General features: G+C 35.5%; 26 protein-coding genes, 1 long non-coding RNA gene, 3 other non-coding genes and 1 pseudogene across 39 annotated transcripts; 14 read left to right on the forward strand and 17 right to left on the reverse strand.

Moving 5' to 3' along the window:
* Nucleotides 1-2,548: 2,548 nt before the first annotated feature.
* On the reverse strand, nt 2,549-7,975 carry LOC145604308 (putative terpene synthase 2). Its single transcript, XM_081660227.1, has 8 exons — nt 7,717-7,975; nt 6,838-7,168; nt 6,239-6,457; nt 5,177-5,572; nt 4,703-4,921; nt 4,473-4,611; nt 4,101-4,349; nt 2,549-2,668 (listed from the first exon to the last, which is right to left on the reverse strand). The coding sequence occupies exons 1-8, from the start codon at nt 7,973-7,975 to the stop codon at nt 2,549-2,551; spliced, it is 1,932 nt and encodes a 643-aa protein (XP_081516353.1).
* Nucleotides 7,976-17,515: 9,540 nt separating this feature from the next.
* On the forward strand, nt 17,516-21,505 carry LOC145605906 (large ribosomal subunit protein uL24c). The gene is made up of 4 exons (XM_081661971.1): nt 17,516-17,709; nt 19,312-19,353; nt 20,522-20,752; nt 21,096-21,505. Exons 1-4 carry the CDS (start codon nt 17,608-17,610, stop codon nt 21,300-21,302), a joined length of 582 nt encoding a protein of 193 aa, XP_081518097.1. The 5' UTR covers nt 17,516-17,607; the 3' UTR covers nt 21,303-21,505.
* A 3,623-nt stretch (nt 21,506-25,128) lies between these two features.
* On the forward strand, nt 25,129-33,927 carry LOC145604309 (putative anthocyanidin reductase). The gene is made up of 7 exons (XM_081660228.1): nt 25,129-25,291; nt 30,562-30,729; nt 31,356-31,573; nt 31,913-32,072; nt 33,072-33,285; nt 33,385-33,466; nt 33,715-33,927. Exons 1-7 carry the CDS (start codon nt 25,129-25,131, stop codon nt 33,925-33,927), a joined length of 1,218 nt encoding a protein of 405 aa, XP_081516354.1.
* Nucleotides 33,928-35,112: 1,185 nt separating this feature from the next.
* On the forward strand, nt 35,113-39,512 carry LOC145604310 (uncharacterized). Its single transcript, XM_081660229.1, has 2 exons — nt 35,113-37,119; nt 39,300-39,512. The coding sequence occupies exons 1-2, from the start codon at nt 35,113-35,115 to the stop codon at nt 39,510-39,512; spliced, it is 2,220 nt and encodes a 739-aa protein (XP_081516355.1).
* Nucleotides 35,497-35,603, reverse strand: LOC145606517 (small nucleolar RNA R71). Its single transcript, XR_014105377.1, has one exon. It is a non-coding gene; the product is annotated as a small nucleolar RNA R71 (small nucleolar RNA).
* A 4,914-nt stretch (nt 39,513-44,426) lies between the features above and the next one.
* Nucleotides 44,427-47,151, reverse strand: LOC145605263 (uncharacterized). Its single transcript, XM_081661312.1, has 2 exons — nt 45,882-47,151; nt 44,427-45,237 (listed from the first exon to the last, which is right to left on the reverse strand). Exons 1-2 carry the CDS (start codon nt 46,678-46,680, stop codon nt 44,606-44,608), a joined length of 1,431 nt encoding a protein of 476 aa, XP_081517438.1. The 5' UTR covers nt 46,681-47,151; the 3' UTR covers nt 44,427-44,605.
* A 3,139-nt stretch (nt 47,152-50,290) lies between these two features.
* On the reverse strand, nt 50,291-54,306 carry LOC145605597 (uncharacterized). Of its 8 annotated transcripts, none has more exons than XR_014105114.1 (7): nt 54,118-54,306; nt 53,422-53,503; nt 52,643-52,706; nt 52,375-52,432; nt 51,084-51,178; nt 50,876-50,993; nt 50,291-50,570 (listed from the first exon to the last, which is right to left on the reverse strand). It is a non-coding gene; the product is annotated as an uncharacterized LOC145605597 (long non-coding RNA). The 8 variants fall into 8 exon arrangements; XR_014105109.1 differs by having other exon boundaries at nt 52,291-52,432; XR_014105113.1 differs by lacking the exon at nt 54,118-54,306 and adding an exon at nt 53,594-53,766 and having other exon boundaries at nt 52,291-52,432.
* Nucleotides 54,307-63,740: 9,434 nt separating this feature from the next.
* TRNAM-CAU (transfer RNA methionine (anticodon CAU)) lies at nt 63,741-63,825 on the forward strand. The gene is given in 2 exon segments: nt 63,741-63,778; nt 63,790-63,825. It is a non-coding gene; the product is annotated as a tRNA-Met (tRNA).
* Nucleotides 63,826-65,166: 1,341 nt separating this feature from the next.
* Nucleotides 65,167-66,308, forward strand: LOC145603558 (putative histone H2A.3). The gene is made up of 2 exons (XM_081659482.1): nt 65,167-65,428; nt 65,805-66,308. Exons 1-2 carry the CDS (start codon nt 65,240-65,242, stop codon nt 66,012-66,014), a joined length of 399 nt encoding a protein of 132 aa, XP_081515608.1. The 5' UTR covers nt 65,167-65,239; the 3' UTR covers nt 66,015-66,308.
* A 417-nt stretch (nt 66,309-66,725) lies between these two features.
* On the reverse strand, nt 66,726-74,563 carry LOC145605308 (formin-like protein 5). Its single transcript, XM_081661347.1, has 7 exons — nt 73,658-74,563; nt 70,371-71,112; nt 69,630-70,287; nt 69,348-69,547; nt 68,198-68,433; nt 67,203-68,100; nt 66,726-67,097 (listed from the first exon to the last, which is right to left on the reverse strand). Exons 1-6 carry the CDS (start codon nt 73,805-73,807, stop codon nt 67,240-67,242), a joined length of 2,847 nt encoding a protein of 948 aa, XP_081517473.1. The 5' UTR covers nt 73,808-74,563; the 3' UTR covers nt 66,726-67,097; nt 67,203-67,239.
* A 3,502-nt stretch (nt 74,564-78,065) lies between these two features.
* On the forward strand, nt 78,066-80,025 carry LOC145605109 (21.7 kDa class VI heat shock protein-like). The gene is made up of 2 exons (XM_081661128.1): nt 78,066-78,707; nt 79,062-80,025. Exons 1-2 carry the CDS (start codon nt 78,398-78,400, stop codon nt 79,328-79,330), a joined length of 579 nt encoding a protein of 192 aa, XP_081517254.1. The 5' UTR covers nt 78,066-78,397; the 3' UTR covers nt 79,331-80,025.
* A 2,817-nt stretch (nt 80,026-82,842) lies between these two features.
* Nucleotides 82,843-82,915, forward strand: TRNAA-AGC (transfer RNA alanine (anticodon AGC)). The gene has a single exon. It is a non-coding gene; the product is annotated as a tRNA-Ala (tRNA).
* An 8,314-nt stretch (nt 82,916-91,229) lies between these two features.
* Nucleotides 91,230-98,624, forward strand: LOC145604558 (kinesin-like protein KIN-14N). Of its 2 annotated transcripts, none has more exons than XM_081660446.1 (17): nt 91,230-91,382; nt 91,937-92,236; nt 92,878-93,022; nt 93,122-93,231; nt 93,313-93,432; nt 93,535-93,738; nt 94,850-95,059; nt 95,149-95,226; nt 95,596-95,742; nt 95,817-95,955; nt 96,068-96,177; nt 96,593-96,754; nt 96,886-97,091; nt 97,180-97,261; nt 97,369-97,473; nt 97,564-97,668; nt 98,071-98,624. In XM_081660446.1, the coding sequence occupies exons 2-17, from the start codon at nt 91,961-91,963 to the stop codon at nt 98,248-98,250; spliced, it is 2,379 nt and encodes a 792-aa protein (XP_081516572.1). In that variant the 5' UTR covers nt 91,230-91,382; nt 91,937-91,960; the 3' UTR covers nt 98,251-98,624. The 2 variants fall into 2 exon arrangements, with proteins under 2 accessions (XP_081516572.1, XP_081516573.1); XM_081660447.1 differs by having other exon boundaries at nt 95,152-95,226.
* LOC145604560 (photosynthetic NDH subunit of lumenal location 3, chloroplastic-like) lies at nt 98,612-100,417 on the reverse strand. The gene is made up of 3 exons (XM_081660448.1): nt 100,036-100,417; nt 98,927-99,213; nt 98,612-98,839 (listed from the first exon to the last, which is right to left on the reverse strand). The coding sequence occupies exons 1-3, from the start codon at nt 100,322-100,324 to the stop codon at nt 98,741-98,743; spliced, it is 675 nt and encodes a 224-aa protein (XP_081516574.1). The 5' UTR covers nt 100,325-100,417; the 3' UTR covers nt 98,612-98,740.
* Nucleotides 100,418-120,971: 20,554 nt separating this feature from the next.
* On the forward strand, nt 120,972-122,611 carry LOC145604311 (uncharacterized). The gene is made up of 2 exons (XM_081660231.1): nt 120,972-121,247; nt 121,340-122,611. The coding sequence occupies exons 1-2, from the start codon at nt 120,972-120,974 to the stop codon at nt 122,609-122,611; spliced, it is 1,548 nt and encodes a 515-aa protein (XP_081516357.1).
* An 8,609-nt stretch (nt 122,612-131,220) lies between these two features.
* LOC145604606 (transcription factor ILR3-like) lies at nt 131,221-134,633 on the forward strand. Its single transcript, XM_081660506.1, has 5 exons — nt 131,221-131,616; nt 132,729-132,791; nt 133,319-133,396; nt 133,553-133,715; nt 133,810-134,633. Exons 1-5 carry the CDS (start codon nt 131,465-131,467, stop codon nt 134,071-134,073), a joined length of 720 nt encoding a protein of 239 aa, XP_081516632.1. The 5' UTR covers nt 131,221-131,464; the 3' UTR covers nt 134,074-134,633.
* A 2,553-nt stretch (nt 134,634-137,186) lies between these two features.
* LOC145604787 (uncharacterized) lies at nt 137,187-138,330 on the forward strand. Its single transcript, XM_081660739.1, has one exon. It carries the CDS (start codon nt 137,214-137,216, stop codon nt 138,255-138,257), a length of 1,044 nt encoding a protein of 347 aa, XP_081516865.1. The 5' UTR covers nt 137,187-137,213; the 3' UTR covers nt 138,258-138,330.
* Nucleotides 138,331-138,460: 130 nt separating this feature from the next.
* LOC145604788 (putative galacturonosyltransferase 12) lies at nt 138,461-141,173 on the reverse strand. The gene is made up of 6 exons (XM_081660740.1): nt 140,752-141,173; nt 140,332-140,384; nt 140,059-140,217; nt 139,360-139,950; nt 138,936-139,238; nt 138,461-138,834 (listed from the first exon to the last, which is right to left on the reverse strand). The coding sequence occupies exons 1-6, from the start codon at nt 140,960-140,962 to the stop codon at nt 138,550-138,552; spliced, it is 1,602 nt and encodes a 533-aa protein (XP_081516866.1). The 5' UTR covers nt 140,963-141,173; the 3' UTR covers nt 138,461-138,549.
* A 1,458-nt stretch (nt 141,174-142,631) lies between these two features.
* On the reverse strand, nt 142,632-150,914 carry LOC145604747 (autophagy-related protein 18f-like). 2 transcript variants are annotated; one of them, XM_081660685.1, is made up of 8 exons: nt 150,039-150,914; nt 145,988-146,437; nt 145,470-145,910; nt 144,975-145,199; nt 144,092-144,883; nt 143,846-144,009; nt 143,177-143,526; nt 142,632-142,874 (listed from the first exon to the last, which is right to left on the reverse strand). In XM_081660685.1, exons 1-7 carry the CDS (start codon nt 150,246-150,248, stop codon nt 143,241-143,243), a joined length of 2,568 nt encoding a protein of 855 aa, XP_081516811.1. In that variant the 5' UTR covers nt 150,249-150,914; the 3' UTR covers nt 142,632-142,874; nt 143,177-143,240. The 2 variants fall into 2 exon arrangements, with proteins under 2 accessions (XP_081516811.1, XP_081516813.1); XM_081660687.1 differs by lacking the exon at nt 150,039-150,914 and adding an exon at nt 148,658-148,776.
* Nucleotides 150,915-163,880: 12,966 nt separating this feature from the next.
* Nucleotides 163,881-182,245, forward strand: LOC145604500 (uncharacterized). Its single transcript, XM_081660383.1, has 20 exons — nt 163,881-164,167; nt 164,367-164,455; nt 164,697-164,806; nt 164,923-164,977; nt 167,053-167,141; nt 167,285-167,351; nt 167,432-167,494; nt 168,945-169,106; nt 169,197-169,290; nt 169,370-169,449; nt 169,523-169,598; nt 169,776-169,819; nt 172,094-172,161; nt 173,601-173,686; nt 174,614-174,771; nt 174,865-176,203; nt 176,385-176,671; nt 178,085-178,294; nt 178,405-178,561; nt 181,684-182,245. The coding sequence occupies exons 1-20, from the start codon at nt 164,056-164,058 to the stop codon at nt 181,977-181,979; spliced, it is 3,642 nt and encodes a 1,213-aa protein (XP_081516509.1). The 5' UTR covers nt 163,881-164,055; the 3' UTR covers nt 181,980-182,245.
* A 1,223-nt stretch (nt 182,246-183,468) lies between these two features.
* LOC145604312 (uncharacterized) lies at nt 183,469-184,675 on the forward strand. Its single transcript, XM_081660232.1, has 2 exons — nt 183,469-183,769; nt 183,873-184,675. The coding sequence occupies exons 1-2, from the start codon at nt 183,469-183,471 to the stop codon at nt 184,673-184,675; spliced, it is 1,104 nt and encodes a 367-aa protein (XP_081516358.1).
* Nucleotides 184,676-187,277: 2,602 nt separating this feature from the next.
* LOC145605515 (uncharacterized) lies at nt 187,278-193,075 on the reverse strand. The gene is made up of 7 exons (XM_081661582.1): nt 192,186-193,075; nt 190,518-191,078; nt 189,734-190,282; nt 189,145-189,656; nt 188,484-188,996; nt 188,014-188,070; nt 187,278-187,533 (listed from the first exon to the last, which is right to left on the reverse strand). Exons 1-7 carry the CDS (start codon nt 192,826-192,828, stop codon nt 187,480-187,482), a joined length of 2,889 nt encoding a protein of 962 aa, XP_081517708.1. The 5' UTR covers nt 192,829-193,075; the 3' UTR covers nt 187,278-187,479.
* A 1,555-nt stretch (nt 193,076-194,630) lies between these two features.
* LOC145604942 (polycomb group protein FIE1-like) lies at nt 194,631-213,911 on the reverse strand. Its single transcript, XM_081660934.1, has 14 exons — nt 213,729-213,911; nt 212,866-212,931; nt 212,665-212,787; nt 212,082-212,162; nt 211,920-212,012; nt 211,708-211,783; nt 209,927-210,006; nt 209,690-209,761; nt 208,957-209,016; nt 208,674-208,770; nt 207,530-207,593; nt 207,371-207,430; nt 207,161-207,275; nt 194,631-195,054 (listed from the first exon to the last, which is right to left on the reverse strand). Exons 1-13 carry the CDS (start codon nt 213,903-213,905, stop codon nt 207,215-207,217), a joined length of 1,110 nt encoding a protein of 369 aa, XP_081517060.1. The 5' UTR covers nt 213,906-213,911; the 3' UTR covers nt 194,631-195,054; nt 207,161-207,214.
* An 879-nt stretch (nt 213,912-214,790) lies between these two features.
* On the forward strand, nt 214,791-215,639 carry LOC145605611 (protein CHLORORESPIRATORY REDUCTION 41, chloroplastic pseudogene; annotated as a pseudogene).
* A 337-nt stretch (nt 215,640-215,976) lies between these two features.
* On the reverse strand, nt 215,977-236,989 carry LOC145604313 (pentatricopeptide repeat-containing protein At4g21880, mitochondrial-like). The gene is made up of 16 exons (XM_081660233.1): nt 236,749-236,989; nt 235,827-235,874; nt 233,983-234,618; nt 233,589-233,768; nt 231,533-231,597; nt 228,334-228,441; nt 228,051-228,164; nt 227,438-227,533; nt 227,241-227,339; nt 220,084-220,203; nt 219,130-219,234; nt 217,992-218,156; nt 217,768-217,895; nt 217,603-217,681; nt 217,239-217,456; nt 215,977-216,710 (listed from the first exon to the last, which is right to left on the reverse strand). The coding sequence occupies exons 1-16, from the start codon at nt 236,987-236,989 to the stop codon at nt 216,542-216,544; spliced, it is 2,571 nt and encodes an 856-aa protein (XP_081516359.1). The 3' UTR covers nt 215,977-216,541.
* A 6,573-nt stretch (nt 236,990-243,562) lies between these two features.
* Nucleotides 243,563-245,309, reverse strand: LOC145605151 (uncharacterized). The gene is made up of 2 exons (XM_081661177.1): nt 244,875-245,309; nt 243,563-244,358 (listed from the first exon to the last, which is right to left on the reverse strand). Exons 1-2 carry the CDS (start codon nt 245,274-245,276, stop codon nt 243,600-243,602), a joined length of 1,161 nt encoding a protein of 386 aa, XP_081517303.1. The 5' UTR covers nt 245,277-245,309; the 3' UTR covers nt 243,563-243,599.
* Nucleotides 245,310-256,400: 11,091 nt separating this feature from the next.
* Nucleotides 256,401-257,024, reverse strand: LOC145604315 (protein NDR1-like). Its single transcript, XM_081660235.1, has one exon. It carries the CDS (start codon nt 257,022-257,024, stop codon nt 256,401-256,403), a length of 624 nt encoding a protein of 207 aa, XP_081516361.1.
* A 1,946-nt stretch (nt 257,025-258,970) lies between these two features.
* LOC145604316 (protein NDR1-like) lies at nt 258,971-259,606 on the reverse strand. The gene has a single exon (XM_081660236.1). The coding sequence runs from the start codon at nt 259,604-259,606 to the stop codon at nt 258,971-258,973; it is 636 nt and encodes a 211-aa protein (XP_081516362.1).
* Nucleotides 259,607-265,470: 5,864 nt separating this feature from the next.
* LOC145604317 (protein NDR1-like) lies at nt 265,471-266,115 on the reverse strand. The gene has a single exon (XM_081660237.1). The coding sequence runs from the start codon at nt 266,113-266,115 to the stop codon at nt 265,471-265,473; it is 645 nt and encodes a 214-aa protein (XP_081516363.1).
* Nucleotides 266,116-277,591: 11,476 nt separating this feature from the next.
* LOC145604318 (uncharacterized) lies at nt 277,592-278,209 on the reverse strand. The gene has a single exon (XM_081660238.1). It carries the CDS (start codon nt 278,207-278,209, stop codon nt 277,592-277,594), a length of 618 nt encoding a protein of 205 aa, XP_081516364.1.
* A 1,951-nt stretch (nt 278,210-280,160) lies between these two features.
* Nucleotides 280,161-281,343, reverse strand: LOC145605658 (protein NDR1-like). The gene has a single exon (XM_081661732.1). It carries the CDS (start codon nt 280,937-280,939, stop codon nt 280,283-280,285), a length of 657 nt encoding a protein of 218 aa, XP_081517858.1. The 5' UTR covers nt 280,940-281,343; the 3' UTR covers nt 280,161-280,282.
* Between the last annotated feature and the right edge of the window lie 7,015 nt (nt 281,344-288,358).

Here is a 288,358-nt window from a genome sequence, read left to right on the forward strand (position 1 = left end):
TTTTGATTTGATTGTTCAGTTATATTTCAAGTAAAAAAAACAAATATATATATATATATATATATATATATATATATATATATATATATATATATATATATATATATATATATATATATATATATATATATATATATATATATATATGTTCATTGCCACCGGTTAACCGGTGGCAATAGTTGTTAATACAAAAAAAAAATATTGCGAGAACGACTATTGCCACCGGTTAACCGGTGGCAATACTTAATTTTGCCACCGGTTTTGAACCGGTGGCCTTTTCAACCGAGTATTGCCACCCCCCAACTGACCACCGGTTCAAAACCGGTGGCATAGGGGGGTTTTGAACCGGTGGCCAATTGATATTTTCGCCTAGTGTGTGCCCTGATAAGGTTAAACCCATCTATGAAAAAGAGCAGGCTGCAATCGCTACTGCTGCTACTGGTTTGTAAGATGACTAGCTCTTCTTGTGTCAAACTTTATATAAATCAGAAGTCTACTAGTTGTATGTTTGTTTTGTTTTCCGGAGGGGCACTTTTAATAGTCTATATATATATATACAAGATTAGTCCCGTGCGATGCACGGATTTCGTTGAAATATAGAGTATATATTTTATATATTCTTACGTATCAGAAAAATTATTGAGACAAAACCATTAGTCGTAAATGCTAATTTTATAAAATTAATTTTGAAGAAGAACAAACCGAATTTGAAAATATAAGCATATACATAAAAGTTAGATTTTTAATATACAATTTTAATTAAGAAAATTCAAAATGATTTTACACTTGTAATATAATATAAAGGAAAATAGAAAAAATATATGCATCAAAGTATTTTTGTTTGATGAAGCATAAGGGAAAGATGTACGTAGTATTAGATACCAATAGTTGGTGAAAGAAGAAAAATAAATAAATTAAAGAGTATAGATAAATTGAGAGGAGGAGAAATTAAATTTGAAATTCGAAACCAAAGAAAATATAATGACATCAGATTTTTATTTAGGCGGGAAAATTTTTCTCATAAAACTGCTACATGAATAATATGATGTCAGCGGTTGTTCAATTCCTTTGATTTATTTACAGATTGGTTGACCTCTTAGTTTGTTGCTGGATGGGTCTTATGTTTTAGTTTTAGTTTTAGCTATTAAGCACACCTCTTATTTTGCTTACGGAATGAGGTTGTGTGTGTTTGTTGTAAACGCTTTAAGTAATTATTAATATCGTCTTTTATGTGTTAATAAAACGATTGGAGATTATGATGACGCTCAATTATTAGACAAATTTTTAAATAAAATAAATATTGTACATCCGCTATAAAGCTACCCCTAAAATGAGCAAAAGTTACCTTAATTTGAAAAAATGTTACTCTGACATAAATAAAAGTTACGAATTATTTATGTTTTATTGATAAAAGATATCCAAAAAATTGAAAAAGTGATCCTAAATTTGATAAGAAGTGACCCTGATGTATAGTAAATTACTGTACACCGAATGTATACAAAATTTATTCCAATTATTATTGTTGAATTATCTCAAGAATTTCTTTTGTGTGGTAAGTGGTACTCATGTTCGTCAGTTGAAAAAATCCTTGAGTATGATTGCAATAATGACAAGAATGATTATGTGGCCTGGATATTATTTTGGACGTTTATCCAAAATTTGGGATGAGTTGGTTACATCCATCATATTTTGATAAGTGTGTCTTGTGTGCGGCCGGCCACATGGTGTGGCCACTTATACAAAAACAAAGTAATTCCTATAGCACTAATCCGGTAATCTATGTAATACTTACCAAGTAACCCCTACAACACTGACGAACTAACTCTTGTAAAACTGAATGAGTAACCCCTATAACACTAACGAAGTAATCCTCATGATAGCCACATATAAGACTTTGTGTGTTTTGATTGGACTCAATGATTAGGCTCAATTTGAAGGGAATTACTTAGCTTGCTCCAGACTCTCTACCGGGGGTTGATTGAGATTAACAACAAATAAAGTAGCGTTGAACATTGATTAAACATAATTAATACATGATAGATGTTCACTCTTACTATCAAACGTATCAATGTATGTTTCACTGTCAAGTCATCGCAATTAAACATTGAATTTTTTTTACTAATTTCAACTTTCATATATCACGCGATTGCTTGTCATATCATAATATCACAATTTTCTTATTAGACAAAAAAATCATGAAAAATAACAACTTGGGACATTGCCTCACAATTCAAAAAAAAAAATAAAGAGTCCTAATATACTTGAAACACGAAAAACCCACTTAAGTAAGTGGTAAAAACGTGTAAGCCAACTTTAGACTAAAATATAATATAAGTAAAATATTATGGCTGCTCCACATGGTATTATTGGAACCCTAGCTTAGGGTTACGTCTTTGCCTCTTTTGTGTACGAACCATGCATGATTTATTCAATGATAGGTTCAATCAGAATCATTTCGACTTGTTTGCGGATAAACTGGGTCATAGTATAGCCATCGATCTTCACCATCAGGATAAATATCGTATAATATTCTTGTTAGGTTGACGACTCAAGTTATCAATGGCCTTGGAACAATAGTAGGTCTTAAAATCGCTTCGTTTAGATCCTTCCATGCAAACTCCACCTCTAATCGAAGCTCCTTGATGGTTTCTTCCATAGACGTACCAAACTAACCCATGTGACTATTTAATGCAGTTACAATATGGCCTCTTTTTATTTCAAACTATAAAGTTAATCAATTCCATTAATTAAAATAAATATAGGAATAATGAGTAACCATATGTTAATTTACAGTAGTAACATAGAATAAATATGCGAGACCATAAACAAATCCACATGTGAGTTAAAGTGTTGTCCCACATTATTAAACTAATGATAAGATCAAAGTAAAGAAGGATGTTGGGATAATGTGTATTCTACATTGAAGATAAGAGAAAGTCGTGTCCACTCTGATCTGTAAAGCTAAGGAAAATACTCCTTGCAGTGGTGCCTTCTAAGACTTATAGACTGAATACGGGATCTTTTACCAAAACAGCTAATTTGACAAAAGTATTTACCAAAACGGCTAATTATGAATTTTAATTCCAAAACTAGCTATTTCTTTTTTCTTTTGAACCAATTTTGTTCAGGGTTCACTTTATTGATTTTTTTTTTATTTTGTTTTTTGGTTTTATTTTAATTTTTTTTTAGGATTTTTTTAAGTTGGAAATTTTAACAATATACGGAGTACAAATATACAAATTTTTTGTCTAGATCGTATCATTAAAATTTGGAATTTCAAGTAGTGTTGTTCTATCAACACTATTGCAAATTTATACAATAATAAGGGTTTTTAAGGTATTGTAAATTTTTTTCATGCCTATTAATCGTATAATTTTGTTAATGTCAACTAATTTGAATATTTTTTAGTTTAATGTGTATAATAAATAAAATTTACAAATATTTATGTGATATATAATGGTAGACAATGAATATGTTCTCAGTTGGTTTTTTTATTTTTTTTATTTTTATTTTTTTGTTAATTAGAAATTTGGAAAAAAAAATTTGAGGTTTTTTTTTTAATAAAATGCTGATGCTTGCACCTCTTAACAAAGTAGAGTCCCTTCCCGTCAAAAAAAAAAAAAAAAAAAAAAAAAAAAAGTAGAGTCCCTAGAGAATTATTGCAAATATATTATGTTGAATGCTATTTTCAAATTAATGAGATTTTTTTTTTTTGGTGCAAAAGAGTAGAGGACCTTTAACAAAAGAAAAACACATACATGAACTGAAATTATAACAAAGAAAAGAAAATAAACAAAACAGAAAACAAAAGCGCACCCTACCAAAAACAAGCTAGTTACCCTCTCATCATTGGATATCTTAAGCTAATAAGCTATGGCATTAGAATCTCGCCCCCCCCCCCCCCCCCCCAAAAAAAAAAAAAAAAAAAAAAAAGAATCAAACTAGTTCAAAAGAAAATAAGACACAAATAATTTCCTTCAAAGTTAATAAATTAGCTAGTTTTGGAATAAATATTGATAAGTAGCCGTTTTGGTCAATAATTTTATAAAAGTAGCCGTTTTGGTAAAAGATCCCTGAATACGCTCATAAAAGGTGCATACCTCATGACTAGAAATGTCATTCACGAGCCGGGCGATTATACAACTGGCTTTCAAAAACTTGGGAATTTGGTTCACCAGTTCAAAGGCATCTTTAATTGCAAACTCCCCCATGCCTAGAAAGGATGACATAGCAACGTACACATAGCCGGAGCTATAAATCCCATTTTTTATGTATTCATCGTACGTTGGAACCAATATTTGTTCACGCCATATGGCTTCTTCAAGGTAGGCTTGGCAAGTATGTGCCAACTGTTAGGGAAAAAAAATTTATAGCATTAATAATCATAATTATTGTTAATGCAACGTATAATTTGTACCAGAAGCTAAACAAAAAAAATACGAATCAATAATAAAATTCTTGTTAATATGTACATGTTTTTTGTCCGATTGAACAGCAAATAATTGTTGCTCCGGAGTTAAATCTTTCTGAACTTCGTCAAACATATCTTGCGCAGCTTGATAAACTACTTTCATGTAGTTAGGAGGCTTGTCGACGCAGCTTCTCTCACCCCTAATATATATTCCATCAATAAATATTCAAGTTATTAAATTAATTAAATAAAGATGCATATGGAAATTAAATCAAGTTCATGTTAGAAAACCTTAGAAATGCTTCGGTTAAGAGTTGTAACTCATCAACGGTACCATAAGAGTCATAGGTGTCATCTATTACAGATATTATCTTGAAAGTTTTGTGGTTTATGATCCTAGCTAATGAGTATCGGGGCTCATGGTACACGCCCAACATCCAAAAGTAGGCCTCTACAACTCTGTCGCGTACGAAGGGTAGTTTCTTCATAAGATCTAGCTTTCTCCACCACCTGTGTTGAGCGTAAACAAAAGCGTTAGAAATACATCAACTCTTAAATCTCCTTTTTTTTTTTTTTTTTTTTTTTTTTTAAGAATAATGTAAATCGATCTTGAGATCCCTTGCTAGAACCAAGAGAAAATTTTTTAACCAACTGAGTTATCCCTCACTCTCATAAGTTCCATTGACATGCAACCGGAGAACACAAACACAACTGAGTTATAACCTAGATAGAATCATTAGTAACCTAACTCACGTATATACGTACCTAGTAAGTTCCTGAAGCTCGGTGTTGTACAATATTTGGAGAATGTTAAAATCTACCTTTGCAAATCTAAGTAAACTTTCCTCATGAGAAGACTTTGGTTCATAAATTGAGATTTGATATCTTGATTCTAGCCTAATACTGCGCCAGTGAAGAGGTTGTTTCAAGGAACGAGCAACTTGTTGAGCCATGGGAGAGCTTAACTGTGTAGCAAATGATTTAAGTTGAGTAGTTGCAAATGCAAGGGCTTCGTCGAGTTTATCCGCTCCATGTACTCTTAAGTATGATGCTTCATACAAGCTTAGTATTGCTTGCACTTCGCTTGCTGTACATGCCTTAAAACTTCCATCCTCGCTTTTGAATTTGTCAAATATATCTGATTTTATTTGTAAAGAGAGACTGGGTTAATATTCTTTAAATATGAATATATATACTTTCTCGTGCACATGTGTACTTTATTATTGCAACACATAGGGGATGCATGGAATTTAAAAAGGTCATATTATGGAGTATAATATATAGGACCGGATAAGTTGCAACCATTACAAAGAGAGTAATTCCACTTCACAGGTTTGGGGAGGTTTCATTGTAAATTTATGTGGTAAATTGGCAACAGGAAAACCGAGTAGCACCTTAACCAAAGTGTTTAACTTTCTCTACTTTTAACATGTAGGGAATGCATGCAGTAGTTTTTGATTTTAAAAGGCCATTTGGTGACAACATATATATACAAAAAAGTTAAAGCATTAATAATCATTATTCTTGTTAATATAACGTGTAATTAATTCATATATCCATAAGCTAAACAAATAAAAAAATGTGTACATGTTTTTTGGCCGAATGAACAGCATATAATTGTTGCTCTGGGGTCAAATCTTTCTCAATTTCGTCAAACGTATCTTGCGTAGCTTGATAAATTACTTTCATGTAGTTAGGAAGTTGGTCGACGTAACTTCTTTCACCCCTAATATTCCATCAATTAATGTTCAACTTATTAAAATATTAATTAAATAATTTGCATGCATATGCAAATTATATCAAGTGTATATATTCATCTTAGAATACCTTAAAAACGCTTCGGTGAAGAGTTGCAACTCATCAATGGTTCCATAAGAGTCATAGATGTCGTCTATTACAGATATTAACTTGAAAAGTTTGTCATCTATGATCCTAGCTAGTGAGTACCGGGGCTCATGGTACACACCCAAAATCCAAAAGTAGGCCTCTACAACTCTGTCGCGTACAAAGGGTAGTTTGTTGACAAGATCTAGCCTTCTCCACCACCTGTGTTGAGCGTAAACAAAAGTGTTAGAAATATATCAACTATTAAATGGTTATAAGTTCCTCCAATACTTTTTTTGGTATTTAGAGATTCACAAGGGCAAATGATAAGAATCAATATATCAATATATCTCAGGATCTCCTGCTAGAACCAAGAGAAGCTTAACCAACTACGCTATTCCTCACTCTAATATGTTTCCCCAATATGCTCCGTTTGTCATTGCACAATCACATTAAAATGCAACCGCCATACACAAATGCTTTTGTTTGGTGGATATACTATTGGATGAACTTATAACCTAGATAGACTCATTAGTAACTTCACACATTTACATACCTAGTAAGTTCCCGAAGCTCGGTGTTGTACAATATTTGGAGTATACATGTTAAAATCTACCTTTGCAAATCTAAGTAAATTTTCCTCATGAGAAGACTTTGGCTCATAAATTGAGATTTGATATCTTGATTCTAGCCTTATACTGCGCCAGTGAAGAGGTTGTTTCAAGGAACGAGCAACTTGTTGAGCCATGGGAGAGCTTAACTGTGTAGCAAATGATTTAAGTTGAGTAGTTGCAAATGCAAGGGCTTCGTCGAGTTTATCCGCTCCATGTACTCTTAAGTATGATGCTTCATACAAGCTTAGTATTGCTTGCACTTCGCTTGCTGTACATGCCTTAAAACTTCCATCCTCGCTTTTGAATTTGTCAAATATATCTGATTTTATTTGTAAAGAGAGACTGGGTTAATATTCTTTAAATATGAATATATATACTTTCTCGTGCACATGTGTACTTTATTATTGCAACACATAGGGGATGCATGGAATTTAAAAAGGTCATATTATGGAGTATAATATATAGGACCGGATAAGTTGCAACCATTACAAAGAGAGTAAGGTGTCATTGCAAAATTATGTGGTAAATTGCCAATAGGAAAATCGAGTAGCACCTTAACCAAAGTGTTTAACTTTCTCTACTTTTAACATGTAGGGAATGCATGCAGTAGTTTTTGATTTTAAAAGGCCATTTGGTGACAACATATATATACAAAAAGGCAATATAATCGTGGCATATAGTTTTTCTGTCTGCCACGGTTAAGAAATAAAGGTACGAAATTGTAATGCGAAGAAGTAAGTGTCTAAAGTCTTACCGCATGAACAAAGTACAAACAAGTATCGTGTTAATAATCTTAAAAATATATAAAAATTTGACATAAAACTATGCAAGAACAATATAATCATGGTGATGAAGATGGTGACATACCACATGAAACATTGAAGCCATGTTGTCGTAGAAGACGAAAGCGAAGAGAAACATAATAAAGATCATCCTCATAGGAACTATCATCATACATCTTCTTGTGGAAATTTTGATAAGTGTCTTCAATTTCATTTTCAAAGTGATATGCAACTCCAAGCCTATGTATGTCATCTAGAAATACAAGTCTTTCCTTTGGATCCTTATCAATAACCGAAATTTCTTTGCGTACTACCTCCTTTAATTGTTCAGCCTCTTGCTCCATTTTCCTTTGGATAGCCTATGCCGATAATATATATATGTTAGTGCAATTATAGTTATTCCATAGCCACACCACGTTTCAAATAAAAAATAATACTCTCCCTGTGATACCAATTTTATTACTCTCGATGTGTTTTAAAAAGTGTTACACTTGACTAAACATGTAAACTGAGATACGACTTTGATTATTAATTTATCTAAGTTTATGTTAGGAAAATTATGGATAATTTGATACATGAAATTAAACAAATTATAACGAATCAAATAATATATTATACAATAACATTTGGTTTTTTTTTTTAGAATTATTAAATTAATTAAGTCAAAACCATTATTTGAATTGTGAAAAAGTCAAAGTAAAACACTTATTAAAACACGGAGGGGATATCAAGTTTAAATTTAGCAATTAATCCACAAGTGCGAATGTTGAGAATCAATTGATCTCAATCTGAAATTGTCAGGAAAACTCTAACCAATTAAGCAATCCCAGCATATTCTTAGGTGCACACTCATGCACCTAGAAATAAGTATAACAACAGCACAATATGAACATTAACTTTTCAGGATCTCTTTCTGAAATTGATAGAGAAACTCTAAGTACTTAATTAAGCTATTCCAAGCTCACTCTCATACGTACAAAATTAATCAAAAAAATAAACACGTGTAAATGCTACATACCTTGATACCTTAAATGATTAAAAAAATATATATATATATTAAAAAAAAATAAAAAAAATAAAAAAATATAAAAATATAAAAATATAAAAATAAAAAACAAAAAACTAATTTAAAACATGTGTAAATGCAACATACCTCATCTGGAGGACAATAGTTTAGAAACTGATCGCCCCAAACGTCGGGATGATAATTAGCAACAGGACGACTTATTTGTGCGCTCTCTTTCTCGTACTCCATATTCACTTTGTTTTTTCCAACGAAATTTTTGATTTTTTTGGTTTGTTTAAGAGTAATAAATTTATTAAGCACTAGATCACATTACATGCTATGTGAATATATATAGTATTTAATTCTATGCTTCTAGCGTACCCATATATATAAGGAAACAAATCCTTCCGTTGCTTTCACCAACCAAGACATTTTACCTAATCAATAAGTTTATTAGCTAGATACATGCAGAAATCTATACTATATACTACCTCCGTTAATTATTATGTCCAACTTTAAGGTATTATTTGTGAGATATAAAATATTCGAAAGTTGCATATAATAATTAACGGAGGTAGTAATAAAGTAATCACCAAAGAGGACACTTGACATAATTTTGTGAAAAATTTTCCCTCCAAAATTTTCTTTTAATAAATTCAAATTCATTTATTAAATTTTATTTATGCAACACATTATTGAGAATTTAAAAGATAGACATTAATAAATTCAAATTTGAAAAAAAAAATAAAATTGTTACACAAGTCTTTTAATTTCAATTAATTCTATATAGTTTCAATCGACTATAATTTTTACCTTATAAATCCATGTATTGCACGGGCCCAAAAACTAGTAGTGCAACTAAAGTAATCACCAGAATTATTCCAAACTTACACATGTCATGTCCATAACAAAAAACTTTCTTTCCAAAAACTTTTTTTTCTTTTATTTTTTTCCTTCAAATAATAAGATACTTTTTAAAAAAAATAAAAATAAATAAATAAGAACATGTAGCCTACACAACCATAAAAAATAGAACAATAACAACTTTAAATATACAAAAAAAAAATAAAAAAAAATTCTTTGCTTTATAAATAATTATCAAAAGTGAGATATCTTACTAAAAAAAAGTTAAAATAGCAAATAATACAGTCATAGATGCGGAGTAGTAAATTCGTGATTTTTTATCCTCCATATTTTTAAATCAATTCAATTGAAATTTATTGTTGCAACTTGCAAATAGAAAATAACCATACCAAAAAAGTTTTATATAATTTATATATTAAGATTAGATAATCTTCAATATTATCTTGAATCTTCATTCGTAAATCTATAAAAATGAATTGTTCATTTCCTACTTAAAGAAAGGGATTCTAACTCAATTTTAAATAATCCTCAATGTGATACTTAGAGGTGGAATTACAAATCGACATGGATTTGGAAATTAAAGTTTGAATACTTGGGTATTAATTAAAATACTAAATTGTCAAAATATAAAGAAAAAATTTTAAATTACACATGCATATTATTTCAAAAATTGAAATTTTATCAAAAAAAAACAAAAATATATAATGAATTGCTCACATCCCGTACATTAGGCTGGAAAATATTCTATTACAACTTAACAAGTGTACACTTAGAAGAAGAGATGATGTCGGCGGTTGTTATTTTGGTACTCCGTAATAGATACTAGGTTAGTCAACTGCAATGTAGTAAGTGTGTAATAAAAATATTTTAAGCAAAACATGATAAATCGTGATCTATCTTTCTCAAAAATAAAAGAAATAAATCATGATCGCTCTCATAAGATTAATTGAGCTAAAATGAAAAACATGATATTAAATATTCATATTAATTTCATAGCTATAATAAAAAAAATTTAAATATTAGCATTTGCTTTTTATTCATTATTTGAAAATTTGAAGAATTAATAAAAAAAAATGGAAAATTCAAGCTCTACAATTATTAAATATAGGAGATTGTTTTATAAAAAAATCTACGTAGGACGGGAAAAAATGTGAAAGAGCAAACGTCAATTATTTTTACTCCTTAGGAATTTTGTAGTTAGTTAATTTAATTTAGTCATAAAAGCTTTTAGAAAAATGTACTCCGTATATATAATTGATCAATTATTTTCAAATAGACTTTACCTTAAAAAAGAGGAAAAAAATGATGTCAATAATAATTTTTGATGGAAATTTTTTTATAAAAGACAACATATGGACAGTACAATGATGATATCAGCGATACTTACTTAAGTAATAGTTAGTCTTATAGATAGATATTTTATATTATGTTATACTTCATATATATTTCATATATTCTGTCAAAATATCTTCAAGGCCAGTTCGAGCAATTTTTTACGCCTCCATGCTTGGTACGGTTGTGAAGCACTGGTGTTTACAATAGAATTGCCTAAGAACAATCTAATCATCAGCACTCCGTATTTGCAAAAACATTGACATAAATCTTGAAAATTGCTATAAAAAACAAAGAAAACAAAAAAAACCATAAAAATTGGAATTCATGCATCTTACTTGTCAAAACCTATCATATGCCTTGATTATTAGTCACCTCTTGCGGAAATACATTGCAATCAAGATGTATGGTATCGATCTGACTCAATCTACATCGGTTCACAGTAAAGGTGGGCATGGGCCGGCACGCGGGCGGGACAAGCTCGGCACAGCCCACCACGGCACGGCTCACGGCCACAGGCACGCCACGGGCACGATCGTCGGCATGCCGGCACGTTATTTTTATAATATATATGCATCGATTTTGTATAATATATATTTTTAAAAATAAAAAACCGTGGTAGCCCGCAGCTCGGCACGGCACGGCCCGCCAAGCACGTGGGCCGTGCCGTGGGCTAGGGTGTACCAAAACTTGGCACGGCACGGCACGAGCCCCACCCCGGCACGGCCAAGCTAAGCACGGCCCGCGACGGCACGGCAAGGCACGATGCCCATCTTTAGTTCACAGTCAACATGATAGACCGCAAATACTGTAGTATGGAGTCCGTTTTTTATTATTTACAAAAAAAATACTCTGTAATATATTACAACTAATACCCCTTGTAAATAATACTCCGTAAGATATTAAGGAGGTATAAGGTTTTTTTTTTTTGGTGTTCTACCAAGTTCACACTTTGAGCTAATCCGAATTAGGGATCAGTTCTGGGTGGTTAGGTTTCAATCTCCTCTCAATTGTTGTTGCGGGGGATCGAACACAAGTCCTTTTTACCAATTGTAGTCTCAATCACTACTACACTAACATTCAATTGGTAATTAAAGTAATATATTGACCTGACTTAATATTCAATTTGCTTATATGGCGTTTTATATGTGGTCGTTATAGTTTTCATATTACCTCCATTATTTCTTATAATTTCCAACAATGTAGTATTTTATGTCTTACAAGATACGGAGTATAAATTAAAAATACATTTTTGTTGCAAATATTAAGAAATCAAGGTAGTATATTAACGTGAGTCAATTTGCAATTTGATTGTACGCGCCGCGCTATGTGGTCGTTACAGTTTTCACCTTATTTTAAGGTTTATTTGATTTGATCGATGTAAAATATTTTCAATGAAAAATTAGTTTTCATAGAAAATATAATTTCAAGGGAAACCACACTTGTAAGATAGTTTTCTTTGTTTGGTTCTTATAAGAGCAAGTTTAGCCCTAAGTCTTAAAGACTTTGGATGACATCATTATTTTGAGTCTTAAGACTTATGCTTAAGACTTTTTCCATTTTTCTTCTTAAATCTCAAGCAAGTCTCAAGTTAAATCTTGAAATTTCAAGACTCAACTTAAGATTTGAGATTGGGACCCACCTCACTTTTATTTTTATTATCCTTTTTTTAACACTTTTCTACATATAATATGTCATATATTTGAGTCTTAATTAGGGTTAAAGTGATAAATTTGTGCAAGTCTTAGTGAGTCTTAACAAGAATATGATGACATCGTTTTCAACGAGGACCACAAAAAATGATGTCATATCCAAGTCTTATGACTTTGGGCTAAACTTGCTTTAAGAAAAGTTAAAGAGTCCTGTCAAAAAGAAAAGTTAAAGAGAAATTTAAAAAATTAAAAATTAAAAACAAAAAGTGGGAATGTGGGGATGGATGAGAGGATCGAAAAGTAAAAAGGAGATAATAAGGAGAAGGGATGAAATTGTGGCATCCTTTAACTTATTTTGTAAAAGAAAATATTTTCCACCATTATAGATGCAATTTTCCATTGTTGGAAAAATTATTTCCACCCCCTTCACAAATTAAACAAAGAAAAATGGGAAATAAAATCATTCCATGAAAACACTTCAATTACATCAAACCAAAAGGGTTTCAAGTTTATTAAGTCCAATAAAGATAAGATAATGGTTAATACTATTACCAAGTACAAATAATACTTTCTCGGTTATTTTCTAATCGCAAAGTTTGGAATTTAGCACTATTTATTTATACACATTGTATTTAATTTTGTTATTTATATGTTGCAAAAAAAAATGTAGTCATGCATATGAGATCTTATTAGATTTTCAATTCTCGAAATATACTTGCAACATTGTTCCTCCATTTTTAAATAGTTTCATTGCAATACACTCTTTCAAGATATTTAAGAAAATTGAGGTTTACATGATTTAATATACTACACTTTAAAATTGGGTGGGAGGTTGTTACAAATATATATTAGTGGACCATGTATTTAAATAAGGAAAATAGTACAACTTTTCCACAAAATAAATTTCCAATTATAGTGTGCTGCATTACAACTGTATTGTGACATTTCCATTATAGAAAAACGTTACAAATATTAAAAAAACGGAGGAAGTATGTACCAATTATTTAGAATTTTTACTCATACTTTATAAAGTTTCACCAACAAGAAAATAAATTAAAAATCGGCCAATAAACCATCATTTGTTAGCAATCATAAAATTATCAATGTTATTTCCCTCAAAAAAAAAATTATCAATGTTGTGATTAAAAATGAATTGAAGAAATACAAAATAAGAGTTAATAAAGTTCATATAACATAAAACTTTATGGGCTAATTAATAAGTTCAGATAAAATAAGATAAAGATTAATCAATTTTAATAAGGTCTTATAAAACCTGAGATTTGAGAACGAAGTTTGAAAGAATGATATTGTGTAAAAAGTCACATTTATCCCGCAGAAGTAGTAAGCCAGTACGATCGAGGATGCATGTAATAACGAATATATAGATGAAAAAGGGTTGAACTTTCTAATTATATTCAGTAAGCTGTTTAGTCTACTAAGGGTCTGTTCTGATTTACTAAAATGAGCTGAACTAAACTGCAAGTGATAGAGGTTTTGTGAAATCTTCTAAGATGTTAATGGGCAAAAGAATTGGGAACTGAATTGTTTATGAGAGAAGAAAATTAGGAACTTAATTGAACTGAATCAAACTCAATTAAAATTAAATTAAGCTGAACAGACAGAGCCTAAGACTAAGACTTGAACTACTACGTATATAGATGAAAAAGGGTTGAACGTTCTAATTATATTCAGTTTTAGTCAGAGCTGCTTACTCTACTAAGACTAAGACTTGAGCTATATAGATGAAAAAGGTTTTAACTTTCTAATTATATTAGCTATATAGATGAAAAGGGTTGAACTTTCTAATAACAACAGGTCAAAGACTTCTAAGTTTGAATGGTTCGGGTTTTTTGTCCAAGTATATCTTGTCTTCAGCTAAATCACAATTTCAAAAGAATCGATTGGAATCAAAGAAATAAGTTCAGTTTTAGTACAGTTAGAACTGCTTAGTCTACTATATATTCTCTGATGTTGTGCTGCGTGCTTCTTCTAATAACCTTAATACAAAAATACTTCGTAATTAGTTGTTGAACTATCAAATCATTTGAAACTTCTACACTTAATAAAAGAAAATTATCCGATATATAGTTCACTAACAAGAGTTGTCTTCAATAAAATGTGATCCTCCCTCATCAACGGATTGAACAAGTCACACCTAACGTCGAAATTAGTTACTACTCCCTCCTTCTCTAAATACAGTTCCTGTTTAACTTTTTACGGTGTTCAAAACGTGCCTTAAAACGTCATCTCTAGTTTAATGGTGGCTATTGAAAATTACAGTGCATGGCACGAGAACTAATTAACCTGACTAATATAAATACAATGTGACTGATCCAACAAAATCTCACATGAATATATTTATCTTATAAATTAACGGAAATTTATGTTTAAAGTTTTCAAAAACTGACCCAGATATAAATCAAATGGGAACTATATTTAGGGTGACGGATGGAGTACTATTTATAGTCACCTTTATTTTAGTTGTGTGTGTGTGTGTGTTTAGAGAGTCATAAAAGCGAGAGTAAGAATCGATCTCAAGATCTCTTGGGACCGGGCGAAAATTAAATAACTACTTGAGCTATTCCTCACTCTATTTTGAGAGTTCTTGAGTAGTTGTATTACCCTAGTTGATCTTTGATTTTCTCTTATAATAGAGATGAGAAAAACCAAGACAAATTAATTATTGACAAGTGTGTCAAAGTTAACAGCTCAATTTGGTACACTTTTTTATTTTTATTTTTTAATAGGAAAAATATTTCAATTTGTCACACTTTATTCTGAATAACCTGCCAAAAAAATGGCACACTTGTTTGACGCGTTAACATAAATAATAAAATATTACTATAAAAGTTAACATTATGAAAGTTAAGTTAAATATGTTTAATAGCATTTTAACTATATGATGATAAAATGTTTACTATGTTAGAAAAACAATTTATTGTGCTTGTCAAAAAAAAACAATGATAGGAAAAAAAATTGTGTGTGTAAAAATAAATTGACACAATAAATCTAAATCCCTTTTAAATTCAAACTAATAGGAATAAACTTAGCACACACTCCATGCTCAACACTTACAAACTTAGCACACACTCTATGATCAACACTTTCATTCCTAAATATAGGAAAAAGATTAAGGGAGGGACTATCAAGAGATAGAACACAACATCTCAATCAATCAAGATAAGTGGTCTGGTAAAGTCCATAATCAAACACAATTTATCTGGACATAAAAATAGCAAAATTAAAGTATTAAAACTACATCATACAAGTCGCCTAGCAATTAACCACATATACTACCTTCGTTTCATATTAATTGCAAATTTAAAATATTTAACATCATACAAATATATAATAAACCAAAGCTGCAAATAATATGAAACGAAGATTGTAAACAACTCCCATCTCAATAAAATCACCAATATGAGTTGAAATACTAGTAACACCTCGTATGTAACAATGGTTTTGTTACTACAATGATTTATGTGTAGTGTGTCTTTATGTCAGTTTACTTAGTCAGTAAAGTGTTGGATTAGTATCCAAGACAGTGTATAAAATCCTAATTACACACTATCAATTTAACCAAGGGTGCGGCTTTAAAAAAACATTTAAAAAATAAAAAACCAAAGGTGCAGCGTGAAATGTACTTCCACCTACCCCACTACCTCCTTATTTTATTACTTTCTCCAAGTTTTCGTAAATTCCATACATAGAGAAGTGAAGCTAGTATTTAAAACAAAGAGTATTACACTATCTTATCCTTCTTTTTTTTTTTTTCTTTTTGATGAAACACTATCTTCAGTGGGTTTCTGGTGCGGCTGGCCGCACCATGCGGCAGGTTGTCAAATCAGCAAATGACAAAGTAACCCCCAGACAAAGTAACCCCAAGACAAAAGTAATCCCTGACTGACTTAGTAACCCTTGACCAAGTAACCCTGACTGACCTAGTAACCCCTGACCTAGTAACCCCTAACCGACCTGGTAACCCTCGACCTAGTAACCCCAAATAACCCCTAACCGACCTGGTAACCCCCGACCTAGTAACCCCTAGTAACCCCTAACCGACCTAGTAACCCCCGACCTAGTAACCCCAAGTAACCCCTGATCGCCGACCTAGTAACCCGAAGTAACCCCTAACCGTCCTAGTAACCCCGACCTAGTAACCCCTAGTAACCCCAAGTAACCCCTGACCGACGACCTAGTAACCCCTAACCGGACCACCTAGTAACCCCGGATCTAGTAACCCCTTACCCACCACCAACAAAAAACTACCACCAACAACGAACCACTACCAACCTAAACGCCTTGCCACTAGCCCCTAACCCACAAACAAACTCCGATCCAACCAAACCATTAAAAAAAAAAATCAAATCAAACAAATACCTTTAAATTTAACAATGGTTTCGAAAATCACTTCAAATATGGCTAAAAAGGCCAAATTCGACCATGAAAATTCTAGATCTAGAGTTTTCATGGCCGAATTTGGCCTTAAAAACTTTGAACTTGTTTTCCGACGACGGAGTCACCAAACCACCACTACCCTCCCAGTGAAACCACTATTTCCGACAAACGAATCACCGACGAACGAACCATGAAGACGACTATTGATGACGATTGCGAAATTTGTGTTACGTTCTCTAAGAAAATGAGATGAATGTTCTAGCTTGAAGAAGAAGAAAAGAGGAGAGAGAAAGAGAATAGAGAGGAGAGAGAAAGAATTTTAAAAAATAAAAAAATTGTGGCTGGCCACACCGTGTGGCCAGCCACATATGAAACTTTGTGCACTATCTTATCCTCCTTAAGACCTTAACCCGATTTTTCTTACCAAACACTCCGTCTTGAGATGGGCTAAATTAGTTCAAAATAAAAAATAAAAAAAAATTATAAAAAAAAAATAATAATAAATAAAAAAAAAATAAAAAACACTAAACTAGCCCAAAATCATTTACATGAATTTGATAAAAATTTATTGGGCCTTGTATAAGGCTGGCCCGTTTACAGACTCTTATCCACAACATCATCATCATCATAATCTTGAACAAAGGAAGAAAGAAGAGGAACAAAATCGTTCAACACTTTGCAATTCTACTCCCACACACAATACACACTTGAAGAAACTGCTAAAATGGCAGCAATGGCTGCTCTTCAAACCTCCTTTACTTCTCTTTCTCTCTCCTCCAACTCTTTCCTTGGTCAACGCCTCTTTCCTTCTCCTACCTCTCTTCAGGTATTTCCTTTTTTTCGCCTAATCTTATTTTTCCTTTTTCTGGGTTCTAATTTGGTTATTTTTTTGCAGTTTATTTGATAATCTTTTACTCTTTTTTGCTATATATTTGATTGGATTTTACTTAAATTTTTCGAATTGTACATTGTTTACTGGAATTTGGGTGAATTGTAAAATGTGAATTGCAGAATTACTTTGGGTACATATTGATTTTGATTATGGAAGTTTAATTTGTTCAATTATACAATTTGTAGCTAATTGGAATGCATTATTTCTCGACGAAAGTATTTTAGTGAAAATGTTAGCAGTTTAATGCCTTGGTAAAATCTTCAGCCTACAAATTTCAGAATTATATGACTAATTAGACAATGAATGATAAGAAAAAGAATACATCAAGTTTGTGTTGAAATAATGTCAAACAGTTTAATGTTGATAGTTGATACGATTCATTATTTATGTGGTTATCATGTCTACCCCTACCTACCTGCCAGCCACCACAATTCAACCCTGCCAACCCCCCTAAACACCCGCAACCATTCCCAAAACCCGAATTCAACAAACCTACTAACCACCGCGAATTTTACTTGGAAGAAAATTTTTTGAACCCATCTCAGATTAAAGTGAGTTTTAGAGGGGGTGCATTGCTGTCTTTTGTGAAAGGAAAAGAAAAGGCCTTGCATCATTCTTAATGTTTGATAAATAGGAAGCGTGTTAAAACTATCCGTGGCTAATTGTTAAATGGTGGGAGAGAATGTTATCGATGCTGTAGCATTCCATTAAAGCAAGAACTTTTTATGAAGTTTGTTTTCTTGCATTGTTCAACATAGGCTTTTGATTGTAACTTGAAACTCTCTAATGTGGAAACATTTAAAGTCCTTTTTGCTTGGGAATTGCTTATACTCTAGAGTTTAGAAACTGAAGTCTATGGATGATGACTCATGAGATTTAATTGTGTGCTCTTGCTTGATAAGGGATTTTAAACATGACCCTTATCAGTTATCACTTTATCAGCAATCTATTTACATGAACTTCAGAGAATAGTTTGTCCTCTACCCCTCTTTCCATCGACGTATTTTCTATGATGTCTACATGTGGAATTTCTGCTTGACAAAGTTGCTAACTAGAGAATTATAAAGAAATGTTTCTTTTTGAAAAGTTCAGTTCTTCTGCAGTATATCTGCTGAAAAGAGGGGCGGGGGGGGGGGGGGGGGGGGGGGGGGGGAGGCAGCTCGGGAGATGACCTGCTAATTGTGGGTTTGCAACTTGTGTGATAAGATTAGATATTGAATAGTAGGATGGCATTCTCTTAAGAAGGTAAAATTTAAAGGCTTTAGTTTTATTATCTGAGCAAATTCATGTGCACCACAATTTATGAAATATACTCCTGATTGATACACCTTCTACCTTCTAAAGCTGGATATAACCTGTGTTGCTATTTTATAGCTATAGCTGTTGTGCCACTTGCCATGGACAAAATATAATAAAGCCAAAATTGATCTCTGTTTTTAACCATCAAGTACATGATTTGATGGACTTGTGAAGTTGTGATATGAGATTGTAATATGGATGTTTATTTTTTTAACCATCTGATTTTCTTACTTGCAGGTTAAAACCGAAGGTCATCCTCCATGTCTTATTGTCATGAAGGTTGGTTCTTTAAACTCATGCTGTTTGTTATCTGTTTGAACAGTTGAACTATGTCTTGCCTAGACATTATACAATCAAATTCCATGCCACTCCCTCCCTCCTCTCCCTCCCATCCTTCCCCTAGGTCCCCTAGAGGGAAGTGTGGACCAACAACAACTCAAGAAAATTTAAAAAATTGATAGGATGCAACAAGAAATTCAATTTCGTATAATGCTCAAGACTGATCGGAACCACAATAACCAAATTTAAGAGTACTCTGTAGAATTGATGATGATATAAATGGGTATCCCTCTAAATGGAAGTTCCCTTAGAAAGGTGGAGAGAACATAGACTATTGGATTGGTCTTCTTGTGCTTGAAGGATTTCCAAGGGATAAAAATCAGTTCCAAATTATTTGTTAACCAGAAATACATAATTTGAAAAGGGTTTTAAATTTTTTTTAACAAGGATTATACAGTTCTCAGTGATAGATTTTTTTTATATTTTTTGACAAGGAAAAAAAATGTCACTGAGAACTGTATAATCCTTGTCACTAACATAGATTTTGAACTCTACTTTCACCTATGAAGAAAGGTCTGTTAATGGTGATGGTTCTCCTATGATCCTATCCCATGGGCCATGATGATCTTTTTCTTTTCCCTCTTCCTTTCTTTTGCTTAATTAAGATACTTTAATTTGTCCTTCAACCAATCCAATTGCATGGTGATATTGGGAACTTTATTTTAGATGTTGGGATCATTGTCGAATGTCTTGTTGGAGAATATCATGTAGATCTTATGGAGTATTTGTCACGCACGTGAAATGCTTCTCAATAACCCTTAGTCGTAGTATGTTTGTCAATTTGTCAGTCTCACAGAGAAGGCAGTCCTTATCCAAGTCAAAACCCCTTCCCTGTAAGGCTGTAAAATCATCTTTGATAATGCATTATGAGAGATTATTGGGTGATTTAGGACAATCATGTCATTCGTTTTCCTGAAACATCAATCTTGCTGGAGTAAGTTGGTGAAGTGTATCTCATGTGGCAATTTATTACTATTATTGTTCAGGAGTAATCAGGACTATGAATCATGAATGTCGTGGTGGTCCTTATCCACCCAATTATATTTTCCCAATGTGGAGACTTGAGCAAACATTACGCTATGTAGTCATTTATTTTTCCATCATGCAGCTCAAGCGCTGGGAGCGGAAAGATTGCAAACCAAACAGTCTCCCAAAACTTCATAAAATGCATGTCAAAGTTGGGGATACGGTGAAAGTGATTGCTGGAGGAGAAAAAGGTAAGATTGGAGAGATTAGTAAGCTTTATAAACACAACAGCACGGTGATTGTAAAGGATATTAACTTGAAGACAAAGCATGTGAAGAGCAAAGAAGAGGGTGAACAAGGTCAGATAATCAAGGTATGTTGATTGCTAACAACTCTTCATCAATCACCTTTATTATTATGATTATTATTGCTATTTCTTTGCAACCTGATGATCAGTATCCTGTGTTCGGATGCAGAAACATGCCTGTTAAATTAGCATATTTAAAAATAAAAAAAATAAAAAAAAATTAAAAAAAGGATTGTAACACGGTTTCTGCTTTTGCTGTGCTTGCCTGATTCTATTTTGGAGTGTATGAATTAGAAGATTAGTTCAAAATAACCACTTAAATTGAAAAATACCCCTAATTGATGGACTAGCTTGCCTTTTCAGCTAATTATATCACATGTAAATAAATGATCGTTAATCTCATCTTCAGATTGAGGGACCTATCCACAGCTCAAATGTCATGTTGTACTCAAAAGAAAGTGAAGTCGCCAGTCGGGTGGGTCATAAAATTCTCGAGGATGGAAGAAAAGTTCGGTACCTTATCAAAACAGGGGAGATAGTTGACACTCCAGAAAGGTTGAAGGAAATCCAGAATAAGAAGGAAGCCGAAACAGCTATTGCTGCTCCTGCTTCCTAGAAAGCTCTACTTGAGTGATTATGTCTTTTCTGTGTGATACTTCGTATATCCGATCTTCCTTGTTTTTAAAGCTACTGTAAGATGCTAGCTTAGCCAGAGAATAGCCATTCCATATCTTTTTGTAAACAAATTATTGGCATATTAATTGTTGTAGTTATCCGGGTATTAATCCAAGTTATATGTCATTATTTACCATTTTCTTCTGTCCTGAAGTGTGGTTGTTTGAGTTATGTATTCTCCCTGTCAAAGTGGCATAAGATCTTTCTGAAGAAGTTGAAGATCAAAATTACAGTATTTTTATCGCAAATTGCAAGACGCACTTCAGAATTTAGTTTAATCATAGTATTTCTCTGGTATACATCTATTACCTCTTATAATGACATTCTATGCTGTCCATTTCTAGAATAGACGGCTTCGAGAAGACAAATAAGGGCATAACCAACCATAAGACAGCATAATTCTCGCCTTCTCAGCTGATTCATTTCTTCTCAGGTAACATGATGCCTGAAGCATTACTATTTCAGCCTCTTACAATGTGCTTGCTTACCAACCTATTAGTAGACTATCAGATAGATTATTTAACTTAAATCCAGTGTACTAGTAATAGATTAATGACTCGAATAATACTATAATAGTTGTGAAAAACTCGGTTGTGTAGCTTCTCTTCGAAGTTCTGGTGAGTGGCGAATACTGTGTGAAATGAACATTTTATCAAATCATGTACTTGGGCTTGAGCCTGAAATCTGAACTTGAACTCAGACCATCTAATACCCCCTTCTAGCTCAGTTTGACTAAACTTTGACTACATTTTACACTCATGTACTTTAAAAAAAAGTATCAAAGTGAGGTCTCAATATTTCAACAGTTTTCCCTTCATGTGTACTTAACGTAATAGGTAACTCAATAACTCATAACTAGCCTTTTGGCCCGTTCAATGCACGGGTTATAACTTATTTTATATGTATGTATGCTGTAAATAGTTGAAAATATGAAGTTATTGTTTCATGACTATTGAGGTGAAAAAAGCTGTGAAAACTTATAAGAAAAAAAAAAGTGAGGGTGGAATTGTGTAAGAAGATGAAGGAATTTAGTTAGGTATATATACATGAATATTGTGGGATATGAAATGACTTATTAGTTTAAGTTATACTCCATTTTTTAAGTTAAAGAGATAAAAAGACAATTTTTATTGTACTTTATACGTTTATGTAATGTGTACTGAGTAATTCAACTTTATTTTATCATGGTAGAAAATGAAACACTTCATTTTATTACTAAAATGTGTAGTTACGGAATGCATAAAGACTTAACATTATGTAATACATTTAATTTAATATATACTAATATATTAAAAGGCAATTCTAAAAACGTCGATGTGCCACGTAGTTCCTTAGCCACGTCATTTCCCCAACATTTCATCACGCCACATTATCACTCAAACAATCTTAATTATTATGCCTCCATATAAAAATATAAAGATTAGAGGATTTGAACCCACGACCTCTTATAACAAATATGGTTATTTAACCATCTTAGCTAACTATCTACTATGTTAAAAATATGTAAAAAAATTATATATAAGTGCAAATCAAAAGGTATAATTTATTTTTTAAAAAAGGTACTCAAAAAATTACTCAATTTTGGTTTGACGATCACAATTTCAATTTTGAAAAGTCTTTTAAAAATTTATCGATTAAACGTCTACAACAGTAGCAACTCGGGGCAACGCCCGGGCCACTCACCAGTTTAAATATAAAAAGGTAAGGGAAGTGACATGTGGCATATGAGTGAGTTGTGAGGACATGTGGCATATGAATGATTGTGGTTTGTGTTTTTAAATACTAAGGGCCTGTTCTCATTGACTGAATTCAGCTGAACTGAACTGAAATGAACTGAACTCAGCTGAACTGAACTCAGCTGAACTAAACTGAAATGAATATTTTATAAGAGAAGGAAATTAAGAGCTGAACTGAACTGAACTGAATTGAGCTGAACTGAACTGAACTGAACTGAACTCAGCTGAGCTGAACTGAACTGAACTGAATTTCAACGTAAGAGAACAGGCTCTAAGTATAGAGTATTGATATGGATATAGATATTATTAGTATGTAATTAGAAATATTAATAATAAGTAAACGAGTCTAGTTTGCTAGTCTTGTCTGATTGTTTCTAGCTGTCTTTATTAATGTATAGTCTAGTCTCATCTGATTGTTTCTAGTAGTCGATTTAATTTGCTCTAATTTGAAATTAAAAGTAAAACTTTCTTAAATAAGTTGAAGAGAATACGTTCTATTATATCGAGTAAGGCCAATTAGGGGTGAGCAAAAATTCAGGGTACCCTGATATGGAACCGGAACCTGTTCCGGTTCCGGGTAATAAAATTAGGAACCTGTTACAACAGGTTCCGGTTCCGGGTAATAAAATTTTGGATCTAGAACCTGTAGGGTACCCTGTTAGTACAAGTTCCCTATAGGTTACATGAAACCGGAACCTATATGGTATTAAATATTCTAGACAATTAGTGTTGGTTTGTTATATTTGAAGTACTATACTAAAGTTGTAAGCTTTTATTGTGATCATCTATTTTAAAAAAATAAAATTTGTCGCAATTTATCAAGTAACTATTAAGCTTACTTTGACACACAGGGTACCCTGTTTAGGAACCGGAACCTTCTGGTTCCCAATTCTTAGGAACCTGTTGCAACAGGTTTTAGGAACCTGTTGCAACAGGTTCCAGTTCCGGGTCCTGATATTTTTACAGGGTACCCTGCTACGCTCACCCCTAAGGCCAATTGACCAGATTGGTAAATAAAAAAAATCCCTAACGATAATTTGGTAAAAAAACTTACTCCGACGACAAAGTCTAATTTTAAGCGATTTTTTGGTAAATAAAATATCTCAGGCGACAATTAACGCAAAAAATACAAAAAAAAATCCGATAAATTATTCGCGAATGCTTAATTTAGTTCATTTTTCTTGTTTTTTTACCAACCCTTTTTATGAAAATAACAATTTGAAAAAAAAAAAAAACATTAAGTATCAATTTTCACTTAAGTTTCATACCCCTTATTAACGAAATTTTTTAAAAAGGGGATGGAAATAAAAAGGGATAACATGTAAATTCAAAATTTTAAATGGAAAAAATAAATTTTAAAGCAAAAAAACATATTAAATTAGGATTTTTAAAGAGTTTGTTGGGGAAAAATAGATTTTTTTTTTATTTCTTTGTCTAAATGTCGCTGGAGTTTATTATTTTTACCAAATTGTCGCATATTGCAAGCTTTTTTTACGAAATTGTCGTCGGAGTAAATTTTTTTACCAAATATCACTAGAGGTCTTTACCAATCTGGTCAATTGGCCTATCGAGCAATTTGCACGTAACCTTCAAGATTGTTCTATAACCGTATAGATCTATTTTGATAACTGATGACGAGTATCAAACAAAAACAACGCAGATGGATCCGTCTTTTCTTACATCAATGCTTAAATTAATACGAGTACTGTATTTTTACCATTTCTCTATATTGTTTTTTTACTCTCTTTGTGCACAAACATACAAAGATACAACTAAGCACTATGCTAAACACACTGTTTAAGGTACTATATCAATTATATTTTTTTTTTGTACTCTTTATAAAACAACAAATTTACACTGAAATTTTTAAAGTACAAAGTAAATCAACCATATGATAAAGTCAGTATGTCACGATTTTTATAATTACCACTAGTACTTTATATATGTGTATGCTATATAGTTGAGCAATGCGAAAAGCAAATGCTTAAAAAATCATATCATAAACTTGGTGCTCATATAATAACTGTGTTAATGGAGGATGAAAGAAATACATCAAGAATATTCCAGACTACATCAACAGTAGATGAAGCAAAAACGTATTGTGTTACGGGTGCAACTGGCTATATTGGATCGTGGCTCGTCAAGGCTCTACTTCTAAAGGGTTGTAAAGTTCATGCCACCGTTAGGGATCTAGGTAAGTAAATTCCTTTTCTTCGTTTTATTTATAAATACCATTTGTCAAAATTTCTAAGTAAATTTGTGAATTTGAGCAAAGTTTATTACTATTGAATTAATAAAGTTGTATATTTAGGATACCTATGTAGGATTTGTTCGATCTCTTAACCTGATTTTAATCGAACATGTTTTATATTCCTTATTTAATCAATGCAATATTAAATAATACATAGTTTTTGCAACTTTTGATAATTTCGTCGAAATTGATTTGTATTATTCCTTTAAATTGAAGAAAATAGGGAGGTAATGTGTTTTATCTACAAATTTATTTGTTATGAGCTCCCATAAATTGTAGGGAAAATGATTGTTCTTGTATGTTGAGAGTTTGTATGAAGAGTGAAGAACTATATAGTATGCATAAGTGAAAATTAGGAAGCAAATACCCTTGTATTGTGATGTTTTGGTGTATAATCCAAGTTAATTAGAAATTTAGCTTCCTTAAAAATGAGAGTTTAAATTTGTGTACTTATATTTTGCTAATATTTGAGGTGAGGTATAATTAACATTTATCTACATCTACTCTGTTCTTTAATGACTAGCTAGATTGCTCAATAGAAGTAGACAAAGTTTAATTTTTAAATTTTTAGAAATCAAATGTGATAAAAGCCTGTAAAACGCCAAATCTTTTCGAGCTTGCCCCGGTTAATCTTAGTGATAGCAATTTTGGTTTATCACATGGAAATTTAGTAAATATATCAACAACTTTATCCAATCACCATCAATTATGGAGTCCACATTAATGAAAAAAATTTGATTTATTTACGAAAATATCATGTGATAAACAGTTTTGTTTATCACTGAGAGAAACTTGTATTTTCTCAAATCTTCTCATATCTTGTAAAAAACATTGGGAAAATCTCCATACCATATTTATTTTTAATTATGTAACTCCCTGTATTTAAAGTCATAATTCACTCTAAAACACCCTAAAACATTTTATTTATAGTCAAACACAAATATTATTCAAAAATGCCCCTCAAATCTTAAGATACATTTGTTGCAAACATTTTACATTTATATGTGGTCAACTACTTATAAATAATACACTTGACTGTATCTTAGCGGCTTAGATATGCTCATGTGTAATTTAAGATATCTCATACACTTTTTAGAACAAATATAAATAGCTTCTTATGTAGATCGAACACATATTATTTCAATTCATATTTGTAAATACCAATTTCCAAATAAAACTAAAGGTATACAAGAACTTGCAAAGGGACACACATCAAAATATTGAAAGGTTTATGTTTCTATTAGAAAAGTACTTTATTCTCAAAATTTCTTTGAAACCAATAGGTATATTCGTATATATGAAAGTATTCTACTTTTTAAAAATTAAGTACTAGTAAAAGTAGTCCGTACAACTATTAATAAATAAATTAAAAACAACAATTTAAATAAACATACGGATTAACATTGAAATAATATATTATTACACGTTATTGATATGTAGAAGGGATTATTATTTTCATCTTATAGAATTCAATCAACAAGACTATATAAAGATTTTTGCTAGTAATACATACTTGTATATATTATATACAAACATAAAGAATAAGTGTTTAAATTGATACAATAATTACAAATAAAAATTAAAGCTAGGTAATGTCTATGTGATCCAATTTCTTAGAGAATTATGCATGGAGGAGCTTATTTGGTAGAACCCTCATCCTTCATGCTTTCTGGTGGAATAAGTATATTAACATCCTCTGAATCGATTGGCCTAACTTTGAACCTTTCATTCTTACAAGTTGGTGATGAACCGAGGCTTAGACTTCTCTTTAAGGTTCGTCCGGATGATTTTTCTTTCTCCGTTGTAATACTCTCCATAATCAACGAATTCACCTTCTTGAAAAACTCGGAGAGCTTAGAATAAAGTGACGGGAAGATATTCTTCAATGATTCCTCACTTTCACTGTAGAGATGCCTGAATGGTTCCAACATGTTTACAATCTGTGGATTAATTAATAACTTCTCATTTACCATCCAATCATAATCACCTTTCATATTTCCATCTGGCTTTTCAATTTGATCAGCATGATCGATACCCCCTTCTAATAAGTCTTGCATGTTTGAACAGCTACGAGAATTATTCATAATTTGAGGTGCATAATAAGGTACTCCGATATCTGGAGTCGTAGTCACTCTTGAAAACCCTAATTGGGAACCAATATCGTGTACATAATGTGGACTAGGACTATGGTATCCCATAGAATGAGAAATATGAGGAATGAAATAATAGTATGGAGTAGATGTGAGGTATTGCACATAATTTGTAGCCATTGTGTCATTAAAATGGGGTGGATAAGCATTAGTGTAAGTAGTTGGAGATGGAAACATATTGGGAATTATTACAAGGCTATTTTGGTTTGGCATTTGCTCCATAACTCAAAAATTAATACTTTTGGAATGTAATAACTTCTTGTTAGAGTATAAAGTTTGTTGGGATGCTAATGATTGTATTTGATATCTTAAGTTTGTCCTTTCTTGGGTTATATATATTAATTAAACATTATAACCTATGCTTTTTTTTATTATTAATGATGATTTATATTTACACATTAAGTAGTTGACCTTGTATGTAATTATGTATAACCATCAATGTCAAAAATTTCAAAATATTTTTAAATTTTCTTAAATTACAGGTGGAAGCTATTAAAGATAGCCAGATAAGCTATAATCTTTTGTCCATTTTAACATACCATCTTATAGCATAATTATATAATTAATTGTGTATTAGTCATCTAAATATGGTAATTGTAGCGTATTAATTTGATAGACATTGGTCAATTTCCCGTATCTTCTTAAGCAACTTTAGCTTATCTGCTTGATGAATTGCTAATACTACATGTTTAATACTAATCCAAATACTAAATTAAAATAATGACATATCAAAACTTGAGCTGTCTATTTTTTTCCTTTTTTAATTACAATTAGTTAATTTATTATATGAAATTTGACACATAAATAATCAACAAGGAATAATCCACGTCACTAATTGTATCTGTGTTCATCTATCCTTGAATTGGCCGGCTTAGCTAAAACATCCAAAATTTAGAAAGCATTAATTTTTAGTTTTACCAACTTGATCAGCTATTTTTTAATTTGATTGTTTAGTCCCTCTATTTTTTACTACGGAGTACGTAATACCTACAACAATTTAACCTTTACATGCACTATTCTTACACTAACTTTGACCGTGATTTTTTACTTAAATACGGACTATTAAAATCAAGTGTTATTCCGTGTGTAATAAATCGTTAGATTAGTTTTTAAATGTTAATATATACGCTCATACGGAGTATATTTTCATGTGTCACTCAAATTTATATCAATTGCAAGTAATTAAGAATTGATGGAATAATTTGGAACAAATCGGGATTTACCTTATACTTGTAGTAAATTCATATGTGAATACTGTGAACCCATATTTAACTCAATATATTGGTTTTTTTTTTTTTTTTGGCTGAAAATAGTGTTTAATGTAGTATGTATTATTCAAATTTGTAAATCCTACTTCATATGGATTTAGATGACATAATCCAACATTCCTTTGAAGCTCGGAGGCCCCTCCTTCACGACCCTCCTAAATTTGTTGCGATTATGATAACTAATATGACCTACCGCCATATATTATTATAATGCCCATGTATATATGCCGCCTAAACCTTATTAGATTACGCTTACCATATTCCATTTTGCTTCCTAATTACATAATTTTTTTTAGTCTCTAGAGGATTCCTAATTACATACCTACTTAATTCTACCCAAAAACAAAGTTCTCATTTGGTTGACATAAAAAAGAAGAAAAAAAAAAAAAGTCAATTTTCTAAGATATGGGAGAATGTAGAGCTATTTCATAGATAAATTCTACTTCTCACAAAATAGAATAAGTGAAACTTTAACCAAACTGTAATTCTAGGTATTAAGGTATATAATGTCATGGGAGAAATGACTTACTTCCTAGGTAATACTTCGAATAATTTTATATGTTCAACCAAACGAGCACTTAAAAAAACATGAAAAAACAAGCAAGAATTTTATGCCACGCCACACTAGTTTGCGGAACTTTCCTACTCACTTTTTCTCAGCATCAAAGGCCCATCAAACACTCAATGTTGCCGAGTAGTTGTTCATCACACCAAATTAAAGCCCATTACATGCCCATGTGTCAAGCTACTCCTAAGTCCAAAAGCGTGCCATTTGTCTTAAACATACCTTCCATGTATATATAAAATTAATTAAATCAAGATTGACATGAACTAAAATTGGTACCCTCCATTTTTTTAACTAAATAATACTTGCTCCATTTTAATATATTTTTTTTGCCGTCTCAAAAATGTATTTACAAGTATTTCCTTTTGGTGGGACATTTTTTTTCTTTTTTTTTTTTTTTTTTGGGGAGGAGAAACGGTGGGACAATGTATAAAAGATAGATGAATTAATGTGATCGACTTAACTTAAATTTAACCCAAATTAAGCTCCAAAATCTGGCTCAAATGGTCAATTAACATATGTAACCCAATACAGATATCTAAATCCCAATAAACCTGGCCTAATTTGCAAAGCCTCTGATATGTGTTCTTGTAAACCTTTGATAAGTAACGCATAACACATTGGGCTTGGCTTTTCATTGACTTTTTGATTGGCTTTTGGAAAGCTGTTTATTAAGCCAAAATGAAAAAGCTACTTGGAGTAGTTTTTGGCTACCTAAATTACTAATAACATCCAACATCCAATTTTACCAAACATGTATTTGGACTAATAAAAAGTCAAACAGCCAACAAAAATGCCAATACAATCAGCCAATCAAACCAGTCGACAGCCAACCGCCAGCAGCCAATTGCCAAACAAGGCCATTGTGTAAAAACAGAATTATAAGGCCGGGTCTTTTACCATGAATCTAACTCTTCAAGTTTAGATGCTACACTCGTTTGAAAGGGTAGCAATATGTACGTCAGCCTATTATCTTGGTCGTGTAACCTTTTTTTAACTTTATACGAATTAAACCATATACGTCTAGAATGCAACACTGGTACAAAATGTTAAATTCAAAAATTATAGTATATCAAAGTAATCAAACCATTAACTACTCATTAGTGTTGAAATTCTGATCCTTTTTTGTTATTTAACATGCACTATGAGAAGTATCTCAACTTAGGTTCAAAAATTGTGATCATTTTCTAAATCATAATCGATTGTTATTTGAACTCTTCATTATGTTAGAAAAGGCTTCATATCTAAAATCCAAATGGGAAAATGAAGACCGGTTGAAACTATTTAAGGCCGATTTACAAGATGAAGGAAGTTTCGATGAAGCTGTTGAGAATTGCGATGGGGTATTCCATGTAGCAGCTTCTATGGAATTCAACATTAAAGATCAAGCAAATATTGGTAAGTCCTTATAAACAATAACTCTCTTATTTCATACTCCCTTCGATCCTAAATATTAAGCTATATTTATTTATGCTATAGGTTTTCTTAAGATAATATGTCACATTTAAGATTTAGGGCCTATTCACATTTACTTAATTTCAGTTCTATTCAGCTCTAATCAATTTAGTTCAGTTCAGCTCCTAATTTCCCTCTCTCATAAAATATTCATTTCAGCTCAATTCAGTTCAATACAGTTCCAATCAGTTCAGTTCATTTCAGTTCAGCTCAGTTCAATAATAAATATGAACAGGCCCTATTGAGGTTAACTTTAATCTTCGCACAATGTGTCCATTGCCAAACATTGCAATGAAAGTTCTTGATAAAGTAATTTAGTATATATGTAGGAAATGTTAGCATGCATTATATCTGTAGCCCTGTAGGATATACATTAGTAATTAGTGAACGATAAATATGTTATCTTAATTTATTTCCTAAACAAATTCAATCAAAGATGTTATTTAAGGACGGAAAGAGTACTTACATACTCTTGGATACATCATACATGCACATCATCACATATGTCATTGCTCATTACTCATGTGCTACTTTATCGTACTAAATTGTTCTCTGTTTGTACCACAAAGAAAGTTATGTACAATCGAACATCATCGACCCAGCAATCAAAGGAACATTAAACCTTCTGAAGGCATGCAAAAGATCAAAATCAGTGAAAAGGGTGGTCTTAACATCTTCTATTAGCACCATAACAGCCAAGGACAGCAATGGAAATTGGATTCCTGTGGTTGATGAATCTTGTCAAGTTTCTATTGAACATGTTTGGAATACAAGAGCTAGCGGATGGGTACGTATATTTTGTTCTATTAGAGCCCGTAATAAATCAAACTATATCAAGCCGTTTACTTAAATACTACCTCCGTTTTGTATTATTTGCAACGATTTGATATAAAGTAGAGAGGAAAAATGTCTAATCGTTGCAAATAATATGAAACGGATGTAGTATAATTTTTTGAATATATAAAATAATATGAAGTATGTCTAAGGCCCAAACAGTACATAAAATTCGATGTGTTATGTATGTGATGAACAATTGAACACGTATATTTTAGAATCTTAATTTTATACTTTTATGTTTAAATAATTTGTTTAAGACCAAATTAATTATGTTTGATTATATTCTTAGGTTTATGTATTATCAAAGCTTAGCACCGAGGAAGCAGCATTTAAGTTTGCTAATGAGAACGGACTTGACATTGTATCAGTCATCACTACCACCGTAGCCGGCCCCTTCCTCACATCGACCGTTCCATCGAGCATTCGAGTCCTCTTATCACCCATAACAGGTTCGATTCTCTTCTGTTCATCTGGATTTTATGCTAGATTTGATGGTTTTTTTTAAGTTAAGTGTTCCTAGTTTGAAAAATAAAGCACAATACGTTAGTCTTGTAATGTCATGTAAACACTAATATGATACTCTTGTCATACTCTAAATCAACGTATAGGTCATGTTATTTTGTTATGGACAGTATGCGACCAATTTTTTAAAGATTAATAGTCTCATAATAAGTTATATCACTTATATGGTTAAATCATATGAGTATTCGAAGGAGACAAATTTATATCTCCGTGATATACCCAAAAAAAAAAAAAACTAGTGGCATTTTTGTAAATAAAATAACTTTTTATTAAATGTGGCCCATTAATGTTGATTTATTTACAAAAATGTCATGCTGTCTAGAATTTTATGCTGATTTATTTATAGAAATGCCAGTGAATAAATAATTTTTTTTTTTGTTATCACAAAGATAAATGGAAGATAAATTAAAACTAGGGCTTTCTCTATTCAAAGTGGAAATTAATAGCAAAGTTGACCTTGAACATACGGAGTAATACTGATACATCGAATTTTTTATGTATGGAATGGAGTATTTAAGCATGCATACTTGCATAGTTTAATTTGGTTGGAAAAATGTTGAAATTAGTGAACTGTTGAAATCATCATCACATTCTCGTCAAAAAAAAAAAAAAGAAATCATCATCACATCAAGTCAGAGTCAAATTGCTTGACCATCAACTTCTAAAATAGCATTCTATAGTCCGTATGATTAGCTTAGTTGATTGTTCTTGACCATCATCAATTTCTAGAGTAACCTATTGAATAATGATGCAAACACCCTTTCGTTATATAATCATTTGCAGCACGATTAACTTAGGGCCTATTTTGATTGACTGAACTGAACTGAATATTTTATTAGGGAAGAAAATTAAAAACTGAATTGAATTGAAAATAATCTGAAGAGAACATGCCCTTAGTAAATTGTTCCAATGTTTTTAATACACAGGTGATCCGGAGTTATTCCCAATTTTAAAAGCCGTGAACGCAAGAATGGGCTCGATTGGTTTAGTACACATTGAAGACATATGCAATGCTCACATATTTCTTATGGAACATCCAAATTCTGAAGGCCGTTACATGTGTTGCACTCAAAATTGTCATATGTCACACTTTTTGGAACTTCTTGCTCAATCATATCCTAGTACATCAATTATGAACTGGTAATTCTTATTATTTCATCTTCTATGTCATCTTTCATTAATTGTTGCCTTTTTGTACGATCACTGATTTTCTATGGTATGTCGTTTTCGATTTTGTAGGTCGAATGATGAAGGTGTCGTCCCATCTGTGATTTCGTCAAAGAAATTGAAGGATTTGGGATTTGAATATAAACATGGCTTAGTAACTATTATCAACCATACTATCAAGCAATGTATGTGATAACACGATATTATACATGATTTTATATGTGATATTTGGTCATATTTTATTGTGTTTTCTTCATTTTCCTAATCTTTTTGAGCTATTATTCTTCCTATTTCGATATTGCTCTTCTCGGTATGTTTGCTTTTGTTTTTATAGGATTAGGGCTCGATTTGCGTGGAATTTATTCTGAGCGTGAGATAGTTCTTCATATGGAGCGTTTCTAGCACCAATGGAGCATCGATGGAGCATTTTGGCAGCCTGCTCCACAGCTCGGTTGTGGCGTGCAATATGTTGGCCACAACCTGGTTGTGGGCGTCGATATTGGAGCAAGGAAGAGGCAAGGACAGCCCGTTCCACAGCCTGGTTGTGGCCGTTTTCCTCGTGCCACAACCCACTTGTGGCAGCTCGTTTTGGTGGCGTTTGAGAGTCCTATTTAGATAAAAATACCTAGTTTTATGCTAGGATATAAATAGGTTTTAGATAGTCTTTTATTTGATCACTTTTTATTCATTGTTCAGATATTATTTTTAGACTTCTTTTTGGGTATTACGTTCTTCCATATTATTTCCTAGGGTTTGTTTTCAAGATTCAAGATTTCATAATTAACTCCAAGTATTGATTTCTTCTCTCAATTCTCTTATTTTATTATTGTTAATTATGTTTTCTTTATTGATTATCATTATTGTTTTCATTAATATGTGTGAGTAGTTTCCTTGTTCCAAGATCTAGCGGAACCCGAATATGATTAATGCATGATTTAATTCTTTAAATTCTTTAATGATAATTGCAATTGATATGCTTAATTGATTGTGCTCATGCCAATATTAGATTAGGGATAATTAGTATTGTTATTAATCCATTGTTTTAATCACAACGGGAGTTGGGTTTTGACGGGTTTGAATAAATCAATTAAGGGTTTGAAGTTCATCACGGAAGTAGGTGAACGGATGATTAGGAAGTTAGAGTAATGTGCTCAAAGTCTTTAATTTGCATGATTCCACGGAAGTAGGCTTGATTGTGATTAGAGAAGCCATTGATAACTCGGGAGAGACCATTGGTATTATATAGGGATTACTTTTCCTCATTAATCAATTGAATTATATGTTAGGGGTAGAACGACTATTGCATTAATTGTATTCGTGGTGATGCTTGATCTTGGATGTTTGTAGCATTGATTTATCATATTATTTAGTTTAATCGCTTTAATTAGTTCTTTAGTTATTGATCCTCATTTGTTTGATTTGGTTACTTGCTTAGTATTTGCTTGAGTCTATTTAATTAGTTAAACCATAGTCTCTTGGGATCCGATCCTTGCTTGCCCTTCTACATAGTAGTGGTCTTGTTAGGTTATCTTTGTTAGGTACGCGACACGCCTATCAAATTTTGGCGCCGTTGCCGGGGACTAACGGTTTTATACTAATTATTTGTGAGTCGTTTTTACTAAGCATTTATTTTGTTGCTTCGGCTATTGTTCCTTGTTTCTTTGATCTTCCGTTTTAGTTTCTTTGTTGCATGCAAACTCGAAGTTCAGGTTCAGATGATTTAACACCTTTTGATTCTGAGATCGAAGCTACTGCAATAAGACAAAGAGGTAAAAGGAGGAAAATCGAAATACAAGAGACATGGTTGATCCAGGAACAAAATCTCTTTTGGAGTATGGTATTCCGGATACAACAACTGGATTCCTCTCTAGTATTGTAAGACCACCTGTCACCGCTCAAAGTTTTGAGTTGAAACCCCAATTCATACAGTTCATTTCCAATGACTCTTTTGCGGGTTTACCGAATGATTGTCCTGTGACTCACATTGATAGTTTCTTGGAGAAGTGTGACACCATGAAGCTCAATGGTGTCACTGATGATGCTATTAGACTACGCCTTTTCCCTTTTTCACTACGGGATAGAGCCAGGGAGTGGTTACGAGATGAAGGTATTGGTTCTTTTGATACGTGGGACAAGCTTGCCAAGGCTTTTCTAGTCAAATTCTTGGGGCAAGAGAAAACCGCAAAATTAAGGAACGAGCTATCTACTTTCCATCAATCCAATGACGAATCCCTATATGAGGCATGGAGAAGATTTAAACGATTGCAAAGACAATGCCCTCACCATGGTATTCCAGAGTGGATGTTGATCCAAACGTTCTATAATGGTTTGACCCATGAGTTTCGCATATACATTGATGCTGCGTCTGGAGGTTCCATCATGACTAAGAACCCAACCGATGCGAAGGATTTGATTGAGAAGATGGCGGCTAATGATAATTACCATCCAAGGGGACGAAACGCTATCAACATAGGTAATAAACATGATGTTGATGCTCTAACCATGTTGACTAGTTCTGTGCAGGCACTAACTCATAAAGTCAATCAACTCCAAGTTGAGTCCCCTCGACCCTCGATGGAAACTTGTCAGATGTGTGGATTGCAAGGCCATACTGCACGGGAGTGTCAACCCAATTATGATGGAATGACGATTGAGCAAGCTAATGCTATTTATACCACGACCTCCACAAGGCCATTTGATGAAGGGTGGAGAAATCATCAAGGGTTCTCATACAAGAACACTCAAGCTATAGCAAATCCTCTACCACCACCCGCTTTTCAAGCATGGGCACCTTTCAATCATCATCCCATACACCAACCACCACCTCAATCTTCAAATATTGAATCCATAATGGAGACTTTTGCTACTTCCCAACAACAACAACAAGAGCTTATTTCAAAGCAATTTGAGTTACAAGCAAAGCAGAACGAATATTTTGAAAACTCGATCCAATTGTGCGATGCTCAAAATAAGAGGATAGAAACTCATCTTTCTCAACTTTCACAGCAAGTGAGTCATCTAACAACTCTTCAAGATCAAGCAAAAGTCCAGACGAAACAATGCAATGCAATTTTCGTGAAGAGTGTTGAATCAACTACAGGAGGACTAGAAGAGAAAGTATGCAATGTGGAGTCAAGAACAGAGAAGCATGAGAGAGAAGGTCCCAAGTATGTTGCTCCACAAGCATATGAGGAGCCGATGCCTTTCCCGCAAAGGTTATCAAAAGCCGTGCTCGATAAGCATTTTGGGAAGTATTCTGAGACTCTAAAGAAGGTATATGCTACCATTCCTTTTTCCGATCTTGTAACTCAAATGCCTCAATTTGCAAATTTTGTGAAAGGAATTCTAGATCATAATCATAATGATAAGAAATTAGAAGGTTTAGTAGTAAAGGAGAAATGTCCTGATCTTTTACATGATAGCTTACCACCTAAATTGCATGACCCTGGTAGTTTTACTATCCCTTGTATGATAAACGAAACATATTTTGATAGGGTCTTGTGTGATCTAGGTGCTAGTGTTAACTTAATGCCTTCTTCAGTGTATGACAAATTAGGTTTGAAAAACCTTAAACCCTCTCATATATCTCTTCATATGGCTGATAGAACTGTTAGACTTCCTAAGGGTGTAGTTGAAGATGTATTAGTTGGGATTGGTGAATTTGTTTTTCCTGTTGACTTTGTTGTAGTGGATATGAAAGAAGACCATAAGATCCCACTTATCTTTGGTCGCCCCTTTCTTGCTACAAGTCAGGCTTTAATAGATGTTCCTAAAGGACAAGTGACCATTAGAGCTCGGGATAAACAAGTTGTGTTTAAACTTTTCAATGACCATAATTTTACTTTTGATAGTGGTACTTGTTTGAGTATTGATGCTACTAACCCTTTGGTTGATAAGAGTATATCTAATAGAAATCTTGGGAGAAAGGAGGACGACATTTCAACACATGATGACTTTAGCTACATCAAAATGAGTTCGGATACAATTCATATCAATTCTTGCGTGAAGGAGTCCTATAGAGGTGGACATATTTACAGACAAGACCGTAGAGTATCCTCTCTGCATGGTGGTGATCCGGGTTGAGCTACTAGAGGAGGTCGAGCTAAAGACCTTAAACAAGCGCTAAATGGGAGGCAACCCATTCCGTTTTTTTTATTTATTTTATTTTCACTTTATTTATTTATTTATTCATTTATTTTCTTTTTAGTTTGGGGTTATGATGCGACGTTATTTTGAGGGCGGTCCCAGCTCCGCCCTTAGGTATGATCCCGCCTCTGCCAGTAGGGCCTGGTTTTTTTTTTTCCTTGCTTGTTCTTATTCTATATATGTTCACATTGAGGACAATGTGAAGTTTAGCGTGGAGGAGGGTTTTATTATCCCAATGAATTGTAAATCATGCTTCCCTGTGCCCCATACTTAAAATTGTTTCGATTCTTGGTATATGATGATGAGTATTGTGGATAAGTTAGCCATGATTTGATATTTGATTGCTTGGATGCCTTAACATGCGTCAATTTTGCCCAACTGCTTGTGAATATAGTGCTTGACTAGTTGATTTGGTGAGGAATGTGTGTTAGTTCCTGGTATGTCAATGAATTTGAGTATTGGTTTGTGACTATAAGTAGTGTTTTACGACTCATTATTATGCACATTGAGGAGGACGAAGGCGTTCATTCTATTAGGTGGCCTTCAGACGATATTAGATATATTTGTTCCCTTCTTGCTACCCATGTTGTTGCTTGTACCTTTTTATTGTTTATTTAGCCACATTACAAGCTGATTCTGCCCCATTGGTTACTAGTCCCAAGCTTAGCTTGGGGGAGCTATTAGTGAGTGAGGTAAGGGAGTTTGTAGTGTGCTTATTTTTTGCACAATTTGGGTGGTTATGAGAAGTTGTTTATTCTTGATTGTGGTTTATTTTTGATGATTATGGAAGTTAAATCTTTTGAGAAAAAATAAAGCATGATGTTGATAAAAAAAAAAAACAAAGTTCAAGGAAAAAAAGTGAAAAAATGAGAAATTTGAGTAAGAAAAAATTTGAGTTTCAATGAAAAATTTCAAATTTGAGAGTTAAAGTTTGTTATTCGTTCAAGTGTTACATTATTATATTTTTATGAGTGAAATTTGTAAGTGTTGGGATTGTTTGATATGTTTGGAGTTATATATTTGGTGGATTTTTGGTGGAGTTGAGTATGTTGGAGATGATTGGTCATTATTTATTTTTGACTTTGATTTTGTTAGGATTTGGCTCCCTTTTAGCATAGCTTTTCTCTCACATTTTCCCAAATATTTCCTACCCATTACCCTAACCTTACATTACAAGCTTTAAAGACCTTCCGACCTTTGTGCATAGAGTTGTGTGAATGTGAAAGTAGTTACTTATCAATGCAAGGAATGACTTGACATATTCCGAGTCGACTATTAGGTTGAGTGTATGTCTTTTTAAACACACGAGTGCGTGAGTTGGGAGGGCATCGTTCACATGATGGGATTGGGATGGAGAGCGATCGAGTACATCTTTTACTCGCCACATAAATGAGAGTCAAGTGTGTGAGCACTAGTCTTGAATTCTATATGCTCTTGTGGTTTGCTCTATTTGACAATTGTTAGGGAGGATGAGTGATTGGATGGATGAGATTGGTTGATTTTGAAGCATAATTGTTAGATTTACCTTGAATTGGTTGTTCTTGATTTTGATTAATTTTGGGGTGAAGTATTGATTTATTTATTCATTGCTTTACTCGAGGACGAGCAAAGGTTTAGCTTGGGGGAATTTGATAACACGATATTATACATGATTTTATATGTGATATTTGGTCATATTTTATTGTGTTTTCTTCATTTTCCTAATCTTTTTGAGCTATTATTCTTCCTATTTCGATATTGCTCTTCTCGGTATGTTTGCTTTTGTTTTTATAGGATTAGGGCTCGATTTGCGTGGAATTTATTCTGAGCGTGAGATAGTTCTTCATATGGAGCGTTTCTAGCACCAATGGAGCATCGATGGAGCATTTTGGCAGCCTGCTCCACAGCTCGGTTGTGGCATGCAATATGTTGGCCACAACCTGGTTGTGGGCGTCGATATTGGAGCAAGGAAGAGGCAAGGACAGCCCGTTCCACAGCCTGGTTGTGGCCGTTTTCCTCGTGCCACAACCCACTTGTGGCAGCTCGTTTTGGTGGCGTTTGAGAGTCCTATTTAGATAAAAATACCTAGTTTTATGCTAGGATATAAATAGGTTTTAGATAGTCTTTTATTTGATCACTTTTTATTCATTGTTCAGATATTATTTTTAGACTTCTTTTTGGGTATTACGTTCTTCCATATTATTTCCTAGGGTTTGTTTTCAAGATTCAAGATTTCATAATTAATTCCAAGTATTGATTTCTTCTCTCAATTCTCTTATTTTATTATTGTTAATTATGTTTTCTTTATTGATTATCATTATTGTTTTCATTAATATGTGTGAGTAGTTTCCTTGTTCCAAGATCTAGCGGAACCCGAATATGATTAATGCATGATTTAATTCTTTAAATTCTTTAATGATAATTGCAATTGATATGCTTAATTGATTGTGCTCATGCCAATATTAGATTAGGGATAATTAGTATTGTTATTAATCCATTGTTTTAATCACAACGGGAGTTGGGTTTTGACGGGTTTGAATAAATCAATTAAGGGTTTGAAGTTCATCACGGAAGTAGGTGAACGGATGATTAGGAAGTTAGAGTAATGTGCTCAAAGTCTTTAATTTGCATGATTCCACGGAAGTAGGCTTGATTGTGATTAGAGAAGCCATTGATAACTCGGGAGAGACCATTGGTATTATATAGGGATTACTTTTCCTCATTAATCAATTGAATTATATGTTAGGGGTAGAACGACTATTGCATTAATTGTATTCGTGGTGATGCTTGATCTTGGATGTTTGTAGCATTGATTTATCATATTATTTAGTTTAATCGCTTTAATTAGTTCTTTAGTTATTGATCCTCATTTGTTTGATTTGGTTACTTGCTTAGTATTTGCTTGAGTCTATTTAATTAGTTAAACCATAGTCTCTTGGGATCCGACCCTTGCTTGCCCTTCTACATAGTAGTGGTCTTGTTAGGTTATCTTTGTTAGGTACGCGACACGCCTATCAGTATGGAATGTGATTACCTACCTTCCATTGAATAGCTATTAATTATTTGTTCATTCCTATGAATTTTGATAATCTATGAGGCCAGAACTAGGAATATATACCAAACAATGCATCTGATTTGATCTTTTATAAATTTTATAGTATGTTTATTATATTTACCGCACCCAACCCCCAATCATTTATGTCATTTACCACACCCAACACCAAAATTTGTGCTGTTTATTGCTCCATTGAAAGTTCATGCTATTGAGCGCACCCAAAATATAGTTTGTGGCTTGTGCTATTCTAGCCAATTTGCCTTTATATTAAAGCACTAATGTTTACTACTACCTCCATTACATGTTATTTGCAACGATTTGACATAAAGTAGAGAGGAAAAATGTCTAATTGTTGCAAATAATATGTAACGGAGGTAGTATTAAGATAACTCAGTACAACACCAGGCCAAACTAGTGAGTTGACACGTGGATTGGCTCAATCGGGCCCACTATCATCACCACCCACAACAGCTTAAAAAAAGACTAGGATACCAACATGTTTTTTACTTGTTTATCCAAAAAAACCAAGGTGTAGATATAGTCAATTCATAGGTGGGTGCTATAGTTCACTAAGCTAGTTGTTGGTTCAGTATCCTCTTCATCAAGCAAGTATGGACCGATCAACCTTCTTTCTGTCCTTATTCCTAAAGAACAATAAACTTTAAAGCTAGGATTATAACATCTTTAACTTTTTCATCCACATACAAAATAAGATGGCCTATAAATAGTCAAGCAAATGACATGCTAAACTAGTTGATTGTAATAATGTACAGACATACATTACTAATAATCTTCCAAGGTTACATCTTACATGTTAAAATTTGTTTAAAACTGCTAGCACGTAGACATTTGTGAAAGTCGACTACACTCTACAGTATTTGTTCCTCTTTTTAATTATCGTGTTGCTCGTTAAATGGAATTATCAATGGAGATAATTAATTCCGAACAAAGAAGATATGAATTAAAAAAAACGTTTTAATTCCCTAAACCAATATTGATCCAGAAAAAGGGTTTTAGACAATTGTCTTGTTATATTTGGCAATGTCGTGTGCCCTTATTTATGTCCACTTTGTCTTATATCTTGTTTGCTAACATGCATTAAACTAACTCTGAATTCACGAGATTGGAAGATATTATTAATCGGCAGTACAAACATGTTGTAAAAGAGCTGAAAGAGTGAAAGTTATTATGTTTCATTACTAAGAAAACTGACATGATTGAGGCTTGAGCTAGTCTGAATCAAAGGCAGCCTTTCCACCAACCCTATTTAAGTCCTTCAAACACACAATATGAATACTCGTAATATAAAAGATATTTTCGCATTTTTATCATATATACGGCGTAGAAAAAAAAAGTCTCACAAAGTATATATTATATGCCCACATAAGAATCAATATACTTGTACGTACATAAAAATGTTTAATTTACAATACATACTCCGTGTATAAACTTATTGTGTCCATTTAATTTAGACGAAAATCATGCAAAATTATCGTAGTAGCTAGTATGGTCAAATCTCACACATGGACACGTATTTGAAATTGACACTTGTAACCGAGCACAAGTAACATCAATCTGTGTCGATTTTTTATATTCCTTTATAAGGATTCCTATACAGTTTTCACATTTAAGTTCATGACATTTAACTTTCAAGCATTCAAAAGATTTCGCTCCACAATTTAGAGATTACTCATATAATGAGTGTTGGAGGTTGCAAGGACCATAAAGCTTTTAAAGCTATGCAGGAATTGCAGCTATAACATCACCAAACTTCTTAACTCCCCAAATATATATTGATATTAAATTTAATGCTCTTCTTAATATATTAATATAAAATGGACCAATAAGAATTTATTTCCTTATGAATATCTGCCCTGCTTTTTTTTTATTTTTTTGTTTTGGAAAGATTTAATAAGCAATGAAATTTATTTACAGCATCAATTTAAATCAGAGATATTTGAAAGTGAAGACAAATTTAGCCTGGTGCAAAATTTTGTTTCTATTTTTAACCTTAAGTTTTATAACTTATTTGTATGGACCACATGCCCTTTTGTCATATGATGCAATTGGTTTTTCAAAATCTTGCTAAGGTTTTGTATTTAATTTCAGTATTTATGAATTTGCAAATGATTCTTTTTCTCTGTCTCTTTCATTATCCTCAGGGATAAGGTGTTTTTCACGTCGCATTAAGAATTACTCTATCTGATCATAAATAATATTGTAAAGTAGTCAAAGTCGTTCTAAAATATGTACAGTAACGTTGAGTTTTTCAATGCTTTAACGTAGGATTAGTACTAAGGAATTTCGGAACAAGTTCACATTTTCTAAGATTGTTCAAGTATTTTGTAATAGCTTGTGATTGCTAATACAAAGTACTTGTATACCCTAGTTAGCTGTTACGAGTGCTACTAATATTGAACAAAGGGAGTATAATTTTCTGTTGGATCTTTCGCAATCTTATTATTTGTAAGAAAAAGACCACATCATGATTCTTTATTGCAAACTATAAGTGACAAAACTGTGTAAGCATCATAACTATCTTTGTTGTACACTAGTATAAAAAATGGAAACAATATATTAGACCAATAACAAACAGAACTCCAGTAAATCAGTAAGTAATTTGTAAAATATTAATGGTTTTTTCTAAGAAGGTAGGTCTCGACTCTCAATGTCTCATTATATTTAGTTTAATCTTAATGAATAAGTTTAATAACTGTAAAATAAATTATGACTTCATTTAGTATTGGTAATTCTGACAAATTATGATTCTAGAATTCTTCTGTTCATTAATTAGAAGGAATCTAGGATGCACGATTTGATCATCATAGTAACTGTATTAGTAGACTAATTCTTCACTTTTGTCATACTTGAGGAGGCAAATTATTAGTAAAAAAATTTTTAGCATAAGTCAATTGTGCTTTGTTGGTTGGTCAAGTACTGTGCTACATATAATTACCTTAATAGGTTTTAATCTGAGGGTCATTTAACTCATGTTCAAGTCGATTTCGGGTCAATTTTAGCTAGGTCATGCTCAATTGTCTTCGAGAAAGACCCTTTAGGCTTTAACTAAGTAAATTTCAAGATGTTCGGTTTGTGTAGTTAGATTTAGATATGCCGTTTCACTATAACTTCATATTGGGTTCCACTCAGCTTAGAGATTGCCTACTCTAACCTATAACTTCATATTGGGTTCCACTCGGCTTAGAGATTGCCTACTCTAATTTAAACCGGGAAAAAAAGGGGGGAAACCGATGAAAACAGTGGCTTGAAAGATCTTCAGCTGTTTGATAGTTTGGGGACTTACTAATGTAATGACCACCTACCAATCCAGTGATATGAAGTTGATATCAGACCCACCTCATAACTAGTGTACAAGTATATCTAACCACTAAGAACATTAAAATTTTGATTCTGGCAAATTATTTACTCTGTACTTTAGTATTTAAATCCTATTTTGTACTTGCAAATTGACAACTTCAATTTTATTTACATTCTACTGTTTTTTTCTTTTAATCAGTATATAAATATCTTCAATTCCCCAAACAAAGATGAGCAATTTCCAGGAGTTTTCTTGGCCTAAACTGATATTGTCCAAGTTTGGATACTTCTTAAAGGCTCTAAAAGATATTCACAAGATCCAGAACAGAGCATAAAACATGCAAACACGCGCACATTGTGCACGTTCTAGACCAATCTAGGTACTCCCCGGTGCCTGAAATAATTTGACGGGTACTCTTAATCTTACATTCATACTACATCACACAGACTGAAAGAAATAGTCTGTGTCAATGTCACATAAGATGAAGTCCCCAAAACTTTCACCAAATGAACATTCAAAGCATCAAACAAGAACACATAAAGGCTAATGCATAAGTGTCATTTTACGCGCAGAGCTGCTAATGTATGTGATTTCACAAAAGATCTGTCAATGAGGCAGTGAAAAAAAATGGACGATTTTAACATCCCTTCGCATTCTCCTACACTTCATACAATGCTTTTAACATCCCTTCACATTCTCCTACACTTCATACAATGCTCTCGATATATCAAGATTATACACCTTATCAAATGGCATTTTTGACACCCAAAAAATAAAAGATGAAATCATCAGTTTCAGGATTTGCAGATTACCACAAAACAAGGTAGTAGAGCCCTAGGATTGAGCAAATACAGCTCCTCAATGCTTGAATATAGACCAACTTTCCCAGCCAACGAATCAAACCCCGTTTGCCCTGCCAATTCCTGCAAGTTTTCCAACGGCCTGTGAACTCTTCCAGCAATCACTCTGCATACAATCAACGCCTTCTTTATCGATGGATCACCATCAATGGATTCGATACCTTCAAACGCCCTTCCACTAGTCGAAGTTGTAAAAACACCAACTCCGCTCTTAATTTCCTTCTTTGTATAGAAACCATGCCTTATGATTCGACAAACACAGCATTTTCCTGAGACACAAAGGCTGGAAGATCCATCGATGCCTAAAGAACAGGCCACAGTAGTCCCATAAAATCTCAGCAACTCATTTCCGTCAGCAATACATCTCGGATGCTTCTTAGGGAGCTTACTGGCTTTAATCTTAACCATTTCCCTATATTCTTCGAACCGTGCTATTGTTTTCTGGGTGTTATGGACTTTCAACACCCTCTCTATTCGACCACAGTGGTTCTCCGACTTCAGCCAGCTTGTTCTGCATATTATTTCCACTATTTTCCTTGAAGAATCACCTTCCACAAGCTCAGTTACTGCAGCAAAACATCATTATTATGTAAAATTCTAAATTAAAGTCTCATCAAAATCCAATTACATTGTTTTGAATCCAAGACATTTATGAAAATTAAGGACAAAACATTCAAATGTACTCATGTAGACTTGGCAAAATTGACTCCTACAAACCAAAACCCAAAATGCACCCAAAACAAATTGACCCAATTGAGACTTATAATCGAAATTGAACCAAATAAACCTGAAATTAATACAGCAAAAAATGGCTAAAACCCAAGTATTACCTGCAATCCAAACGAACTATTTGCCACCTCTAATTGTAAGCTAGCAGTAATGGCGGATTTCGACTCAAATTAATACAGCAAACAGATAGCATTCATAAGCTAGAAATTTAAGTCTATTAAGAAAATACCTGAAATTAAACTAACAGCAAAAGGGAAACTTAATGTACTAAACTAAGCAGAGAAAAAGCAAATTATTTCCAAAAAGAATGTCTAGAAGCTGAAATAAGTAAGCAACCCAAAAAGTGGAAAATCAAATTTAACCACTTTTACACTAAAAAGCAAACTACTTTTGTAAAAAACAATGCAATCAAAAAAACCATCTAAAAACCCTTAATTAACAAACCAAAAAACACTAATTAACAACTTAATTAGAAAATTACCAGCATGATTAGAGAGATGATGAGCTTCAAGTGCATCCCATTTGTTAAACTGCTCTTTACACTTATGACAACTCAATTGAACCGAAGAAGATGAAGATGAACCATTCGAATCGATTTCGAGGGAGAATCTCTTCTTTGAATTCACCCCATTACTACTACCACTTCCATTACCATTATCTCTTTCCAAACTAAAGGACTTTCTTCCATTATTCCTTACAAATGAAGGGTTAGTAGCATTATTATTGCTATTGTTGAAGTAATGCATTATATGGTTTCCTCCGGGACCAGGGGTACCCGGCCTTAGAGTACCCACAAACGAAGACTCTTCACCCCTCTTCGCCTCGTCTTCATGACCACCGGAGACGGTACCGAACCCGGACCCATCAAAGGGACCATACCCAGTAATCTTGAGCTCACACCTAGAATTATTATTACTCAAAATAACTTCATGAGTAATTGGGTTTAAGAATTCACTACTTCCAATAGATCTTGGACTACAACTTGGTGGTTTTTCAATGTGCCTTTTACTTCCACCATGAATTACATCTTTTAGATTTGCAATTGACCTTGAACACCCTGATCTTCCTACTCTTCTTGTTAATATTGAGTTCATTATTTTGTTGTTATTTATATTATTATTATTATTATTATTGTGAACATTTTTTGATGGATCATGCACATCGGACGGCTCAGATTTGCAGTGGAGAGATTTCTTCAATGAGAACCATACATTTGGTTTGCTGTTCTCTTTGCCCTGTTGTTGTTGCTGCTTCTTCTTCCCCTGCTTCCCACCTTCCATTTTTTTTAACTTTCTCTCTCTTACTTCACCTTTCTATCTCTAGAATTTGCTTAATTTCTACCATTTTAAGTTTTAACTAACTAACCCTCAAACAAATAAAATAAAATAAAAAAACCCAAATTTCTTTAATTTGGGATTTGAAAGGTGAAAACGTTTGCAATTAATGCTACTTACACTACCAAATATATAACTCAAAAAAGTTGAAAAAATAAAAAAAAAAGATATTTCTAATTTTATGACAAAAAATTATTCTAACAATGTCTAAAAATTAAAGGGTTTTTTGTTTTTTTTATAATATGTGTAGGTTTTTGGTTTCATGCACATTACAAAATTCTTGAGATGGGTTTTTTTTTCTCTCTCTTAAATTCTGGGTTTTGAATTGGAGGAACATAAAAAGAAAACAAAAAAAAAGGAAAAAAGAGAGAGAATCTAAGAGAGTTGAAAATGGAAGAAAAATGAATGCAGAGGAAAAGAGGAGAAGATGAAGGGAGTGTTGGGAGTAATAAATTAGAAGGTGGTAAATAATTTAATTTTATGGCTTCTTTCTGACAACAGGTAATGTGGGGTGAATTCATATTTAATACTCCTACCTGTTATTTGTTTATGTATAAGACCCGATTGTATTTGGTATTGGACCCGATGTTACAATATGGTCGAAGTTAGAGTGAAGTGGGTTAAACACTTAAAACTCGACTCGACCCGGCCCTATATGGCTATATGCCTATATCCCTATTTTCATATATACTCAGCGTACTAGTATATATTCTTCTAACCAATTGGTTGTTGGTGTAGTGCTGATTGGGACAATACTTGGTAGGTAGGACTCGTGTTCGATCCCCCGCAACAATAATTGGGAGGGGATTGGAACCTAACCACCCAGAACTGATCTCCAAATCCGGATTAGCCCAAAGGGTGAACCGGGTGGAACACCCAAAAAAAAAATATTCATCTATCACAATTTGTTTGCCCCTTTTCTTAATATAATAACATGCTCCCCAATCATCACTACTCAATCCAAGTTTACCCTTAGCGAATAGCTGTTACTCTCTTCGTCCCTAATACAAAGCCTCATTCTTGCATTTATTACTCACATAATAAAGAGAAATGATGGAAAAATGTACCACTAATGCATAATATAAGCTAAGTGACAGGTGGTAAGTATTTTAGAGGAAATATTCAACCTATAAGATGGTACAAAGTACCACTACATATATAATAGTACACAAAAAGTACTATTAAGACAACTTATACTTTAATGGTACATTATACATGCATAATGATACATAATGGGATATTAGACCACTCTAATGGTGAGACTCAACTTTTAGTATTGAAATATAAAATGAGTTACTTTTTTACCTTCAATAGTGATACCTAACCCGGCCACTTCTCAATTTAACAATTCATGTAAAGTCTAACATTCCAATGGTAAGACTCTCTAAAGTATACTAATATCACTTTCAAGTGGCCCACCAAATCCATATTGGAGAGAAAAAAAAAACCTTGAATAAATTACAAAATCTATTACTCTGTATAATGTTGATAAGGGCTCACACATTTTGTCAAATGAGACACAAAGTTGAATATCTAAACTTAGCAACTTTCTTGTGGAGTTGCTAAGTTTAGATACCAACTTGTTGGTATCTTTTGCAAAAAATACTCTCTCTCTCTCTCCTAAAAAACTCACTCAAGTCTCTCCATTGGAGATGGTCTAATAATGTACCCCTATAGAGTCAGTTGTTTTTCAAAAGCTTGTCAAATTTACGTTTTTGCCTTCTTATATGCTTTATAAATGCATAGCACCTATGCGCTGAGATGCACACTTACATATAAAAGTTACAGAGTACTACGGAGTAGTAAAAAACACAAATACACCCTCAACTTGCAATTTTTTTGATTCAATCCTTAATAAAAGCATATTTTGCATATTGGCTAAATAAATAGGAACAAAGGGAGTCACCTTTCTATTCAAAAATTTGGACCCATCAAGGGCTTAACATTAAATCTCATACCCAAATTTAAATTTTTAACTAAAATGTTTTTTGGCTTACCCAAATTCACTTTTTTTTTCGGGTTAGTGGGTCAGGCTGTAATTGCTCACCATAAACTTCTCACATTTTCTTGATTAAGTTAATGTGGCTAGGTATATTTCTCCATCTTTTTGTGGAAGATTCTAGGTGCCTTTCAGACATCTATAAATAGGAGAGCCTTGGAGGTGTTTAGCAATTTAATCCACAATAAGCTTTGTAAGAGTACCCTTAGAGAGAAAGTAAGCCATTAATTAAGTAGGAGAAAATTGTGAGTATTCAACGTATAATGGTGAGAATTATCAATCCATTTTGGGTGAAGAAATCTTGTAATTAGGCCTGTTCACGGATCGGATATCCGATCCAAAATGGGATTTCGGATCGGATGTCCGAAGCTTCGGATATCTAAAATTGATATCCGAATCCGATCCGAAAATTTCGGATATCCGATATCCGATATCCGAAATCATTCGGATCGGATATTTCGGATATCCATTATCCGATAATATTAAAAAGTTGATTATGCTTATCTAATAAATCTCATTAATTATATCAATTTTGTAACATTAAGCCTTCCTGACGTTCCTGTACAATATATATGAGCATTGTAGTCTTATTTTGCAAATTAAATTATCAAAAGACCACCTAAGTTTTAATTTCGGATATTAGTTCGGATATCCGATATCCAATATCCGATACCCGAAAATTTTCGGATATCGGATATCCGAAAATTTGAAAACCAGTATCCGAATCCGTATCCGATATCCGATTTTTCGGATCGGATATCCGATCCGAAATGAAAACTCGGATCGGATATCCTAAAATTCGGATCGGTTGCGGATCGGATTTTCGGATTCTCGGATAGTTTTGTACAGGCCTACTTGTAATCCTACATTTTTGTAGAGATTTTGTCTACAAAATTAAAAGAGAAAATTAAGACACAATTTTCAACCTATTGATAAACCCTTTAACATATACCCAAAAAAATTTCAAACAAAATGAAGAATAAACATATGAAGTAATTTAAGCGAAGAAAATAAGTTCAACCCCTCAATATTATCTAAAATAAAATGGTTCTTCCAGTAATGTAATAAATTCTCATTTTAATGATTTAGTGCAAGAAATGAGCATTAAACTAGTTAACTAGCATTACAAGCTTGATTTAGTTTAATATTTCAATATATACCCAAATTATACATTTCATAAATTGATCAAGGGAGGGTGTATCAAGAGATAAGAGATAGAACACAACATCTCAATCAATCAAGACCATAATCACACACAATCACTAGTAGAAAAAAACATTTGGCCACCGGTTCAAAACCCCCTATGCCACCGGTTTTGAACCGGTGGGCATTTGGGGGGTGGCAATAGTCTTATGCAAAGCCACCGGTTCAAAACTGGTGGCAAAAACAAGTATGGCCATCGGTTAACCGGTGGCAATAAGTTTTCCCGGTTTTTTTTATGGGGTTATTGGCACCGGTTCCTCTTCAAAACCGGTGCCAATAATGGCTAAAAAAAATTAAAAAAAAATTTTTTTTTTTGCATTTTTTCACTTAAATTGATAAATAAACACTAACATATATATAAAGTTACATATTTTCATTAAAAAATGCTGTAATATTACAATTTTTGTCTAAAAAATTAAAATAAAATACAAGGTAAAAAAAATATGCAGCTACACAGTAGCAGAAGTGCAGAACAGCAGCAGCAGGCCAGCAGCAGCAGCGCATATAAGGAGCAGCAGGCCAGCAGCAGCAGCGCATATAAGGAGCAGCACGCCAGCACAGAAGCGGAACACCAACACAGAAGCATCCCCATATCTTAGTTAAACAAATTTTTGCATTATTCCTACATGATCTTCTGAAATCCACAAGAGAAGAATATTATCGGTATCAGCTTTTTCAGTGACTTTGAAGCGCCAAAACTCAAAACATATAATACAGTATGTCAGTATATGAGCAAAGCAACTACTGGCTTAAGGATATTAATCAAAAAAGTCTTTATGTAAAATCCTAGACAAGTAGACATGCATAGCTCCTAAACATTTACATATTTTATATACAAGTATGAGACTATGACTCTATGAATATTGCTTTTGTCCATCTCATACACTTCCAAAAGAAAATTGCAATTCATCATTCAAGAGGCAAGAAATTGAATTTTACCAGTATGCTTTGTGGCTACAGGTAAGTGAACTAGGTACAGATCCATATAATTAAGTCGAAGTTGCTTCAAACTCTCTTTGCACGCTTCATGTACATGTCCATGGTCAGAGCTCCACAGCTGCAATAGGATTATACATGATAAGTGAGTGTAAATGTCATCTGATGATCAAAGTTCCTCCCAAAATAAGAAATTTTGTCCTCACTTAACCTTAGTGGTTATGAAAAGATCCTCCCTTTTGACAAGCCCAACTTGAATTGCTTCAGCAAGTGCCTCCCCAACCTCAGCTTCATTTTGGTAAAAAGCTACAAGAATACTTAATAGTCATTTTGAAACAAGAAACAAAACCATAATCACACAACAGCATCATCTGGTCAGAAGCTCAAATTGAGGGGTGATCAGAATAGTCAGTTTGTAAAATCCTTTTTTTTTTTTAATCATATCTCATCTACTCTTTAAATTCAAACAATCAATCATAGATTCCAGTTCATGAGCAATGCCTAGCAAAGTGGTGCAGTGGTGCACAGCTAAGTGCCTTAGTACATTATGGTCTCAGACCAAGCTTGAGCTTGACACGAGCTCACTAAATTCGGATTTTGACCGAGCTGATTTGGTAGCTAGCAATCAGGCAAGGGTTATTATCAGTCCTATACAAACAACTTGCACAGAAACAAATATTTCCCAAAGTGTAACAATGGACATACACATGCACAATTGAATCAGAAATAGACTAAAACATAATTTCTTTTTAAATAGCTGCCAATCATGACATGTTATAGCAATGTAAAAACTCCTGTAAAAGATTATCACTAGGCAGTAGTAAGCAAAACAGCACAGCAAATTTCTCTTTAAAAATTATTTTCACGAGAAGACGTCAGTCAAAAACTATCTATACAGCATTTACATAGATTCACACAAATTACAATTGAGTCATACCGGCTTACCCTATTACAATGAGTGTAGTTGAATTGGATATGAGAAATATTTTTTCCTTTCAAAGGTTAGACATATACAGAATAAAAGGGCAATTAAATAAGAAAATTGTCGCATTCAAGTTGTTCTTTTTGTATTTTTTTTTTGAGGTAAAAGCATTCAAATAGTTCTTAAATACCTCTCTAGATGTCTTTATAATGGTGAAGGGATTCGATCTCATGTTTTTAAGTTTTATCCCTTTTTTATCAACTAAATTAGTTGATTGTCCACGTGACCACATTAGTTGTCACTAATCACATTATCCGAAAACTTTCAACCCTTTATAGGAGTAATGACATGATTTTACATGAGTGCCCTTTATATATAATGGATGCGTTGATTTATCATATTCTTCTTAGTGGTGATGCACTAATGATAAAGCCAATCATAGAAAATAATAATAACAAAAGCAGCCATCACAACCAAATTTAGAATTAATAAAAACCTGTTGTGGTACTCGTGTAAATCTACGTATTACTGAAGGGTATCTTCATGTTTTGTAAATTAGACATGTCTTTGTAGTGCTCACCATCACAGACCACCGCGGAAGCCGCCTTGGGGTTTTGACGGCCGGATTCTTGTATCACCTTTAATATGTCATAAAACTCGTCAAACACCTTACTATTATTACTATTAGTATTGTAAACATCCATCGTAAAAAAATTTCCTTGACAAATTTTTAATTCGTCTCTCAAATTTAATTGATTATTTTCTTTCAAATCAATGTTTCTCTCGTAAACTAAGACAAGCTAATAAAAGACAAGCTAATCACATATACTTATAAGTGAGGAACTGACCTAAGTTTATACACAGTAGCTTGATCATCACGGAAAAATCCAACATAAGTGCAATTTTACAAACCTGAAGTAAAGACTAAATTTAGGGGCTTTTTCCTCCAATAGTTGAAAATTATATTTAAATAACTACTTTACGCTATTAAGAATGGAATCAATGATGTATTAGCTAGGTTGTAAAAAAATTACTCCATAATTTACCATGTTTTCAATTCATTATACCGAACATCTACATTAAAACTTTGCAAAGTATTAACAATTAATATGTAATTAATTAATGTGAGAGGAATGTAGTGGACTATTGAGCATTTGTATGTAGCATGGGACAAACTCAAATCAAATAAACGACTTAAAAAGAACAATGGAATAGAATCAAAGGACGAATACAGTAATATATGCAACATACACTAAGGTCCAAAGTCATTGGACCAGAATAATCAGAAATTAACAATGAAAAAAAAAACAAAAATGAAACTAAACCATACAAAGATAGATCTTTAGCAAACGAGCAATCAAAAAACGAATCGCAATCAGAAATCACAATCAACATCAAAAGCATCATCCATCACTTCTCCAAGAACAAGTCCACCCATTGCCCCTCCTAACAGACCAGCTCCCAATCCCATTCCCATTCCACCACCCTCAATTAACACACTAAGAACAAAGAAGTGGAATAGCATATAATTTGAGCAAAAATGATGCATCTATGAAGCTTGAGAAATAAACATATACGTAGTACATAAATTCAAATGCTGGAAGATAGAGCTAAACTCAGAAATTACCAGAAGCAACCATTGCTTTAGGACCCAACTCTTCAAAAAACTCAGCTTCTGAACCCTTTTCAAGGACAGTGTGACAATACCTCTGAAACAAGAAGTAAACAAATGCTTTCCCATTAATACAATTAATCTGATTATCCAAATCCCTATAAAAACTAAATTATGTGATTCATACCACGATTTAGATATTCAAGGTCGAGGCAGAACAGCCCCCACAGCCACCACGCCTAACCAACTAACCCGCCTTAACCCACCACATGCACCACCTAAACCCACCACATGCACCACCTAGACCCACCAGATCCACCACCTTAACCCAAACACACAACCTTAACCCACCCCAAACCGAACCCACACACCAGACTGACCACCTTGACCCACCCTAAGTCCCAAACCCACACACCAAACCGACCACCTTAACCCACCCCAACTCGAAACCACCTTAACCAACCTAACCCAAACCCACCCAACTAACCAAAATTATCACCTAAACCCACCTAATCCGAACCCAAACACCTTAAACCACCCAACAAACCCAGATCTATCACTCATCTTATTAGACACCCAGAAAAACCCAGAAACCCTAGATCTCGATTGATAGAATCAAAACATATAACACCAATAAAATTAGGGGAAAACACGAAAAATCAAAATCGATTAATCAAAAGTGCACAATTAAAAGGAAATAATAGAATATACTTGGTTTCTGGGGTTCGCCATCTTCAAATTAGGAGAATAGAATCGTCGTCAAATTCGCCAAAGGAAGAGGAGGTGGAAGAGCAAGGAGAAGACGCCATTGATGAGAAACAATGGAGGTTAGTGAAGGTAATAAAAATGGTGCAGAGAGAGAAAGAGAGTAGTGGTTTGATCTGGTTTTGCCATTGAGGAGAGAGGAGAGAGGAGAGACTGAGAAAGAGGACGAGAAGGAAAGAGAAAGAAAGAAGAGGGGAAAGAGGGAGAAATAAGAGGGTAGGGCCGCAGGATTTAGGTTTAACACAGCTAAATCCCACCGGTTTGAACCGGTGGCCTTTAACACATATGCCACCGGTTTGGTTTGAACCGGTGGCAATTTAAAAAAGCCTATTCCCGCCCATATTTTCCCCACCGGTTTTTAAAAACCGGTGGGCATGGCTCGGTGTCTTTTTGTATTTTTCTACTAGTAAATTTATCAATGGACACAAAATCTGATTTAGTTAGGATTAATTAAATTAGTGAGAATAAATTGATTTCGACGGTGTTTGGTTAGGATTCATCAAAGATAAGGGAATACTCTTTACCCTTTCTTGTTGTCATATTTTGCAACTGACTTCCACATAAAGTGGAATTAAACAAACAATCCTTGATTCACAGTTAAGAATCTACCATGGAATTGAGTGACTATGACTCCAACTTCTACGAAACCAATGAGGATTACTCCGTTGACAAGGCCAATACAAACTACACCATCTTAGACGATGCCAAGATTCGACGTCGACAAGATGACCAAGTCTCTCAAATCTCTTCACTCTTTTCACTATCCAATGATCAATTAATCACTACGTACTCAAATATCACAAATGATTGCACTCTAAATCGGTGGATTGAAATTGATAGGTAGTATTTGTTTATGATCAAACAATGACGTGAGCCAATACTAGAATCGATCCCAGAATGAATTTCCTGGAACCAGGAGGGAAGCTCTAACCACTTTAGCTATCTCTCACTCTCTGAATAAAACTTATATACTAGTAATTGAAAATAATTTATTTTGCTCATTTGAATTTTATTTTACCTAAAACGTTCACAATTCTCTTTTGAAAACTTTTTTTTCTCTACATTCGCACATTTGGTTTGTGGAAGCCTACACAAATCTACTACACAACAATTTTTTCTCTAATTTTTTCCTTCTTTGACTTCTGTGTAAAGCCTACAAGGGGCAAAGAAAGAAAACGGGACAATGAAAGTAGTTTTCATTTTCGTGCATATATGATTTTTAGTCAAACCATCACTTATGGGTTTTAAAAAAACTAAAAAAATGTTTAAATGATTTATCAAATTGGAGGGACAAATCAGTATGTAATTGATTGAAATACAACAATTAGAGGGTGTTCAAACAGAGCACTAATGATACATACAAGTAGATTATGAAATCAAAATGCAGTGATAAGTAGTTGTTTGACAAATAGTGCTCGATGAACACCAAATGCAGCGTTGGTAGAGTAAAATGTGAGGATGGACTGAATATAACCCTATAACAAAACATATGATATAGCTTGCACTGTTGCACATAATGCATTCGCTCACACGTTAATTCGAACATTCAGAAGTGCGTATATGCACATACTCAGCAAGCAATTTATGACTTCATATCTACCTTTGCTAGGTAAAAAAATCGTGTCTCATGAAAGCCATAGCAACGACATTGACATTAATGATGATGAGCTTGTTTTTAAGATTAGATTGTAAGGGCCTTACTTTTAAGGTTGGAACCACGCCCCAACAATTATGTAATGAATTATATATTTGCAATTTAATTAGCCATTTGAACAATTTTTATCATGATTTGAATATGTACATAAACCATGTATGTATATAGTAAGTATTGATATTGTCGAATCCATATGTACATGATACTTTCCTAAGATGACAGCTGCGATTTTGAAATTCTAACTAATAGTAATAATTATGTTACTGATTGACTTGTTGTTACATATTCTCCCTTGTGTGCACTAGAATCAGCGTTGGGGCAGTACAAGAGTACCTGGGCTACTGGGCATCAAAAGACTAGACACTCAATTAACCAAGAAAAACAAAATTAAATAATGAAGCAAAAAAATCTAAGTACTCATTTGAGGATAATAGTGAGAGGGCTTCTCTTGGCCCAAATCAAACTATTAAAGTATCTATTGTGCGAAAACTGCCTTGCCATTTCACATTGACAAACATGATACACGTACAATATAAACTCGTTGAGCCTGGGATATTGGTTTGAACGTTTTGATGAAGCAAGGGCGCGATTCTATGCACAGAGTATAAATTGGTGGAACGTAACCCCCCTTGGAAAAGCAATGTTGTCCTCTGTTAAACTCAAGAATATTGTGGAGAAAACGGCTTAACCTTTGTATTGATAAAACTCACATATATATACACAATACATAACTTGCCTAAAACTCCTACCAAGATAAACTTAACATAAATACAATATTAACAAATATAACAAACCAAACGCTAATACTCCCCCTCAAGTTGGAGCATGTAAATCACGAATGTCCAACTTGCGTAAGAGAAAACCAAACTGCTGACGTCCAAGAGCCTTGGTGAGAATATCTGCCAACTGATGACCTGTCGGAACATATGAGGTAGAAATATTACCGTTTATCAACTCATCACGGACAAAATGACAGTCTACCTCAATATGCTTCGTACGTTCATGAAACACCGGATTCTTGGCTATATGCAAAGCCGACTGATTATCACAAAACAACTGCATAGGCTTTGAATGCTTAACACCAAGAACAAACAACAACATCTTCAACCATTTCAACTCACGAGAAGTGAGAGACATAGACCTGTATTCGGCTTCAGAAGAGGATGTGGCTACAGTAGGCTGTTTCTTAGTCTTCCAAGAAACAGGGGAACGACCTAAGAAAACAAAATAACCTGACAAGGAACGCCGACTCAACGGGCATGCCGCCCAATCACTATCACAAAACGCCGTCAAGCGTAAATCCGTCGTAGGTCGCAACAAAATACCTTGTCCCGGACTACCCTTAAGATAACGCAAGACACAAATGGCCGCATCCCAATGAGAAACCTGTGGAACACTCAAAAACTGTGCCAAAACATGCACTGAATAACTCAACTCCGGTCGAGTGACCGACAAGTAAACCAAACGACCAACCAAACGACGATACTGTTCCGGATGAGCGAACGGCTCACCGGAAGCATGTGCAAGACGATGATTTTGCTCCATAGGAGTATCAATGGGTTTACAACCCAACATTCCTGCCTCAGTCAAAATATCTAGAGCATACTTTCGTTGAGAAAGAAAGATGCCCTCGGGGCTCCGAGCAACCTCAATGCCTAAGAAATACTTAAGAAAACCCAAATCCTTCATATAGAAGCATTTGCTCAAATAGGCTTTAAAACGAACAATAGCATCATGAGAAGAGCCTGCAATGATCAAGTCATCAACATATACAAGAACATGCAAAGAGACACTGCCCTGTACATAGCTAAATAGAGAGTAATCAGCATATGAGTTTTTAAACCCAAAACCTCGCAGAGCACTTGACAGTTTTGAAAACCACTGTCTTGGGGCTTGTTTCAAGCCATATAAAGCTTTCTCCAACCTACAAACTTTGCCAGGTGTCGGAGTACCGTACCCTGGAGGAAACTGCATATATACTTCTTCATCCAAATCACCATGAAGAAATGCATTATGAACATCCATCTGATGTAACTCCCAATTCAAAGACACAGCAATAGCTAACAGGATACGTACCGTAGTCATCTTTGCAACTGGAGCGAACGTCTCATTATAATCAATACCTTCAACCTGACGGTTGCCATAAACAACCAAACGAGCCTTGAGACGTTCCACCTTGGATTTGTCAGTGTACTTGATTTTATACACCCAACCACTACCAATAGCCCTCTTGCCATGAGGAAGATCCACAACGGTCCAAGTGCCATTGCGTTCTAGAGCATCAATCTTATCTTGCATAGCCTTACGCCAACCGACGTCTTTAACCGCCTCTTTGAATGAAGACGGTTCCTTTCCCTTAGTGATCGTTGCCAGAAAACACCTGTGTCTGTTAGAAAAACGATTATATTCAACATGACAAGCTATAGGGAAAGGTTTACCTGAGGAATGTGATTGAGGAGGGACGACAGTTGATGTAGATGGGTCTATATTTTCAGTGATGATAGTCTGAGTGACATAATTCCGATGCCACGAAGGAGGGCGTTTTTCACGATGACCGCGACCCAAATTCTCCGACGAACTCCCCCTCAAAAATTCCGGATTTATAAAAATATTCTCCCCGTTCAAATCTTGCTCAACAATAGAACTCGTTCGCTCGTCACCACTTAAATCACCACGAGACGGCGAACCACCACCAACGGCCACCACGGGTTGCCGGGGAACCACCACGGGCTGCACAGCCAAGTCGGGCTGGTGGGGGGACTGCCCAGCCGTGGCTGGCTGGGGCTGGCAGCCTGGCAGTTGCTGCTGCTGCCCAGCCGTGGCTGGCTGTGGCTGGCAGCCCTGCTGCTGCAGGAGTCTGCTGCCAGCGGCCGATGGAAAGCCATCGGGCTGGGCAGAAGGTTGGCGAGGCTGCCCAGCCTTGCTGCCAGCGGCCGATGGGTTTCCATCGTGCCTGGCAGGCTGCTGGTATGGGTACTGCTGCCCACTGCCAGCGTGCAATGGGGGGGCTTGAGCAGGCTGGGCCGCAGCCTGGCTGTGGCTGGGCGGCTGCTGCCGCGGCTGGGCTGCGGACCCGGCTGTTTCGGCCGCGGCTCCTCCCCCTTGCACATCAAAAAAACCACCTGAAAATTCGGTATTGTCATCCCAAATCGGCGGATTCGCGAAATACTTTTCCCACAATAATCTCCGTTCATCCGGAAGTGACTCAAGATATGGAAATTTATCCTCAAAAAAATGGACATCCCGACTCACAAAAAACTCATTCGTCTCTAGATCATAAAGGCGCCAACCCTTTTTTCCGTGAGGATAACCAACAAACATGCAACGCCGACTTCGAGAATCAAACTTGTCCTTAACTTGAGGATGATTAGCAGCATAAGCAAGACAACCAAAAACCCGCAGACTATCATAAGAAGGAGTTTGACCAAATAAAAGCTCATGGGGGGTTTTACCATTCAGAACCGGAGTAGGAGTGCGATTAATAAGATGCACCGCAGTCATAACACACTCACCCCAAAAGTACTTCGGTAACTTTGCTTGAAACCGAAGAGCACAAGCCACATTCAAAATGTGACGATGTTTACGCTCAACTCTACCATTATGTTGAGCCGTATCAACACATGACGTTTGATGCAAGATGCCTTTCTTAGCAAAGAAAGAACCCAAACTAATAAACTCCTGACCATTATCACTACGAACCATCTTAACCTTACGGCCAAACTGAGTTTTAGCCATAGCACAAAACTCACGAACCAACTGAGAAGCTTCATATTTACCAACCATTAAAAACACCCAAGTAGAACGCGAAAAATCATCAACAATGGTAAGAAAATACCGAGCATCACAACTAGACAAAATCTTATTCGGACCCCAAATATCACAATGTATCAAATCAAATATATCAGATGCTCTATTCGTACTCAAAGGAAAAGAGTTGCGGGGTTGCTTCCCCATAAAACAAATATCACAATCAAACGAACAACCAGTTGAACTATTATGAGCATGAGTAGTACAAGAAACTCCCGGAAGAGAACTAACCACTTGCATCGATGGATGACCAAGACGTTTGTGCCATAACAAACTTGCATCCGAAATTACACCCTTTTTTCCGATGGCAACAAAAAATCTTCGACGTATATGGGCTTTTTCGAGTTACCACTTTGTTTGCCTGAGGATTCCGAGCACGAACCGGACGGAAAATATAGACCCCATCACACTGCTCCCCCGCTCCAATCAGGTTCCTCAAACTGCGGTCCTGAATAATGCATAGCTTGTCAGTGAACATAACAGAATAAGGCTGTTTTTCTAACAATTGAGACACGGACAACAAGTTGCATTTAAGAGCAGGAACATAAAGAATATTATGAAGAGTTAAATTATCAGACAGAATAACTCTCCCTTCTTTGGTAGCAGTAGTGCTCTTTCCATTAGGCAAACCAACAGGAGACGAAATATCAGATAAATCTGTAAATAAATCAATATTACCAGACATGTGATTGGAAGCTCCAGTATCAATGAGCCAATCGACAGAATTATAGGTGCGAATAGACGAAGAACTCGAGCACTGAAGGACAGATAAAAGTTCTTTCCATTGCTCATCAGTGATAGTAGGAACACTCCTACGATCTGCGTCAGTAAGACGCTCAAATATACGATTAGATTGAGCCCCCATTGAAAGAGAACACTAGGCCAATCAAAAAAATAAACCAGCCAACCACACGCACCAAAAGAAAAGTAGACCACCAAACTAGCTCAAACAACAAACGTAAATAAGAGCTATGAAACCAACCAATAAATAATGGACAAGCACGAAGTCCAAAATATATAAACACAGGAGCAAAAGAAATCCAACTTGCACCCACCAAAGAAATGAGAACAATAAAGAATAAAGAGGTAGTAATGCACGTACCACAAGAATAAGAATCCCCTTAATTCAATAAATAGCACTAGCAACTTCTTCCCTTTAAAAAAAATAAATACCAACCTCAAGGAAGAAGATCACAGCAACCAAAAACAATGAGCACAAAGCCACACAAACTGAACCAACAGAGGCAGCAACACGCACACAAGAGCACTACACACCCCACACTACAAGCACGCACAAGCGCACCTCAAGCCGACTAAACAAACCAATGAGCACCACCACACTAGCAGCAGCACACCCACTGCCTAGCAACAACAAGACAGCAGCACCAACAACACACGAGCCGAACAGCAACGTACCACACTGGCAGCACCAAGCTCAAACCAAACCGAAACAACCAACGCAAACAAGTGCAACACACACTTAAATTAAACCAAACCAAATAAGAGGACAAAAAAATAGGGCAAATAAGCTCCGTAAATTCGACCTAACCAAAACAGCAAGAAGTGATGAAGAGTACCACAGCAGCACGCACACAGGCACGCACCACATGACCACAACGCAGCACACCAACAGGTGCACCAAACCGAACCACGAAACAAAATTCAAGCAATCGAAACAGAAATTAGGGAAAAAGGAACCCTAATTCCAACCACTACTAAAAATTGGCCAAATTGCGACCGGCGCAAACGGTCGCAAAAAGTAGTGAAAACGGTCGCAATACATAATTGCGACCGTCAACGGTGGCAACAAGGCGGTCGTTATTATGATGGTCGCAAAAAAAATAATATTACGACCGTTTGACGGTCGCAGATTTTTAACGGCCGTTTTACCTATTTTCAACGACCGTTAAAAAAACGGTCGCGAATATTAAAAATTGCGACCGCCTAATGAAACGGTCGCAAATATTGAATTTAGCGACCGCCATAAGCCGTCGCTAAAAGTATTTAAAAAAACAAAAAAAAAAAGAAAAAGACCCACCCACCCACCCTTAACCCAGATCCACCGTACCCAAACCAGAACCCACCTAAACCACGCACCACCACTACCCTTCTTAAACAACCACTACCCGCCTCCGCCACCCTCTACCCACCATCACCTTTGCCCACCTTCAACCACCAATACCCACCACCACCTACCCAACTTTAACCCAGAAAAACAGAAAAAGAAAAAAAAAATCACCTACATAATTTTGAACAAAACAAAAATGAAATAAAACATCATCAAACAATCTATGAAATTCGAACAAACAAAGAACAAATTCGAACAAATAAAATGCACAAAAATTATATAAAAAAAAATCAAACAAAAATTAAATAAAAAAAATCGCCCAAAAATGCACAAAAATTAAACCAAAAAACGAACAAAAATTAAGTAAAAAAATCGCCCAAAAATTATACCCAAAAAAAAAATTTAACCCACAACAATTAAACCCACAATTCGAACAAAAAATTCGACAAAAAAATCAAACAAAAAAATCTATGAAATTCGAACAAATATAGAACAAATTCGAACAAAATTATGAAAAACTCGAAATAAAACAAAAATCAAGGGAATTCGAACAGAAATGCAATTAAAAATCGATAACAAAATCAAACAAACATGGAAATTCGAACGAAAAACGAACTTCAACCAAAAAATTCGAAAATAAACAAAATTTTCAGAAAAATAAACATACCTTTCATAATATATCTTCCTCTTTAGGTTTATATGGTCAAATTCGACCAAGAAAACTCCAGATCTGAAATTTTTAAGGTCGAATTTGACCATGAAAAACCATAACTCGTTTGTTGAAGAAATCCGAATACCATAATTTGTTTGTCAAAGAAAATACGTACACCAAAACTACAACTCTGAAAAAAATGAAGAAGATAAAGAGAATGAAGATGGAGGGGCGTGAGAGTGAACAAAAATGGAGAAAGAGAAGAAAGAGATAGAGGAGCGTGAGAAAGAGAAGTAAGAAAGAAAGAGCAGGAGAGAGAAAAGAAAGAGGAGGGGTGATCGGCGTGTGGGAGTTTGAAGTAGATTAGGGTTTGTGAATAAGGTATGCTTTTATACCGTATTTTTTTAATTAAAAAAAGGATCTTTTACGACCGTCTCTTTGACATTTACGACCGTCTCAGAGACGGTCGCAGATTTTGACATTTACGACCGTCTCTTTGACGGTCGCAGATTATGACGTTTACGACCGTCAGAGACGGTCGCGGATTTTGACATTTACGACCGTCTCTTTGACGGTCGCAGATTATGATGTTTACGACCGTCAGAGACGGTCGCAGATTTTGACATTTACGACCGTCTCTTTGACGGTCGCAGATTATGACATTTTACGACCGTCTTTGACGGTCGCAAACGATTTATTTTAATTTGGAATTATTTTTAATTGTTCAAACATCCTAGCGACCGTCTAAAAGGCTAAAAACGGTCGTAAAACGGTCGCAAATTTGCGACCGTTGTCAAAGCAGTCGTAATATTGCGACCGCATAAAAAACGGTCGCAAAATATGAATTTTGCGACCGTTTTTTCGGACGGTCGTAAAAAAACGGTCGCAATTTAGCCGAATTTTAGTAGTGAACAATGATGATTGTAAAAAAAATCAAGAAAAATTGAAGCCCTAACCTCACAAATTTGCGGAATAAACAATTAAGCGGAAGAACAAACCAAGATCGTAAAAAAAATTCTCTAGAAATTAGAGAGGCCTGAAACCATGTTAAACTCAAGAATATTGTGGAGAAAACGGTTTAACCTTTGTATTGATAAAACTCACATATATATACATAATACATAACTTGCCTAAAACTCCTACCAAGATAAACTTAACATAAATACAATATTAACAAATATAACAAACCAAACGCTAATATCCTCATAAGTTTTGGTACATATAGGTTCCACTGCAACTTCATGGATGACATGAAAACAATTACTGCTTGAGTAGTGCTCGATATGCCTACTGGGAGGATCATCTTGGACGATCTTAACATGTTATGTTTCGTAGAATGGTGCGGGTATTAACTACTTATTATAAAATTGCATTAGTCTTTCAGAAATGGGGTGGTGGCGCAGTTGGCTAGCGCGTAGGTCTCATAGCTTCTGAGTAATCCTGAGGTCGAGAGTTCGAGCCTCTCTCACCCCAAATACTTTTTGTTCATTTAGAATTTACCAATATACCAAAGTATAATACTACTCCCTTGTTTTATCTTAAATTTTTATTATTCTTTACAAAAATTGAGATATGTTTTACGGAATAATTTAAAGCAAAAATAAAGTAGTAATTGTAGATTTAAGATTTTACTTTATACTCGTTAGTCGTTAGTTGATGACTATAATAGTTGTCTATGTTAGTTGATGATCTTATTCTCACAAGGAATGATGAGAATAAAATATAAGGTTTGAAAGCTCATATTGATATGGTGTTTAGTAACAAAAATTTGGGGAAGTTCGGCTATTTTCTTAGTATTGAAATTGGTTACTTAAAGGATGGAATTTGCTTGACTCAGAGAGTGCTTATAAAAAAGCTTATGAAAGATGCATGGGTTCTAGATGGAAGAACAAAGTTAATTTTTTCCTGTCAATATAAAGTTACATGTTGTAGAGGACGAATTATATGAAAATCTAAGCAAATATATGTGCCTCATGAAAAATTGAATTTTCTCGCTCACACAATACCATATTTATCATACAATGTTCAACATCTAGGTCAACTTTTACAGGAACCAAGGATGCCTCACTATAAAGCTTTACTTCACACTTTGAGATATGTTTATTCTACAATGGGGCAAGACGTTTTACTGAATACAATGGAGCAGAAAAATTAACTCTACAAGCATACTCACATTTATGTTTGGACAATATGAGATAATTTCAGGCTATATTTTGGTCTTAGGGAAGTCGCCAATCAGCTAGACATCAAAGAAACAAGATATAATTTATAAGAGTTCTTTAGAAGTAAATTATAGAGCAATATCTACAACTGCTAGTAATGTAATAACATGGCGAGTAAGGTTGTTGATAGAGCTATGTGTGCAAAATCTCAAGTTTGTGATGTTATCGTGTTACAATGTACCATTCACATTACTAGGGATGAAAGAAGTATTTAAAAACAAAGAATATAAAATACATACTCAAAAATTAAATTGAAATCATCCAAACAAAATAAATACTGACATCAGCACTCCAGCAAATCCTTTAATTTTAGGCGCTGGCGCTCAAAAATCAAAATCCCAAAAATACATCGTACGGAGTTTAAAAAACCACCAAAGGCGGAAAAAAAAAAAAAAAAGCATCTCTGAGTAAATCTGGGTTACTCCCACAACCGTCGATCTAAAAAACAATCCAACGGCAAACAACCCCGATCCGTGTGCTTTACTCTGATTGGCTGAGATTCAAAAACCCAAAACCAAACCTCTATATAAACACAACAACCCCAACCAGCTCCCAAACATCCTTCATTTTCTCTCTCTAAAATCCTCATTTTCTCTCTCTAAAATCCTCATCTTCTTCCTCCTCAACTTTCTCTCACTAGAAAAAAATTCTCAGAAGCTTCAAAAATGGCAGGAAGAGGTAAAACCCTAGGTTCCGGCGCAGCGAAGAAGGCAACTTCTAGAAGCAGTAAGGCTGGTTTGCAGTTTCCTGTTGGTCGTATTGCGAGGTTTTTGAAAGCCGGGAAGTACGCCGAGCGTGTTGGTGCCGGAGCTCCGGTTTATCTTGCTGCTGTTCTTGAGTACCTTGCTGCTGAGGTATTTTCATTTTCCTTTTTTGATTTTCAAGTTTTGCTGAATTTGTGTGTTTTTGATGTTTTTGGTGAATCTAGGGTTTTGATTTGGTGAAATCTTTTTGTAATTGAAGTTGTTCTGGTTGATTCTCGATTCTCGATGCTTCTTCTATGATCTTTGAATTAGTTGAAAGTTTTATGAATTGTTAGAATTCTGTGTAAATCTGGAGTTGCAATGGTTTACATTTCTCATTAAAAGCTTAAATTTTACCTTTATTGGGTTAATGATTTCAAAGCATTTTTGTCGAATGTTTCATTGATTAAGCATGTTTTGAATTGCTACTTGAGATTTGTTGATGGTTGAACAATTGCTAATTATTATGTTGAATTGGTTGGTGTAGGTTTTGGAATTGGCAGGAAATGCAGCAAGAGACAACAAGAAAACCCGAATTGTGCCAAGACACATTCAATTGGCAGTAAGGAACGACGAGGAGCTGAGCAAATTGCTCGGAGATGTCACAATTGCCAATGGTGGTGTGATGCCCAACATTCACAACCTCCTTCTCCCAAAGAAGGCCGGTAGCAACAAGCCTACTGATGATGACAATTAAGAATGAAGAATTTGAATTCGATGATCATATGAAAGATGGGATCCCAATCATCTCAGTTGGGAACCCGAAAAATTGTTGTCTTTGTTGGTCTTTGGATTAGATTCTTAGGGTTGTAGGGGATTAGGGTTTTGCTTCATTTTGTTGTTACTTTGGGTTATGGTTAATGGTAGTTTGGGTTAATTTTAATTATAATATTAGGGGGGCTTTGGATAGATTTTACTTCTCTAATGTGTATAATGTTCATGTTTCATGATCTTGACAATTTGAATGAAAAAACAGTGAAATTTGTGGAAATATTTGTGTTAATTTTGACCTTAAGTTTGGTTGATAATATAGCATTTGAAAAGGAAGAGTTTAGTAGATGAATGAGCCAAATTTATGTTTTCCATTTTTAACATCAATCTAATTTGAACATAATGCTGAATTTGAAAATTTTAATGGTACATTTACTACATTAGTTCTATGTCTTACAGTAAAACTAGTGCAACATTTCTCTAAATTTAAGTTAACTTTGCTTTTGTTACTCTTCAATTTCATGTTCTTTTATGTTGTACTGTATGAGTATTAAGCATCGCATGTTGGTATTCAATACTGTCTTTGATTACGAACAATAAAGCAACAATTTTAATCTGTTAGACTACTTGAGGAATTTAACTGAATGCTTCTGTAAATGGATCAAAGCGTACAATATGACTATATGAGGCATTTGCATGATAAAATTTTCTAATCAGTTCATAATGTGAAACTGCTGTTTAGTTTCAAACAGTCGGCAATAATTGTGATCTGTCTAGAGAATCATACAAAAAATTAACTAAATAAATTAAATTGAAAATAAATTACAGGGTGATAAAGCCGTAACTAAGCATGAGTCACTAGAAGAATGCGAGCTGAAAGTATATTTCTACAAGGGGGACCTGTGATGAACTGATGATGCAGAGTCGGGGCACGGTCAACATTCCATATGCCTTTAAATTTGGACCTCCTGAAAAACTCACTTCAGGAGTGTGGATGATAAGTGTTGATCATCTTGGACTTGGGATTCCAATTAAAAGTCCTTCAATCTCCTGATCCCCCAGCTGAAATCTGAACAAAGCAATATAAGACTAAAGAATGAGTTTGAAGTAGAAATTTGTTAGAATGAATTAAAAAAGATCTACATGTGTTTGAACATCCTGCAAATTTACATACCTACAATTACAACAACAGATACTGTGTCAGTGTGTCCTCAATCATCATCTGAACTTGTACCGTCGTCCATTCGCCTCTCTACGATAGCTGGGAAAAGTTTTTGACGAAAATCGGGAGAAAATGGTGTTCGAGGGGTTTCAGAAGATGTTTGCCTCGAAGGAGGCTCTCGTTTCTTCTGATTTTTGGTAGGCCACCTCGGCCTCTCCTTCACCTCTCGGCATGCTTTGTCTAGCATTATTAAGAAATCTCGGACTATAACAAACAAACGCAATCCCTCTTCCTTTCCAGAACTTCCATGAAAGTAATCAACAGTATTCTTTACAAGAGCCATAATCCTTTTTTCTTCCTCCAACAGATGAATAATATCCTCCTCAGCAAGCTCTACAAAGCTTTTAAGGGCTCGGTGGAAACCATTATGCTCATCCACTTCTGACATTTCTTTGTTGAGAAAGTTCTTTGCTTTACGCAAAGCATTTCCAAGCTTTGTAAGGGTTCCTGTCAAAATATCTGAATCCAAACATGCTGCTTTCTTGACATTATCTAGCTGGTCTCCTACTCCTGAAACAACCTGAAGACCAATACTGCGATAGTGCTCCTCAGAATCATCAGGAACATCTTCCAAAAGATCTTCAGACTTAACGCTGGACATACTTTTGCTCTCTCGGGAAGCACGGGCAGCCCTCACACCTTCTGAGCGGATTATTTCCTGAACAACAAAATGGAGAAGTGTGGTTTTGCCATCTGTTCCTTTGACATCGGCCAATTTTAACAATGTATCCAGCTTAAATGCGTGAGCACCACCACGATACGTTCCATCATTCATACGGTTACCAGTCTTAAGAACAGCTTCTAGAAGCTTCAGAAAAAGGCGACTATTTCTGAGTTCCTTGCAAGCAGCCTGCTCAGAAATGCAAGATATGAAGTTAGAATTAAAGTGTAAAATGAGCAAATAAAATCAAATTAGAGCTTATCAGGATACTCAGAGAGATACTGGCCTCTAAAGTTATGAAGGATTCCTTCACTGATGTAGCTTCCTCTTGTAGAGTAACCATAAAAAGTAAAGTATCCATTCGCTTGAATGCAAAAGGGATGTCCACCAAAGCCTTCAGAAACCGCTCAGCTGGTCCAAGTTGAGATATTTGACCATCGAAAAGTCTCAGTTTCAGTTCTTCTTCTTGGGTTGGAGCCATTTTTAACAAAGTTTCAAGGAGTTCCGAAGGAAGCTCATTCCCTAAGAAAAGATGGACAGACAAAATAACCAAATTTCAGCAAGTAATACATATACTGTTGCTCTTCTTTTTGAAAGGTTGGTAGCAAGAATTTTAAAGTATGTTAGCAAATACTGCTGCTCTTGTGTTTGTATAAAAGCTAGTAACAAATTTTGCTATGGACAAGTTCAAACTCCTAAGAGCTATATACAAAAATTATAAATATACACGGTATTTCCTCAAAGGGTATAATAGAAATTAACGACTGAATTAAGTGTCGTTCAGTTTCTACTCTTAGCCATTTATACACATAGCCTTTAAGGCTGCATTTGCTTTTTATTAACCGAAGAACAGGGAATTTGCTACATTCGTTGAAAACAACCCTGGTATAAGAATTATGCATATACATCAATTGAAAAAGTTATCAATGAGTATATTCCAAAGACCTAATTTTCATTCTTTATATCAATACACAATTTTAGGTATTTGTTTTCAAGTAAACAAAAATAAGACATTCTAGTTTGGTTTGTTCTAAGGTTTGATTTTGATAAGAATAGTTAATAGGTTACTGAATTAAGGTGAAGAGAACAAGTTCATAATCAAGTAATACTAAGGTTGTACTCGATTTTTCACTTATCTAAACTTATCATAGACATTTTAAATTGAATATGGGTAGCCCTTATTAACCAGAATTTATTTTCTCTGTACTTTAAGACCTTTATAAGAACTTAATTTAAAATGAAGAAGGCTAACAAGACAAGGCCTAATCATGCTAAGAAAAGTGTGCATGGCAATGGCAAGCTTGATTTTTTTTTTTTTTTTTTTTTTTTTTTTTTTTTTTTTTTTAATTTTTAATTTTTTAATTTTTTTTTTTTATAAACATTTCCCCCAATCCCCCCCTCCTTTAGTGAATTGCTTGATGCAAAAGTAAGATCACCTTCTAGCAGAGCATCACGAACTTCTTCAGTAGTTACATTTAGTGCCCGCAAGAGGATAGAAAGATTTTGTGCCTTCTTCTGATCAATAAGTTGAATAAATTGTGATGGTGGATCGCGAGAGGAAGACTCTTTCTTTTTATTATTTTTGTTCTCCGAAGCAGCAAAACCAAATAAAGATTCTATCATCTCTTCATTGAACCTGTAAAGTTGGACAAAGAATAATAAGCACTGCAGTATCAATGACCAGGAAAATGACAAATCTATTGAAGTAGGAAACTCACTGAAAAGACCCTGATTTAAGTTGGTCCCAAACCATTGAATGTTCAGGGTTGGCTTGAACCTTGTCCCAAAAGAACGGTTTTAGCTTTGCTTTATCATTCCCATTAGCAGAACTGCTAGCTTTGACTGCAATTGGTGGGGGTCGAGATGGTGTACTACCACCCTTTGGCGGCGGTGGCGCTTGGGGCCCAGGCTTCCCTCCACGGGCTGGCGGTGGCGGCGGAGGCCCAGGAGGAGGAGGTGGGGCTGTTTTTTTAGGAGGGGGAGGAGGAGGAGGAGCTGCTACTTGGGGCTTTGGAGGAGGAGGAGCTGCTACTTGGGGCTTTGGAGGAGGAGGAGGTGGTCCTCCTGTGCTTGGAGCTCGCCTCAAGGAAGCAGGACGTTCAGGTGGCAAGGGATCTGCTCTCCCAGGTGGTGGCCTCAAAGGAGGCTTTCCAGAGGTAGGCACACCAGTTCTTCCAGGAGGTGGCTTCAGCCCTGATGATACATTATTATTGCTAGACACGTTTGAAGTGTTAAAGGAAGTTGTATTTGCCGTCAAATTGTTAGCAGATTCCATTGATAACTTAACATCTGAAGAGACACCACCAATTGTACTTAGGTAAACAGAATTTCCTTTCTGAACAGAATTTTCATAAGTCCAAAATTTTGGTGAAGAACCTGAAAGATTAACACCAAACATCAGTATACCATTAAGATATGGAAGTTTCAACTCCAAAAAAGATATTTCAGATGATTTATACCACTAGCAGAGATGTCACTCGAGCTTAAGCTTAAAAGGGGTCTGTCATCCTTATGTTCCATTTTGGTACCTCCGCCAAAAGCTTTACGACAGCATAAAAATATGATTAAAGCAGCGAAAAAGGTTACACATGCAGTAACAACAACAGCAACAACAATTGTAGTGCGGCTGTGGTCTTTGCTGCCAGTGTCTGCTGCCGAGTCTGACTCAGAATGTCCACCATCTGGTGAAGATTTGGGAGCAGATATTGGAAAGGAAAACATGTCTGGTGGAGGTGGAGCTCTGCGCTTTGGACCAGAGGGTTTAAAGCCAGAAGATCGAGGTGAAGGGGCAAAGGCAGGAGAAGGAGTAGGAGAAGGAGATGGAGATGGAGATGGAGATGGAGAAAAAGAAGAAGGAGAAGGAGAAGGAACTTCAGCTAAAAGCCTTCTTGAGTCGGCAGTGGGCTTCAACTTTAGGTATACGGAATTCAGATCTTTATGAAACCAACCAGCTGGACTGGCATCTTCATCGGAGATTGGGGAGATCTGAAAATTATCCCTGAAGCATTTGAAGATATTATTCTTTTTCTGTGGCTCTATAATGCTGAGAGCTTTCCGGACATTATTCTCTGTCAATGCTTGACTGTTGAGAATTTTTCCAGTCCTTGATCCTGAAGCATCTGGCTCAGTAAAACCAAGATCTTTGTAAATTTGATTCACATGTATCAACTCATGCCTGCAACTAATAGCTAATACCTCCACCTGCCACAGCACATTATCAGGTCAATATACAGTTAGGAATTGCAGTATGTAAAGGCTCATATCTTAAAATCATAGGAAGCATAAGCATCTGACAGATGAAGCAAGCATTTTCCTCACTCCCATGGAAGATAGAAAAAGATGTAAAAAAAAGGCTATATAGAGGTAAGATCAATTAATCAATAAAGCCTTAATCCCATAAAAAAAGTACATAGAATGTCATAGGACCACTAGTTAAAGTGTTAAACCCCCAAGAATATGACATAGAATCTTAGTTATCAAGCTAAGAACACCAGAAAAGTAACTTAAGCAAATTCAGAATGCCTAGAACAGAACAATTTACCAAGGAAAGCACAGGCAATGGGCAAGGCTATTAGTTTCAGAAGATTTTCATCATGTGACTAATAGACTTATAGCGGCCTACAAAAAAAGAAGGTAGACAGATTTATTTGTATGTCTGAGCTCATGTTCAGATTTCTTCGACAAAGTCAACATTTTAATATGTTAACTTATCCAGGAAACCAGATCTAAAAATACTATTGGTTTTTTTTACTCCTAAAGTGAAACTAATGAGATAAGTTTTAAAAGAGAAGCAAAGACTGCCGCTTTACAATATGTTCAGATGCCAGATGCTCACCAATCACCATACTCATCATTCATCACATATCAGATACTACTTCTTGCCTTCTTGGCAATATGCCTTCAGCACCAAAAGAAAAAGGACACAACATACTATTGACCTGTTAATTATTATTTCTCGTGGAAAGGAGTAAAATGGAAAAGGATGCCCATGACAGAGATGAGCTGGAACACTTACACGACCGATGGAAGTTCCATCCCAAAACCTATTGGAGCACTTCTTTGGCTTATGAGGTGATCATTTTCACGTCTTTTATATAATGAGAGACTCCAAACATGTGTAAAGACATATAGGAGGATCACATGATCAAAGCCAAGAAAAGGAAAAGTATTCAGCAAGTACAAGCAGTTAACAACTCAAAGCATCCACAAGCATGTTAGCAACTCATATCAGCAAATTTATGCACTAGGCAAACATGACAGAGCCAGCATACTTCTCTAGTGACAATGAAAGAAAGGCAGATTTATTTACACTTAATGAAATTTGATGAAAAGCATATCATCCAAAACTGCATGAGCAAAAACTACAAATAAAACCTAACAATGCAAGCGCTAATCAACAAAGCCAACAACTATTCAACTAAGCAACATTTCCACTAAAGATAGACCTTTATAGGGAAATATTGCTTCATTTATCTATTAGATCCAGGTGAAGCTTGAGCCCTCACCTGATATTGTCAGTAGACTCAGCACACAGTACAAACTTCTCCTGCTGCTGATCATCACATTTAAACACTAAAGGATGATATAACCAGAGCTATTTGATCCCTCCTATTCCATGATGCATAGTTATTCTTGCTCCCTCTAAAATTGCCTTATCTGAGTATAGTTACTTAATTTTTGGTAAGGTGGAGTTGATGAGAAAAAATTGGTGAAGACCAAAAGTAATTTATGGGAGAGTAAAGATGTGGTCCCTCAAGACCATTACGGTATGGGGCAAACTTAAAGAGACAATGATGGTAGGAGTAACTCCATCAATGTCTGTCATGATATGCTTCAAAATCAACACTATTCTAAGTTCCAGTTCCACGCCCCACAGTTACAAGAACAAGCTCTTTTTGACTTCTCAAACAATTTAGCTTTGGCAACTTTGACTCTGTTTTCCACCTTACGGAGGACTCTGTACTTCTGTAGTTAATATCACTACAATTTAAACATCAATAGACGACAGCTTTCCGATTATTGAGATTTCTGAAGTGCAAAAGCTATTAACAGGCGTCAACCTTCTTGGCAATTAGCAATTACTTATAGTTGCCGTAATGCAGTGAGCACATACCCCAAACAACAAAATATAAATTTATAAATCAGGAAAGGATTGTGATCAGTCAACTCTTTCAATGTTTATGTACCCCCCACCTCCACCCCAGAAGGAAGATTGTTACACTATTGTTGGTAAAAAATCTTCCCCCCCCCCCCCCCCCCCCAAAAAAAAAAAAAAGGCGGCATCAGTCTTCGGTGAGGAGGGCAATCGAAGGCCTAAAACTAATAATCTCACCCAGTTCTAAGGCTTTGCATCTAATTGATTTCCTAACCTCATGGTCGAAGGTACAAGATCTCAAGGCATTTAATTGCCACTTAATTCGACAGAGTAAGGCGTGGTAACAACTGAAGCTAGCAAATGAAATTAGCCATCTTTAAATGTAGTCTAATATGCTATGTCCAACAGTTAGCTATATAACAGTACATATCATCGGGATAAACAGTCCAAGTACCATCAAGTGAACTCTAACCTACTTTCTTCTGGCAAACCAACATGACATAAAGCAGCCATAAAATTACAACAGTATACATGAATCACACAAAAATCAGATACTGAACAGCTTCACAAACTAATGCAGTTCATATATATAAACTTTGATACATCAAACAAATAAGCTCAACAAAGAAAAAAGACAATCAGATTTCATACCAAATTTTGATCAAACTCTTCAGAAGCCGAATCGAGCTCGAAACCAGAAAGTATTTCCCGGATCACTGTCCTATCTTCCAGGGTCATTCCCAAAAGAGACCAAAACACAAGAACAAGCACCATACAACACCCCACATCTTTTATTTGCATTTTCGGTAGCTTCACTATTCCAAACACAAACAATACTTTTCATCTCATCAATAAAACCCAGAACCTCAAATTACCTGGCACAAGAATCAATAACAACAAGAACCCTAAGAGTTCAATAACTTTAAAAAATGCAACAAATTTCCCCCTTTTTGCAGTAGCTCCAAAAATCCAAGATACCCTATTCAATTCTTAACACAAATTCCCATAAACTATCAAATTAGAACCAATTTGACTGATTTCAAGCTGACCCTCAAACCCTAATTCCAGAAATTAGAACTTCCAGCAATACCCAATTGAGAAAATTTCAACCCAGTTGCAGAATGATCAAAATATCCAAATCAAAGAAGAACCCAATTGAGAAAATCGATTGAATTTCAACCTGCAAGCGTTGTAATTAGCAAGAGAAAAGCGTTTGTTTTGTAAATTGAATATGCGTCATCAAGAAATTTCAAGTTGTGTTTGGGACTCAGAATTTGAAAATTGACTGGATCTAACAATTGAAAAGAAATTGTAACGTAACTTCAGAAGGCGAAATTAATTCACCGTGTAATTGTAAAAAGGTTAATCAGGAAAGTTGTAACAATTTTCAATTGTGTTTCCCTGAATTTTAGGATATTTTGGGGGTTTTTTTAATTCAAAAGAGTATCTATGTTCATTCCTTAAGAAACTGAGAATAAAGGGAACAAAAACAACGCGGAAATGGCCGCCCAAATACCACCAAAGTCCCACTTCATTCATTTTGATTTTCGGGCTTGGAACCGGGTCGAGACCAAGAAATTAGTTTGACATAGATGACTTGGACTCTTGAGTAGAGCCGTAGAGGTATCAAAAACTAACCCGATTGACCTATTTCAATCCGATTTGAAAAACACAAGATTCCAATTTCGACTAATATGGGCACAATTATTTAGGGTCTGTTCACATTTACTTAATTTCAGTTCAGTTCAGTTCAGTTCCAATCAGTTCAGTTCAGTTCAGTTCAGCTCTTAATTTCCCTCTCACATAAATTATTCATTTCAGCTCAATTCAGTTCAGTTCAGTTCCAATCAGTTCAGTTCAGTTCAGCTCCAATCAGTTCAGTTCAGTTCAGCTCAGTTCAGTAAATGTGAACAGGCCCTTAGTATGTTAGACTTGACTTATCCAAACATAATCCAAATACCCGAATTGACACCTTTACAATTCTACTCTCGAGTAAAAATGTCAAATTTTAACCCAAATCGTATTTTTTTTTTTTTTTGTAAAGAGCAACTAAATGATTTAGAGCCCGTCAATGGGATCTGACTCGACCATACTTTATTCAACGCGAATTCAAATTTACCTGAAAATAGTTGAATCGTATGCGACCGGTATCCGATAATAAACCTATTATTTCAACCCGTAAATTGTTATACACGAACTATTTACAACATGTGACCATTTTAACCTGAATCGTTTATAACACGAAACCGTTTCAACTCAAGGTTAACCCAAATAGACCGACCTGTTGCAATTCGTAACCTAGTAAAGCAATGTAGCCTATGAAGCATGGGTATTTGAATTTGTCGCCATACTCGTATTGGACACAAGGTACTACACTCGCACATTATGGGTCTTGTATACTAGAGCCGATCATAATGAGCCCGACCCGATTTTGGGCGGGTTTTGGGCAGTTTTTTCCGCTCCGGCCCGATTTAAAAAAAATTTGGACGGGTTTGGGAAATGGATTTTGTGCATTTTTAGTTGATTTTTTTGGCCCGACCTGAAATTGGCCCGAAAAGCCCGCATGGCCCGACTAGTTTGGGCGGGTTTGGGCATAAGTTTTTCGGCCCAAAGCTTGGCCTGACCCGAGAAATGGCCAAATTTTTTGCCTTTGGCATGGCCCGGCCCGCCCATTGATCACCTCTATCGTATACTTTGCGCTGCTATTCAATTAATTTATCAAATTATATGGAAAACTTCACTAAATTTTCTTAAAAAAACACTTTGTGTTTAATAATACTCCATACTTTAGCCGATCCAATTTTGCGAGTTATGGGCAAGCATTTTTGGCCCAGCCCAATGGGCTGATCCTCTATTATCTTTGACATGGTCTGAACCCGGTCTAGATAGTAAATAGCCAAAATAAATTAATTAAATTTGGTGTGCCATATACCCTAAGATGAAATAATTTTAAAATGTATAGTAATTAATTTGAAACATTTATATAGTGTATCTTTAATATTTGTAACCTTTATAATCAACACAAATGTTTAAAAAAATCGGATGTACAATAGTGCTATTGTAAATCAATAGCACGTGACCCTCTTCATCACTTTCTTTTATCAGTTTCTCTCTCTCTCCTCACTTATTTCACTCACTACGGAAGCCACCGTCGCCGCCACCACCGCCGCAAGCTTGAGCCTCTCTCTTTCCTCACTTATTTTTCACCCACTACGGGAGCCGCCACCACTGTCGCGAGCTTGAGCCTCGTCAACAGTAATTTGACGGTTGTTGAGTGTTTGGTCGTTCATTCCTTCGATCGCGACATCAAGCTCTACGTTCCTTGCTTCCGAAGGTAATGATGGTGACGATGCTTGTATGGTAATTGGAAGCAGTAGCAGAAATTTTGGAATCAAAGTAAAATAATACTTGTATGGTTTACTTTTGAAAAAAAAAACAAAAAAACTAGTGAGATTTTGATACTTTGTTTTGTAATTTGCATATGTAGCTTAGTTACTTTTGTGATAAAAAGGGTCACGTTTGTGAAAAAAAGGGGTCACTTTTGTATAAAAAAGGGTCACTTATGTTAAAAAAAGGGTCACTGTTGTAAAAAAAAAAGGGTCACTTTTGTGAAAATATGGATTACTTTTGTAATAAAAAGGGTCACTTTTATAAAGAAAAAGGGTAACTTTTGTAAATAAAAAGGGTCACTTTTTGCAAAAATGTTCGATATACAATAAAATTATTGTAAACCGGGGGCACGCAAAAGTTTTTTATAATGATATAGAGAGAACAATATTTGTAATAAAAGCAAGAGAATCTGACCTTTGTTAATGTCTTTACAAATTACTAAGTGTCTTTCATGCAATTGCAATTTTGCACACAAACCAGTTCATCTAGAATATACCACAAGATTTACTATCATCTTATTTCATGAAAAAAAAAAAAAAAAAACCATTTAATGACTTGGTTAAGTATACATGTAGGTGATTACCCCCACTAAAACATGTAGCAAGAGATCGAGTTTTTCCTTGCGACCTGACCCAACTCGAATCTAAATTAGTCAGTACAAGGCGAGGCACTATTTAATAAAAAAAAAACATAGGTGCGTGCCGAGGAATCCAACAGGGACATGCATCTTGCAATCAATCCTAGTGCAAAAGTACAGCTACATAGAAGAGGAGCACAATAAACAAATCGTCCAAAAGAATTTCCACTAAAATAAGTCATACTATATGCTAAAAAGTATTGTATGATGGATACTACCTATTTAGCCATGATCTCACTAATATTTTGGTGGTGCACTAACCACTTTAGAAAGTGACTGCAATAATAATGTTCTTTTTAGGCCATCAAGACAAAGCATCTATTAGATTGATCCAAACCCTCCTTTTTTAAAAGCACTCTTAAGATGCTATAAATCAAGAGATAATACCATATCATGCTTCTATTTCTTTATTACATGATTTTCAATCGAGAAAAGTAACTGAAGATGCGAGAAGATGCCTCATCACTTACACCAAAAAAAAGTCTATGAAAAATATTCTGTTCTCACATTGTATGTTTGCTGTCACAAGCTTACATTCATGATACATGATGGTATTCTTTTCAACTGAATTTTACTCGATAAATATTATTGAAACTTATTTTTCCTTGATGAATCTTTTTCAAAGAAATCTCATGCATTTCAAAATAGTAAGTACAACAACCAACACATCTACTGGCTAAAAAACACTTAGATTACTAGATTAACCATGAAATTTACAATATCTGCCAAGATCCAAGAATATAGTACCTTCATTGGATCCATTAAAATTCTCTACTTGCTTTCAACAACAAACTGCTTTCTACAGGCAAGTGATGGTTAACGCGTGCTTATCTCCTTAAGAAACATTTATAAATAGATGGACTTAAGCAGTCTGTCTTAATTTTATGACTATAACATTAACAATTTTGACAGGTGAGACTAGAGAATCTAAGCAGAAAGAACAAAAGAGGTCCAAATTCTAGCTTTTTTTTTTCTTCCTTTGAAACAGAACAATTACAAGAGGTGGAGACAGCAACATGTGAATTGTTATGCACCCTTTGAGTGTTCAAATATGGAAATGTGCGCACGTTAATCAAACCTTTAAAAGCACGGCGAAAACAAAGGGAATTTCGACTATTTCCTAGTTTCATCAAAGAGCCAGTAATACAAGTTGTGACATGCTAATGAGAGGAAATTGATGGAGAAAGAAATATTCTGTTATCTTTAAATTCCTGAAAAGATTCTAAAGGAATTTGTTCTGTTTTTACTTTACTAAAAGATTTTCCTTCAAGACTATAAGAAGAATAAAACTAAAACTACACTCCAAAACAAAGTTAGTACCTAAATTCAATACTCAAACTCAGGTTCTTACACAACTTCCTGTGATGATGGCTGGCTGCAGACAGATCGATGTTAACCTTGAAGATCGAACACCTCATAAATGGATCGTACCCCTTACAGAAGAGGTTTTCCAAGCCTTCTTATCGAAAGGAAACCAAGCAATTCGTAAAGTATTTGGTGATGGTTCATTCTTTAGTCCTATGTTGTTTGGCAAGTTTTTCGATCCTTCTGACGCTTTTCCTCTGTGGGAGTTTGAGGCTGATGTCTTGCTGTCCATTCTAAGAGCCTCAGGAAATAATCAGGTTGATTGGAATCAGAATGATAAAGAGTATGTACTGAAAGCAGAATTGCCTGGTGAGTTATTTTCTGTTTTTCTGAATTTCTGAACATTTTTTCCTTGATTGAATTCATGCTATAAACCCTTTAAATGTCTAAAAGAAACATACTGCTAACATGTTAGATAAGCTCATATATAATTTGAACATTTTTTCCTTGGTTAAATTTATGCCATTATCCCATCAAATGTCTAAAAGAAAGCATACTGCTGACATGTAAGATAAGCTCATATATAATTTGATATTCAAACAATTAGTAGTTAATGTTTTGTTAAGCTGTTAACATGTTAGATAAGATCTGCTAATACAAAAAACTCGATTGTATAGTCGCCTATTTTTTAACTATATGAGCACAAATGGTATGCTTATGCAGGAGTGGGAGAAGATTCTGTACAGGTGTGTGTGGAGAAGGGAAAGATACTTGAAGTTAGTGGACAATGGAAGCAATCAACTGATCCTAAGGCGAGGGACTGGAAAAGTAGTCACTGGTGGGAACATGGGTTTGTTCGAAGGATTGAGTTGCCAGAGAACGCGGATTGGAAGAAGACCGAGGTAACTGTTAAAAATGAAATAATATTAGAGATAAAAATACCTATGAAATCATCAACCAGTCCTACTCGTCGAGGTGATGATTCAGACTGAGAATTGTTCAGTACTTCTGTAAGTTGATGAAACACACAACACATCATGAGCAATTGAGCATAATAAGACATTTTTTTATGGAGCCAAGAACCTTTTAGTTAAAATTATGTGTATCGATGCAATACTCACAGTTAACAGGGCCGGGGAACAGGAAACATCAGTAGGAACTCACAGAATGACAGGATGCAGAGCTGAAATTCATGAAACATTAAAAAGGACTAATTGGAAACTGAATGTTTTGGGTTATTTCTTTGTTTTTTGTTTTTTCAGGGTATTGCAGGAAGAGTGTAGATTACAAAGGGGAAAATTTGGTTCTGATTTAATCAACTCGCTTCTCAACACATCGGTGTTAGAAGTAACTAACTACAGGGAACAGAATTTTCTGACGACGATTCCATTCATTAAGATTATATCAAACTGATTAAAAACTAGATTCAAATTGTTCTTGAGCAATATTGCACTACTGCGAGTCTGCGAGTGTACTGTTTCTCAGAAATTCCAGTTATCCTGCAGTATCCAACAGCTGAAACTCTGAAAGTGTAACAATCAATTTCTGCAGAAGCTCCCAAAAGAGCACAAGTACTTGGTTAGATGGCCTAGATCATTGCAATGTAATAACAGTGTAAACCCAAAGTTTGATCCTCGTTTCGAGGTTTATACTAGAGCAGAACTGCTGTTAGAAGTTTCTGTAAACATCAGGAAAACAAACATATGTTAAGCATACAGAGTTCTGAATTTCAGCAGACATGTAGCTGTCATCAGTCTGATAACATCAGTAGCAAACAATCGTTTGCTTCTGATTCTTCTTTCGAACAAGGAAGAAAGTCGAAGGGAACAAGTCATATATATGCCATTAATATGAATACACATCTAAACCAGGAGATGTAAGCAATAAGCTCAAGAGATGCTAAATTCTGGAATGTATGCGGCCGAAAAAAGAAACACATACATGACTTGTTCAAACAAATGAAATTTCTTTGTTTCTAGGCCTTTCAGATATCTCCAATATAATAAGTGTTGAACTTGCTTTTGTAAGTTCGTTGCTGAATTTTTGTTCTTGATATCTCTAATCCATTTTCACATATTTAATCATGAGAATTACAATGAACGTTGTTTCATTGGCAAGAAACACATAGCAGCCATGGGATCGCAGCTCTTAAAGAATTTAGCTCAAAGAGATATGTTAGAGATATGGGATGCCATATATTTTCCGATATCTCATATTTCTAACAAGATAGATCAATAATATCTCATAATAAATCAATTTTGTAACACAATTGGAGTACAAGTATAATCTTGATGAAAAAGACAAAATTAATATTAGAAAGCAAGACTAACATTTAAGTGTTCTTCTATCCAGAAGCTACTATGTGCAATATGATGTTAGACATGTTTCTGTTAGAGGACCAACTCAACCAAAAGCTTAAACTGATGGTTGAGGCCCAGGAATATGTATTATACTCTATCAGTTTCGAATCCACGTCTGAGGTGTAAATTTTTATGTGCAATATGTTTGGTAAAGTTGGATGTTGGATGACAATTGTTTCGTACAAATTGACCTTAAGGGATTGGTTTATTTTCTGAACATAACCTTTAATAACTAGCTTAATTATCAGTTACTACATCACCAATTTCTTCCTACATTAAAAGTTATTACATGTATCAATCTAAGTGTAATAAGGCTTTATTTACTAGACGGGTAGACCCTTAATAAGTATGGATCTTTAATAGCAAAAAAGGTATGGCCAAGTGGAGATTGTTTGGCAGTTTGGGTAAGTGCAATGGCACTCACTCCACTTAACTTCCTTTTTGCCCACCACGTAGCATCATAGACTCATAGTATGGAGGGAGGCCTTAATCTCACCAATGTTATGGAGGAAATTGTTTACTTATACAATGATTTGTAGCTAGTGTCATATGTTTCCCCTTTAGAATGTTACATAGTTTATCGAGTCATAAAAAGGCGAGCACCTTTTTCCTAGCAGAGTTGCCGAGTTCATATAATTGCGAGATAAGTTTTGGTAAAATAAGCGTACATAAATTTTATACTAGTATTGATCATGACATGGAAAAAATAAAAAACAAACATTAAAAAAAACAATAGCTTGTTTTGTGTGTGTCCGGTTGTAATAAAACAAAGTAACTCATATAACACTGATTGAGTAACCCTTGTAATACTAACTTAGTAACTTTTACAATACGAAATAACCCCTATAACACTGATCGAAAAACCTTACAACACTAACGAAATAACCCTCATTATGTTTGGTCACACGATGTGACCAATCACATATAAAAATTTGTGAAAATAATCAGTATTTAGGGCCTGTTAGAGCTGGGCATGGGCCGGGTCAGCACGCGGGCGGCCCGGGCACGGCCCGAGGATGGCCCGGCACGGCACGGCCCGCTGAGTGGCCCGGCACGGCACGACGGCACGCCCCTCGTGCCTCGTGCGGGCTGCGTTAAAAAAAAACAAAAAATGGCACGGCCCGGCACGAGCCCGTGAAATGGCCCGCCGGCACGGCCCGAGGCACGGCCCGCAGCACGGCCCGTGGGTAACGGCTAGTTGGCAGCAGCTCTATTTCACTCCAACGGCTATAAACGGCTCTATTTTCACCTATAAATACCACCCTCAACTTCCAATTCTTTCCACAACTCATCTTCTCATCTCATTCTCTTACTCTCTTATTCTCATATATTATAATTTATAAATTATAATCTCTTAATATTTCTTAATCTCTTATTCTCTTATACTAAATTATGATATATAGTAAATTATGAATGAACAATAAATATTAATATAATTTAAACAATATTTAATATAACTTAACTCCATAAAAAATTTAATAATTATTAAATTCAAATATTAAATTGTATAATTATTCAATTCAATTTTTTCTTTCATAAAAAAAATTCAAGTTTTTTTAAAGTTTTTTTTAATTGTTTTTTTTAAAAAAGAAAAAGAAAAAAGGGTAAGCCGTGGGCCGGCACGGTGGCCGGCACGACGGGCGGCCCGGCACGGCACGACCGGCACGGTGGGTCGTGCCGTGCTGTGGACAGGGGAAGCTTGAAGGCCGGCACGGCACGGCACGGCCCGCCTCCAGCGTGGGCCGGCACGGCCCGGCACGACACTGTTCATGGCCCGCCTAGGCACGGCCCACGGTAGGCCCGGCACGGCCCATGCCCACCACTAGGGCCTGTTCACATTTACTGAACTGAGCTGAACTGAACTGAACTGATTGGAGCTGAACTGATTAGAGCTGAACTGAACTGATTAGAGCTAGGGAAATTAGGAGCTGAACTGAACTGAATTGATTAAGCTGAACTAAAATGAACTGAAATTAAGTAAATGTGAACAGACCCTTAGTATACGAACAAAATGTATTACCATTTTAATTCAAAAAATATATATTACCATTTTAATTCAAAAAATATATATTACCATTTAATTACTGGGTCAAAAAGAAGAGTTGTAGAAAATAAATACCACTAAAAAAGGTAATTTATCAACTGGGGATGTAGCTCAGATGGTAGAGCGCTCGCTTAGCATGCGAGAGGTACGGGGATCGATACCCCGCATCTCCATTTTTTTGCTTCTTTTCAATTATTTTTTCATTTTATGTTGATATACTTGTACTACCTCCGGTTCTTGTTACTTGCAACAAAAGAATATTTTATATCTCACAAATAATACCCCTTTGTTGCGAGTAATAAAATCCGGAGGTAGTATATGTTTTGGGTGGGATCCTTCTTGTCGAACTCAGATCCGTGATTCATTATCCATTCAAGCTTTGTTTGTTTGTGAGTTGTGACAACCACTTTGTAACTAGATATACAAACTCAACTTTATCATCAATAATAAATGTATCACGATATCGATCTTCACTTTGTTCATGAGCGTGTTATGCATGTAAAACGATCATTATTATAGTTTAGACATGTTCATATTATCATATGTACCCCTCAACTCTTGTTAGCCGACTCTTTTTTAAATTGTACATTTTTTAGTAGTTGTGTACTTGTGTCGAGTTTAAAGATGTAATTCATGCATAACATTGCAAGCTTCACAAAGTGATCAAGAAGTGTGGTAGAGTACATGTGGATCAAACCTCCACAATTCAATTAGCAACACACATAATTAAGTTCCGTTAATTTTACTTTTGAGTAGGTGTATTCTTGGGTTGTTGTTAAACTATGCTTACATAAAAAAAAATACTTCAATTCAACTTTGGGCCAACTTTAAGCAAACCCTTGTGTTGGTAATCATCTCCATCAACCTCTTATGGGCTTTGTTTAAACACTAATTAAGCAAACAACCAAGAAAAATGAGATTGATTTTTGCTTAGACTTTAGAACAAGAGAAAGAGAAAGCCAATATTTTAATTCATCATCATCTAATTAATTGGAAATATTAATTGTCAACTAACATTAAATATATTAATTCAATTTCTAATAAAACAAAAGGTGCAAATCATCATTTTTTCAGCTGGAATAATCATTACATACATACAAATTGTAACTTGTATATTGCTCCAAATAGCACTAAAACAGCCCAAAAGTGCATATAATCATCTTTACAATAATGTTTTAATTAGAGAAAAAATAATAAAGAGTGCATTATGTAACTAACTCCATATACTAGAGAATCTAATTTTGTTTTATTCTTGTGGTTACAAAACCAAGAGATGATTAAAAAAAACTTTAGGATAAGACTTGTTTTATATTGTGTATTTGAATATTTAAGTAACTTCCTAAGTCCAATGAATAAATAAGAGTATATATTAAAGTGTGAAATTAAGAAAGAAATGGTTTGGAATGGTCAACCAACCATGACTATGACTAGGTCTATGGCCGGCTTCAACTTCCTACAATACTTGACAGCTACAATACAAGAGCTTGGTACGTATATTTATAGTCCTTTTTAGTTTTTACGGTTTGCTTAGCTTGTGCTCCAGGCTGAGCTTTTGTCAAAAATAACCCGACTTGAAATCTAAATTAGAAACTGAACTAAGTTTTGCTAACATGATCTTTAAATTTCGTTAGTGTCAAAAATATTGTATGCGGATCAAAATAAATTGGGTGCATTGCATGGTTAAAATGTTGGTGGAGATAAATTGTAATGAATTATACCAATATATATACAATTAATCTCAATAGGTTTTATTCGTAAAGTAATTCAGACTAAGATAAATGATAATTGTGGGCTAGTCCATGGCCCAACTCACTAACTACGTATAATGTCTTCTTAAAGGATAATCAAAGCATGAACTGCATGGTCCAACAGCGTATTTTGTCATGTTAAGATGTGCTTTTACTAAGAAAAAAAAAATGTAGTCCATAACTCGACACGCACAATATTGGGTTGTTTGGTTCATACTACATTCTCATGTGTGCCATATTTTTTTTAAGTGGCAAGTTATACCTTGTCTTATCTCAACTCAATCCAATGCCATCTTTATACAGAACAAAGGCAAAATATATATACTAATATATAGGTAATTGGGCGATCGAGAAAGGGATTATAGTCGTAATATGAAGTACATTGCAATCTTTATCTACAGGATTCTTGTCGTTATACATCGCAATCTCCATCTAAGGTACGTACATGCACCTCTTGTTCCATAATGTGGTGGCACGTTACGTATTACCAGTATGCAATTAAGCATAACTCCAAAAGGTGGTCAATCAATGTGACATTGAACTAGCAGAAACCTAAGTTTAGATCTTTTAATTGAATTGGCCCCTCAATACCTAAGACAGACAAGATGTTAACGTCAAAACGACTCCCAAAAAGGTTGGTTTGAATGTGAATGCATTGATGTGAACCTTAAGAAAATTTATTTAGGATTTTTCATTAGGTAAAGAAGGTACTTGGATAAAATTAGCAATGATGATAAGATATTAAGATATAGATTACTCAATTCAAATGACTTACATAGTACAAAATTCAAGGTTATGATACAACTTTTACTACAAATTAGATATTATCAAAAAATTTCATATGTGGCTAGTCACACCGTGTGCCCAGCCACATTTTTTTGTTTAAAAGAATGGTCGGGGTTACTCAGTCAGAGGTTACGTACTCGGTCATTCAGGGGTTACTCACTCGGTCAGGAATTACTTGGTAAATCAGGGGTTGATCATGGGTTATTCGATTGGTCAGGGATCATCCGATCGGTCAAGGATTACTCGTGTGTTAGCTAGCCACACACAAAAGTTGCTGAAATATTATATGGTAAAAACGTTACTGCCTAAAATCATAGGCTAATCAAAGTGGTGTGACTAATTCAGGGGAAAGGGAGTAGTAAGCAAGGAGTACATGGAAAACAACTCAATTAATCATATGCCTTTGATACCCTTTTTATAACAATGATTCACTGCAACACGTTTGGCATAAATAAGGAGAGAGAAAGGTGAAGAAGAAGCTACACAATAAAGGAAAAGAGAAAAGATTGATAAATTAGTGGCAAGAATGCAACAAAGCACCAAATGACGAATTGAAGTACCAACTTTCTAATTTTGAGCAAAATTAAAAGTGGATGCTTAAATAGTTCACATGTTTGTTAGCCTTACCAAATAGAGGCTTACAGGATCAAAGGAGAAAGTGCTGTAAAAGATTTCTTATAATCAAAGATTAAGATATATTATTACATACTTTCAATAATTAATTTTGGGTGTTTGGAGTTGTAAATTAAAAGTGGTAGTGTACTAACTTTGATGCCTAAGACCTTGGTAGATCTTGTCGGCTTAACTTTTCATAAATCTTCCTCTTGATCTTATGCTAGACATAATTACTTTGGATACCAATAGTGATAAAATGATATAATCTAGGTCTTGTGTAGTGTAAGACTATCTGGCCGTGTTATTATATATTAGAGCCCTTAAGATAAGACGTTAATGGGGCGAGTTTTAGTAGAAACTTGCTTCGTATGTATCTACGCATGACGCACCCCATTTAGGTGGGGATGGGTAAAAATTTGGTAAGGCGATAACATGGAGGTGAAGATGGGGATAAAAATTGTACGTACTCCGTACTTGTCATAGGTAGTAGGACGGATGTGGATTTCTGGGTGACCCTGTGTCCCATACACGGCCCACCCACCTTGTATTTGCCGCTTCAAATTCTACTAGTTTTTGATATATATCTTATTTCATATTAATTTTTTTTTTTCCAAAAATACTAAAATTAAGTAAATAATACTTAATTCATAATTCATAATTTTTAGCATAAATACTTAATTCATATAGAGAACTTGTTTTGAGTGACCGAGCAAAATTCATAATTTTTAGCATAAATTTGTATGCAAAATTTGTACGACACACAAATGTTTCAGTCATCTTATATCACATAAAAATCAATTTTACAAATAATTGACTGCTAATACTGTTTGAATGCAACAAAATATGTTGTATGTGGAGAGTGAGGGATAACTCAAGTGGTTAGAGCATCCCTTCCGTTTCCAGGAGATCTTGGGATCGATTCTCACCCCCGCCCTTTGTGGCTGTACAAAACAAACCGTTACAATCTATACTAATATATTAAAAGGCGTTTATAAGAACGTCCATGTGTTACGTAGACTCCCCTCATTATGCCACGTCACCAACTCAACTAATCATTACGCCATGTCATGCACAAGGTGTTCCTTAGAACGTCCACGTGTCACGTAAACTAATCATTACATCATGTCATGCACTTATAATAAAAAATAATGCTCTCCACAAGATTTGAACACACAACCTCTAAATATAAAAGTAAGTGTTTTACCACCAAACTAAGTTATTTTTTATGTATTTCTTTGAATGCAAAATATTATTATTTAACAAATGACAATTCAATATGAACAATAAATTTAATTACAAAAAACTTGAGTTATAAATTACAATGTATATTAATGATCAACCCTTTGTAATAACCCGGGGCATCGCCCGGGCTCAACAACTAGTTTCTTATTATTAGTTGTAGTGTGACATAGTCTCTAATAGATTCCAAGTGACATATATAGTTGGCTCCAACAAAGACATAAAAGGGGGCAAGTCCATGCCTTCATGGTCGGACCTTCCATCATGTTTTAGTCTCCATCAGAGCCAACAATGCAACCACGTTGAATCAGATTGCTTGGCATTTTGAAGCACACGTTCGCTACTCATTTCTTAATTCCTTCATTTATACAACTTGATTGTTCTTTGGATAACGCTATACTTGCCAAGAGGACTAAACATTCTATTATATTATTACTAATTATTGATTAAACTAGTATAATTATTGCTTAAACTAGTATAATATCTTGGATTTCATATAAGATTATACTCCTAAACATGGTTAGTATGAATAATTTATTCTTAGATATTAGAAAAGTCATCATGGTAAGATCGATTTGACCAGAGAATTTCAGTTTGTGGTGACCAAATAGTATCAACATCATGAGTTTTATATATGAAGAAAGTACAACATTAATTTGTTGATAGCATTATGTTGCTTAATGTTCAATTAATCAAAATAAGCAAGGGGTTCCAGAATTTAGGATGTCAACAGTTTGATTACACAGTTTGATTGATTTAATTAGGTGCGTGCTTGCTTAGAAATTCTATTTTCTCGCTCTTTGTAAGTTTTTTCACGAATTGTAATTATTTTTACCGATTACATTGATTATTACAACCGATTTTAATATTCATATATTTACTAGATTTGTGTTTTTAAAAAGGAAACTATTGTTCAATTTTACAGGCTATATATAACAAAATTTTACATATTTCCCCCATATCAAAGTTGTTTATATACGGAGTATTAATAAAACTTAGTTGCACCTAAATCTGATTATTACTCCGTATTATTTTATCTTTAGGTGAAGATGACATAGTTTTAAAGATTATGGTTTTGTCAAATATATATCATTGAATTAATACAATCAAACTTTAATCAAATCGTCATTGACCATGAAAGTTTTTATTCTATTGTTAATCACATAGGTTAACAAGACAATATTGTATGTGAGACGACACATTTTATTGCATTTATAGCTAGCTTAAAATTCTTAAATAACTAGCAAATAAATTACGAGTAAAAAGTTAGATAAAAAAAAAAATTATAAATGTCATAAAAATAAAAAATGCCAAATCCTAGGATGAGATGCTAAACCAACTTGGTCAATGTGGTCCTTAATAGGAATATGGCAAAAAGAATTAGATACATAGAATTCAAACACTCATGTCCGTGACCCATAACGTAGCTAATTAACCTAATGCAATTAGTAAAATGTGAAGTCTAGGTTCATGATTAGATTAGGATAATAAATTTATTAGGTTCATAATCGGAAAGGCAAGTAGCAACCGCCTATCTACCTTTGGTGGTTATGCTCAAAGGGAATGAAACAAAATAATACAAGTAGTAATTAAAAAAAAAAATTAATAATAAAAAAAAAAAAATTAAAATTAAAATTTAAAAAAAAAACGGCAAGGGGATTATGAAACAAAAAATAATAATTTTTTTTATTGAAAGAAAAAAATAATAATTTTTTTTATAAAAAACAAAGGAATGTCAAAATATCAACCAATCTTTATTGAAATGAAGAGTCAAAAGTATTATAATAGTTTTTGTTGAAGTGTTCTACTTCCTTCTAATAGTATAACCCAACTTAGGTCATGTTCTAAAGTTATTATTGCATCTATTATATTTCAAATGTAAGCCTTTGAAATTGGCAAACATTTCTCAATAATTTTATCAAATTCTAGAAAGTGAAAATATAGTTTTGCTTTTTACAAAGTACTATAGGATGCACAATATACATTTTAGAATATGAACCTTCAACCTCAATATCTCATGTTTAGTCACATAGGTACATCCGAACTAGTAGAGTATAATATATTAAACTTTGTTAATATATAAACAAGAAAAGAACCGACTAAGTGATCCCTTTTTCTTGATTGTTGAGGTCTTGAGGATGTGGGAAAAGCTTTTTATTCAGTTTCTTTGTAGTTTCACATGTTAGACGGGCTTGTAAGACCGTTCCTCATACAATAGCTAGGTGGGAAATGAGAAGTAGTCTTGAACGTGTTTGTATTGGTGTTTTTCCTCAAGGCATCCTAACCTTGGTGGAAGAGCTATATATACTAATGGCATGTTCACATTTACTTAACTAAGCTGAACTGAATTGAATATAATTTAAATAAATATTTTATGAGAGAAGGAAATTAGGAGCTAAACTGAACTGTCGTTTGTAAGCACTAAGGAGTATTTGAAAGTACAATTGAATACGGATTAGCACTTTTAATTTGTATACATACACTATATTGCATTTTAAATTAAATAATTTTAAATTGCAAAATTAAATAACAATAGTATATTATGAAATTGAGGATTTATTTAATGACATTCTTCTGATCAGTGGGGCGATGTGGGAAACTGTTTGAATTAACAGGGTTATTATAGGCAACAAATAATTTGATCGAATCCAAGCAAATAGCCAAAATAGACTGCACAATTGCTCATACCGCATAAAATATCCTACCTCAAATTTATCACATAAATCACCCCCTGTAAAATTGGAAAATTGACTAACACTCCAGGTTTTGTTCACATTTATTGAATTAAACTGAACTAAATTGATTGGAGCTGAACTGAACTGAATTGAACTAAACTGATTGAAGTTGAACTGAACTAAACTGAACTGAACTGAGCTCAAATGAATATTTTATGAGAGAAGGAAATTAAAAGCTAAACTGAACTGAACTAATCAGAGTTGAACTGAACTGAACTGATTGAAGATGGACTGAACTGAACTTAAGCTGAACTGAACAGACCCTAAGTACTAATATCTCACCTTAATAAATCTTTATCAATTTTATTAAAGTTGTATTTTAACACTTATTATTTCTAGGAGTTTTTTAAAAATTGTATTTAGTAAAAATTGTTCATGTAAGTTTTACCTAGGGTATATGCACCTTATAATTAATTCAAGCTTGTTTGACTTAAGATAAGTTCGATCTATGTGAGGGATATTTATGTCATTTTGCTACAAAAGTAATGCTCTTGTGCATCATAAGCTCTACTACTACTATGTATGATTTGAGACAACTAAATTGCGGTAAAAATATCACTGGCTGACTCGTTCCATGACACACGTAACACGACATAATATCAAAAAGCACGACATAACATGGACATAGGGGTAAACAAGACATAACGTGCTACATTTGTTAGTCTATGTCGCATTTTTTCGGAGAATAGAGTAACACAAAACTCGACACGATATGATGATATGACCTAAAGCGACACAATACAATCAAATAAGTGAAATTTGGTTTATACATTGAAGCACAACACGACACTTTACAACATAACACATCAACACTGATCTTGGAATGTGCTTGTGCTCAATTTCCCACCCTTACTCTTTTGATAATTAAGATGTCACCCTTTTAAAATTTCAACACGACATGTAGCGAGTGTACTCAACCATTATTTAACCTAGCCAAACCCAGAGCACACAACCTTGACACGAGCCCCATAATGACACCTCTCACATCCATTTTTTTCAAAATGGTTCATTACTCCATCTATTATTTCTAATTACACAAAACAAATCTAATACGTGGAGTGAATTTTTTAGCTAATCATTAATGTGGAGTGAATTTGAAAAAGGAGGATAGAACAAGACTTGAGTACGGAAATAGTATATAAAAACAATAAAATAGTATAAAAAAATAATAAAATAGTACAAAAATACAAATGTTTATCAATTTTTTAATTTAAAAAATTTAGGATGAGATGATCACTCTCGTAGTTTACTGCTCACATAAGCAAGCAACGGTTGCGATTCACATGATTGCTTTGATTACAATCTTTGACCCACACCAACATAAAAATAGTAAAATCACTATTTTTTATTTTTTCAAAAAATTAATTTAATTTTAGTTTCTAAAAATTTAATTTTTAGTTTCTCTCTCCTCCTAAAAGTTCAAACTTCACTCTGTCTTTCTCTCTCTACTACTTCTTCTTCTTCTTCTTGGCTTCCTCTGCAAATCCCATTTTTCCCTGACTCAAACCCTTATCTTTGTAAGTTCAATTTTTGTTTATTTATTTTTAAGTTTTAATCTTTTACTTATTTTGGAAATTCCTAGTAATTATTATCATGGTTTATGAATATTAATGTGTCCCATTTTCTGTTTTTTTTTGAGCTCATTTTATGTAAATTTCATTGCATTTTACTGGGTTTTTGTTTTACTGTTTGTTTAAAATATATGAAACATTCAACTGAATTAATTATAATGAAAATGAGACTAGGTTTATTCTTAATTTAAAAATAGTTCATTATCAATTGTCGTTGAGGGGTTAAATACTTAAATCTATATTATTAAAGTAATTGTTTCTAATTTAATTTTGTGTGTTTTAAATATTCAAAAAATTGAATTATTCAAAATAATGGCTAAATTATAGATAATGGGGTTCAATCTATGGTAAAGTTACAATCTTTTGTGTTTAAATTAACTGAAAAATTGAAAATTTCAAAACTTTGGCTAAAATATTGATAATGGGTTGTCTTATATTATTTAATTAAACTGAAAGCAACAATTTATGCAATTTTATAATGATTTAGAGTTTTTGTGTAGAAATGTATAGGTGGTAGATAGTATATGATGATGAAACTTCAGAATCAGTTTAACGGTGTTGGGATTGAGAGTTTGGAGCAGAAGAGAAGAGATAGTATGGTTGGACCTAGATCAAATGGCACCATTCGGCCCCGGCAATCGTTTTCTAATGGCCGCCGGGAATCGTTTGCGGTTAGCGCCCCGCCGAGTGCTCCCGGCAGCAATTCCGGTTCGGATGTTGGTGCCCTTGATTTCAACAAGGAAGATGTTGAGGTCTTGTTGAATGAGAGGATGAGAACCAAGAACAAGTTCAATTATAAGGTACTGTAGTATTTAAAAAGTTGAAGAAATTGGGATTTATTGATTAGTTTTTCAAGTGTTTTGTGTTTTGATTTAGTTTATCTGTGTAATCACTGTATTGCAATTAAGTGTTTGGTTAAGGTTTGCAAAGGAGGAACAAGGTATGTGGGGTTCACTCAATTTCAAATTTCTAAAAAATTTGCTAGGATTTATGAGGTTTTCCTATGTTTTAGACTTTTTTTATAAAATTATAATATGAAATTAATTTATGTACCTTAGATTTACAGTTAATGGTTGAGGTAAGAAAAGAAATTACAAGCTTGTGGGGTTCACCCAAATTTAAATTTTCAAATGGATTTGTTGAATTTATTTCTGTTTTTCTGTGTTTCTTAGGGTTATATATCTTACCTGTGTTATGTAATTTAAGTACAGTAATCTTTTGGCTATGGTTAAAAAAAAAGGAAACAAGCTTTTGGGTTGTTTTTCAGATTTGAATATTTATATGAAATCTGGAATTTATGGGGCTGAGGCAATGTATTTTTAAAGATTTTTTTGTATAAGGAATTTTTTTTTTTTGTTTGGTTTTGTTAATCATTTTCGTGTAGTCGTGTTCTTAATGAATTATATTCTAATATATTTTTGGCGAAATTGGATTACTTTAGGAGAGATGTGAACAAATGCTGGATTACATAAAAAGACTTCGGCTTTGTATCAGATGGTTCCAAGAGGTTGAAGGAGGGTATCTCTTAGAGCAAGATAATCTCCGGGAAATGCTGCAATCAGCTGAGATAAAATGCTCAGAGATGGGTATGATTGATTAGACATTGTATTAAATTGTGGGGTTTGGTATAGATTTTGGAAGGCGAACAAATTATCTGATAAGAATTGGATGTTTTACCATTTTAGAGATGCTGATGCAAAACAAGGAGGAAGAGTTGAATGCAATTATCATGGAGTTGAGAAAGAACTACAATTTGTTGCAGGATAAATGTGCAAAAGAGGAATCAGATAAGATGGTGAGCCCAAAATCAAATTAGCAGATGTCAAATAACGTTGCTTTTCTTTGCGATTGTATTAAAGTTGATCACCATGATTAGGCGTTGATGGATGACTTGTCAAGGGATAAAGAGGCTAGGATTGCTGCGGAAAGATTGCAAACTTGTTTGTCCGAAGACCTTGAAAAAGTTCGTCAAGAACAGCAAACTTCCAATCAAAAGGTAAGCTGACAAATGGGTGACTCATTGTGCTGCTATTTCTTTTTTTTTGATAGTCAACTGAAACAAGATGGTTGTTTTTCTGCTTCTGTATGTTATGTGCAGATAGCTTCACTCAACGACATGTACAAGAGATTACAGGAATACAATACTAGTTTGCAGCAGTATAACAGCAAGCTTCAAACGGAACTTTCTACGGCCAATGAGACCTTGAAACGTGTTGAGAGTGAGAAAGCTGCTGTAGCCGAAACCCTCAGCACATTGAGGGGACAGTATAGCTCATTACAGGAGCAGTTGACTTCATCCAAGGTGAGTAAAGATACAATTTTCGGCTACTTATTAAATTATAAGATCAGATAACATTGTGCTTTGTCCATATCGAAGCTATAGAAATTATGGTATTATAATTTACTAGACTTCAGTCATTGATCTATTTTCAATTGGAGCTCTGGCTTACCTTCATAATGGCCCCTATGTTCCTTTGATATAACAATGTCCCCATTTTTTTGTCTCCTCTAAGGCAAGTATAATGCCAGAATACTGCTTTCTTTTGCATACTAAACTCTTAGACTGAAGATGACATTCTCATTATATTCTTGAAGCTTTATCTTTAGAATTTCAATATTTTGCTGGGAACATGATTTAATCAATGGTATACCTCATTAAATTATTTGTCAAATGCATGACTTGTTTGAGGGCTTTAGCATTAAGGGACTCACTGAATTGTCTTATGATTGGTAGATTTGGTCTTAACTTCTTAGATCATTACCTGAATTTTTTTTATAACCTAATTATAATTTTTATAAGTAGATTTGGCCTTACATTCTTAGATCATTACCTGAATATTTCTTATGATTGGTTGTTGCCAGCTGTAAGCTGCATCAGTACAGTCTGGCAGTTATCTTCGCCTCTTCGGTTTCATTTAAACTGTGCCAATGTTAGCCTTCATGGATTTCTTTTGTCATTGACTCATATTAGTCATAGCTTAAGGGTCTGATTTTATTACAATGCTAATAGATAGTACCTATTCATGGTCAAAGATATCTTACAATTTGATCAAAATTTCTCTATTTTCATGTTCTATTTTTATTTTTAAATATTAAATAACTTAAACAGTGCGTGTAATTGACGTGGTGAGCTATGGGTGGGAGACTGTTATGTTTTGCTGACTTATTTTAAAGATACACATTTGGTTGTCTCTTCAACACTGAGTGATTGAGTGTAGATGGCAAGCATTCTGATGGTAAACCTGTCCATAGGAAGAAATTGTAAGATTGTTTGTTCCTCTATGTTTCAAGAAGTCATGTAGAGCCACTATTAATGTGTGTATCAGCGCATGTCTCCTAAAGCTCACGGAGTCTTGATGTAATGTCATATTGTAGAGGTGACTCATTTGCCCTTGCATGGATCATGTTAATAGGTATATCAAGAAGAGGCTGTCAAGCAAAAAGAGGCTTTAATCAATGAGGTGGGATGTCTAAGGACAGAGCTACAACAGGCTAGAGATGATCGTGATCGCCAATTATCACAAGTACAGACTTTGACAGATGAACTAAACAAGTACAAAGACTTCACTGGCAGATCTGTTTCCGAGCTGGGTAGCCTCACAGAGAAATCCAATGAATTAGAGGTCTATCATGCTAACACTTTGGCAGTTGGCCACTTGTAATATGCATCCCCTTCTCTGAGTTCTCACACTTTTATACTAATGTTTCCTAGCAGGCCAAGTGTTCGACGCAGAATGACCTAGTCAGAACCTTACAAGATCAGTTAGCAGCTGCGCACAAAAAATTGCAGGTGATTAATCGTTCTTTTCTCTTTGTCCAGTTTTACTGTAATCTGCTCTTGATAATACAATTGAATGATATGGCACTACTCTTGATAAAACAAGTGGATCATGTGGCACTGCTCGCAGTAGTCTGACTTAATGTTATCATTATATCTATGTACTCTATCCTTACTCGGTTACTCCTTATGGAAAATTTTTGTATTCTCTCCTGTTAAATTTATGCTGGTCTTTTGAGAGGGTGAAGGAGGTAAACCAATTGGAAAGGCAATGATTTGTGGGTCCAAATTTGTTGAGTCTTAAAAGTCTTTAGATTGTTCAGGCAACTTTCAACTGTCAAAATTATTTTTACTGAATAAATACTTTTTTTGTGGCTTCAGATGAGTGACCTGTCTGCCACGGAGACAAGAAAGCAATACGAAGAGCAAAACTTGATTATTTGTGATTTGAGGAATCGATTGGAGGATGCGGAGGTGAAACTTGTCGAGGGAGAGAAATTGCGTAAAAAGTTGCACAATACTATATTGGTACATCCCATTTCATGAACAATTTTGCTGCCATTGTAAAAATGCAGGATCACTTATATCATTTTTGTTTACAGGAACTCAAAGGGAACATTCGTGTTTTTTGCCGAGTAAGGCCTTTATTACCTGATGAAGGTTCTAATACTGATACTAAAGTCATTGGTTTCCCCACAGCTACGGAAGCCTTGGGACGGGGAGTTGACTTGTTGCAAAATGGTATATTGAAGAATTATCTACAAAGTGTTCTTTTATGGTCTGATTGTTTTTCTTTGGTATCTAGACTAGATCCTGAATCATTTGTGCTTCTTGTTTTCACTTTTGTGCGCAGGGCAAAAGCATTCCTTCATGTTTGACAAGGTATTTGTCCCTGATGCTTCTCAACAAGATGTATTTGTGGAGATCTCACAGCTTGTTCAGAGTGCACTTGATGGCTATAAGGTGAATTTATTGAAATTTTCGTATACCTATGATATTTTGGTATGATATTTTTGATATTCAAAGTCTTCCTTCGCTAAGATAAATATTCTTGGTACTTTTTTTGTCCTCAAATATTTGTCCACAATAATTTGGTGGTCTTTTTTAAGGGATTAAATAGAAATTCCACCACTATCCTTTCAGGAATTTTTTATCTCCACAACGCCAATCTTGTTTCGCTTTAGAATCCTTTAGTTAATTGTGTCATAACCACTTAACAGTAGTATTAACAAGTGCAAAGTAAAGCTTATAAATACTGAAAAGTGGCTTTCTTTTGGGATGGCTTCTTTCATGTTTCTTCAATTTGTGATCTTGGAAACTTGTTAAATAGTACTGTACTATATATACTTGTGATAACCTTTTATTGCTTCTAATTCAGGTCTGCATTTTTGCCTACGGTCAAACGGGCTCTGGCAAAACGTTTACTATGATGGGTAATCCAGGAAACCCAGACAAAAAGGGATTGATTCCTCGGTCGTTAGAGCAGATATTTGAGACAAGACAGTCATTGAAAGCGCAAGGCTGGAAGTATGATTTGCAGGTGAATAATGAATCTCTCTGCTACATCTATGCTTGACATCATTTTTTTTTCCACAAAGTAGGCATAAAGGTGAAGTACTGTCATTTCTGGATCACCAAGATGTACTCATTATATTACTCTTCTCATTGTAGGTGTCCATGTTGGAAATCTATAACGAAACCATCCGTGATTTGTTGTCTCCACATAAATCAAATTCATTTGATAATGGCACTCCTGGAAAACAATACACTATCAAACATGATGCAAATGGCAACACACACGTCTCTGATCTTACCCTAGTTGATGTTCGAAGCTCTAAAGAAGTCGCATATTTGTTGGATAAGGCTGCCCAAAGCAGGTAACTATCTTTTATGATGCTAAAAAAGTGCAAAAATATTTTATCATAAGCATTTCTTTCTTACTATATTGTATGCGGTTTCTTGCAGGTCAGTGGGCAAGACGCTGATGAATGAACAATCATCACGTAGTCACTTTGTTTTCACGTTACGAATATCTGGTGTCAATGAGGTATTTAAGATTTGGCAATAGCTCAAATTTTATCATATTGTTGGAAGTGTTTAGCAGATTTACTGATTAAGGTCTTTATTAATTATGCACTTTCTTAATTTCCTTAGAGCACTGAGCAACAAGTACAAGGTGTACTTAACTTGATTGACCTTGCCGGAAGTGAGCGCCTTTCGAAGAGTGGGTCCACTGGAGATCGATTGAAGGAAACTCAGGTATTGCTTTACTTTCTAATCTGGAATGTGAAGTTATTGATTCCTCCTTGACATTGGATTAACATTATGGTTTTATTATCTATTTAACAGGCCATTAATAAAAGCTTATCCTCTCTAAGCGATGTCATATTTGCTTTGGCGAAAAGGGAAGATCATGTGCCATTTAGAAACTCTAAACTGACTTATCTCCTACAGGTATGTGATCCCTATCATCTGTCACTTAAAACACTAATAGTATAATATATCGATGCAATAATTTTTTGAAAGGACATATCGATGCAATAACTATTTGGAAGGATTTATCGATGCAATATTGTTGGCTAGATTTAACGCCAGAATGTGACAAGGAATAACATCTCAGTATGTGTGCATTCCTTTAGCTTAATCATTTTGGAATAGAGGTAGTAATAACGGCAATCTGTATGTAATGGTGAATGTATTTGGGATTCAAAGATGTTACTTAGGTTTATAAATTTTTACGAATAAGGTGTTTGGAAAAATATTTCTTCAGTAATGAGTATGATGACTGAATATTATTAGTCTAATATAAATTCAATGAATGTTGTACTGATGATTATTTTCTCAATTGTGGAATAGCCTTGCCTTGGTGGGGACTCGAAGACCTTGATGTTTGTGAACATCTCTCCTGAAAACTCCTCGTTGGGAGAGTCATTGTGTTCACTCCGATTTGCAGCCCGAGTTAATGCTTGTGAGATTGGAATTCCCCGGCGACAAACCAATATGCGACCCTCAGATTCTCGTCTGAGCTATGGCTAATCTTCTGATCAAGATCAGCTTTGTTCCTGTGATACAGCAGGTTGTGCATTTTGTATTTTTCGTTGCTAATCTTCACCCTCTGAAGCGTAAAATAAAGACTAGAAGAGCAGGGAAGAACAAGGAAAGAAACATCAATCGATAATTCTAACGTAGGTGAGAAATGATTTTGTATAGTAGTTAGTATAAATGGAAATGTTGAATATGTAATTTCTGAAATTGGGGCTTCTGCGCTGTTGGATGTATTAATCATCATTTTAAACGTTACACTGAGGTTGATGTTTATTTTTTCTCCTCATGTGTATTTATAATTTTAATACTTATGTGAATGTGTTCTTGTAATTTTACTCGAACCACGGATAAATATTTCAATGATCTCTATCTTAATTAGTACTTGTATCTTTGTTCTGTTCATTTCTTGGAAATTACTTGTACATTGTACAATAACAGGACGAAGAAGAATGGAACGAAGAAAAGTATCTGCAGAGTTGAGTTATGCAAATCTATCCATCACCTCTTGCAGGATGACTGTTGTGTCGTCGTAACAAGATTGTGTTCGAGCAAGGTCCTTCAGCTTTATGGCTTCTTGAATCTGCCAACATATTGATGAATCATAAATCTGTATGTCTTAGAATAAAATTGACAGTTGAGGTATGATTCTGTTTGGTTGGATAATTACCTTTTCGAAATTGTTGAAGAGTCGGTTGGCAAGATCTGTAAGAGGCTGTTTATCTTCGACGGGTGCAGCAGAGATGACCTTGTCGAAATCATAGTACATGAAAGTGCCCTTAAGACGGAGGTACTTTCGGACGTAGTTCAAAGTATCTTGGCCTATTAAATCTCCCAAAGCCATGAGATCAAAGGCATATTTTCCAAGCCTGTATGCACTTCCTTTTGTTCCAATGTTAGCCATGTAGAGGTTCTGCTTCAGAAATGATCTTGTTCCTGTTTCCTCATTGGCAATTTCTGCAATGATGCACAGCCAAGTTGGTTTTAATTAAACCCGATAAATAAGACTATTCTTTTGTGTAAAGAAGACGGGGCATATCTATTACATTGTCACAACCCCTCTCAAAGTTTAGTCCGTTATACTATAGGCTCATCACAAAGTGACATTTAGGAAAGTCTAAAGCCCAAACTATTAAGAAGATGTGACAATTTTCACCAAATATGTTAAAATAGTATATGTGATTATTAATTCATTAAATAAAGAAAAATTTGAACGAGTTTTAAATCTATTTTTTCATACAACTGGAAAAACTTCACTAGCTACATCTGCATCGACATTGATAAAATACAAGCTGCAATGAACTTGCTTGAAATTGGCTTAAATTGACATTTGTTTTCTTTGTCACTATCATATACAGCTTGAACTCATTACATCATATAATTATTGATTTATGATTCTTAGCTGAATTGTTTGAATTTCTGAGTCTATTTGATGTCAATTTTTAATTTAACCAAGTAATCAACTAGTCATAATTTTATATACTTTTGATTAGGTACTAACTAGTTGTTGTCTCAGAAGATCATGATTCTGCTTCTTAAACAAAATGCTTAGTTCTTATAAAACATTATCTTGGATTATGTCTTAGCTTAATTTCAAATTCTTTACATTTGTACATAGCTTATATGGGGCTAAGTAAGTCATAGCCAATCATCGAAATTTGATAAATATATAATCCAATCTTGAATATCTTTATTTTAAAATTTATCAGAATACTTCTACACGTCCCTAAATATACACAATCTAGAAACAGAACAATCTTAAAAACGGCCAATACTTACTATTTTCGGCTGGACGTAATCCAGGAAGAGGGTAAGGGTAATCAAGCCACAACTTATTTTCCTCCTCAGCCAAAGAAGCATTATTAGAACCAAGTTGTGAAAGAAGAGCAATAGAAGCAATGCTAATAACAAACCTTCTTGAAGTATTTTGATGAAAATCCTCTAACTTTTTGGCATGGCAAATTATGTTACATGATTTTTTAGTAGGTGCCCTTAAAATGTAGGGAACCTTAGGAATTGCTGCTGGTAAACTTTCTGTGACACCGTATAAGTTTCCCAATTGAGCCATGAGGTTTGAGGATTTTTGAGTAGTGTATGAAGATTAGATGAAGTGGATGTAATCATCTTTGGACATTATTTTTTTACAAGTTTGTGAACTTTTGGATGAGTTATTGTGTATTATTGACCACCCAAATTGATATACTTATTGAGGGTAGTTTAGTAAATTAAGCTTCAATATTTCAATGTTGTTTCACTTGTTTGTTTGTTTTATTTAAGAATTGTCATTTTGCTTATGTTAAGCTCTTCAATGTGTTGAGATTTCAATTATTATTAATTTTTTTTTTCCCTTTAGATTATTTTTGATACTAGGACAATGTGTATTTGAAGGTATGGTGATTGTAATTAAAATTTTATTTAGTGTTAATCACTATAAAATTTGGAGATAACTATAATGGGTTCGGAATTTGAGAGGAATTTAGCAACTCTGTTAGACTTCAGATGTATGGGGAAAAAAAGATGTGTAGGATGTATGAATCGACATTGGTATAAATGATGACTAACGAATTGGAACAAAATTGATGACTATCTTAACTCCCAATCAATTCTCAAATTAAACCTAATATATTAAAATGGAATTAACTGATAACTTAATTTAACATTTGACAGAATTATACATTGATAAAAATGTGTTAAATTATTGTATCATTTCATAAGTCAAACTATCACCATCTCATCGATCTAAAGTCTTCTTATGACGCTACATCTTAAACGCTTACACGTAAAGGCATTGCTCATTATCAGCTTGTTGCATTTAGATATTGTCATCAACTGATTTATCATAAAATTATACAAAATAGTTAATTAGATGGTTAATTAATTGATCATGAAAAGTAGACTTATATTTTATATACCCTTTTTCTAGTGGTGACGACTGAAACCTAAAAAACATAAAATAGCTCACGAAATTAAAGTTTAAAGTAAACAAATGGTAGCTAGCAAACATTATACATTTATTTATTAATTTAGGATACTTCCCATTCCCTTTGGAAAAATGGATTAGTGATGTACGTAAAACACTAATTATGTCAGTGGAGAAAAAATAATGGTCACATCAATTTCCAAATGTAGAGATTACTTAATGTAGACACCCATTTGTGTCTCCCCAAAACCAAACCCAGTGATGAATGCCTTGCACGTTGTGTTATTATCGAATTAGGCGAAAGTGGTTCGAAAGTCAAGTGTTGCGGTTTAGTTTTAATTAAATTCTTCTCTCTCTGTTTTTGAAAATGACTTTATTTATTTGAAAACGTCCATTTCAGTTTATTTTGGTCCGTGATAAGGGTCCAATAATGGTGTAGATGGATGGGGCTCGAAGAGACCTTTCCAACGATATTATAAGCCCGATTCCGATGAATATTGAGGAAGTTATGGCCAAAATACTAAACTGGGCCCGGTTATTTATTTTAATACGGCCCAATGATCTAGAGGAGGGCCCAATATTAATTGTTATTCCTAAAACTATTAGGATTAATTATAGTTTTCTAGAAGTTTCTAGAAAGTTCCTTTTAATTCTAATATTGTTAGATTTAATAATTAATTATTTTTAAAAGATTTTTATTTAGAATAAAATATGGTTTTATTATCTTAAAAATATATTTTATCTTCTGTACGGATTCCGTAGATCAAGTTGATTAAAAATCGGATTCCGCGTGAAGAAAAACGCGCTAATACAGGCTGTCGCCAAACGACAAGTCTGTCGCCGCGCGACAGAGTCAATTCCTGGCGACAGCGTGGAGTTTTATTCCTTATCAAATTCTATGTTTTTCCGGATTATTTTCATTATAAATAGCGTCCGAATCTCTGTTTTCAAAATCATCTGCCATCATCATTCACAATCATCTGCCATCATCTTCATCTAGAAACAATATTCTCAATTCTCTTTCTTTTTCTCTCTCTATTTCTAAACCAACTACCTTTTTACAAAACACAATATTTCGCATTCACAAGACTTAGAGTCTCTTAGCCAAGTTCGAAGTTGCCTTCGCCCTAGACGTGCAAGTTTGATAATTTCTGAGGGTTTGGTCCAAAACTAGTCAAAACTTTATTTAATTTGATTTCAATTTAATTCTTTAATTATTCTTTATTATTTTCATTGAAGTTTACTAACTTGTGTATTTTGTTATTAGAAAGAGGTACGAGGCTTCAAAGTATGTAATCTTATTACTCTCTTTCAATGTAGAAAGCATGCTTATTAATGTTTTATATTCCTAGTATCATGTTAGGATGTTATTTATTGTTTTCTAGTATCATGTTTAGGTTGCTTTATCCTTTCTAATATCATGTTGGTACCATGTTAGGTTTAACGCTTTGATCTTTATTGCTTAGTGACATGCTAGGATTTGTTATTAATCTTGTTAGTATCATGCCTAGGATCTTGCTATTATTATCAAGCTTTATTATGCCTTATCATGTTATTATCATCATTGTTTATTTCTTTATTATTATGTTGCTTGATATTATCGTTGTTGCTTGATCACGCCTTTTATGCAGGTTTAAAGGGAATTTGTACTTGGAATCACGCTTAATAAGATAATTATTAATTTGGTTTAGGCTAATGTGATTTTAATTCAAGTGATCGCCAATAATAGTTTTATTTGTGCATTAATTTCAACCAACATAGATAAACAGGGTAGGTTCAATATAATGTTTGTATGTTATTCGAAAAGCGCGCATGAATACGAGCAGAACAAAGTAGAGGCCTATTTTATAGGGCGGGTCCTTTCTTTTGTAGATTGGATTCGTACCTTCATCCCCGGACCCTGTTTGGTTCAAGACCTTATGGAGTAGTTGATGGTCCTTTTGGATTGTCTTTTGGGTTTACAAGTTCCTAAAACTTGTTGGCGACTCTTTTTGCTCTTTGTCTTTCCCTTTGGAACGCCACCGTACTTTAGTGTATGATCACAGTGGGGTTCAAGTTTGGGGTTATCATAATGCTTGAAATATTCCCTACAGTTTTTGGCGACTCCACTGGGGAGGATTTCTATTTATATTCCTGAAATTTATTTAATTTTGGCAATTATTTAGAATGAGCGGATGAGACTTTTGAAAAATTCTAAGTATTTCATGTGCGTGATTTGATTAACATTATTGTCATATGCATTAAAAGGTCCTCATGGGAGTACCCCATGAGTCAATCCATAGGAATTTCACACGTAGGAAATTTGGGAAATATCTTTCATGACTAGAATCGAAAAGATGATGCGAAATCTGGAAAATTCGAAGGACACAGAAACTTGCCAAGGCATGTAGGAACTAGCGTCTAGAAAACAGGGCTTGTCGCCCGTAAAAAGTTTCTGTCGCCTGGCGACAGAAGCTTTTTTGCGGCGACAGTCCCTGTAGTCTGGCGCCAAGTTCTTCCAATACCGAGCCAGGGGTCTGTCTTCTTGCTTTGACCTTTTCTAGTGTTGTTGGCTCGATTTTGCTTATTGATTGAGTCATTTTCTCACTTTTCTGAACCCATATGTGTTCTACATATGGAAATAACCCTCTGGGGGTTCCTGCTTCACCTGCCCAATGGAATATCCCACGATCATGTGCAAAGTTCAGATTTGGGTACGTGTAATGTTTATGAATCCACCAAACCATGGAGTCGAGTCCGAGTTCATCTCGCACTCGCGGAATCCTGTCCATTCGCTCCAACCCTCCCGGTAGGCTTGTGTGCAATGCATATGGATTCTTAACCATGGACCTTTTTGACTTAACCCATATCCTCGAACTTTAGAGAACTAGAGCCATGGTTAGGTTGCAAACTCATCTTGTGACTATGTGAGCTACTTGTGCACCCTTGCTTGTATTTATTATATGTGCTAACCGTTTGTTTGACTTGTGTTAAAGACTAAATAAATTGAATAATGACTAAAAGGACTTTGTCTAATTAATTAATTAATTAATTTTGAATTAATTAAAGGCTAATATTTTAATCGATTCGACCTAGTACGACTTTAGGCATGTCCATTTAGAGTAAAATTGCTGGAAACAGTCCAGATTAATGTTCCAGCAATGGCGCAGGAATTTGGACTGTGGCGCTGCAGTTTAGCGTCTGTCGCCTGGCGACAATTTTGTCGTCTGGCGACAGGCTCTAAACCGTAGCGACAGTCCTGTTGTTTTAAGCGACAGTCCAGTCCTTTTGCTCGAGTCATCACGACGAGTTTAATTAACAGTCTACTAATCGGATTAATCAGTTTGTTAATGGTTCAAACCATGTTTAAGTCTTTAATTGAGTTTAGGCACTTAAAGTCCCATGGTCATACACTAGTAGTCAAAGCATGTCACTCACATACACATAAAGCACACACATAACATGTTTGTCACATTATGACCATGTCTAGAGAGTCTTGAATGCGTGTTTTCCGTCATTTTATTTTAGGGGGGTAAGTCGGATATTAATCCTCCAATTTTTAAATTCCCTTAAAATATATACCCCATTTTTTCACTTTTTCTTTTAAATCTTTTAAACATAAAGTCAAGTCAATTAGAGTCAAATATTAAAACAAATATGGTTTAAATTACAGCGCGTGGTCAAGAAAGGAAGGGCGTTTAATCAAAGACAACACTTTTGTTCAAGTTTTACTTTTCGACAAACCAGTCGGTAGGAAAAGGAAAGCTAAGAAGGCAATGGCTAGTCAAGAAGAACTTAATGAAGTCAAGGGACAGGTAGCCAACTTGGCTGAAATGCTGCAAAACCTATCGCTGCAAATAAGTAATCCTGAAAAACAAAAACAAATGGACCTAATCCAGGAAAGCTTGGGCAAATTATCCAGCGACTTTAGATTTCAAGAGATTAGCTCCCAAGGGGTCTCGGTGGATAAAGACCTTCTTCCACAAAAGTTCAATCCCAATGACATCCCTAAGTTCAAGGCCATGGATAACCCCTATTTTCATTTAAGAGCTTTTGAAACTGTAATGAGTATTAAGGGGATAGATAGAAAGGCATTTCATTCTGTATTTTCACTATCCTTAGAAGCTGTATGTCAACAGTGGTACTTTTCACTTGATAAAGAAAAGACTTCTAGTTGGGAATCTATTGTGAGCGCTTTCATTGAAAGGTATAAATGCAATATACAAGTTGAAACCGATCATAGAGAATTAGAAATGCTGAAACAAAAAGAAAACGAGGGTTTCACCTCCTTCTTCAATAAATGGAGGGAAACCACTGCAAAAATGGTTGAAGTGCCTAGTGAAAAGGAATCCGTCAGAATGTTCATTAAAAACCTCCAAGAGAAATATTCTAAGCATCTCAAATATCAAAGCAATTTAAATACTTTCAAAGCGGTATATGACATTGGAATTAACATTGAAGATGACCTTGCTAAACAGAAAATTGCTAATAACAGCTCAAGTAGTGGCTGGAAAAATAAGAAGAACGACAATCCTTCTTCATCCAAATCTACCCACTCAAATAATGTTAGCACTTTTCCTCTTAATGAAGTATTGGCAATGAATAATAATCAAGGACAAAAGAAACCATTTAGGAAGAATTATACTCCTATTGGTATGAGTTATGACACCGCATTTGATCGCTTACATGCAAAAGGTCTTATAACTCCTATTGGACCATTTGGGGACCCACCTGTCGAAAGGAGAACGGCTAGCTGGAACCCAAATGAACATTGCAAATATCACCAAGGTAGGGGTCATCCTACAGAGAATTGTTGGAGATTAAAGGAAGCCATTCAAGATTTGATTGATAGTAACAAGCTCCCATTACCTCCCGCAAGTAAGAAGCCAAGTATCAATACTGCACCGCTATCGGATTCTTTGGCTATTTCTGACGAAGAAAACCAAGAGGATCCATCTAGCCTCATAGAACCTATCGAGACCATTGAAGAAGAGATCTTTGAAGATGCTCTCGAATTCTCCAGTCAGGAACCCGCAACTAAGCAAGAAGTATTGGCATTGACATTAATACTTTCGGAATTAAAAGAATTAATCTCACAAACCTTCGAGGCCATAAAAGAGAAAAATGAGTTGCTTAAAAATAAACCTCCTCTTAAGCCAAAGAAACCATTTTCCCTCCAAGTAATTGACACTCCCAAAAAGAACAATAGGAAATATACTCCAATTGGGACATCATACACAAACATGTTCAAAATGCTCTTCGAGAACGGAAAAGTTCAACCTCTCGAACCAAGACCATTTGAATCGCTGAAAAGGACAGACAAATATTATTGTGCATATCATCAATCAGGAGGACATACAATAGAGCAATGCTTCAAGTTTAAGGACTTGGTTCAACGTTTGATTGATGAGAAAAAGTTAGTTCGACTTCCACACGATGCCATGATTAATGGAGTATGGGACAGTGACGATGAGGATGTGTACCTTAAAGACATTGAAGAAACTCCTCTATCAACAATATACCCCGTAAGTGACATTTGGGACGAGGAGGATTCACCCATAGATGTCCTCACTAGGTCCGGAAGAATACAACCTCCCATTTCAACACAACCCATACCTTCTATTCAGCAAATTCCCGTGTCTATTATAGAAGACAACGATGTTGTCAAACAGCTAAAAAAGACTAAAGTAGAAATGAATGTATGGAAACTTTTAGCCACATCTCGAGAACATAGAGTCGCAGTCATGGATGCACTGGCTAAGATAGGAATAGATTCGGACACCACTCCTGAGGGACTTGCAAACTTCCTCACGAGCGATCTCCCAAGTCCAATTAATTTGGTCACTTTTTCGGATAAAGATCTACCACCGGAAGGTGACAAACACAATAAAGCTCTAAACCTCACAGTCATATGCAAAAGAATGAATGTCCCTATGACTCTTGTGGATAACGGTTCAGCAATTAATGTCTGCCCACTTAGAACCGCAAGAATGTTAGGAATAAGAGATGAGGATTTATCCCCGTCAACCCAAGGAATAAGAGCCTATGATAATTCACGTCGTCAAGCATTAGGGATGATCACTATGAATGTAACTGCAGGCGCAATTGAACATGCTACTACATTTCAAGTAGTAGATATCAAGGCATCTTTTAACTTGCTATTAGGACGCCCTTGGCTTCATGATTTAAAGGTCGTCCCATCGTCTCTCCATCAACAAGTAAAGGCTATAGTTGGAGGCGTTCAATAACCATTGATGCTTCATCTATGAGGATTAAAACAGTAGAAAATCCACTAATTAATGTGGAACACGACGAAAACGATGAAGATTTGTGGGGCTTTAGCGAAGAGGTCTCCTTAATAGAGGAAGATGAAAGGACCCCTCTTCATTATGACCTCCACTCAAACATGATAACAAATGCTATCCTAAGAAAACAAGGACACTTTCCCGGAATGACTCTAGGAAAGAAGAAAGGAGTAGCTAAACACATCGGCTTACCTGGCCTCCCTAAATTGGATACTTTCGGACTTGGTTTTGAACCAACCCTCGAAGACCTTAAACGAGCCCAGGAAAAATCAAAAGCACGAAGAAATGCCCGTATACAAGAAAAGGAAATACCCATGGATCAATATCCTCTCACTTTAAACGGGCAATTTATAAGAGAAGGAGAGGATTACCCTTGTCACGAATTTCCTGAACCTTTTGTTGTAAATGGTATAAGGCAGCCTGGATTCGAAATCTTTTTGGATTGTTGTTTCCTAGACGAGATCCCAGCCCCAACATATAAGGAAAAAGCACCCCCTTGTTTCGACTTTAATGTCATGGGACTCCTCTTTGGAAGGGAAAAGAACGAATCAAGATATGCGGAAGATGATTCTTCACTTATCCAAGCGGTTCTCCAAAGTGAAAGTTTTGATCCCTCCGAACTTATCACTCCAATAGAAGATCAAGAGCGTGGATGGCGTAAGAAAGTGATGATAGTTACTATAAATGGAAAGAAGATTTCAATAACTACAGGGCAAGGACCAATATTCGAGGAGTCGTCTGAGTCAGAGTCTGAGTTAGAGTCTTCCCTCATCGAGTCTTCTAAGTCTTTAGTTGTAGCACCCTCACCTTCTTTTTCTACTCCTAGGATAGTTAGCAGTCAAGTTCCGACGGACATCTCTTTATTTGATGTAATGATTTCTGAGTTTAATAATATGTCTTCTTCCCCTTATTCCTCTTGTTTTTCTTTATCTAAAGATGACGAGCATTGCTTAACTAATGATGAAAATGACAAAGAAATAATTAAAGCAATGGAAACACTTGAAAATAAGACACCAATAATTGAGGATACAGAAACGGTTGATATCTCAAAAGATCCAACCATTAAAAGAGAAGTTAAAATCGGACTGACACTAAACAAAGAAGAAAGAACCGATTTAATTAATCTACTTAAAGAATTTATCGATGTATTTGCTTGGTCATACGAAGATATGCCAGGCATTAATAGAGAAATAGCTCAACACACTATACCATTAATTCCAGGAATGAAACCTGTAAAACAAAAGTTACGTCGAATGAAACCCGACGTGGCCCTTAAGATAAAAGAAGAAGTACAAAAACAAATAACTGCAGGTTTTATCCGGGTATCCAAATACCCCGAATGGGTCGCCAATGTTGTCCCGGTTCCGAAAAAAGATGGTAGAGTTCGAATGTGTGTCGACTATCGAGATTTGAATAAGGCAAGTCCAAAGGACGACTTCCCTTTGCCACACATCGATATTTTGGTAGATAACACAGCAAACCATGCACTTCTCTCATTTATGGATGGATACGCAGGATACAATCAAATCCTCATGGCCGAAGAAGATATGGAGAAAACAACATTTATAACACCTTGGGGTACTTATTGCTATACGGTAATGCCATTCGGGTTAAAAAACGCGGGTGCTACTTACCAACGAGCAGCAACTGCCTTACTTCATGATATGATGCATAAAGAAGTGGAGGTCTATGTGGATGACATGATTGTAAAATCAAAAGACCGCCAAGGACATCCAATAGCCTTAAAGAAATTCTTTGAAAGATTAAGAAAATACAACATGAGGTTAAACCCCTCTAAATGTGCTTTTGGAGTTACCTCAGGGAAACTCTTGGGTTATGTCATAAGCTCTAGAGGAATAGAGATAGATCCCACCAAAATTAAAGCAATCATGTCCATGCCACCGCCCAAAACCGAAAAGCAAATTCGAGGATTTATTGGCCGGTTGCAATACATAAGTAGGTTCATATCCAAGTTAACCACGATATGCGAACCAATATTCAAAAAGCTTAAGAAAAATGTACCAATCATATGGGACGATGAGTGTCAAAAAGCCTTTGAGAAGATCAAAGCCTATCTTGCAAATCCTCCCGTATTAGCCCCAGCACTCCCCGGAATACCCTTAAGACTATACTTAACCGTCACAAAGGAAACAATGGGAGCTATGCTCGCACAAGAGGTAGAAAGCAAAGAAAATGCTATTTACTACTTAAGTAAAAAGATGCTCGAATATGAAACACGCTACACACCATTGGAAAAGCTGTGCCTCGCGTTGGTATGAGCCACAACTAAATTGAGACATTACATGCTCGTGCATACCGTTTACGTAGTCTCACGAATGGATCCCCTAAAATATCTATTCGAAAGATCTACACTTAATGGACGAATCTCAAGATGGATAGTGAATTTGGCCCAATTTGACATAAGGTTTATGCCTCAAAAAGCAATTAAAGGAACAGTGGTCTCGGATTTTCTAGCAGATTTCCCAATAGAAGATTCGACACCCTTAGAAGAGAATGAATTCCCGGACGAAAATTTAATGATGACAGAGGATGATACATGGACTCTATATTTTGATGGAGCCTCAAACCAAAAGGGGTGCGGCGTAGGAGTCTTATTAGTATCACCTAAGGAAGAACATGTCCCTATATCCATCAAATTAGATTTCGACGTCACCAACAACGCAGCTGAATATGAAGCATGCGTAGTAGGCCTCGAAACCGCTTTAGCCCTAGGTGTAAAGAAACTTCGGATATTCGGAGATTCATCCCTAATTATTAATCAAATCTCCAAAAGATGGAAGGTTAGGAGTGAAAGTTTAGCTCCCTACCAAACATATCTGGAAACTCTCACCGATCAATTGGAAAAAGTGGAATACACTTACCTACCTAGAGAGGAAAACCAATTTGCCGACGCCTTGGCAAGGCTAGCCTCAATGGTTAGAATACCTAAGGAAATTGAGCAAATGCCTTTAACCATAGAAAAAAGGCATAAACCAGCATACATTCAGGCCATAGAAGACGACGAAGTAATTCAAGAAGAAGAACCAGAGGAAGAACCATGGTTCGTAGATATATTGAATTATGTCACCAAAGGAGAATATCCTCCTCATGCTGACAAAAGAGCGAAAAGAGCATTAAGACTCTTAGCTTCCCAGTTTGTACTCATAGGAAATGAATTACACAAAAGGGTACCTAAAGGACGAGCTCTATTATGTGTAGGCAAAAAAGATGCTCACAGGGCTATGAGAATAATCCATGAAGGTATATGAAGAACACATGTTAACGGCAAAATGCTAGTCCAAAAGATAATGCGAGAAGGATATTACTGGACTACCATGAATAAAGATTGTCATCAATATGTAAAAAGATGCCCAAAATGTCAAATTTATGCAAATTTGCAACATATCCCACCATCTCTTCTCTACACCTACACTTCACCATGGCCTTTCTCTACATGGGGAATAGACATAATTGGAAAGATTACACCTCCCGGAACAGGAGGCCATGAATACATCTTGGTCGCAATAGATTACTTCACAAAGTGGGTGGAAGCACAATCATATGCTAAGCTCACCGCCAAGCATGTAGCACTCTTTATCGAGAGAAACATAATTTGTCGATACGGAGTCCCACATGAAATGATAAGTGACAATGGAACTCATTTTCAAGCAGAATGTGAAGAATTGCTACAAAAGTATGGTATTCAACATCACCATTCTTCCCCGTATAGACCTCAAGCAAATGGAGCAGTTGAGGCCGCTAATAAGAATTTGAAAACGATCATTGAGAAAATGACGGAAAATTATAAAGATTGGCCTGACAAACTTCACTTCGCATTGTGGGGTTATCGCACGTCAATCCGAACATCAACAGGAAATACGCCATTCAACTTGGTATATGGAATGGATGCCGTACAACCTGTAGAGTTAGAAATACCTTCTCTACGCATTGCGTTAGAAAGTAAACTCGATGAAGTTGAGTGGACTAGAGCACGATATGAAGAGCTAATCCTACTCGATGAAAAGCGACTAGAAGCTCTACATCATACTCAATGTTATCAAACCCGCATGGCTAGACATTTCAACAAAAAGGTCAAGACCAGAAATATCAAGGTTGGGGACTTGGTATTAAAAGCATTAAGGAAAAATGTTTTAGATCCAAGAGGCAAATTCCAGCCTAATTGGTCTGGACCATATATTGTCAAAACAATCCTGTCAGGAGGCGCGGCTAAATTAACTGATATGGATGGCAATGAATTTTCAAACATGACAAACCTTGACCAACTTAAGAAATACTACCCATAAGTACTTGAGTAAAATACTCAAGAGAGCTACGTTTGGCCTGATTCCTTAAGCAAAGGATACGTAGGCAACCCAGACAGGGTGCGGCCGTTTTAATCTCTTCAGATTCTGTATCTCCGAAGTAAAAAACACATGTCTGCAAAATTTCAAAACTGGCGCCAGACGATAGTCTCTGTCGCCAGACGACAATTTTGTCGTCAGGCGACATAGTCCAATCATCAGCGACAGCGCATCAAATAGCAGCGCCAGTCTTCTGCGAGTGTCTAGACCAGTTTCGCATATTCTGGAAATTTATTCGACTCTCGTACTCGAATTAATTCTCCGAAAAATAAATGTTGTAATTGTTTTCATTGCTCTAATTGAAAGTTAATTAAAATAAAAGCTGAAATTTTATTGATTAATAAAGAAAGGACATTATTGATAAAATAAAAGCTGAAAAATTAACTAAAACAAATTAACTTTGTCTAATAAATCAAAAGAAAAGTAATGCTCTAATCTTTTTTCTCCTTCTTCATTCTTTTCCAATTTGTGTCTTCATTCTCTTCCTCTTGATCCATAATCTTCGCTAGGAGACAACCGTTAGAAGATCTACACTCTATTTTAGTATAGATAGTTTCTCCTTCCGCTAGGACTCCATGTTTCTTCTCTACCCAAGCTTCCTTCTTAGTAGAGTCGACTTTTCTTTTTCCTTGATTCTTCTTGGCACTCTTCTTTCTAGGCATAATAGGAGTCTTGAACTCAATTCTTTCCCCTAGGCGTTCCTTAACAGGGATCTTCTTGTCACCTAGACGATACTTCACATTGGTCTTTTCAATTGTGACTTGAGGTTTTTGGAATCTTCCATCAAGCCATTGCTTCACTTTATTTGACAAGCAAGGTGGTTCCCTATGGGTAATCACCTCCCATAAGGGCCTACCACTCCAGTATCCATCAAAGCGCTCAATCTCTTGTGACACAGGAAATTCATAAGGACGGCGAAGATCTCCTGTAGGGATGGTTTGTGCGAGACCATATTGTCTCATGACTCTACAAGGAAAGTAAAAGGTTAGTCTCGACAAGCTCGGGAGACGACAATATGCTTGATTACTACAACCAATCATCGCCTCAATCCTCCACCAAGGAACAATCCAGTTTATAGTAAAGTCACCGGCAGCGAACACCTTGCTCCACTCATGGCGACCGATTTTCAAAAATCGTTTCTTTCAGCGGACTATGCAATTTGGAACATATGTGTGAATATCATCGGGAGGATTAATAAGCTTCAGCCTCTCCATGAGCCATATCTGCAAATATGTATTTAAATTAACATTACAGTGTAAAAATAATATTCTTTAGTTCTTGATAAATTAATAATAATATTATTTTATACCTGTAATAAGATTGGAGAACCCCTTAAAGGTGCCCTTGAATCCTTTCTCAGTGCATCTAACCACAGCATAGTCTCTCCAACAATTAATGGCATTGGATTTCTCCCAGATTCAACTTGTTCTATAACAGATATAATTATCGATTGCCCCTCATTATCTTTGCCACTCACTAAGAGCAATTGGTTAAATAAACAATAAAGGAAAGCCCTTCTTTTATAGACACGGAAATCGGGATTGGGATTATCATAAAAATAATGTGCGAATTCTGTCAAATTAACTATGTTACCATGCACTATGTGTTTCAAAGCCGTCCCCCTCAAATCAAAAAAGTGTTCGAAATCTTTATAGTAATATTCATTGATTCTAGGCATTACCGCAAGGTCTGTAGAATAATAACCTATGATGGCCCCAAATTCTTCCGGTAAAGGACATATTTCATCATGAAAAAATCTAAAACAAAGAGTATCAATATTCCAATAGTCTATGGCAGAATAAATAAAGTCAATATCAAGGCTCATCCCCTTGACTCCAAACATACCCCCCATATGAGAAAGATCTAATGCTTTTTTATCCTTAGCAGTTAAGTGACGACACCATTCATCCATGTACCCACAAAAGGTTCTTTTAGCTAAAGGCATGATTACTAGTTAATTAACTATTTAATAATCTGGTTAAATTATGCAGTAAACGGATGATTCGGGGGCTATTTATAACTTTTTCTGCACGACAGACTTCAATTCCTGTAGGAAACAGGAAAGCGCGTCTGTCGCCAGGTGACAAAATTGTCGCGTGGCGACAGAGCCTGTCGCGTGGCGACAGGATGGATTACGCGGCGCCAGTTGTTTCCTTAGTAGCGTCACCTATTGCGCGTAGGAAACCGTGTTTTTACGTATTTGATTTCGACTTTGACTTGACTTACTGTTCTATTCCTCTTCTCATACCCTCAATATTTTGTTTTTATTATTATTATTACTTTTTATTATTATTATTATTATTACTCTTATTTTTATTATTATTTTTATTATTCTTATTATTATTATTATTATTATTATTATTATTATTATTATATTAAAGCTTAATTAATTTTAAGCTTGCCTTCATTTTCTTTTTTCTTTTTTTTTGGGGGAGAGAGTCGGTACCCTCCATTAATATTAAAAATGACGGAAAAATTTTGCGCAAAAATTACACTGTCTCACACACTTACATGCACAACACATTTGTTACACAATAATAAACCAGGCAAATAAAATGTTAATAAAGAATAAAATGCATATATATATACAAGTGTCTGGTACATAAGTCATATAAATACAATAGACAAAGTCCTACAAAAGTCAAACAATAAATAAACACAGGTACAGCTATGGCGCCGGAGGTTGCAAGTCGCGAGGGATGCCGAATGTATCGAAAAATGTCCTACTCTGTGGAGTATGTCCATCATCGCCCCTTGAACCACTAGGCGGCGCGAACTGCAGCTCAGGACCAGGCCATCTAACCTCACCCTGAAACCCGACGGAAAGAGGCTGGGGCTGCAAAGGCTGCTGCGACGACGAGCCAAACTCGTATGTCCCACCACCCAACCCATCTCGAACGGTCGGCCCGGTCGGAATGTCCTCAGGTGATGACGCCGAATCCTCTACAGCGGCGACCTCAGAACGACCACCTCGACCACCAGAAGTAGTCCGGCGACGCCTCGAGTCGGACCTAGTAGTCTCCCTCCTAGGCTCGGGCCTCGATCGAGTGCGTGGGGAAGGAATAGGCTGCCCCTGCAAAAGTAAATCAAGTTAGCAAATACAACGAAAATAAAGCCAAAAGTAGTAAAAGTAAAAGTAATACCTCCTCAGCGTCGTTGCTACGACAGGTAGCACGGTTCCGCAACCTCACAAGCTGGCTGCGAAAGGCGTCAATGCACCTGGCCGTAGCCGTCACCACCTCACGATAGAACTGCCAAAATAGCCAAAGTCAATAACAATTATAAAGCCCAACATAAGGATGGTATATAACAAGAAAAACTACTTACTCGAGTCTGGTGACGAGGAATAGACCGCTCCACAAACTGCTCTCCCGCTGGAGCTGGCGGAATAAGCTCCTCGATCGGTCCATACGTACCCTGATAGCGTATAGACATCCTCGGAGGGATGAACTCCCTAGGACCAGCCTGCTAAAAGTAAAAGTTAGAAAGATACTTGGGGGCTACCTAAGAAAGATAAACTAAACGAATAAAAGCATACCGCTGCCTCCTCTGAAGGGACAGGAGCCGGCGCTAGCAACGGTAGCAGGTCCTCCTCATAACTCTGCTCGAGGAGAACGTGTGACCTCCAGGGAGTACCTCGCGAAGGCCCACCAGCACGATCCCGCTGCAAGGCATCGTGGAACATATGCCGAGGTGGAAGAGCGGGAACAACGAAAGTATCCGAGGAGTGTTGGATGGCCACCCTCTCCCCTAGGTAGACCACCGCACCATATGTCCCCAGAAAGTAACGACGCTCAGCCGTGTACTGCGCCGCCAGCGCAGGGATAGGAAAAGCAGCCCAAGGTCGATATACCGGGCTAAGCTCCTGAAACATCACTAAGTAAGATACTAACGCTAAAAGGTGATAAAAGAGAAAGTAAGAATTAAAGAAAAACCCACCGTGAGGATCATCTCTCGAAGGCGTAGCACCTCCGGCGGACCTCTGCGGCCTCCCCAACTAGCAGCAATGGGGAGCACGCGAGGAGAAGGCCTCGCAGGCGCAAGAGAAGGGAAGTACTCGTAGAACCAGATCTATACGAAACAAGTGAAAATTAGTAAAGATTGTGCTTCTAAATTTAGAGTTAAAATCTAAATAGGGAAAAGGAGATATACCTCTACGACCCTCCAGAAACTGGAAAGGGCTATCTCTCCAGACAAGGCCTTGTGACGACAGGAGCGCCGCAAGCCCAGTAAAAAATCAGCATAGGCCATGCTGGCCCAGTCATATGTCCCGACCAACTGGAGGTCGCGAACGGCAGATAGGTAGTATAGAAATACTCTACTACCTCGATCAGGGGAAAATGTCCCTGATAGCAGAATCAACACAAAGATGCGCACCCGCTGCTCTCGGGTAGTCGCATCATCCTCGAAAGCTGCAGCCAGCGTGCCGCGACGGATACATCGGGAACTCTGCTGTCCCGACTGAGCCTCAGCCTGGGCCCGAATAACGATCGGCCCCAATAACTCCAAAACCTCCGGCGAGTAAACAGTAACGCCAGCATCGAAAGGTAGAGGAGTAGACTGGAACTCTAGCCCCGTAATGAGACTAAAGTCAGCTGGAGTGACTGTCATCTCACCCCAGGGAAAGTGAAAAGTGTTAGTGGTGTCCCAAAAGAACTCCACCAAAGCTTGGACGACGAGGTTACCCCCATCGTATGAAAACATGGCCCGAGTGGCCTGCAGCAGAGGAGTCAACCCACATGACTCCCAAAGACGACGAAGCCCCTCATCGCGGCAGATAAAGTTGTCGTACAGGGAGATGATGGTGGAGTTACCCGAGCCATGGCTACGGGTCCTCCCACTCGCTAGACCTCGTCGGATCCTCTCCGACAGATGATGAACCGGTGCGTGAAATAGAGTGCGCTCGTCCCAATCAGGCATGACACCCAGCCCGGAAGTAGAAGGTACGTCCTCGCCCTCGCTGGTGGGCTCATCCTCTCGACGTGTGTCCCTCGACCGAGAACCGGAACCACGTCGTCGCCTAAGCCGCATGATACTATGTTAAAAAAAAAACAAAAAAAAAAACAGAGTACGTAGTACTAAAACAGAGCAAAATCTCAAACAAGCATGGAAGTGTGTTCTTTGAGCAAATAAGCAATTTCTTGCAAACATATGATGAATATTGTGACAAATTGTACAAGTAAAAGCAATCAAAATGCAAAGAACGATTCACATTGTTCTTCACGACCTTAAGAGGTCCTACAATGGTGAATTGCTTATTTCTTCACCAAATTGGGTCAACACAAGTCTCAAAATACTCCCAAAGTAATATACAAGCATCATTAAACAAATTCAAGGCATAAAATTCAACGAGCAAAGCAAATTAAGCAAAATGAGTTTCGAATTTTTCGAAAATTCGCGAATTATAACGCGTAATTCGTCAAAAACTGAGTAGAGTTTGAGCAAAACTTACATAGATCGGGAAAATAGATGAGAAAAGCTTCGATTTGCAACAAGTTTGAGCGAATTTGGTTGAGAAATGAGCAAGAACGAGTAATTTGAAGTTTTTTCGTTAAATTTGTGAAGCAGAGCAGCGAAATGAGAAAGAAGAAGAAGACGGGTTTAAAACCCCGATTCTGTCGCGAGGCGACGGACTCTGTCGCGTGGCGACAGATGCAAAAGCTCGCGACAGGCACTTCTGGTCAGCGCTGGAGCGGCGACAGAGTGCTGGGCTCTTCCTTATGGTTTTGTGGGTCCACTTTAGTAATTTGGGTTCCTTGGTACGCCAGTTAGCCCCTTTGAGCAATTGACATGATTTAGTCAGCTTGATCAAAATGCACTGAGTGATCGACTTGATGAAGATCGTCTCACTTTAGCTTAAGGCGCCTAAGTATCGGCTCGTAATAAAGCACCGAAGTAATGGTTCAAAGCATCGAAGTAATGGTTCAAGGTACCGAAATAATGGTTCAACAAATAAGGCACTGAAATAATGGTTCAATAGATGCACCGAAATAATGGCAAAAGCACCAAAGTACTGGCACAAATATAAAAAAAAAACAATGATAAATAATGATATTAAGGGTCAATAGGTAAAGTGATTCTTTGGCAATGTCTCAACATAAAGGGAAATTGTTTAGTGGCGAAGTACGGTCGTGACGAGGTAGTGTCACAAATAGTGGAGATGGCGAAGCAAGGCCACCTTCGGCGGTCCCTCAAGGTAAAGAAGAGATTGTCTATAGCGGCGACATACTGCTGTGGCGACATATTGCCACACCCAGGAGATGACGACATACAGTTATTTTCGACAATGTTCCCGAAATACTGTGGAGGATTGTTACCAAGAAATTGAAGACGACGACATATGGTTATCTTCAAGGATGGCGTTCACGAGGCACAGTGGAGGTTGTCACAAACAACAAGATGAAGCAACAACAAATGGTTACTCTCAGAGACGTGTGCTCGACGGTGCAAGATACGCGTTTCTTAACTCTCTTATCTGTTTAGCTAATGATTAGTTTGCAGGTATCGGCGTTATAAGAATGATTTGGAATCGCAGAACGTTTTGAATCATTCTCCGTCCCTATCGATACTTTGACTCTCGTTTTTTGAAACCTAAGTTTCTCCAAACTCAGTCAAAGTGGGGGCTTCTGTAGACACCCATTTGTGTCTCCCCAAAACCAAACCCAGTGATGAATGCCTTGCACATTGTGTTATTATCGAATTAGGTGAAAGTGGTTCGAAAGTCAAGTGTTGCGGTTTAGTTTTAATTAAATTCTTCTCTCTCTGTTTTTGAAAATGACTTTATTTATTTGAAAACGTCCATTTCAGTTTATTTTGGTCCGTGATAAGGGTCCAATAATGGTGTAGATGGATGGGGCTCGAAGAGACCTTTCCAACGATATTATAAGCCCGATTCCGATGAATATTGAGGAAGTTATGGCCAAAATACTAAACTGGGCCCGGTTATTTATTTTAATACGGCCCAATGATCTAGAGGAGGGCCCAATATTAATTTTTATTCCTAAAACTATTAGGATTAATTATAGTTTTCTAGAAGTTTCTAGAAAGTTCCTTTTAATTCTAATATTGTTAGATTTAATAATTAATTATTTTTAAAATATTTTTATTTAGAATAAAATATGGTTTTATTATCTTAAAAATATATTTTATCTTCTGTACGGATTCCGTAGATCAAGTTGATTAAAAATCGGATTCCGCGTGAAGAAAAACGCGCTAATACAGGCTGTCGCCAAACGACAAGTCTGTCGCCGCGCGACAGAGTCAATTCCTGGCGACAGCGTGGAGTTTTATTCCTTATCAAATTCTATGTTTTTCCGGATTATTTTCATTATAAATAGCGTCCGAATCTCTGTTTTCAAAATCATCTGCCATCATCATTCACAATCATCTGCCATCATCTTCATCTAGAAACAATATTCTCAATTCTCTTTCTTTTTCTCTCTCTATTTCTAAACCAACTACCTTTTTACAAAACACAATATTTCGCATTCACAAGACTTAGAGTCTCTTAGCCAAGTTCGAAGTTGCCTTCGCCCTAGACGTGCAAGTTTGATAATTTCTGAGGGTTTGGTCCAAAACTAGTCAAAACTTTATTTAATTTGATTTCAATTTAATTCTTTAATTATTCTTTATTATTTTCATTGAAGTTTACTAACTTGTGTATTTTGTTATTAGAAAGAGGTACGAGGCTTCAAAGTATGTAATCTTATTACTCTCTTTCAATGTAGAAAGCATGCTTATTAATGTTTTATATTCCTAGTATCATGTTAGGATGTTATTTATTGCTTTCTAGTATCATGTTTAGGTTGCTTTATCCTTTCTAATATCATGTTAGTACCATGTTAGGTTTAACGCTTTGATCTTTATTGCTTAGTGACATGCTAGGATTTGTTATTAATCTTGTTAGTATCATGCCTAGGATCTTGCTATTATTATCAAGCTTTATTATGCCTTATCATGTTATTATCATCATTGTTTATTTCTTTATTATTATGTTGCTTGATATTATCGTTGTTGCTTGATCACGCCTTTTATGCAGGTTTAAAGGGAATTTGTACTTGGAATCACGCTTAATAAGATAATTATTAATTTGGTTTAGGCTAATGTGATTTTAATTCAAGTGATCGCCAATAATAGTTTTATTTGTGCATTAATTTCAACCAACATAGATAAACAGGGTAGGTTCAATATAATGTCTGTATGTTATTCGAAAAGCGCGCATGAATACGAGCAGAACAAAGTAGAGGCCTATTTTATAGGGCGGGTCCTTTCTTTTGTAGATTGGATTCGTACCTTCATCCCCGGACCCTGTTTGGTTCAAGACCTTATGGAGTAGTTGATGGTCCTTTTGGATTGTCTTTTGGGTTTACAAGTTCCTAAAACTTGTTGGCGACTCTTTTTGCTCTTTGTCTTTCCCTTTGGAACGCCACCGTACTTTAGTGTATGATCACAGTGGGGTTCAAGTTTGGGGTTATCATAATGCTTGAAATATTCCCTACACTTAAGCATTAATTACTTAGAATTTGTGAAATATAACAACTTGCCACGTCAGCACCTGGTAGTTGGAATATCAAGTCATGTTTTTAATTACTTGTTTTAGTTAGTTAGAGCTACAGTAGCTTAGTATAAAAGCTCGTTTTCTCAGCTTTTCTTATTAATTCAATTCATTGTAATAAACACAAGGAACTCTCTTTGTAATTCTTCATACACATCAATGGAGTTTAGTTCTAGTGCTAGAGCTCAAAGATTCTACGGATAGAGCTATGACAGCAAATAAATCTCTGTGTTCTTCTTTCTGTTTTGTTTTCGATTAATCTGATAACATGGTATCAGAGCGGGTATTTGCAATCGAGTTTTTCTGAGCAATTTTCATGGAGTTTTATGCAGCTGATTCTTCTTCCTTGGTTTAGTGAGTTTTTCCCGAATTCTTGTTTCTGTTCTCTGTTTCCTGTGACCCAATTGTTTGATTTGGTGCGTTTGATGCTGAAATTTTTGATTGATTGATTCTTTGGTTTTTCTGGGAAATTTTCGTGCTGCTTGATTCAAATTTGTGCGAATTTGTGTTTTTCTTCTTGCTAAGAATTGTTGAAAGTGATTCTTGAATTCTGGGTAATAGTTGGATTTTCTGGGTATTAATTTGATTTGATTAAAATGGCGCAAGAATCTGCAAGAGATGTTAGTCAAGATCCATCTAGTCCATATTTTTTGCATCCATCTGATTTTACTGGATTAAAGCTTATTTCGAATGTTTTTGATGGTACAAGTTATGGGAATTGGAAAAGATCAATGGTGATTGGTTTAACAGCTAAGAACAAAATGGGTTTTATTGATGGTTCTTTACCTAAACCAGATGCAACTGATGCAACTTTTAAGGCTTGGAATAGGTGTAATGGATTATTGCCGTTTTGGATCCTCAGATTACTGGGAGTATATTATTTGTTGATACAGCAAGAGAAATATGGGTGGATCTGGAAGAAAGGTTTGGGCAAGCATCTTCAGCTCAATTGTATGCTATTTAGCAAGAAGTGTTAAGTGTTAATCAAGATGATTCCTCAATCTCTGAGTATTATAACCAACTCAAGAAATTATGGGATGAATTGGACAATCTTTGTCCTTTACCAACATGTACTTGCAACAACTGTACCTGTTCTTTGGGACAGAAGTATCTCAAACTTCAGCAGGATCAGAGATTGATGGTGTTTCTGATGAAGTTAACAACAAACTATGCTAATGTGAGGACTAATATTCTCATGATGCCAAGCTTGCCTACTCTAGCCCAAGCATACAGAATGGTGTTGCAAGAAGAGAAACACAGGTCTCTTAGCACTATGAATCAGAGAACAGTTGATTCAATTGCTTTTGCTGCAGACAGAAGGAGGTTTGATGACAGGAATCAATTTGCTAATAGGAATTCTGGTGGGTCATATGGAAGAGGATATCAGCAAAACAGTTTCAATAAGAATTCTGGATACAAGAGAACTATAAACTACTATTGTGATCACTGTAAGATGACAGGACACAACATGGAAAGATGTTTCAAGTTAAGGGGTTATCCACCAGGTTATAAAGGATCTCAGCAACAACCTCAAGAAAGGAAGTTTGCTAACCTGGCTGACACATATTCAGAAGATAACAAGGAGAATTATAATCAGTTCTCTGAACAGTCTACTATGACTAGTTCAAATGGAGTGCCTAGTTTGACACTTGAAGAATATCAGCAGTTCAAGGCATTCTTGAGCAAGCAGAATGCAGACAATACAAATGGAACAGCTATGTTTGCAGGTAACTACTGCCTCTTATCTTCTTCTTATAGTAGTGGTTGGATTGTTGACAGTGGTGCAAGTGATCATATGTGTCATAGACTAGATTTGTTTGATAACTATAAGGTGAATCATGATCTAGATAATTACATTACTATACCTGATGGAACTAAGGTGAAAGTAACACATGTTGGGACTGTTAAATTGGTCAATGGATTAGTTTTGAAGAATGTGTTATATGTTCCATGTTTTGAGTTTAATCTCATCTTAGTTCATAAATTGTGTCAAGATGGTCAATGTACTGTGCAATTCACTACTGACAGTTGTGTTGTTCAGGATCAACACAACTTGACTCCTTCTCTTGTTCTTGGTAGAGTTGGAAATGGTCTGTATTTTGTTGGAGATAATGGAAGGATTTCAGACACAAGAACTCCAGTTGTTAATGCTGCTAGTATGGCTTCTGTAGAACAGGCCAAGTTACTACATCTAAGATTAGGTCATATTCCTTTTAACAAGTTAAATCTAGTATAGAATAAAGTTGATTGTTCTAGATTGGCAGATGATATAATTTGTAATATTTGCCCTGCAGCTAGACAACATAGAAAGTCTTTTCCTCATAGTAGTATCAAGACTACTAAACCTTTTGAGTTAATTCATGTAGATGTGTGGGGACCATATAAGTCAATTACATATGATAAATGTAATATGTTTCTGACAATTGTGGATGATTACACTAGAACTGTTTGGGTTCATTTAATGAAATCAAAGCTTGATTCAGTGGATATTTTGTTCAGATTTGTTGTTTTTGTTGAGAATCAGTTTAGTACTTCTATTAAGATTCTTAGGTCTGACAATGCAAAGGAGTTGTGTGAAGGCAGAATTCTGAGTTTATATACTACTAAGGGTATTTTACATCAGACCAGCTGTAGTGATACCCCTCAACAAAATGGAATTGTTGAGAGGAAGCACAAGCATTTGCTTGAAGTAGGCAGAGCTCTATATTTTCAGTCTAAACTGCCAGTGCAATATTGGGGTGAATGTGTTTTATGTGCAGCATATTTGATTAATAGGATGCCATCTGTCTCCTTGGATAATATTACACCTTATGAGAGGTTACATGGTACTAAACCAGTTAATGACCATCTAAGGACTTTTGGGTGTCTGTGCTATGTTTCAACTTCAAAACAGAACAGGACAAAGTTGGATGCCAGGGCTGATATGTGTGTTTTTGTGGGGTATTCACCAACTCAAAAGGGTTATAAAGTTCTGAATTTTGCTACCAAGAGGATTAGTGTTTCTAGAGATGTGGTATTTCATGAAAAACACTTCCCATTTCATTTTAATCAATCTTCTCCTCCTTTTCCATTTTTTCTTCCTGTTCATACACCTTTCCCATCTGTCATTGATTTTAAGTATCCTGATGTTTTTCACACCTCAGACCAAATACAAATTCCATCTCAAATTCAACCTAATACTGTTGTTGATGTGTCCAATCATTTTGACACCTCATCATCACCTCAAAATTCTGTTCCAAATTCTGGTCCAAGCTCTTCTGTCAGCATACCTATAAGACATTCTGACAGGCCTAGGAAAGCTCCTAGTTGGATGAGTAAGTATGTTTGTGGTGTTGTTGTTCATGTTCTTTCTGACCATTGGTGTAATCTGGTTTCATATACAGATTTTTCTTTGGAACATAAAGCCTTAATTACTAAAACCACTTCTATGAAAGAACCATTGTCTTATAAAGAGGCTGCAACTGATACAAATTGGGTGATTGCTATGGATAAGGAGTTGAAAGCTCTTGAGGATAATAAAACTTGGGATTTGGTTGATTTACCTAAAGGTAAAAAGGCTATAGGGTGCAAATGGGTTTTCAAGATTAAACTCAAGAAGGATGGCACTATAGAGAGGTTTAAAGCTAGATTAGTAGCTAAGGGCTACAACCAGAAGTATGGGATTGATTTTGAGGAGACTTTCTCTCCTGTTGTCAAAATGGCAACTGTTAGAAGCATTATAGCCATTGCTACTCATCATGGTTGGACTATTTTCCAACTTGATGTAAATAATGCTTTCCTACATGGAGACTTACATGAAGAGGTTTATATGAAGCTGTCTGAGGGTGTTCCTAATTCTAACAATAAGGTTTGTAAACTGAGAAAATCTCTATATGGTTTAAAACAAGCCAGCAGACAGTGGTTTGAAAAATTGGTTGCAGAATTGAAGGTTTTGGGATTTGTTCAATCAAAGAATGATTACTCATTATTCTTGAAGTTATCTGGGTCTCAGGTTACAATCACAGCCGTGTATGTTGATGATGTGATAATAACTGGGAATGATTTGGGTCAGATACAGTCTTTGAAGACTCATCTTCATACTACCTTCAGTATAAAGGATTTGGGGCATCTCAGTTATTTTCTGGGAATGGAAATTGGTTATTCTGCAGTTGGTACAACTATGTCTCAAGCTAAGTTCACAAGGGAATTACTAGATGATAGTGACTTAGTTTCTTTCAAGTCTGTGTCTACTCCCCTTCCATTGAACACTAAGCTTCAGGCAGATTTGGGATCTCTTTTGGATGATCCAGTCTATTACAGGAAGATGGTTGGGAAATTAAATTTTTTGACTAATACAAGACCAGACTTAGCATTCACTGTCCATAATCTGAGTCAGTTCATTCAGTCTCCCAGGGATTCTCATTTGCAAGCTTTGAACCATACTCTGAATTATGTTGCTGCTACAATTGGTCAAGGTATTATTTTCAAGGGTGGTCTTGATCTAAAACTCCAAGCTTTTTGTGATTCAGACTGGGCAGCATGTGTGGATTCTAGGAGATCTATTACTGGGTATGTTATGATGTTGGGTTGCTTTCCTATAAGCTGGAAATCTAAGAAGCAGGCTACAACTTCTAAGTCTTCATCTGAGGCAGGATACAGAGCTATGGCCTCTGCTTCTTCTGAGGTTGCATGGTTGGTCAGAATTCTTGAAGAACTTGGTATTACAGATTTAAAGCCTGTTACCCTTCATTGTGATAATCAATCAGCTATCCACATAGCTAGGAATCCTGTGTTCCATGAGCGCACCAAGCACATTGACATTGACTGTCATTTTACAAAGGATAAAGTGCTTGAAGGTTTGATTCAACTGATCTATTTACTACAGGTTCTCATCTAGCTGATATAATGACCAAGGTGCTTCCTTCACCTCAGTTCAATCTTTTGAAGTCCAAGCTTGGCATGTTTACTCCATCCCAAGCTTGAGGGGGGATGTGAAATATAACAACTTGCCACGTCAGCACCTGGTAGTTGGAATATTAAGTCATGTTTTTATTACTTGTTTTAGTTAGTTAGAGCTACAGTAGCTTAGTATAAAAGCTCGTTTTCTCTGCTTTTCTTATTCATTCAATTCATTGTAATAAACACAAGGAACTCTCTCTGTAATTCTTCATACACATCAATGGAGTTTAGTTCTAGTGCTAGAGCTCAAAGATTCTACGAATAGAGCTATGACAGCAAATAAATCTCTGTGTTCTTCTTTCTGTTTTGTTTTCGATTAATCTGATAACAGAATTAGATGATGTATTTGCCAAATGATTAGAGTTTGATTACTTGACAAAGTTTTAAAATATGAAAAAGCCATGAATGAGTTTAATTTTACACTATAATTTTGATACACTTTAGGTAAATGTCATTGTAGCCTTTGTAGGTACTAGTAAATAATGCCTGCATATGATAACTGATCACTAAGTGTGTTAAGTCTGGTCGGATCCAAAATTGTAGGCTCTTAATTTAATCTAGCTTCGACGACTAGAGATTAATTATCTACACCTTTTATAAAACCTCCCATATTTTGAATTCGAAAGATGGATCAAATCGTCAAAATTTTGTTGTATGAATGTGGAGGTAGATTATATATACGAAGTATATTGTTTCATTGAATGGCTAATTTGGTAATGTAGCAAAGAAGATGGGAATAAAGGCCATGCCAACCTTTTTGATGATGGGAGAATGAGGTTGGTTGTAGTGGACAAGCTAAAGAGCTAATTAACCCACAAGAGTTGTAGCTTTATCCAGCCGAGTCTTGTTCACTTGTGCAAGTCTATTGGTATTTGGTATACTCCCTTACTAGATGAACTCCCGTGCAATGCACGGATATAATAAAAGAATTTATAATTGTGTAATCTTCAAAGACATATCAGTCAAAATATGTAAAATCTTTAACATAAACCAAACTATAAAAATTAAAATAATATAAACAAAAGAAAATTCATGTCTACAATAAAATTTTGCGTACTTTGTAATTAGATGGAGTAATCACATATATAAAAGGTTGATATTTGTTTTCCTTAAGATTTTTAAAAGAAAATGTATTGAAAACTAAAAAGTTTAATGTACTGTATTAAACTACTTTGCATCAGTATTTAGATTTTATTAATAAAAAAATAACATGAAAGGAAAAAAAGTTTAGGCGGGAAAAAAATGAATGAGAAGATGACACGTGTATAATTTTAAAAAAGTAATGATGTCAGCGGTTGTTACTTTAGTAATATTTATAAATTGATATACTCCCAATCAATTTCTAATTCATCTACTAATGCTTTGCACTTTCAAGATAATAGTTTACATACTGGCCCATATATCAACCCCCATATAGAAAATTCCCATGTTCAATCTATCAACTACTACAACAAGTTGATTATCGATAAAGTATATATAAATCAATCATAGAGTCGACATCGAGGTGCCAAACAACTCCGTCAATAAGAGCTTTTTAACCATCAGCATAAAGTTTTAATTGATATAATATTAACAATTATAATACATTATATATATTTATATATATATATATATATATATATATATATATATATATATATATATATATATATATATATATATATATATATATATATATGAAATTAAGTTTACATAAGAGTTACTCAAACTTGACTCTTATAATAAGTAAGCTATTCTTATCACTCAAATAATTAATATCGAACACAAATCATTACTAGGTAAAAATATGTGACAACTTTTTCCACTCGTGTGTTTTATCTCAAAAAAATGTGTATTATGTATATATATCTCTTCTTTCTTTCCAAAAAAAAAAAAAGTATTCATTTTTTTTTTTTTTTTTTTTTTGGTGTGAATGAGCTGTAGGGCAATACAAATTACAAAAGGGGGGATTTAAAGTCGTAAACTATCGTACATAGACCCTCAGTACGTCTTAACCACTAAGTCAAAAGCTCATTGACGGTATTATATATACATCTATCTCTGTGTGTGATAAACCTAAAACATATGAAGCCACTAAACAAGTACATTTAGTATTTGTCACATATATGAGGAGGAGCTCCTTTTAAAGATTGATGGCGATTAGACAAATAAACACACCAGCTAAAAAAGGATGGTTTTCAAAGGACAAATAAAATCTTCAAGGGTCAATTACAAAGAAGAATATATAAGATAGCTCCATGTAACATAAAGGATCATATCAAAAGAAGTTGTTCCCCATTACAGGTCTTTTCAATTCTAAGTAAATTCTTTCAACGTAATTTCAACTTTTTAGCACTGTTTGGCAGTTTGATTTGGATAAGTTTACTTTTATTTTCTTTCCTTTCCCTTGGAATAATTAACATTAATTTCTATTGAAAATTGTGATCTTGCTTGAGCTAGATCAGCATATTATAGATATTTTAATGAAGGACAAAGTAGAAGAATCGTGACTTTACTAATTGTCAAATGGTAATCTATAGAAAAAATTATCCATGTCTTTCTTAAAATTAATACATTGAATTCCTTAATAAATCATTGTTAGTGTATCAACTCCACCAAAAGATATAGTCGATAGTTGAAGCTCAACATTGATCTATATACTCTATCACATCTAAATTATTGATAGAGAAATCGGCAAAGGAAACCAACATCGGTGTCTTGCTACACCTACACCAATAACAATTATTGATGATAATTGATTAGTTAATGTTCCTTGTAATAACAAAATTCTCATGGTGCCCTTCTATCTTTTCTTTATTTATTTATACATGCATGTTTGGAATAAGCCAAACACACCCATTCTTTTGGTCTTTCAATCCCATACCTGGGGCCTGAGGTTAGTTCCTAAATTGTATTATTCCTAAACAAATATTAGAAACGAGTTCGAGTTTTAAACTTACATGTTAATTATAGTCATTTTCATATCTTCTTGGCTATTTTGAGCCGATTGATCAAAAGTGATAGATATATAAATGAACCAATCATAGACTTCAACCATCAGTTTAAACTTTTGGTTGAGTTTTCCTTCTATAGAAAGCCGTGTTATTTATTATAACATTTAATATGAAATCATTATTGTTTTCAAGAATAAATAAAGGAGAGGTAGTTTGTACTTTAGCGCAGACAATCCAAACATAAATTCATGTTATAAGTCTTATAACATATTCTCATTCTAGCTCTCTAATACATGTTGTTTTAAATAACGGACCCGTTAAAAAACCTAGTCGATCATATATATATATATATATATATATATATATATATATATATATATATATATATATATATCCAAAAAAATGCATAATTTGATTTACTATTTGACTGCAACTTGAAACAAGTCTTGGCAACTTAAGTAAAGAAGAATCAAGTTCCAATTTAAATGGACCACATACATGCTAAGAGAACTTGTGCACATAAAATAGTAACAATCAAAAGAAAAGGATGTATGTGAGACACACATACGTTTATCCACTAAATCGCATAGATAAATAACCATCACCCTTTTTGTATTAATATAATCATTTGATTGCCAATAACTTTCTTTATATTTTGTGCGTGACTAAATTTTCAGCTTGCATTGCGTTATCCTTTTATTTTCATTATTTGTTTTTCAACTCTAATTCAAAAAGAGTAAATATGCACTTACTTGTATTATTGTCCCTACATGATTATTCTATGGCTCTTTACATCCTTTTAACATAGTCCGACCCTTTCATTCTCTTATTAGCTAGCTAGGGAAAAGGAAATAATCTTACAACAAGGTTATGTTTGAACGGATGAAATTATATTAGGCTCCACTTCAAAGATTTTTCTCAAACGATGACATTAAGACAAAGTGTAAGAAGTCATCATAGAGGTGTTTTGTGTACAAATGCAACTTCGATATTCCTATAAGATAATAAGATCGAGTGTAAGAAGTCATATAGGTGTTTTGTCTACAAATGCAACTTCTATATTCCTATAAGATAATAAGAGTGTAAGAAGTTATAGAGGGTGTTTTGTGTACAAATGCAACTTCTATATTCCTATAGGAGAATAAAATTGATCTGTAGCCGATCAATCAAATCAAATTATCTGATTTGGACTAAGGGCCTATTCTGATTGACTAAACTAAGCTGAGCTGAACTGAACTGAACTGAATATTTTAAGAGAGGAGAAAATTAAGAATCGAATTGAAAATAATCTGAATAGAACAGACCCTAAGTTGTACTCAAAATGATAACTCAATTATGATTGATCTAATTGCAGTTGACCTCAAAGAGTCAAAGCATATTAGTTATCGATTCAATATACGCACGTAATAACTTGGAGTATCATTTGGTTTTGTAATATCAGTATAGTTAAGAATTTTGGATATGCGAAATTGGGAATAGACCTAAACAAGTTAAAACTTACCTCCTCCTTATTAAAGTATATACTTATAATGATACACATATCTTATATTATTTTGTAATATATATGGATTGATTAGATTGGGTTTTGAATATGATGATTTGACTTTTGGTTAATCTCTGGTTAAGTAATTTTGGGTTCAAGTCTATCAAAACTTGTTCAAACCCAAAGCATTTGGGTTAAATGCATAAAGGATTTTAAGATACCTTATTTGCATATCCATTGTGGTGCAACACATTGCATATGTAACGATCCTCTCCCAACAAGATATACAACCATATGTCACACTGCAAGATATTGCATATGTAACCCTATCTCAACAAGACATACAATCATATGTCACATATAACAATATTTTAAAAAGTTATTCATAGTTTCATACAAAGATATGGGCTTATTAACGGTGGAATAGTAGAAGTGACATGGGTTATATATATAGAGGTGCCAAGTCTCACCCGATCCGAAATCAAACATTAAAAAATACCTAATTTTGTTTTCGATCTGTATGGACACAATAATTTAGCGTGATTCAAGTTTGAAATAGACTCAATCTGACCTATATTCACAGACCCGATTCGAACACCCGAATTGACACCTCTGGCTATATACAAGTAAAAGCAAGTCGAATCCATATGATTAGAATTTTCCTTAACTTTTAGTTGTTTAGTGTTTATTGGCTAGCTAGGTTTAATTTGTGAACTTTTAGTTAGGAGAGAAATAGAATCGTTCAATTTACCTGTTTGAGTTTGGTCAGTTAATTTAATTCATATTACTTTCAAGTTTATTATCAAAGATCTTATCACAATATAGACCAATTTTAAGATTTATTATGCTTAAGTCAAGTGCAATTCAAGATTAGGGTCATCAAATGTGTATACATAGGTCCAAAAATTCACATCGGATCATTTTTGCAATTTCAATAGACTATATATAACAAAACTAAATCATCATATATTGAATACATTAAACCCCAACCAAATGAAAAGTGGATGACATAAGACTTGCACGAAATAAAATTGACCTGACTTAACCTCGAAACAAAATGAATGGAACTTGAATTGAAATCGCTACATCTTGAATGATATCATATACAGCTGAATTGATTTGTTATAGTAAGTTTATCATCAACAAACTTGAAATTGACCTAATCGAACCCGAAATAGACTTGTATTCAAATGCACCTAACCCGTAAACCCAAAACCCTTCTCACCGACTACAACCCATTTTAAATGAATATATCCGGTTATCGAATATAAACGACCTATTTACCGCATCTACTTTTAACTATGACGCTACGTGTGGAGAGGATGATAGGGATGTAAAATTGATAGGTTGGGTTAGTTAAGCCCATGTACATGAGTAGAACACGCTCACACAATCACACCCAAAGAAGAAAGAAGGTTCCTCTTTTTTAAGATAGTGAAATCATTGATTATTGGTTGATGCTTCTTGGAATCCCCAAAAAAAACAATTCGTCCAAAAATTTTCACTCTTTTTATCAAATTGTCACAGATTCTCACCCTCTTTTTTTGACACTTCCAAAAAACTACAAAAAATAAAAACAGTTGTATTTTATTAAAAATAAAAGAAAAATATACCCTCCTCTTCCACCGCTTTCTCTCTCTACCATACCCCCGAAAATCCCTCTCTTTCTCTCTCTAATCTCGCCGGAAAATTCCGACCCAATTTTTCCCGGAATTTCCCGGCAATTTTACCGGAGATGGTTTCCCATGAAAACCCTAATTGGTTGTATGATTATTCTTATATAGATGATATTCAGATCTCTGTTCCTGATTGTAACTTTTCTGCCCCTAATTCTGCCTTCAATAATTGTCAATTGCAGCAAGCTTTGAATGTTCCATTTAATGTCAGGTAATTTCCCTTTATTTTGTGTTGCTCGTAATTTAATTTTTGGGGGATACTCATGTGAATTTTTTGTGAGGTTAGGGTTTTCAATTTTGACCCCACTTGATGATTTTGTGAATTATGTGGCTGAAAATTATATTTTTGGGGAATTTGTGAATTACCCATTATTTAATTGGGAATGAATTATATGGGTTTTTATTTTTATTTGATTTTGCTCTTTTTATTGAATTTTTGGATTCGCCTTTCCTCTGTTGGAATCTGGTGAATATATGATTAGGGTTTGTGAATTTTCGAATTATTTTTCGATTTTTCATGTGCTTTTGTTGAATTTACAACGTGCATATAATTAGTGTCAGTGTAGATAATGATTTGATTAAACATTATTGTATAAAGTTGTTTTTTCTTAATGCATCAATGAAAGATAGATGTTTGAAGCCTTTTGGTGTTTTGTGTATTCTTTGGATTAGTGTAGCAGTTCATTAATACTAGTGAGTCGTGAGTTGTGGCTCCATCTCAATATATATCCACCGCCTCTTGTTCGAATTTGAGGTGATACTTCATACATTTTGTGAGTTGGTAATATAGGAAGAAGCCATCAATATATTTTATGAAGTGCATTGCTGAACAAGTAAATGTTTGAGTAAAACACGTGGAGTTGTTTGGAGGAGATCGTATACCAGGATCCAAGAAATTAGGTGAGGATTATCAATTATTGATGGGATTATGGAGGTGAAACACGTTGTGTGTTTACGATGTCTAAAAATTTGTTCATATGGCTAAGTTGTAGGAAATCCTTGTTATTGCTTTGATGTATGGATTATGGAGTTAAAATTTAAGGATTCCATTGTGCACTTCTTAAGCCAGGATGAAGAGCTTAATATTGGGATGAGTTGGGCTTCTGTACTGGGATGAAATTTTCCTTGTACTAATTTAATGCTGAAACCTTGGTGTAATTAGTTCATTTCTTTTGTTTTTGGTGTTCTATGCAAGCATGACACAACTGATTGCAATAAACTCATAATTTTTTCAATATTTTTGTTAAGTATTCTTGGGGTCACGCTCTCTAATGTCAATACAGAAATCAGTGTTTTCTTATGCTTGCTCCTTGTTTATCTCAGTGCGGACATTGATGGAACTTATGGTGATTCAGATGCCCCCAAGGAGAACAACTCAAAAAAGAGGTATGCTTTATCTTCTTTCTATTTAGTTTGGTAATCTTTATTCTTGGACCTTTATTATTTAATTCTGCTCTACTGATTTTGGCCTAAAAAAAGTTCAATAGAGTTATGTGACATTGTTTTTAGAAGATATATCCAAAATGTGCTAAGTTGGAGAGATTAAGAATGAATCAAACTAGCAGAATCTTTGTTCTTGGATTGTGAGCTTGTGAGAGATTGTGGCCTTGTTAATTTTTGGTCCTGCTTTCAGTTTACTGCCGTCTTGTTTACTGACAAGACATGAAAAGTGGCTTTTATTTTGATTAATAAATAATAATCGAGTATCAACTTACATAATGTGGTAGGGCTTAAATGATATTTAATCATACTACAATACTACAGCACTTTTCAATCATATTCAATTTATATTCCCAAGAACTCACTTCATTTGTGCATTGGGCGCCTTGTGTGAGGCACTGAGGGAATGTTGTTGTGGTGAGGTATGTTTTTATTGGTAATGTTAGTAAATCATATCATGTTCCCTATTACAGGGGAAGATCCGAATCATGTGCTCCATCTAGCTCCAAAGCTTGCAGAGAGAAGGCACGTAGAGACCGACTTAATGACAAGTTAGTTTTCCTTCCTTCTATTTAAGTTTGTCAGATTAATTGGTTTGTGCTGGTTATAGATACGGCTATTTATTAGAATTGCTTGTAGCAGGATACACAATAGGTACTTGTTGCTTTGCATTTGTTAGTGAAATAACGTTTTACATCTTTGTGTAGGTTTATGGAATTAGGTGCAATTTTGGAACCTGGTAGAACTCCCAAGACTGACAAGGCTGCCATTTTGAGTGATGCTGTTCGAATGGTGACACAGTTAAGGAGTGAGGCCCAAAAGTTGAAGGACTCAAATTCGAATTTACAGGAGAAGATAAAGGAATTGAAGGTCTGTGTTGACTATCCGTTTTTGCTTAGCATTATAACTTCATAAGATCTTTGCAATATGGTACTAAGTTTGTTTATTGTCCTCCACTCCTTAGATTGAGAAAGTTGAACTCCGTGATGAGAAGCAAAGGCTGAAGGCTGAGAAGGACAAGCTAGAGCAGCAGTTGAAGACCATGAACACCCAGCCAGGATATCTCCCCACCCCAACTGCTATCCCTGCTTTTGCTCCTCCAACTCAAGCTCCAGGAGGCAAGTTGGTGCCCTTCATGGGATACCCGGGAGTTGCTATGTGGCAGTTTATGCCTCCAGCTTCAGTCGATACATCTCAGGATCATGTGCTCCGCCCACCAGTGGCTTAATTGAATATGTTGTTAGTTCTTTGTTCAGGATTACTATCATCACCTCTTGATTTTCTCCTCCCTCCTTTTTTTTTCTCTTCTTTTCAGGGTCCTTTGTCAATTTGCCATTTGACTGTGCACTACTTTTGTGCTGAAGTCTACTAACAAACTACATTGATGGAATGTGGAATGTGGAATGTGTATGTTAATTAACAGTGGAACTTCAATGAAAATGCCGCTTCTGGTGGTTGAAAATGAAATTGTAAATGCCTGATTAGTATTGCTGCCCTGTTTTAGCCATCTTGTAAATCGGTTCTTCTTTCCCCTTGACTCCTAGTCTCAGGTTTACCTAGGTCTCATTTGTTTGGATGTAAGCGACTTAATGAAAATTTTTAAGGCCTCTGGAAGGACAAGAACACTTGCTTTCATGGAATAAGTTTTCCCTTTGATAAACAAGTGTTTGTTTATCCAAGGAATGCTTGTTCAGTTCAGTTTCCTGTTCTTTTATTAAACTGCTATTGTTTTTTGGTTATACATGGCAGTGGTCTTATTTGGCAATAAGTTGTTGACTTTTTTATTTAGCTGGTTTGACTAGTTGGTATCATCAAAGATTTTATATGCAATGTTAGTCAATTGCCAACTCTTAGCTGTTAATATGATAAACAATCAACATTAGGATAATGCTATCAAAAGTCAATGTTTAAAGGTGGTTGTTGCCTTGAACAACATTCTCATTTTAGTAAGAGATCTGCTGTTTTGTATTATTAGATTTTCTTGTATCAGATGTGTTTACTTTTATTTTGGCTGTTTAATCACATGAAAAAAGTCAAAACACGAAAACACTCTAAACAACAATGAATTACTCGTATGGTCATATTCGTATATGATAGCTATTCACATTATTATTTAGAAAGCTTATAACTTTATCTAAGAACAAGCTTTGGTTGGAATTCTAATGTTTGGTGAAACATACATTATGCAATCTTCATGGGTCTTTTTGAAAAGTATGGTTTGATGATTCATTGAATCGCCATTGAAGCTCCATTATAGGATGAGGACATTCTGACTAAGTAAAATGGCAGCAAATTATTGGTAAGCACGCGTAAAAGTTGCCTACGCAAGAAACCAAATTGTGCGTATAAAGTAGTCTTGAATTAGTAAAATTGGTCTTAAAGTTCTTAATATTTAAATGCATGTGATAACGATACTAGTGAACTGAAGTTTATGCCAAATATGTCCAAAATACTGGACCAATATAAATTAGTCAATCTTGGCTCGCACCGTCAACCGCCAAGGTGCCAAATTAGACTGAACTTGAAGTATTAGAATCCAAACAAAGGCCTTGTTTAGTTCAGAATATTTTTTTTTTTTTACTTATTTACCTTATTTTTTTTTACTTATTTTAGAAAAAATAAGTTCAGATCAGATTATATCAGAAAAAATAAGTTCAGATCATATCGGATCAGAAAAAATAAGTTAATATTAGATCATCGTTTTATATGCAGTTTTTTATCGCTAAATATCTTTAATTTCGTAATTAAAAAAATTCGAAAAATCACATATTAATAAACACACGCCTTATTACAAATCTAACTAGATCCCACTTGATATATTTTTTTCCGTATAGATTAACGTATATTTAAGGTCATAGTTTGGTCAAATCTGACATTCAGATAAGATCAGATCAGATCAAGCCAGAACAGATCAGATCAGACCAGAACAGATCAAATAAGTTCAGGTAAGCAAATAAAAGACGAATTAAACAGGGCCCAAGTGGCAAATAAATGGAAAACCATGTGTGGATTCGTTTCATAAGTACATAATTGATTTATTGTAGATTTGTAGACACGAGGTTACACGTTGCAATTGACTTTATATTGAATATATAAACTTTAATTTTAATATAATGATCTTTATTTCAAAATAATAAATTTGATGACTAATAATGAAATTTTCACAACACTATTAAAAGGCTTAGGCGTATCTAAGGCCTTTTACTACTCAGTTGTTTATATGAATTAATGGATAAAAAAGTAACCTCTAACGAGCATCAAATTTAGACTTGGATACATTTACTCAGTTGTTTATATGAGAATTAATGGATAAAAAAATTAACCTCTAACGAGCATCAAAATTAGACTTGTATACATTTATTTTTATATGTAATTGAATACAAGACATAGATTCTTTGCTACAGTATGTTTGTTAACCAAGTGAAAAGGAAGAAAAGACATTTGAAATTATCCGTATACTCTATAAAGATATACGAAGTATTACTTATACTTTGTGTAATTATGTAAAGATAGAATTCTCATAATTAGAGTAGTCACATATATTGAATTATTGATTAATGAGACAATAACCAATCCAAAAGATAATAACCAAGAAAAATAGGCCTCACATAGTCACATGGTTGGTGTTACACAATTGCTACGGAGTTGTTTTGTTTTAGAAGTTAATTTAAGTTGTAAGGATTATACCTGACCTGTAACTTATACACATAACTCCATTAGTGCAACAGTTTGACTATCAGTACCTATATATTGTACTAGTAAATTTATACGAGTATTTTTTATTTTAATAAGACAAGTTTAAAACCAATCAAACAAGAATAGAGAGTGTACTCGAGTATTTCATCTCTATAGTACTACTTTGCTACTTCATTATGATTAATATTATTATTGTACATTTGTATGACGCATCAATGTTACTGTTGAGTATGGGAATTAGCCAAACATGAGCAGTATAAATAATTTCCGTGCACAAGTGTGACATACCAAGTACATGAACTTCCCATAATTAAATCATGAGATGTTGAAATAACGTAACAACTATTTATTGATGAAAAAAAATGTTTTATGTTAGGGACTATTTCATTAACGGAATATATCATTATTAAAATCCCTAAATATAAATTTTGTACCACCAAGGGAATGAGCTTTTTTCTCTCCTTAAAAAATGCACCATGGGCTAGAATTTGGCATGTTTCTTTTAGTCCAAATTCTACTAATAGGCACAAATTGCATAAGAAAGGCCCAGAAAATCAAGGATAAATTGTGAGGCTCAGAATATCTCTCAACCTTATCCTCTATATATATTGCTGCATTTTCATATGATCATATTGATATTAACAACCCCTTGAATATCATAAACAATCTCTAATGGCTACCAATTTGCTCAAACTCCCTATTCAAACAACAAAGTTAACATGCTCTCCTCTTCCATTTTCGCAATCGAAAATCGAATCTCATTCTCCTCCATCCTTTTCAAACCACCCTAATCATGTTTCCTTACAAACATTTTTGCCTAGGAAACCTCTTAACACACCAAAACACCAAAATTTGTCCATTCAATGTTCAATCTCTGACACTTCTTTCCCTTCACCTCCAATTACCAAAGAAGAAGCTATTCTCCAAGCCAAAAGTAGCCTTTCGACCGCCTTGCAAAAGCCTCTTAATAGTCCCAAACTCACTGGAAAAATTAAGAAAGAAAAACAACCAAGATTTAGGGTGGAAATACCATTGATTGATGATTCCCCTGAGTCTCTCACCCAGCTCGCTTTCGACGTTTTAAAAGACCTCCCAATCAAGAAAAGAAGCTCCCCGGTTCGAGTTTTACTTGTTTGGCCTAATCCCACTTCAATGGCTAGTGGGATAACAGTTTTTCAAGGCCTTCCATTTGGTTTTTTTGAGCATATTGAAATTAGCTCTGCTATGACAGTTAATAACAGAATTTTGAATTCTGCTGATGTGGCAGTATTTTTGGCGCCAAATTCTTCACAATTGGCAGTTATGAAATTAGTTAGTGATAGTTTGTACCCAAGCCCTTTGGTGTTGTTTAACCCGAAATGGGCATTCGAGGAAGAGGAAAGTTTTGGTGATTTGAGTGGTTTTGTAGCTTCATTTGATGTGCTTTATGCATTCCTAGGATTGGAAGTTAGAGGGCTTTTGAGTAAGAGAAAAGGAGTGGTGTTCAAGTGTGTTAGAGACGGCGTTGTGAGTGGGGAGAAATGGAATGTGTTAGTGGAAGAAGAGGGTGAAGCAAATCAATTGAAGGTGGTTTCAAGATTCAAATCCCGGCCTTCGATTACTGAAGTAGAGTATGTTCTGTACAATCTGATGGCAGTGAATTCACCCATCACTAAGACAGCTAAATATTTGAAGGATTTAGTTTCCAATGTAACAGGAAAAAAGCAAGCTAATTAAGGCTAGATTTATCTGATTATGACTGCAATTTTGTATCATTTTTTCTGTAATAAATGCATCAAAATTATTAGTATATTATGAAGTGAAAGAATATAAGATGAGAGAATACACAGAAAAGAAAACTCCTAATCTAAGGAGGCTTCTGTTTAAGTACATGATTATAGCTTCTTTCTTGTTCTGCCTCCAAATTTTGCATTTTGCTCTATAGGGCCTCTTGAATAGGCGAAAATTCTGTGCGTGTCCCTAGCTCATGTACAAGAACATTCACCCGTTCATCCTCTGAAAGGAACTCTCATGAATCTCTGATATGACAACCTTTGATAAATTTATCAGAAAAATCGATATATTTAGCCCACAATGGCCTAAGTTGTGGAAATGCTATATCAAGCCAAGGCTTTGCCCTCCCATTAAAATGGATGACACCGGCATTCTCAGCTTCTGCAAGACTCGTATTTTCTTGGTATCCAAGACCCAACATATGCCAGAAGGGATCGATTATTTGAACGTGACCATGGAATGCTATTAGTCCCGGTGGTAATGTTCCTAGCTGCCATAAACTTAAGTCTGATTTCAAGTTCTGTTTAAAAAAAAAATAATCATGTCAGTACATAATATTATATTAGCAGATTATGTAGTAATACTGATGTTAATAACAAATCGTATTTCTGAAATATATACCAGTTGGAGCCAGTGATAGTAGGTTTGAGTAATGTCAGACTTCCTCCAAGCCTCTAAATCAAATATGTTCATGCCATAAGCCCAAGCACATTCCTCTGGTTGAAAATTGTTCGCGATCAAAGGATGAGAAAAGTTCAAGTAATTCTTTAGTTTCTTTGACATTACAAATCTATCATCTCCACTGCAAGTTTGTACGGCTCCATTGACCTTTCCATCCATATCAATGTCCCACAAGGGTGACAAATCAGTTTGTATCACGATATCATCATCGAGGAAGACAACCTTATTCAGGCTTGGAAATAACTGAAATCATGAAACAAAGAACAATTAACATAAATTTAGATGGTCAAATGAAGAAAGAAATGAATATTATCTATAGTTAGGATCATATAAAGCCGATTTCTATATAATAAATTGACTATACCTCTGGGAGGTGAATTCTGATGTGATTCATGATGGAGTTATATTTGGGACTCATAGCCTGAAGCTTAGCAGCAATAACATGAGGCCTTTCGGAATCACTAGCCACAATTGCTTGGGATCCGCCTCTGAATTGTGACCGAGCCATTTGATCCTTTTCCATGGCCTCCAAAACAGGCACTTTTCCTTTACTAATCCACTCAAACTGGTGCAATGCCTTGACCTCAATGACAGCAGGTGTCAGAGGATGTAAGGAAAACCAAGCCTGCATAGGCGCAAAGGTCTTTTTATCGGTGATGATGTGCAAAACAACCCTCTCAGGATGGAGAGAATTACGAACGAGAGAGTTGGCCACAACTGATGCTGCTAAAACATTGTCAGAGGCCAGAACAAAGTGGAAGAACGAGTTGTCAACAAGGTAAGGGACTTGCTCAGGATTTGGAAGCTGCAAACGAGCAGCTGAATTCATGCTGTGCTCATTGGCTAGCCTTAATGTCAGGCAGTAGAGTTGTTTTGGAATGCTACTAGATGCTACATGCCGGTATAGGTATTCCTGAATCTTAGCTGTTCGCATCCTTTGTTCAAGATAGTTCACCTGTAAAAGGAAATGCAGGCTTATTTATACTGTTTCCACTGATAAATCAGAATATTTTTGAAGGGAAATTATGCGCGTTTATCTGACTAGATGTATGCTATGATCTACCATTGTTTTTAGCTTCAGTGCAAACGTTCTGGCATCCGGTCTGCTCTCTCTTACTTCAGCCATAAAGTCTTCTAGTGACTGAGGAATATCAGGTCCCGGATTTTTCTCATTTACAATACTACTTGGTTCTTCAAATACTTCATACAACACTTCTGGGACCTGTAATAAGTAGAAGACAAGTATAATCGTTTAATACTCAAAAGCTTGGAAAGAACAACACCTACTAATTAGGATACAGTCATACAGAATTTCGAAAAAAGTCAAGGAACTTACACTTGAAGGAGATGTTCCTAGAATTTTTGGTGCCAATCTTTTTCCCAAGCACCCTGAATCATTGAAACATGTTTAGTATTCGATCATACACCGTTTTTTAAGACTTGGAATAGCTAAAATTTTAGAGTGACTAAACACAAGTACTCTGATAAAAATTCATGTTTGTTCAATTTGTTTTTTTGGACTTATAGTGCATAACTGTATAAAACTTAGATGCAAAGCAACCAAAATTATTAGTCTATACATGTTTCGACTTTCGAGCAATGGTAAAACGCTCCAATTTGATACATGTTTCGAGCAATGTTTCCTTTGTAAGTATGCAAAGCATCATATATTCGACAGATTCTAAACTAAAGATACAAATAAGTAAGACTTTTCTTACTAAAATTTTATTTCAAGAAGGAAGAAAAGATGAATTACCTATAGAAGAACATTTTCTTTGGCCATCAATTGTTTCAACCGCGGTCATCACAAACACAAAACGCAACAAGAATGTGAAAAACAAGAGCGAGTACAGCACCATCCTATACGAAAATCGCCTTGAACCAGCTTTTACTTTGATAAATTCTCTAACTCCTTTGCCCGGAAACACAGTTACATGCCTTAAACTCGGCGAAATGTGAAGCTGCATTGTAATTGTAGTATTACCTTAACCAAAATGATACAAGATAGGTAGAAACACAAAGATAGTTTAACCCAAGCTAATAATAAAAGCTTTACAAGCTAAACGCGCCGAAAAGACTTAATTTGATGTTTTTCTACTTGCTAATAGTCATGTAGGAATGACTCAAAAATGAGAGTATGTAATGCAATGGAATGTAAAAACATAGGAATTGTGTAAAGGAAAGTTCATGGGGTTGTAGTTCAAAGTTCCTATCAATCACCTAACTTTGCTTAGCAAATAGGCATCTTATATAATTGTGCTTATAACATATAGTATAATATTTGAATATTTGACCATAGTTTATGAAGTTGACATAAGAGTTGTTTGAGAGATTAGGACATTGGACTTACATAAAATTATGTCACACATTTTTTTTTTTGGGTCTTAATATTATTATTATATAAGGTGAAAAAAATGGTAAAACTAATACAAGAAGCAGATGAGAAGGAGCTGTTTGGTTATTTGCTTTTCTTTAACTCTACATTTTCTTCAGAATATATGCTAAGGGTTTATGTGGAAGCATACTACTAAAGGATTCTTTTATATTTTCATGGTAAATTCGACTTCTTTGACAGAAACAGAGTTTCTACAAGGAAAATGACACTTAATTCTAAATACTATTTTATTTTATTTAAAATTTTTGAGAAAAAATTATCTAAAATATGATACGGTATTCCATTTATTAAAAAAATTGGTATGTTATTGCTTGGTCGGAAAGTAAATTTTGGAAACTATTAATTTTTTTCTTTGCCTTTAAAAAGAAATGCTATGAATTGTTTGCTATTTAATTATGCATATTTGGAAAAAGTACATTTATTTTATTGATAGGAGAACTTATTAATTGATCTGTTTGCATGATTCAAAACTAGAAAAATACGAAATACTTTTTTTGCTATTGTAATGTCATTTTTCATGGGTGACAGACAGAATAAGACGTCTACAAAAGAGTACAAGACTGCAAGAGAATCATCTTCCATTCCTATATCTAATACTACCTCCGTCTCATATAATTTGCAAAGATTAGACAATTTTCCAATATGAAACAGAGGTAGTACATGTGTTTTAGTGTCTTAAACAAAGTAATGTTATGCACGATGACCGAGGGCACATACATCATATACTTCATACTTCATAATTAATAGTACAAGGTTATACTAGTATAGAAAATAAGATTATTATTAATTACTTTAATGGAGATTAAGAATTAATCTGAACCTGTTTAAACACATACAAATTGAAACGATACCCAAAATTATCTACTAGATTACTAGACTAAAGTTTTTCAGTATCTAAAAATATCAGCAGAATATATACTTTTTTAGATAGTACTGTAGTAATATAGCAGAATATTTACAGTATTTTGAAAAATTGCATTCAACCAACACCACATGTTTCTAAAAAAAAGGTAACAGAGATTCGGTTGGAAATCCAAAAAGACCAAACATTTGAATTCATCATATCAAGCAACAATAGAAGCATACAAAAATAAAGAAATGTTCCATCACAAACCAACCACAGTAAGAGACTTCTCAATTTCATTATGGTGAGTTACTTTGTAACAAATTCTGACCATGGAAAATGACTGCTCCGTAAATCGGAGAAATATAAATAAAGAATATGACTGCTCCGAGAATCATATCAGAATAAATAGATATAATGACGAAAATTGGAGACAGTGTTAAGTAGCTATTATGTACACAGTATAGATTATTGACAAGAACGACTATTATGTACAAATCCAATATGAAGGAAACCGCCCAACACCACAATATTAACAAAGTTCCAAGCCCTGGAATAATCACAATGTCATGTCTTAGTATCACGATGAATATAAACACGAACTAATCACACACCTTGAGAATAAAAGAATAGCCGCATCCTGTAGAAGATTGAGGAAACTAGTTTAGTGTCATCCAATATAAACATAGCTGACAAATACAGGAAAAGAAAACAAGAGATGATAATATTGCTAATTTCCTTTCACCCTCTCCCCACTCCCTAAAAAAGATACTACGTAATTTCCTTTCATTGCTTCCAAGCCATCATTGCACGGCCTTCAGCCCTTCACATCTTATAATTTCTGCATTTTGATTTCGACACTAGATGTTTCTTTTCAGTATTTGTCAAAATTGGAAAAAAAATGCAATACCTTCACAAGAGTGTAACCACTAATATACTTACCTCAATCAAACTCTCAAATTTTTGCCTTCAAACTGATTCTCCATTTTCAAGGCTTCACTGTAATTTATTTACAAGCTTGGAATGGGTCATCCATTTTCAAGTGCTCTCTATCTCTATTATTTACAGTCTGAAGCTCAGATGACTTCCGTTTAGGGCTGTCGTTAGTATTTACATAGCCCATTGCTGCATCTGCAGGCTTCAGTATACCATACTTGTTTTCTCCAACGCCGCGATGGTTTTCAACACCATTTTCGGTCATCAATCCCAAAGCATAAGGCCTAACCCCATTTAGAATATTCCCATTTTGAGGCAGCTGCTCTGCTCCAAACTTGCTATCTGCAGCAGAAACTCTGAACAAAGAAACAATAATTAGAAAGAATGCGTGTCTACTTAAAAGACACAAAGCAAGCAAATAAAAAATAATTATAACAGAGCAACATGAACATTAGATGCTTTCTCTCTAATATCTTCAGGGTGTGGTAGTTCATTGGAGTCTTAGTCTATACATTGGATAAATTCCCTCACCAGTCCTTCATTAATAGACAGCATAACAGAAATGTAAAGTAGAAACTTCCAAAAATAGACATGCTAATGCAAAGTCAATTATACAATTAGCAACATTAAATTCCTGCCTTTCCAACAGAGAAAATACAGAGACAGGCAGATTACCTTGCCAGTTGAGTTTTTGGATTATCCATATAATCAAAAACAGGAACCAAATTCTTGGACCTAGATTCGATCGTGCGTAGAGGAATTGTTTCAATCTCCATTTCCCCTCCAGCATTTTCATTGTCTGTCTCAATGGCATCATTCATCATTGATTGAAAGTAAATCTGTAACAATTAGATGAAATAGGTAAGATATCTCATCTGTACAAAGATCTCATTACGAGCATAGTTAGATGCCATTAAATACCTGAGACTTTGCCCAAAGTGGGACCTGCTGATCATGCATCTGCAGTTCAGCTTCTGAAATGTAAAGTTGATTTCTTTCTTCAACACTTAGCTTTGATCTATTACCATATTCATTTCTAGTCCCTTCACAATGTATTTTAGTGGACTCTGATATACCATTTTCACCATAGATATCAAAGTTATCTTCTCTTTCCCTTCGTTTCTGACAAATATTCCATTTCTGAGTGGGCTCTACCATTAATTTTGAATCATTGCCTGAAGCCGATCCATAGGCAAAATTAACTCCAGAAACAGAAGCTAACGCATCTTGTGCAAGTGGAACTCGAAGTGCATACTGGATCAAACTACCAGAAGGAGAGAAAACTAGCATGTGGTACTTAGACTTCATAGCAAATTCATTAAGATGCATGTCATTGCTTCGGCATAGATGGAAAGCAGCAGCAACAGCACCAGATAGGGAACTATTCTTGCCTGTTGCAACAGCTGCAGCACCATTAACGGTGCCTTTCCAACCATTATTTCCATTTCTTATCCTGCTAACAACAGACAGAGTTATAGGTGGACCAGATGCAAAAAGATTATTCTGATTTAACATTAAACCAGCAGGTTGAGGTTGCCATGGAACAACTGTACTGCTCGCGACACTAAATCCATTACTTTCAACATTAGTATCTGCAAATTGAAGATCCACAGTACCACCAAAAGGGGAGATAGCAAAGAGATGGTTAGTGCCCCTAGATGAACTTATCATGATCCAGCGGCTGTCATCACTGAAAGTTATATCCTGTATAACCTACAAACAAGGAGAAGTGGAGTATAATCATCAGCAAGGAAGACACTTTGGCAAGAAGGGCTAGTGAGGAATGACAGAATAGTAGCCTCACCGCATTGGTAAGGCCGCGCTGTAGTCTGTAAAGATGAACATAGGATCCATAGGCATCCGATGCAGGATGTCCAGGCATAATGCGGAAAACATTAATGTTATGGCCTTGAACTGAAGCTGTCACCAACAAAGTCCCACTGGGATCAAAACATAATGAAGCAATAGGGCTTTTGTGTGCTCTAAACTGAGTGATCACATTTTTACTGACGACATCTTTGACAATGACCTGAGGAAAAACTGGGTTAAAACTATTATATAGCACAATAATCCAACTTATTACAAACCAAACATACCCATAAATAATCAATGAAGAATGACGAAACATGAATAATTGGAATCGGAGTGAAGAATCAAAACACAAATAAAAACAAAAACACAAAGACAAAGACAAGCAATCACAATAACCAATCCCAATTTCATGAAGATTTTAAACGCAGATTTGCAATACAGAAATATAAAAACAAAACAAGCAATTTTGACAGTAAAATTCGCATACCATTCCAACACTATCTATGTCAGGCAGGTGACCATTATGCCCATTAACAGCGCCATTGACTTTGCTTCCAGCACCTCCGGATTGAACTGAGTGATTAGAATCAGGCAATAGCTCAGAGCAATAACGAGACAGCTTTTTATAACCCATATCCCCCAGTGTCACAATTCCTGCAGCCAAATGCTTGCTGGAGTCCACTGCATATTGAGCCACACGATTACCATTTGATTCTGAACTCGAAAAGGTTGCTGAAGGTGTCAGATGCTGTGGACTGACACGACCTGCATTTGAAACATCTATTGGATTACCACTATACGCCAGCCACCTAGGACCCAATGCAAGTGGACCATAGCCTATGCCACCAGAACCAGGACAGCCAGTCACAACAGGATTCGTGAGGATGGTATATTCCCTCTCCAAGGTAGCAGCATTAAAACAGTGCACCTAAAATTATAGAATATTATCTTCTGTGCTACCTTCTACAAAACTAAGGATAATCTCAATATGTAAGACATAATTACCTGAGCAGCCTGTGAAACAGCTACGACCCGAGGACTGCACCTAACAGAATAAACAGCTGATCTAAACTTTAAACTATGTACATAAGACTGGGAAGTTAATGAATAAAATCGAATACTAGAAGGGCCATAGAGACCATTCCCAGGAACACTGCCATTGGTAATGCTTCCATTGCAAGGAGCAATTTTTCCATCCAGGAGACGAGATCCATCTGTATACACTACCAGCAGAGGACGACTGTCAGAAAATTTATCTTCAGATGCCATAGTTGGCAGTGGTTTTGGCAGCATTTGCAAAAATGAAACAGGACCATCATGTTTGGACACCAAGTCATGAACATTGTGAGCTTCCTCCACATCCCATACCTGAAAACCAGATCGATAACCCAACAGCAGAACCTGCCGTACATTGTTTCCCTCAAATTCCAACTTGTCAAACCCAGCCCAAAGCACCTTCATTTGGATAAACATTAATTAAGTTACTACAAGAATCCAGAAAACAAACCACAAGCAGGTAGATGTAGTGATGTTTAAGAGATTCTTGATTGACAGACACATTAGTATGATATACATTAACAATGGGGGAGGGAAAATGAAGAAAAAAACATCCTGATGTCCTGAACCTCTTATATGAAATGTGTACAGCCATATTCATAAAGAGACAACCTAAGAAAATATAACAGAATTCATCCACTACCTCCATCCCATAATAATTGACACAGTCAAACTTGGTACATGCCAATGCACTTGTTTGACTTAGATATATATAATTAAATATTAGAATTTAAAAATATTTTTAAAAAGAGTTGATGTTATGAAACTTTGAAATTTATGAATATTTTAAGAAACCTATTAAACAACATATTTCATGATGTAATTTGTTTTCATACGTTACGAAAAACTTTGGTCAAAGTTAGTATACAAATAGCAAAAAAAAATGTCAGATGTGTCAATTACTCTGGAACGGGGGAGTATTCTTTAGCACTAAGGAACATATTGAATGGTTACAAAATCTATTCTGCAGAAAATATAGCAATACAAAAGATGCAAGAGATAGAAGAAGATAAAATAAATAGTAAGCATGGCATAAAACAATCACAGGATGATTACCAAATGCACACAAAAAAAACAACGCCCCATATAATCCTAGTGACACAGATTTGAGGTCTAAAGGCCCAACAACAAAAATAGTTCAAGGAAATTTATATGTACATGCTACTGTGTAAACCACTCCAAATAATGTCTCAACTGAAGAAAATGGATCCAGCTCATGTCATAACACATTTAGGAGATATACGCAGTAGGTCTGCCACTACTCAATAAGTCAATAGAGATTAAAAATGTGAGAGACAATTTCCAAAGTCAATTGCAAGACTTGCGAAAAGATAACAGGTTATCTAAGGATTGATATGATGGACAAAAGGCGAACTTTAACTCAATGTTAATGTCTAACAAAATATCAGGGCAGCAATATAAAGAGAGAGAGGGTTCATGAATGAGTGGAAAATATACAAATAACAAAATTTAAAAGCCATCAGGCCCAGCATGTCCATCAACAACCCACTCATTTAAGCGATCCAAGAAAAAAAAATTCATTAAACCCTTCTTCAACCCCTTCAGAGATGAATCAAAGCTAAAAGCATCTTTAAACTTTTGCTAAAAAAAAAGACACTAATCACTGCCTCTAGCTGCAAAGGGCTAAGCAGCTAATCAAGGGCCTCAGGGGTAGTGAAGCTGGGGCAACGAAAAATGACAAGTCAAGGGGAAAGGGAAAGGGAAAATAAAGAAGAGGGTTAGGGAATTTATTTTTCTTTTTTCTTCATTATTTAAAACATGAAGTTTGTTTTCATTTTTAGAATTTTATTTATTGATTCTTAATTTCCGATGGAATACTCATGGAGACTCAATGAAGGTGGAAAATTCGCAGTCCGCCTCCAATAAGACCATAAGACCCATGTTATTTTCTATAAATTACCCCCAAGTTCATATTATGTTCCACACATAGTTTAAACTTCATACTCCCTAACATACAAGGAAATACATAGTCATGTGGGATCCTTGTTAAATGGTCTCAATATACAGTTTTCAAAAACTTAAAATAAATTTTGATGATATGAATAGGAGATATTGACGATTAAAGAAGTGCACTGAAAAGTGTGAAAAAGCAAATAGGTACATCAAAAAAAAACAGAGGGAGAGTTATTTATAGAAAACTTTCTCTCACAATATGTTTTCCTTAAGAAAAAGGGCCCCATAATTGTTTCTACAAGAAAGTAGAAGAACGGAGTTAATTAGAAATTCGAAAAATGAGAGGAATCTTGACCGTCCAGAGACAAAAAAATAAATGGATGCAATTGGCTCCTTTACATGAATATATCATGTGCACAAGTCTTTTATAATCCACTATGTATTGAACTCTCATTGGAGACAAGTCCTAAATAAAAACACCTTTGCTTCCTCCACGTTCTTATTGCACAAATCTCAACCCTAGCCATATCAACAGATTGAAGCCCCAAAGGGCATTTTCACCACTTCATATAAGATAAGAATCTACATAAGATGATAAGTGTAGATTCATAATCCGGCAAAAATATGATAACAATTCCCATTAACAAAGCAAAAATAGTTATTCGCCATCAAGCCTCTAGAGAGTCAAGAGTATCAAGAACATACAAGTCCATGAAGTCCCATTCTGCACAAGTCAATCCTTCATTGCATACATTATTTCTTTTTTGCATCTACCAAAATAACATAAGCGAAGATATTTTCATCAGCCACCATACTCGAACTCATAGACAATTACCACTGAAACATAATGTGCATGTTTCTACAAATCAGAGATCCACAATATAAGTCTCGAAAATAAAAATCATTGGAGACAGCCCACCAATTATTGTACCAACATTTTCTCGGTTTCTCCCATTGAGGCATGAGTGATAACAAAGACCAGTATTTTAACAGAAATCATCTCAATCACCATGCTTTGAACCAATAGTGTGGCAATGCTTGCAACAAAGGTTAGCGAGCAGAAATGACCTCAAGCATCACACAGTAAGTGAATAGCTCTGCTCCCAAAAATTTAAAGAGTATTGTAACTTAAATCATCAAATGATCACTGACTGGTGTTACATTTGAAGTCAAACTAAGCTTAGAAGACTGAGAAAGCATAACTAGTGTTACTGTTTTAAGAACTAATTCATACTCAACCACTATAGACTTTCAGTCAAGCAAACTAGCAACTATGCAACTATAAATTCATAATCCCATTTAGTAGCAGACTACATCATACAATTAACTAACAAGCTAAAGTTCGGACAGTCTACATAAGTACTCCGAGTGACAGAATCTTGTATCCAACAATCCATTGCCACAAACCAACCATCCAATAATACAATCCCATAATATGATGTTATTAAATTAGAACTACAGCACCTTGTTCCCTTCAACTTATGACAGCAGCAACCAAAAAGCACTAAATGGATCCATAGATATTACCATTAACCAAACTATCACTTGACAAGCATGTAGTATCATCATGCCTTACCGCCCCAAAATATTGGTTCCGCTCAAAAACATCAAACCCTGGCATACCCTACAACCCATCAAAGTGATATGCTGCAAAACACAAAAGCAGCAGTAGATTGCGTAATCTGCCTAGCTGTTAGTAAAGTATCTTTCAGCCCCAAGTCTAGTCAAGTTGAAAATATAATTCTAAGTTTTCTAACTCCAAGTATCCAAGTCTGGCCTTATATCACTAAAATTAGACGAAAAACTCCTTCAATGCAGCAAGAACACATCTTTCAACCACAACTCATTCCCATCTTCTTCATCTCATGATTTGCAGAACATGAAGACTAATACAGAAACTTGCCAATTTATCATATACTCCTGTTTCAATTTCCCTAAATGCATTGATGATTGAACTCAATTCCAAACACAACATATATGCATTACTTTCAACCAACGGTATCATTTTCAAGCAATAACAATAAAATGAATCATCATTTCAAACTGCAAGTTAAAGCATAAAACCCGGCCACACTAAAACAAGTACCTGATCATGGCGAGCATCATCATCCCTATCCACCACAATCGACGAAGCCGCTGACCGGACAGTGGAAGCAACGGTTGAAGCACCGGACGAAACGATCCTCAGATAACTCGAAAGCGCCCGGAACGAGCTCGGGATGATCCCATTGGGCCGGCCCGATGAAGAAGCAGCTGCTGCCACTCCTCCACGAGCTTTTTTCCCTTCATTCCTCATCAACCAGTCCTCTCAGTAACAGAGGATACAGAGCAACTTCCAAAAGTAATATGATAATAAATTGGGGATAATTTGATTAATTTCCTCCAGATTAATCTTTCTTAATCAAAAATTCATGTTCTTCCCCAATTTTTGAAGCCCAGAAAAATTCACAAATTCCCCATTTTTTTGGGAAAACCCAGCAATTTTTGAAAAATTAACCAAACCCTAATCAATCAAACCAAACACAATTTTCATAAAAAAAAAAACTGAAAATGATGGATTGAAAAAGAAGTTATTCTTCAACAAAAAAAACAAAGAAATGAAGAGATAATTCGAAGTAATATGAACAAATTTACAATATTTACGATTGAAAAAACAAAGAGACAAATCAATCAATTAAAAACCTCTAAAAAAAAACTGAAAATTAAGAAAAATGAAGTAGTTTACAATCGAATCATACTTAAAAAAAAAAGTTCGATCATAATTTAAGTAGAAAAGATAGATTAGGGTTCTTTGCCCCTTTGGTTGGAGAAGATGAGTTTCCGTACAAAAGAAGGTTCTACAGAGAGAAAGTGAAAGTTGAATTAGTAGTTTTAATTATTTGTGTGATGATCGGATAATAATGAAAAAGAAAGAGGAAATTTAGGGAAAGGGGGGAAATTAATTAGAGTTGAAATTAAAATATGGAAGTTTTTTTTTTTTTTTTGAATTATATTATAAGAGACTCAATGTTTACCGTTTACGTCTCTTGCTATTCCTCATTACCACTAATCAAGTAATCAATTAATAGGGGGAATATAAAATATGGTGTGTGGATTGTGGAGGGAGGAAAACTTGCCCGCACGTCTCTTGGTCTCCACGTTCAACGCAGCTACCGACCTACCGCCTCGGCTCTTCCTTGACATCCACCGTCGACCGTCGTCGTCTTCACTTTGTATAGTATTGATTGATATAGTGGAAGAAAATTAGAAGCGAGGTGAATTTGTTTAGGTTTGATTTACAATACAATGTACATGTTTGAAAAGTAATATTTTCAACGGGATACTTCGTATTAGTGACATTATGAAAAGTTGAGATTTCAAAATTTAATATTGATATGAATCTAATATGATCCTTACCGAATCATTAAATTTGATCAACTAAAGATGGTCAACGTTAAGCAAATTAAGAGTATGTGGGTCATGCTTTTAGAAACGAGGATAATATGAAATTAGCATATTTTGGTCAAGGTTTCCAACGTGATTAAGTTAAGCAAGTTGTTGTGTTAATTAACAAGTTGAGTGCCATGCATCATGGTCCTTATGAGGAAAAAAAATAACTCATATGGAGTGAAATACTTCATAATAAACATTTTTTTTTAACACAAAAGGTAGCATATATTACTTGGGCTAAAGCCCCATAATTACAACCTACTTATCAAAGCAGTGCGCACTTCAAAGCACTCTTTGAACCATATAAGTACCACAGAGTTTTACAACTACAACTTGATTATTGTTCAACATAAAAATACTGAACATAAACAACAGCAAATAACTAAGGATTTGGCTGAGCACGCAGAGCAGAAAGATCATCTTCATATGCAGCAACACAGCTGGTTGGCACAGTGTAGTGTGGAGTGTGTCCTAAAGCCATTGTCATAGCATATCTAGCCAAATAATGTGCCAAGCAATTCAATTCTCTTGGAATGGTGCTGAAAATGATAACCATATCCTTGTTGTTTAAAAGTCTGGCAACATCAATGATGACAGCAGCTAGTTCATTGTGCATTTGATCTCCTTCCCTGTTAAGGAGCCCTTTGATTGCTTGAGCATCAGTCTCCACTTCCAGCAAAAGAAGTGGCATAGCTCTAGCAAAGTTCAAACCTTCCCTTAAAGCATACAATTCAGCCCCTAGAGAATTAGGAGCATTGTATTTGCTCGAGTAGCCAAAAAACCACTCTCCTTTATCATTTCTGAAGACTCCTCCTCCTCCACCTTTCTCATTAGAAATCCAAGAAGCATCAGTATTGAGCTTGAGCCAACCACTTCGTGGGGGTTTCCAACAAGGAGGTCTAACAATCGAAGGACCAACACCAGCTAAGCTTTTCCCTTTATCCCCAACAATTCCCTGCAACACAAAGGTATTGATTTGATAATCTATAATGAATCTGTTGAAAACAGAATTGCAGTTATAGACCTCATTGTTAAAAATAAAACAATTTCTCACTCTCCATATGTGCCAAAGACTCATGATAAAAATAGATTTCCATTTAGGAGTGAGGGTAAAATTATACATCAACCAATCATTCCAGCCAGAATTCATGAAGGATATATAATTAAAATTTGTGGGAGGTTTGATTTTCTGGAATATCATTTTCCAGAGAATACTGGAAGGATAGCAATCTCTAAATAGCTTAGATGAATGAAATCCTCATAAGGTGATTGGAATCTTAAGCAAACTGGATCAAAACCTGTGAATTTGGAAGATAAGAGAGAAGCAGTTGGTAGAATGGAATGGACACAATTCCACTTAAACATTTTGTATTTAAAAGGTACTCTGAGCTTCCAAAATGACTTCCAACTGAAAGAAAAAGGGAGGGAATAAGGAGTTGGATTTTTGGAGAGGAAATAGGCAGTTTTAATAGTGAAGGCTCCAGAAACATGATATTTCCATCTTAATTGATCATTAGAAAAAGGGGGCTCAGATTGACAAATGGGGGTGCAAAGGATTTGATTACAAATGTGAGTTGGAAGTAAATATTTGACATCATCAATATACCAATTTCCATTCCTTATGATATTTGAAACTCTCCAATGACACTTAGATTGAGGAATATCAGTAGGAATGATTTTGTACAAAGGTTTATCTCCAACCCAGTGATGGAACCACAGGGAAGTATCCTCTCCATTTCCTATTCTGATGATAAGGCCTTTGGACAATAAATCTCTACCCTTTAGAATATCCCTCCACATTGAAGACTGAGAAGAATTAGGAATACAATCCTGTAAATTAGTTCTTCTAGCATATTTGTCTTTCAATATTTTAACCCAAAGTTTATCTGGCTTTGTCAAATAAGTCCAACCTAACTTTGCCATAAAAGAAAGATTCTAATGATGCAAAGACCTTAACCCCAAACCACCCATGGAAATAGGAATAGTAACATTATCCCACTTTGTTCTAGGGGTATATCTAATAGAATCAGTTCTATTCCAAAGAAATCTTTTGCATTGCTTCTCAATCTCAGTCAAAATAGAGATTGGAAGCAAACTATGTTGCATAGCATGTACAGGATAAGAGCTTAAGACATATTTTATCAAAGTACATCTTCCAGCCATATTAAGAAGTTTTGCTTGCCAACCCTTAATCTTATCCAAGGTCTTAGAAACTAATTCCCAATAGTCAGACTTTTTCAATTTGTTTGGGCTTATATTAATTCCTAAATACTTTCCAAAGGAAAAACTGGACTTGAAATGACAAAGATGAACTAACTCACTTCTAATGTGATGATCCATTTTAGCATGGAAGATAATACTAGATTTTAGATCATTCACTTTCAATCCTGAAAACACCCCAAACTCCTCAAGAATTTTCATCATATTATCAAGATTTTGAGAGTTTGCTGTCCCAAAGAGGAAGACATCATCAGCATAGAAAAGATGAGAAAGACTATAGTTTTTTGAAAGCTTGAGAGGCTTCCAAATCCCTTGTTTTACACTATCTTCAATTAGGAGTGATAATCTTTCCATACATAAAATGAATAGGTAAGATGATAAAGGATCACCCTGCCTTATCCCTCTAGTAGGTTTAAATTGCTCAGTAATTTCCCCATTCCAAAGAACAGAAATATGACTGGAAGAAATACAATTCATCACTAAATTAATAGTGGAAACAGGGAAACCAAAACAAAACAAGGTATCAGAAATGAAACTCCATTCTAAGCAGTCATAGGCTTTTGCCAAATCTAACTTTAAGGCCATGACATTTTTCCCCTTTCTGCTTTTGTGAAAAACATGAGCAGTCTCTTTGATCAGAATAATGTTATCACCCATACACCTGTCCTTAATGAAACTTGATTGAAAAGGGCTTATAATTCTATGAAGCACATTCCTAAGCCTTGAAGAAAGGATTTTGGTGATCAATTTATAGATAGTGTTACAAAGTCCTATAGGTCTGAACTCAGACATAGACACAGGATGATCTTTCTTGGGAATAAGAGAAATGTAAGAGTGATTCACATCCTGAGGAATTTGAGAAGTGGTGAAAACATTCATCACAAAATCATGAATAGAAACTCCCAACTCCTCCCAAAACTGCTGATAAAAAAGAGGTTGGATACCATCTGGACCAGGGCTCTTTATTGGATCCATTTTGAACAGATTAGACCTTACTTCATCAGAATCTGGAATTGAGACTAGTAAGGACTTTTCAGAGTCAGTAAGAGTGGTAATGTGAGGAGAGGGAAGCATAGAGTCATGAATGGAAATAGAACTGGAAAATAAGGAAATAAAATGACTTCTAGCCAAGTTCTTTAGAAGGATGGGATCAGAAACTAAGTTACCACAAGAATCATTCAAAGCAACAATCTTTCCCCTACTTTTCTTAACTTTGGCTAAAATGTGGAAATATTTTGTATTATAATCTCCAAATTTCCTCCAATTTATTCCTGCTTTTTGAGCCCAAATCACTCTTTCCATTTTATAGATGCCATTTAGCTCATGTAAAAGATCATATTCTAAATGAACAAGAAATCTAGAGTATTTTTTAGCTAGAGAAAGTTGGATGCCATTTAACCTAGCCAAAAGTACTTTTTTCTTCTTGTTTAGGTTACCAAACACATTGGAATTCCACTGAGAGATATTAGAAAGAAAATTTGTTCTCCCCTCTAGAAAAGGAACAGAACCATTAACATTTTTCCAATGAGAGGTAAAGAAGTCTTTAAATAATTTATGATGTAGCCAAACTTCTTTACATCTAAAATAGGATGATGATCAGAATATGTTCTAACAAGAGTGGTGACTTTTACCTGAGGGAAAACCTCAACAAAAGCTGCATTGGCAATGGCTCGATCCAATCTCTCTCTGATTAAACGTCTGCCAAACCTTGCATTCTCCCAAGTGTAAGGATTGCCAGCAGTTCCAAGATCCATGAGACCAGCTGAATTTGTGAAACTAGTAAAGTCTCTGCATTGAGACGATCTAAAAGCCCTGCCTCCTTGCTTCTCCCCCTAAGAAGTAACTTCATTCATATCTCCCACTACCAACCAAGGAGTAGCAGGTGGAGGGAGATTATCTTGCATGTCATTCCAGTATGCATGTCTTTCCCTAGAAGTGCTAGGGGCATGCATGCCTGTTATTAACACCTCTGGCTGATGGTTATGGAATTTGAACAACGAGTGAAACTTATGATGATGATCATCAGTGTAGTAAACTAAATCTAGAGTAGCCTTCCAAAACACACAAATACCCCCCTTCAAACCTCTTGAAGGCATTACCCTAAACTCAGTAAAACCCAACTGCTTCCTAATATCAGAAGCCCTACCAACATCACATTTAGTCTCAAGCAAAATCAAAATATCAGGTTTATGAGTATTTACAAGGTCCCAAGCATGCGATATAAAATCATCATTGTTAACTCCTCTAACATTCTAAAGGATAAGCTTCATTTTAAGATTTGGGAGAGGTTTTTGAGGAGATAGACGAGGAATATCACCTAATTGATGGTTCACTGGGAGAAAGAACTCCTCCCAGTCCCTCCAATGAGCCCAATGACCCAATCCATGCACGTCCTCCACCTTGATTGGGGATATGTAACTCCTCAGAGCTATGTGTGAGTGAGGGTCCTCCAGACAAAGAACTTGAGCCTGAATTCCTAGCACTTCCTCTTGTGTTTGATAGATCGCTATATGGCGACCCTGTTGAACCATGTTTTGTCCTTCGGTGACGCACTGCAAGGGTATTACTGGTAGATTTTCGTGCATGCGCCTGAATTGCAAGAGTTTCTCGCGAGCTGGCCACTGAAGAGACAGGCTCAGTCTCGCATGTGGAGGCATTGCCTCCTCCTTCCTCCTCAGAGCATCCATGGCAGCCATGGCTGAGGTTGTCTGTTACGACTCCGTTGAGGGAATCCTCGATGTTGTGCATATTGGTGTCGGAATCAAGGGAAACAGAGCAAGAGTTGCTGGAAAGGGGGAGATTGCTGCTTGAGGTTTGTAAGTCCAATTCTGCACTAGAGCAGGCCCCTGAAACTGGTATGTTAATGATTGTGGTGGAGATGTTTGTGGTGAAGGTTGGTTGAGGTTCATCAATGCAGGAGAAGTGCGGTAAGGGTTCGGTGATGGTGTTAGGTTTGGTGGTAGGACAGGCAGGGGGTTGTGTCGAGACGGTACTGGCCTCCATACTGGTGTTGATCGAGGTGTCTCCGACACAGGGGGTTGTGTCATTGTCAATGAGGAAGGAACTATATAACTCAAAGATTATGAAAATTCCTGGTGATTGCGATGCTTAGATTATTATTTTTGCACAATATTTATATGTGTACAAGTTTTTACTATTAACTAGTGTATAGTCCAGGCATTGCTACGGGGCATGAGTTACTACTTTTTTTAGTTATGCAACTGTTAATTTTTTAAAAGATATTTAATAGTTTATATTATGTGTTCAATACTTTTGTAGTATAACATAAATTATTTGTGTGCAAAATTATAACATAAGTGACAATTACTTAGATGGTTAAACAATGACTTTTCTTCTTAGAGGTTGAGTGTTCGAACCTTCACACACACACACACACGCACACACACACATACATACACACACACACACACACACGAGGCATCATATAGTGTTATTGACTTGTTGTTGGTTGCATGAGTGATGTGGTGTATTGAGATTTTTTTTTTAATTTAGTCGAGGCATCATATAGTGTTATTGACTTATTATTGGTTGCATGGGTGACGTGGCGTGTTGAGAAATCGTGTTGGTAACATGGTGTATTGAGGAATTGTGTATATGATGTAAAGCTGTCAATTCGGGTATTCAAGTCGGGTTTGGGTCGGGTCAAATTAGGTCTCGGGTTAAATCAGGATCAGGTTATGTCTGGTCAATCTAGCTTCAGATTAGGTTCAGGTTCAGGTCGGGTCAATTTCAGTTCAAGTTATAACGGTTTGTTCAGCTTTTTGGATATATGTCGAGTTCAATTCGAGTTAAAATCAGATCGGGTTCAATTTCAGGTTCGGGTTGTGTAGAGTCGGGTTTGGATGGGTTAACAAGATGGTACATTAGGGTTCGGGTTAGTGTTGAGTCGGGTTCTAGTTCAAGTTCAATTCTAATAAATATCAATGCGGCCAAGTTGAAATATATAATTACGCTTTCCATAATTTGATCAAGCATCATCAAGATATTAATTAAACCTATATACGAGTAAATGAGAACAAAAGTTATATAAGATGAACAAAAGATTTTATTAAATCGGATTGAAGGTTTACAAAATTATACCAGTATATAAGCTGAATAAAAGGTATATAAAATTTGAATAAACCTTCCATGACTCGGATTGGGTTCATGTTTTAATTGAGTCGGGTACTAGTTCAGGTTCAGATTTTTTTTGGGTCGGAATAAATCGGTTGACGGTTACTATCAGGTCGGGGCAGGTTCGGGTTCAGGTCATAAAGTATTGGATCAAATGAGTTTTCGGTTAAGATCAGGTCAGGTTACAAGTCACTAGTTTCACCCCATTATTCGAGTACAGACTGGGTTCAGATCTTTGCCCGTTAAGGTCGGATTCTCGGGTCGAGTCAGTTTTTGACAGCTCTATCTATAAATCTACACTTTTTAAGAAAATTTTGAGGTTTCGGGGCCCGGTGGCAAAAAGTGTTGAGACCATAGGGGATATATCTCGGGGTCATATAATTCCATTTGAAACCATATATGATCTTTATATGTTGTCATAAACTTACGTGGTAGGCTTGAGTTTACGAAATCAATGCAAGTTGTGAAAGGGTGAAATGACTGTTTAAGGGCATATTAGGTGGTTCCACCGACCCAGTTGGACATCCGGAGGGTATTAGGGACCATGATAAACATCTTGACAATTTTTATTTCCGGGCGAAAAAAGTAAAAAAATTACAAAATCGACGGCTATAATCCACACTTTTTGAGGAAATTTTGAGGTTTCAGGCCGTTGGCGAAAAGTGTTAAGACCCTAGAGGATATATCTCGGTGTCATATAATTCCGTTTGAAACCATATATGATCATTATATGTTGACATAAACGTCCGCGGTAGGCTTTAGCTTATGAAATCATTACAAGTTGTGAACGGGTAAAATGACCGTTTAAGGGCATATTGGATGGTTCCACCGACCCGGTCGGACTCCCGGAGGGTATTAGGGACCATGGTAAACATCTCGACAATTTTTTTTCCAAGCGAAAAAAGGTCAAAAAATTACAAACTTGAAGGCTATAATCCACGCTTTTTAATGAAATTTTGAGGTTTCGGGGCCCGGTGGCGAAAAGCCTTGAGACCCTAAGCGTAAATCTCGGAGTCATATAATGTCATTTGAAACCATAAATGATCATCATATGTTGTCATAAACGTCCGTGGTAGGCTTGAGTTTACAAAATCACTTTAAGTTGTGAACGGGTAAAATGACCGTTTAAGGGCATATTGGACGGTTCCACCGACCCAATTGGACTCCGGGAGGGTATTAGAGACCTTGGTAAACATCTCGACAATTTTTATTTTTGGAGGAAAAATGGTAAAAAAATTACAAAATTGAAGGCTATATTAATCCACGCTTTTTGAGGAAATTTTGAGGTTTCGAGGCCCGGTGGTGAAAATTGTTAAGACCCTAGGGTATATATCTCGGGGTCAAATAATGACGTTTGAAACCATATATGATCATTATATGTTGTCATAAACGTACGTGGTAGGCTTGAGTTTAAGAAATCACTTCAAGTTGTGAACGGGTAAAATGACCGTTTAAGGGCATATTCAATGGTTCCACCGACCCAATTGGACACCCGGAGGATATTAGGAACCATGGTAAACATCTCAGCAATTTTTATATCCGGGCGAAAAAAAGTCAAAAAATTACAAAATCGAAGGTTATAAGCCCCTATAATCCACGCTTTTTGAGAAAATTTTGAGGTTTCGGGGCCGGTGGCGAAAAGTGTTAAGACCCTAGGGGATATATCTCGGTGTCATATAATGCCGTTTGAAACCATATATGATCATTATATGTTGTCATAAACGTCTGTGGTGGGCTTGAGTTTACGAAATCACTACAAGTTGTGAACGGGTAAAATGACCATTTAAGGGCATATTGGACGGTTCCACTGACCCAATTTGACTCCCGAAGAATATTAAGGTCCACGGTAAACATCTCAACAATTTTTATTTCCGGGCGAAAAAAGGTTAAAAAATTACAAAATTGAAGGCTATAATCCTTGCTTTTTGAGGTTTTGGGGCACGGTGGCGAAAAGTCTTGAAACCCTAAGGGAAACCTCTCGGGGTCATATAATGCCGTTTGAAACCATATATGATGATTATATGTTGTCATAAATGTCTGTGGTAGGCTTGAGTTTACGAAATCACTACAAGTTGTGAACGGGTAAAATGATCGTTTAAGGGCATACTGGACGGTTCCACCGATCTAATTTGACTCCCGGAGGATATTAAGGTCCACAGTAAACATCTCGACAATTTTTATTTTCGGGCAATAAAGGTTAAAAAAAATACAAAATTGAAGGTTATAATCCTTGCTTTTTGAGGAAACATTGAGGTTTCGGGGCACGGTATTGAAAAGCCTTGAAATCCTAAGGGATACATCTCGATCATATAATGTTGTCTGAAATCATATATGATCATTATATGTTGTCATAAAAATCCGTGATAGGCTTGATTTTACAAAATCACTTCAAGTTGTGAACCGGTAAAATGATTGTTTAAGGGTATATTGGATGGTTCCATCGACCCAATTTGACTCCCTGAGGATATTAAGGACCATGGTAAACATCTCAGCAGTTTTTATTTTCGGGCGAAAAAAGGTCAAAAAATTAATAAATTGAAGACTATAATCCACGCTTTTTGAGGAATGTTGAGGTTTCGGGCCTAGTGGTGAAAAACCTTGAAACCCTTAGGGATACATCTCGGGGTTATATAATGTCGTTTGAAACCATATATATATGATCATTATATGTTGTCATAAACGTCTGTGGTAGGCTTGAGTTTACGAATTCACTACAAGTTGTGAACGGGTAAAATGACCGTTTAAGGGCATATTGGATGGTTCCACCGACCCAATTTGACTCCGAAGGATATTAGGGTTCATGGTAAACATCTCGACAATTTTTAATTCTGGGCGAAAAAAGGTAAAAAAGTTACAAAATCGAAGGCTATAATCCTTGTTTTTTGAGAAAATTTTGAGGTTTCGGGGCCCGATGGCGAAAAGCCTTGAAACCCTAAGGGATATATCTCGGGGTCATATAATTTCGTTTGAAACCACATATGATCATTATATGTTGTCTTAAATGTCTGTGGTAGGCTTGATTTTACGAAATCAGTTCAAGTTGTGAACGGGTAAAATGACCGTTTAGAGGCAAATTGGATGGTTTCACCCACCCAATTATACTCGGGACCAAGGTAAACATCTCGGTAATTTTTATTTTCGGGCGAAAAAAGGTCTAAAAATTACAAAATTGAAGGCTATATAATCCATAGTTTTTGAGGAATTTTTGAAGTTTCGGGGCACGGTGGCGAAATGCCTTGAGACCCTAAGGGTATATCTCGGGGTCATATAATGTCGTTTGAAACCATATATGATCATTATATGTTGTCATAAATGTCCGTGGTAGGCTTGAGTTTACGAAATCACTATAAGTTGTGAACGGGTAAAATGATTGTTTAAGGGCATATTGGATGGTTCCACCGACCCAATTGTACTCCTGGAGGGTATTAGGCACCATGGTAAACATCTTTGAAATTTTTAGTTTCGGGTGAAAGAAGGTCAAAAAATTACAAAACTAAGGCTATAATCCACGTTTTTTTGAGTAAATTTAAAGGTTTCGGGGCCCAGAGGCAAAAAGCCTTGAGACCCAAAAGCTGTCGGGTTACAGGTCACTAGTTTCACCCCATTGTCCGGGTACAGGTTGGGTTCAGATCATTGTCGGTTCAGGTCGAGTTCTCGGGTCGGGTCACTTTTTGACAGCTTTAATATGATGTGACGCAATGGGGAGTCTACGTGACACATAGAAGTTTTTAGGAACACCTTTTAATATATTAGTATAGATTTTAAATAATAAGAGTCGTTAATTGCCTATTGTAGATGTCATATGGCTCTAAACAATAAACATTAGTGCCTTTTGGATTTTTTATTTTTTTTGGAAAACAAGAGTTCGAAAAATCTTTTCTCAAAAGTATGAGGCTAACTAAGAGCCTGTTCACTTCAGCTCCAATCAGTTTAGTTCAGCTACTAATTTCCTTCTCTCATAAAATATTCATTTCAGCTCTATTTAGTTCAGTTGAGTTTAACTCTAATCAATTCAGTTCATCTCCAATAAGATTAGTTTAATTTAGTTAAGCTCAGTTCAGCAAATGTGAACAGATCCTAAGTTAAAATGACCATTTTCGCAATAAAATAAAAGGCATTTTAGTAAATAAGTCCTCCTTCTTCCTTTATCTCCTTCTTCTTACTCCTACAACCCACCCACCTTCATCATCATCTCCTTCTTACTCCTCATTCCTTCATCTTCTTCATCCATTGTCATCTTCTTCCTCCTCCTTCCTTCACCTACCTTCATCTTCTTCATCTACTTTTTCCTTCAATCCCCACTAAGCATCGTCTCCTTCTTAATTGAGATTTCACCGACAACAACACTAACACCGCCAGTTCCGCGTGCACGAAGCCATCAAATAATTGAACAAAAACCCTAAGAAAAAAGGATCAAATAAAGGACAATATTAACCCCAAAGTCCAAGGTAGATGAGCTTTCCATCACCCGTTGAATTGTCCATTGTAGTTAAGATTTCCATTTTTAAATTGCTTGTGAGCTTTCTCCATAGCGAATCAAGAAAATATTAGCGAATCAAGAAAAAAAAATTTGGTTTTTTTTTTTTTTTTTTTTTTTATTGTGGTATGAATATCAAAGTAACTTATTATTTAATTGCCACTAGATAAACATTTTTTTTTACGAGGCCACTAGATAAATATTGTAGGTGATAAACTTGTATTTCCTCCAAAAGTCTAGCCTAGCTCAACTACTTGAGCAACAAACGTTAGTACATATCGACATATATATTGTTGTTCAAGTACGCAACATGTAACTCTACTTTACCACCCAAATGGTCCAACTCCCCCCTCCCCAAAAAAAAAAACAATTATTATTATTTTTTGTATTCTATATCACATCATAAATAAACTACAAGTATAACTTATGAATGGAAGGATGTACTATTGGATAATTTTAAGTTATTGTTAATTAAGATCTTTCCACCTTTGAAAGTTAGGGTAGAAAGGAATCCAAAGTATCCCTTTTGTCTAGCCTCGGGTAAAATATTACCGCCAACACAAGCTATGCCTATTCGTATGGTCCATACATCAAATTGGCAACTATTCGTGGAAAGGTGTAATTGTAACCTTTTTTTAATTTAAATCAATTGATAAAAAAGTACGTTATTAACAACTAATTTTCTAATCAAATACAGATTACATTACCTCCATTATACTTATTCTTGTAATTGGGCAACGGAACTTAATTAATTCTAAACTGGACTTCATCCATGCATGGACTCTCAATTGATGACATAACTTATTTCTTGTGCTCGTAGATGTAAAATTCTATTTTGGTCTTCATTCATGGACATCATGGCCTATCAATTGGCGACATGGCTAATTGGCTAGTACCGATCTTATCGAAGTCAAGCAATATCTTTTATCTTTTAGTTGAAGATAAATATACAAAAATTTATAGTATACTTCCTCCGTTTTCTAATACTTGCAACACTTTCTTAAAATGTCACAATACTTGCAGCACATTATAATTTTTTTTTTTTTTTAAAAAGTTGGGAACTAAACTGAACTGAATAGAGCTGAAATGAATTGTTTATGAGAGAATTTTTTTTATTTATTTTTTATTTTTATAAAAATTGGGAACTAAACTGAACTGATTAGAGCTGAAATGAATTGTTTATGAGAGAAAAAAAATTGGGAATTAAGCGGACTTGAAATTAAACTACTTGTAATTTAAAAAGAATAGACCCTTAGGGCCTGTTCTCATACGTTGAAATTCAGTTCAGTTAAGCTCCTAATTTCTTTTTCTTATAAAATATCCAGTTTTGTTCAGTTCAGCTCAACTCAGCTCAGTTCAATTCAGCTGAGTTCAATCAATGGAAATAGACCCTTAATCTGTATTGCAAGCAAGCTCTTTTAAGCAAAAGCTCTACCGACTTTAACCGTGCATGCATGTTGTTAGAATAAAAAAGAGTCCGACAAAACTTCTCGCAACACTCCGACACTCAAAAAAGCCAACGTCGCTAGTTTTCTCTAAACCCCGTACCTCTCTCTGACATTTCCCCCCTTACCCAAGATCCAACACCCTCTCTCCTCCCACACGTGTACACGTGCCACACACTTTCTCTCAATTCTCTCCACACGTGCCACCACCCTCATTACCCGCACTTTATGTGTGCTGCAATAACCCAATAACTCTCCTCTCCATGCACACAACACAATCTCAAATACCACCATTATTCCTCCTTTAAAACCGCTTCTGGTTTTCCGACCTCCATTTCCGGTTTTCCGGCACCGCTTAACCTCTCTAACAGCTTCTGGAACTTTCTAGAGAGTTGAAAATGGAGTCGATTCTTGCCAGAGCGTTGGAATACACGCTTAAATATTGGTTGAAATCTTTTACCAGAGATCAGTTCAAGCTTCAAGGCCGCACTGTTCAGCTCTCCAATTTAGGTTTACATTTTTGTTGTTTTTCCGCTGATTTATTAATTTTAGCAAATGAATCGAATTTTGGTTTTGTGATTAGTTGAATTATGCTGTAGCAGGATTTACGAGATAGAATTGCGATTTATTTTGGATTTAATTGCGCGATTTAGATGAAATTTGTGGAATTTTTGGATTTGAATTTTGATGATTTTTCCTAAAAATGTAGATATTGATGGAGATGCGCTACATTCGAGCCTCGGATTGCCGCCGGCGATTACTGTTACTACAGCCAAGTTAGGGAAATTGGAAATCGTGGTACGTAATTCGTTCTCGGTTTTTGTTTGGTTGAATTGTTGATTTGATGGACATTTTGAATAGGAGGTAGTAATCATATATGTGTAAATGTATAATAATTGTTGAGTGGATGGACAACTTGATGGGAATGTAGTTATAGTAGTGGTTGATGTAGACACTAGTAAGGTTGTGTAATAATTTAGTAAAGATTTTCTTCGAATTATAGTGATTAAGACTTGAGATTTTGTTGTTTTGAGTGTAGCTACCATCGGTAAGCAATGTGCAAGTAGAGCCAATTGTTGTGCAAATAGATAGACTTGACTTGGTTCTTGAAGAGAATGCGGATGCAGATACGAGTCAGAGTTCTAGCAGGTATGATCATTGCTTTATCGATTCGAATTGAAATGAGTCTGATTTTGTAATGGACTATGTATATAGGTTGTTTTTGTAAATTATCCGAGAGTATGATTTGGGAAGTGTTTTTGCAGTTCTCAATCCGCTAGTAGTACCGGAAGAGGGAGCGGTTATGGATTCGCTGATAAGGTGAACTTGATTTTTTTTTTCCCCTTTCTGTTTCGGCCTTGCCATTATCGTTTCAAAAGACTTTTTTGCAAAATATGAGTTCAAATAAGGGCTATAGAGTTAACATGACAACTTTAAATATATTTAAATATATTTAATTAAATTTAGGTAAATTCAATGAAGTTCAAATGAGGGTTTACTGGTCCAAAGATGTAGTATAACATGTGTTGTGGAGATAAGATAAAACCATATTTTGTTTTATCTTATGTTGGAAATGAACATAGCTTAGACTCTTAGAGCTCTTATATGTGAATTTGTTATTAATGCTTTTCTCTTGATTCTAATTGTTAGGTTTTTGACTTTTGTCCCATTCTGTACATGTTATTGAGAAAGCTTAAGCTAGTATTTGAGGTTCTTTTTTATTTTTATTTTTTATTTTTGGTTGGAGTCCAGTTGCGTTGAGGCATCTTTGATTACCGTGTTATGGCGATCCAACTATCCTTAACATAAGTTTAATTACTGTGTATAGTAAGCCCATATATTCTGCATTCATCAATTAAATGTAGCTACTTTGATGTAAAAACGTTAAGTTAAAGTTAGCCATGCTTTTAGTATTGTAACTTAAATAGCGATCCATTTTTTTTAAAAAAATGGTGGAACTATAAGTGATGGTATCCAGTATAGTATTCAGACTTCCAAATTTAGGTTGTCAAGGTTGTTATATTTTTTATATAATTTAGGGCATGTTCACATTTACTTATTTCAGTTGAGTTCAGTTCCAATCAAATCAGTTTAGTTCAATTCAGCTCCAATTAGTTCACTTCAGCTTAGCTCCTAATTTCCCTCTCTCATAAAAAATTCATTTCAGCTTATCTCCAATCAGTCCAGTTCAGCTCAGTTCACCTAAGTTCAGTATATGTGAACAGACCCTTAGTCCCTACTATTTACATTAATGGATAGGGATACTTCCATCTGACAATTTTTCCTTTTCTTCTTCAATTGAATTTTAGTGCTTGTTTTAGTTAGTGAACTTAGCTGCAGGCCTGCAGGTTGCAGCCAAGGAAATTAAGGTACTACTTTAGCTCAAGAAACATATGAAACTAGAAAGAAACCCTCATCGCCTAATCCACTGTCACCTATCATTACACTTTGCAAGAATATATAGGGGATCAACGGGAATGCAGAGTGATGGAATGTCCTGATAAAAATTGACTCCGTAGCTTTTATTATTTATTCCTAATATCAAATAGGTGCCTAAGGTAAAATAATAGTTAGGGTTGTCAATGTCTTTTGGGCTCAGGCCCTTTCCTTCCTAATGTTTTTCAATTACCCTTTCTTTTCTCTCTAAGGCCGTGTGATGGTTGTATGAGAAGGGATTGAAATGGGTAAACAGGAAAATTTGTATTCCAAATTTTATATATTCTTGTCTCTGCATTTTTTGGTTCTTCTCCCTCAACTGTCTCTATCATCATGCTTTGTTGTGCATTCTTCTGGTGGACCAAGCTTTCTGTGTCATAAACTTATTGTTTAAGGGACAACGTTGAGTCATTGTGGCATAGTGAATTTATTGACTATGGTCCCTTGTTGCCAAAACTGATACAAGAAAGACAGTGAAAATAATAAACAAAAAGACACAAATTGTAAGAAGTTGATTAATGATGCTTTAGCTCTATGTTACTTGGACTCGGGTACCCATGTCCGACTTGGCTATTTTGTGAAAAAATTCCATGATTTTGAACTAAATGTGAAGTGTCCGGGTATCATACCCATGTCCAAGTGTTGGGGTCCGACACGGGTACGTGAGGTGAAATGAAGAGTCCGAGTAACATAGTTTAGCTACATCCACGTAGAGTAGAGGAAGTTTTATTGATCTTGAGGATAAGCTGATTACAAATTATGTTAAGTTAAGAATTAGGGAGTTTATATATTACTTTTGAAACTGAAAAGTGAAAATAAAAGGCCCTAATAAAATGCGTAAACGGAAAACATATTCCATAATAATGGTAGACTGAGTTAAGGCAAAATCCAACACCTATTAGCCATATCAACAAGTACAGTGCTGTTTATATCGTATCTGACTATCTTTGCTGCATCAGATTGCAGATGGGATGACAATAGAAGTACAGACTGTAAATCTTCTACTTGAAACTCGAGGAGGTGGTCGTCGCCAAGGTGGAGCAACATGGTAACATCAACCTTTTGACTGTAGTACAATCATCAATTACTTTTCTTTAGTATGATTGGATATTAAAGATCAAACTGCATTAAACTTTTACCTTCTAGCTGATTGCTGTATATTGTTGTCATTGTCATTATTATGTTTTGTAGGACACCTCCTATGGCATCTATTACTATGCGTAACCTTGTACTTTACACCACCAATGAAAACTGGGAGGTTCGTATACTAGTAATGGTTTCCTCTGTCGATTTTCTTGCCTTAAGCAAATGTTTAAGTAAACGTTATTTTTCTGGCAGGTTGTAAATCTTAAAGAAGCAAGGGATTTCTCGAGCAACAAGGATTACATCTATGTTTTCAAAGTAAATGTGTTGCTGTTTTTTATCTTTAGGTTTAGGATTTCTTGTTATATTCATTATAATAGTCCTGAATTGTCTTTTTAGTGGTAACCATCAAAGTGTCCTTGTTTTATTTTAATTCATAAATCACCTGTTCTTGAATGCTATGTTAATCGGACATGGCTAATATCGCAAAGTGTCCTTGTCGACACTTCATGGAAACGGACACATGACACGTGTCCGATCCTTCACTGTGCACTTGGACACTTCCATTAGGAGAGGAGAGGAAAAAAGAGAAGAAACATGAAAGAAAAATATATCTTGTTCGAAAACCACCATTAATATAGAGAAAATGGAGATAAGAAGATTGCCATTTATTAGGAGAATTTACCGAGGATAGAATTAAGATAAAAAAAAAATAGGGGTAGACATTATGAAAAATTTAAAGCTTTTGTAATATATAATTTATTTATATAAATTTAAGTGTCGTATTGACGTGTCCCCGTACCCGTGTCCAAATATCGGACATAGTCCCCGAGTCCATGTAACATAGCTTGAATGTATAAATAATTTCTAAATTAGTTGACGTGCATTCCTTTTTGGGAAGTTTCTATTTTATTAGGAAATTTTTATATGTTAAAATGTCAATTCAACCCATATTATTTTCTCTAACTCATCTTCTCTCTCCTACCTTTACCATAAGAGGCCCTCTGAATTTTCACTCTTACATTATCATCTTCCCCACTCCATCGCCACCACCACCACTTCATCTCTCTCCTCTCTTTCTGGTACACACCCAATTTTCTGGCAAAACACTTTACCTATCATCTCCTCCACCCACTACTTCCAAGCTCTCACAATCTTACCTTTGGCTGTTTAACTGGTTGACAACAAGAGCTCTGCCATTGTTGCAGTGGTCAAATTTGAGAACGGAGGAAAACTTGGAAGAAAATGAAGTGATAAACCTTAGTTTTAATAGCCAATGCCCCTTTCTCTTCATTGAGCAAAATGGGCCATGCTTTCCACTACATTTGAACCTGGAGACACTAAAACTTCTAATACCTAAAATTTTCGTATCCAATTGCGCTGGAGTTAGGTGGTTTTAGGTAGATTAGTTGGTGTCTTCTTAGATGGTTGTGGCTGGGAGACTTAAGGAGGGAAGATGAGAGAAGATTAGTGGTGAGAAGGGGATGGAGGTGAGGTGTCTGATGAGTAAATGGAGGTGGTAATGCAGTCCCTGCAGTGGGCTCAAGAGGCTGCTTGTTTATTGTCAACTGCGCATGCACCATGTCAAGGTAGGTCCTTAGGTGGGTTAGGTTGGATAAGGGGTAGGGATTGGTAAGGGCATTTATTTTTCTTTCTCACTTTTCCTTAATATTTGTGCCAAAATTAAAATGTTTCAACTAATTTGGAATGGAGGAAGTATCAATATGTCATGCATGATTTTATCTCAATATCTTTACTTTTCTGCCAGAAACTTGAATGGGGATCGCTGTCCATCGATCTTCTTCCTCATCCTGACATGTTTATGGATGGCCGTGTTCAAGAGGGGACAAATAAGAGAGACGATGATGGAGCAAAACGTTTATTCTTTGGCGGCGAGCGCTTTCTTGAGGGGATATCGGGACAGGCTTATGTATGGTTTCATCTTTCATTTGACTGGGCATGTATCTGCAAATGGTGTTTCTACAATGTTAATTCATCAATTACTTTGTTTTCCCATCAGATAACAGTACAGAGGACACAGCTTAACGACCCTTTGGGGCTTGAGGCCAGGTTGCATATAACTGAAGCTGTTTGTCCTGCTTTGAGTGAACCAGGTTAGGGATACACATACACACACAGATGTTATTCCATCCTGACATGTTCTCTGTAGTTACCTACTGTTCTGTTTATCAGGACTCCGAGCTCTTCTTCGCTTCTTAACGGGACTGTATGTCTGCCTTAATAGAGGAGATGTGGATCCAAGGGCACAACAGGTTATGCCTGACCTCTTGTTTTAGATAGAATTTGTCGGTGTCTAGCTGATTTTATGGCTATTTTGTGTATCAGCGATCTACAGAAGCAGCTGGCCGTTCATTAGTCTCGATTGTTGTTGACCATGTTTTTCTCTGCATTAGAGACACGGGTTAGTCCCATTCAGAATTTTCTAACCTTTTTCTTTCCCTTTATTTTCTACTTTCAATGCTGGTGTAACTGTAGAATAATGGTTTTTGTGGCGTTTAGTAATACAAAACCTTGATCCCCCCCCCAAAAAAAAAAATGATCTTATCTGACATTTGCTGACTATATAGTTTTCTTGCAGAATTCAGGCTTGAACTTCTGATGCAGTCTCTCTGCTTTTCTCGGGTATGGTCTTGTCTTACTCTGTAGTCTGTATCCTTGTGGAATTCTATTTAGTCTAATGGCTCTTCAATTCTTGCAAAATATATTCAAGTGATTGCAAGTTTCAGATCTCCAAATTGTTTTGCGTTTTTCCTTTTTCTTTTTCTTTTTGTGTGACTTTCTGTATATTATGTGGTTTGTATTGTTTCCATAATAAGATTTTACTTGTGCCAGATAAAGGAGTGTTTAAATGGGAAGCAAATAAAGATTGTGCAACTGAAGTCATATCAATTATTTCCATATTTCACAAGCCTGGTCCCTACCTTGTTTGGCTAAATGATTTAATATCTGATTTCTTTATAGAGTGACAACATATTTTGTTGGCTTTACTCATGTTTGATTCAAAGTTTGTCATCCGGAAATCCTATACCTATAGGGTTTAATGCTTTTTAATGTACATGCGAATTCAGAAGGGGACATCAAAGTTGCATATTCTTAGTACTGGCATACCTAGCCCACCTCTACTCTATGGGAATTCCTGACTTTCTTATACATGTTTGTCTTTAATTGTGAATTTACCGGAATTAGGGAGTTAGGGACTACTCCCTCCGTCCCATAATACTTGGGAGATACGTGGTTTAAAAAAACTACAAGTGGGTCCATTTAAAACATTTGTTTATTATATAAAAGATTCTCTTTTGTATTTTTATATTTAAAGAAAACAACAAGTGAGGGTTAGGTGGGGGTAATGAGAAGAGAGAAAATATATTATATTAGTAGTCCCATACCATATTTAGTAACGTGTCAAGTATTGTGGGATAGACGAAAATGGAAACTGTGTCAAGTATTGTGGGACGGAGGGAGTATTAGTTTATGTGAGTTGGGTAAGTTGGTTGTGAACAGAATTTGTGACCCTTACGTTGAAGCTAGTTCTGGTGAAAAAGGGAGAAGCCAACTGCCATGTGAAACTACTTTTGATTTGCAGTAGCATTGTTGTGATATTGGGTACATTGAGTCTTGGAGACGTTGCGCTTTGTTAAATATTGCACATTGATTAGACATTTCTAAATTGGGCTTCTAAATCATAGGATTGGGGATTTGAACATATTTATAATTTTATATCAAACATCTCATAACCATATTAAAAAACCTGGAAGACTTAGTAAACATTTCCTATGTTCTTTTATTACTACAATGTAACGACTGCTGAGAAGAGTAAGGGCAAGCACAATGATTGGATCACATATGAGCGCAGGGGGAAGAAGGGTCAGCAAGGAAAGCCACCAAATCAGTGCACCAATCTGTGAGCAGCACTGATTTTGTAGCAACATCCTCTGAGGGTGTGACAGCTGCAATCTTACATTTTGTCTCTTTTGTTTTTGGCTTATTATGTGTATATGACAAAGGTTAGGAAGGAGTGTATTGTTAGGCAGTCATTTGTAATCCCTAGGCTAAGGAGAGTTGTACCCTAAAGGTACTCACTAGAGAGTAGTGGCCTCAAGCCACCTTGTTTTCCAAGTTTCCTTCTTGCAATCAATCAATCAATCAACTGCCTTCTTCTCTAAAAATTGCATCTTTATTGCTTATTTATGGTTTTAATACAATTTCAGTGAGCTAGTGTGTTACATACAACTATGAAACTTTTGCACTATTCACACACTCTCCTTGACAGTTTGACAATTAACTATGATTTATATGCAAGGAAAATAGTCATGTGGGATATTTTTAGATTCGTCTTGATCTGTATTTTTCTGAATATCAATTAAAGACATTCATAGATGATTAAAGATATCTAAGGTTAAATTTATGCTTTGGGTAGCGTTATCCCCATGTTGCACTAATAAAAGAATGGAGGAAGAATATACTTCAGCCTGTTAAGGATCATTTTTTTACTAGTAATAAAAATTCTCTATCTAAATTTCTGCAATTTCTATTCTGTCTCCTGCTTCATCACTCAGCCAGTTGGATTTTCCTTTATTCTTTGCTTCTTTCTCTGCCGCGTTTTTTGATGCCTTGCATATATTTCCCGCCATTCAAGTGTCTTCTCCATTTTATACCCTCATTAGCGTTCGTTGGAAAAATGACATTAGGAACAGACTTACAGCTTGAATGGATTCTTGCACTCTGTTTGTAGTAGCTCTAAATCAAGAGTAGCTTAGTATAATAAGTCCGTAGTAGATTTTCGTTCTTATTAATCCCCATTTACTGGCCTGTTTATTTTACATTGCATATTGTATCCTGGAAATATTTGGTATACTTTCTTGTGGCTTCAGCTAATTTTGTTCCTATTTATGTCAGGCAAGTATATCTGATGGAGAAAAAGCCAAAAACTTGACACAAGTTATGATTGGTGGACTTTTTCTGAGGTGAAATTTATATCTAACCTATCATTAGTCTACCTTCCTCTGTCATCCCTGGTTTTGCATAATCTTCATATGTTTGTATCTGGACTTATGCGTCCCACAATAACTCGTAGAAAATTTGGTCTCTGAATTTTTTTTGGATTCCAGGTTGGTTTAATATTAGCTTGGGTGCCTGTTGCCTAATCCATTCATTGCCTACGTTTTTTTTTTTTTTGTGCTAAGCTAACTTCATGTGAATTATCTCCTATTTATTAATTAGCGGGAATCAAGCAGCAGTAGCATGTCAAATCAATTTTAGCTAAAATTTCTAGTTTTTGCACCTTTCTGATTGCCTTGACTATTTCATTAGGCTTCCAAGTCTTTTGAACTTGATAAAATAAAAATATAATTACTAGGGCTAGGTATGTGAGGGTGTGTGGTGTAGCGTAGGGTATAGGGAGGGACCTTTATTTAATTATCGCGGCGGGGGGGGGGGGGGGGGTGCTTGGAATTGAGAAATGGGCCTGGGGCAGTCCCCCTTTTATGAACTCTTTTGAGTTTGCTATTTCTCATTCTCTCTCTCTTTTTTTTTTCTATGCTACTATTTGTCTACTTGTCTATTGCATGATAAACTGTTTATCGTACTTAATTATGATGTTTTCAATCCCTTCTCCCCCCCCCCCCCTCCCCCCCTCTTTTCAACAACTCTATTAGGAGTGCTCCTTTAGTAATCACATTACTTTCAGTTGATTGATTCATTATATCTCTCTCAAAATGAGGGTCAAATATTTGACTTTTAACACTATGTGTGCGTGCGTGTGTGCGCGCGCGCGCATGTGTGTGTGTGTGTGTGAGATTAGCCGGTAGCTTGTCAAGCAGATAACATTTTTGTTCATTGGAAAACTATTGATGCTCATACCCACAAGTCTGGGTACACTGCTATCATTCCTAGTCTTTTTTGATATGACCTCTAAGATTTATTATACATTGGGTGGTTCTACTTTGCTATACATAGATGATCTTTAAATTGTCATAGGAGCAAAGGATATTGGATTTTCTTACTGGTAATTGACGTAAGAGACAGAAGGCAGCAGTGGCCAGTGGGGTTTTGTTTTTACAGTTTTAATATAATGGTTATATGAAAAGAGAGATTTTTCATTAATTGGATTTTCTAGTGTCTATGTAGATATTCTTTTGTTTAGCACCTGTATTAATTTGCTATTGCTCATGCCTCACCTAAGGTTGAAGGTTTGGTTCCATAATTCGTTGTAATTTTTTATTTTTTTTTATATACAAACTAGTCTATTATGTATATTAAACCTTTCAATTTCATGTTGGACAATGGGCATATATTATATTGCTTTGGTAGTTTGCATCAAAGTGGCAATTTTAGTCATAATTTTTAATCGAGTAATTGTTTTATTTGCACTGAATAATATCTGATGTTCTTGTTCATCATGCAGGGATACATTTTCTCAACCTCCATGCACTTTAATTCAACCATCAATGCAGGCATTAGCAAATGATTATCAGCATATTCCTAATTTTGGTACAGCTGTTCTGTTTCTTTTCCCTTTTGACAATTATTAGCTAAATGATCAGAGTTATGTATTTTGAACTTTAGAATAGCTTTTAATGCTTACACAGTTACACTTATGTGCTAACTTACTTTTATATATATATATGTATAGGAAATTTTGCAATATACCACCTTTTATAACCAATTTTTTGCAAGAAACCACCTTATATATATATATATATTTATTGCAAAGACACACCTTAAATAAATTTTTTTTTTTGCAACGCCATACCTTTGGCCGGAAAATAGGGTTTGACCCTATATTCCAGAGTTGACCCGAACACATGAATGTCACGAGACATCTTTAAGTCAAAGCCTATGACTGATAAGCAATTCTGGAAAATTATGCCTGGAAAAGGGGGGGAAAAAAAAAAACTTTGTATAACAAATGCTCAGTATTTATAATAATAAAGCACTCTCAAAAAAGAAAATATTTGGAACTCCCTCACCCCTTAGTTTTGCTTCAGCTTGCACCTCTTCCTAGTACTTTCATTGATTATACTTAACATTGGATATGCTATGGATGGATGATGAACCTCTTGTCAAGAGTTGGCTGCTAGCAAGCTCTGGTGGCCCTTCCTGATGGGTTATGCAGTAGTGAAGGTTTAGAGGTTGGCCATAGGGGGAGCTTTCTAGATTCTTGTACCTTGATTTGAATGAGAAAAAACTTTCTACCAGTAATTCTATTTTGTATTTTTAATATTTTTTAAAGTGAGTGTTACAATAAAGTTTCACTAGTTGCAGACTTGCAGCCTTTGAACTGTAGATCTAAATTTAACTAGTCAATGGAAGTGTTTTGGCAGTTTCTTGACTTGGTTTGTCTAAAGAATCTGTATTTTGGTGGAAATTAATCTCATTAGTCATTAAAGTCTATTTTTTTCTCTTCTTTTTGGACAGCAAAGGACTTCTCTCCCCCAATCTACCCGCTGGGAGATAAATATTGGCAAGCAAATGAGGCTGCCTCTTTTATAAGTATCCATTCTCTGCAGGTGACGCCCTCGCCAGCTCCTCCACTCTTTGCTTCACAGACAGTAATATCTTGCCTGCCTCTTCTGGTATGTTTCCATTTATTACATATTTACATCTCTAGGCTTTTTGGAGTTGATTATTTTTCTGATTTCTAAACTCTAACTTTGCACCTTGTTCAGATCCATCTTCAAGAGGAGTCTTGTTTGAGAATATGTTCCTTTTTAGCTGATGGAATTGTAGTCAATTCCGGCTCCATCTTGCCAGATTATTCCATCAATTCTCTTATTTTCACTCTAAAAGAACTAGATCTTACAGTTCCATTGGACTTTGCAAAGGCAGGTAATAATGCCTGCAGTGGTGATACTGCTTTCCAGGATTTGTTTGCTGAAGCTAAGCTTCACATTGAAAATCTGTTTTTTTCTGAATCACCTGCACTAAGTATGAGCGTGCTTGATTTGGAGAAGGATCCTGCTTGTTTCTGCCTCTGGAGTGATCAACCTATTGATGCTAGCCAGAAAAAGTTGTCTGCTGGAGCTTCTTACGCAAGTTTGTCTCTCGAAACATCTGAAGATGCAGATGGTCAGCAAAATTCTTCTAATTCATCTTTGGGATCGTGGAGGTGTGTTGAGGTGAAAGAGGCTTGTGTTGAGGTAGCTTTGGCGACTCTAGATGGCAGCGTGTTGGTTCAAGTTCCTCCTCCCGGGGGTATTGCGAGATTTGGTATTGCCTGTAAGCAATATTGCTCTAATGCTTCTGTTGAGCAGTTGTTTTTCATCCTGGATCTCTATGCATATTTTGGAAAAGTAAGTGAAAGGATAGCATTAGTAGGAAAGAGTAATAAATCGGCAATTCAGAGAACTGAATCATGGAATGATGATCTGATTTCTAAGGCTCCCAGTGATACTGCTGTGAGCTTTGCCATAAAGGACCTTCAATTGAAGTTTCTGGAGGATTCATGCAAGACTACAGAGGGGAAGACTTTGGTTCAATTTATTGGGGAAGATCTGTTCGTTAAAGTAGGTCATAGAACCCTGGGCGGAGTCATTGCTATATCATCAACTATACGCTGGGAAACTGTGGAAGTGGATTGTTTAGACGTGGAGGGTAATTCTGTGCTTGGCAACAGCACACTGTCAACTCCCTGTGCAAATGGCTCTCTGGTTACTGCAAATGGATTTCCGCAGCTCAAAGCTGTGTTATGGGTAGAGCATAAAGGTCAGAGTCAGTTAAGTGGAAGAGCAAAGCATGCTCCTTTCCTCGATGTAAGTATTGTGCATGTTATACCTTCCCAAGCTCAGGATGCTGGTTGTCATAGCTTGAATGTGTCAGCTTGTATTAATGGTGTTCGTTTGGGTGGAGGAATGAACTATGCTGAAGCCTTATTGCATCGATTTGGAATTCTTGGTCCTGATGGGGGCCCTAGTGAAGGGCTTTTGAAAGGGTTGGAGAACTTGTCTGGTGGTCCACTGTCAAAAATTTTCAAGGCACCGTCTCATACTGTGGATCATGTGAAAGAAAGTATGATATTTGTCATGCTTCTATTTGTAGTGTGTGCATCACAAAGCATGAGTGACTTCTTGTCGTGCATTATGTACTGGCACTTGTATATGCTTAATCTCAATGCTGTCCTGCTTGAATCCTTGGCATTAGCTATAATCAACATGAAAATGTTAATTAAAAATATATATTCATTTTGCAGATGGAACATATGACAGTAGCTGTGATAGTTTATTTTCTCACCTGGGAAAGCCAAATGAAGTGGATGTGCTGGTTGATCTGAGAAACTGGTTGTTTGCTCTTGAAGGCGCACAGGAGATGGAAGACAGATCATGGTTTGATAACCATGTAAATACTAATAGGGAAGATAAGTGTTGGCATACTACTTTTAAGAGCTTGAAGATTAAGGCAAAGAATACTCCAAAGGACCTATTGAATTGCAGTGTAAAGTCCAATGGTGATCATAGATATCCTGTGGAACTGATAAAGGTGAGGATTCATTCTCTTAATTTCCCTCAAACTCAAAAATTAGCCCTTGGTGCTCTTTATCTACACATATACTAATTTCTAACTAACTGAAAATAAATTTGTGACCAGTTGGTGTAATTGGTGCTCTAGCTCAGTTTTCATCTGATCCATATTTTATTTTTGCTGGATTTGAGTGACTACTCTCATATCAATTAGCTATTTTTCCGAAAAATGTTGAGAGCGAGTTTAAGAATAGGGAATTATCATTTAGACTTCTTGAAAGAACACTTATTGGAAGTTGTGCTTTCACGGGGAGGACGGCATAAAACTACACACTGTTATTATTTGGCTTAAAAATATTGTAAAATTTTACTTACTGTAGAATTATGTCAAGAGCATCAAAGTCAAGAACAGTATTACAATACTTGGTTAATTTAACAGGTCCCTTAACCCTCAGATCAGATGATGGCATTGTCATGACACTCTGACTTATATAATCCTATATGCTTGGGATACACCCTCAAGGGTTAAATCTTTGTAGAGATTGATGGAGAAGAGAGAAGTCTTTAATTAGTATTACCAACTTTACTTATCTTCAATGTTTTCTTTTGCACAATTGCGCATAAAGTGGTTGGTATATATAGCCATGAAAGGTGCTACAATAGTGCCATAATATTACTCAAATTTAGGGTCTAATGATAAATAGATCAAGATTCAAAACTTAAGGAAATTTGATGGGGAGTGTGCAATTTTTTTGGTCATGTTACTCACCTGTCATTGCTCTCTGGTGTATTCTGAGATGACATCCAATTCAATCTGTTAGTCTTTACTGGTTAAGATTTTAGGTTTTTGTCTGCATGAAGGACGTGCTCATTCCATTTTGATTTTCTTGTAGTTCTGGGCGAGGATGTGGGGCTTCTCTGAGAAAGTCATATGAAGCTTCCTAAATCTTAATCCCCCCTAACCTACTATTCCGTACCTTTTAGCGCTTTATTTTTCTCTGCAACTTTTATGCTTTATATATATGTACGCTTGGTTTGAAGAAACAGTTGTACTCCTATCAAGATTAGTGGAACTGGATAATCTATAGCTGATTTCTCTCTGTATAAGCTGTTTGTCTAATAGGGCATTAAATTTATGTATTTTCGATGAAGTTCTAGGGGAATTTAGGTAATTTTTTTTTCCCCCTTCTTTTATATATAAACACTAATTTCTGGACAATTAAGATGAGTCATTCCAGTCAAGAGGATAGCTCAAGAAACCTTTTTAGGCCATATTCAAAATTTGAAAAGTAAGTGTTACATCCTTTAATCCTTATTGGTGTGACTGGGCCCAATGTTCTTTGAAAAGTATAATTGTCTGAGCAGCATAGACTAGTATACCCTGCTGGTCATTCTCAACTAATGTAAAATAACTAATGTATAATGTGTGCAGATTGGCGTTGAAGGTTTGCAGATGGTGAAACCTCAAGTCCAAACAAGCATCCATGCAGTGGAGTTTCCTGTCATTGCTATTGAAGAAGCAGATATGAAGAAATTTGGAGGGGTAAATGTTGAGGTTCATATGGTTGTCTCAGAAGATGGTTTTGATGATGTAACAGACAACTGGATGGTTGAAAACCTTAAATTTTCTGTTGAGCAACCGGTATGAATTTAACCTTTTCAATTTCTGTGTATGGACATTTATTCGACTTTTTGAGTCCATCTCTAGCCATTTTCAATTCGTCATTGCTTGTGGGGTGCATTTTTCTGTAGATTGAGGCTGTTGTTACCAAGAATGAGCTGCAGCATCTTGCCTTTCTTTGCAAATCTGAAGTTGACTCTTTTGGAAGAGTGGCTGCCAGTGTTTTGCGACTTCTGAAACTGGAGGGTTCAATTGGTCAAGCAGCTATCAATCAGTTGAGCAACCTCGGTAAATTCTTAATACTACAATCCTACATATTAACACAATTTTCTGTCCTAAACTAATGCAACTTTAGGGTAACTTGGCAAGTTGAGTTCTGGTGTCAATGTCTTATTTACTGGTTGCTATTCCCTCTGATTCAAAATAAGCTCCTTCTAGCATGTTCTACAGTACTTTAAGAAGTTGGCTATATTTTGTTAAAACTACGCTTGTTGTGTAAAATGGCATTTAATATAGCATTGGTTAAATACAATAAATGCAAATATCTTGGAAATATTGTCAACTAGTAAACCCAACACAGTAAAAATTACAAACCATGGGCAAAAGGTTCGCCTACTAGTGATCTATGAAAAAAGTTACATTTTTTTTTTCAAGTTAAGTAGTTGCATATTTATACTCAAAAGTTAAACAACAGGTGAAAAGCTAACTAGTTTGACCAAAAAAAAATTAAGGGAAACTAGCTTAACAATAATCTGTAAAACATTAGTCTTAATCCTAATAGATAGGGCTGGATACATGAACCTAGTTTTATTCTCTGACAAAATTTCTCTCTCCATTCCCTCCTGTCAAATACTATATGTTCATGTAAACCCAAATTCTATCATTCATATCTGCAATTCTTACCCGCTTCATTTTTCATTCTTATCTTTACGGTGTTCACTTCCCACACATCAATCTCAATGTATGCATCTCTGCTTTATCCATCTTTCTAATATGATCCTTCATTCCTTCCTAAATGGCCTAACATTCTAACCCATGTAATCACGCTGGTCTTTTTGCTGTCCTATATAATCCAGCGTTAACTTTAGAGGTATGCTATGGCCACACACTCACACATACTTCTATCTGTGCCACCCAGACTTAATCTTGTGCTCTATAATTACGTCTAGGTCAATGTCTCCTTTTGTAACATCGATCCAAGGTACTTAAAAACACTTATTCTTGGGAAATTCTTTGCTATCTTGCTACTACATCCTTGTTTGACTCCCTTCAAGTAAGTGATAGCTAATGTTGTACTGATATTGTAGAATGACTTATGTCTTGTGTCAGGAGTATGGTTGTGCTCTACCATTCAATGGTGGCTACACCCACACTCAGGGGATCAATTTCATTAGATAAACATATCAGTCATCTGTTCCAAGTCTTTCAGGAAAAGACATGTTTGAGAAAGCGAGAGGGGGGGGGGGGTGTTTGGGTAGTTCACAGCTATGTAAATTTTAATCCATACCGTCATTGGATCTCACCAACAGCAAGGTTGAGGGGCCTCAGCGAGACCACCCCTGAAGGACTTCAGAAAAAGTGTAGAGAGATGGACATAAAATTGAGGGATGGGAAATAGGAGAGATTTATTGGTTGGGAAAGGAGGAAAGGAATGGCAGTGATGAAGAATAAAAACAAGAGAACTTGTTCTGTTGAACTGTGATTTTCCGCTTACAATGCCAGTAAACAGATGCTTTAAATGCCACTTTTACTTGCTGAATAATGCAAATATGTCTCTATTTATTCTCATTACACTGAAGCAGAAACTTAAGAAACCTCAAGGACTTTTTGCATCTGTAGGTCTTGTAGGGTTCCTAGGGTGTATGCTAAGCTATGAACAATAATGATAAAAATTATTGATAAAGATTGAAAAGGTTTTGGCATTTTCAGAAAAAGTGACAGAATGGTATTAATGGCTCTTTTCTTGGCACCTGTTGCATAAGAACTGCTGCTGATGGTGACCTAGTGAGAGGTTGAAGGTGAAAGTAGGATTGGGAGAGAAGAAATTTGTTAAGCAGTAAAAGCTAATTACCCTAAGTCTGTGTGAGAGGACTGTTGGATTTCCGATCATCAATTATGATTGCCTTGGGCTTACCTGTGAAAATAACAACGGAAGAAGTTTATCTTCTTATATATACCTACCTCTGGGTGTTACCATTAAGTCAGCAATGCACAAAATGGAATTGATTATAGCTTTTATATTATCATTTGAAGGTTAGTGAAAGGAAGGAGTGAAAATGAAATTTTTACTGGAACGGAAATGGCTACTTTGGCTAGAAGCTGATTTTGATAATGTCAGTACTCAGTAATGCTTAGAGCCTTAGAGCTTAAGAATTGCCGGTGGTAGTGGGAGTTTGAAGGTGTGATTGGTGGTGATGGTGGTATGAATAACTCGGTTGTGCATAATTAGACCCGGGCCTGAATGGACAGGATTGGACTGGACCAATAAATTCAGGTCTGGTTACCAGTCTTAGAAAAAGCACATATTCGGGTTTATTTATTTATTTATTAATTAATTAATTTATTTATTTGTAGACCATATGAGAGCGTAGAAAAATAAGGAGGGGGTTGTTATGATGGGGATTGCTTATTTATTTGCTTATATTTAGTTGGAGGGGGGCCGGGGAATAGAGAGACTTCCTCTTTATTTAGGAGCCCAAATTCTGTGTCCTAATACTAATAATTTTTTCCAATATCAATATTGATGCATGTCATTTTGTTCAATCCAATATTTGCTTACTATTCTCTGGATTTAGTATCTCTTTCGACTTCTACCTCTTGTTTGCACTATAGCTGGTGAAATCGTGAAATGCCTTTTGAAACATCGTTAATTCTGGTGATTCATAAGAATCATAACCTCAAAGCATAATTTTTTGTGTAGTCGGATGTTGAGAAGATCTTTTTCTTTGTGCGAGTACCTGGAATTCATGCTTTCATGATGTTTGGTAGTTGGATATATAGTTCATGATGAAAGTCTGCTCCCTGGATTTCATTTTATTTGCATTTTGTAACAATTGGCCTGGTGACTCCTAACTGCTGTTGGATTTTCTTTTTTTTTTTTTCTTTTTTTTTTGGGGGTCGGGTCGGGTGGGTGGATGTTTGAGGGGGTTGGGGACCATCTGGTACATATGTAAGACTTTTACTCTTCGCGGAAATTAAGTGTGCACCCAATCGCACATCTCTGATGGTTTAAAAGGTTGGCAGTGATGTTAATTGGTTAGCACTAAATATATTTTGTATTCATTTTCGTATGGTAATTGGTTAGCACTGACATCATATTATTTTCTTTTGTTGACTTGGCATGCTTAAACTCATGGAGCATTTTAATCTCATCTTCACTTTCATTTACTTTGGAACTCTGTGGCATGCAGGAAGTGAAGGCATAGATAAATTTTTTAGCTCAAAACAGCTGACTCGGGGTGATAATGATGTCTTTGAACATAGCCCTTCTTCAAATGGACATGTAAATAACTCACATCCATCTGTGAAAACCATCGTAACCTTGCTTGAGAAGGAAGTTGAGGATACAGAATCCAAATGTGCTGCTCTGATATCTGATATCGGTGAATCAGAGACTTCCTCACAACACCTTGATCGTGTCAAGGAACTTGGTCTGCATATTGAAAGTGTTCGTATGTTATTGAAGCAGTTGAAGAATCAAGGTTAGCCTATTTTGCATTTAAATTTATTTTTTTGTCATTCTTTTTTGCACAAGTTACTAAGCACAGGGAGGAAAATCCGACCCTGTTTGGTATAATATTAGTGATTCTTTTTTGTACATAGTCACATATATATAGATATCTATATACTTCATACGAGTGTAGACAAAGGCAAATAAGGAGCATTCATTTGACACAATAATTTTGTAACTTGAATGTAAATTTTGTATCTGCAAGCGTGATAATGCACTATTTTGTATTAATTCTGTATTCATTTTCTAGAGTTCTAATATTGTATAATTTCATTCAATTTTTAAAGTTTTATGTTAGGTTTGCACACATCTAATATATAAAGTGAGTTTTTTCTCCAAGATTTTAGAGCGCCGTTTAGGATTTCCATCACTATACCTACTTTTATTTTTATTTTTTTAAAAACTATTAAATTGGAATATATGAAAATCACGTTCAATTAAAATTAAAAAAAATGTTCAATTTTGGAATAAATCGAAAAAAAATAATAACATATACAGTAAAAAATAAAAAGTGATTAAAAATTAAATACTAGTATGTCATTTGCCATGTCACTGAATTTATTCTTCTTTTTATAAAAAGTCACCAATTATGTTACTTCCTCCGTTTCATAATGCTAGTTTTATATACTACTATTTTGGGCGTTTCAAAAAGATCTACCCATATTGAATATATTTCATTTATAACTTGAATTTTTTGGAATAAATGGATTGTGGATTGATGACATGGCTCTAAGGAAGGAAATTTTTACCTTAAATTATGCAATAATGACTTGTGCTTTCCTAATAAAAAATTAAAAAAGTTAAATAAGGTAAACTAGTTATGAATTATGTTGTACTTTAATGTTAGATTCCAAACATATTTGTTTTCTTATTTTATGTGATTGATTTCGTATGGAACTAACATTATGAAACGGAAGGAGTATTACGTTTTAATAATCAACAATTACTAAAAATAAATAAATAAATAAATAAATAAAAAATAATGTTCAAGCTAAAATTAAATACTGGGTAAAGATTAAGAAAACATCTCAATAAAATTTACTATCATTTATTCAAAAGATAAGATAAAGTATTGGATTCGGTTCAAAAAAAAGATAAAATATTGGTTTAAGATATGTGTACAGCTTCTATATAAATCAGCTTCTATATAAATCAACTTAACAATGGTAATATTGGCATTTTCTATGATATCAAAAACGATCTACAATATTCAATATATTAGAGCAATTTGAATAAATTTAATATACACTTCACATGCCTGTTAAGGTAGTTTCCTTATTTAATATGTCAGTTATTTATTTATTATTATTATTATTATTTTTTTTAATGTAAGTTGTTAATGTATAGGAAACTAGTTAGATTGTTGACCTACGTTGGTTAGGAGTCTTATTATTATAAATAAGGCACTGATGCCGTGAATTTTATTTAATTTCATATTTATCTTCCTCCAAATTAAATAAGCTACATGGAAGATCTAAGTGATGATTTGAAGATCGAAATCTTGATTCGATTGCCGCTGCGAGCAGCTCATCAATGTAAGGCCGTCTCGAAGCATTGGCTTTCTTTGATTTCTAAGGATCACTTCAAGGAACGTTATTGTAGGCATCGTGGTGATGGTAAAAACAACAATATACTAATTGTTGGCGCTCTTATAAGTGATGGTGTTAAAACAGATTATGAAGAGCGATATATAAATAATTTTATGCCTAACGAAGATGTTAACAACAAGCTCCTTGGAATTAGTTTTGGTTTAGAAAATCTGCGAGGTTCGTTACATGGTTTGTTATATGTGTCCAAAGACTTGCTGTTGATGAACATTGACGAAACTGGTTTTGATCCGAAACTGATGATATATAACGCCTTTAACAGAAGAAAAGTTCATTCTTCCTGAGTATCCGTTCCAACATGATGATAGAGAAAGCATTAGTCTTTTTAGTGGGTGCTTGTGTAGCGAGGATGAATACAAAGTAGTGGTTGCTTCTTTACCTCCGGTCCCGCTGTTTGGATATTATCTGTATCGACCTTTAGATGTATCAGTCTTTTCTTCAAGTAGCGGCAAGTGGAGACACTACGAAGCAAATGCCCCTTTCGATCTTGTTGGGAGTCGTCCTACCTGGAGTGCTAGAAGTCACTACGCCGTGGATTGCAATGGAAAGTTCCATTGGGTCAACAAGAAGATCATTATAGTACATGATCCTTTCAAAACTCCTGGACGATTTGACTACATCGACTTTCCTGATAATTTGAAGAAGTTAAAAAAAAATATGATATACCGGATCAGCAATGTTCGGGGCTACATCCGGCTTTACGAGACCAGACCAACTTCTAATTCAACAATTTCATACTGGGATCTAAACGACGACACCAACGGTGTTTGGAGCTGGAGCGTCAACCAACACATTGATCTTACTGCTGTTAACTGGCCAACTACTACTATGTCTACTACACAGGACCCAAAACATCGACTTGTGATTTTAGGTTTCAATCATTTTGGAGATGTTGTGTATCTTTACTTGGTTAATACTTGTTCTTTTTTAGCATTGAACCTAAAGACTAAATCTCTCGATATTCTCACCCAATTCAAACCTCCAGGCATTGTGCACTACTTGAGATTTTTCACTCTTACTCCACCCTTTTGGCCAACAAAACTAGCTAACTTGGATTTCCTTTAATGTTAGTTGATGTATTGTGCACTGCTTTATTAAAATTGATCTTTCTTTTGAGTTTTGACATACTTTCTGGAATTTAAGATCTAGAAATTTGAGTTTTGGTTGATCTAAAAATTCTTTCTTTGGAATGTATTTTATTGGGTCAGGTAGATTTATGATGATGCAATTAAACTGTGTAACATCTCTCCCAGTTTCTTATCTTTGGGTTAGATATATGATGACAGACTCATGACACTTGATCAATCTTTGTTGTTAATTTCTTATGCATTTAACTCTAAATTCTGATTTTTATGTGGGAAAGTAATTGGGGAAGATGTACGTACTGTTGAGGATGATTGTGGAAAGAGTTAGTTTTATTAATGATAATACAAAGAATTTGTTGAAGCTTCAAAACCATCATATTTGTTGCTGGAGAACTTGAGTTTGCGGGATTATGTTACTTGCTCTTGCTTTCCTATTATATATTCTGCTGGAGTGTTCTGTTGCTTGCAGGCTTGATCTAGAGAGATGGATATGTAAAATAGGTTCAGTTAGAACATGTTCATTTTTATTACACTAAATGTTCAATTTGGCAGTGACCTCAGCTAGTGTTGGTTGAGTTCGACCTAAGCCATTAACCACTGGAAGGATAGACTATTGGATCCCAATTAGATATGGCCAAGGCCACTTTGGATCATCTTTTGAATCCGATCTTGAGGAGGAACCTAAGCCGATGTTTCATTCTTGGCAATGTGTCGATAACAACCTTTGCATTGAATTTGATGCACTTGAACAATCTTATCAAATAATTTACCGATCAATATCGAATTGAGGAGTACAATATAGGTAAAGGTTAAAAAAGTTTGATCATCAACTAATCTACATACGCCATTTTACCTTTTTATAGCTATAAAAATCTTACATCACATATATAATTTTTCACAAACATTTCATCAATAAATCTTTATTTGATAAATAATTTTTAACAGCCCAATAATGAAAATTTCAAACTTTTGCATATGTTACATGCATCATTGTCATAACACTAGCCCTCGCTCAAAGATGCCGTGCACAAAGTTTTCGGTTTAAACAAGACTACATCAATTCCCACAATTCTGCTAGCTAGGACCGCGGTGGGTGTTGGAAACATACAATGCGACCTATGCCCAAATTATGCCAACCAAAGGATCGCCGATGGTGCTATGCAGCACTCAGGTGGGCCTTATGGAGAAATTATCATATCGCTGCAGGTAGTGGTGCATCCTTGACTGGCACGGCTTCTATACAAGTATGGGTGAATGAGAAGGCCAATTATGACTAATACGTAAATACTAGCTAGGGTTCAATGTAATAGCGATTGGTATTTTATCACATGTAACTACTATCTGCGAGACAATTATGTTGGCCGGAAACCTTACTAGACTATCCATGGTGCTTGTTCTAGTTACTAATATGTTGTGTGATTTATCTCACTAGAGTATGTGGTATCAATTAGCTCGATCACTGTATCATTATTTTATATATTTTTTTTTGAATAGCAAAAATATTTCATTAATTAAAAGTCATACGACATCTACAATAGAGATTCGACGTTAACAAATACATAAGATATTGAATCAAATAGAATTTTCCTTCATAAAAACTACGATCGTCGAGTAGATCTTGCACTGCGGAGCATCTCCCGCTTATATCGCTGAAAATTACAGCCTTGTTGGAGAGACAATCTAACGATCCTTTGTAGCCGTGAGGATGTTTTCCTTCTGATTCATCTGTCCGTATTCGAAAACTTGATAACTTTTTCACCAATGAAATAATTTCACGACAATCCATTAGATCTGCTACCATGAATTCAAACCTAAGAAAATTCTCCCTCGACAAGAGGAGATAAACCTTGTCTTTCGAAGGAGGTCGAAAAACCCTTGTCTTTCGAAGGAGATCGGAAACCCTTTCTTTCGAGGGAGAAAAGTTCCTCCCAAAAGGAGGAAGCATTATTATAAACCTAAAAAAACAATAAAGAAACAAGGATTGGGGCTTTCCACCGATTAAAATCGATGGAAGCCCCTTCAAAATTCAACAATGGAGGCTAGGGTTTTGGAGAGAGAAAGGAGGAGAGAGAGAGAGAGAGTCAGTATGAATGTATGTATCATTATTTTATATTGTCGTCATTATTTATTGGACATTTTGTGAAAAACTACCTTATAAAGCACTTTTTTTGCGAGAAACTACTTAATAAAAAAAATGTTGTAAGAAACTACCTTATAAAAGAGTAAATGTTGTAAGCGACTACCATTGGTCGAAAAGTCACCGTTGACTTTCATTTTCCGGCGTTGACCACATCAAAGCCGAAAAATAAAAGTCAACGATGACTTTTTGACCATGGGTAGTCTCTTACAACATTTACACATTTATAAGGTAGTTTCTTACAACATTTTTTTTATTAGGTAGTTTCTCGCAAAAAAAATGTTTTATAAGGTAGTTTTTCACAAAATGTCCTTATTTATTCCACTGTTAATAAACATGCTCAACTTTTTTAACGTTGTGATGGGCAAATCATTGTGATCATATGTGAATCACAGCTCAAGTTAAATGTCTTTCAATAAAATCATTGGCTACGATATCAAGTTAATTAAGTGTGAAAAAATAATGATTGGACTTATAAAATTCAGTAGAAACATTTACAACATACGAAGTATACAGCAAGTCAGCAACAACTTTGAAGGCCAAGCTTTAGGAAAATAAACCTAATAACACTACACAATGTGCAAAAGGAAACACCTATCTTACCTAAATGGTAGCGTGCACTTGGATTCATATATAATCCTAAAGATTTACACATTTTCAAGAGGATCGCCTCTGGTTGAGTTCTCTGCCCTAACGGTTCCCTGGAAAGAAAATAAGTTTGGAATAATTAAACAGTATGTGGGAGAGAACAATTTCTCAAGTAATTCAGCATGCTACAAATTAAACACAATAAAAACATGTATAGCACTTATACGCGAACTGTGAAAGCTCAAAACAGCAATGAACATAGCAGGTTGCTGCTACTGATTGTCACGATTTTAGTATAATACGGGGTATATGTCAGTGTATACATGGTAATTGTATAGATTCAAGAATAGAACATCAATCCTAGAACATTAGTTATATAACATGAACCAAATTGTATAGTTTGAGAACATTAATACAAATAAATTACAGCGATTTGGATGCAAGTTTATTTTTAACCTAGTAAGCGACATAATTGAGCAAATGACCAAATATAGCATGCATTATCGGGTCATGGTCACACGATACAAGCCATTACAATCAAAGATAAGTAATAGTCTGAACCACAAAGAAAAGAAGATATACATAATGCATACCCTTGTAAAGAAAATTCCTTTTCGTCTTGTGAGCTTGACCTCCTTCTGTTCCCAAATCTGAATAAGTGCATTCAAAAAAAATATATTAATTCAAATTCACACTTAGGGCCTGTTCTCTTCAGCTTCAACTTCAGTTCAGTTCCTAATATCCTTTGCTCATAAAATATTCAGTTCAGTTCAGCTCCAATCAGTTCAGTTCAATAAATTAGAACAGACCCTTACATTGATTTAATGTCTAAGACAGAAGGTAACTTTTCACGAATCTTAAATAACAAGCCACATTTTTATTCACGCCATTATACAGTAATGTCTCACTTTTAATTTACTAATAAGTTGAAACTCAAACTTAACCACATGAAACCCTTGACTATATATGTATTCCTATAGTGAAAAAAAATTGTATTTAAACCTGATTCCTTAAAGAGACTCAAAATAATTGAATAATAGGTAAGTTTCAATGGAAAACCTGCCTTGTTCTTTGATCGTGCTTCATCTTTTCTGTCCAACTTATCTAAAACTCTGAACAAAATACTCCTGTTGGTTGAAATTCCTACGAGCGAGCACATGACACAGATAAGAATAGCAGCCCACAAGGACTTGTGGTGCACGACAGTGTAGACTCCAGTCATAAACGCCACCAACGTGCCATAAAAAGACTGGATGAGTACTAGCACACTTCGATCAATTAGTAGTTGGGATTCATCTTGATCACAAACCATAGACCAAATGAGGCAGAACAATACGAACATGGCACAACACATTGCATATGTGTCTGCGAGTATGAACACTGAAAACGATACCTTCCTTACTAAGATGATCTCTCCTGTGCTTTGGTCAAAGCCTCCCGGGACAGTGAATGCTGCTGCAAATGTAAGGGTTGCTAGAAGGGCTGCCACAACGGACAATGTTGTTCGCATTTCTCCTGCTGATGACCCCAAATTTCTAAGCCGAGGATTGATCCCCACTCGTTGAGCCATCTCTTCCTACAGTGAAAAAACATTGTAACACATTTAAATTTTTATGTGTATATTGAGGCAGGGGATTACAATACAATAAAACGAGAGCTAAACAAGTGAGATTGAAGTGTACAAGTTAGAGAAGTAATTAAAAGAAGTAGATAACTAGGCGTACCCATTCGTAATATTGGTCGCATAGCTCTGCCAGCAATTTTGTAGCAGTTTTATGCCTTCTGTCTCTAATGCTGCGATTAACACCTTTATGGAGTAATAATTCTGCAAATAATATATCTTCACGTTCGAGTGCTTTATGCAAAGGTGTTTTTCCATCATAATCACGTCTATTTTTCATCTCCCAAAGCAATGGGATTGCTAGAAATGTCTCATACTCTTGGTAAGTGGTCAGCTTGATGTTGTGCAAGGGCGAGTCTTCTTGTTCTATACAGAGCTGCCTAAAATCGTCATAATGCATTATAAAGGCTTCAATAGCTTCTAAGTGGCCTCTCCTGCATAGTTCTATCCAAACATTGGGAGAAATCGCGATTGATGAAGGGTCTTTGATAATCAACAATTTGGTAAGCCATCCAACACCAAATTCTGATGCTATGTCAATAGGCCTTTTGCCATTTTGGTCGGGTTTGTACATCAGCTGTGGAAATGTCTTCAACAACAACTTCGCAGTTACTTCTGCACAGAATACATAGATGTTAATATATAAACATAATACAAAAAAACATTATGGTACTCTCAATTCGGGTTCTTACCTGTGCAATTAGACAGGACATACATGATTGTCCGGCCATCATGGTTTTCAGTGGGAACGGTATTTAACTGTGTAGAGTCTGCAGCAACATAATCACAAATCTTTTGCACAACGCGATCCATTCCTTTTTCAATAGCGATGAAGAGTCGGCTCTCACCTCTACTGCTACGCACGTTACATATCCAAGAATCCCTTGATATGATATGCAACGCTAGAGTTTCCAGATTCTGATACAGAGCCAAGTCAAGAGGTATAATTCCATCTTTATTCTCATATCGCCATTGTGGAGGATCTCGGATTGTACATTTTTCCAGAAGGCTCATTGCAAACTCTTCATTATCATGTTCTATAGCAATATGCAGAGGAATATCACCATCATCGTTTGCTAAACAACTTAATTGGTGGAGACAGTTGATGTCAACCTCTTCCAGCAACAGAATCGGCCACAATTCACCTCTTTTTGCCCACTCATGGAGCATTGAGTTTCCATTCTCACCAGTAACATGAATGATATCAGGATGTTTCCTGTATAACAACCTCCAAATTTCTTCTGGTATCACAAACAAAATATATATACTTCATATTAGTATTAGAAAACCTGGTTCAGGATGACTTGTTATATTGGTAAGCTGTGTAGCTATTAGAATTGTCTAGGGTAGCTTATAATCTACATATTTGTGTTTATTTTTTTCCATTTTTATAAACAGAAACATTGCATTTTACTAGCTTATCCTAGCATATTCCATTCTTGCATAAGATATACTGTATGCAACTCCGAATCTCACCTGTGCAATGTGACACGATGTAGAAGACAGTCCGGCCATCATAGTTTTCAGCAGAGGTACTAAACTGCGAAAAGTTTTCATCACCAATCAACTCTAACGCAGCGTTACAAATCTTGTTCACAACTTCACCCATTTGCTTTTCAGCGGCTACTAAGAGCCGCCTCTGCCAACGACCGATAGGCTCTTTATAAGTCCAAGAATCCCTGGAAATGAAATGTAGCACTAGATTTTCCCAACCCTTATCAAGTGCCAAATCAAGAGCAGTAACTTCATATCTATTCTCATATCGCCATAGTGTGGCATCTGAAGCCCCACATTTGTCCACCAGACATAATGCAAACTCTTCGTTATCATGTTTAACAGCAACAAGCAGAGGGATATCACCATCAACGTTTCTTAACAAGCTCAGTTTCTCAAGAGTACTACTGTCAACCTGTTGCAGCAACAGGAGCAGCCGCAGTTTGCCTTCTTTCGCCCACTCATGGAGTACTGAGGTCCCGTCTTCACCAACTTGGAGTAGGAGTTCAGGGTGTTTCCTGTATAGCAACCTCCAGACTTCTTCTGTAATCACATGTAGTTCAATAGTTCATATTACATTCCTACTTTAGATCGATCTATTTATCTATTTAATTGCTATTGTATGATACCGTTTATGGAATTTAACATTAGACTCATTTAAATTTATACGTTGATAATATTGCATCAATATGTATCATATAGATTTACATACAAATCTGAAAAGAGCTTGTTAAGAATATTAAAATAGAGCTAAAAGTGAAATTAAAATAAAAGTAACATTAATTACACTGACCGACACGTGATTTATCATGCATTCCTAACTAAATTTTAAGTAATGTATTAATTAATTATATGCCTCAAGAGGCTTGTTAACAAGATCCTTTTTATAGTAAAAGTTATTAAGAGCATTGTCAACTATCGGTAAAAAAAAGCCCATGGGAAAAATGGTGAGAAAAAAAAAAGAATTAGTCCCTACTTCCCTAGTCACTATGTTTCATAATATTAACAACAATTTGAACAACTTTTACCATTAATACTTGTAATTATATATTAATAAAAAGGATAAAAAGCTGATACAGTGAAAATGTACATAAACTAATTTTTTTTAAAAAAATTATATGACAATAATGTACACAAGTATTTTGTTTTTTTTTTTTTCTTTTTTTTACATATGTTATATAAGTAAAAGGAACTAAGTAACACAAATAATAGTCAAAGTTGAGATGAAGGTAGTATATGTCTATATGATAGAGATTAGAGAAATAGATAAATGGCCAAGGGCCAATTGTGGTTTGTGGGCATCATTTTTTTGAAGTTGGCGTGGGCTCACATTTTTAAAGTTGATGTGAGACGGACATTTTTATTGACTTTGCTCTAATAATTCCAATAGAAAAGAAGCGTTCATACTAAACAGTAAACACCATACAATGCTATTTATTTCGTATTTTATTACTTGCTTCATTTTTCAATGCGTGGATTGTTAAGAGAAATTGTAAAAAGTAATAAAACATGAAAGAAGTGGAAGTGTGTTAAAGAATATAGTATGATAGTTAAGAGGAGAGAGTAAAATACGGCCGCAAAAGAAAAGAGATCAAGTAGTAAATATACGGAAGGAGTATGAAATCGACAGGTAGAAGAAGACTCACTCACCTGAGCATTTAGAAGCAACATGGAAGGGGTTGAATCCATGGCGGCCGCTAAGACTATAACAGCAGTCAGATCTCAAGATATTCAGAGCTACATTGTTGAACCCATATGATATCGCGAGGAAGAGGGGACTGTTCCCATAGTTATCAACCATACTACATAGCAATTTCAAATCCATCAACAATATCTCTAATCCACATTTCTCTTCATTAAATTCAAGGAACATGTGCAATGGAGTTCTCCCATCTTTAGCGCGAGCTAACCATGGTTTTCCACCGGGAGGATATTGTACCACAACATGATGACCACCAGATGATGACAAAAACGATGAAGGTTTTCTATAAACACTAAGTATTAGCTGGAGTAACTCAAAATTGCCCCATATTGCAGCTAAATGAAGAGGGTTCCACTTCCTATAGTTTTCTTGTTGAGAGAGGAGGTTATGCAACTCTCGAGTCGACAGTATCTGAATTGCTTCTCTGATGAACGGTGTACTCATAATGCCACGCGTGGCTAAGTGGAAGATGTTATTACCGTTATGATCTGAGGCGAGGATGAAGTGGGTGGGTTTAGCTGATATAAATTTTCTAAGGAACTTCACATCTCCTCTACTAGCTGCTTCCTTCAACTCCCGGTCAAAAATCATGGAGGTCGACGAAGTTCCCAGCTAGGTAGAAAACTGCTACTGGTGTGCTGATCAACAGAGTAAAGCAATCAGCAGTATGTTACTCAGTTAGAACATTGATGGTTTTTGTTAGTAGTCATTGTTGACTTGAGAAGCTCACGAAGTTGCTGGGAACATATTATATATATATGTGGGGTCATCCATGTCAAAATCATTCTAGATTTAATGTAAAATCTAAAAACACTATCAGTATAATCTAGATCAGATCAATTTATGCTCCTAAGGGATCAGATAACTGACTAAATATTGTCTCATCAAAGCAAATTAGAAGTGAGTTCTCTACAATTTGCAAATCATGTCCATATAAAGCAAGTACTACCTCCGTTTCTAAAAGTTCGTTTTAGTCCATTCTTCAAAGTTCTCTACACTTCCAGTAATTCTATTTTTGGCAAAAATTACCCACTCACTCTCATTCCAATAGTTTCTTACACCATCCATCATTTTACACTCTCTTACTTTTTCCACATTTTTCTTATACCCACCCACCTTTATATACTCTCTACAACTTTATTCACCTTTTTCTTACACCAATACACCACATCAATACTATCTCACCAATTGCATTAATATGTGCGCAAATAGTTATCATAAAGACTTAGGGACAGTACTCCCTCCGTCCCCAGATAGTCCCTTAGAGCCTATTTTTAGTCCCAAATTAATAGTCTCATTTGTTTTTTTCAAGTACCATTAATATCAATTTTTTTTTTTATCAAAATTCCCTCCAATTGCATTTGCAACAATATTTGTGCAAATTTAACTTTTCCATGTAAATTTTGTTTTTCAATGTATTTTAATTACTTTCTCTCTCTACTATATTACATAGCCAATGTAAATTTATCTTTTCAATGTAATTTTACTACTTTTATTCAAGTTTTTCAATGCCCGTGATTTTTGCCCATAAGGGACTATCATTTGGGGACGGAGGGAATATATCATAATGGATGTGAGATAACATGATTGTCTCAAATGATATAATCAAATGGCATTTCCTATATTATTGGACAAAGAGCATCCAGATCAATGACCATCAATTAATCTGATAAGTGATAAAGAAAAAAAAAAAAAATGGCAGCTTATCAGATTTTTTCTGCTGTGAGGACTTTGATTATGAAAAATACAAAATTATCACTGATCAATAGAGTTAGAATGGAAGCATAAACTAGTTACTGTTTACCTTGTTTTATAGGTACACCGGTACCATCTAGGTAAGAGACGACACTTCCCTGTATACCAAGAAGGATGCAATAGTTGTCACATTACAACATGTCTGATACACAAGAAAAATAGATGGTGAGCAGTCATTTCATTAACAGCGTGCGCCAAAGAATTTCACCAAGAAGATCTGGAAGATATTAATGTGCCTAATGGCAGAAAAGCATACCTATGCTGTGCACGGAAAGAGATCCTCGATCGATTCCTTTTCGCCAAATAAAGAATTCCAGCAAGGTTTATGATTCAAGAGATGGTTATGCAAATAAACATATAACTAGAAATTGACAACCGACATTATTCAGGACTACAGAACCTACAAAATCCTACAAGTGAAAAAAAAAGGCTATAAGCAAGCACCATATTTTACAGTCATCGTTGAGGAATCACAATTTTGAAAGCATTCAGTTATCACAAGAGAACATGCACAAATGAGGACGAACTAAGGATGGAACCTCTTTGGTCACCCAAGTTAGAAGGTATTCCATTGTGCAATATATGTAATAATCCAAATAACATACATAGTACTTTGTATAAGTTGGGACAAGTTATGAAAAGCAAGAAAACAATTCCATGATGAGAAATTATAAAACACTCTTTCTGAGTTCCTGGTATAATGAACAGGTCAGCTAGCTCTCTAATATCTATTACAATCATCTGATTCAAATCTACAGTCTTCCTAGTACTGACCCCAAACTGACCCAGAACCCCACAGGCCCACACTCAAGCTAGCAGATGAAAGAAGTATCCTAAGTCACAATACAACATTGCTGCGCTGATACAAATAAGATTCCAAACATCCTCAGATTGAGCTACTTATTCATGACAGAATCACAGTAATATATGACTCCCTATATTTGCTTGTACATTTTGCCTCCACAAATTGTTGATCTACCGTCACAGCTCTGCCAACCTTTGGTGTTGCTAATGGCTCTCTTCAATTTGCAGAAGTGGGCATAGCAGAATTTGTTCAGAATCCTTCATGTAAACAGTAAATACAAGTTTTAGTCATACGTGCAATGTTCTCTAAGAACATAGAGTAAATAATTAATCAGAAGCGAACAAGATAAGGTTTACTATGTTGAAAACCACCTTATAAAATATTATAATGATTTTTAAATAGAAACAATAAATATATGCCCCCTCTAACAGCTATTTCTAAAATAACATTACATATATATTTACATGAAAACCATAAATTATGAAGGAAAACTTATACTAATAAATTAACAAACAAATCCCAATTAACAAGATAGAAAAGATCTCCCATCATTAAATCTCAGACGGAAGGAATTATGTCTTCGATAAGTGCAATTACTATATATATCAAAGATCACTATTATGGAGATAATTAGTTCATTCTATAGGGTCGTCATTGTCTGGTGCTAGATATGGCACCTTTGGGCTAATTAAATAGACCAAAGCCCAATAAAATGGATTCTACAAGGTCACAGAATAAAGGTAATGGGTCAAACAAGTAAGAGGCATATCAATGGGCCTCATGAGATCATGACATACAACAAGGAGTGTTGGGCTAGAGTAGTTTGATTAGGACAAGGAGTTTGGGCTTGACATGGACTCTTATTTAGGGATGTGATCTATAAATAAGATCCGTGACTTAGATTGACTGTAGAATTCAAGCAACCAAGTCCCAAACCCTAATCTCTCTCTCTCTCACTCTCTCTCTCTCTCCGTACGGCCGGCCAACCCCTTGGTGGCTCATGGTGTTCGTGGTGGTGGATCATGGTTAGATCGTGTCTCACTTTTCCGTTGAAGTTTGATTAAAAGGCTTTAATCACAACTAACTAGCATTAGTGAAGGTTTGATCTGTGCCTTTGGACTAAGTAGAGGAATCACACTTGGGGTTCTTTATCTCCCGTTGTTCTTGCTGGATTGCACGTAGATTCATGCTTCAAAGGTATTATTATTTGTTCTTTATTTGTTATGCATTGATCTTGGTATTTAGATACTTATGAATATGATTCATGCAATTCCGCTTATTAGTATCTAAAGTCCTACATTGGTATCAGAGCAATGTCATGTCTAACTCTGTAAGGAATTTCTTAATCCAAACTGCTTCCTTAGCTGCTTCAACGGTAGCCAAATACACTGATTCTGTCGTAAAGTAGTGCTTTGATTCAAACTCTTCCAACTCACTGCTCCTCCATTCAGACACGAAATATACCCTCTTGAGTGGGATTTAAAGTCATCTCTGTTTGTTAGGAAACTTGTAGCCCTTGACAACCAACTCATCTTCGCCGCCATACACTAGAAACATTCCTTTAGTCCTTCTCAAGTACTTAAGGATATTCTTGGCAGCTATCCAGTGTGCTTCACCTGGATTTTTGCCTACACATACTTAGAGCATATGCAACATCCAGCCTTGTACATATCATGGCATACATGCTTAACCTTATTGCCGGAGCATAAGGTTTATCAACAATATGTCTCATATCTTCTGGCGTTTTAGGGCATTGAGGTTTACCGAGCGTAATGCTATGAGACATGGGGAGAAATCCTCTCTTAGAGTCTTTCATCAAAGACCTATCAAGAACCTTATCAATATAAGTCTCTTGACTTAGTCCAATCATCCTTCGAGATTATGTCTCGATGGATCTTGATTTCCCAAATGTACTCAGCCTCACCCAAGTCTTTCATAGAGAAACAATTCTTCAACCATTCCTTGACTCTTGACTGACTGAAGCATTGATATGTCATTTCCCATGAGTAGTATATCATCTACATAGAAGACTAAGAAAACTACGCTGCTCCCACTGGATTTCTTGTATACACAAGATTCCTCTTTGCTCTTGAGAAAAATCAAACTGTTTGATTTCCTCATCGAAACAAATGTTCCAACTCCACGATGCTTGCTTTAATCCATCGATGGATTCTTAAAGCTTGCATACCTTTCCATCCTCATAACCTTCAGGTTGTATCATATACACCTCCTCCGTCAAGAACCCATTTAAGAAGGCGATAGTTGAAAAATGCAGCAATTGCTAGAAGAATCCGAATGGACTTAAGCATAGCTAATGGGGAAAAAGGTTTCATCATGGTCAATACCATGAATTTGTCAGTACCCTTTTGCAATAAGTCTTGCTTTATGGATGTAGGCATTTCCATCCTTATTTGTTTTAATCTTGTAAACCCACTTGCAACCAATATGTTTTACCCCATTAGGCAAGTCTACCAAGGTCCACACAGCATTTTAAGACATCGATTCCATTTCGGACTTTATGGCCTTATGCCATTTCTCTGAGTTGAGGCTCGCCAAAGCTTGCTTGTAGTTTTTGGGTTACTTATTCTCCAATAAGTAGATTTCAAAATCCTTGGTTAACAGAGCTTCAACAAACTGTTTGTTTCTGATTCTGGCAGACCTACGTGGGGTAGGAGCAACAACAGAAATATTCTCTTAACTCCTTAAAGATTTTCGCTAGAATTAGATTCAAGTGGGAGGATAAAAGTCTCGCTAGTCGAATTAGCTTTACTCCGACACATGATTAGTCAACTCATGCGCCCTCGCCTCTGATGTGGTGTTATCCACATCCATTTGTTGCTCGTCTCGAATTTCTTCGAGAACCATTTTACTCCGACTTGACTTTGTAGAAAGAAATTTTCTTTCTAGAAAGACACCATCATGAGCAACAAATACTTAGTAATCAGTGCGATTGTAAAAGTAATACCTTTTTGTCTCCTTGGATAACTCACGAAGAAACATTTGTCTGATTTAGGACCAAGTTTGTCACCTTGTAAACGTTTTACATAAACTTCACAACCCCTGAGATAAGACAACTTTGGAACTTTTCCAGTCTATAACTCATATGGTGTCTTCTCACCTGCTTTGGACGGGCTTCTGTATAGTATGTTTGCAGCTACTTCTAATGCATATTCCAGAATTGTATGTGCAAATCAGTAAAGCTCATCATGGATAGAACCATGTCAAACAAGGTTCGATTCCTTCTTTAGGAGTCCATAATCCCTCAAATGATCATCAAACTCTTGAGTCAAATATTCACCACCACGATCAGATCGTAGTGCTTTAATTGTCTTTTCAAGAAAGTTTTGTACCTCATACTGGAATTCCTTGAACTTTTCCAAGGATTTCGACTTGTGCTTCATTAAATAGATATAGCCATATACTTAAATTAACAATAAAAGTAATGAAGTAGTTAAAACACCTCTAGCTTTTGAAATCATTGGTCCACACACATCTGTATTTATGAGGCCCAAAAGGTCACTAGCTCTTTCACCATTTCCAGTAAAACGTGATTTGGTCACTTACCTAACAAGCATGACTCAGAATTCTCAAATGATTCATAATCAAACGAGATTAGAAGTCCATCGTTTTTTTTTTAATTTCAGGATGCGCGATTGGTTTATATGACCTAACCTACAATGCCATAGATAGGTTGGATTAATTAATCTGTTTTGCGCTTTTTTCAAATTAATGTTGTAAACATGAGGTGTATAAATTAAGACATACAAACCATTAACTAATTTTGCGTTAGCGTATAACATATTTTCTTTGGAAATAAAATAACATTTGTCTTTTATTTTAAAAGAAAAACCTTTGGTATCTACAACAGGAATCGAAATAATGTTTTTGGTAATTGTTGGAACATAATAACGGTTATTAAGCACCAAAATAAGACCAGACAGTAGTCTAAAATGATAGTTTCCAATAGCAAGTGCAACAACCTTTGCTCCATTTCCTACTCGAAGTGTGACTTCCTCTTTCGCTAACTTCCTACTCTCTTTTCGGCCCCTGCATGTTATTAACAATGTGAGCACCACAGCCGGTATCGAATACCCAATTGCAAGAGGAGGTAAGATTGATTTCAACCACAAAAACATTAGGCAACTCCTTACGTACTGGTGTACCAGAGGACATCGTGGTATGTGGCAAGACCATCTACTGCAATAGAAGCCTTCGCTTCCTCCCTTCTTCAAGTACTCGTCAGTATGGTTGATCAACACGAAGACTAGTGTCACTGTCGAGCCCTCATCATTATGAATGACCTTGGCTAGATCAAATCCATCGTGGAGTGAGAACAGAATAGTATCATGTGCAGATTCATCATCAAACGACCTCCTTAGGATATCCATTGATTGAGTAATCCAATCAGTTCATTGACATGGGTCCTAACTAACCAGGGATGAGTTTCTTAGCCATTATCTTACAATGAATATTGTAAGTCTTAAACCTTACACTGTCATTCCAGGAGTAATCTGAGGGATCGAATTAACGACCTCTTTAACATTCCGATCGTTGATGCCTCCACTTCCTAAAGCCCCAATGTCACCATGGCACGAAGACATTCATGCAATTGGTCAACTCATAATTCCTGAACCTTCTTTTCCAACAAGTTGGAATAGATGCCAATATGAGATTTCTGATATTCTTTGCATCGAAAACATCTTTTGCATGCCTATTTGGAGTGTAACCTACTGTATACCTGCTCTCAATGGGTATGTATAATCGAGCTTCAAGCTTGTGGCTCTTGAGAACATTTCCAGCTCATTTTCCCATACCCTGAAGTTTCTAAGATTAAGCGTTAAATTCAGTTTGGTTGGAAAAATAGTGTTGTCGTTAAGGTTATTCATCTACAACATAATTTTGCCTTGTTTTGATTATGTAGATGAATAACCTTAACAGCAACACTATTTTGCCAACCAAACTGAATTTAACGCTTAATCTCAAAAACTGCCGGGAATGGGAAAATGAGCCGGGAAATGTTCTCAAGAGCCACAAGCTTGAAGCTCGGTTATACATACCCATTGAGAGCAGGTATACAGTAGGTTTCACTGGTTTCACTTCTGATAGGTTTTGTGACTACGACCATTGTTGGGTACTGAAAAAATTGGTTTGTTGTACAAGTTGACCTACTTGCAATTTATATGGCATAACAGGTTACCCGAAAGCAGCCTTCAAAGAAGAAAAACACAGTTGGTGATGCTGATTCCACAATTGTTGGTTTGGATCATATACCAGAAGATGACATTCTCCTTAACCAAACTTGGGAATCACAGTCCCTGTTTTCACAAAGTTCCTAACTGAATTTGTTGACCTTCACTGCGAACGATGTTGCTAAGTTGTGATTGTCAATCGTTGCTGCAATACCAAGAGACATTTGTTTTGTTATTTTGTCTTTGGATACATAAACTGATGCACCTAATTAACCAATCTCGTGGGTGTTGTTTGACCGTATCATGCTTTTGTTGATGCTGTCGTATGCTGAACTTGTACTTATCGTTTAATAATTACACTATAATTGGCATTAGAAAGCATATGCTTTGATTGTTTACCAGATTCAATCACGAGTGGCAGGGGATTTGATATTGCAGATGTAGAGGTGAAAGTTCGGTTTTCGGTTTGGTTTTTTGCCCAAACCGAAACCGAACCACTTGAATTCGGTTTCCATATTTTTGAAACCACACCGCACCACTTTACTTTAGAAACCGAACCAAACCAAACCATATTTATTTCGGTTTCATAATAAGAAACCGAACCAAACCGAATTTTTTGGGCCTCATTTATTTGGGCCAATAATTTGCAATTTTTTGGCCCTCATTCATCAACAAAGCAGTACTGTAGTAGCATAATATCATTAACAAGTTCTAAAACTTCTAATTCAACAAGTTTCAACTTAACAAAATCAAATCAAACCAATCCATACACACATAATTAAACAATTTTTAACAACAAAGTAACAAAATCAAACCAACCAATCCATACAAACAAGTTTTAACAACAGATTTGAACAAGTTTTTAACAAGAACAGCAGCAAAATGGCAAAAGAGCAGTCATACCAAACCCCTACACAACGATTCTTCCCTCGAATTTGGGTTTCAAAGTCGAATTTGACATGAAACCCTTTAGTTGATGCCCTTGATGGAGTTCGAAAATCCTCGAAAGGTTCGTCAATGGTGATGCGAATGGAAGGTGGAGAAGTGAGAAGAGAAAAGGAGAGAGAGTGAAGGGGAAGAAGTGAGAACTGAGAACTTGAGAAGAGGAAAGGAGAGTGAGTGAGAAGACTGAGAAGATCAGAAGAGGATAGAGAAGGGTGAAGCGTGGAGGTGGAGCCGCGGAGAAGAGAGAAGAGGAAATGAGAGAATTAGGGTTTTTTTTTCATTTATATACTTAGGGTAAATCTGCTGGGCTAGGGTTATTTTTTGGGTTTGGGCTCATATTTCGGTTTAGTTCGGTTTTTTCGGTTTTTAATTTCTCAAACCGAAACCAAACCAAAAACCGAATTATTTTGTTTTTCAACACCGAAACCAAACCACTTTAAAAAAAAACCGAACCATATTTGTTATTCGGTTTGGTTTTCGGTTCGGTTTGGTTTTAAACCGAATTCTGTTTCAATTTGAATTTCAATTTGTATTTCTGGCTTAATGTTATGTGTGGGCCTTAATTTAGCTGATGGGCCGCAAATGCTTATATTTTGTATGATGTGGGTTGGGCTGCGGTTAAGGACACAATACGAAACACGATTCAGGTTAATATTGGACGTATTAATTGTTTACTTTATTTGTCAAACCACCATACTACAGTTTGGTATTGTTATGCATATGAAGCAACTTAGTTATGCCTATGAGATTTAATTTGTTACGAAAATAACCCTTTGAACAAAAGGAACGACTCATAGGGCAATGAACAACACGAAACTCAAATGGACTGGGCCCATTTTATAAAATTTAAACCCTGGTTCTATTATATATTGGGTTGGGCCTTGATAACTACAAAACAACCCATCGTCTGTGTGGGCCACTATTGACGTCCATAACTGGCTTGTTCCTTAGCCCTGCTGCATTTACTTAATAAACTCCGTTTTGCCAAATTTGGAATTCACAAGTAACACCTCATACTACTAGAGATAAATACAAAGTTTCCACAACACATGTAATATTCATTCCACCAACTAGCACATTACATCGTAAACAGACTTTTACGTACTACATTACATCTGCGTTAACCATACATGGACCTTCATATTTAAACAACAAACCCATATTTTTAACTAATTGCAATAACTCTACTTATCTTACACCATCATCACACAGGGTCATCTAACAGCAATACCCTTTGGCCTACACTAATGGACTCCTACACACAAATACTACGCATACGAGGGTAACTAAGAAAAGAAAGATAATAAACGACCACACAACAAAACACAGCAATAGTAAGTGAACCCCTCACACTACAAGTTCATGCGTTGGAGACGCAATGTGGTTTGACACAAGACCCAAAGTACTTCCTCACCCACTTGCCTGGCTTACCTGCCTTGAACCACTTCCGAACACGACCACCAAACCTGAATCCACCACCATTCCTCGCGCATTCGGTGGACCACGGACTTATTGGGTCTCAGGGGTTTCTAAAAGGATTAATGTTGAAGTCTGGGGAGTAGTTCAGCAAGTAATAGGGTGGTGATCCAATTTCGGGTGGTGATCCAATTTCGAGATCAGAGTGGGTGAAAAGGCCTTCAAAACCATCATTTTCCGAATCAGAAATATTCTCGAGTTCGAGTATAGCGGAGAGTGAGGGATTAGGCCCGAAATACGGTCCTAGAGGGCACTTAGGAATAAGGGGGTCGTACCTACGCAAGTTTGGTACAATGAGCCTATCCATGGAAGGAGTAAAGGGTTGAAGCTACGAGGGTTGGTTATGAGGATCCTTAGAAGGGTTTTTTGCTACTCAAAACACTTTTTTTGGGGGTGCATAGTGATTAAGTTGCATTCCCTTTATATAATAAGTAAAAGGTTTGAAACTCCTTCAATAAAGCACCAAGCAAGCATCACATTGTACATTAATGTTGGGATTTATTGAATTTGTTAGCCATCACTTCAATCTCAAATTTTTAGCTTCAGCCCATCTTTTTCTTTTCTGTACCTAGTGGATATTGCATAACAGGTTTTTCACCGATCAGCAAGTACCATATACTTAATTATCACATGTATTGAGGTTGGCTGAATGGAGATATGATGCATAAAATTGAAAATTGTACATACCAAGGTAATAAAAGAACAAAAGGAAACAATTACTTTGCATTAACATAAGCAGTGAAGTCAAGAATTATAAAACTTCTAGTTTCCATTAACATACACGATGAAGCACATAGTTATAACACAAGAAGTCTTGACAACAGGGACCCAATCACATACGTTCCTAATAAAGTACCCACACATACATAATGTGTGTACCAGCCAAAACAATCAAAGCATATGCTTTCTAATGCCAATTATAGTGTAATTATTAAACGATAAGTACAGGTTCAGCATACGACAGCATCAACAAAAGCATGATACGGTCAAACAACACCCACAGGAGATTGGTTAATTAGGTGCATCAATTAATGTATCCAAAGACAAAATAGGGATTGGTTAATTAGGTCCATCAATTAACTTGGTATTGCAGCAACGATTGACAATCACAACTTAGCAACATCGTTCACAGTGAAGGTCAACAAATTCAGTTAGAAACTTTGTGAAAACAGGGACTGTGATTCCCAAGTTTGGTTAAGGAGAATGTCATCTTCTGGTATATGGTCCAAACCAACAATTGTGGAATCAGCATCACCAACTGTGTTTTTCTTCTTTGAAGGCTGCTTTCGGGTAACCTGTTATGCCATATAAATTGCAAGTAAGTCAACTTGTACAGCAAACCAATTTTTTCAATACCCAACAATGGTCGTAGTCAGAAAACCCTTGGAAGTCAGGTATACATACCCATTGAGAGCAGGTATACAGTAGGTTTCACTTCTGATAGGCATGCGAAAGATGTTTCGAATGTAGAGAAAGTCAGAAATCTCATATTAGCATCTATTCTAACTTGTTGGAAACGAAGTTTCAGGAATTATGAGTTGACCAACTGCATGAATGTCTTCGTGCCAGCTGTCTAGGTGGCATTGGGGCTTTAGGAAGTGGAGGCATCAACAACCGGAATATTAGAGGCGTTAATTCGATCCCTCATATTTACTCCTGGAATGACTATGTAAGGTTTAAGACTTACAATATTCATTGTAAGATAATGGCTAAGAAACTCATCCCTGGTTAGTTAGGACCCATGTCAATGAACTAATTGGATTACTCAATCAGATGGATATCCCAAGGAGGTCGTTTGATGATGAATCTGCACATGATACTATTTTTTCTCACTCCATGATGGATTTGATCTAGTCAAGCTCATTCATAATGATGAGGGCTCGACAGTGACACTGATTAACGTGTTGATCAACCATACTGACGAGTACTTGAAGAAGGGAGGAAGCGAATGATTCTATTACGAAAGATGGTCTTGCTACATACCACGATGTCCCCTAGTACAGTAGGTAAGGAGTTGCCTAATGTTTTTGTTGAAATCAATCTTACCTCCTCTTGCAATTGGGTATTCGATACCGGTTGTGGTGCTCACATTTTTAATAACATGCGGAGCCTAAAAGAGAGTAGGAAGTTAGCGAAAGGGAAAGTCACACTTCTAAGTAGGAAATGGAGCAAAGGTTATTGCACTTGCTATTGTAAACTATCATTTGAGACTTCCGTCTGGTCTTATTTTGGTGCTTAATAACTGTTATTATGTTCCAACAATTACCAAAAACATTATTTCGGTTCCTATTTTAGATACTAAAGGTTTTTCTTTTGAAATAAGAGACAAATGTTGTTTTATTTCCAAAGAAAATATGTTAAATGCTAACGCAAAATTAGTTAATGGTTTGTATGTCTTAGATTATACAACTCATGTTTACAACATTCATCAGAAAAAGCGCAAAACAGATGAATCAAACCAAACCTATCTATGGCATTGTAGGTTAGGTTATATAAACTAATCGCGCATCCACAAATTACAAAAGGATGGACTCCTAACCTCATTTGATTATGAATCATTTCAGAATTGTGAGTCATGCTTGTTACTCCCTCTGAGTTTTTTTAAGAGTTACAGTTTGACCGGCACATAGTTTTAGGCAATGTTAAATAAAATAAGAAGAAAGTGGGGTAGTTGGATTGTTAAAAAATTGTAATATAAAGATAGTAGGGTTAATAGTTTATTTAAAAGTAATGAATGTGAGAGGAAAGGTATAATAAAAATAAGTAATAGTGGGTTTGGGTGGGGACCATGAGAGGAGAGAGATATAAAATTTTATGTAGCTTTTTGCCAAAAAAAAAAAGGAAGTGTAACACTTATTAAAACACGGCCGGATTTGGTAAGTGTAACACTTATTAAAACACGGAGGGAGTAAGTAAGATGACCAAATCACCTTTTATTGAAAAGGGTAAAAGAGCTAGTGACCTTTTGGGCCTCATACATATTGATGTGTGTGAACCAATGTGTTCAAAAGCTAGAGGTAGTTTTAACTACTTCATTACTTTTACTATGATTTAAGTAGGTATGGCTATATCTATTTAATGAAGCACAAGTCAGAATCCTTTAAAAAGTTCAAGGAACTCCAGTATGAGATACAAAACCAGCTTGGGATGACAACTAAAGCACTACGATCCGCTCGTGGTGGTAATCGTGGTTAGATCGTGTCTCACTTCTCCGTTGAAGGTTGATTAAAAGGGTTTAATCACAACTAATTTAATCACAACTAACTAGCATTAGTGAGGACTAAGTAGAGGAATCACACTTGGGATTCTTTATCTCACGTGGTTCTTGCTCGATTGCACGTGGCTTCACGCTTCAAAGGTATTATTATTTATTCTTTATGTGTTATGCATTGATCTTGGTGGTTAGATGCTTATGAATATGATTCATGCAATTCCATTTATTAGTATCTAAAGTCCTACATAGACTCCTGTTGATAACTTCATGTAGAATGTAAAATGTTTTCTGCTTTAAAACAAGTACTACGTCTAAATTTTAAAGACTATTGATTATCTCCAGCCCCAATACAACTCACAACACCCACCCCTCAAAGATGAGGTTAACTGTTTGCTGATGACCATTGGTTGTCCTATAGGATAGCACCATAACCTCATTAACTTTGCTTTATTATATATTAACATTTCAACTCTAAATCAACAGTAATGAATAATCATTCTTGCAAAAACACTTTAGCACCGACCTAGGTATATATCACATTCACATCCTTCCAAAAATTCAAGACACAAATCCCCAATCTTGAACCATGATGTCAATTCCTTCATGTAGACTTTTGTAGATTAGTCACTGATTACACATGCATGAATTCATTTCAGTTTGTAATGTTTCCATATACTACCAGAATATCAAATACTCCTAACCAGTGTTACCTAATTCGTAATACACTATAATACGTGGAGCAAATTAAATAAGAATAAGCAATACGCTAGGTGGGAGTATTATAATACGTTTGAGGGTTTTTTGTAATACGAAATTTTGGGGACATAATACGCTAAGTAATAATACATAATTCGCTTATTAGTTATTTTTATAAAAATTTTATAGTTCCAAAACTTAAAAAATAGTCCCCAACAAGAATCATAGCCTGAATCCCAGAGATGGGATCGGCTACTTCATGTTTTTCTCAACTTTTCCCATCTAAGTCATTTTTGGTCTTCCTTGCCTCTTTGAAGATGCCCTGGTGGACCGTCTTCCAAGATCCAACTATGAAATATCCCAAAATCATCAAAAAATTAAATTTCTCTCAAAGTAATTTGTTTCATCTCCCTTGTAAAATGAACATAGTTCAACAATGTATAATGTAAACTTCTTGCTATGTCCTCCATTCCTTATTTCAGGATGTAACATGTCAATCAAGGCAAGTGTATTACTGACATCCCCATCCAATTCAACTCCCAATGTAAGATCATAGATCATTGACTGAACTGAGGTGAGGTGAGCTGAACTTATTAGAGCTGAACTGAACTGAAATGAATATTTTATAAGAGAAGGAAATTAGGAGCTGAGCTGAACTGAACTGAATTGAGCTGAACTTATTAGAGCTGAGCTAAGCTGAATTGAAAATAATCGCATGAGAACAAGCCCTAAGCCTAGTGACTGAATTAAACGCCGGTTATGATAACGAAAAAAATACTTACCCATTGTGTCACTAAGACTTATATTAATACACAGGACATATGCACTGGAAAGCAGGCTAACCTTTTAACTTTTATGGTAGATTGGGAATATTTTGACAAACAGCTCTCTAAAAGTCTAAGAAGATGCTGCATCCCATCGCCAGATTGTTCCATCTTCACAGCAAGCGAGAATGGTGCTGCAAAAAGAAAAATCATTTTCAGCATATTTCATACACAAATTATATCAGGAAGTCAATTTTTATTACAGATTTGACTGCGAAGTCCTCATTACCTTCCATCAAATGACATGGCAGTTTGTCTAATAGGTGATTTTGATTGGGGATGTGATAGCCTGATAGAAAAAGAGAATGTTGATGATGATGAGGATCCAATAACTAGCACGTTAAATTCATCCCAGAAAAACCAACATCAAATCTACAGAAAAACATACTTTGCAATCAGAACAGGGGGGCAGGATTGCAGCTCCCAGAGGTAGATCCTCCCTTCCCTATTGCCTGGACAAAAATAGTATTAATGACCTTGAAGAACAGAATATGATACATAAAGATTACAATAGAAATAAAATTAATATCAAATCAGCAAAACTGTACAATCTGTCAACAGTGAGCACTTGAGTTATCATCTATTTATTTGTATCTATTATCCTACGATCCCCTCCACTTCCACCTCCCCCCACCCCCCCCCCCCCCGGCTGCGGGCCGGGGGAGGGGGGGGAGGTGAATTCAATAGAAAGAGAGGACAAGGCAAAAAATTAGGTTTGGAAGGTAAGGAGAACGGCTCAAAGCATAAGGATGCATAGATTTGAAGTTAAGCTATGGGTTGATTGCTTGGTGCTAAGCAAAAATGGATAGGGCAAAGGGCTGACTTCAAATGAGCATATCTCAAAATCCAGACATGATATTGAGAAGATTCAAGTTGGAGGTGATAGCTTGTCTCAAGAGTTTTCCAACGACTAATCATAAGCTTGATTTGGACAAGAAACAAGGAAGTTATGGCTGTTACATGAAGAGTTGTCTGCCAGCCAAAAAGTTCAGCCCAACGTGTGGCAGGCTTGGTTCGGGAAACCACCAAGCCAGGTTCGCTCGAACTCACCTGCCCCTATTTTACCTGGTTTGCAATTTCGTCCTTTGCAAGTTAAGGATGTAGATGCTTTACGACCGTAGGGATGTTTATTATGCCTTGCACTATATATAGTCATGTAATCATGTTATATCATTAATTAGGTCATGATGTTAGATTGATTAAGAGAAAAAAAAAAGCCTCTTGCATTTATTCATACTCTTAGGGTTTAAGACTTTAAGAGAGGTAATAGAGAGAAATGTGAGCTTTCATGGTTGTTTGGGAGCTTGTAATCATCACCATCATCAAATTACTTCATACTGGATTGGTGGGTTTTCTCATGGAACTCAGGTTCCCACGGTAAACTCTTGTTTTTGTTGCTTACTTGTTTTCGCTCTTCGTTATAATTGATTGTCATTAATCACATTCAAGTTAGCACAAACGTTAATCCTTTCAAAGTTATGCTCCAACTCCACTAAAAAGCAACAAAATGATGGCAAGAGAGTTGAAAATACCTGCTGCTACAGCATTGTAATGAAAATCACATGAGAACTTTATGAACCAAATATCACAGTCAGGAACAGGATATTTCTGAAGAATGTCAACTGAACCCTACAAAATATTGAAAATCAATCACTGATAATTTTCATCCAAAAGTCAAAATCAGGGTCCAGTCAAAGAGCACCAAGCTATTTTAAAAACCAAAGAATGTCTAGCAATAATGATACATAATAAATGATAGACAAATCAGCCTTCTGCAAATATCACATTACAAAGAACATCAGCACACATACTGACCTCGCCAGGAGATTGCTCCTTCATAATTGGCTCCCACAATATAATCTCATTGTCAACACTCTGATCAAACAGATAAACGACATAATCAGAAGAAGATTCACATTACACGCCTATTCCAGCTAAGATAACGTTATAGTTGAACTTCTCACATCATGTATGATTGGCAAATTTAGAGAAGTTTGTCAGATCCCTTCATCCAAAAAGTCCAATCTTTTTTTCTTATTTTTTTATGATTGCAAAGGCTAATTAGAGAGGAGAGGGGAAAGCACTAATATACATTAACAACATGAACATCTACAGTGTCAACGATACATAATTTCAGGAAAAATACTATTCATTCGTCCCTGTAGAATTTTTTTTTTTTATAAAATTGAAAAAAATTAATTGTAGTCACAGTGACTAATCAATATTCATAAAATTTACGGTTAACTTGGTACTTGACAGAATGGAGAGGGAACTGCTAAAAAAAGAAAGGAAAAGATGGGAAGACTCCCAAAACTCGTAATTTATTTCTTTTCAATTGTAGGGGGGGAAAACCTTCATTTTCCTCCAATTTTATTAAATTGAACACCAAACGACGCAACCCTTCTAGTTCCTAGTTTCCTTCTAATTATACTAAACAATCCACTTTCTTCCTTCACTTCAACTTTTATATATCCTATCCAATATTCAATTAAATCTAAAATATAACAAATTGTTAGATGAGAATATATGACATATACAAAACATTGACCTTAGAAAGGACAAAATCACCAAGCCACCTCGTACAGTCAACATAGTTTGTATGAACTGAAGCAATAAAGATCTGAAAAAAAAATGTGATCATGTTAGGTCAAGATGGAAACATTCAGAGATGACTGGGTATACAGCAGGGGAGGACACGTATAAATAACAGCAGGTAGATGAAAGAAAACAGGGATTAGAGACTGGGTATACAGCAATGGAGGGAGGGAGGGAATCATCCACTTACAGGGAATTGCACATATTTTGTAGGGAATTTAGACGGAAGATCTGTCCATGTGAAAGATTTTTCCACATATGTCCAAAACTCTGCAAAAAAATTAAAGGAAAAGAGGATAAAAGAACTAAAAATAACAATTTTGAAGCAGCAAAAAATATATGCAACAGTTAACAGACAGCAAACACCACACACTTATCTTCCGGTTCCTTCTATTTTGCAGAAGCACAAAAGACTTAGTGAAAGTAGACTACTATCTTTATTTTGAGCAGGTTCTTTCTCTAAATTTTCCTGTCCTTCCTTCTTCGCCTAATAGCCTTTTATTTTATCAGCAAAAAGTCCAAAACACATGCCCAGCAGACAAAACTAAAGATAACACCAGGCCTACAGGCAGAGCTGGCCCAAGGTATGGCACGGCACATTACTGAGCATGTTGGGCTGTGGGCCAAACATAGGCCACCTTACTAAGTTCAACATGGCACGACTATGCCTGGCAAAATAAGAGAAATTTGGCCTAGGCATGTAAGCTCAACACGATAGGCACGTGTGCTAGGACATTTTGACAGTTAAAAATTGATGAAATTGAATTGATAAACCAGTAACTGGACCCCTCACCACATAAAAGCACACGATGGTGGATGAGTTCTGAAAAACAATGTTCTACCCATTCCAGTATTATGACACCAGAACACCGCATGCTAAACCTAAAATCAAGCATCCAAGCCCAGCATATGCCTATCAAGGTGATTTGTTAGTAAATATATCACACATACTTCAGGTTGACTTGATATTCCATAATTTTCTATTCACTCTCCTAATCCTTTTACATTAATTTTTATAACCAATAAATGGTTCAAAATAATGACATACCCAGCAAAATCTCACACCCTTGTCCATGTGTCAAATGTCACACATATATTTAAGATATAATGAAGAGTTGGGAAACCTTTCACATTATATAATTTTTCGCCTATAGGGGGAAGGGAGAAGGGGGAAGGGAGAAACACATAATAAGACTATATCCGTGCTATAGCTTACAAGTAATGCACGTTCTTCCATATTACGTAGCTTCAAGAACATAAGTGAAAGGAACTGGTAATTATGAAATAAAATGGATTATCAAAGTAAGGATGAATTAAAGAATGCTGTCCATGTTTTGCAGAAGGAGGTATTGAAACTGGTACAATGTAGAATGCATCATTTGCAAAAAACATAAAAGTCGGATGAAATAGAGAAAAATGTGGTTCTTTTCTAAGGTCAACAACCGTAAATGACCAAGGAACAAGCAAGCAGGCTACAAGTGTGCTCAATAAAGCAAATCTACAGTGGTAGGTCAGCAATTGTTTGTCTCAAATACACCATCAAAATATCCTTGGTCAGCATAACTTCATCTACCACAAAGTACCAAGGACTTGTTTCAAACAGACAGATTTTGAGAATGCCGACGCTCTGGAGAAAAAGTATGCCCTGAACCAGCTCTAATTATATCATAACAGAAGAAATAAACACAACCACAGTGCTCCTACAGTCCTACCACAGCAAACAAACAGTAAGATACAATGTGAAAAGAGTATGCGATTTTTCTCTATTATTGACTCCTCTCTTTCCTTCCTTCCCCCTTCTTATATCATTATTTATCATAAACTTTGATTTCTTTTCTTCAAACAGGTGGAGTGCGAGAAATGAGGAAAAGCTCCATTACCATTCAAGATAGTTGGTTCAACAGTTATTCTACTTAAAATTATTACCATAATAATGTCATGAAGAGATAATATCATAGAAAAGTCCATTACCCTTCATTGACCAGATCTTAATAGTGTTGTCCATTCCACAACTTGCAATCCGATAAATATCAGAAGGGTGGAAATCCTAAGCAAAGAACAAAAGAGGAACAAAAAATCACTAAGAGAATCATTTGTTTCATCATCACAACAGAAACTGCTAGCCAATGAAAGAGGGAAACATGTGCAAAGAGAAAAGGCCAGATGATCAACCATAAACTCACCACACTCAAGACTTCATTACGATGACCCCCAGCTCCAGCAAATACCAAAATGCATATTCCAGTATGAACATTCCACAGACGAACTGATTCATCCTGATTCAATTTTATAATAAATTATGAACTCTAACCAAGTCAAAATTTACAACTTTCCAAAGTACTCACTTTGCTGGCTGACAGTATAAGCGATGGTTTCAGGGATTGAGTCCTGATTTCATTAACGGAGTCTCCATGACCAACGTAACTCTGTAAGCATTCAAGTTACACATCATTGAAAAAATTAGCTTGTGAAGAATATCTGAATGAGAATGTCCAGTGGGATAAACCTAAACTACAAACATACCACCCCCAACACAAATAACAGCAATAATCAGATTTTAAAAAAGAAAAATTACAGATTATAAGGAAATTTAATAAGAAAATGGATTTTTCTTCAACATCAAAGTCAGCTAAAAATTTAGCATCACTCAATCCAAGCAGGCAAATTTTCAGTTTTTCACAGTTGAAATTGTAGAGAAAAACCAATGGCCAGCATGTAACAGATCATGATCACTTATCCTTATAAAGATATCTTTCTCCAACTTCTAGTACAAATCATACATTATGATCAATATCAAAAGAAGCACTTCATGAAATCGACATACAGCATCTAAGGTTAATTATTGTTGCACGAGGTCAGGTTCAAGTACTAGTGTACTACACTACTACTCCAAATATAAAAAAAAGCCACACATTCAGTACATAATACCTTATGTATCTTCTCATGTGCAACATCAATTACACGTATTACGCCATTGCTACCACCAGCCACTAACAATGGAGCACGATCAACATCACAAGCCCAGCTGACAGTATAGAAAGACTCCTCCTTCTGATCAATATGGAATATTAGTTGAGAGTTAAAATGAATAAATAATCAAGTTAGGTGCAAAAGAGTGACTGTTCTTACATCATCGTCAACATAGGATTGGAGAACAGCAATAGTACCACCTTCAAGGCATCTATATATAGTTACCTGGAAAAGTATATGGATTTAACACTCACTGTTAATAAAGAATAAACTACAAACTGCAATTGTGAAGTGTATAAATAGTTCTTACATTTAAAAAAAAAAAAAAAAAAAAAAAAAAAAAAAAAAAAAAGCTAAAATTACATCAAAATAAAAAATAAAAAAAAGCTCCTATTTTTTTTCATAATCTTCCTTTATGCTGAAATTGCCTAAACATATAAATTGACGACCAACAAATTAGGATTTGGCAAATATGTATTCCTATGACAAAGGACGAAAACTTTATGATCAAATTCATCACAAAATATCCTTAACGGAATTTTCATAATAAATCACACAATAATTAAAGTTTTACAAATCACTAACATTAGTTTTAGAGTAAAGACCTCTCTCCATTATTACAATTTATTATCACCTACCAAACAGGTCGTGTCAATCCATGAGTTCATTAAGTCATCGATAATTTCAGCCCACATTGGGTAAAAACAACCTCCCTCCCTTCTTTACCACCATTTATTACCGCCTACCAAACACTCGAACCGGAATTAGCACCGGAGTTGGTGTTGCCATCATAAATTAAGGTAAAAAATCAATAAAAACAACCTATGTCCCTTACATTACCACTATTCAATACCGCCTACAAAATGGGTCAGTCCAATTATCAATAATTAAATGTAACAAATATCAACCAAATCACTAATTCAATCAACACTGGGTAAAGGGGTCTAATTAATTACAAGAAAATACAATTACACAAAATCAAAATCAAAAATTTAAAAAGATGAAAGATAGAAAAGGGTTACCCTATTGCCACCAACAGTAGCGAAGACATTGTAGAAGCGGGAGTCGATGAAGTTGAAAACGACGGCGTATAAAGGGCGTTTGCCTTCTTGGAGTCTGTTAGTGACTCTGTAATCTTTCTTCTTTGGAGTGTTGAGAGAACCCACCACTGGTTCACACCCTACTGGAATTTTAGCCATCTCTAAATACAACAATTATGATTATTACCTTTAATTTTATTTGATTTTTTTGGTGAAACCCTTTTTGCAATGTGTTTCTATGAAATTGCAATTGGGAAGAACAGGGAGGAAGGAGAGAGAGGGGGAACAAGAAGACGGGGAAAATACACTTTAAACTTTAAAGAGCGAATTTTGGTCAATAAAGTGTCAATTCGGATATTTAAGTCAATCGGATATTTGAGTCAATTGTTATGGGTTTAAGTTCTTAAAAATGGGTCAAATTTATTACTCGTATTAATCAATACGAGTATCAAGTTGGGTTTAATTCGGCTCACCTATATCCCATTGTTTGGACCAAGCAAAGCTTGGTGGAGTTGGTGGGGAACTCACCTTGTGACTTTGAGGTCATGAGTTCGAGCCCCACCAACTACAAAATGTTTGAGAGTAAGGGGATTCCCTTACCTCCCCCCTCTACTCTCAAGCGATGACCTGCGGAGCTGGGCTGGCTAAATCTGTGAGAGGTGCCGGCTCAATAAGGTCCTTCTTCTTACCCTTAAATAAAAATATATATATATATCCAATCAAAATAAAAATTGACATTTAGTAGGATCCTTCTTCCTAATTTTTATAGTTAAAATTTTTTTAAAAATTGACCCCTATAACCATAATCTAACATATAAAAAGGAACAAAGGAAGTAACACATTTTTTTGATATGCAAGTACAAAACTAATACAATTATGAAGATTTTTTTGTGGATAAAGGGAGCATTTCATAATATTCAGAATAATTTACACCCAGTTAAATGCATCGTTCACCAATTTTCCAATTGCATCATACTAAGTAGTATTCTGTATAAAAATACAGTATTGGTTAATTATGAAAACACATCAGTTTGGCAATTAACCCTAGGCCCACAAATAAAAGTATATGGAGATATACAAATAAACCTTATCTTAGCCAGTTACTATTGTGTTTTGGTGCATTTCATCAACAAACAATGGCTTCCTCCACTCTCCAATTTATCTCCCAAGCATCCACCCCTCATATAAACCTCTTTCACCACCCAAATCAAATTTCCCTTAAATTTTCACATCTATCACCTTCATTCCCAATAATACATCAGAAACTTCATTCATGTTCAATAAAATGCACTACAAACTCCTCACCATCACCACCTGAACCGGTAGCAGCTGACGACTTTCCAACACCAAACCCAGAGAATGAGGCCACAACTCCTGCAGACAAGTTCCCTGTTGAGAAGAGAAGACGGTCCGAGATAATCCGTGATCGAAAGGCTCGAAAAGAGCTCGTAAAACCGGAACCTCCCAACTTTGAGATAGGGTGGAAGAGGACTAAACCCATAAACCTAGAGAAGCCTACAGGATATGTGATCATGGATTTTTTGGACAAGTTTGAAGGGTTGCTGAGTCGAGAATTCGGGTCGACAGAGCTGCTGGCTAAGGCAGGAGAAATAGTAGCTGAAAGAGCAAGAGAAGAAGCAGAAGACTTGAGAGATGAAGGCAAAGTTGAAGATAGGATGGTCACTGAACTTTTCAGAGTTTTGAAGTTAATGGAGATGGATTTAGCAATGGTTAAAGCTGCTGTTAAAGAAGAAACTCTTAAAGAGAGGCTTGAGCAAGCTAAGGCTAGGTGTAGGCAAGCTATTCTGGTTGCCAAATCTTTTTGATAATTGTTTCAATAGCTAGGAGAAATTTTGTAAATTGACAATTATAAAATACAGTTTGTCAGTAAAATTACAGGAAATTGTTGCTCCTATTTTAATTTCCTTTGTTTTGGACAGTAGGTAATCTTAGGGAGTATATTGCATCTCGACATTTTAAGTCAGAATATGAATTAGGCAAAATAGTCAGATGGGAAATATGAAGAGTTACATGCCACTGTTTCATACCCCAAACGGGTGAGGACCTTTGAGGTGGTTGAACAGCGACACTGCTCTCCCCACCTTGGATCCCTTGACCGAGCAATGGAACCTCAGAATCACTTGCAGGGGGAAGGGGGTGGATACCTGTACAGATTAATGTGAAGAATGAAGCAAGTGATCATTTTTACTGATCTCAATATGATGTTCCACTTGCCATATTGGCTTCAACGTTACAAGACAGGAATGTTAGCTTGGTAAATGGTAATCAACTAAAGACCTATTTGGCTATTTCTGTATTTCATCATATGTTCATGATGATACCCCAAAAAATGAATTTGCACAAGTAGAAAACACTTCAATAATCCTATGTACCTTCTTAAGGATACCTGGACAGAAGCCAAGTTCACATTTTTAGGGCTTCAACAGAAAATAGTCCCATCTACAAGACTACTAAAAGGATTAGTATGTATCATTATCTGTGTGCGTGTGTGACACCATTTGAATGATGAATAATAGTGTTAGTTCTCCACACAATTGAGGCAGCATCAAGCAGGAGCTAACTCAAAATCTGGATCAGAGCTCTTCTCGATCAAATCAACCCATGGAACCTCCGTAAGAGCAAACAGGACAAGAAACGGCCTTGGGTAATCTTGACCAATCGCTGAAATTTTGGGATCTTGAAATGAAATATTAACAAGCAAGAGAGCTTGACCTAATGCTGAATTATTTCAATTGGACATTTTACTTGATCCAATTCATCCCTCTATTCTTCCTCTAAGTTTTCTTTTTCTTTTTCTTCTTTTTCTTCTCCTCTTTGGGCTTTCCATAAGTTATACGGCATGGATGGAGCACAGACCGAACATGGGGATCATCTTTTGGTATATTACTCAGAAATACAGTGGCTGCTTCCATATCTCCTGCAGCTAGATATGCCTGGTACATCCTGTGTCAGTCAAAGCATTCATAAGATGCATGGTATGCATAAAAACATATGTATAAAGCTAGTAAAACTGGGAACTTTATGTAAATAGTCTGTTAAGAATGGGGCAGGAAACTGTTCTACATAATTATGCATGGCATCAGAAGGAATAATGTTGGGGCAGTTTGATCATTAATTGCCTTCTTGATACCATGATAGTTCTGACACAAACAATGCTCAGTGGTCATCACCATCTGTCTGTCTTCACCTTCTTGACCTCATACCACCTTAAATGCGGCATGTAGAACATTTGGAATGGATCAAACCATATTTTGTGCAAAATGGGTTACACACTTGACATTCTGCAAATAATTGTTGGTGGAACTACACAAACATAATGCTAAATATTTTTCTCAAAGTTGGACATTTGATGCATTTGATCCAAATTCAATCGGTATAAATATTAATGACACATGAATACATAATAAATTGACAGAGCTCAGCAGTTCTCTTTTTTTTTTTAGCAGTTCTCAGAAAAATAGACAATGTTACCTTAAGTAACTTAAAATGTTGTAAGGTAGGCCAGTTATCTCATACTCCTTCCAAACCAAATGAGCTTTCTGTAAATCCTTTCCCTTGACACAAGCACTAAGGAGAAAATCCAGACATTTCCGTGAAGGGTGCAACTTCAAATCTTCCTTGATAGCCTTAAGCAAGCCTAGGCCAATCTTCAAATTGGGACTTTTCATGTCAGCAATTTGTGAAAATACCTAAATAGACATAAACAAGATTAATAACATCAGATAAACTCTAGGCTCTGGTGTTTATGTAATTGGTTTCGCACTCTTTTCTAACAAAGTGTCTATAGGGCTAGACATTTTATTTTCAGCAAGATGATTATGAAGGAAGGAAAGACCTCATCGAATATAACTTCTCTAGCAATACCATCATCCCGGAAATCATTTGAGAGTTTCTTTAGCAAATCAACAGCAGGCCTACGCAAAAGAAAAGGAATTTTGCCATTAATCACAAGTTTTCATAAGCTTCATCAGAGGAAGGTAGTAATTCGGCATCAACTGACCTTAAAGCCTTGTTCCTAATACAGTATAAGATAACTCTGCAACAACCATCAGTCCAATAGTACGGATCATTCAATTCCTCAAGTAGCTGAAGCATTAAATCCAACTGTCCTCTAGATTGCTGGCGTTCCTGCAATAACATGCAAACAGTAAATTGTTAGATATGTTCAACACTTAAGAACCTTACAACATCCTAACAAGAACCAAAAGAAATCTAAGAACTTACAATGAGGGCTATAACAGCCTTTGGCTCCAAAGAACAACCATTTTGTTTCATTTCCTTGTAAATATCTAGGGCATCAGATATTTGGCCATGTAATGCGAGGGCTGAGATAAGAGAACTTTTTATTTCATTTAAGAACTTTACAGGTATTCCTTTGTCTAATATAACCTGACACAATTAAGACAACAAGAAACAGCAAGTATAGTTAGTAAGAAGTTCAAGTCACAGGAGAAAGTGATACAAGTGCTGAAATCCTTATCATTTGCTTGACAAGCAACAAGAAGACTCCATATCTCACGTTTACATCTGAAAATCACAGAGAGAGAGAGAACTGGTAGAATGGAACAAGAGTCACAAGATTCAAACCCTTCACACCCACAGGGATGATGAAAGAACATCCTCCTTTTGTTCCTGAATATCAGTAGAGATTACCTATTGCCCAATCATGAGACTGTCTAAACAACAATGGAATCCTATTCTTTCTTTAATTTTTTAGTCTCCAATCCTAAATTTGTTTTACCTATAGAAAAATGAAGACATGAATGACAAAATATACAGTGACATCTGACATGAACCAAATTGTTACATAATCTGACATGATCTGATAATTGCTGAAGGAACCTTGCAGTATAATCTGGGAAGCCAGCAGCTGGATTGATGCACTTAAAAAAATGACCAGCATAATGTATGTTTCTCATTCATTTTCCTTCCAAATTACCCAAATTTTTAAAAAAATAAAAAGTAATATATTTTTAACTAAATATTTGGTTCTTATATCCCACCCTCAAGCTGTAGTTTCTATGTGCAACAAAAATTATAAGCTAGCACCATAGCCAACTGCTAACATTTAATACTCAGATGTTCCGATGTTCCTAGGAGCACTCATACTTAAATGTCCATATGTTTCAGAGATGTCTCTAAAACACAGTATAGAACTAATATTTAATAATATGTAAGTACTAATATTCAGATAGGTGTCACTGCAAATAACATCCATTGACATTATTCTTAAGTTTACAGAGCAATAGTCATTTAATTAAAGTTTGACACCTATGTCAGGGAGTTCATGATTGCATATAAACAAAGTATATTACTCTGTATAAAATTAACAATAGAATATCAAATTAAAATATAAGTTTACCTCCTTGGCCTTCTGATATTGGCCAGATGCAGCATATGCATTTATTAGTGCCATAAAAATATGCTTTGTAGCTTGAACACCAGTGCCCTTTAGCTGTTCATAATACTGTAGACAGAATAAATAGATAATGGTGAGCAAAATCAAAGTTCAGTCATACACAATAAGACAGGAAAAGATTAATCATCTTGGCAAATGTTTTAAATTCTCCCTCCCCCGCTCCTGCCTGGAAGACTTGAATGTAGCAGATGCCCGTAAAATGGACAAGGACAGCAGATGAAATTATCACATTAGATTGTGAACGGTTACCATTACACACCTAGATGCTCTTAATCGACAACTTACTGTTTTTACTGAAGCTCCATAAGGCCCCCCATTTAGGTTTGACTTATGTGGATTTATATCAGACTAAATAAGTTAAGATAAATACAGATATACTCAGATAAATGCAGTCTAAATATGTTTTTTTACGACAAGATAAGTTTTTGTAGACAAAATAAGTTGACACAAGATAAGTTAGGACAATATAAGTTGAAAAGGAAGAGCCTAAGACTAAGTATTAAGTCAAAACACATCAAACGTAAAATATATTCTCACATATACAGCTATCTTTATTATTAAAAGACGAAAACACGAATAAATAACGTTATATGGGACTTTGAGAGAAAATTACAAACACACACATATATAGGAGGAACACTGTGGGAGGATAGTTTGCCATCTCAGCATGTCAATGTCATACATACAAATCAATGATAATAAAATTACATTGATTGAGGGAAAGATGATAATTTAACACAACATTCACATTTTAAACTACAAACACTTAAGGCAACACTAAATCTTTATTCACCCATCATGCCAGATAGATCACAAAGCATAAAATAGCACTAAGCGACCAAATTCTTTATGGTGATACGTGAGAAAAATCAATTTCACACTACAGCATGAGACTACCTTCATAATATCTTCTTCACTTGAGCAGTTGCTTATCAGATAGCCAAAAGTCTGAGAATCTGGTTTGACATCTGCATTTTTCATTTCTTTGAGGACCCTCAGCACACCATCCATGTTTTTCTGCAGAGACATAAAAGAGGGTTATTGGCTTATTGCTGACATCCTTCTGTAGTAGATGGACATCCATCATAAAAGTTGTAGCTCAACAACCAAAGAGAGTTAGAAATTCAAAGGAAAGAAGGTGAATTTGGTCAAGTGATGCATACAAGGAAATTACCATTCAGGAGAAGGGAGCTGGAAGATAAGTCACTAAAAAGTCAAAGACAAATCAGATGATAGAGCACAAGCATCATTATTTCTACCTCCCCACAATACACTTATAGTCAAGACAACTCAAATTATTTCACTATTAGACCCTGGTATTTTCACCTTATTAATATTGAATAGATTTAAAAAAAAAAAAAAAAAAAAATCAAATGTTATCAAGTAAATATTGTTGGATTCGTCTCATATTTAATAATATTAACTACTTTCTCAACTTCTTTTTAGTTGTTATGTTTGACTTTGGGCACTATTCACGTAAGTTAATTTGACCGGGGGGGGGGGGTGTCTTGTTAGATTCATCTCAATGTCATGATTAAAAACAGAAAAACAAATTAGAAGATCGACTCGGCCTCCCTTAACTATGTAATGCATCTAATTCTTTATGGATTATTCATAAAACCCTATCACTTGTGTCAATACTGTCAAACACTTGGCATTCACACTTCATTTCATATGTATGTTACATTAATTCTTCTATTCACCGTAAACACTTATGTAAGACACTCTAACAAGGGTAGAAATTTCGCCAAATGGTTCAATTTTCACCCAAACACCTCAATAATATCTACATCCACACATTCTCAAAAGAAAGACTATTAAAGTAGAAGGAAGGTGAAAAGTAACATATGTATTCACTGTTGGCCTAGAAATAAAAATAACAAGATGTAGCAATCAGGTCAGCCTATATCATACACTACGTGTCCTTTAAATGCAAAGTGACATAGGTCTTTTTTATCAAGATTGGAAATATGCTCCATCAGATGTCATGTACTCATGTTCTTACAAGTTACAGCCATGTCCAACATTGGGAAAATGTCAACATATCTGTAACAACTGCTGGAGCACGCAAGCATAAGGAATGGATCACCTACGAACGTAGAGGGAAAAAGGCCCAACCTCAAGCACCAGCTCAGCAAGGAAGCTTCTAAAATCAGAGCACCAATCAGAGAGCAGCAGTAGGAATTGTAGCAGCTACATTCTTGCATTTTGTCTTTTCTGTTTTGGCTTGTTATGTAAATATAAGAAAGAGGAAGGGGGAGTGTGTTGGTAGGCAGTCATTTTGTAATTTCTAGGCTAAGGAGATTTGTACCCTAAAGGTACTCACCTGAGAGTAGTGGCCTCAAGCCACCCTGTTTTCCAAGCTTTCAACTTTCAATCAATAATCAACAGCCTTCTTCTCTCAAAAATTGCATCTTTATTGCTTAATTCTAATTTTATTACAGCAATAGTAAAGTAGTGTGTTACAAGTGGTATCAGAGCGGCGGTCCTGCGACCACCACCACCGGAAACCACCGCGTATTGCTCTGTTTTTCAAAAAAAAAAAAAAAAAAAAAAAAAAAATGGTTATTTCTACAACTCAAAGGTGCGACAACCTGGAAGAACAGTTAGCTGGAGTGCAAACCCAGCTAGGAACATTGGAGACGGCGATGAAAACTCAGGAAGAGTCACTCAAGAAATCGATGGAGGAAGCGGTTCAACGGCTCGACCATCGGTTTGAGTTGTTCCGGCGGCAGCAGGAAGCTCAAATGACGGTAAACACCACCACCCAAACTCAGTTTTTCGAAGAACTTCGGAATTTGGTAAATCATAGAAACCGCGAGCAAACGGAGGGAGCAAATTTCATAAACCGCAATCGGAATGAACAAAATGGTGGTGGCGACTATCTCTGGAAGCCGAGGAAGCTAGACATGCCGCTCTTCGAAGGATTAGACCCCGATGGTTGGATACTCAAGGCGGAGAAGTACTACCAGCACTACCAACTCACGGAGGAACAGACGCTTCAAGCCGCCGTCTCCGCCATGGAAGGCGATGCTCTGAGATGGTTCCAATGGGAGAATAGGAGGCGACCCATACCAAGCTGGGAGAGCATGAAAAATCGCATCTTGCGTCAGTTCCGGCCAACTCACGCCGGAAGTCTACACGAGCAATGGCTAGCAGTAACTCAGGACACCACGGTGGCTGAGTATCGGAAGAAGTTTATCGAGTTGTCTGCTCCGTTGGAGGATATACCGGAGACGATAATGATGGGGCACTTCATTAACGGACTGAGCGAAGACATAAAAGCCGATGTGAGGTTGATGAACCCTTTTAATCTGGAGCAGGCTATGGAAATAGCGGGTCGGGTCGAGGAAAGGAATCGGGTTGGTGGGTTAAGAAAAGGACCCGGATATTTTGGATCCGGTAAATCAGTAGCTAGCAGTAGTGGGTCTGGGCTTAAAAACTCATCTGGGCCTAGTGGATCTGGGCTCGTTAGAACATATGGGACTCCAGCCAGCAAGCTTCTTCAATCAAAAGTTGGCCACGAGCTCCTTCTGAATCGCAAGCCTCCGTGAATTTTGTGAGACCAATTAGCACCACCTCAGTCAGGAGTGGCGAACCACGGCGGCTAACCGACGCCGAACACCTAGATCGGAAGGCAAGAGGCCTTTGTTTTCTGTGACGAGCGATGGAGTGCCGGGCATCGGTGCAAGAATCGGGAAATGAGCGTGCTTCTTCTGGGGAGCACTGACGACGGCGATGAAGGGCCTTCAAAGGCCACCGACGACGACACTAGCGAAGAAGAGTTATCACCCAAGGTCACTTTATGCTCGGTGGTGGGAATTTCTAACCCGAAGACGATGAAACTTGAAGGGAAGGTGGGACCCAGGTCGGTGGTGATCCTCGTGGACCCGGGAGCAACCCATAACTTTATCTCCGACGGACTGGTGGCGGAGGTGGGAGTGCCCGTGACAGGTATGCAAGAATTTGGGGTCTCTTTGGGTAATGGGGATATTATTGTGGGTAAGGGAAGATGCAGGGGAGTAAGGGTAGTCATTAATGGTGGATTTGTGATAGTGGAAAATTTTTTGCCATTGAAATTGGGTAATGCTGACTTGATTTTGGGAATTGAATGGTTGGAGAAATTTGGACCAGTTGTGCATAATTGGAAAACTCACCTTATGAGTTTTATGGTGGGTGAGGAAAAGGTGACTTTGGAAGGGAACCCTGCCTTGACTCGAACTCGAGTCACCCTCAAGGCGATGATCAGGAACTTGTGTCATGAACGGGGAGGGTTTTGGGTAGAAGTAAACCATGTGGAGAAGGCTGAGCAGAAGGCAGTAACTAGAGAGGCCGAGGTGCCGAGGTGGTTATCTGAAGTGTTAGAGCGGTTTAAAGGAGTATTTGTTCCTCCAAGTGGGCTACCTCCGAAGCGTGGCCACGAGCACGCTATCATATTGAAGGAAGGGAGTGACCCCGTGAGCGTTAGACCATATAGGTACCCTCAATTTCAGAAGGATGAGATTGAACGCCTAATCAAGGAAATGCTCGAGGCAGGGATAATTAAACCCTCCGTGAGCCCCTTTTCAAGCCCTGTTCTTTTGGTTAAAAAAAAAGATGGTTCTTGGAGATTTTGTGTAGATTACCGAGCCTTGAATCGTGAGACAATTCCCGACAAATACCCCATTCCAATCATCGAAGAGCTTCTTGATGAGTTACATGGGGCGGCGGTGTTCTCAAAGTTAGACCTCAAATCGGGGTATCATCAAATTTTGGTTAAGGAAGAGGATACACACAAAACAGCCTTCCGAACCCACGAGGGCCATTACGAGTTTCTCGTGATGCCTTTCGGACTAACTAATGCCCCGGCCACCTTCCAAGCTCTCATGAACGATGTGTTTAGACCTTATTTGCGGAAATTTGTGTTAGTGTTTTTTGATGATATCCTAATCTATAGTCCGGATAAGGAGAGTCACTTGGAGCACATGAGGGTGGTTTTGTCCAAGCTAAAGGAGCATAGCTTGGTAGCAAACTTCAAGAAGTGTGAATTTAGTAAAGCCAAGGTCGCCTACTTGGGACATGTAGTGTCCAAAGACGGAGTGGCTGTCGATTTTGAAAAAATACGAGCCATGGTGGATTGGCCAATTCCGAAAAATCTGAAGGAATTGCGGGGTTTTCTTGGATTAACCGGGTATTATCGGAAATTCATTAAGGGGTATGCTCAAATTGCAAGGCCCTTAACCGAGCAATTAAGGAAGGACAATTTTGGATGGTCGGATGGAGCTACAGCAGCCTTTGAAAGGCTGAAATCTGCCATGATTTCAGCCCCTGTTCTGATTATGCCTAATTTCAGCAGGAAGTTCATAATTGAAGCTGATGCTTCAGGGTATGGGCTAGGCGCGGTACTAATGCAAGAGGCAAGACCCGTGGCATTTTACAGCAAATTGTTGGGGCCGAAATCACAAGCTAAAGCCATCTACGAAAAGGAATTAATGGCTATTTGTTTAGCCGTAGTGAAATGGCGACACTATCTTCTTGGGCGCCACTTCATAGTGAGGACTGATCAGCAGAGCTTGAAGCACATTATGGAGCAAAGAGAAATAAGTGGAGAGTATCAAAAATGGGCTCGAAAATTATTGGGGTTCGATTTTGAGATCCAATTCAAACCCGGGGCTAGCAATCGAATGGCGGATGCCTTATCTAGGAAGGGAGGAACCGAAGGAGAATTAACAACCATGACTTCCACGGCTGGAATCAACTGGGATGGGCTGGAACAGGAGATCAAATCTGACCCGGATTTGAGCAAAATTACAGCAGCCTTGGAAATTGATGCAAGGGCTCATGAGGGGTTCACACTTGAGGCAGGGAGGTTATTCTTCAAGGGGAGGGTGGTAATTCCTAAAGGATCACCTTTGATTGCCAAACTTTTAGCCGAATATCATGATAGTCCGGTTGGAGGGCATCAAGGCGAAACCAAGACATACTTGAGAGTTGCGGCGGAATGGTATTGGTCGGGAATGCGGAAGGAAATTAATGCCTATGTGAGGCAATGTGGAGTTTGTCAACAAGCTAAACACTCACAGTTGCAACCATCTGGGCTACTCCAACCCTTGCCTATTCCGCAAGCCATATGGGAGGACATCTCGATGGACTTTGTTGAGGGGTTACCCCTCTCAAAGGGTATTGACTCCGTGTTGGTTGTAGTGGACAGATTGTCCAAATATGTGCATTTTATCGGCCTGAAACACCCATATAGTGCACTGACAGTAGCTGAAATGTTCGCTAAAGAAATTGTAAGGCTTCATGGAGTGCCAACTTCAATTATCTCGGATAGGGATCGCATTTTTATGAGTGTGTTTTGGAGGGAGTTATTTAGATTGCAGGGGACAGACCTTAGGCGAAGCACTTCATATCACCCGCAAACCGATGGACAAACTGAAATCGTCAACAAAACTCTAGAGACATACTTGCGTTGTTTCGTGAATGGCAAGCCCAAATCTTGGGGTAAGTGGTTGCATTGGGCGGAGTACGCTTACAACACATCATACCATGCTTCGACAGGGTTCACACCTTTTCAGGTGGTTTATGGGAGAGAGCCACCAAAACTGATCAGAGTAGGCAGAGGGCAAACCCCGGTAGATAGGCTAGAGGAATGGCTTCAAGAGAGGAATTGGGTGCTGGATGATTTGCACATGAACCTAATCCGGGCTCAGAACAGGATGAAGATTAATGCGGATAAGCGAAGGAGGGAAGAAGAATTTCAAGTGGGTGATTTGGTATTCTTGAAGCTACAGCCATATAGGCAGAAATCTCTTGCCAAACGACCCAATGAAAAGTTAGCTCCTCGTTTCTATGGTCCTTTCAAGGTGGTTCAGCGCATTGGTAAGGTAGCATATAAGCTGGAGCTACCACCTACCTGCAGAATCCACCCCGTATTCCATGTTTCACAGCTCAAACGCGCAATAGGAGATAATTTGGCAAGTCCTACAATACCACAGCAGCTGACAGAAGAGCTGGAACTTAAGGTGGAACCAGAGAGCGTACTGGGGATCAGGGCAGCTAAGACTAATCCAGAAACGCGAGAGGTTTTAATTAAGTGGCATGGGCTGCCCTTAATTGAAGCTACTTGGGAGGAAGCATCTACCATTCAGGAAAGATTCCCAACCTTTCACCTTGAGGACAAGGTGACTCTTGAAGGAGGGGGAGATGTAACAACTGCTGGAGCACGCAAGCATAAGGAATGGATCACCTACGAACGTAGAGGGAAAAAGGCCCAACCTCAAGCACCAGCTCAGCAAGGAAGCTTCTAAAATCAGAGCACCAATCAGAGAGCAGCAGTAGGAATTGTAGCAGCTACATTCTTGCATTTTGTCTTTTCTGTTTTGGCTTGTTATGTAAATATAAGAAAGGGGAAGGGGGAGTGTGTTGGTAGGCAGTCATTTTGTAATTTCTAGGCTAAGGAGATTTGTACCCTAAAGGTACTCACCTGAGAGTAGTGGCCTCAAGCCACCCTGTTTTCCAAGCTTTCAACTTTCAATCAATAATCAACAGCCTTCTTCTCTCAAAAATTGCATCTTTACTGCTTAATTCTAATTTTATTACAGCAATAGTAAAGTAGTGTGTTACAATATCTCAAAATCTGAGCCTTGGCATGTTTTACATTAGATATCAACCCATATCCAACACTTGTAAGTATACTTACCTGCATACCTAGCAGACAGCAGTCTGGATTGTAGGCAACTCAAAAGGTCACAGAAGCAACTTGAAATAAAGGAATTTTGAAAAAATATAAAGATATAAAATATGTAAAATGAACACTGCCTAGATTGAAAGAATTCGGGTGTAATGAAACTAAGCTGAGATATCAACATAATAATCCAAACTCGTGCCCAAGCTACATATGCAGATAGAGCAAAAATAAACATTACCTTCTCCCCATAATATTTTTCATGCCCACATTACATTACCTATACGCCAATTGACAATCACAGTATAGTGGGAAAGCAAGCATGTAAAAGGGAGAAACGAGAGGGGGGGGGGGGGGGGGAAGGGGGGGAAGAGACTGGAAAATTCACCTCTCTGTAATAACCAGCCAATATAGCATTGTACATACTTGCTGAAGGAACTATCTTAATCTTTTCCACATCCTTCAGCACGGCATATGCATTATCAAACTGCAGAGAGCAGCAAAAGAGGAACTGGTAAATGAAGCAAAAGTAGACTGAAACAGGGAAATGAAAAATGGAGAATGGTGTGAATTTTAAAAACTCACATCTTTCATTCTAACATTCATGTTGATAATGCTTCTGATTGTCTCATTATTTGGCTTCAACTCATGACTACTGAGCATTGAATAGATCCGACGAACCTATTACAGAAACATTGACAGGAAAGAATACTTTCAAATTCCTGTACAAGATCAGGAATTAAAACCAGACGAAGTTATGCAGCATGTCAAATCCCGATAAGGCAATAAAATCTTTGGTGCAGCAACCACCCCATGGCCCATGCAAATGGATCTGACCATCATGCACCAACAAAATGCAGAGAATTGTACTCATTATACATTTAATGATAAGACTTTATTACTGCTAAATGAATAAATAAAGCAATGGTTTTTAAGATACAATCATAGCAGTGCTTGAAATTACCAAAAACAGTCTCTAAAACCCACAGATGATCCTCCAAAAATTATAATGTTCTTCCACACATTTCACCATAAGTTCAACAATCAAAATGATAGGGTCAGCAGCACAGAAACCACTCTGTACTACAACAACATCATTACCAGATCCAACCATTACATTACTTCACATAAACTTAGCAATGAATTAAATGAAATGACCATAGCTGGCATAAAAACTACAGCTTGAAAGAAAGCATACCAATATAAATTCACAGCTCTCCTCACAAGCATGGCATATGGCATTGAGTGCTCCCGTGGATAAAGATAAACCTGCTTCACACATCTCATCAACTAAATCCAAAGCCAAATGGACCTATAATTATTTTTCAGGGAAGAAAGGGAGGAAATCAGACAAGCTGATTTTATAATACAATGCTCAATGGAGATAAACAAGGGATTGAGAAAAGGCAAAAGCACACAATTGCAGCAGGACAAAATTACTATAAGAAGTACCATCTCAGTACTCTATGGTTTGCGCGTACCTTAGTGGAGTCAAGACAATATTTAATGAGATTCTCATATGATCCAGGCAAAAGTGCAAGATCCATTTTTCCATGCATCTCTTTGAATTTCAGAATAACATCCTCAGCCTTTAAAGAGAAACATTAGGCATCTTAGAAAGAAGTCAAATAAGTATATATTCAATCTTAGGATTTAAGGATCAATAACAGCAATCACTTTAAGGTTAAAAGCCATGAGTTTTCATCATTAAGGAGGAATTTAAGAGCACAGCTATCACCATCAAAGATTAGGACTCATATTCTCTACATTGTATATGACAATAAGTTGTCATAACACAGCAGAATTAAGCGGCATAATACATTAAGTCTCTCAATTAAGGATGATATTTTGATGTCAAAGTAGTTTTCATGCCACATAGGATAAGATAATGAAAAAAGTAAGCAGCCTTTGCCCATACAGAGACCGTAGAGAGCATGATCTTCTAGATGAAGTGTTTGTCACTTTATCTATGTTTATGAAGTTAAAAAAATCCTGGCATTACTCTCCATCTAAAAGCCTCTTACTCCCACATATGACCAGTAACATATTCGGCATTCACAGCTCTTTTTCATTGATCCTTGCTATATGTGAATAGAACATTAGGTAGGGGACAAGCAGAGGGAAAAGGTGAAAGCGTTGGGCTGGAGAAATAGAAAACAGTTCAGGTGATGGAAGAAAAAAAAAAGTTTACTTGATGTATAAGTAAGAAATTTATTTTGGGGCAGCCCAAAAAGAAACATGTGAAATATATTTAGGAACAGATGGAGTATTCAAAAGCACACAGTGCATGCAAGATACAATGCAACCCTCCTACACAGCGAGAGAGAGAGAGAGAGATATTAAATTACTAGCTATCTCAAAGGCCCAATTGTACCCAACTAGCACAGCTTGCATCTCCAGCCTTGCCACCAACCTTCAAAGGAAACTTTATCTTCTATGTGCAGCCCACATATCTCACTGGGGCATGATCAATAAAGCTCCAAGTAGAGCAAGCTTTTTCCTGTATTACCAACCAATATCCTCCATACAAACTTAGCAATATCCAACTGAAGCAAGAGAATATTTCCACGATATTTCTATCAAGAATAAATAACCAAATAACCAGTAATTTTTCATGCCAACAAGCAGCCTATAAAATTGGATTTTGAAGAACATCCACCCAAAATAATGGCTTTCACCTTTTGCAGAAATATTACTTCCAAACTTAAAACAATTTGGGTAAGAAGTAAAAAGTGGGAAATAGAAAATTCTAGAGGAAAAAGCACAAGATGAATAAGGAATTTTAGAATGAAGAATATCAAGCAGAGCAACATTTTTCTTAAACTCATCTCAAAGGAAAACAGTATCTTCTTAAGCTACACTCTAAAAAAACTTGAATAAGGTGCCCATGTGTGTAGTAAGAAAAGAAAAAAGTGTGATCAGCTTCTTCTAATCAAAGGGATAAGAATCATAAGACCACATACATCTTTATTTCCATGCAAAACAAACCCCCCCCCCCCCCCCCAACCCACAAAATTCCAAAACCCTTAAAACAGATGAGAGCCTCATGAAAACAGAGTTGGGCAATGGTGTGGTATGCACAAAAGCACAGATATAGACATTCTAAGGAAAGGGCATAATAGGGAAAGTTCAGTAACAATTTGGGTTTTACCTTGATCTGTGTATGCCAATTAAAAGTACTAGCAATTCCCATATTAAAGTTTGAACATTAGAAAGTAGTTGATCTCCTCACCATCAGGTATAGTGAGGTCAGGTGTAAAACACAAGTTATCTTCAAATAATCAACAATCTCAAATGGATGACTGTTGCAAAAGAGATACTTCAGCCCAGTGGACAACTTAAAATATAATTAAGGTTTATTTTAATATGACAGGTCAGGAGGTTTTAAGGTAGAAGCTCAAGTTTAAAGCTTGAAAGCCAAAATGACCTACTAATACAGAAGCAGATTTTAGCCTCAAAATTTAATAGGGGACATTGACAAAAACACACAAATTCCTATGGTAACACATGAAATAAAGCCTGAATATATCAAAACCTAGTAGTGGCAGATAGCCACCAAACCCGTTTTGTAGTTGGCCCAAGGCTCCAGACAACAGGTGGCCTTTTTATTTAACAACAGGGATTTTATTATGCAAATTAAAGTTAAGATGGACAACATTGATTATGGAAGCTAACATTGAAAATCCACAGAGCTAATGGCAGATAGCCACTTTGTTGTTGGTTGGCCCGAGGCCCCAAACAAGCAAAATTTAGATCTACACCCTGACACGTGATGTGCTCCCAAAAGCACATACAGTGTAAAGTAAAAGAGCATACCCCATGTTCACTCATCAACTTAAGATAAAAAATAACATATAGATAAAAAGCATGGAAGTATTAGATATAGGACAATAGGAGAGCCATCCCCAAAAGCTAGCTCAATAAATCCATTCTTTCTCTCAGGCCTTTCAAGAAACAGTTTGAAGGCACTCGAGCTTCAAGAACTTGCTTTAATGGCGGGCAAGATAGAATTAAGCAAAAGGTGGTTATGGCTCCGATACCAAGGACTCAAGTCCCATACCTTGCAATGGACAGTCCTATATAAGTATTATGAAACAAAATTAACAAAAGAGCATCATGCATATCACGCAGACAAGTGTTAGAGGTAGACACCAAGAATGATGGGAGGCAACACTAAAATCCAAAAAAGTGAACACAAGAGATGCTCGAAATCCAAAAGGAAGTTTTTCTTCGGTAATCACTAAACACCATCAGCAAATAGCAAGAAAATCAAAGCTTTCTATTTGAAGGTAATGAAAACTGTTACTTCGACACCCTCATTTACCTCAAAAATTTACCGCAAAAATCGAGTGTCATATCGTGTCGTGTCCGACACGACACTCTACTTGGATACTTCATTTTTAACTAAAAACTAGATTTTTTTTTCTACAAATTAGCCGAGAACGATACTTGGACACTCGTATCCAAGTAAACACTTAATCCGTATCCGAGTAATTGAAAAGAAAAGAACAAAAAAACTTTAGAAAAAAAACGGTTTAATTATGCTTTTTCAACCTGTGAAAATAGTAAAAAGTCTTCCTTGACAATCAGTATAGGTCACTAAATACACAAAATTTTACAAAATTGCCCAACGAATGGACCCAAAGGAAATTACCAGTAAATTCATGAGAAGTTCCTCACCGCTGTATTTTTTAAGCTAGACGCATAGGAGAAGATCAAATTTGAAATACTTTGGGCCTTATGACCTGCAAGGAAAAAAAATCATAAAAAACATGACAAAACAGAATACACTCTACAGAGTCTACACAAAATAAACAGCTCTTGCAGTGATTTTTTATACATTAGACAAGTGTTTAACTGATAAAAGATGAAAGGAAGACACAACTTAATAGTCAGGAAAGCTAGCATCTGAATAAAATTCCAAAAGTCATGAAGCTGAACAACAATAAATTGCCATAAACCACAATAGCAGCAGATTTTCTACGATACTAATACACATGTAATCTAGCATACATAATTCTCTAAATTCACAGATGCAATATCAACAGTCCATAGTTTGTTAATAGTAGTATGGTACTATGGCATAACTAGTTCACAATATGTTGCAAAGGAATTGCCAGAACTCATAGCATAAAAGCAAGAAAAATGTGACTACCAACAGAACTCATCCCTATCTATACTTGGTAAAATCACAAAGATTATACTCCTAACAATCTCTCAACCACATCTTAAGTGTGTTAAATCATGTGATACCCACTTTTCTTACGTACTGTAAAAAAAGTGTGTTGCAAGTATTAAAAAAACAAAGGAATTAAATTTTATTACAATATCAAATTCATCCAATAACCCTTCATCATTCCCATTCATGAGCTATCCTCCGACCTTTCCCATATCAATTCCCTTATGACCTTACTTTCCACTTTATTTCACAAAAACACTTTTTTTTTTCTCCCCTCTTCATTTAACCTTGAATTCTAATTCAACCCTAAAAGCTTCTTCCCTACTCCTGTAGCCTTATATTATCCTCAGTTTATAGATTTCCTTTCCCTTTCTAAATTCACATTAAAGGACAATAAACAATCAGACAATTTAATTGAGGGAGCAAATTGAGCAATAATGAAAAAAATATATGGAGAGGAATCTCAAGAGGTGAGATTACAAAATAAATTTTAATTCCTTGGTAATTATGAAGTTATGCTCTGATTCTCTGTATAAATTTAGTGTTCAAATATCCATCAAGTCATTAAATTCTAAAACCAAAGAAATTGAGTAGCTAAATTCTCTTTGTTCTTTCAGAGCAAACAAAGCTGCTTTCTTAATCAACATCCCTGCAAATATAACTCCACGTAAAGTTGCTTTTAGAAGTGCAACAAGGAACATACAGAGGTAGTTATGTGCTTAGCATGCTTAAATTTTTACCCCATAAAATATATCTATGTTGTTTTAATCTGTTTATAACTTTCAATGACTAAATGAGAGAAAGGAAGGAAGAACCAGTAGAGCATGACATGATATCAAAGATAAGCAAGTGAAGGTAATGACTACGGACCATTGGATTTTATTACCCATTATTAACCTTGAATATGGTATATGTGCACCTTTTGGATAACAAAATTACATTGCAGGAGCCTTAAGACAACATAAGATAAAGGAACAAGCTTGCGACAGATTTGAGACTGCATTAAAAAAAATATATAAAAAATAAAAAATAAAAAAATCAGAGGCAAATTAAATTGATCTCCACTGTCGTTTGTTCTATCACGGGAAAAAAATTAATGTCCCTTGACCTTCTGTAATTATTTATTTCCCAAACGATGTTAAGATAAACAATCAATGTATCATGGAATTCAAACTCAGCTGTTATGTAACAAATTTTGGATTCGTCATTCCGCAAAATCCTTTCACGTAAAGCAGCGATAAAAAAAACACCGCCTTTTCCCCACATCATTTGTTATGTAACAGTGACTCGACGCATTAAAAATTGACCAAACAATGATTCCATGATACAGGAAGCCATTGGACCAAACAATAATAGAAAAATCACTCTGAGTTCTTGCTGAAAGCAGGCAGCCATTAGCCCAAACAGTAATAAAAAACAACCCAGTTTTAATTCAATGATTGAAACTTAATCCCCCTTCCCCCCTAAACACACAACAAACCTACATGAAGACTATACTAGAGAGTTCTTAAGTAAATGAAAAACAAAACAAACGAAAAACCAAAAAATAGAACATACCACAATCTTTCAATACCAAGACAAACAATTCCGCAAAAGCTTCCAATGATAATCGCCCCAGGGATCTGAATATACAAGCTACATTATCCAATGATGAAACTCTGGTTATGTCTATGACATCTAGCAAGTGAAGAAGCTCCTCCTTCTTATCTCTTTCACACAGTGCCAACAAATAATTTTCTGCAGCACAAGGCAATTTAATGCAATTAGAACCACAGAGAAAGTCGTGGAGAATTAGATATCTTGTTAGTAAAAAAAAATTCAAAATGAAATAGTCATCACTCTGAGTTCCTGCTAAAAACAGGCTAATAATCAGATTGGAGATAAATGAAAGAAGCCAAAACCTGTGAAAGTAATAAACAATGCCATGAAATATTTTAAGAAAGATGCTCACCATGCAATTCAGACCCCATTTCACTCTCACCAGAAGCAATTTGCTGGCAAAACTCATGAATCTTTTCTTCATTATTCATCTCAATCCAAAAAAGCATCTCATAGTAGCCTAATCGTGGATGTAAACTAGGATCTTCATCTTTGATGATCTCAAGCAGAATTAAAAATTGGTCATCCATATGCATGTCAATCAGAAACATTAAGAAGGGGCCAAATGCATCCTCTTCTATCGGAAAACCTCGTTCCTTCATTAATTGAAGCAGCCGGTATGCCTCCAAAATCTGTTCTATCTGGAGTTTCTCATCTTTGAGACTTCTAGCTGTCGCTATGCAACCTTTTATGAAAGCATTATACTCTTTCAAACCTGTCCCTCGGCCTAATTTATATAACACATGAAAAGTTGAACCTGATCCCACTTTATCCAAGCACATATTAACCAACTTATCAAAACGCAGCTTTTGAGTGTTCTTAAAGACCCATTTATTCTTTCGATCACGAGATAACTCTTTACGACGTAGTGGCGTGCTGCTATTAAACAATTCGGAAAACCAACGCACATCAGAATCATCCTCCAATGATGTGTCATCATTAGCCGCTTCAGAATCAGATGGGTCATCAAACTCCCAATCATCGATACCTAATAAATGAGGCATCAAAAAAGAAATCTTTATAAAAGTAAACCAAAATCCACTTTTTTCTCTTAAGTTAGATGGTGAGACTGGGGAAGGGTTAAAACAGTAATCATTATTAAGGCCATTGGGTACACGAGATGGAGGGATCCACATCAGACAAGGGTCACAAATTCACAATTAAGATTTAGATACCATACATGTCTCAAATCAAAAGAAAGCCACTTCTGCCACTATCACTAAGCACAGTACATGCTGATATTGGGCAGACGATCAATCTTTAACACGAAATCTCTCTAAGATTTATGGTAGAGTTTCAGGCTTTCAGCATAAAAAGAGCAAAAAAAAAAAAAAAAGCATAGTGTTGCAGTAGCGCCATATACGCTAATTCACACTTAAAGGATATCATGGCATTTATATTTCAAGAATTTGAACAATTCCGCTTCATGAGTATAATTCAAGAAATTTGAATGTATTAAAAAAATAATATTTGAAGTCTTGAACATGTAGAGTTAGCATCTTTTTTATTTTGTAACACGCAAGTAATAAATCTGTTAGGACTCAACATGAATAGCTTTTAATATAAAGGAATCTGAATATTATCAACGATTCAATGCACATAACAGCTCTATGAATTACAGCAATGCTGCAACTTAGGGTCTAACGAATATGGCGGTATATCTTGTAAAACACATGTTGCAGAATGGCTGATCACGAGAAGGGTTTTCCTTACCTTTAATAGTAAACCACAAAAAATAATTGTAGAGTGAAAGACGCATAGGTGAGCATCCAAACTTCACAACACTTGTAGAAATACAATAAGTAGTAGTATTAAAGTACTAGCTCTTGATCAACTTTAAGCCTAGATGTGATGTATAATGTAATGGTACTAACTTGTCTATTCCTCTAAGGTATCAATGTTTCGCATTTATTTATGACAAAATTGACTGATTCACGATTACCTTTTAAAAAAATTTGGCAAACAGGTCAAGCCATGATATAAATCATCATATGGGCATCACATATTCACATCAACTCTAAACCCATGAAACTGGAATAGTTTCTGAAAGTAACAATTCTTTAATATGCTAAAATCGCTAATAAACTGAACGGCTGGTCGGCTGCTAATAGCGACATTAAAGACCTAGTAAAGACAGTAACTCAATAACAAAAGAGTACTAATTATATCACAATCGGGCATTGAGTAAAAACATACCACACAATATAGAAGATATGTCCTGCGTTACTTCCTTAGCTGAATCCCCTGAACAATATAAAACAAGACCTGGATTAGTACAAACAAGATACACACCTCATTTGAAAGCAGTCTAGACTAACTCATCACAGCTTCTGCCAACTTCATACAAGAAAGCCATCCATTGCATGTTTCAGTCTTTCATACGACCATCAAATATCACGCAAATAAACCAAGCAGGCTTAGTTCCACACATCAACCCTTCCACAAAGTATAATACAAAAACTAAGTTACTCGGATTCTTTATTCTCGCCTCAAACACTCGTGCCAGATACTTGACATTGACAAATGCATATGGCTACTCAAAGTTTAAACACTTAATTTTCACCCAAAACCAGCAAAACCTCCACAATTCAATCAAGTCCAACACATGAATACATATCCACAACATTCACTAGTTTGGCAAGGAGGCCTAAACAATGCTTGTAGGTTTCAAACCTAAGTCGAGTTACCAATTGTACAAACCTTGCAACGATACAATCATAACTTAGAAACTAACAACGCCTTATTGCCGCATTATACTTCCCAACCCATGTCCAATACATTAACCTTGTTACCATTTTATCAATTTAGTTCATCATGTAAAGATATTATGAATTGGCAGCAACATTAAACATTATTAACAGAACATTACCAATTTGCCATCATAATCCATACATTTCATAAAACCTAAAACATTACATCAGTACATCACATTTAGAAATGCATAATAAAATTACAACACATATAATATCCACATTTTAAACATCAATAACTCAATTAAACTAACAATAATAACATAAATTACCATATAAAATGACATAAACTTGACAAAAATAAGCTAAAATTCCTTATAAAAAACACACAATTTCTAACAAGTAGAGGAGAGAGAAAGAGAACGAACCTTCAGCAGCAGTATCTTCGACAGCGGTGGCCGGAATATTCTGGAGGCGAGGCTGCTTGCGCAAAGACGATTTTGCCCCCGAAGAAGAAGGAGTAAGAGTAGGAGGAGAAGAGCGTAATTTCTTCTTGGAGGAAGAAACGACGGTTTTTCCGACGGCGACGGCGGCGGAGGAGGGAGAAGACTCGACTTTAGCGACGGAGCGAAAGAGGGAGCTGAGATTTTTAACTTTGATGCGGGGCATTTCCGACCTTTCACCACCTTGTTTAGTGGTGGTGGTGGTGGTGCTGTTGTTGGTTTCAGGCACACTGAAATGGTGGCCGTTTTTATTTGTTTTGAAGGGGGTTTTAAGGAGGTTTTTATTTTTTTATTGTTTTTTTTTATGGGGGGTTTTGTTATTGTTGTGTTTATTTTTGGGATGGTTTGAAGATTGAAGAGGAAGGTATTGGACATTAGGGCAAGACTTTGGTTAATTTGGGCAAAAGGTTTGGTATTGGATGGGCTTAGGAAACCAACTTTTAAGACAACAAAGCTTGAAAAAGAAATGGATGGATGATCAAGTTATACACTTTCTCTATTCTATTTTATGTGGTGAATAATATTCGTGTGGCATAAAATATAAATAGGGATTTGGTAAAATAAACCGATTGTTTATGAAACCGATTGTTTATGAAACTATAAAACATAGGCATCAATATGAGGTAAACCACAAGCTCTCGTCTTTACCCTGTCAAATTTTGCTGAGGTGCATGCTTGTTTTCCTGGCCAGCTTATTCGTGAGAAAATTATGGGAAAATAACACGCTAAACTCGGTGAAATTCTCAATGCAATGAGCCGACAATCCATAAAACCAAGTTTGGGTTATGCCCTTCAAAGGGACCGAGAAGTATTTGCACCAAGTGGCATCATTTACCCCTTGGAGGTACATCAGATGTTTTGTTGGACGTCAAATGCTCATCTGGGCATCCGGTCCCACCATAGGCTCCCACAGTCCCACCAGGAAGTTCTTTACCTTCCCCACTTGTGGGGCATTCAAAATTTCTCTCTTCTCAAGGTGCATGTAGTTGAATTGATGAGTTGGGCCAGGGGTTGTACTTGTAATGGCCTATCCTTATTGGCCGCCTGAACATGAGGGATGTATGCTTGCTAAACTGGTATGTGAGGTGTCATGAAAGGTGAGATTTGTTTTATCGGTTGCCTTGGCACCTAACTAAACAACGACTTAGATGTGGCAGTTTGATACCAGCTGGACTGATTGCTTGCTTCAGATTGACGTTGGGAGCTATGTTGAAATCATTGCTTCTTCGTAGTTGGAGTGGAGGCGGTATCTGACAGTTCTTGTACTTGGGAATCCCTCTTGGCCCTCAGCCAATGTCGAGCATTCATGAAAGCTTGAGGCAGCTGGCTAAGTAGAGGGATGTTCCGCCTTGTGGTGTAGGTGCACTGAGCGTCTTGGACATCTCGAGTAACCTCCTCCACTACATCTTAGGTGACTTGCTGACCGTCACCTTCGACTTCTTTTGGGCACTTGATTTCTTAGCTTGTCCAGCTTCCTTAGCCAACTGGGTTTCTAGCTGCTTTTGCTTATCCTTTTGGCTAACTCTCTCCCTTTCCTTGGTGGGCTCAAGCTTAGAGGGGGCATAATTGTCTACCATTTCCTTAACCTGAGCGGTCAATGATTGTTGAAAATCCTTAAAGAGGAATTCAGTTGGCCAACTGTTAGAGGAACAAGCGCCTTATCATTCAAACCGGCTAAGGAGTCAGATCGCCTCGCGTGAGGGTCGTCTCTCCCTCTAGGGGGTGGTCCTCACTACATCCATTACGATCCAAGTGTGTTTCGTCTTGGATGTTACCGTCAAGTGAATTGGGAATGTTGATTGCTATTGTTACGTGTCTCCCCACAGACGGCGCCAAATGTTTTAGGGTATTTTGGATATCCCTCGGGAGACTACGTGTCCAATGACGCAACGACCGTCTAAGACCTGCAAAAACAAAGAATATTCCGGTAGTGGAAGATTTCGGAATATTCTCCTTTGATGATCAAGTCAATTACCAAAAATCAGAGTTTTAGATATTGAAAATAGAGAGAAGTGAGAGCAAATTTGGGCAAAACCTTGCTATCAGTGTTATAATGAATCTGGCGCATCAGTAAATGAATGGGGTATTTATAGTATCATAGGAGAATGTGCTCCTAGGTTTTGTAACCTAAAATGACGCGATTTGATTGGCTGACCAATGCGAAGATGACACATGTCTTTGGGTATAGTAGTTGTCGTTTTGACGTTAGGTCACTTTCGTGGGCTTTCTTAGCCTTTTCTCTTTCTGATGGTAATTGAGTCACCAAAGCAGGACACGTGGCAAGCTCGTATTGGACAGTGTCACCTTATAATTCGCTTATATGGACAGGTATTATTACCCTAAATAGTGTCAACGTATAGTTTCCAAATATCAACCTTTTATAATTTATACTTATCGATAATTAAATATATTATTGGTCAAAGTTCTACATTGGCATGCGTGTCCACTTAAAGTGAGGCACTTAAAAAAAATAGAGGGAGTATATAAGTACAAAGTACGGAGTATATAAATTTGAATTGGATTTGGGTCGTTGATATATGGATTGAAATCTACACCGTCCAGCCCAATCCCCTTATTCACACCCCTTTATATCAAATCGAATGAATTGGGTGATCGTGACCTTTTACATATTGCTGTGATAATATCGATTAGGGTTTGTTTTCAGGAGAGGGAGAAAGAAAGAATGAAGGTTAAAATCCAGGGGTTAGGAACATCTCGAATCGATGAATCTGTTGCGAGTAATATGTAACGGAGGTTGTATAACACATGAAAAGTTGAACCTGATTCCACTTTATCCAAGCACATACTCGTATTAACCAACTTATCAAAGATTTTAAGTTCATATTGAGTAATTCGATGAACACGTCATACTGTCTTTTGTATTGTTACTTTCCAACCTCTTATAGTAGTTTTATGGCCTTCATACTCTAGAGGGACTGAAGGTGAAAAAATATACAGTATGAGATATACAAGTGTCATGTATGTACTAATATTGAATAAACTTTTCTCCTTCAAAGATCACTATTTTTTGTGTTTCAATGTTTGTGATAGGTTGATTTGATATTTGCATTTTTTAATTGAAACATCTAATATACCACTAAAAAAAAAGTAGACAAAAAAAAAAGCAATTTTTTCTTATTGTAAAATAGGTCACAAATTATTTTAAGAGTATAATTTTTTGTTTATAATTGCCTAAATTTTTTTTAGAAAGAGTTGTGAAATCTTTTTATTTTAGATACTACATTAATATGGAATATGTATAAAAAATAATATTATATTTTTGTAAATGATTTGTTTCCTTAATTAATAAATTTTTTAAATTTTTTTTAAAAAAAGAAAAATAGTTAAGGACACACCAGGAGATGACATGTGTCATCGCTGGTGTGTCTTTTAGTATATAATATATAGTATGTACAGTATGAGAAATACAGGTGTCATGTATGTACTAATATTGAATAAACTTTTCTCCTTCAAAGACCACTATTTTTTGTGTTTCAATGTTTTGCATTCCGATTTCCACATTTGAATTCAATAGTTTCAAACTAAATTCAACTTACCAAACACTACCTTGATTGAACTAAACAAATTCCAAACTAATATGGGGTCGAAGTTGAATTGAGTCCATGTCTCCCAGCATATTTCATGGTATGTATTTCTAAACTTTTCATTCGATTTTAGTGACCAAACAACCCTACAACACAATACTATGATACAACGACTATATATATTCAAGTATTTCGTTACAAGTTTGATTCATAAGTATATTCAATAAAAAGCAATAGGAAGATTTGTCTAGAAGAGACAATGTTCATTATTTTGTCTGGAAGGACCTTATTTGTTTAAAGTGGTTTTAAAGTACCTTATAAGTTGATTTTGTTGTTTAGGGGAACCTTGAAGTCGGTCCGGCAATAATTGACTTTTTTCTCCGATGTTGACCTCTCATGTGATCTGAAAAATTACCCTTTTTTTTAACTAAATATGCATAAAAAAAAATTTTTGACTCAAAGTTTACGTGCATATATTTTAGACATACTGGGCACAGTTTTGTTTTTTTTTTCAGATTACTCAAAAAAAAATTAGTATAAAAATCAATTATGCACATTTAGTGACAATAATATGCATGTTTAGTGAAAAACTTATGATTCCTTTCATCCTTCTCATTTTAAGAAACTTCTTATTAGATCCTTACCTTATATAATACTATGTATGTATATAAGAGCATCTCCAATGGGAGTACTCTACTTCCATACTTTTTCCCTCTCTCTCCCATTCTCCTTTTGACACATCATCTACTTTTTCCTATACCCCACTTTCCACTATCATAATACTCTTCATCTTCCTCCTCCTCCATAATTTCCCACAACAAGAGGATCCTCTTGTCATACTCTTTTATTCTCTATCTCTTTAATATATATATATATATATATATATATATTTGTCACTACATTATTGTACCTATTATTATATATATCACTACATTATTGTACCTATTATTATTTAGTATTAAATTAATTTTGTTTAAATTTTAATTATAGTAAAAATATTTGTTAGTAAAACGTAAACATATAGTTAACTTTCTAAGATAATAAAATAGTAAATATTTGTAAAATAGTATAATCAAATAGTACGCTTAATTTGCATTAATAATAACATTCATTAATAGCTGAAATAATAACAAACCAACATGAAACTAAAAACAACAATAACTAGAAAATAACGACATTAAATTAAAATTAACATAAAAATAAAAATAATGATAACAATACCAATCTCCTTTTCTTACACACATTGTTTAAGTTTAATTTGGTCCTTGAAACTTTCTCCAAACATGTTCAACCAAATCGTTTTTCAACGACACATGTATTTGTTTGTTGTGAAGCTCTTCCCTTTTGCCCATAAATCTGCTTAAATCTCGATCCATGTACTCGTATCTTCCGCGACTAACAAGGATGAGCCCGCGATTAGCGTTTTCACTTGATGAACTAGCTAGTGTCTCGGGTTGTTCTTCCGCAAAATCAATACACGGATCTTGATAATTTCGATACATATGACGTTCATCTTCTACAATCATGTTGTGCATTATAATACATGCCATCATAATTTTCCATAATAATTCAGGGTGCCATGCCAAAGCAGGATATCTTATTATTGCAAATCGAGCTTGAAGTACTCCAAATGCCCGCTCCACATCCTTTCTAGCACTTTCTTGTTTCATAGTAAAAAGTTTATGTTTAGCAGTCTGGGGAGCAGTTATGGCATCAATGAAACCAGCCCATTTCGGATAGATACCATCCGTTAGATAGTAACCCATATTGTACGTTTTTCCATTTACGTTGTATTGAACTTCTGGAGCTCGTCCAGTTAGTAAGTCATCAAATACCGGTGATCGCTGCAAGACATTGATATCATTATTTGACCCAGGTGTCCCGAAAAATGCATGCCAAATCCATGTATCCCAAGAAGCAACGGCTTCTAAGATTACAGTTGCCTCTCGAGATCTTCCTTGATACATGCCTCTCCACCCTGCTGGACAATTTTTCCATTGCCAATGCATACAATCAATGCTCCCAAGCATGCCAGGAAAACCACGACTTTCTCCTTCACAAAGGAGACGATACACATCATCAGAATTTGGCTTCCTCAAGTAAACTGCAGAAAAGCTAGTAATAATTCCGTCAACAAAATGAGTAAGACACTCTCTTGCCGTACTTGCACCCAACTTGAGGTACTCATCAACATGATCAGCCGAGGTGCCATATGCTAACATTCTTATTGCCGCGGTGCACTTCTGCAAGTTTGAAGCACCAAGTTTCCCAGTGGCATCTGCATTTTGCTTAAAGAAATCGTCAACTTCGGTTAAAGTATTCACAATGCGCATAAAAACTGGCTTTCGCATGCGAAATCTTTGTCGAAATTTTACATCATTATAGAGTGGCGTGGTACTAAAGTAATCATCTACCAAACGTTTGTGAGCCCCTTCACGATCTCTTGGCACATAGTCCCTCGATCTTGGTCGTGAACTCTCAGTTGTGGGTTGTTGAACAGCAGAGGTAACCACTTCTCTTATTACATCCTCCACCTCTTGTATACGTTCACTCTCCTGAATGAAATCCATCAACATCCAATCATATATTTCATCACTAGAACTTGATGAACCTGAACCAAAGTCAAAGTTCATTTTTTTTGTGAAACTTTGAGTGTTTTTACAATTTGTGCAAAAAACAATGATATTTTCACAGAAGGAGAGTAAATATATATATGGAGTATAATGTGAAGTGAACTTATATTGTGAAGTAAACTTATAATTTATCAAGTGAACATAAAATCACGGATAAGATATTGTTGGATATAGAAGATAAGAAAGTAAAAGTTAATGGTTGAGAATTACTAGATATCTTCTGAAGATAAGAGTGAAGATATCTTATCCAAATATGTTGGATTTCAATTATATGAAACAATAAGACTAGTACAAGTAACGTTAGGTACATCATCATGATATGTCAGCAATTATATGATAGGACATGACATATTGTAATGGTAAAGCTTACAAGATTTTTTTTTATTTTGTTTTTAATTAATATAAAAATTAATATATTTCACATAAATTAATTAGAGCAATATATTACAAAGAATCTTAATTTGAACTAAACAACATTATATAAATTAACTAAATATATATTACAATAACAACAATGGAATATATTACAATACAATATCATTTAAACAATAAAATTGTAACAATTAGGATATAATTATTCAACTTTTTATAACTAACACTAAATAAATCTACCCCTAAACTCATTTTTCAACTTCCGATACAATTCTTCATCATCGCTATCACGATTAGGATTTGTCGCTAGTATGCTGAAAATTCTAATTTTTGCCTCCTCCTCCTTTTGTCGTTTTCTATCTTCACTTCGCTCTTTGATTAAAGAATACATCCTTTCTCCTTGTTCATGTCTCTTAAGGTTAGACTCATCAAGAGTAGAGGTCAAACTATCAATGTTGACAAAAGAAGAAGTAGCCTTCTCCTTACCTTTATTTTTCATCTTCTTAACCCCATAAGGTCGATTTTCTTCACTATCACCTATTAAATACTCGGACTCTGATCTTTTACTTCCTCGACTATCAGAAGGTAGTAGCATAGTTCCGGCACCCCATTTCTTTTTTTTCCTCATAATTTGCCAACAATGTGTCAACACAAAATGTTTACCATATTGTTTGTGAAAACTCTCGTGAGCATGCATTTCAATATCTTCCTCCGATTCTCCACTTTGTGGTGGGTTACGTCGGATTAATGAGTAACATCCAACCCATTTTCCAACCAATTCATTAATATGATTCCACCTAACTTGCAAAGCTTTCTTGGTCCTTTTACTAATTTTCCAATCGGGATTTTCTTCTCTTGATTTGTTGTAGAGAGCTTCAATGTTATCCCACAAATTAACTTTTGTTTGATAAGTACTCTCTCCGACATCTCCTCCGGCATTAATATACCCGGATACTAGCGCTTCATCGTCCTTTATGGACCACCCCTTTGATCATACAATAATATTCAAACTAATTAAAACAATACAATACATAAAGTAATAATAAAACTAGTTAGCCATAATAATATTAATTGATTATATGCACTATATAATGTAATAATATATCTCTTAAAATAAATCTTAGATCATCTAATCTTTACAAGAATGCTACACTACTGTAAGTTTTGCTAAAGATTCTTTTTATTATTATCATTTACAAAAATTCTTTTTATTATTATCATTTACAAAAATTTATGTGTACAAGTGAGAATAGTATATTGTTTGATGGGTTGTAATTAAATTATCTATAATAATGTTCGTTATTGCTAATAATAATTTTAAAAAAACAATCATACCTTAGGTTATTGCTAATAATAATTTTTAAAAAACAATCATACCTTAGGTTATTGCTAATAATAATTTTTAAAAAACAATCATACCTTAGGTTATTGCTAATAATAATTTTTAAAAAACTATCACACCTTAGGTTATTGCTAATAATATTTTTAAAAACTATCATACCTTAGGTTGTTGCAACTCATTCGTTTGTTGCGACACTTTTGCTTGTGACGTCTTCTTTGCTTGCTTTTGCGTTTTTTTATTGTTAACGATGACATTTGGTTCTTCGGGAAACAATTCGACGGCAACATCTTCAATTTCTTCAAGGTGGCGTGCCGTCCTAATTTCGGAAGTTGGAGTTGCATTGCTACTAGCATCTCCTCCCGGAGAACATTCCATTTGTTGAAAATGTTGAGACATTGGAAAAACAAAATTTGGATTTTGTGAAGTGTTATTTGGATTATTAAGGTTAGATTGAGTAGTAAATAATTGTACCATAGCTTGAAATTGAGGATTATTAAGAAGATTAGGATCAAATTGGAAATTATTTGGTGTATTTTGTGAGTTTGCACTATTATTATCCATATGGGATTTTCTTAGTTGAGAATAATTAAAGGAAAAAAGTTAATTAGTTGTGAGAAATATGGAATATGTAGGAATAGATGAATGAAAGTTAATTAGTTGTGACAAATATATAATGTAAAATTTTTTTACCGTTACAAACTTACAACAACATATAAAAATTACTACAAATTCTTCTTGTTTGAAATCCCCTAGAAACTAGCCGTTTCAAATTTTTTTTTTTTTTTTATTTTAAAATATATATATGTATATTTTGATAAAGTTCCGTTTGCATTGTTGACTGGGTAGAGTATTGCAATGTTGTTTATTTTTTTTAAAGTACTGCATTATTGTTGTTGTACTACAAATTAGAAAAAAAAAAAGAAGAAAAGAAGTGGGCCAACAATGTACAAGTGTCAAACATTAATAGGATAGTTGGGGGGTCCACTATACAAGAGTACCATGGGAGTACTACTCCATATTTGGAGTATGCTTCCAAATACTCCTATATGGAGTACTTTGGGTAAATTTACCACAATGGGAGTATCCTCCCAAATTGGAGAAATATGGGGGTAGAGTACTCCCATTGTAAGTGCTCTAAGACTTAAAACTACCGAGAAAGAATGAAGATCAAAATACCCAAAATACCCACAAGCTCAAAACGAACATTATTATTTCTTCCCGCTTTAGACTTAAGTTTAACTCCCTTTTTGTTTACCAAAGTACCCTCATTATTAACTTCCAAATCAGCTCCTACCAACAAATGGTATCGACCAGACGTCCATAATTGTCTCTTGTACCTATACTTTGTTAGCAACTCCACCCTAAAAACCACCTGAGTCGACGCCACGGTATCATTTTCCCATTTTACCCCTCTGACATCAGTACTCCCCACACGATGAGTGCTCATAGAATGACGTAGGAAGAAGGGGCGAAAATTAGCATCTCCGATTTCAATAGGGAAGCTATGGATGTTACGTTTGTTAAAGAACGTAAGTTTAAGAGCATCGTAGTAAATTCCTAATAGGATAGATTTTTTGTTTTTGACCTTAAGATCAAAATGGATAGTGTTGTTCGTTTGAAGGGTGGAATTTGCGGGTTTTTCTTGGAGGGTGAAAACGGTAAATTCTTCTATGGAGCAGATGGGTATTATATGCCGATTAACATAAAAGTAGAGTACAACTATAATGCTAATGAAGATGAAGCTGCCAATACTTGCTCTACTTAATATTGCCATTGGTTTTGAGGTAATATAATATTTTGTACCAAGCAAGATTTATTTAGATGACAAATAGCCTTGAAATATTGACTTGAAAAAAATAAATTTTCTATGAAAATTGGAATGGCATGTATGTATTTCTAGCGTTTTGTTCTTCTGAATTTATAGTATGATGAATTGATGATACCACCCTTTCCGTAATTAGAAAATAAGTTAAATAATAAAAATAATATACGTAATATATAAGTATGAACAAGAGTTAAGTTAGAGAAAGAATTTTTAATTCCACTTTTCAAGATCCAATTAAGTAAAATTATACTCCATACTTGTCAGAAAATTTGAGTGTATTTAATCAATTTTTCTTTTTTTTTTTTACAAGAAATTAATTTATAACTACGTACATCAATTGATAAGTGATAACTCATTTTATTGCGCATATAAATAATACTATTAAGATATGAAGTACGGAGTATTAGATAAATTACTCCATAGTTTATTAGTCTTTTGTAATACCTAGCTTTGGTTCATTGATTATTAATAATGACAAGCAACTTTGTATTGACTCTATTCGTCTTGTCAAAATGTCAACTGTGCAATATTTTGTGTAAGAAGTGTATAAATATAATGGTTATAGAACATAGATAGTTGTGTACTTAAAAATCTAAAATAATGCAATTTGTAAATATGGAGTAGTCCAGGCCATGACTTAAAGGTCACACATATGGAGATTACCAATCCGTCTAGAAGCAGTGTTATTTTTAAAATAGAAAACTTTTGGATATAGTTTTAGGATTGTGATAATGACACAACGTTAACTTTATTTGAATTCTTTAAACCCAATAAGATTTTACCAAATTCTTGATTAAGGCCAACTTTCATAAAGTTATTGTAATACACTAAGGGCCTGTTCTCTTACGTTGAAATTCATCAGCTGAGTCCAGTTCAGTTCAGTTTAGTTCAGCTCAATTCAGTTCAGCTCATAATTTCCTTCTCTTATAAAATATTCAGTACAGTTCAGTTCAGCTGAGTTTAGTTCAGTTCAGCTGAGTTCAGTCAATGAGAACAGGCCCTTAATACATGTTAAAGTTAGCCTAAATATATTTAAAGTTATTACCCTTAGCTTATATTATACAAAAAATTACCAAATTTTTCTAACATAAATTTTACCCTTAAATAACCTAATATAAAAATAGTATGGTAGAGGGGGGGTGACCCGAAAGTACATTACATTATGCATCTGAATAATTTGTTGTGTATAATATAAAATTTACCCTAAAATAGCAACAATTGTAGGTGGTAGTTGCCAAAAAAATCCACTTTTTAATATAATACTTTTATTGTGTATGCTTTCTTCTATTTTTTTCCCCTCCAAATTTATGAGGTATCTTTCTTCTTCAACAATATAGAAAGGGGAAAAAAGAAAATTAATCTTCAACTAGTGAATAATTTGCCAAGAATGTGCATTCTTAGTTTGTATTGATTGTTAATTCGGTATATATATACAACCTAAGCCAAGGGCCTAAACTTAGCCCGTTTAACTAAATACAATATACGGGCTTAACACCCCCCCTCAAGTTGGAGCATGCAAATCACAAATGCCCAACTTGCCAAGTAAATACAAAAATTGTTGCTTGCTCAACGCCTTAGTGAAAATGTCCGCTAATTGATCCGTGGTCTTCACATACGATGGTCTAATAATCCCGTCTTGAATTGCATCCCGAACATAATGACAATCAACCTTTATATGCTTAGTACGCTCATGAAAAACCGGATTCTGCGCAATATACAACGCAGACTGACTATCACAAAATAAACTCATCGCTTGCGGATGCGAGACTCCTAAATTGTCAAGAAGGGCCTTCAACCATTTCAACTCATCAGTGGCCTTAGACATCGTACGGTACTCAGATTCTGCAGAAGATTTAGCAACAGTATCCTGCTTCTTAGTCTTCCAAGAAATAGGAGAGTTGCCAAGAAACACCAAATAACCTGTAATCGATCGTCTCGTGAGAGGGCAACTAGCCCAATCCGCGTCACACCAACCTGTCAACTGTAAGTTACAATCTGAGCGCAACAGAATTCCCTGACCCAGACAACCCTTCAAGTAGCGCACCGTTCGGAGAGCGGCCTCCCAATGATCATGGCGGGGTCGATGCATAAATTGGGATAGAATATGGACTGTGTATGCCAAATCAGGTCTAGTGAAAGACAAATAGATCAAACGACCAACAAGGCGCCGATACATCTCGGGGTCATCAATAAAAGGGGCCTATGATTTTGCCAGAGTATGGTTTTGCTCAATAGGAGTACCTGTCGGGCGTGCCCCTAATAAACCAGACTCCGCAATAATATCAAGTGTATATTTCCGTTGGCACAAGAATAGGCCTTCCGGACTACGAGCAACCTCAATACCCAGAAAATATTTCAACACACCCAAATCTTTCATATGAAAGCAATCACTCAAATACGCCTTAAAAGCAGAAATCGCAGAAGAAGAATTGCCAGAAATCAATAAATCATCAACATACACCAGAACACTAAGATGGATATTCCCTTGATTCAGAGTAAATAGAGAATAATCAGAGTACGACTGTGTAAAGCCATACCTTTTGAGTGAGCCGGCTAATTTGGCAAACCAACAACGAGGTGCCTGACGTAGACCATAGAGTGACTTTTGAAGACGAAATACCATTCCTGGTTTGCTACAATGAAACCCGGGAGGTGGCTTCATGTAAACCTCCTCATCAAGGTCACCATGGAGAAAAGCATTATGAACGTCCATTTGATGCAATTCCCAGTTCTTTGCAGCAGCTACAGCTAAGAAAGTCCGAACTGTGACCATTTTAGCCACGGGAGCGAACGTCTCATTATAGTCAATGCCTTCAACCTGATGGTTACCAAATATGACAAGACGAGCCTTCAATCGTTCAACAGTGCCATCAGAATTATACTTGATTTTATAAACCCATCTGCAACCAAGAGCCTTCTTCCCTGGTGGTAACACTTCCATTACCCAAGTCTTATTATCTTCCAATGCTGTAATCTCTTTTTGCATTGCATCTCGCCACCCTGCATCTTTCATAGCCTCTTTGAAATTACGGGGCTCAGTGCCTGCAATTACAGCTTCAAGAAATATACGGTGTCGCAGGGAAAAATTGTCACAATTCACATAATGTGCTATAGGATAAGGAGTACCTGAGGAGCATGGAGTAGGTGAACTAGGAGGACTCGCCACTTGTACAGTATGTGCCACAAAATCTTTATGCCAACCCGGTGGACGTCGCACACGACCCCCACGATCAATGTCAAGAGAGAGGGAAGAGCCACCCTCGCCACTGCCCTCGCTGCCACCAGCAGCGGCTGCTACCCTGCTGCCACCCTCGCTGCCAGCAGCAGGGTCTGTTACCTGCCCGGAGCTGCTGTCTGCTGCAGCGTCAAGCTGCTGCCCAGAATTGCTGCCTGCCACCTCGTGGCTGTGCATGGCAGAGCCCTCCGCAGGCTGGCTGCGGCCATTGGCGCCTGCCGCAGGAGGGCCGCAGTCCGTACTGCCAGCAGCAGCAGGGTCTGTGGTGCCCTGTTGTGAGTCTCGGCTAGCTTCACTAACCTCTAAAACCGCCTCCAAATCATCCAAAAAATCAAAGTCAACATTTTCATTACCAACATTCGTATTATCCATCACAACATCCTTTTCGGAGCCAACATTCAACTCCTTATCACAAGCAAATGGGAATTCGTTCTAAAAAAACTTCACATCACGAGACACAAAAATCTCACCCGTCTCAAGATCATATAATTTCCAACCCCTTTTTCCGTGAGGGTAGCCTTAAAACACACACTTTCGACTTCTAGATGCAAATTTATCCCCCTTGGATTTTTTATTATGGGCAAAGCAAAGAGAGCCAAAAACACGTAACTCATCAAACATAGGTTCTTTACCAAATAAAATCTCATATGGTGTTTTGTTGTGTAGCAGACGAGAAGGAGTTCTATTTATCAAATAAACCGCCCCAAGAACACACTCTCCCCAAAAACCAATAGGCAAATTCCCTTGAAACATTAAAGCCCGCCCCACATTCAAAATATGTTGATGCTTGCGCTCAACACGACCATTTTGTTGGGGAGTCCCAACACACGAAGTCTGAAAAATAATTCCCTGTTCTTTAAAGTATGGAAGCATGCAATTGAATTCAGTACCATTATCACTTCTCACCAATTTGACAGACACACCAAATTGACGTTCAACCATAGCAAAAAAAGAACAAAATGCGGAATAAACTTCTGTTTTTGAATTTAATAAATAAACCCAAACACCTCTTGAATAATCATTAACTAGAGTCAAAAAATAATGTGCACCACAGGTGGAAGGAGTTTTATACGACCCCCATAAATCACAATGAATCAATTCAAAAATGCGAGTTGCTTTACTATCACTAGTAGGAAAACTATCCCTATGTTGTTTAGCTTGCGGACACACAGTACAAGCTTTATTCAAACTTTTCTTAGTAGAACTACTACGAAGAGGAGGAATCAACTTAACCACTCTTTCCGACGGATGCCCGAGTCTTCTATGCCACAGCTCAAAATCTGACACCGGAGTAGCTTGAACCGCACATACTGTAGGAATTCGTCGAAAATAATAGAGTCCCTCCTTTCGTTCACCGGCTCCAATCAGGCTCCCCGAACGTTGGTCCTGTATAGCACATAAAGAATTAGTGAATCGTACAAAACATTTAGAGGAATCAATCATTTTTGACACCGATATTAAATTGCATTGTAAATTAGGAACAAAAAGAACATGTTCCAAAATTATGTTGTCGGTCAATATGACTTGACCCTCTTTCAAAGCAACAGCTTGTTCTCCATTTGGTAGACCCACGGGGCACGGTGATATCAAACGAGCATCTACCAAGCAAGAGTTATTCCCGGTGACATGATGAGATGCCCCCGTATCAATTATCCAATTAGTTACAAGCTCACCTTGCATTCGCTCCTGTTGAAGAGTAGCCATATTCAGCAAAACCCGAATATCTTCGGGTTTGAGATCACTTAGGGACACATTGTCCCCACCTACGGAAGTTGCCCCTGTCACTGCATTGGCGCGAACAGCAGGAGGCTTCCCCGAACCACCATCAGAGGCAGCGGCCTTGACACGAGCAGAATTACCCCCGGTAGTTCCCTCCTTCTTGCACTTCAACTCATACCACCACTCAGGATAGCCATGAAGAATGAAACACCCCTCATTGTCATGTCCTGTTTTCTTGCAATGTGAGCAAAATAGCTTCGATTTATCCCGTCTATCCGGGATTCCCTTTGAGCGAGCAGCAGAAACAGCAAACACGTGAGCATCTTTCACCTGTTCTCTGTTAGCCCTCCCCATAACAAAGCCGCGCGATCCCTCCTCCTGAAGGATTGCTTGATATGCACGGTTTAGATCAACCATAGGCTACTGTGACAGCAGATTCGTTCACACCACAGCATATTTCGAATTATCAATTCCACATAAAAATTGATGGAGTAACTCCTCCTCTCTGTCAGCCGCAAGTTTACCCGCAACATCACACGAGCACTTCCCACATTCGCGGCCACGGAGAGTTTTAATTCGGGTCAAATCATCAAACAAGCACATGAGCGTTGTATAATAATCTTCAATCGACATATTTTCAGTTTGCCGACAGTCAGTTATCTTCGACCTTAGTTGCTGCAACCTCGGTCCATTAGAGACACAATACCTCTGTTCTAAATAAGCCCAAAGACGTTGAGCCTCATCAAAGAAAGGCAGAGATGCTGCTAGTTTAGGTTCCATAGAGCGCAATATCCATGAAACGAGCATTGAATTGACTGTTTCCCAATCCAATAATTTCTTCTTTTCAGTTGGCTTCGTGGTTGTTCCATCGACGAATCCAAATTTTCGACGAGACCGAAGAGACAATGTAATTGCCCTCGACCAAGCCAGGTAATTGTCGCCTTTCAAGACCACGCGAGTGATCAAATTTCCTGGTTGATCTCCAGCACCAAGATAGAAAGGAGATGAAGGATCAAGTTTCCCTTCTTCCATGGATGCTCTGTTCTGTGAACGATCGTGAAGAGGAAAGCAAAATTCGGTGTTTTAGGGTTTGTATGTAGTTAGGCCTGATACCATGCCAAGAATGTGCATTCTTAGTTTGTATTGATTGTTAATTCGGTATATATATACAACCTAAGCCAAGGGCCTAAACTTAGCCCGTTTAAGTAAATACAATATACGGGCTTAACATAATTAGTCGATTAGTTTTTATTTTAAATTTTCCAATTCCCAACTTTTAGCATCTGAATAATTTGTTCTTCCTTTGATGTAGTGTAATGCCTCTTCTTGGGGTCGGTTAGCTTCCGTTTGGGGGGCATATACAAATACGAGAGTGACTTTTTCCATTATTTAATTTATGGATAAGATACCTAAATACAAAAACACAAACCAAGGCCACCCTTTGAGATTAAAATAGTTTTGAGTAATTCGACTCTTTGGTTCGAGTGCACGAATTACAAGAGCAATAGCGTTAAACTTAGGGGTGTGCATGCGCCACTAAGATACTTGTACCGATGATACGTAGTGTATTTCCTTGGCAGGACTTCAAGTTTAAGAGGTTTGAGATCTACAATTGAGGAAAGTTCTAATTATTTACTCTATGTATTTATTATTGATTACAACAATTTTTTTTGTATTTTACCAATAAAATTTGCATGAAAATAAACATAAAATTAATAATATTTTTTTTTTACGAGAAACAATAAAAAAGTTGAACAAGGGTGAAAATGCCAATTATATAAAAATTGCAAGTACTATTTCTTCCCGCTTTAGACTTAAGTTTAACTCCCTTATTTACCAAACTACCCTCATCATTGACTTCCAAATCAGCTCCTACCAACATATTGTACCGATTATTCCTCCATATTGGTTTCTTGTACCTCAAATTTGCTAGCACCTCCACCCTAAAAACCACCGGTGACGACACCACGGTATCATTTTCCAATTGTACCCCTCCAACATCGATACTCCCCGTACGGTGAGTACTCCTATAATTACGCAAGTAGAAGGGGCCAAATTTAGCGTCTCCTATTTCAATAGGAAAGCTATGGAGGTTACGTTTGTAAAAGAACGTGACATTAAGGGCATCGTAGTAAATTCCTATGACGCTCGATCTTCTATTTTTCACCTTAAGATCGTAATGGATAGTGTTGTTGTTTTGAAGGGTGGAATTGGTGGTTTTTTCTTGGAGGGCGAAAACCGTAAATTCTTCTATAGAGCATATGGGTGGTTTAGGCCTAATAGCAAGCCAGATGGTTAAAGCTATTATGCCAAGGACGATGAAGCAGCCAATACTTTCTTTAAACCTTGCCATTAATTGGTTTACCAAGCAAGATTAATTTAACTAATCTTGTTTAGATAACAAATAATGTTGACTTGAAAAAAGAAAATTTTAGATGAAAGTTGTTATGTATTTCTAGCGTTTTGTTTTCTGAATTTATAGTACAGTATACGATTGATACCATCTTCTCAAAAAAAAAAAAAAAAAAAAAAAAACCTAAATAAATTAAAACAACATTATAGGCGTTACCAACTGTATGTGTGAAAATGATTTGCTAATTAGATAGTAACATAGAATATAAAAGAAAAAGACTTTTGACGAGACTTCGAGTTAGAGAAAGTTTTTTTTTTTTTTTCCTTTTCAAGAGCCCAAAGAAGAAACTAAGGGCCTGTTCTAATTTATTGAATTGAACTGATAAGTTGAACATAACTGTTTATGAGAGAATGAAATTATGAACGAATCTGAACTAAACTTAAATTAAGCTGAAGAGAACAGGCTTTAAAATGATCTTGTAAATTGATAACGTAAATGATAATGTAAATTGATAATTCAAGAGCCCATAGAAGAAACTAAAATGATAATGTATATCGATTGACATGTGTAACGAATTTTATAGACGTGTTATGATAATGTAAATTGATGATGTAAATTATGAAAGAATGTGTTAGAAACTGAGTTGGACATGTATATCAATTGACGTGTATAATTTTATCAATAAGTAGTCAAGTACTCCATACAAAGTTAGGAATGTGTTTAGGAGTTTTATAGATATATATGATGTATAGAACAATAACAGAAATACCAAGTAAACTTAGTGGCCGATGTTGTTTCAGTCAATTTTGTCTAAATATAAACCATCCTTACACACTTGTACATGGTATCATACTATCATCAAATCCCTACGACCATGTACTGATCGAGCATGTTATGTGTTAGTTTTACAATACGCCTAACGATAGGAAATTTTTAGGAATGATTGAAATTTGATTTTAAGTTATAGATTAAATCACAAGGTTATCAAAAGTAATAGCAGCATTAATTTTGTTTAGAAGGTAGCTTGTCTAGAAGGTTTCAAAAGATGGAGGTAGCTTGTTTAGAAGGTAGGGAAATAATAATTTTGTTCATTTAAAATTCAACAATTAATTTTAGAACACTTAATTAGTTAATTGTCATGACTCATGTGCATGACAACTAAGTTATGTATCTAACAATTAACAACAACTTAACATGAGCGACGTCTACTATAACAACAATGTCAAAAAACAACTTGCATACATGTCAAATATTATATTCTTTTTGAAACATTAAATTTCTTTTAACAAATACATAAAAACAAATCAAACAAAGGCTTCCTTCGTTGAAGCCATGATCATATCATTGAATAAAATGTCGGGCTGGGATGGCTGGGCCAAAGGTAAAAAAATTCGATTCGCTTGGTCAAGCCAACGTTTGGATCGAAAATGCATGTTCAAAACCCGTAAAATTGGATCGGACCTGGCAATTGGCAAAAATTAAAACTTAAAAGCGTAGATATACATGTCCAAGGTTCGTTTAAAAATATCGAGGCTAGCCTAACATGATTAGCTCTTGGTACATCCATCGCACACGTCGCTTGTAGCTAATTGGCCTGGATGACATCTTGATTCATTTGAATAATTTGTATATTTGAAACTTTTGTGATCCCGCATAATTCTTTACTAATAACGAATCGATTAAAAAGAACAGAAGATAAATTTATTGATAAACCCTAATATAAGCTAAATAATTCTGATCCTCGTAGGAAACGAACTATTACACCAACTATATAGTGCCAAGAGACTAGAGTATGTCTACACCACTAGTGTATGTATGTTTATTGAAATAAACAACTACATTAAAGAAATTCAAAAAGAATGGGTCGATCTAAAATAGTCAAATTTCTAAAGTAATTATTTGATTATTTCCGGCTTAATGGTAAAAAAATACCCTAGAGCCTAGAGGAGAAGGGGGGTAGAGGGAGAAAGCTAAGAGAGAACAACTATGGTTTAAATTAATTATTATCTCTTTTTGAAACATAAATATACTTTATGTATGTATTTTTCACTTTTAAATCTGTCAATTCATAACTTTAACCATTTTCTATAATTAAGTTTTCAATAGATAAAAATAATTTAAAAAATGATATATAGAATGTATAAAAATTGAGGCAAATGTCACAAATATAACAAAATCTCTCCTAAATAAGTTCGTGAGTATAAATCATTAAAAATAATTAAAATAGAATATATAAATAATGTAAAATCAACTATTGAATTTATAACACAAATCAACGGACTATTCAAGTGAATATTGTGCTTTACTACACCATAACAATGTTTTTTTTTTTTTTTTTTACTCAACTAAGATAAATTCAAAAGATTGTCTTCAAATTTGTTTTGTAAACATACAAAGTACTTTGTACAATTTAGCATGAAAAATAAACAAACAATAACATTTTTTTTTTTATAACAAACAAAAAAAATGAATAAGGGGCCTTTCAAAAAAAAATGAATAAGGGGAGAAATTGCCAGTATAAAAAAAAAGAAAAAAAATTACAATGGAGCATTATTACAAGGAAAGAATAAATGCCAAAATCCCCAAAATACCCATCAACTTTAGACGAACTTTACCATTCCTTTTAGCATTTGACTTGAGTTTAACATCCTTATTGATCAAACTACCTTGATCATTGACTTTAAAGTCAGCCCCTACCACCATACGGTGTCGTTTCCCCTTCCACAACGGTTTCCTATACCTCACGGCCGTTGACAACTCCACCCGAAAAATCACCGGAGACGCGGTATCATTTTCCAATTTTACCCCTCTAGCATCGAAACTCCCGGCACGGTGCGTACTTCTATACCGACGTATGTAGAAGGGGCTAAAAGTAGCATCACCAATTTTAATAGGGAAGCTATTAACGTCTTGTTTGTAATAAAACGTTACATTGAGGGCATCGTAGTAAATTCCCAAATTGTCGTTTGGATGATGATTATTTTTTATCCTTAGATCATAATGAACCGTGTAATTCTTGAGGGAGTTTGTAGTTTCTTGGCGGGAAAAAACGGAAAATTGATCAACGTAGAAACTCGGGTAACGATGCTTAACGAGAAGCCAGATTAATACACCGGCTATGGCTAGTACGATTATACAGCCGATGCCGCGACAAACCCGTGATCCAGCCTTACCCATGGCCCTTGCTTGTCTAAGCTAGCTAGATAATAGTTGTCAAGATTAATTAATCTTGTTTAGAAGAAATGTAATGCAATGTTTGTTTGCAAGGAAATTTATGTGGAAATGAATGTAATGAATGTAATTAGTCAAGGTGCTTTGTTACCCAAGATTTATACTCGTACTAGATTGTAGGTGATGTCATCCTCTTAATAACTTATCAAGGACAAATTAAAACAAATTATAATCAAAAACAAAATAATTAGTAGGTGTTACCAACTGTCTTAAACATTGATTAGGATATAAAAAAGACTTTTTAAGACCAAATTAAAAAAAAGTTCTCCATACTATGTTTGAAACCCAGCTGAAGAAAAAATTATTTTCTCAAATAAAGTGGTCAACTATTACTTGGGGTAGCTCAAAAGAGTTTCGACTTGCAGTTTTGAGATATTACGGAGTAATACTTAATAGCTAATTTTAATTCCATTTTTTATAGATTGTGCAACCAAAAGCATGTACTACTTTTTATGATTATAACACATTCCATTTTTTATAGATTGTGCAACCAAAGTCCAAAAGCATGTACAACTTTTTATGATTATAACACACATGTGAGTCAGGATTAATTTTTGATTTCACATTGCAAAAAAAAAATTGTTTATCATTACGATATTAATTTTATAAAATATCCCAAATGTGAATTGAGATTAATTATTCGCATTGGCAATAGAAGAAAAAAAAATGGTAAAGTTTTGGGTGAGACGGACTCACGTGAGTCTACTATCATGTTTTTGGTGTTGCGGGCCTCGCGATCGAGTTTAGTTAGCCCGCGCCTTTTTATCGGACTTTTGTTATTGAGCCCGGTCTCACACAAAACCTTTTGAAAAAAAAAAATTGGCTAACTTACCTCTAATGGGATACAAGTCAATGAAGTCATATAACTATACAAGTTTCCAACACACAATCATTTATGGGCTTATGGCTTCACATGTTATCAAGTGTTTATAAGCTGGGTTATCTTGCAAGAGGATCAAGTCCAATAAGGACATAAATACGTACTCTTCCTTCTCTTAATTAAATTCCTATTTCTCTGTATTATATGAGTAATAAATGAAAAAAATAAGAATCTAATTAAGGGAGTAGCATTGTTGTAATAATGAATTTTATTGACAGAAGATAATCGCTCTTGCTTTAAATTTTTTTGTGCAACTAGTTGGTTCAAAATGTTCATGGTCAAATAATGGACGTACACGGTACATCATGGAATTATTTTAAATCAATAATTGCCATGAGTATTATCTTATGCCAAATCTAACCAGCTTTATATAGGTCTTTCTTTAAGTTAATATTGGCTAATTCATCTCAATTTTATTTAAAATTTTTCATTATTAAAGTAGTAGGAGTAATAATATTTATCAAGCAATCACTTTTGTATACACCCGGTTTTCAGTAACAAACTGTACATCGAGTTCACTTTTGTCAAATTTAGTGTCACTTTTGTCAAATTTATCAATGAAGCATAAATAACTCTTATATATGTCAGAGTAACTTTTGTGCGTTTTAGTATAACTTTTGTGCCTTTTATTGTCACTTTATAACGGATGTTCAATAATTTACTGAACATCTGTTTTATTTAAAAGTTTGTGTTTATCAAAAGGTGATAAGCTATTAGCCATATAGCCTAGCTTCCAAAATATGGATATAATAAGGAGAATTATTTGGGTTAGCAACCCATTCATATATCATTTCAAATATAGCTAACTAATTATTTGTTATAAAAAAATATATCATTAAACAACTAATTTCATAGGACAATTTAACTCTAATCAATGATTGTGCTCAACAAAACAAATAATGCAAAAAATTGACTAAGACAACTACGAATTATTTGAATAAGTAAAAATTTAAATTACCCAAAATACAGTACTACTTTAGAACTAAAATAAAAAATGCAAATTATCCAAGTACTACAAAGAATGAATGAAAATCAAAATACTCAAAAAACCCACCACTTCTAAACAGCCCTTGTTATTCTTTTCACCTTTAGAGCTAATAAGTTTTATTCCCTTATTGTCCTTCCCCTTAACAAGACTACCTTGCTCGTTGACTTTCAAGTCAACTCCCATTACCAAATGGTGTCTTTTGGTCTTCCAAAACATGCTCTTGTACCTCACCGCGGTCGCTAGCTCCACCCTAAACACCACGGGCACGGTATCATTTTCCCATTGTGCCCCTCTAGGCACAATATCCCCAACACGGTGGGTAGCCTTTCGACGACCTTGGTAGAAAGGGGCAAAAGTGGCATTTCCAATCAAAACGCCGTTAAAATTGGGTTTGTAATAAAAGGTAAGGTCGAGGGCATCGTAATAAATTCCCTTATTGACATTTGAGCCCTTGTTTTTGAGCTTCAAGTCGTAGTGAATAGTGTTGTTACGAGTGGTAATATTGTTATTGGTAACTCCCTCGAGGGCAAAGACGTCAAATTGTTCGATGGATAAAGTGGGGGTTGAGGTTTTAAATTGGATAAGCCAGATTAATACAGCGGTTATGGCTAATGTTGTGCAGTTGTATATGCATTTCCAAAAGCAACCACTTAAAGACATTGGGATTTAGGCTAGTTTTAGGAGAGAGAACGAAGAAAGAAAATAGGTTCAATTTTGTTTGGGTGGTAGTCTGGTAGATTCACAATGATAATCTATGATTGTACAGTATAAAATTGTCAACGTGACTTCCTTTTTAAAATTGATTTATAGGTAGATGATGGGGTAGTTATTAACGGGTTGATACTTGATAGTCTCCGTAGTCCGTACCAATCAAGGCTTCCAGTTCACATAGCCTTATTAAAAGGAAGGGTGTTAAATACCGTCACAAAAATTACGACCGAGGGAGTATCAAAATGTGCGCACAAAAAAAAAAAAAAAAAAATTTAATATTTAGTGTGATGGACAATTATGCCCTTAGTACTTCACCACTATCTTCCCTCTTGCCACCAATTACTAACACCCTGATAGCACCACCCTGATCGGTAATAACCAATTAAGTAATTAACCATCACCACCCTGACCGGCGAGCGGCGACGACAACCACCACCACTCTAATTGGCGACCCACTGAACCACATCCCTTTAATTAATGATGACCCATCACCTTTTCTCACTGGTGGGAAGGTGGTGGTTTTGTTTATTTATTTATAAATTTCGACAACACCTAACTGCTTTTGGGCTCTGGTTACCGTGGTAACTGGAGCTGGAAACCGATTCCTGTGGTTGTCAGAAATTTTAAAAACCACCACCTTCTCGCCTACGAGGGAAAGTGGTGGGTTGTTATTGAGGGGGATGTGGCGGGTCACCAGTCAAGGTGGTGTTGGTTGGTGGTTGTCACCAATAGGGGTGGTAACAAGGTTGTTCACGAACTTGCTCTTGTGCATCCTTGAATTATAGGTTAAGATGAATGATGGCTGGATCGGTTTCCTTATTCTATTTGTAATTTGAATGTCTTACATTAAAGTAATACGTATGTAAATTGTTCCAGCCGAGGATTTATTTTGTTTCAAAAAATAATAACAATCAAGTTGTGCGAGCTGAGTGTCAACAAGGCTGGAAATCAACATATATATAGTGCAATAATATCTGTGAAATGAAATAGTATTATAATAGAAAAAAGTGTAATTTATCCAAACTACACTTTGTAGCTAAAATCGAAATTCCAAATTAAACAAGTTTTAAAAAGATTGAATGAAAATCAAAATACCAAAAATCCCCAACAATTCAAAATAACCCTTATTATTCCTTTCACCCTTAGAGCTAAGTTTGATTCCCGTATTGTCCTTCCCCTTAAGTAGGCGACCTTGATCGTTGACTTCAAAGTCAACTCCCACCACCAAATGGTGTCTTTTAGTCTTCCAAATCATGTTCTTGTACCTCACCTTAGTTGCTAGCTCCACCCTAAACACCAAGGGCACGGTAGCATTTTCCCATCGTACCCCTCTAGGTACAATATTAATATCCCCAACGCGATGAGTAGCCTTTTGATGACCTTGGTAGAAAGGGCTAATAGTGGAATTTCCAATAAATATGTTCAAATTAGGTTTGTAATAAAAGGTAAGGTATAGGGCATCATAGTAAATTCCCTTATTAAAATTATTTTTGTTGTTTTGGAGCTTGAGATTATATTGAATAATATTTTTGTAACGAGAGAAATTATTGGTAACTCTGTGAAGGGCAAAAAGGTCAAATTCTTCAATGGATAAAGTGGGGCTTATGGTTTTAAATAGGAGAAAATAAATTGTTATAGCGATTATGGCTAATGCAAAGCAGTTTGATACGCAATTGACGCAGGCCTTACAACTTGTTTTTTCTTGTGGAGGGGCTGGAGGCATTATTGGTTTTAATTTAGGAAAGGAGAATGAGGAATAAAAGGAGATGAGTTCAAATTTGTTTGGGTGGTATAAGTTATTTGTATATAAATTGTCAACGTGAATTTCTTTTTATAATTAATTTATGACAAATGATGGGGTATTAGTTCTTTCAAAAAATGATGGGGTATTAGTGATCAAGGGGTTGATGATACCAATCATAGCATGTAGTGCACAAGAATATTATTCTAGAATTTTCTAATATGTGAAAGGCCATCTTATAATGTACAATAATAATTTACATATATTATCATTTTATAATTTTACTTATACTCCCTCCATATCGTTAGAAGCACAACATAAGTTGTTGCACAATTATAGGGTGATGACCAACAGGTGAATTTTATAAGATAAAGTATATGGAGTAGTAAGGTCTTGTTTAGTCATTTTAAAAAAGAGTTTTGTTTAATTCAACTTGTTTTTTTTAGTTGATTAAAAAATAAGTTTAGACCAGATAAAAAAAAAAAAAAAAATTATGTTCTAATATAGTATGTGTGTTTATATCACTAAATATCTTTAACAACATAATAAGAAAAATATGAATACTATAGATTAGTATGTAAAATACAAATTACAAAAAATTTAACTAAATTCCACTTAATATATTTTTAATTATAAGGTCAAAGATCGGTTTAATAAGACAATCAAATCATATCGGATTAGATAAGCAAAAATAAGGTGAACTAAACACACACACGTTGTGGCGATTTATTAATTGTTATTAGCGGATAGGAGAGTTAAAAAGTAGTGTAAGTAGGATTGGTACAAGAGAGAAGTAATAAAATTATAATGATTCTTCAAATTACCAAATAAAAAAGTGTTGCAATTATTATGAAATAGATGTAGAAGAAAAGTGTTGCGATTATTATGAAACGAAAAGAGTACATAATTAAGTACTCACTTCATTCTAAAATAATTGCTCAATTTCTCTTACACATGCACTTGATAGAGTATAAAACATATTCCTGGGCCTCAACCATCAGCTTAAGCTTTTGGTTGAGTTGGTCCTCTAACATGGTATCAAGAGCCAGCGTGACACAAAGGTCACGAGTTCGAATCTCATCCACCCCTCCTTTAAAGTGAAATTAATTCGCACCAGGTATGGGTGGGCCTGTGTTGCATCCACATTTCAAGCCCAAAGGGCCATTCATGTGAGGGGGAGTGATAGAGTAATTATATATGGCTAGACTCTAGTCTAGGCATCTTACCCTACACCCCTCCCTTAACTCATCGTTTAACACCCCTTCCCCCAAATACTCACTTTTACAGTAATTACATAGATGTTTCCCCCACCCATATATACCAAAAAAAAAAAGCCATTATCATTTCACTTTCTCTCTCCTCACCCATTTTCTACATTTTCTCTCTAATCTATTTTTTGCATTTTCAAATCTGGAAATTTCTATGAATTTATGACAAATTATGAAAAAATTGTTCAGTTACTACAACTAATCAAGGTTGAAATTCAAAGGAGTTAGTGATTGTGTTCATATTCAGTTCGAAAAAGAGTATAAACCCTAGTTTTAGTAATTTTTTGTTGCAATTGTGTTACAGGATCATCATCGAAGTATAAAACATAGAAAAAAGTATGAATTATTGCATTTTAGTAATTTTTACTAATTTTCGATTAAAAACTAGTAATCTGAACAAGTGCCTTTTGATTTTTGGGTATGAACTATGAAATACTCCTTTTTTCATTTTTTTATTTTTTTTTTGCAGTTGAAGGATATTGTTTCAGAGAAGAACATCAAAGAATCTGGAGAAAAGTAAGCATTAATTAAATTAGTTCGTAGTGTTTCTTTGTTACTGAATGTTCATTTCCGTTTTAATAAATGTTCATTTATATATTAGTACACAATCATTCACATGTTAATAGATGATTAATATAAATATATTACTACATAGTCATTGTATTAATGTTCATTCTTTTTCATAGTATAGAGTGGAAAATAATTACTACATATAGTGAATGTATATATAAATGTTAATTCTTTTTCATAGTTTGGAGTGAAAAGTTATTTTAGATGAATATTCATTTGTATTTTGGTAGATGTTCAATCGTATAAAATTATATGGTTTTCACGTATTAATATACGATTACTAGAATTTTGATAAATATTTATATTTTGGTCAGCTTCTTCAAATATTTCATGCTCGGTTAAATTTTGAGTTTCAACCTATGTCTCTTTTTCAGATGCATGTATGATAAGTCACATATTGATAGCTTCAAGAGTTATTCACGTATATATTTCATGTTCATTGATTGATATCTTTCATAGGCATTTTTAAACTAATGCATGTTCATTTATATATTAATAAATGTACATTTCACATTCAATTATGTAAATATGTTCATCATTGTATTAATAGTTGTTCATTCCATATTAATAGATGATCATTTCTACACATATATATGTTCATTTATGTATTAATATATATTCATTTCCATATCGATCATTTCAATTGTTATATTTTCATATTCATATGAAAATTGGTTCATTTCAACACTTATTATTGCTCAAATCTAACTAATAATTATTGTTTTTGTCTATTAGTTAAACAAAGAATCGTGGATATAGTGAGTTAAACCACACGATAGCAAGAAAAAAAAACAGGAAGACGACAAAAATAAGGAAATCAACAATAACACTAAGCTAGCTTGAATTTTTCGATTTTGGATCGAGAATTCATTGTGTATAATAATATGTGTAGAATTGAGTTGTGTATTTAATATCCAATATTTCAATTTTTGGTGATATAAAATTTCTATTTGATTTTAACAAGAAGGAAATAAACTTTTTTTTTCCACAAAATATTATTACAAATCACATCCTTCAAAAGCAAACATTTAAAAGGAAATAAACTTTTTTTTCCCAAAGAATATATATATAAAAATGAACATTAAAAGCCACATGTACAACTTATATTATAATCCCATAAACACAAATATATATGAGCGTCTTTATAAGAATTATTTCAAATACATAAAATAACAAATTTTAAAATATGTTCACTAGTTAAAATATATATGAGCGTCTTTAAAAGAATAAAAATCATTGAAATTCACGTATACAACATTTATATTCAAATACAACTACAATAATCCTATAGTTTACTACAGAAATCATACATTAAACATAAATGAACATTGGATGATGGAAATGTTCACTTTCGTGTTTATGAAACTATTACATGTAATAGTATAACTGTATGAAAATGCATTATTATTGCAATTAATTAAATTGGATTTATTTTATATTGAAATTATTTTAACAACTCTTTATTTATATAAATACAATTCTAAGACGTATGTATTTGCATACATCTTACTATAAAACTTAAACATAACTCTTGAAATGAACATTTAATGATACAAAAATGAACATATGTTGAAACACGATTAAACAAAAATGTGCATTGGATGATGCAATACTTCTAATAATAAAAATGATTTGAACGCACCAATCCATATAAATAAATTTGCTCATTTTTATTGATAAAAAATTCTTAAAATGCAATTCAAAATATACTAATTTGAACAAAAACTCCTTATTATAAAATTGAACATCTAATGATTTATAAATGAACATTTACCAATACAGAAATGAACATATTATAAAAAAATTTACAGAAAATTCATAAATAAAAAGGGGCGGGGGCGGGGCACGCGCGGAGGGAGGGTGCAGGCAGTGTTCCCTGCCTTAAGTCTAGGTAAAAATTTGTAGTGATAGAGTATAAAACATATTCCTGGGCTTCAACCATCAGCTTAAGATTTTGGTTGAGTTGGTCCTCTAACAGCATTAATAGAAAACTGCTATTAGTAACTGGTGAAAATGATTTTTAGTAACTGACATTGTTAGTTGTTATAGCCGCCGTTACTAGTTGCTATAGCCACATACGTACTAATGATTTTGCACAACAACACATACATGATGCGTATAATACAAAAATTTGACTAAAACAACTACGGATATTTGAATAAGTAAAAAATTTAATTACCCAAAATACGAGTACTACTCTAGATCTAAAATCAAAAATGCAAATTAAACAAGTATTACAAAGATTGAATGAAAATCAAAATACTCAAAATACCCACCACTTCTAAACAGCCCTTGTTATTCTTTTCACCTTTAGAGCTAATAAGTTTTATTCCCTTATTGTCCTTTCCCTTAACTAGACTACCTTGCTCATTGACTTCCAAGTCAACTCCCATTACCAAATGGTGTCTTTTGGTCTTCCAAAACATGCTCTTGTACCTCACCGCGGTCTCTAGCTCCACCCTAAACACCGCGGGCATGGTATCATTTTCCCATCGTACCCCTCTAGGCTCAATATCCCCAACACGGTGGGTAGCCTTTCGATGACCTTGGTAGAAAGGGGCAAAAGTGGCATCTCCAATTAAAATGCCGTTAAAATTAGGTTTGTAGTAAAAGGTAAGGTCAAGGGCATCGTAGTAAATTCCCTTATTGACATTTGAACCCTTGTTTTTGAGCTTCAGATCGTAGTGAATAGTGTTGTTGTAACGAGTGATATTATTGGTAACTCCCCTAAGGGCAAAAACGTCAAATTGCTCGATGGATAAAGTGGGGGTTGAGGTTTTGAATTGGATAAGCCAGATTAATACAGCACTTAAGGCTAATAATATGCAGCTGCAACAGCAACCTTTGCCTTGTTTATCTGCATTATTGGTTGAAGACATTGGTTTTTAGGCTAGGTTTAGGAAAGAGAGAGAATGAGGGAAGGAAATGGGTTCAATTTTGTTTGGATAAAATAATTGTATACAATTTGTCATGTTACTTGCTTTATTAGAATTAAAAACTGAGGTAGTGATAGAAAATTGTCTAGTGCATAATTGCACATGGCCACAATTGTACGAATTAGCATATTTGTATTGACTATTACACATGATTAGGACCCGCCACGACGACCCAAGTTTGAACGACCAAACGTTAAGGTAATTAATTTAACATCGAGATGAAAATAGAAAATTCAATTTTACATTCTTAGGTTTCTTCTGCTTATTTTTTGTTCAATTCAATTCAGTTTCTAATTTCTTCCTCTAATAAAGTATTCAGTTTAGTTCAGTTCACTCCAATTCAGTATATCAGATTAGGCTTTTAGTTCTTTTTTACTCGACATGTTTTTATATCATGCTTGATATATAATACATAAATTTAATCATTAATATATAATTTTAATTTTCCAAAAGAAAAAATTTTAAAAGTTACAACACTTCGTATATATTATAATAGTACTTATGAATATATGACTCTAACAAAATCCCACATGAATATTTACAGATAATTCACAAAAGATGGTCAAGAGAAGGGTGGTGAATAATATATAAGTCAAAGCGGATCAAGTAAAAAGAACAGAAGAAGTATAATGTAAATGACTTAATAGTCGATGCTATTATTCTAGAATAAGTTTACTAGGCAGATGATAGATATAGTTAGCTTAGTGTAGTCACAAAACCTTTTGATGTGGAAACAAAGGCACCCTTCAAAGAAATTGTCACTTTAGTTCTTGTTGTCCTTGGCTTTAATTGATTTGCATCCAGGCAAGAGTTTTTATGCTGTATGTATTACTTGGCTTATGAAAGAGACGCGTGTTACAATCTTGTCTTTATCGTACATTTTATTGTAAAGTTAATAAGCCCACTGATTTACCATCACTGCCTTTCAAGTTGTGCAGGTGGTAAGTTGGGCGTGTTTTGGGTTTAATGAATATAATTTAATTTATTAGATTTTTCTACTAATTAGTATAAATAAAAGACGTCTGACCTTAATCAAAGGTTAGAGAGTTGATATGATAAAAAGATTCCTTGTGAATTTCTTTGGGTATTAGGAGTGGCATAAAAACCTTTAATTTTAATTCAAGAGTGAATTAGTATATGATTATTACTTAGATTTAGAGTAATCTAACTATCTAAGGGAGTCAAAACCCTAATCAAATAATCAGGAGTGTGAGAGTTCGAAGAGAAAGGGCAAAGAGCATTGTATGAGTAAGAAAAAACGGAAAGAAAGTGATATTATTAAAATGTACTTGTATGCTATTTTATTTACTTTTAAAAACATGAATTTATTGAAAAATGACTTCTATTAGGTGACATCACATACATTAGCTAAAAAAATCTACACAAGAAGCTCAATTGCTTTATTTAAACAATTTCATCAAATTATTGCATAAAATTGGTTAAAGAAATATAGAGTATAACACACAATTAAATTAATCCTCTCATGAAGACATTATAATGATTAATTTTCTTACATTTGAAAATAAAAACACGCAACACTATCTATTATCAACGCACTGTGAAAGAAAAAAGTAATTGTATATTAGATATCAACTAATTTAGTTTGTTAGAAATTTAAATAATTAAGATAGCCAATGGCCGGATTCGGATCCCGTCCTCTAATAGCTCAAACAAAACGAGAAAAGGGAGAGAAATTCTATCATATGAATATATGATCCAAATTACCAAGAATAAATAATAAAAATCAAAATGCCCAAAATACCCACCAGCTCATAACGACCCTTATTCTTTCCGGCCTTTGACCTAAGGACAATTCCTTTATTGCCCTTTGCCTTGATCAAACTACCCTCACTGTTGACTTTCAAGTCAGCTTCTACCACCAATTCATGACGGTGTGTCTTCCAAATTGTGTTCTTGAACCTCACCGCGGTCACTAGCTCCACCTTAAACATCATCGGCGTAGTAACATTTTCCCATTTTACCCCTTGAACCTCAAATTCCCCATAACGATGAGTACTCTTAAGACGGCCTTGGTAGAAGGGCGGGAAAATGTAATTGTAAATAGGAGAACTCTTAGGCTTGTAATAAAACGTGACATTCACAGCATCATAGAAAACTCCCTTGTTATGATTCTTATTATTAAGCTTTAGGTCGTAGGAGATAGTGTTGTTGTAGTGGTTAGTGTTGTTGTGACGGGTGACATTATTGGTAGTATTTTCTCTAAGGGCAAAAACGTCAAATTCCTCAATGGAACAAACGGGTTTTGAGGTCCTAATTACGAGAAACCAAAATAAGATTGCGCTTATGGCTACTGTGGTAATTACACCACAACAACCACCTTTACTAAAATTTTTTTGGGCTGCCATTGGTTTTTAGGCTATCTATCTAGTTTGTGAAGGGGAAGAGGTATTTTACTCTCTAGGTTTGCTTCAACTATTTTTGGTAAGATGAAATATAATAAGCATGAAAATGTCATATACTTTGCTTTTTATGTCACATAAAATATTTATTCTTTCGTACAAAGAGGGTGATACCAATCTTGCTAATGTTATAAGAATTCTTAGAAATAAAGAAAGACAAAGGAAGAAAGTGTAGTTACTGAAATTTTGAAAGTCTTTACGCATCCAACAAGGCCAACATGTTACATGTGTAAAGAGTTGTTTTTTTTAGACCTATATTTTCTCAAATCGTTAATTTATATAAGAACACCCATGTTAATAAATAAAATACAGATTATAAAATAAATACTCTGCTAATTTTACATTTTAAACCCCAACTAGATAGTCTTATATATTGAGACACAATGTTGTAAAATTAATTCCCCTAATTAATTGATCAAAGAGTGTATTAGACTATTGAATTTGTTTTGTGTGATTTATTTGCTATTGTGTATGTTAAATTTTGATATATGAATGAGCTTTAACCCAAATAAGGAGGAGGAGAATTCGGTCCATAAATAAGGCCTAAGGAAGTGCCATACTAAAATCAATTGGTGATAAAGTGGAATAATCTTTCATCTTTCTCCAATGTGAGATACTCACAAGTGGGTATACAATGGGTTTCAACATTGTATTTTCTCAAAAAAGAAGATTTTTTTTTACACTTGTTGTTTGATCAAAGAGAGTGGTTTTTGTAGTTGCTTTTATTTATTGTTCAAAGAGGACGAACTTACTAAAATTGTCCATATTGATCGTATACTACGTGTGAAACAATGATCTTTTTATCGCAAGTATGATATGTCCTAGCTGGTGGTTTATAAAAGGAAAATTTGTCTGGAAGTGACATATATGTTCATTATTTTTTCAGGAAGGACCTATGTTTAAAATTGTCTAAAAAGACCTTATAAATTTATTTTGTTGTTTGGGGACCTTGAGGTCGGAATCTGGCAATAATTTGTTTTGCCAACTCCACTTATGATTTCAACAACTAACGTATAATCATCGCCATCTTACGTAATAAAATATTATGATGAAAATCTACATATATGGATATACCACGTTTTTCTAATAAGGGCTAATTTTTTTACATAATTTTACTAAAGCTTTTTTTGAATATAAATAACCTCATAATAACTACTTGTATACTTGTCAAAAAAAAAAAGAAAAAAAATAACTACTTGTATAAATCAATTTTGCTAGAAATGAGCATATACATACAAGATTTCACCAATAATAAAGGACGTATTAATGCGAATCAATACTAGAAGTAATTCACCAAAAATAAAAGAAAAACAAACTAAACAAGCCCATCACCAAAAATAAAAGAAAAACAAACTAAACAAGCCCATCAATTGGATACTTCCTATAAAATTCCTCCCAACTCTAGATGTTAGTTCAGTAATGAAACCATGTTTCTTCTTAATGAAATTACCTTGATCATCGACTTTGAAGTTAGTTCCCACTTCATATCGCTCCCATTTAGATTTGGTAAAATAAGTTGTATCGTGTCTTGTCCTTGTTACTAACTCCACCCGAAATATTACTGGCGATGCAGTAATATTTTCCCATCTTACCCCTTTAGCCTCAAAATTACCCTTGAGTGCATCACTGCGTTTCGTCCCTAGATAGAAGCCTTTAAAAGTAGCACTTCCAATGAGTTGTTTGTCGATACTGTTAGGTTTATAATAGAAAGTAAGGTTGAAAGTATCGTAGTAATAAGCTACGGTCGCTAAGCTGTTACTTAGCCTTATTTGGAATTGAATGGTGTTATTATGAGAGGTAGAATTGGTAGACTTTTCCTTGAGGTAAAAAACGGTAAATTTTTGTAAGGTAATCGTAGGCATCATATAACTAGTTGTTCTTACTGGTGGATGTGTTTTTGGGACAAAAGCGTTTGTGGCTGTGGGTTGTAGCAGAAGGCAGACAACGACGACGACGATAGCGGCGATTAAGCCTAACGAGGATACATAGCAACCGTAACAACCACCTTGTTTAACCTTTGACATTGGTTTTTTTTTTTTTTTTTTTTTTTTTGCTAGCTAGCTTAGGCTTGTTTAATTTATTTTAGGAAAGAAATGAAATGTATATACTTGTATATTATTTTTGGTATTTATGCTATGAAAATTTATGTAATAATTATTCACGATGCATGTGCATTTGCTATTTGATCTGGAATTTATTATTTAATTGTGAAGAATAGTTAGGTGGTCAAACAACCGCACGAATATGATTATATTAATATGATGAATATGTGTAGGAAAGAGCAATTAACATTGGAATTTATGTGAATTAAGCGAGTTAATTAATTAAGCGAGTTGCAAAGCCGCCAAGCCTTATTATATACAGTAGTTATAAGCTACTACGATTACAGCAATTTGAATCGTAGCCATCATACGCTACATGGATTTGAATAAATTAAGTCAAATGTTGGAAGTTTTCATATACCACGTTTTTATATAATGGATTGATAACTGATAGAGTATAAACATATTTTTAGCTAGATTTTAACCATCAGCTTAAATTTAATTTTGTTTGAGTTGATCTTTTATATATCATAGCTAAAAGTCACATATGGTCCTTACGGGGTTTAAATCTCTTCCATCTCCGCTTTCATGTAGAACATTAAGCACAGGGTATGAAGAGGGTCCATGTTGCATCCACACTTTAAGTCCAACGGGCTCTCGCGTGAGTGGATGTGATAGAGTATAAAACATAAGATTTTGGTTGAGTTGATCTTTTAACAATAACTTGTTAGTCCTTTTAGATAGATAACTATTAACTATGTTAGTAACATATATTTGCAACAAAATGTATTATTTGTGAGGCATAAAATATTTGTTTATTACAAATAATATGAAACTGAGGAATAAGTATGCAATTTCATTATTTTAGGTACCGAGATAGGAAGCTAGGTAGAGCATAGGCTCGTCACTTGTACACCAAAATAAAAGTATGTACTAACAATACTAGAATACGATTATTGATTTGTGAAAAGGAAAAACAATAGTTTAATTTCTTAACAAAACCTTTTGCGTGCCCCCGGTTTACAATAATTTTATTGTACATCGAACATTTTTGCAAAACGTGACCCTTTTTATTTACAAAAGTGACCCTTTTTATTACAAAAGTAACCCATATTTTCACAAAATTGACCCTTAGCTTTTTTTTACAACAGTGACCCTTTTTTTAACATAAGTGACCCTTTTTTATACAAAAATGACCCTTTTTTTTTCACAAACGTGACCCTTTTTATCACAAAAGTAACTAAGCTACATATGCAAATTGCAAAACAAAGTATCAAAATCTCACTAGTTTTTTTGTTTTTTTTCAAAAGTAAACCATACAAGTATTATTTTACTTTGATTCCAAAATTTCTGCTACTACTTCCAATTACCATACAAGCATCGTCACCATTATTACCTTTGGAAGCAAGGAACGAAGAGCTTGATGCCGCGATCGAAGGAATGAACGGCCAAACACTCAACAACCGTCAGATCACTGTTGACGAGGCTCAAGCTCGCGACAGTGGTGGCGGCTTCCGTAGTGGGTGAAAAATAAGTGAGGAGAGAGAGAGGCTCAAGCTTGCGGCGGTGGTGGCGGCGACGGTGGCTTCCGTATTGAGTGAAATAAGTGAGGAGAGAGAGAGAGAAACTGATAAAAGAAAGTGATGAAGAGGCTCACGTGCTATTGATTTACAATAGCACTATTGTACATCCGATTTTTTTAAACATTTGTGATTTCTTAATTGCTCTCTAAATAAGTCAAACAACTTAATATATCATAGGGGTTATCCAATTAGTGTTTTGGTGTGTGTTAGTTTGTCGCACGGTGCGCATGGTTGGCCACACTAAAAAGGTGTGCATGGTGTGTCTTCTGGTCTTTTTTAAATACAACTAATCACTTCTCATTATACGCTTGTCAATGCGTTATTCTAATCATTAATATATTTTGCTAGTAATATAGAAAAATTATTAATATTTGATATATATTAATAAACTATAAAACGAGACGTTACATGACTATATATTTTGTCGTTATCTATAAATTAACAAACTAGTTAAAGTAAACTATATAAATGGGGTAAAAGTTAAAGTATTGCATTTAAATGAGAATATGCAAGAAATACTTCATACATGTTTTACGTAGAAGTATTAGCGTATAGGGCCTATGTATTATTTGACATGCAAATAGGATAACATTTTGTAAACAATGGGAACCCGAGGGTGGAAAATATGATGCCAAAAAGTATACATGCATAATAGTGCACAAAAGTATTATTCAGACAACTTATACATTAATGTTATACATGCTTAACAGTACACAAAATTATACCACTATACCATTCAGAGAGAGAAAATGTACATTGTACCACTAGAGAGAGAAAATGTATCATCGAACCCAAATTGCCCTCCTATGTACTCCATACATGCCAAATACATAGGCCTTATTTACCTAGATGACTAGATGCACTCATGGTTTACCTTTAGTACATAGAATACAAATCAATAGTAGAACTAATTTACCAAAAATAAAAGACAAACAAAACAAACATGCCAACCAATTGAACACTTCCCATATAATTCCTTCCAACACTAGATGTAAGTTCAATTCCCCACTTAAAGATCGTCCACTTCTTAATCATCAAATCACCTTGATCATTGACTTTGAGGTCAGCTCCTACTTCATAACGCTCACGTTTGGACTTTCTAAAAAACATTTTATCGTACCTTAACATTGTTACTAACTCCACCCTAAATATTACTGGTGACGCCGTAATATTTTTCCATTTTACCCCTCTTACCCCAAAATCCCCCTTACGCCAATCACTTCCATCCGACCGTTGGTAGAAGCTTTTAAAAGTGGCATTTCCAATTGGAATCAAGCTACTAATGTTATCATTAGGCTTATAATAGAAGGTAAGGTTTAAAGCATCGTAGTAAACGCCTCTCTTTGTTTCTTCATTGTTAAACCATAATTCGAAATGGATAGTGTTGTGACGAGAGGATTTGGTAGTAGAGTTTTCCTTGATGGCAAAAACGGTGAATTCTTCCATGTAAGTTGAAGGTACCATAAAAGCGTTTGTGGCCGTGGGTTGTAGGAGAAGGCAAACTACGACGATAGTGGCGATTAAGCCTAACGAGGATACAATGCGCCCGTAACAACCACCTTCTAGATTAACGTTTGATGTCATTGAATTGGTTTGTTTAAACTAGAGTTGTTTATATTATTTTGTTCTAGGAAAGAAATACAAACAAAATTTTGTATATACTTAGGTCGTATATTATGGGTGAATGGAAATAACTGTCTTGCTTTTTGATCTAGCATTTATATTAATTCTCGAAGAACACGTAGGTGATCAAATAACTACATGAATATGATATGATTATATTGATATGACGAATATGAGTAGGAAAGAGCAACTTGTGAATAATAATACTATATCTAAATGTTAAATTGTTATTATTAAAAGCAACTTAACATTGGAGTTTATGTGAAAACAAATTAAAACAAGATGGTTGTACGAGTAGATTTCCTTATTATAAGCTATATTATGATAAGAGCAACTTGAATAATAGCCATCATATGATTCATATCCAAGCTACATGGAATAGAATAAAGATAAGTCAAATGTTGAAAGTCTCCTCATATATTCATCATATACCATCATGATGATGCTTAAAAAAAAATCATACGCTAGTATATGGCGCCGCCTTGTTTGGTAATTGGTTGTTAGTTGTTTCTTTTGGCTGGTTTGACCATCTGTTTGTATGTATTGAATTTTTCAGTTGGGATTTGATTGTCAACTATTAATAAATATGTTTTGTGAGAGTGAGGGATAGCTCAACTGGTTAGAGCTTCCCTCCCGATTCCAAGAGATCTTGGGATCGATTCTCACCCCCGCTCTTGGCCGCTGGGCGCTAGCTATGTTATGTAAAACTTAACTTTAAGGGGACTAATATTTTTTTTTATTATCTTTGTAATATACATTTTTATGATCCATCCATATAATAATGTATAATATGTAGTAATAATAATTTTAAAAAGTTTCATATGTGGCTGATTACATTGTGTGATTGGGGTTACTTTTCAGGGTTACTCAATCAATTAGAGGTTACTCGGCCATGCCGCCATGGGTTACTCGATCGATAGTCATGGGTTAGTTGGTCAACTTGGTAAGGGACTCATACATGGTTACTCGATCGGTCAGGGTTATTTTGTCAGGGATCATTCTGAGTTATCGGTCGGTCGTGAATTTCTCAATCAGGAATATTTTGGTGTGTATATTAGCCAGCTACATGACATGATCAGCCACACAGGAAACACGCTAATAAAATTTATTGTTATGGTTATATATTCAATTATAAATTACTAATTATTACTCCGTAATCATTAACTAATTGTCCCTTCCACACATATCACATTTTACTTTCTGTTTTTCGTTCTATGTAAAATAGTACAGTTAGCTTTTTTTTTTTTTTCTTTAAAATTTCAATGGTTGATATTGAAAACAAATACAATGGCTACATATTTATTGTAGCCATTGAATAGTCTTCCAAATCATACTGATCGAAATTACTTCTTTTTTTACAAATCACAACCTTAAACATATCAAAAGAATTAACAAATTAATTAATGAACTACGTAAAATATACTTTAAGTGAGCATCAATAATTATTGAATCTACAATGAATGTAAGAAAAACAAGCTGATAAGTAACATGAACATCAACTGAGAACAATTCATATAATTTCTTCCAACTCCGGATGTAAGAGGAATCCCTCTATTGTGCTTCCTCTTAATCAAATTACCCTGCTCATCCACGTTCAAATCGGCTCCCACCATGTAACGTTGCCATTTGGACTTAAAAATGAGACTAAACTCGTACCTTATCGAAGTTACAAGCTCCACCCTAAACACCACTGGAGACGCCGTGGTAACATTATTACCAAAGTCGTTAGCACCACCCTCAATAGTCCCAACACGGCGTGTAGAGCGTCCCTTGTTACGCAAGTAGAAGGGTTTAAATGTTGCATTTCCAATAGGTAAAATACTAGTGTTACTTGGTTTGTAATAAAAGGTAAGGTTGAGGGTATTATAGTCAATTGGATAGGGGTCAAAATTTAAAAAGTTTATTTCAAAGTCGATGGTGTTTGAGGAATTTGTAACTTCCATGAGGGTAGTAACGGTAAATTTTTCAATGGTAATTTCGGGTTGAGCGGTTGAGGGTTGGAGGAGAAGGCAGAAGAAGACGGTGGCGATTAAGCCGAATGAGACTGTGCTGCCGTGACAACCACCGTGTGTAGGCTTTTCCATTGGTTATTAATATTTTCAAGGCTAAATTATATGATGAAATGGTTGGTGTTTATTTTTGTATTTGTAGTAAGGGTTAGCAGCTTTGTATTTGAATTTGTTACATTAAACAATGTCAAGTAGCTAAAGCTAATAATATAGTCAAACTTGGAATACCTGTGAAATTAAACAAGACTATGTCAAGTGTTAATCACTTAATCAAATTATCAATATTTAAAGTTAGGATGGGCCACTTAAAACACTTTATAATAATATGATTAGTTATCCAACATGGAACGTACATATAAAATTATTAATAAGGAAAAGTGTTTGATTACTACCTTTCACACTTCTAATCAACTTTCTTAATGGCAAGTTTTATATAGGCAACAATAACCTTGAATTATTTGTAATCTATTTAATTCAAATAAATATGTTGTTCATTTGGTTAAATTTATAAATATAGATAGCATAATCATTGGGCTAAGAATCTAAGGGGCTAAGAACCTATGATGCTAACAATCTATGTTACGCTGAGGGCCTGTTCTCATTGACTGAACTCAGCTGAACTGAACTGAACTGAACTGAACTGAACTCAGCTGAACTGAACTGAACTGAACTGAACTCAGCTGAACTAAACTGAACTGAACTGAAATGAATATTTTATAAGAGAAGGAAATTAGGAGCTGAACTGAACTGAATTGAGCTGAACTGAACTGAACTGAACTGAACTCAGTTGAACTGAACTGAACTGAACTGAACTCAGTTGAACTGAACTGAACTGAATTTCAACGTAAGAGAACAGGCCCTGAATCCATCATTAAAAAATGCATGACATGATAAACTGTTTATACATAACATATACATGCACGTATGACATAGTGGCACATAATAAGTAGTTTTGACTATGTGTAACCGTCCTTATAAAATTTCATCACGACACAACACATAGTTTGTGGATTTGATCATGGGCTGAAATCAACTAGCGCCAAATCACACTAGGTGAGGAATGAGGATAAATAACAAAATAAGGGATTACTCAATACAGCCTACAATCATCTTTGATAGAATTTGCTAGTCCAATGTAATTTCATTCAATTCACTAATTATTGTAACCTATAAATTACAGTTTTTTTATTGTATCATATCACCAACATTTACACTAGTTATTGCGTGCAAATTGCATACCTCAAAATAAATATGCACATCCTCCACACTTATTAAAAGACAACTTATTCCATGCATGTATATATGTATTAGAAAATAGAAGAATTGAAGTATGAAGAATGATGATTCTCTCTTTAGTTTAGTTTGTGAACAGTATTGTCAACAAATTTTATGTTTTGAACAAAATCGTCGTACTTTCTTCAAAAAATTATTATTGTTTCATGTCCTTTTGGTACACATAAATACACCTTAACGGGTTCAATAATTAGAAGATGCAAATAAACAAATTACTTAATTAAAATAACTTGACACTCGGAAGAGAAGCATATGAGGTTATCAATAATGCTAAACTTAATCCTGTAATGCTCTTTTATCCCCTCTCGTTTCACAACAAATGAAATATATCAATCATTCATTTTATTTATTCAATTTGATCACTTGATACATAGTATGTAACGATTTACATCATTTAAATAATAAATTAACAAACAAGAAATTAAAGTATTGACAAACAACAATCATGTCTACCAAGATTGAAAGAAAAACAAAATACACAACAAAATGCCCATGAACTGAAAACGGCCAATAACATTCATTCCAGCCCTAGAGGTAAGCTGAATTCCCTTATTGACCAAATTGCCCTCATTGTCAACTTTTAAGTCAGCTCCAACCACATTACTTAGCCGTTGGTACAATCTATTCCTTCTAAACTTGCACCTCATTGTTGTTGCTAGCTCCGCCCTTAGTGTCACAGGGGCGGTGACATTTTTCCAATTTACCCCTCTAGTCTCTATGTTACCAACAAAGTGGTTATCCCTTAGACGACGTTGGTAAAAAGGGATAAAAGTGGTATTTCCAATGATGAAATTTGTTAGGTTATTAGGTTTGTAATAAAATGTTAGCTTAAGGGCATCGTAGTAAATTCCATTGGAACCCGAGTTTGTGAGCTTAAGGTCGTAGTGGATAGTGTGGTTGTTATGAGAAGAATTGGTTGCATCCTTAAGGGCATAGATGGTAAAGTCTTCGATCGAGCTCACAGGTAAAGCGGTTGAGGGTTGGAGGAGAACGCATAATAAGACCGCGACACCTAAGCCTAATGAGAATGTACCGCCGCAAGAACCACCGTGTTTAGCCTTGGACATTGAATTTTTTGGATGGTTTAAGGAAAGAAAATGATTTATTTTTAGTTTAGATGAGACTTTGTATATATTGTAGTATACTTGATTGTTCTTTGCTAAGAAAACTGAAATGTTATGAGTGAATATATGTCTTAGTTATCGTGTAATCGTGTATTTATAGTTTCGTAGAGACATCAATATATGATACCATGTATATGATTAGGAAAGTGCAATTTTTGAATTTGTCAATTTGAAAAGGTCCATGCAATAATATATAATAAATAAATAAATAAATCATTGAGCTCCTACAAAAATAGATGTAATGGAGTAGTTACTATAAATTCATTATTTTATGCTAGGATTATACATAAACTACATATATAAATATTTGAGTGTTGCACATATTAGTTGTCATTTGTCAAATAAACGTGAAGAAATGCGAGCATTCGTCAAACAAATTGATTAAATATGATGTGGAAGTATCTAGGATAGAAAGTTAAGATCGACTGCTATGCACCCCTTCATGAACTAGTCAATTGTGATGGGGCTTATTTAATTTTGTTAGTCCCGCTAATTTTCCAAAATGTTTCTGTTTAACCTGACACATATGTTAAAGTATGTCAAGACAGGATTTTTAAATATTATAGCTTTAGTCTTAATGAAAATTAAATTATAATGTATAAAGTTGATATTCGAAAATTATACATTAACGATTCCAATAAATAGTCACATTACTATAAAATATTTATGTATAAATGTATGATAAAAAGATAAACGGGAGCACTTTATAAAACACAAAAATTTATTGTTGATGCTTGAATGTAAACAAGGAACTAACAACTAATTAACAGTTTTAACACCATATTTGTTGGAGACTAGAGTGTCGCAAAGGTATGCCCTTAATACTCCGTAGTCCCAACTCATAATAAAGGTCACGCACCAATCACCAAAACAGCCTATAATTATGAAGATTATTTACAAACACAATAGGAGAATTAAGTCACATAATAATTACTCAACTCAAAGGCAAGAAAACAAACAATAATGTGCAATAGATAGAAATTACCTTCATTACAATCGAAGTGAATTACATATTTACAACAACGATTCTTTAGAGAAATTGTAGAATTGAATTTGCTAAAGTAAATAGACTTTTAAGTCTAAAATCTTCCAAGGACTACTATGAAATGGTTATGTGTTTGGGCCTTCTTTGCAAACTTTTGGGCCAACTTTGGCAAACTTTGTAAGATTTTGGGCTAACCTTTTAGTCCAACGGTGTTACAGTGCATTATCTGGTGTGTGGAGCACAATCTAAATAAACTTAAATCTTGCAAATCTTTTACTTCATGTTAGATCCTTGAAAAGGAGGAAGCGAAAAGGGTTAGGAATTTTATCTCCAATAACATTCAACTTTTTTTACAGGAATAGATAAGGGATCCTTATTCTCCAAGAACGTAATTAGGATAATTCAACTTTTTGTAAAATTTTTCTAACAAAGTACATCCAAGTCTAACTTGATTAATACTTGTATGTACTACTCCGCTCAAATCTAAGTATAGTAGTGATCAACATCAGCCTGGCCCGCTAGCATGATCGGATTCGATCCAAATATAGGGCGGGTTTAGGCCACTACTTTTTAGTGAATTTGAACATGAGATATCATGTTAAGACCTAACCCGGCCCGATTTTTTGATCACTTCTAACGTTATACTTCCTCCGTTTCTATTTAGTTGACGCGTTTGATTTAGGCACATATATTAAGAGAGGAGAGAGAGTGAAACAGAATCAAAAGGCAAGTGGGGTAGCTTGTAAATGCAAGGTAAAAAAGTTACTCCAAAAGGAAACGTGTCAACTAAAAAAAACTTCCTAAACAGGAATACGTGTCAACTAAAAAGAAACGGAGGTAGCACCAAAAATGCTCTGTAACAAATAATACTTGTAAAAAAACCAAGTTACTTAAAGTACACCATTGAGCTAGGAAAAATAAAACTACAATAAAACAAAAACAATAATTGATGAATCCCATCTACTAAATTCTTAGCTAATTAATACAAGTAATATTTTTTTTTTTTTTTGACAAGAAATACAAGTAATAATCTACCATAAAAGAATAAAAGTCAAAATTCCCAAAATACCCAACAAATGAAAGTTGCAACACTTACTATTCCTAGCTCCTGACCTAAACTTAATTCCTTTCTTCTTCTTCCTCTTAATCAAAAGCCCTTGTTCATCAACGTGCAAATCAGCAAACAACCCGAAACGATGCCGTCGTTTAGTCTTCCAAAACACGATCTTAAACCGTACCGTTGTATTAAGCTCCACCCTAAAAAAAGACGTTGTCGCGGTAGCATTTTCCCATTTTACCCCTCTAGCATCAATGGTACGAATACGGTGAGTATTCTTCCCATGCCCTTGGTAGAAAGGGGTAATAGTGTCATTTCCAAGAAGGGTCTTATTAGCCAAGCTAAGATTAAGGGCATCAAAGTAATAAAATGTAAGATTAAGGGCATCATAGTAAACACCCTTATCTTTATTCTCCTTGTTATTAAGCTTAAAATCATAACGGATTGTGTGGTTGTTTTTGTAGTAAATGGAATTATTGGCAGTTTTGTTGAGGGCAAAAACGTCAAAATTTTCAATGGAGTAAACAGGGTTCGAAGGCTTAAGATTTAGCCACATAAATAGAGCTGTTAATCCAAGGGTGAATATGAAACTGCAACAACATCTGCAACAGCTGCCTTCTTCGGCTGCCATTTAAGGGTGGTTTTCGCCTTTCAAAAGCGGTTTTGTGGCGGGTTTTTGAGTGGTTTTCTGGTGATAGAAAGAGAAAGAAGTGGTATTTGAAGAGAAGAAAGTGGGAGAGTGAAGTTGTGAATAGTGTGGTATATAATTGAGATTGGTGAGTTCGTGTAAATTACAACGAGTCAACGAAGAATGAGACTTTTCGTGTAAAATATTAACGCGGTTTAATTTAGTAATTAGTTTGATGGAGCCTATGTTTGTGTGTAGATCATATAAACCATTTAGGGGGCCATAAATTATTATGCCTTTTTGGATGTTAAAGTTGACTAGTATGTCCTACACTCCCTAGTGGTGAACTGGTGGTATGTATCATTGTTTGTATGTAAAAACGTACACTTCTTATTAATGTCGATAGGTATAGTCCGTTCGTCCAACTAAGATTGTTTCATTGATTAAAAGAGACAATAATGAGGCAATGTTAGTGAGATATTGTAATGTAATTCATCAAATAATGAATGTAAAAACTTGAAATTCTTAAAGCAAGTATTTTTAATAAGACTCTAAAAGTATAAGGTTTGAATCTTGTCAATCAAATGCTTTAGCTTACTTTTGAGTAGAAGGCCTAAAGCTAGGATCCTCGTCTTCAAGTATTTACAACCAGAAGGATTCACAACGTCAAAGTAACAATTCCCAACCAACTACACCAAACTGTACTTGGTATTTATCCCCCTATTAAAAAACACATTATCCCTACCTTATAAAAAGTGGGAAAATACTCTTATGAATAGTGTTAGGACATTTTTAACCCTAAAAATGTTTAATTACCTTTATACCTCCATTAATGTAGTGTTAGGACATTTTTAACCCTGAAAATGTTTAATTACTTTTATACCCCCATTAATGTTTTATGAATAGTTTATGAATAATCAATGTATTTATTTTATTGTTAATTTGTTATTATTGATCAATTTCACAATATGGGTTTTATTGTTAATTTAATTGCTCACTTGTCAGTATAATCAACTTAGTATTGCTTTAATTATTCTAACCTTCATTAATATGATTATGAGAGGTTTTGATTTTACATTATTTCCTATATGAAGCACAAGGAACTATGGAAGCAAGCATTTGTCCAATATAGTGCAAAAGCAACTATATATGCTGAAACTGAAATTTGATACATGAGAAATCAGGCTCAAGCGTGGGTTGGTGAATCGATTATATTTTGGACTGTAAGAGAAAACAGATGTCCATGATTTTGATATAAGTTTACAAGGGTATTGGTTCATTTTAAAAAGTTCATAAAAGTGAAATCCGAAAGATCATATGAGTAGTTTTAACAAATATATATATATATATACTAAAAGCTAAGATAAAGGTTGGTCAAATACAATAACCAGAAAGTTATTCAAGAAATTGCGGTATTAATGCCATTGAGATAGTTTAGTTAGTTTGGTGACTCTTAAGGTCCAAGCAATAATTGCCCAAGTTTTTACTCATTTGAACTGAAGACTAGCTAGGTAGATATTTGAATTGGGAATGAACTTGATTGACAATTTCACACAGTCAATCACTCAACATCTATTGTTTTTAATTCTTTGACCTTATTTCTCCGCTTAACTTAGGGTCTGTTCTCGTTGACTAAATTAAGTTGAACTGAATTGAACAAGAGTTTTGATTTGTTCAAGATTTCAATCTTTATCTAGGGCCCTCGGAGCCTTCTGATCTTGCTACCGACTTTAGACACACTATATTCGTTGATTCCGAAAGCATTAAGATATGTGAACTGAACTGAACTTATTAGAGCTCAACTGAATAACTGAAATGAATATTTTATGAGAGAAGGAAATTAGGAGCTGAAGTGAATTGAACTTATTAGAGCTGAGCTGAACTAAACTTAACTGAAAATAATCGTATGAGAACAGACCCTTAGTTTTTGAGGTTACTTCATTATTTTTGTAACTTTAACAAAATAAATTACTAACTTATAATATCAATTTACTCTGTAAAATAAATTATTTACAAGGCAATCATTGTTAAATGACATTTGCTGTAATTATTACGATCATAACTTTAACCGATTAAAACTTAAAGTGAGGTGTATTGGTATCTTATATGAATACAAGAAAAATATAGACATGTGATGTCCTGCTAATTGAACCATTTCAATCTGTACTTTAAATATAGCAAACATTTGCATGTCTAGAACTTGATACTTGTAAGAACTCATTCACTAATTCTAAAGTAATTTGCTAAAGTTTTGAGCATTGCTAAGATACATGACATTCAACATATTAATCGCCCGCATATGTACAAATAGTTATAATAAAATGTATGCAAACAAGCATAAGGTATTAAGATTAACTGCAATGACTAAACTTGAAACACTACCTATATCGCGCGCGTAGAATCCCCTAGTTAATGTAAAAAGTGGAAGTAATTTTCTATGTTATAAAGTACGATATCATTATAAAATAAGTCTAGGTGATTTTCTATATAATTAATAATGAAATAAAAACACAAAATAAACTGTATAATTTCTCCATACTTGCTTTTTTCGGAAAATCATTAATCATACGGTGTGATAAAATGAAAAGAAACTAAACTACACGTAGCTTTCTATGAATTAGCCGATTTCTTGTTGGTTTCTGGGAACATAACTAGAAACAACACAAGAAACCACTTAGCCGTGTGGACTTGTGGTTACCGCAACAAATTGGCTTTAATTTTCACGTTACGCATCCTATGGTAGCCCTTACAATTCTTATCTAAGTATATTAGCAAATCATTCGAACATATCAGCTAAGTTTCGCCTAAGTTCTAGCTGCACCATTCAAATGGCTGATTCATTACAATAAAACCTATAAACCAGCCAAATCTTAGATATCGAAGATCAAGCAGCTCACAGTGTCACACTATCAACAGATATGATATACTACCTCCGGAGGTAGCAAAAAGAGAGCTTTCCCCAAATGCTTTCAACTGTCAGCAGTGCAACACGTAATCAGCGAATCTTAAGAGCTGTGATGGCAGTCTGGTAGAGGGGGTCACAGAATTCATGTTACCAAAGATGCAAAACAACATGGATCACATTTGTCCTAAGCTTGTAAACAGTATCAAAGAGGTAAAAAAATGACAACAATGAACATGAACCCATATATGACACAGAGCAACAATGCGAAGACATAAAAACCATCAAAACAGTCCAATAATACATTCTGTCGGACAACCTCTTTTCAAACCTCAAATAATTTGCTTTTGACAACCTCAAGATCACTTAATGGTTACCACCTTATATGGATTTAATGGCCTCAAACTTTCAACCAGCCAGAACAATGATCAATCAATCAATCAATCAATCAATCAAAGCCTTAATCCCAAAAGTGGGGTCGGCTAACATGAACCAAATTTGATTATTCCGTGTAGTCATCAACATAAATCTTTCTCCTCCATCCCTTACGATCCAAAACTTCATCCTCACGTAAATCCATGCACTTCATATCCTTCCTCACTCCTTCCAACCAAGTCATCTTTGGTCTCCCTCTTCCTCGTTTAATCCCTCCATGGTCCCACTCTTCCACTCTTCGCACCGGTGCACCCTCGGGTCTCCGTCTTACATGTCCAAACCAACGCAGACGATTTTCCCTTAATTTATCTACAATGCCCGCCACACCTACTTTCTTGCGAATAACCTCATTTCTGATTCTATCTCTTAAAGTGTTTCCACACATCCACCTTAACATGCGCATTTCCGTAACCTCCATCTTTTTAATATGCTCTTTCTTAGAAGCCCAACATTCTGTACCATAGAGCAACACTGGTCTTATGGCAGTCCTGTAGAATTTTCCCTTCAACTTTAAGGGAATGCTGCGGTCGCATAGCACTCCCGTGGCCGCTCTCCATTTAAGCCACCCTGACTTAATCCTGTGGGTCACGTCTTGATCAATGTCACCATTCTTCTGGATGATCGACCCTAGGTACTTAAAACATTCACTCATGGTCAAATCCTTTCCATCCAAACTCACCACTTCATTGCTTGTCCCCCTCTGAGTGCCAAAACGACATACCAAATATTCAGTCTTACTCCGACTTAGCTTAAACCCTCTAGATTCCAACCTTTGCCTCCATTGCTCCAACTTGACATTAACCCCATCCTTAGTCTCATCCACCAAAACGATATCATCTGCGAACAGCATACACCATGGAACCTCATCTTGAATTGGTCTAGTTAATTCGTCTAGAACCGTTGCAAAAAGAAAAGGGCTTAATGCAGACCCTTGATGCAATCCGATTGTAATAGGGAAATCTTTTGTCAACCCTCCGCATGTCCTCACATTTGTTGACACATCCCGATACATATCCTTAACTAGGTCTACATACCTTCGTGGGATACCTTTCTTCAACATTGCCCACCAAAGTATCTCTCTTGGCACCTTGTCATATGCCTTCTCTAAATCAATAAAGACCATATGAAGATCTTTCTTCTTTACCCTATAAAACTCCATCATTTGTCTTATCAAATGGATTGCCTCCATAGTAGATCTCCCAGGCATAAAACCAAATTGGTTATCTGAAATGCTTGTGCATGCCCTCAACCTTTGTTCAATCACCCTTTCCCACAACTTCATAGTATGGCTCATAAGCTTAATTCCTCGATAGTTAGAACAATCTTGAGCGTCTCCTTTGTTTTTATAAACCGGGACCAAGGTGCTCTTCCTCCAATCTTGTGGGATCCTTGTAGCCGTCCATATCTTGTTGAAAAGGTTTGTTAACCAATCAATACCAATCTTACCCAAACACCTCCACACCTCTATCGGTACCCCATCAGGGCCAACCGCCTTCTTAGGTTTCATCTTCCTCAGTGCAATCTCCACCTCTACTCTCCTAATCCTTCGCACATACTCCATGTTGATTTCTTCATCACTCATAGAGGTATCTCCTATCACAACTCCATTACTTCCATTAAATAATTCATCGAAGTACCCCTTCCACCTGTCCTTGATGCCCTCCTCTTGCACTAGGACCATTTGGTTCTTATCTTTGACACACTTCACCATGCCAATATCCTTCCTTGCCTCTTGTCTTCTCTTTGCCATCTTATAAATGATCCTTTCTCCCTCCTTGGAATCAAGCTTTTCATAAACCTCCTGATATGCCTTTTCTTTTGCTTGGCGAACAGCTGCCTTTGCCTTACTCTTAGCCTCCTTATACGCTGCAAAGGTTTCATCACTCCTACATTTTCCTAAGGCTTGATAGCATTCCCTTTTTTGCTTAATTACTGCTTTCACCTCTTCATTCCACCACGAAGTATCTCTCTGTACCGAAGTTCTTCCCCTTACTTCCCCTAAGACCTCTTTGGCCACTCTTAGGAAACAGTTCTTCATTCGTAACCAGGTCATGTCCGGATCCACCTCTCCATCCCAATCCGCTTCTTCAATTACCTTTTCTGTAAAAACCTTAGCTTTTGCATCCCTTAGGGTCCACCATCTTATCCTTGGTTCTTCTTGTCTAACTTTTTTCTTCGCCTTCTCTTTCAGACGAATAGTCATTACCAATAGCCGGTGTTGGGTGACCACACTCTCCCCTGGGATAACCTTACAGTTTATGCAACTTTGTCTATCTATGCTCCTTGTGAGCAGGAAGTCTATTTGAGTTGCATTTGCTCCATTCCGAAAAGTTATCAAGTGTGAATCCCTCTTCTTAAACCAAGTATTAGCCAAAATTAAATCATATGATTGGGCAAAATCCATAATAGCTTCACCACCGGCGTCCCTCTGCCCATACCCAAAGCCTCCATGGACACTCTCATAGCCATCTCGGCTCGCCCCAACGTGCCCATTTAGATCCCCTCCAATATATAACTTCTCTGAGTGGTGGACACCCTGCACCACCTCGTCTAGGTCCTCCCAAAATTGTCGTTTCTCTTCTGCATCTAAACCCACTTGGGGAGCATAAGCACTGATAACATTCACAATCTCCTTGCCACATAGCAACTTCAGCCTTATCAACCTATCGTTCTTCCGATAGACCTCGATCACCTCTTTTGCCAACCTCTCATCGAGAACCACACCAACTCCGTTCCTAGCTCCACCATTCCTTGTTCTGTGGCTCGTTTCTTGCCCAACATACCATACCTTATACCCCAAAACCAAGCCTCGAGCTCCTTCTCCTGTCCATCTTGTCTCTTGGAGGCACATGATGTTCACGCGTCGTCTTTTCATTACTTCTACCAATTCTGCTGATTTTCCCGTAAGAGACCCCACATTCCAAGAACCAATCCGCAAACTAAATTCTTTTCTCCCACGCTCCCTCCTGATCCCAACTCCAAGTCCTTGATTATTTGACACCACAATTGGGCAATATGGCGCGTCGCTTCTGGGCGACGACCTAGCAACCCTTACATACTTATCACTGCACCCGGGTCTGGGAAGTGCAGCGCGTCGCTCAGTAGAGAACGCCCCAATGGCACGCCCTTGCTCATTTGACACCACACTCGGGCAATGTGGCGCGTCGCTTCTGGGCGACGACCTAGCAACCCTTGCATACTTATCACTACACCCGGGTCTAGGAAGTGCAGCGCGTCGCTGAGTAGGGAACGCCCCCACGAAAATATCTGTTTGGCTCATGTCATGGGATGTGACGAAGTTTTATACTGGCTGTCACTGGCCTACCGTAACCCTCCTCCTTTATCCAGGCTTGGGACTGGCAGCGGGAAACCCACTGGCGGAGTTAGCCAGAACAATGATCCCTGGACTTAAATACCTCCAAACTCATGCCAGATCAAAATATATGGATCTGACTCAGTGACTCTCTTCATAGCTTACAATTGAGTAACACTTGAAAACTCACACATTGTGCATAAAGCAACATATATGTTCCAAAGCTAGACAGAATTTGCCAAAACTTCTTAAGAGAATTTTAATAGATGACATATTAAGAGTTAATTTCAAGGTGTTGTACGAAATGATTCTAATTACCAAGAATTTGAAAATACAAAAGATCATAACTCAATCTCATCAAAATTTAGACATTTTGACATTAATGAGTCCATGTGCTAGGGAAGTCATCAAACAAAGAGGTAAGCAAAAATTGAATATTCGACCGCAATATAATCAACTGAGAACAAAATTCAGATTCAATCTTGTCCACAAAAGAAGGGCCAATTTACAATAACATTGAATACAAGACCAAAAAAATAAATAAATAAAGGTAACATGCACACAGACTTTGCAGATCAAAACCAAAGAAAAGCAGACAACAGCAACAATAACACACTCAACAAAACATGGCTAGTTCTTGTTCACAAATCCAGCACAGGATGATCTAACATTACCAACCAGAATTACCTGCATTTTTCTTGAAATAATTACACAGGTCCAATTAGTTTTCACTCCATGGTTGAGAAGTCGAACCTCACACAATTCTGATAAA

Source organism: Chenopodium album, chromosome 22 (genome assembly GCF_948465745.1).
Source record: "Chenopodium album chromosome 22, dcCheAlbu1.1, whole genome shotgun sequence".
Classification (NCBI taxonomy): Eukaryota; Viridiplantae; Streptophyta; class Magnoliopsida; order Caryophyllales; family Amaranthaceae; genus Chenopodium; species Chenopodium album.

Excerpts from the sequence above, each read along its gene's own strand:
- LOC145604309 (XM_081660228.1), top strand. The coding sequence starts at position 25,129 with ATGGAGGATGAAAGAAATACATCAAGAATATTCCAGACTACATCAACA. Across the intron at positions 31,574-31,912 it reads ATACAAGAGCTAGCGGATGG|GTTTATGTATTATCAAAGCT; the intron begins GTACGTATATTT and ends TTATATTCTTAG. Across the intron at positions 33,467-33,714 it reads TTGAATATAAACATGGCTTA|CACCAATGGAGCATCGATGG; the intron begins GTAACTATTATC and ends GAGCGTTTCTAG.
- LOC145605151 (XM_081661177.1), bottom strand. The coding sequence starts at position 245,276 with ATGGATAATAATAGTGCAAACTCACAAAATACACCAAATAATTTCCAA. Across the intron at positions 244,359-244,874 it reads ATGAGTTGCAACAACCTAAG|GGGTGGTCCATAAAGGACGA; the intron begins GTATGATAGTTT and ends GTATGATCAAAG.
- LOC145604747 (XM_081660685.1), bottom strand. The coding sequence starts at position 150,248 with ATGAGGAATGAAGGGAAAAAAGCTCGTGGAGGAGTGGCAGCAGCTGCT. Across the intron at positions 145,911-145,987 it reads CTGTTTCACAGGCTGCTCAG|GTGCACTGTTTTAATGCTGC; the intron begins GTAATTATGTCT and ends CTATAATTTTAG. Across the intron at positions 143,527-143,845 it reads CCAAAAACTCAACTGGCAAG|AGTTTCTGCTGCAGATAGCA; the intron begins GTAATCTGCCTG and ends TTCTTTGTTCAG.
- LOC145604560 (XM_081660448.1), bottom strand. The coding sequence starts at position 100,324 with ATGGCTCAATTGGGAAACTTATACGGTGTCACAGAAAGTTTACCAGCA. Across the intron at positions 99,214-100,035 it reads ATTACGTCCAGCCGAAAATA|AAATTGCCAATGAGGAAACA; the intron begins GTAAGTATTGGC and ends GCATCATTGCAG. Across the intron at positions 98,840-98,926 it reads TCTTCAACAATTTCGAAAAG|ATTCAAGAAGCCATAAAGCT; the intron begins GTAATTATCCAA and ends ATATGTTGGCAG.
- LOC145604310 (XM_081660229.1), top strand. The coding sequence starts at position 35,113 with ATGGTTGATCCAGGAACAAAATCTCTTTTGGAGTATGGTATTCCGGAT. Across the intron at positions 37,120-39,299 it reads TTAGAGCTCGGGATAAACAA|CACCAATGGAGCATCGATGG; the intron begins GTTGTGTTTAAA and ends GAGCGTTTCTAG.
- LOC145605263 (XM_081661312.1), bottom strand. The coding sequence starts at position 46,680 with ATGGAAGGTGGGAAGCAGGGGAAGAAGAAGCAGCAACAACAACAGGGC. Across the intron at positions 45,238-45,881 it reads TCATCTCTCTAATCATGCTG|TAACTGAGCTTGTGGAAGGT; the intron begins GTAATTTTCTAA and ends GTTTTGCTGCAG.
- LOC145604558 (XM_081660446.1), top strand. The coding sequence starts at position 91,961 with ATGATGATGAAACTTCAGAATCAGTTTAACGGTGTTGGGATTGAGAGT. Across the intron at positions 95,743-95,816 it reads AGTTGCACAATACTATATTG|GAACTCAAAGGGAACATTCG; the intron begins GTACATCCCATT and ends TTTTGTTTACAG. Across the intron at positions 97,474-97,563 it reads ATCGATTGAAGGAAACTCAG|GCCATTAATAAAAGCTTATC; the intron begins GTATTGCTTTAC and ends TCTATTTAACAG.
- LOC145604942 (XM_081660934.1), bottom strand. The coding sequence starts at position 213,905 with ATGGCTAAAATTCCAGTAGGGTGTGAACCAGTGGTGGGTTCTCTCAAC. Across the intron at positions 208,771-208,956 it reads AGGAGCAATCTCCTGGCGAG|GGTTCAGTTGACATTCTTCA; the intron begins GTCAGTATGTGT and ends AATATTTTGTAG. Across the intron at positions 207,594-208,673 it reads TTACAATGCTGTAGCAGCAG|GCAATAGGGAAGGGAGGATC; the intron begins GTATTTTCAACT and ends ATTTTTGTCCAG.
- LOC145604311 (XM_081660231.1), top strand. The coding sequence starts at position 120,972 with ATGGCGCAAGAATCTGCAAGAGATGTTAGTCAAGATCCATCTAGTCCA. Across the intron at positions 121,248-121,339 it reads GGATCCTCAGATTACTGGGA|CAAGAAGTGTTAAGTGTTAA; the intron begins GTATATTATTTG and ends TATGCTATTTAG.
- LOC145605109 (XM_081661128.1), top strand. The coding sequence starts at position 78,398 with ATGATGGCTGGCTGCAGACAGATCGATGTTAACCTTGAAGATCGAACA. Across the intron at positions 78,708-79,061 it reads ACTGAAAGCAGAATTGCCTG|GAGTGGGAGAAGATTCTGTA; the intron begins GTGAGTTATTTT and ends ATGCTTATGCAG.
- LOC145605308 (XM_081661347.1), bottom strand. The coding sequence starts at position 73,807 with ATGCAAATAAAAGATGTGGGGTGTTGTATGGTGCTTGTTCTTGTGTTT. Across the intron at positions 71,113-73,657 it reads AAGAGTTTGATCAAAATTTG|GTGGAGGTATTAGCTATTAG; the intron begins GTATGAAATCTG and ends GTGCTGTGGCAG. Across the intron at positions 70,288-70,370 it reads GAGTGACATCTCTGCTAGTG|GTTCTTCACCAAAATTTTGG; the intron begins GTATAAATCATC and ends TTAATCTTTCAG.
- LOC145605515 (XM_081661582.1), bottom strand. The coding sequence starts at position 192,828 with ATGATTTTTGACCGGGAGTTGAAGGAAGCAGCTAGTAGAGGAGATGTG. Across the intron at positions 191,079-192,185 it reads TGTTGCTTCTAAATGCTCAG|AAGAAGTCTGGAGGTTGCTA; the intron begins GTGAGTGAGTCT and ends ATGTGATTACAG. Across the intron at positions 188,071-188,483 it reads AAGCACGATCAAAGAACAAG|ATTTGGGAACAGAAGGAGGT; the intron begins GCAGGTTTTCCA and ends GCACTTATTCAG.
- LOC145604315 (XM_081660235.1), bottom strand. The coding sequence starts at position 257,024 with ATGGGTAAGGCTGGATCACGGGTTTGTCGCGGCATCGGCTGTATAATC.
- LOC145604606 (XM_081660506.1), top strand. The coding sequence starts at position 131,465 with ATGGTTTCCCATGAAAACCCTAATTGGTTGTATGATTATTCTTATATA. Across the intron at positions 131,617-132,728 it reads AATGTTCCATTTAATGTCAG|TGCGGACATTGATGGAACTT; the intron begins GTAATTTCCCTT and ends TGTTTATCTCAG. Across the intron at positions 133,397-133,552 it reads AGAGACCGACTTAATGACAA|GTTTATGGAATTAGGTGCAA; the intron begins GTTAGTTTTCCT and ends ATCTTTGTGTAG.
- LOC145604787 (XM_081660739.1), top strand. The coding sequence starts at position 137,214 with ATGGCTACCAATTTGCTCAAACTCCCTATTCAAACAACAAAGTTAACA.
- LOC145604316 (XM_081660236.1), bottom strand. The coding sequence starts at position 259,606 with ATGTCTTTAAGTGGTTGCTTTTGGAAATGCATATACAACTGCACAACA.
- LOC145604500 (XM_081660383.1), top strand. The coding sequence starts at position 164,056 with ATGGAGTCGATTCTTGCCAGAGCGTTGGAATACACGCTTAAATATTGG. Across the intron at positions 164,807-164,922 it reads ACGAGTCAGAGTTCTAGCAG|TTCTCAATCCGCTAGTAGTA; the intron begins GTATGATCATTG and ends GTGTTTTTGCAG. Across the intron at positions 178,562-181,683 it reads CAATCAGTTGAGCAACCTCG|GAAGTGAAGGCATAGATAAA; the intron begins GTAAATTCTTAA and ends TGTGGCATGCAG.
- LOC145604312 (XM_081660232.1), top strand. The coding sequence starts at position 183,469 with ATGGAAGATCTAAGTGATGATTTGAAGATCGAAATCTTGATTCGATTG. Across the intron at positions 183,770-183,872 it reads TGGTTTAGAAAATCTGCGAG|AAGAAAAGTTCATTCTTCCT; the intron begins GTTCGTTACATG and ends CGCCTTTAACAG.
- LOC145605658 (XM_081661732.1), bottom strand. The coding sequence starts at position 280,939 with ATGGCAGCCGAAGAAGGCAGCTGTTGCAGATGTTGTTGCAGTTTCATA.
- LOC145604317 (XM_081660237.1), bottom strand. The coding sequence starts at position 266,115 with ATGTCTTCAACCAATAATGCAGATAAACAAGGCAAAGGTTGCTGTTGC.
- LOC145604318 (XM_081660238.1), bottom strand. The coding sequence starts at position 278,209 with ATGTCCAAGGCTAAACACGGTGGTTCTTGCGGCGGTACATTCTCATTA.
- LOC145604788 (XM_081660740.1), bottom strand. The coding sequence starts at position 140,962 with ATGCAGCTTCACATTTCGCCGAGTTTAAGGCATGTAACTGTGTTTCCG. Across the intron at positions 140,385-140,751 it reads AAGAAAATGTTCTTCTATAG|GGTGCTTGGGAAAAAGATTG; the intron begins GTAATTCATCTT and ends TCAATGATTCAG. Across the intron at positions 139,951-140,058 it reads CACTGAAGCTAAAAACAATG|GTGAACTATCTTGAACAAAG; the intron begins GTAGATCATAGC and ends TTCCTTTTACAG.
- LOC145604308 (XM_081660227.1), bottom strand. The coding sequence starts at position 7,975 with ATGGAGCAAGAGGCTGAACAATTAAAGGAGGTAGTACGCAAAGAAATT. Across the intron at positions 5,573-6,238 it reads TTCACCGAAGCGTTTTTAAG|TCTCTCTTTACAAATAAAAT; the intron begins GTATTCTAAGAT and ends ATATTAACCCAG. Across the intron at positions 4,350-4,472 it reads TTCAATCGGACAAAAAACAT|TTGGCACATACTTGCCAAGC; the intron begins GTACATATTAAC and ends TTTCCCTAACAG.
- LOC145603558 (XM_081659482.1), top strand. The coding sequence starts at position 65,240 with ATGGCAGGAAGAGGTAAAACCCTAGGTTCCGGCGCAGCGAAGAAGGCA. Across the intron at positions 65,429-65,804 it reads TTGAGTACCTTGCTGCTGAG|GTTTTGGAATTGGCAGGAAA; the intron begins GTATTTTCATTT and ends TGGTTGGTGTAG.
- LOC145604313 (XM_081660233.1), bottom strand. The coding sequence starts at position 236,989 with ATGCCCCGCATCAAAGTTAAAAATCTCAGCTCCCTCTTTCGCTCCGTC. Across the intron at positions 218,157-219,129 it reads AATATCAGAAGGCCAAGGAG|GTTATATTAGACAAAGGAAT; the intron begins GTAAACTTATAT and ends TAATTGTGTCAG. Across the intron at positions 217,682-217,767 it reads ATTAGGAACAAGGCTTTAAG|GCCTGCTGTTGATTTGCTAA; the intron begins GTCAGTTGATGC and ends TCTTTTGCGTAG.
- LOC145605906 (XM_081661971.1), top strand. The coding sequence starts at position 17,608 with ATGGCAGCAATGGCTGCTCTTCAAACCTCCTTTACTTCTCTTTCTCTC. Across the intron at positions 17,710-19,311 it reads CTTCTCCTACCTCTCTTCAG|GTTAAAACCGAAGGTCATCC; the intron begins GTATTTCCTTTT and ends TCTTACTTGCAG. Across the intron at positions 19,354-20,521 it reads CATGTCTTATTGTCATGAAG|CTCAAGCGCTGGGAGCGGAA; the intron begins GTTGGTTCTTTA and ends TCCATCATGCAG.